We start from the raw sequence: 288,358 nt of genomic DNA on the forward strand, positions 1-288,358 counted from the left end.
TCTTTTAGAAATTTTCCTTCTTTCCACACTGAATTAAACAAAATCAGCATTTCTATTAACACAAAGTCATCTAAATGCTTAATGAATTGCTTAAGCAATTCATAACACAGTTCATCCCTACCAGGAGAAGTGTTTGAACCTGATTGGACAGTTTCCTGCAATTCCTGAAGGGAGAAAAACAAATTTATCATCCAAACTCCTGTCCAATTTCCAATGTTCCTTTAACATAATTTCCTTTCTCAAATCAACTGGCTCTCCAGAACTGTGTAACACTAGGAAAACCTCTACAGACAAATTAGCCTTTTTCTTGTTGGTTACAGCTTCGATATCTCCTTCCGGCAAAGCTGGGATAGATGGTTTTCTATATATCCCTGACATTCTGTGAATGATCATCCTAGCTGCTTTATACATGTCTCAGGGCCCAGGGTTCCACAAAGTCTTCTCCAGCTATCACTCTTTGCATTTTTAATTACTCTCCTTGCTACTGCTCTTTCCTTTTTATACTCCACAACATTATCTAACACTGGGTACTTTCTTAATTTCCTGTAAGCTCTATTTCTGTTTCTTACTGCTATATCACAATTTTTATTGCACCACGGAACTAATGCTCGAGCCTCAGGAACAGTCAACTGAGCAACTTTATGAATTATAGAACAGAGGGATTCATTCCAATCATCTATGGAGCCCTTGCTATCAAACTCTTCTATTATATCCATAACTTTCTCCTGGTACTCATCCCAATGAAAATTTATACTTAGCAGCCCTCTCCTCAAACTCTACTATCAAATTTCTACCAAATCTACATAATATAGGATAGTGATCACTTCCTAATGTGTATCTGTCCATAACATCCCATTCCCCAACCCTGGCTAGGGTTGAGGAAGTGATTGATAAGTCTAAGTGACTACAAGTATTCTTCACAATATTAAAACTTGTAGGCCTTCTGCCGTTTAGAAGTGCCATGTTGTACTTATCTAGAAACTCCTCTACTACTGCTCCATTACTATCTTTACTTTCAGTACCCCACATAGGATTATGGGCATTGAAATCTCCAACCCAGATTACTGGGGATCTTACCTTATTCATAATTTCATCAAAATCTGATATCATCATATTACACGGATTATAAAAGTTAATCAAAGTTGTTTGACCACGAGAGCTCCAAACCTCCACAGCCATAATTTCAAGGTTAGATTTTAAATTAAGTCTTCTAAACCAAAGTCCTGTTTCTGTGAAAGTTGCTCACCCTCCACCAGATTTACCCGTTCTGACAGCTGTCAAACTATCATATCCAGGGATCACAAAATCTAAATGAGACTTTAACCATGTCTCCTGTATACAGACCAAATCAGGCTTATCTTTAAAAATTCCAACAAATCTTTTTAATTCTTGACCATCTGCAATTAAACTTCTTGCATTCCATTGTAATATTAAAAACATCCAAATACTAATTATCGGCCTCTTTACCCACATAAAGCTCCTCCATACTCTCTGACCCCAACAACTAGGAAGTATTCAGTGATTATTTGTCTGTCACATACTCATGTAATTTTTCTGGCGAAACCTGTTTCATATCAAGGAATCTCTCTGCAGCTCCAACAACTACTTTTATCATATCCGACCTCTTGGTTGTAGTTTTAGCCCTGACCAGTACATCAACAACAAACGCCAAAAAAGACTCTAGTCATCAACAACATGTCTGAAGGAACCATAGTTGGAGAACGCAGATTGTGCTGACTCCCCATTGTTCCAATCTTATCCTTTGCTCTCTATCAACTTTCTTTACTGCCTCAGCATGTGATATTTTTTGTTGGTTACTAACAACCTGAATCTGCTTTGCCTTGATAAAATACTCACATCCTCTGAATGCCGCTACATGGTCCCCTCCACAGTTACTGCATTTCGGTGCTTTAATATCATGATCCTCTCTACATTTCGCACATCTTCTTTTATCTCGACATAAACCAGCAATGTGTCCAAATCTCTGGCAATTATAACAGCGCAAGGGAGGTCTAATATATTCCCTAACTTGATAAGACATGCTCCCAAGATAGACTCTATTTGGAAGAACGTCACCTGCAAAACCAGTAGGACCGGAGAATTCCAATCACCTCCTTCTCTTGATTTTAATCGCTTGGCTTCAATCACTCGACCACTTTTAATATTGTCCAAAATTTCCTTTTCAGTCATGCCAGACCAAATACCATACTCCCTTTCTTTCGGAGTAATACACTCCACTTTCACAACCAATTTTCCCACCGTTTTAGCACTGTTATATTGGTCAACATCTTTGCAACAAATTTTCAGCGATCCATTATACAAAACCTTGGCCTAGAATCCTTTACCTATTTTGGTTCTCTAATGCTGCTGCCACTTTCAAAGGATTAAGGGCTCTAAATCCTCCTTCCCTTTCCTTCTGACCTTTAATTTGATACAGAACTACAAATTCCTCCAAGTCACCCATTTTCCTCGATTTGTTGTCCCCTATTACATTGGGCCTTTCACTTGATGCACCTCTTTTTTGGCTACCCTTCTGGAATATTCCAGTCTCTCACCCTCCTCCTTCAATCTCAATCTCCCTTCCCCCCTTTGCAACTATAGGCTACAAACTAACCCTTTCAAACTACTAGACTGAATAAAGGGGAAGAAAATAAATTAATAAAATATGTAAAATTAAACAAATTGGCCAACCAAAAGTTAAGGGAAACCACCACTGATCAAATATCAAAACAATTGACCGTCAGCCCATCAGCAGTTGGACCTTCCAGATACAGGTGTATTTTTACAACAATCAATTGAAACACCTTGACTGCACACGGTGATCTCCATTTAACTAATTATGTGACTTCTAAAACCAATTGTCTGCACCAGTGATGATTTGGTGTGTCATATTAAATGGGATGAATGTATTTCATATTGCCAGTTCAGTAAGAGCAGTCTGTTCTATTTCCTTGTTTGTTTGGGTTACTGTTGAAGATAAGAGATGAGGAGAAATGTCTGTCATCCAGTTAGGTTGACGTTGGGCTTTTGTTCAAGAGGAGATGGAGAGAGAAGATACTGGGGAGAACTGGTTGTAGCATACGATCTGGTGGGAGACCTGTTTGTTCGAGATGGATTGCGAGGGTCGTTTGGAAGGCGGTGTGTGCTTTCCCGTTGACCGAGGGCTCAGCACGTGAGTGACAGAGAAGTTCAAGATGAACTCCAACAAGATCGTCTAACTAGACTGGACCCTTTTCTTTTTGTTATTGTTTACTAACCCTTTAGTTAAGATTGATAAATACAATTCCTTTAATCATATGCAGTGTACTGTCTGTAACTTCGTGGCAATAATTTGTAACAGGGTAGCAAATGACACAGCATCCACACAAACCGGGGTTTGGGGTGCGATCGAATGCACCTCGAGCTCACGAGTTTGGTGGGACCAAAGGATGTCTTCCTTAGACTCACATAGCCAAGGAAACCAGGGAGTTCCATATGCAATCAATTATTTTATGTTTTTTATTTGTAACTAATTTAGATCTCTTTGTGGAAATCTGTTCTCATTTTGACACAAGAGCCTTTTTTGTTGATCAGTGTCAAAAAAGCCAAATTAAATCCACTGTGATTCAATGTTGTACAACAATAAAACATGAAAACTTCAAGGGGGGGGAGAATACTTTTGAGAGCCACTGTATCTTCTCTGCGCCCTCTCCAGCACAAGCACGTCATTCATGGAGAGTAATGACCAAAACTGCACACTGCCCTCCAGTTGTGATGGAGTTTCAACTATGATGTCCCTGCTCTTGTATTACTGCTGCACTGTTGGTAGAGGGGATGAATGTCTGGAGTGGTGAATGGGACTGGATTGTCCTGGATGGTGTAGAACTTCTCAAAAGTTGTTGGTGCTGCATTTGTCCAGGAAAGTGGAGATTATTCCATCACACTCCTTGACATATTCATTATAGAATTGCCTTGTGATGTCAGAAGGAGAGCTACTTACTGCAGAATAACCACCCTCTAACCTGTTCTGGTAGTTATATAGCTAGTTAGAGTCATAGAAAAGTACAGCACAGAAACAGACCTTGTGGCCATCTAGTCCATGGTGAACCATTTAAGCTACATACTCCCAACAATCTGCACCATACCTCTACCATCCATGTACCTACCCAAACTTCTCTTAAACGTTCAAATCAAGCTCGAATGCACCACTTGCACTGGCAGCTCATTCCACGTTCTCACAACCCTCTGATTTTTCACCTTTCCCAACTTTCCCCTGTTCTCCTTGAACTTCTCACCTTTCTCCCTTAGCCCATGACTTCCAGTTGTAGTTCCACCCATCCTCAGTGGAAAAAGCCTGTTTGCATTTACCCTCAATTTTGTATAAATCTGTCAACTCTCCCCCCAATCTTCTATGTTCCAAGGAATAACATCCTAAACTACTCCATCCTTCCTTATAACTCAGGTCCTCCAGTTCCAGCGACATCCTTGTAATTTTTTTCTGTACTCTTTCAAACTTATTTACATTTTTCCTGTGGGTAGGTGACCAAAACTGCACACAATACTCCAAATCAGGCCTCACCAAGTCTTATACAACTTCAATGTAACATCCCAACTCCTGTATTCAATAGATTGATTTATGAAGGCCAATGTGCCAAAAGTTTTCTTTATGACCCTATCAACCTGTGAAGCCACTTTCAGTGGATTATGGACTTGTATTCCCAGATCCCTTTGTTCCACAGCACTCCTCAATGCCCGACCGTTCTCCATGTGAGACTTTCCCTGGCTGGTCCTCCCAAAGTGAAACACCTTGTATTTGCCTCCATTAAATTCTATTTGTCCTTTTTCATCCCATTTTGCAGCTGGTGCATATCACAATGCAAGCTCACCATCCACTACACTCGGTATCATCCACTTCAGTTAAGTTTCTGTTTTTCCTTGGTGGAGATAATCCTACAGGGACTATGTCTGGGTGTTGCTTTTCATGTTACATGCGAATAGCCTGGCCTTGGCTATCGGGGGAAGAGTTTTGATGTCTCCAGAGGGTACAAAAGTTGACCACATAATATTAGAAACTCTAGCAGAGCACAGGCAGATGAATGGAATGGGTGTGAAGATGGATTTAATGCAGAGAGCTATCAAGTGTTGGACAAAGGATGGATCACCATCAGCAGAGAGTCTCATGGAACTACTATTTTTCCACCAATCTTCATATCATCTGCAAATTTGGCAACAAAGCCTCCCATTCTATCATCTAAGTCGCTGATATACAGCGTAAAAAGAAGTTGTCCCAATGCCGACCCCTGCAGAACACCACTAGTCAGTGGCAGCCAACCAGAAAAGGATCCTTTCATTCCCACTCGCTGCCTCCTACCAATCAGCCAATGCTCTAACCATGCCAGTAATTTTCCTGTAATACCATGAGCTCTTAACTTGGTAGGCAGCCACATGTATAGTACCTTGTCAAAAGCCTTCTAAAAGTCCAAATATACAACATACATCCCAAATATGCATCCCTTTTATCTAGCCTACTTATCTCTTCAAAGAATTGCAACAGGGTTTTCGGGTAAGATGTTCCCTTAAGAAAACTGTGTTGACTTTGTCCTATCTTGTCCTGTGTCACCAAGTACTCCATCACCTCATCCTGAACAATTGACTCCCAACATCTTCCCAACCACTGAGGTCAGGCTAACTGGTCTCTAATTTCCTTTCTGCTGCCTTCCTCCTTTCTTAAAGAGTGGAGTGACATTTGCAATTTTCCAGTCCTCTGGCACCATGCTAGAGTCCAATAATTTTTGGAAGATCATTATTAATGACTCCACAATCTCTACTACTATCTCTTTCAGAACTCTAGGGTGCAGTGCATCTGGTCTGGGTGACTTATGTATTGTTAGGTCTTTCAGCTTTTTGAGCACTTTCTCACTTGTAATAGTAATTGCACCCACTTCTCTTCCCTCACACCCTTCAACATCTGGCACACTGCTAGTTTCTTCATTTAGTTCATCTGCCATCTCCTTGTCCCTAGTTAATACTTCTCTTGCCTCATTTTCTTGCAGTCCTATATCCACCCTCATCTCTTCATTGCTGCTCTGTTGTCATCCCTGCTAACATCTCATATTGTGATCACTACCTCCTGAGTGTTCCTTTATCTTAAGCTCTCTAATCTCCTTCGGTTCATTACATAACACCCAGTCTGGTATAGCTGATCACCTAGTGGCACACTGACAAACTGCTCCAGAAAGCCATCTTGTAAGCATTTGACAAATTCACTCTCCAGCCATTCATTACCACCTGATTTTCCCAATTGACCTGCTTGCTGAAATCTCCCATGACTATCATAACTTTGCCCTTTTGACATGTCTTTTCTATTTCCTGTTGTAATCTGTGGTGCACATCCCCGCTACTGTTGGGAGGCCTGTATATAGCTGCTATCAGGGTCCTTTTACACTTGTAGTTTCTTAACTCAACCCAAAAGAATTCAACATTTTCCCATTCAATGTCACACCTTTCTACTGATTTGATGCCATTCTTTACCAGCAGAGCTATATGCCACACCCTTCTGCCTATCCCTCCCATACCTTGGACATTCAGCTCCCAACAACAACCATCCTTCAGCAATGATTCATCACACCTGACAATCTGTAATAGTGCAAGAAGATCATCCACCTTATTTTTTTAATACTCCATGCAGTGGGATATAACACTTTGAGTACTGTATTTGCTGCCCTTTTTTGATTCTGCATCCATAATGCACTGGTACTCACCCTACTGGCTGCAATTATGCCCTATCATCTGCCTGACAGTCTGACTGCACGCTATCTTTGCTGTTTTACCATAAGTCCTATCCTGAGTCCCTTCACTCTGGTTCCCATCCCTTTGCTAAATTAGTTTAAACCCTCCCTAACAGCTCTAACAAACATGCCCATGAGAATATTGGTCCTCCCTAGTTTAGAGCTATTGGGGAGTTTAAATCCTCCCCAACAGCTCTAACAAACATGCCCATGAGAATATTGGTCCTCCCTAGTTTAGGTGCAATTGGTCCCTTTTCTATAGGTCATACTTCACCCAGAAGAGAATCCTACAAGAAGTAGGATCCTCCAGAAAGAAAGCTTTTCAGCTTTCTGCCTAGCTCTCTAAATTCTCTTTTCAGAGCCTCTTTATTTTCCTTCCCATGTCCTTGGTACCAATATGTAAGACGACATCTGGCTTCTCTCCCTCCCCCTCCAAAACGCTGAGGACATGATCTGAGATGTCCTTGATCCTGGCACTTGTGAGGCAACATACCTTCCAAGTGTCCTTTTCATGTCCACAGAATCTCCTGTCTGTTCCCCAGAGGATCTGTCTTGGGACCAGCTGGTAAGTGCCATTACATAGAAGGCATGGCAGTGCCTCTACTTCCTTAGAAGTTTGCACATGTCATCTAAAACTTTGACAGACTTTTATAGATGCACAATGACTGCCTGCATCACAGCCTGGTATGGAAACACCAATGCCCATGAATGGAAAAGCCTACAAAAGGTATTGAATACAGTCCATCACAGGAAAGGTCCTCCCCACCATTGAGCACATCTACAAAGAGCGCTGCCACAAGAAAGCAGCATCTATCATCAAGGACCCCCACCATCCAGGACATGCTTCCTTCTCACTGCTACCATTAGGAAGGAGATACAGGAATCTTAGATTCCACACTGCCAGGTTCAGGAGCAGTTATTACCCTTCAACTATCAGACTCCTGAACCATCAAGGATACCTCAACATTGAACGGTTCCACAACCTGTGGACTCATTTTCAAGGACTCTACAACTCACTTTCCCAATATCCATTTATTTATTTATTATTTTTGTAATTGCCAGTTTGTTTACTTATGCATAGTGGTTATCCAACTTTGTCATTGATTCTATTGGGTATCTACTGTGAGCATTCACAAGAGTTGCATCTCAGGGTTGTATATGGTGAAATATAGGTATTTTGATAATATGTTTAATTTGAACTTTGAATATGATAGAATTCAGCCACCAGTTTAAAAGGAAGAAGCTAAAATTGGATTTATCAGTATTACAGTTAAGTTAATATGAGAGAGGAGCTGGCCGAAGTTGATTAGCAGGGATGAAGGTACAGCAGTAATGGTTGGAGTTCCAGAGAGTAGTTCAGAAGACACAGGATCAGTTCATCCCAAAGAAAAGGAAGCATTCTAAAGGAAGGATGGGGCATCCATGGGTGACAAGGGAAGTTAAAGACAGCATAAAAGCCAAAGGGATTACACATATAGTAACATAGCAAAAATTAGTGGGAAGCTTTTTAAAAACTCACAGAAGGCAACTCCAAAAGCAATAAGAAGAGAAAAGATGAAATAAGAAAGTAAGCCAGCCAATAATATCAAAGAAGATACCAAAAGTATTTTTCAGATATATTAAGAGTAAAAGAGAAGCAAGAGTGTACATGGAATTTCAGGAAAGTAACAATGGAGAGTTAGTAATGGAGGACAAAGGAACAATGGAAGAACTGAGTAAGGATATTGCATCAGTCTTCACTGTGGAAGCCACTAGCAAAGTGCCAGTAAATCTAGATATTGGGGGTAGAAGTGAGTACTGTCATTACTACTAAGGAGAAGATGCTTGGGAAGCTGAAAGGTCTGAAGGTAGATAAGTCACCTGGACCATGTAGACTACACCCCAAGGTTTCTGAAAGAGATAGCTGAAGAGATTGTGGAGACATTAATAATAATCTTTCAAGAAACACTATACTCTGGAATGATTCTAGAAAAGTTGTAAATGTCACCCCACTCTTTTAAGGGAAGGAGGCAAAAGACAGGAAATTATAAGCAATCCAATGTGACTTCAGTAGTTAGCAAAAAGTTAGAGTCCATTATTAAGGATGTGGTTTCAGGGTAGTTAGAGGCACATGATATAATAGGATAAAGTCAGCATGTTTCCTTAAGGGGAACTCTTGCCTGATAAATGTTTGAATTATTTGAGGAAATAACAGGCAGGGTAGATGAAGTATATTATTTATTTGGATTTTCAGAAGGTATTTGAGGCTGCTAAACAAGAACCCATGTTATTACAGTTAAGATATTAACAGTTAGACAGATTTAGGAGAATTGGCAAAAAATTGGCAGTTGTAAGATAGTGTAGGGATGTGTATGGTCATGCATTTTGGTAAAAGGAATAAAGGCATAAACTATTTTCTAAACAGGGAGCAAATTCAGAAATCAAAGGTAAAGGGACTTGGAAGTCCTCACGCAGGATAACCTAAAGGTAAACTTACGGATTGAATTACTGGGAAGGAAGACAAAAGCAATGTTAGCATTCATGTCCAGAGAGGTAGAATGCAGAAGCAAAGATGTAATGCTGAGGCTTTATAAGGCTGCACAAACCACACTTGAGTATTGTGAGCATTGGAGAGGGCCCAAGAGGAAGTTTACAAGAACAATCCTGGGAATGAAAGAGTTAACATTTGAGGACCATTTGATTGCTCTGCCCTTGTACTCCCTGGAGCTTAGAAGAATGAATGGGGACCTCATTGAAATCTACTGAATATTAAAATGCTGAGATAGAGTAGACTTGGAGAGGATGTTTTCAATAGTGGGAAAGTCTAGGACTAGAGAACACAGTCTCAGAAAACAAGGATGTGCCTTTAGAACAGAGATGAGGAGGAATTTATTTAGTGGGAGGGTGGTGAGCCTGTGGAGGCCAAGTCATTGGGTATCTTGATTTTAAGGGCATGAAAGGTTACAGGAAAAGGCAGGAGAATGGGGTTTAGAGGGTTAATAAATTTTCTATGATGGAATGGAAGAGCAGGCTTAATGGACTGAATGGCCTAATTCTGCTTCTATGTCTTATGGTCTTCCTTTTCACTTCTTCCTCCTTCTATCCATGTCCCAACCCCTCCCTCTGTCCATGTCCCATCCCCCCCTCTGTCCATGCTCCATTCCCTCCCTCTGTCCATGCCCCCCTTATCACTTCCCTCTCATGTCATTTTTTTTGGAGAGAAGTTGCACGTTGCGAGGTTAAATGTGAAAGGAAACTATACAGTAAATGGCAGGACCCTTGCTGTGCAGTGGGATATTGAGATCCAAGTCCATAGCTTCCTGTAAGTGGTAAAGAAGGTGTGTGGTGTTCTTGCCTTCGTCAGTCAGGGTACTGAGTATAAACAGTGGGAGAAATACACAAAATGCTGGAGGAACACAGCAGTTCAGGCAGCACCTATTGAGGTGAAAATTGTTGATGTTTCAAAGTTCAATTACATTATCAAAATACACATATGTCATCATATACTACTCTGAGGTTTATTTTCTTGTGGGCATTCACAAGAAACACAATAGAATCGAAAACTGCACACAACATAGATGGACAAATAACTAAAGTGCAAAAGACAAACTTCAAATACAATAATACTAATAATAATTAATAAGCAATAAATATCAGGAACAAAAGTTGCAGAGCCTTTGAAAGTGAATATATATATTGTGGAATCAGCTCAGTGTCGAAACCCAACACCGTTTCAGGATGAAACCCTTCATTAGAACTGGAAAAGAAGGGGGAAGAAGCCAGAATAAAAGATGTGCATGTTGGTGGGGGTGGGGGTAGAGGTGGAAGGAAAGGTGTACAAGCTGCATGTGATAGGTGAAGATAGATGAGGAGAAAGGTGGATGGAGGAGAAGGGAGGTGATAGGAGGGAAAGGTAAAGGGCTGAAGAAGAAACAATCTGATAGGAGAGAAGAATAGAGCATGGGAGAAAGACGAAGGAGGAAGGGCATGAAGGGGAAAATGATGGGCAGGTGTGGAGAAGGGACTGGATAAGAGGGGAGCCAGAATGGTGAGTGGAAAGAGAGGAGGAGGGTGGACAAATTAATGGAAGTTTGACAAATCAATGTTCATGCTTTCAGGTTGAAGGCTATCCAGACTTTGCTCCTCGAAACTGAGTGTGCAGTAGAGAAGACCATGCACCAGCATGTCAGAATGGGAATGGGAAGTAGAATTAAAATGTGTGGTCACTGGGAAATTCCTCCTGCTGTGACAGATGGAGTAAAGGTGCTCAATGAAGGTTCTGTATAAAGTTTTGGTTAGGCCACATTTGAAGTATTCTGTGCAGTTCAGGGCACTGCATTATAGGAAGCTGGGGAGGCATTCAACAAACTTGTATTGTTTCCTCTGGAACATCAGAGGCTGAGGGGCTGAGAGAGGTTTAAAAAATTATGACAGGTATAGATAGGGTAGGTAGAGACTCTTCCCAGCGTGGAGATGTCAAACACGAGCAGGTAAGAAATTTAAAGACTTACGAGCCAAATATTTTACAGATTGGTAGGCACCCAGAATGTGCTCCCAGGGGAGGTGATGTAAGCAGATTCATTAGCAAAGCTTAAGAGACTTTTAGTGTATGAACAGGCAGAGAATGGACAATATTGATCATGTACAGGCAGAGGGGATTGGTTTAAATTGGCATTATGGTCAACACAGGCATGATGGGCCAAAGGGCCTGTCCTGTGCTTTACTGTTCTAAGCTCCACAGTCAATGGTGGGCAGAAATCCCCAAGAATTCAGTATGTGGCAGGAGAAAATAGGGTTTGGGTGAACAGTCAAGTGGATGTTAGATAGGACAGGGCTGGGAGTGTGACATTGGTACTTAATACTCCAGGATAGAAAGTGTCAGAACAAATAAGGATGGAAAGAAAGGAGGATGAGTCAGTTGTCCTGTTAAAGTGAGGATGTCCTTGAGAATCAATGACAGAATCTAGTTGGTTGGCATTTTAGAAGCAAAAGGAGTGTTATTATGCAACTTGGCTGTGAGTGTTCTGCATGACCCTGCTAATGAGTGGATGGAAATCAGGTCTAATGGATGTGAGAAGTGTGCTGGTGTGCATTTTCTGCACATGGGAATATTGTTATAGAAGTGGGAGAAATTTCTGAAATCAGTTTGTGAAGTTCCCAAAGGGTATATTTCTGTAGTAGATTTTTGCTAATTAACTCAACTATACCAAGGGTACAGGGATGGGACAGTGGTTCAGTCCTGGAGGAGGAACCTGGAGACATGGCTAATGATCCAGAAGCTGTTATTTAAGTCCCATCATCTCAGCTGTTACAACTCACACACACACAAAACACTGGAGGAACTTGGGAGGTCAGGTAGCATCTATGGAGGGAAATAACAGTTGATATGTCTGGCCAAGATCCTTCATCCCAAAATGTCATCCGTTTATTGCTCTCCATAGGTGCTGCCTTACCAGCTGGGTTCCTCTAGAATTTTGTGTGTGGCTCAAAATTTCCAGTATTTGCAGAATCTCTTGTGTCTCTTACAATTCTGTTAATCTGTTTTGTTTTAAATACTGGTCGTGCAGTAGCAACAAGCAATGAATGCCATGAAACAACCTGTGAAAACTTCTGTTCACTAAGGCCCTCTAGAAAAGAAAAAATCTGCCACCCAACGACGTGTAACACCCAGGAGAAATGCCAAGAGATTGATCTGTAGGTAACCCAGCAAGAGCACTTTCTTCAAGAGCAATTAGGGAGAGGTAATAAATGCAGCACACACAAAACACCAGAGGAACTCAGCAGACCAGGCAACTTCCATGGAAAACAATAAACAGTTGATGCTTCATCAGGGGGAAGTGGGGGAGGGGAAGAAGTAGTACAAATTCATAGGTGGAACAGAGAGAAGGGGGAGGGGATAAAGTAAAGAGCTGGGAAGTTGATTGGAGAAAGAGATAAAGGGTTGGAGAAGGGGGAATCTGATCAGAGAGGATATAAGACCAAGGAAGAAAGGAAAGGGGAGGAACACCAGATCGGGGTAATGGGCAGGTAAGGAAAAAGGTGAGAGGGGAAAATGGGAATGGCGAATGGCAAAGGTGGGGGGGGGGGGGCAATTACCAGAAGTGCGAGAAATCGATATTCATACCAGCAATTTGGAGGGTCCCTAGACGGAATATAAGGTGTTGCTCCTCCAATGTGTGTGTGGCCTCATCACGTCAATAGACTGGCATGTCAGAATAGAGATGGAAGTAGTATTAAAGTGGGTGGCCACTGGGAGATCCCACTTTTTCTGGCAAAGTGGTCTCAATCTATGTTGGGTCTCATCAATATATAGGAGGTCACTCTGGAAGCACCAGATATAGCAGACTCTTAGAGAAGTGTCACCTCACCTGGAAAGACTATTTGGGGCCCTGAATGATAGTGAGGGAGGTGGTGTAGGGGCAGGTGTGGCACTTGTAGAGGTAATAAATGATGGCATTTTCAGCAATACTCAGATTCTAAAGAACAAATATGTACAAATCAGTCCAAAAACCAGTCCAGCTGAATGGTGTCAACCTGTGATGTTGATTGTCCTTTTGCTACTCAACCCACCCGATTTCTTCCAGCACCGTTTTTGTAGCTCCAGATTCCAGCATCCACATTATCTGTGACTCCAAATTAATTCAAAATTCCATGTAATAGTAAACACCATATTCTCAGCATTGGCAAATTTATTAGTAACCGCCATCTTTTTATGACTACTTACTTATTGACCTTTGTCATTGGAAACACTTTCCTGGGATTGTCTAGGTAGATCCTCATTGCTTGAGTCAGCAGGCTAGGATGCCATGTGAGCAAACACCCAGCCTGACTATAGAATCTGACATCGGATGAGCTTAGAGGATGGATCAGCATGTGGAATTATGCCATTGGTGAGACTTAGTTGCAGGGGTCAGGACTGGCAGCTCATTGTTCTGGGGTTCCATCATTTTACACATGATAGAAATAGAACAGGAGGGGTAAAAGGGGAAGGGAGGGTATTACTAGTCAGGGAAAATGTCACAGCTTTGCTCAGACAGGACAGACTGAGTCTCAGTAGACGAGCCCTATATACAATAGATGGAACTGAGGAATAAGAAAGGAATGGCTATGCTAATGGTTATGTATATTTTAAATAATAATCAGTGGGATTTAAAGGAGTAAATTTGTAGAGATCACAGACAGTTACAAGAAAAATAATTTTACCTTTCCACATAGATTGGGAATCCCATACTGTAAAAGGACTAGATGGGGCAGAGTTCATCAAACGTGTTCAGGAAAGTTTTCTTAATATATAGACGTTCCAACTAGAGAGCATGTGATACTAAATCTGCCATTAGGGATGAGGCAGAAGTGTGCGTTGGGGAACATTTTGAATCTAATATTGATCATAATTCCATTCGTTTCAAGATAATTATGGAGGACAGGACAGGACTAGACCTCGGGTTGAGATTCTTAATTGGTGAAAGGTCAATATTGATGGCATCAGAAAGGATCTGGCAAGTGTGTATTGGGACAAGTTGTTTTCCGATAAAGGGATGTTTGGGGGGCCTTCAAAGTCAAATTTTGAGTTTGTGTGTTTCTGTTAGAGTAAAAGGCAAGACAAAATTTAACAGGTTTAGGGAACTTTGGTTTTCGAGAGATATGAAAAATAGCTAAGTAAAAGGAGGAGGTGCATAGCATGTATAGGATGTACTTGAGGGGTATAAGAAATGCAAGAGAACACAAGAGGGAAATCAGTGGAGCTAAAAGAAGGCATGAGGTTGCTCTGACAGACAAGTAAAGGAAAATCCCAAGGGCTTCTAAAGAGGAAAAGTTCCAAGAGTGTAGTTGCTAATACTAAGAAGATGCTTCAGCAGCTGTAAGATCTGAACGCAGATAAGTCACTGGACCAGATGGACTATGCCCCAGCATTCTGAAAGAGTTGGCTGGAGACTGTGCATGCATTAGTCATGAACTTTCAAGAATCACCAGATTCTGGAATGGTTCCAGAGGACTGGAAAGAAAGAAGGGAGGCAGAAGAAGGGGAATTATAGGCTTGTTAGCTTGGCTTCAGTGGTTGGGAAGATGGTGGAGTCTGTTAGTAAGGATGAGGTTTTGGTATACTTGGAGGCACATGATAAAGTGGGTAAAGGTCAGAACGGTTTCTTCAAGGGGAAATCTTGCCTGACAAATCTGTTGGAATTCTTTGAGGAAATAACCGGTAGGCTACACAAATTCAGTGGATGTTGTTTACTTGGATTTTCAGAAGGCCTGTGACAAGATTCACAGTTTAGAGTAAATTTATTATCGCCTTGCAGGCATGCTCAGTAAATCCAATAACCATAACAGAGTCAATGCGCTGACGAGGGCAGAAGAACTAACATGCAAAAGACATCAAGTTGTGCAAATACAAAATAAAAAAGAAACAATAATAAATACATTTCAAGAACGTGAGTAAATATGTTGTGCAAACAGTCCAGTAATGGGTGTGAAGTTATCCCCACTGGTTCAAGAGCCTGATGGTTGAGGGTAATAACTGTTCCTGAACCTGGTGATATGAGTCCTGAGGCCCCTGTACCTTCTTCCTGATGGCAACAGCGAAAAGAGAATAAGACCTAGGTGTTGGGTTCCCTGATGGTGCAGGATGCTGCTTTCCTGCAACAGTGCTCCATGTAGATATGCTCCGAGGTGGTCAGGGCTTTACCTGTGATGGACTAGATTTTCCTTTCGAGGGCATTGGTGTATCCAAACCAGCCTGCGACACAACCAGTCAATGTACACTTCACTACCCATCTACAGAAGTTTATCAAAGTTTTAGATATCATGCACTATCTTCCAAACTTCTAAGGAAGTACAGACGTGGCCATGCTTTCTTCGTAATTGTACTTGCATGCTGGGTGCAGTCTCTGAAATGATAACACCGAGGAATTTGAAGTTACTGATCCTCTCCACCTCTGATACCCTGAAGAGGACTGGCACATGAACCTCTGGTATCCTCCTCCTGAAGTCTTGCTGATGTTGAGAGGTTGCTGTGGCACCACTCATAGATTTTCAATCTCCCTCCTATATGCTAATTCATCACCACATCACAATTCATCATAGATTTGGCCTACGACAGTCAGCAAATTTAAATTTCAAAGTAAATTGTATATCAAAGCACATACACATCACCATATACAAACCTCAGATTTATTTTCTTGTGGACATACTCAATAAATCCAATAACTATAATACAATCAATAAAAGACTGCAGCAACAAGGCAGATACTATGGCATTGGAGCTATACTAAACCATATAGTCATAAGCATAAAGCGAGTAGTGTACGGACTAAGCAGACAGTCTTGTGCTGTACTTGTGTTGATGAAGATTGGGGAGATGTTGCCAATCTGAACTAACTGGGGTTTGCAACTGAGGAAATTGAGGATCTAATTGCACAAGGAGATATTGAGGCCAAGGTTTTGAAGCTTGTTGATTAGTTTTAAGGGGATGATAGTATTGAATGCCAAACTACAGTCGATAAAGAGCATCTTTGCTGTGCAGATGTACCATGGTTGAGAGAAAAGCCAATGAAATTGGATCTATTGACCAGTTGTGCCAGTGCCAGTAGGCAAATAGGAGCAGATACAAGTTGTTTCAACACCAACCCCTGAAAGAACTTCCTCACAGTGGACATTAAGTGCTACTGGATGGGATGTAATGTTAAAATTGTATAAGGCATTGGTAAGGCCGAATTTGGATTATCGTGTACAGTTCTGGTCACCGAATTATAGGAAAGATGTCAACAAAATAGAGAGAGTACAGAGAAAATAACGGAGATACTGAGTGAGGTAGTTCTCTTTTGGAAGAGGACAACGAGGCCTTGAGAGGAAGTGCGGCGGCGGCCATTTTCAAATTGTCCAATTGCTTCTCAGATCGGAGTTCTGAGAGGCGGGACTGCGCAGGCGCGTGAAGGAGGGAAGATATATAAAGAACGTCGCCTTAAGAAGCGGGCAGCGGAGTGAGCCGGGCGCAGAGTGTAGGGCTTGGGCTCAGAGGGCTTAGGCGGAAGAGGGCACAGTAGGCTTATCTTTTAGTTCTCCTTGTTATTTTCAGTTATTTGGGAGGTATGAGTGTGAGGGCAGCTTGTTGTTCTCGGTGTCGGATGTGGGAGATCCTGGAGTCTCTGAGCCTCCCGGACGTCCACATCTGCACCAGGTGCGCCGAACTGCAGCTCCTGAGGGACCGAGTTAGGGAACTGGAGCTGCAGCTCGATGACCTTCGCCTGGTCAGGGAGAGTGAGGAGGTGATAGAGAGGAGTTACAGGCAGGTGGTCACTCCGGGACCATGGGAGGCAGATAGGTGAGTTACAGTCAGGAAGGGGAAGAGGCAGGTACTAGAGAGTACCCCAGTGGCTGTACCCCTTGACAATAAGTACTCATGTTTGAGTACTGTTGGGGGGGACAGCCTACCTGGTGGGAATGACAGTGGCCGAGCCTCCGGCACAGAGGATGGCCCTGTAGCTCAGAAGGGTAGGGTTAGAAGAAATAGGTCCATAGTAATAGGGGACTCAATAGTCAGGGGCTCAGACAGGCGTTTCTGTGGAGGTGATCGGGAGTCCCGGATGGTAATTTGCCTCCCTGGTGCCAGGGTTCGGGACGTTTCTGATCGCGTCCAAGATATCCTGAAGTGGGAGGGTGAAGAGCCAGAGGTCGTGGTACATGTAGGTACCAATGACATAGGAAGGAAAGGGGAAGAGGTCCTGAAACGAGAGTATAGGGAGTTAGGAAGGCAGTTAAGAAGAAGGACCGCAAAGGTAGTAATCTCGGGATTACTGCCTGTGCCACACGACAGTGAGAGTAGGAATAGAATTAGGTGGAGGATGAATGCGTGGCTGTGGGATTGGAGCAGGGGGCAGGGATTCAAGTTTCTGGATCATTGGGACCTCTTCTGGGGCAGGAGTGACCTGTTCAAGAAGGACGGGTTACACTTGAATCGTGGGGGGACCAATATCCTAGCAGGGAGGTTTGCTAGGGCTACAGGGCGGACTTTAAACTAGTAAGATAGGGGGGCGGGAGACTATTTGAGGAGACTATGGGAGAGGAGGTTAGTTCACCAGTGGAGCAAGTAAATAGACAATGTGTGAGGGAGGAAAGGCAGGTGATGGAGAAGGGATGCACTCAGCCCGAAGATGTAGGAGAGAAGAAAGAAAAGGATAATAAATTTGAATGCATTGTTAGGGATGGAAAGAGAGGAGGAGATGGAGAGGATCTTAAATGTATCTATTTTAATGCTAGGAGCATTGTAAGAAAGGTGGATGAGCTTAAAGCGTGGATTGATACCTGGAATTATGATGTAGCTATTAGTGAAACATGGTTGCAGGAAGGGTGTGATTGGCAACTAAATATTCCTGGATTTAGTTGCTTCAGGTGTGATAGAGTAGGAGGGGCCAGAGGAGGAGGTGTTGCATTGCTTGTCCGAGAAAATCTTATGGCGGTGCTTTGGAAGGATAGATTAGAGAGCTCCTCTAGGGAGGCCATTTGGGTGGAATTGAAGAATGGGAAAGGTGCAGTAACACTGATAGGAGTGTATTATAGGCCACCTAATGGGGCGCGTGAGTTGGAAGAGCAAATGTGTAAGGAGATAGCAGATATTTGTAGTAAACACAAGGTGGTGATTGTGGGAGATTTTAATTTTCCACACGTAGACTGGGAAGCTCATTCTGTAAAAGGGCTGGATGGTTTAGAGTTTGTGAAATGTGTGCAGGATAGTTTTTTGCAACAATACATAGAAGTATCGACTAGAGATGGGGCAGTGTTGGATCTCCTGTTAGGGAATGCGATAGGTCAGCTGACAGATGTATGTGTTGGGGAGCACTTCGGGTCCAGTGATCACAATAGCATTAGCTTCAATATAATTATGGAGAAGGACAGGACTGGACCTAGAGTTGAGATTTTTGATTGGAGAAAGGCTAACTTTGAGGGGATGCGAAGGGATTTAGAGAGAGTGGATTGGGTCAAGTTGTTTTATGGGAAGGATGTAATAGAGAAATGGAGGTCATTTAAGGGTGAAATTATGAGGGTACAGAATCTTTATGTTCCTGTTAGGGTGAAAGGAAAGGTTAAAGGTTTGAGAGCACCATGGTTTTCAAGGGATATTAGAAATTTGGTTCAGAAAAAGAGGGATGTCTACAATAGATATAGGCAGCATGGAGTAAAGGAATTGCTCGAGGAATATAAAGAATGTAAAAGGAATCTTAAGGAAGAGATTAGAAAAGCTAAAAGAAGATACGAGGTTGGTTTGGCAAATAAGGTGAAAGTAAATCCGAAAGGTTTCTACAGTTATATTAAAAGCAAGAGGATAGTGAGGGATAAAATTGGCCCCTTAGAGAATCAGAGTGGTCAGCTATGTGTGGAACCGAAGGAGATGGGAGAGATTTTGAATGATTTCTTCTCTTCGGTATTCACTAAGGAGAAGGATATTGAATTGTCTAAGGTGTGGGAAACAAGTAAGGAAGTTATGGAACCTATGACAATTAAAGAGGTGGAGGTACTGGCGCTTTTAAGAAATTTAAAAGTGGATAAATCTCCGGGTCCTGACAGGATATTCCCCAGGACCTTGAGGGAAGTTTGTGTAGAAATAGCAGGAGCTCTGACGGAGATCTTTAACATGTCATTAGAAACGGGGATTGTGCCGGAGGATTGGCGTATTGCTCATGTGGTTCCATTGTTTAAAAAGGGTTCTAGAAGGAAGCCTAGCAATTATAGACCTGTCAGTTTGACATCAGTGGTGGGTAAATTAATGGAAAGTATTCTTAGAGATAGTATTTATAATTATCTGGATAGACGGGATCTGATTAGAAGTAGCCAGCATGGATTTGTGCATGGAAGGTCATGTTTGACAAACCTTATTGAATTTTTTGAAGAAGTTACGAGGAATGTTGACGAGGGTAAGGCAGTGGATGTAGTCTATATGGACTTCAGCAAAGTCTTTGACAAAGTTCCACATGGAAGGTTAGTTAAGAAGGTTCAGTCGTTAGGTATTAATGCTGGAGTAATAAAATGGATTCAACAGTGGCTAGATGGGAGATGCCAGAGAGTAGTGGTGGATAATTGTTTATCGGGATGGAGGCCGGTGACTAGCGGGGTATCTCAGGGATCTGTTTTGGGCCCAATGTTGTTTGTAATATACATAAATGATCTGGATGATGGGGTGGTAAATTGGATTAGTAAGTATGCCGATGATACTAAGGTAGGAAGTGTTGTGGATAATGAGGTGGATTTTCAAAGCTTGCAGGGAGGTTTATGCAGGTTAAAAGAATGGGCTAAACGTTGGCAGATCGAGTTTAATGCTGAGAAGTGTGAGGTTCTACATTTTGGCAGGAATAATCCAAATAGAACATACAGAGTAAATGGTAGGGCATTGAGGAATGCAGAGGAACAGACAGATCTAAGAATAACTGTGCATAGTTCCCTGAAAGTGGAGTCTCATGTAGATAGGGTGGTGAAGAGGGCTTTTGGAATGCTGGCCTTTATAAATCAAAGCATTGAGTACAGATGTTGGGATGTAATGCTAAAGTTGTACAAGGCATTGGTAAGGCCAAATTTGGGATATTGTGTGCAGTTCTGGTCACCAAATTATAGGAAAGATATCAATCAATTAGAGAGAGTGCAGAGACGATTTACTAGGATGTTACCTGGGTTTCAGCAATTAAGTTACAGAGAAAGGTTGAACAAGTTAGGTCTCTATTCATTGGAGCGTAGAAGGTTGAGGGGGGATTTGATCGAGGTATTTAAAATTTTGAGAGGGATAGATAGAGTTGACGTGAACAGGCTGTTTCCATTGAGAGTAGGGGAGATTCAAACTAGAGGACATGATTTGAGAGTTAGGGGGCAGAAGTTTAAGGGAAACACGAGGGGGTATTTCTTTACTCAAAGAGTGATAGCTGTGTGGAATGAGCTTCCTGTAGAAGTAGTAGAGGCCAGTTCAGTTGTGTCATTTAAGGTAAAATTGGATAGGTATATGGACAGGAAAGGAGTGGAGGGTTATGGGCTGAGTGCAGGTAGGTGGGACTAGGTGAGATTAAGGGTTCGGCACGGACTAGGAGGGCCAAGATGGCCTGTTTCTATGCTGTGATTGTTATATGGTTATAAGATTTACTAGAATGTTTCCTGGGTTTCAGCACCTATGTTACAGGGAAAGGTTGAACAAGTTAGGTCTTTATTCTTTGGTGCGTAGAAGGTCGAGGGGGGACTTGATAGAGGTATTTAAAATTATGAGGGCGATAGAGTTGATGTGAATAGGCTGTTTCCATTGAGAGTAGGGGAGATTCAAACAAGAGGACACGAGTTGAGAGTTAGGGGGCAGAAGTTTAAGGGTAACATGAGGGGGAACTTCTTTACTCAAAGAGTGGTAGCTGTGAGAAACGAGCTTCCAGTAGAAGTGGTAGAGGCAGGTTCTGTATTGTCGTTTAAAGTAAAATTGGATAGGTATATGGACAGGAAAGGAATGGAGGGTTATGGGTTGAGTGCGACTCAGTGAGACTAGGGTGAGAGTAAGCGTTCGGCACGGACTAGAAGGGCCAAGATGGCCTGTTTCCGTGCTGTGATTGTTATACAGTTATATATGGATGATAATCATTGAGGCGGGTTACCACATGCTTTTTGGGTACCAGTATAATTGAAGCCTGCTTGAAGCAGGTGGGTACCTCAGATTGGGTTCACCCTCCTTAAGGATGCTTTCACATTGGCCTTAGGTGCCACACGTGAGACTGGAACAAGGTATTACAGGAAAAATAGTAATATCGATAAGACTTTTTTTTCCCCACACTACATCTCCATAATTTGGATGACAGAATTGATGGCTTTGTGGCCAAGTTTGCAGATGATACAAAGTTAGGTGGAGGTGCAGGTAGTGCTGAGGAAGCAGGGAGTCTGCAGAAGGTCTTGGACAGATTGGGAGAATGGGCAAAGAAGTAGCAGGTGGAATATAGTGTAGGGAAGTGTATAGTCATGTACTTCATAGAAGGAATAAAGACAAGACTATTTTCTAAACGGGGAGCACATTCAAAAATCAGAAGTGCAAAGTGACTTAGGAAATCCTGTACAAGGACTCACAACAGTTAACATGCAGATTGAGTCAGTGGTAAGGAAGGCAACTGCAATGTTAGCATAAGTTTTGAGAGTACTAGAATATATGAGCAAGGATGTGATGCCAAGGATTTAAGGTATTGGTCAGACCCACTTGAAGTACTGTGAGCAGTTTTGGGCCCCTCATTTTAAAAAAGAGATTTGCAAGCATTAGAGAGGGTGTATGAGGAGCGTTTGATGGCTCTGGGTTTGTATTCACTGGAGATTAGAAGAATGAGGGGGTATCTTATCGAAACCTATTGAATATTGCAAAGCCTAGATAGAGTGGATATGGAGAGGAAGTTTCCTGTAGTGGGAGAGTATAGGGCCAGAGGGCAGAGCCTCAGAATAGAGGACCCATCCATTTACAACAGAAATGAAGTTGAATTTCTGAGCCAGAGGGTGGTGAATCTGTGGAATTCATTGCAAAGGACAGCTGTGGAGGCCAAGTCCTTGAGTATTTTAAAAATGAGATTGAAATATTCTTGATTAGTCAGAGTGTCAAAGGTTACAGAGAGGAGGCAAGAAAATGAGGTTGTGAAGGATAATAAATCAGCCACAGCAGAGCAGGCTCGATATGCCGAGTGGCCTAATCCTGCTCCTATGTCTTATCAAAAGATAACAAAATTGTGGCCCTACTTGAGGATCAGCCTGGTCATCTACGTATGGGGCAAAAGAGATGGAGGAGATCTTAAATTGATTTTTTTGTATGTTTCTAATAAGGATGTGAACGGAGGTAAAACCACAGTGGACCATATCCAGATTAAAGTATGGGAGGTGTTTGCTATCGTAAGGCAAATTAAGGCAATAAATCCCCTTGGATCTTGTGAAAAAATAGTTCAGAAATTGCAGAGGTCCTGGCAGAAGCATTTAAAATGTCCTTAGCCATGGGTGAGGTGACAGAGGACAGTTAATGTCATTCCATTTTCAAGAAAGGTTCTAAGAATTAGCTAGAATATTATAGGTTGATGAGTCTGATGTCAGGTAAATCATTGCCCCATCCCCTCCTATTCTTCCCCATTCATGTTTCCCCTCTCACCTTATCTCCTTGCTTCCCCAACACATCCCTCTGGTGCACCTCTCCCTTCCCTTTCTTCCACTGTCTATCATTCCCTCTTCTCCAGACTTTTATCTTTTCCTCACCCTCACCACTTCACTTATCACCTTTCACTGTCCTCCTTCCCCCATCCTTTCCAGTCCTGATGAAGGGGCTCGGCCTGAACAATCAACTGTTTATTCTTTCCCATAGCTGCTGTGTTCCTCCAGCATTTTGGGTGTGGTGCTTTCGATTTCCAGCATCTGTAGATGTCCCAGTGTTTGTAGGTAGTCTGAATCTCAGTTAGGCGTCACTGCTGTCCAGTAGACCATTTTCAAAGATCCTTTCCAGGTTACAAAAAAAGTTCACAGCCAATCATTCCTGGCTATGAGAAGGGCCCTCCTCAACATAGTCTCAGTGCAAAGCCAGTCACACTCCCACTGAATGCTCCTTTGAGATGGCAGCAATGCGGATGAGAAGCTAGCATATTATAGACTGTTCCTTTACCAAGCAGTGGTCTCTGTCAGGGTCCCTCCTACGCAGCTGGGTCACAGCTCTGTGGGTTTTCCTCAGAGACACACACCAAGACAAACATCAACTGCTGCTGGAAGACTCAGCTTTGCATCAGATGCATTTTGACCAGAACTTTCTGGTCTTACAGCACAAGGAGCTGTTTCCAGCTGAGGATTCTAGACCTGCTCATTCCAAACTGCAGGAGTATGTCTGAGGGACACCCTGAAGCTTGGTGCTGCAACTGCAAGGTCTCCAGGGTGTAAGAACACACTCCATGTTTTTTACACCACTGGACACAAGAACCAGGAACAGTAACAGACTGTCAAACATTTCAATTTAGTAATGAAAGATTAACACCTTGTTGACTGTAAGCAAATCTGCTGAGATGTTAAGGAATGTCTTGTTTTGTTGTAAATTCTAACAAAAGGATTTTATGGATTTTAATCTGATTTTGCAATGAGTAGTTTGCATCATAGTCAACCTCTTCATAGTCAGCCCCTCCATGTTATACATCCCTTCTGCAGACCAGAATTGAGATTGGATACTGGACAGAACACCAACACGAAACTACTTGGGCAAAATAGTCTTCACTGCGATGCAGCAGGTTATTTGACCATAGAACTGTAGGTGCTGATCGCCGTTTTCTTTTTTTAAAAACAGGGCCTTTATCCATATTGGCTGCCTGCCCCTTTTTCCAATGATGTGTCCATACCAGGGGGTCTGATGTCAAGGAGAGTCTCCTCTGGCTCACTGGACTGGAGTACAGCCTGGACAGTGAGGAACAAACAATTTAGAATTGCAAGTGAGCATTGTTAAGCAGTAAATGAGTCAATTTTTCTGCCATCGCACACAAAAAGTTAAGATTTGTGTTAAATCCTTAAGCTATTTTAAGAAATGGGCAATCTCCTACACTGGGTAGAGAAAAGATGTTCACAGCTGGTGACTGGCAGTGGGACTCCTAGCTGCTTTTTCCTTTGCCCTGATTCATAGGTAGAGACCCACACTGCTGCCCTAGGCTGATACCAACCAACCAACAGACAGAATGAAATGTAGCGTTATATTGACTTTGCATTGAAATTAAAAGCCTGTCTCAAAGTATGAATCTATATAATCTCTCACCCACGCTGATCAAACAAAAAGATGCCTTGGGTGCAAGCATTCATATATCTTGAAGGTCATTAATCTCTACAGGGATTATCATCACAAACTACACAATGTGAAGAATAAAGATAACAGGCTGTGAAAAGACACACACAGCAAAATGTCAAAACATGTCAAAACAATGACTCCAATAACATGACTTGTTTTACCTCATGTCTCTGTAGATAATTAGCAACATTTAAGAAACTCTTAGATAAAGATGGATGATAGAAAATGGGAGGGCTATGTAGGAGGGAAGGGTTAGACTGATCAGAGTAGATTAAAAGGTCAGTGCAGCATCGTGAGCTGCTGTACTGTGCTGTAGCATTCTGTGAATTTCTCCTTTCTTTTAACCTTACTGACCAGGCGTGGCCTAAGTTTCCGGTGAACTGAATGATTCCCACTTTAAGTTTCTCACAGTGTCTTGAGGATGCTGTGAACATGATAAGGTTTCAATAAAAGCAGGCATAAATGAAGGACTTTATGAGAAAAAGGTACAGTGAAAAATTTTTTGAATCTGTTAATACAGATTAAATCATTACATGGTGTATCAAGGTGGTACAAAGCAAAATAAAGAACCTCTATTGGGGAAAGTAAAGAGAAATGCAGACAATTATCCTACTCCAGTCAGCTCCATCGTTATGCTGTCAGCCAACATTCTTAATCCAACTCACTGTAGCATACAATCATGGGTGACCTGAGGCAATTCACTGGAGAGTGCTGCACAGAGGTGATATCTGTTGGTCAAGTGCTGAATTGTGCCCTCTTCTCTCTATGCCGGAGGCTTGAATGAATGTTGAAAGATCCCTCAGGTAGCATTTGAAAAGCAACAAGCATTTTCTGCTCTGACAATATCTCTCCCCAACACTGTAATCAAAGTCACTCATCTTACATATGATGAAATTTTGTGCATAATGTAACTTAATTGTTCCAAATCAGACAGCAATATTAGAGAGGAAAAACTTTACAAACAAACAGAACCCTCGACTTCACATTTTATTTATAAAATATACATAAATAATAAAAGTATAAACATTTTAATATATTAAAATATATGCACAATTCAAAATAAGTTGCAGCAGAAACTGCAGAGATTTGGCATTCACCTGAAATATCCCTTCTGTACTCTAAAGCTGCCAATTATTATAGACAGTCCCTTGTATCACATCTGTGTCACCACTGATACACAGTGAGATTGTTCAGCCCTGGAGAGCACTGTTGAGCTTGGTCTAAGCCCAGTGTGTAGATCTGGAAATCATGTTTGGGTTATATTACAGAGGAAATGAGACTGTAGGTGCAGGAACCTGGAGCAACAACAAACTGTTGGAGGAACTCAGCAGGTCATGCAGCTTCTGTGTAAGGAAAGGAATTGTCAATGTTTAGTTTGAAACCCTACATCATGATCTGCTGAGCTCGTCCAGCACAATGCTATAATACCACCATGTGAGATGCACAGCCAGCAGTTTGGCATAAGCAGTCACACACGTTAAAGCTCTGCATAACTGTCTACTCTTCACAACCGCACTCGAGTAAAAACAACATTGACCCTAGAGGAAAAATGGACACCACTCAAATATTGACAGGAGGCAGCAGACGGAGTGATATAATAGTGTTTCCATGAAGTATGTTTATGCAAATACATGCAGTCAAAATGAAAAAAATCCTAAATAAATGCATCTCATTAGAAAATTAAATATTAATAACTTAAGCAATGACATATTAAACTCTCCATTTAAAGCAAAGTTGAATACAGGAATCTTCAGCAGGCACATACTTCACACACATAGCTCTGCTGAGTTCTGCTTGACCCCAGAACAGCAGTACTGCACCATGGAACGGGATGACATCCCAAGAAAACATCATATTTCCTGAACAATCCCAAGACTTGTGCACTCATTTGTCTGCACACAAAGCAGTAATCAGCAGCGGATTTGGGCCAGACAAATAAAGATTAACTAAGAGGAGTTGGCTGAATGTGATTGCTTGCCATTGAGACCTTTACTCAGTTGCTGCTGGTGTTCTGAGTCTCTCCTCAATCTGTAGTTGTTCAACATATTGCAGAAGAGTTCGTACCAGAAAAATACAAGTCCAGTGGAAAAGGCAGCTTTTACCATGCTGGGTGACAAGCCCTTGTAGAATCCTCTCAGCCCCTCATTCTGAGCCACCTGAAACACACAATCCAGGAACCCTTTGTAGGTTTGTACCTGAAACACACAAAGCACAAAGACATAGGAGTTATCACTGGTACTCCTACCCTGCTACATGTCATCTCCCCATGCCTATACCTTGTTTTCCATCCTTGAGCTATCCCAACCCAGTGTACCCTGCACTGACTCATTTTGTCCTGTGTACTGAAACTACTGCGTTCAGCTCTGCCAACCTGAGGACATTTCTGGAAATGATAGTGACATTGAGCGTGTTGTTAGGCCACCTGGTCTAGTTTGCTGCACCAGACTGCAGTCACATAGGGCAAAGCAGTTGATAAGGTGGCAAGTTTCCTTCACTAAGGCATCAGCTATCTTTTTATACAGATATTCCAATATTTAGAAACATAGAAAACCTACAGCACAATACAGGCTCTTCAGCCCACAAAGCTGTGCTGAACATATCCTTACCTCAGAAATTACCTAGGGTTACCCATAGCCCTCTAATTTTTTAAGCTCCATGTATCTATCCAGGAGTCTCTTAAAAGACCTCATTGTATCCGCCTCCACCACCGTCACTGGCAGCCCATTTCCCACTCATAACAACATAAGAAACAGGAGCAGGAATAGCTATCCGGCCCATTGAGCCTGCCCGCCATTCAATAAGATCATGGCTGAATTGTCTGTAAACTCAGCTCCACCTACCTGCCTTTACCCCATAACCCTTACTATGTAAAAAAACTATCTCTTTCTTAAATATATTTAGTGAGGAAGCCTCAACTGCTTCCCTGGGCAGAGAATTCCACAGATTCACCACTCTCTGGGAAAAACAGTTTCTCCGCATCTCCGTCCTAAATCTACTAGTCTCACCTACCAATGGAAACAAATTTCCTACTTCTATCTTATCTATCCTTTTCAAAATTTTGTATGCTTCTATAAAATCCCCTCACATTCTTCTGAAGTCCAGAGAGTATAGTTCCAGGCGACTCAATCTCTCCTCATAGGTTAACCTCTTCATCCCTGGAATCAACCTGGTGAACCTCCTCTGCACCGCCTCCAAAGCCAGTATATCCTTCCTCAAGGATGGAGACCAGAACTGCACACTGTACTCTGGTGCGGCCTCACCAGTACCCTGCATAGTTGCAGCATGACCTCCCTGCTCTTGAATTCAATCTCTCTAGCAATGAAGGCCAACATTTTGTACCTGCAAGCCAACTTTTTATGATTCATGAACAAGCGCTCTCAAGTCCCTCTGCACCACAGCGTGCTGCAGTCTTTCACCATTTACACAGAAACATAGAAAACCTACAGCACAATACAGGCCCTTCAGCCCACAAAGTTGTGCCAAACATATCCCTACCTTAGAAACTACTGGGCTTACCCATAGCCCTCTATTTTTCTAAGCTCCATGTACCTATCCAAAAGTCTCTTAAAAGACCCTATCGTATCCGCCTCCACCACCGTTGCTGGCAGTCCATTCCATGCATTCACCACTCTCTGCATAAAAAACTTAACCCTGACATCTCCTCTGTACCTACTGCTGAACACCTTAAACCTCTGTCTTCTTGTGGCAACCATTTCAGCCCTGGGAAAAAGCCTCTGACTATCCACACCATCAATGCCTCTTATCATCTTATGCACCTCTCATCCTCCATCACTCCAAGGAGAAAAGGCTGAGTTCACTCATCCTATTCTCATAAAGCATGCTCCCCAATCCAGGCAAAATCCTTGTAAATCTCCTCCGCACCCTTTCTATGGTTTCCACATCCTTCCTGTAGTGAGGTGACCAGAACTGAGCACAGTACTCCAAGTGAGGTCTGACCAGGGTGCTATATAGCTGCAACATTACCTCTCGACTCCTAAATTCAATTCCATGATTAATGAAAGCCAATACACCGTACGCCTTCTTAATCACAGAGTCAACCTGCGCAGCTGCTTCGAGCGTCCTATGGACTCGGACCCCAAGATCCCTCTGATCCTCCACACTGCCAAGAGTCTTACCATTAATACTATATTCTGCCATCATATTTGACCTACCAAAATGAACCACCTCACACTTATCTGGGTTGAACTCCATCTGCCACTTCTCAGCCCAGTTTTGCAACCTATCAATGTCCCGCTGTAACCTCTGACAACCCTCCACACTATCCACAATACCTCCAACATTAGTGTCATCAGCAAACTTACTAACCCATCCCTCCACTTCCTCATCCAGGTCATTTATAAAAATCACAAAGAGTAAGGGTCCCAGAACTGATCCCTGAGGCACTCCAATGGTGACCAATCTCCAGGCAGAATATGACCTGTCTACAACCACTCTTTGCCTTCTGTTGGCAAGCCAGTTCTGGATCCACAAAGCAAGGTCCTCTTGGATCCCATGCCTCCTTACTTTCTCAATAAGCCTTGCATGGGGTACCTTATCAAATGCCTTACTGAAATCCATACACACTACATCTACTGCTCTTCCTTCATCAATGTGTTTCGTCACATCTTCAAAAAATTCAATCAGGCTTGTAAGGCATGACCTGCCCTTGACAAAGCCATGCTGACTATTCCTAATCATATTATGCCTCTCCAAATGTTCATAAATCCTGCCTCTCAGGATCTTCTCCATCAACTTACCAACCACTGAGGTAAGACTCACTGGTCTATAATTTCCTGGGCTATCTCTACGCCCTTTCTTGAATAAAGGAACAACATCCGCAACCTTCCAATCCTCCAGAACTGATGATGCAAAGATCATCCCCAAAGGCTCAGCAATCTCCTCCCTCACCTCCCACAGTAACCTGGGGTACATTTCATCTGGTCCTGGTGACTTATCCAACTTGGTGCTTTCCAAAAGCTCCAGCACATCCTCTTTCTTAATATCTACATGATCAAGCTTTTCAGTCTGCTGCAAGTCATCACTGCAATCACCAAGATCCTTTTCCATAGTGAATACTGAAGTATTCATTAATTACCTCGGTTATTTCCTCCGGTTCCATACACACTTTCCCACTGTCACACTTGATAGGTCCTATTCTTTCACGTCTTATCCTCTTGTTCTACACATATTTGTAGAATGCCTTGGGGTTTTCCTTAATCCTGCCCACCAAGGCCTTCTCATGGTCCCTTCTGGCTCTCCTAATTTCCTTCTTAAGCTCGTTCCTGTTAGCCTTATAATCTTCTAGATCTCTAACATTACCTAGCTACCTAGCTCTCTAAACCTTTCGTAAGCTTTTCTTTTCTTGACTAGATTTATTAGAGCCTTTGTACACCACAGTTCCTGTACTCTACCATAACGTTCCTGTCTCATTAGAACGTACCTATGCAGAACTCCACACAAATATCTCCTGAACATTTGCCACATTTCTTCCATACTTTTCCCTGAGAACATCTGTTCCTAATTTAAGCTTCCAATTTCCTGCCTGATAGCCTCATAATTCCCCTTACTCCGCTTTTCAAACTTGTCTGTTCCTGTCTCTCTCCAATGCTATTGTAAAGGAGATAGAATTATGGTCACTGTCTCCAAAATGCTCTCCCACTGAGAGATCTGACACCTGACCAGGTTCATTTCCCAGTACCAAATCAAGTCTCTCCTCTTGCAGGCTTATCTACATATTGTGTCAAGAAAGTTTCCTGAACACACCTAACAAACTCCACCCCATCCAAACCCCTTGCCCTAGGGAGATGCCAATCGATATTTGGGAAATTAAAATCTCCCATTACGACAACTCTGTTATTATTACAACTTTCCAGGATCTGTTTCCCTATCTGCTCCTCGATATCCCTGTTACTATTGAGCGGCCTATAAAAAACACCCAGTAAAGTTATTTTAAGAGCAAACACAAGGAAATCTGCAGATGCTGGAAATTCAAACAACACATACAAAATGCTGGCGGTGACGAAGGTTCTCGGCCCGAAACGTCAACAGTGCTTCTCCCTATAGATGCTACCTGGCCTGCTGTGTTCCACCAGCATTTTGTGTGTTGTCAGTAAAGTTATTGACCCCTTCCTTTTCCCAACTTTGACCCAAAGACACTCGGTAGACAATCCATCCACGACGTCCACCTTTGATCAACAGTGCCACGCCCCCACCTTTTTTGCCTCCCTCCCTGTCCTTTCTGAAACATATAAAACCTGGCACTTGAAGTAAACATTCCTGCCCCTGAGCCATCCAAGTCTCTGTAATGGCCACCACATCATAGCTCCAAGTACTGATCCATGCTCTAAGCTCATCTGCTTTGTTCACAACACTCCTTGTGTTAAAATACACATCTCAATCTGTGCATCTAAGCGTGTCCCTTCTCTATCACCTGCCTATCCTCCCTCACACAGTCTCCAAGCTTTCTCTATTTGTGAGCCAACTGCCTCTTTTCCAGTCTCTTCAGTTCAGTTCCCACCCCTCAACAATTCTAGTTTAAACTCTCCCCAGTAGCCTTAGCAAACCTCCCCACCAGGATATAGTCCCCCTGGGATTCAAGTACAACCCGTCATGTTTGTACAGGTCACACCTGTCCCAAAAGAGGTCCCAATGATCCAGAAATCTGAATCCCTGCCCCCTGCTCCAATCCCTCAGCCACCCATTTATCCTCCACCTCATTCTATTCCTGTACTCACTGTCGTGTGGCACAGGCAGTAATAGTGAGATTACTACCTTTGTGGTCCTGCTTCTCAACTTTCTTCCTAACTCCCTGTAGTCTTTTTCAGGACCACTTTCCTTTTCCTACCAATGTCATTGGTAACAATATGTACCACGACCTCTGGCTGTTCTCCCTCCCACCGCAGGGTATCTTGGATGCAATCTGAAACACAAAAAATAATAATCTGTTCTTCTATTATTCCTTCCAAGGTGGATGATCTCGAATTTACCAATGTTGTATTCCATCTGCCAGACCTTGGTCCACTCACTTAACCTATCTATATGCCTCTGCAGACTCTCCATATTCTCTGTACAATTTACTTTTCCACTCAGCTTCGTGTCATCAGCAAATTTTGCTACACTACACTCTGCGTAAAAAAACTTATCCGACATCTCCTCTGTACCGATTTCCAAGCACCTTAAAACTGTGCCTTCTAGGGTTAGCCATATTTGCGGTCACTTAATAAGGTTATATTTGTTAAAAAAAAATTGCATTCTCAAAATGGTAGAATTTTGACCACCACTGACGTCAAAATGGTAGTCACATTTTCTGGATGATTGGTCAGTTAAACCTCCAAGAGGACCACAAACTTGTTGTTCAGTTTGGAGGCTTGCATACCTCAAAAACCCAGAGAGCTATGCTGGCTGGAGTCAGGGCTTTATGCTTTGGCTCTTGGTAAGATCATTTAAGACGAAAAAAGGTCGAAGGGTAGAAGTCAGACTAAGAATGGTCCTCCAGGTTCAGGGGTTCAGCTCAGGGTTAACAAACATATAACCATATAACAATTACAGCGTGGAAATAGGCCATCTCGGCCCTTCTAGTCCATGCCGAATGCTTACTCACACCCAGTCCCACCGATCTGCACTCAGCCCATAATGCTCCATTCCCTTCTTGTCCATATACCTATCCAATTTTACTTTAAATGACAATACCGAACCTGTCTTTACCACTTCTACTGGAAGCTCGTTTCTCACAACTACCACTCTTTGAGTAAAGAAGTCCCCCCTCATGTTATCCCTAAACTTTTGCCCCTTAACTCTCAAATCATGTCCTCTTGTTTGAATCTCCCCTACTCGCAATGTAAAAAGCCTATCCACGTCAAGTCCATCTATTCCGCTCATAATTTTAAATACCTCTATCAAGTCCCTCCTCAACCTTCTACGCTCCAGAGAATAAAGACCTAACTTGTTCAACCTTACTCTGTAACTTAGGTGCTGAAACCCAGGTAACATTCTAGTAAATCTTCTCTGTACTCTCTCTATTTTGTTGACATCTTTCCTATAATTTGTTGACCAGAACTGTACACAATACTCCAAATTTGGCCTTACCAAAGCCTTGTACAATTTTAACATTACATCCCAACTCCTATACTCATTGCTCCGATTTATAAAGGCCAGCATACCAAAAGCTTTCTTCACCACCCTATCCACATGAGATTACACCTTCAGGGAACTATGCACCATTATTCCTAGATCAGTCTGTTCTACTGCTTTCTTCAATGCCCTAATTTGATTAGTCCTATCAAAATGTAGCTCCTCACACTTATCAGTATTAAACTCCATCTGCCATCTTCCAGCCCACTCTTCTAACTGGCCTCTCTCTGCGAGCTTTGAAAACCTACTTTATTATCCACAATGCGCCACCTACCTTAGTATCATCCGCATACTTACTAATCCAATTTTCAACCCCATCATCCAGATCATTAATGTATATGACAAACAACATTGGACCCAGTACAGATCCCTGAGACACACCACTAGTCACTGGCCTCCAACCTGACAAACAGTTATCCACCACTATCTGGCATCTCTCATCCAGCCACTGTTGAATCCATTTTACTACTTCAATATTAATACCTAATGATTGAACCTTCCTAACTAACCTTCCATGTGGAACCTTGTCAAAGGCCTTACTGAAGTTCATATAGACAACACCCACTGCTTTCCCCTCAACTTTCCTAGTAACCTCTTCAAAAAAATTCAATAAGATTTGTCAAACATGACCCTCCACTCACAAATCCATGTTGACTGTTCCTAATCAGACCCTGTCTATCCAGATAATTATATATATCATCTCTTAGAATACTTTCCATTAATTTACCCACCACTGACGTCAAACTTACAGTCCTATAATTGCTAAGTTTACTTTTAGAACCCTTTTTAAACAATGGAACAACATGAGCAATATGCCAATACTCCGACGCCATCCCCATTTCTAATGACATTTGAAATATTTCTGTCAGAGCCCCTGCTATTTCTACACTAACTTCCCTCAAGGTCCTAGGGAATATCCCATCAGGACCCAGAGACTTATCCACTTTTATATTCTTTAAAAGCGTCAGTACTTCCTCTTCTTTAATCATCATAGTTTCCATAACTACCCTACTTGTTTCCCTTACCTTACACAATTCAATATCCTTCTCCTTATGAATACTGAAGAAAAGAAATTGTACAAAATCTCCCCCATCTCTTTTGTCTCCACACTTAGTTGTCTACTCTGATTCTCTTTCTTTCTTTCTTTCTTTTTCAATCTTTTTATTGATTTTCACATATACACAAAAAAAACATAACATAATAATGAGTAAATTATGAATACAATAGACTTGAAATCACATTGATAATAAGATAACAATAATCAATCAAGTCCATATGATTATATATGAAAAAAAAACAAAAATAACCATTAAAAAAGAAAAAAAAATTTGAAAATATGTGAAAAAAAGTATATATTAAGAAAAATAAAACTCTAAAACTAAACTAACATGGGCAATAATAACAGTTTACAAGTATATGATAGTGTCAACAAACTCCGGAACTCCATACCTGAACATGAATAAGCAGAAAGAAGGTCTGGAAAAGGCCAAATTAATTCATATGAAAATGTCGAATAAACGGTCTCCAAGTTTCTTCAAATTTAATTGATGAGTCAAAAATAGTGCTTCTAATTTTTTCCAGGCTCAGATAAGAAATAGTTTGAGAAAGCCACTGAAACGTGGTAGGAGGATTTACTTCTTTCCAATTTTGTAATATAGACCTTCTGGCCATTAATGTTACAAAAGCAATCATTCGTCTGATTGAAGGGGAAAACTGATTACCATCTTCATTTGGTATGCCAAAAATTGCAGTAATAAAATGAGGTTGTAAATCTATATTCCAAATTGAGGAAATAGTAGTAAATATGTCCTTCCAGTAATTATGTAAAGTGGGACATGACCAGAACATATGGGTCAATGAGGCCACTTCTGAATGACATCTGTCACATTGAGGGTTAATATGAGAATAGAATCGAGCAAGTTTATCTTTAGACATATGAGCTCTATGTACAATTTTAAATTGTATTAAAGCATGTTTAGCACATATAGAAGAAGAATTAACCATTTGCAAAATTTTTTCCCATTTATCTGTTGATATATTATATCGAAGTTCTTTTTCCCATTCTTGTTTAATTCTAACTGATATTTCTGGTTGTATCTTCATAATCATATTATAAATAAAAGCTACTAATCCCTTCTGACAAGGATTTAAGGTAAAAATCAAATCTGTAAAGTCCACCAAAGTTGAATTAGGAAAAGATGGTAAAACTTTATGTAAGAAATTTCTAATTTGTAAATATCTGAAAAAATTAGATTTAGGTAATTCAAATTTGTTGGAAAGTTGATCAAATGACATCAAAGTATCTTCAAAAAAGAGATCACGAAAACATTTTATACCTTTCCTTTTCCATATGTTAAAAGCTTGATCTGTCCAAAAGGGTTTGAAAAAGAAATTAAGTAAGATAGGGCTATCAAGAACAAAGTTTTTCAAAGTAAAAAACTTACGAAATTGAAACCAAATTCGTAATGTATGTTTAATAACAGGATTAGATATTTGTTTATTAAATTTAACTAAATCCGCAGGAAGACAAGAACCAAGAACAGAGAATAGAGAATATCCCTTTACCTCATTACATTCCAAATTTACCCACTGTGGGCACAGTGGTGAATCCAAATCTAGTTTCCAATACATTAAATTACGAATATTATTTGCCCAATAATAAAATCTAAAATTGGGTAAAGCTAAACCACCATCTTTTTTTGATTTTTGTAATTCTTAATACATTGAGAAATTTTAATTTTAGTCCTAACTTTATATCATGGATTAAATTAATATATCATAAACCTGTTGCTTCTGTTTTTACAAATAACTATAGATCCTCTTTTTTTCAATTATCTCGTGGTACGAGACAAGGCTGTCCCTTAAGTCCTTTATTATTTAATATTGCATTAGAACCTTTAGCTATTGCTATTCGTGAATCTCCTAATATTTTTGGTATTACCCGTAATGAGAAGTTATACAAATTATCACTTTATGCTGATGATTTGCTGTTATATATTTCTGACCCTGATAGGTCTATTCCCGCTATTTTATCCTTGTTGGTTCAATTTGGTACTTTTTCTGGTTATAAACTAAATTTAGATAAGAGTGAATTATTTCCTTTAAATGCACAAATTTTATTGAGTGATAGGATACCATTTAAAGTTGTTACTGATAACTTTACCTATTTAGGTATAAAAATTACCAAGAAATATAAAGATTTATTTAGACTGAACTTTTTACCTATGCTTCATCAAATTCATCAACTTACTACAAGATGGTCTCCTTTGTTTTTATCATTAATTGGTCAGATTAATGCTATTAAAATGATGATTTTACCGAAATTTTTATACTTATTTCAAGCCCTACCAGTTTTTATTTCTAAATCTTTTTTTGATAACATTGATTCAAAAATTTCCTCATTTGTGTGGCAAAATAAAAACCCTAGATTAAGTACTCTGATTCTCTAAGGGACCAATTTTGTCCCTCACTATCCTTTTGCTATTAATATAACTGTAGAAACCCTTTGGATTTATTTTCACTTTACTTGCCAAAGCAAGCTCGTACCTTCTTTTAGCTTTTCTAATTTCTTTAAGATTCTTATTATATTCCTTATATTCCTCGAGCACTTCATTTACTCCATGCTACCTATATTTATTGTAGATCTCCCTCTTTTTCCGAACCAAGTTTCCAATATCCCTTGAAAACCATGGGTCTCTCAAACTTTTAACCTTTCCTTTCAACTTAACAGGACATAAAGATTCTGTACCCCCAAAATTTCACCTTTAAATGACTTCCATTTCTCTATTACATCCTTCCCATAAAACAAATCATCCCAATCCACTCCTTCTAAATCCTTTCGCATCACCTCAAAGTTATCCTTCTCCAATCAAAAATGTCAACCCTGGGTCCAGTCCTATCCTTCTCCATGATTATATTGAAACTAACGGCACTGTGATCCCCAACACATACATCTGTCACCTGACCAATCTCATTCCCTAACAGGAGATCCAACACTGCCCCTTCTCTAGTTGGTACCTCTAAGTATTGCTGCAAAAAACTATCCTGCACACATCTTACAAACTCCAAACCATCCAGCCCTTTTACAGTGGTCAAAAACTGTTACAGAAACAGCAAAGAAGAATCCTTCTGCATCTGCATGATGGCCAGGAACAGAGAGATATGTAAGATATTCATTGTTGGCTCAAATGCCAGCAGGCATAAGAGGCATTAAGTCGGTCATAGTTTTGCTGACACAGCAAGCTGCTGTGTATGATGACAACAACATAGATTTGCGAGAAAGAATGACTCACTGGAGCAGGGTGCAGCATCCATGTTCAGCTAGACTGACCTCAGTATTAATCTTTACTCTTAATAGACTGCCATGCACATGTATTGGGCTATGAATGATAGTATGTAAGTGCAATTGTCAGCAGCCATGCAATGTCCTGACACAATGGAATCACAGTACCACAATTAGAATATCTTATCAAACAGAATAAAAGGCACAGGCCTGCAATCCCTCACCTGTCCAAAGGAAGCTCGTGCCTGCTGAAAGCCATCTACCTGCAGTCGCTTCTTTAGAAGGTCAAAGGGATACGTAAGAGTTTTACTGATGATCCCTGCACATCCACCACACACAAGATTCTGTATATTACCTTAAAATAAAAAGGAAACACACAAGTGAAAGGGATAATACTGCATTGCAAAGCAACACACACAAAAATGCAGGAGGAACTCAGTATGTCAGGCAACATCTACAGAAATTAATAAACAATCAACGTTTCAGGCCAAGACCCTTCTTCAGGACTGGAAAGGAAGAGGGAAGATGACAAACAAAAAGATGGAGGAGCGGGAAGGAGGATAGCTAGAATGTGATAAGTGATGCTAGGTTGATGGGAAAGCTAAAGGGCTGGAGGAGAAGGAATCAGATAGGAGAGAGGACAATGGGAGAAAGCGAAGAAGGACGGGCACCCAAGGGAGATGAGGGCAAATGAGAAGAGGCAAGAGGCCAGAGTGGAGAATGGAAGAAGAGGGAAAGGTGAGGGATTCTTTTTTATATAAAGTAGAAAGAGACATCAATGTCCATGCCATCAGTTTGGAGACTACCCATATAGAATATAACCTGTTATTCCTCCACCCTAAGGATAGCCTCATCATGGCAGAAGAGAAATCTGTCATGTCAAAACTGGAATTAGGATTCAAAATGGATGGCCACTTGAAATTCCACTTTTGGTGGATGGAGTGCTCAATAAAACAGACCCCAATTTACATCGGGTTTCACCGATGTAGGAGGCCACATCGGGATCAATGGATACAAAAGATGACCCCAATAGATTTGCAAGTGAAATGTTGTCTCACCTAGGAGGACAGAGAGAGTGGTTCCTGCATAAAGTAAGTGGGGGAAGAGGATGAAGCAATAATCTGTTTCAGTATTCACTATGGAAAAGGATCTTGGTAATTGTAGGGATGACTTGCAGCAGACTAAAAGCTTGAGCATGTAGATACTAAGAGGATGTGCTAGAGCTTTTGGAAAGCATCAAGTTGTATAGGTCACCGGGACCGGACGGGATGTATCTATCCCAGGCTACTGCGGGAAGCGAGGGAGGAGATTGCTGAGCCTCTGGCAATGATCATCAATGGGGACGATGAGAGGTTCCGGAGGATTGGAAGGTTGCGGATGTTGTTCCTTTATTCAAGAAAGGGAGTAGAGATAGCCCAGGAAATTATAGACCAGTGGTTGGTATAATCTCAGTGGTTGGTAAGTTGATGGAGAAAATGCTGCAAGGCAGGATTTATGAACATTTGGAGAGGCATAATATGATTAGGAATAGTCAGCATGGATTTGTCAAAGGCAGGTCATGTCTTACAAGCCTGATTTAATTTTTTGAGGATGTGACTAAACACATTGATGAAGTTAGAGCCGCAGATGTAGTGTAAATGGATTTCAGCAAGGCATTTGATAAGGTACCCCATGCAAGACTTATTGAGAAAGTAAGGAGGCATGGGATCCAAGGGGACATTGCTTTGTGGATCCAGAACTGGCTTGCCCACAGAAGGCAAAGAGTGGTTGTAGACGGGTCATATTCTGCATGGAGGTCGGTGACCAGTGGAGTGCCTCAGGGATCTGTTCTGGGACTTCTACTCTTAGTGATTTTTATAAATGACCTGGATGAGAAAGTGGAGGGATGGGTTAGTAAATTTGCTGATCACACAAAGGTTGGGGTGTTGTAGATAGAGTGGAGGGCTGTCAGAGGTTACAGCAGGACATTGATAGGATGCAAAACTGGGCTGATGTGGCAGATGGCATTCAACCCAGATAAGTGTGAGGGGATTCATTTTGGTAGGTCAAATATGATGGCAGAATACAGTATTAATGGTAAGACTCTTGGCAGTGTGGAGGATCAAAACTGTTGCGCAGGTTCACTCTGTGGTTAAGAAAGCATACGGTGCATTGGCCTTAATCAATCGTGGGACTGAATTTAGGAGCCAAAAGGTAATGTTGCAGCTAAGTCAGACCCTACTTGGAATACTGTGCTCAGTTCTGGTCGCCTCACTGCAGGAAGGATGTGGAGACCACAAGAAGGATGTGGAGACCACAGAAAGGGTGCAGAGATTTACAAGGATGTTGCCTGGATGTTGCATGCCTTATGAGAATAGGTTGAGTGAACTCGGCCTTTTCTCAATGGAGCAACAGAGGATAAGATGTGACCTGTTAGAGGTGTACAAGATAATGAGGGGTATTAGATCGTGTGGATAGTCAGAGACTTTTTCCCAGGGCTGAAAAGGCTAACATGAGAGGACACAGGTTTAAAGTGCTGGTGAGTAGGTACAGAGGAGATGTCAGGGGTAAGTTTTTTTTTTAATACGCAGAGTGTGGTGATTGTGTGGAATGGGCTGCCAGCAACAGTGGTGGAGGCAGAAACAATAGGGTCTTTTAAGAGACTCCTGGATAGGTACATGGAGCTTAGAAAAATAGAGGGCTATAGGTAAGCCTAGGTAGTACAGGGTAAGGACAGGTTCAGCACAGCTTTGTGGGCCAAAGGGCCTGCATTGTTTCTATGTTTCTAAGAGGAGGTAAAGATGTTTGATAGTAGGATCCCACTGAAGATGGCATAAGTTGTTGAGAATGTGTTGAATGTGAAGGCTCATGGGTGAGGACAAGAGAACTTACCCCTGTTAAGGCAGTGAGAAGATGAGGTGAGTGTGGATGTCTGGGAAATGGAGGAGCTGTGGGTGAAGGAGAAACGGAAACCCTGTTCCTTGATTAAAGACAACATCTCTGATGTTCTGAGAACAGATGCAGCAGAGATAATGGAACTGAGAAAAGCATTTTCACAGGAGGCAGGGTGGGAAGAGGTATAGTTAAGATAGCCACAGAAATTGGTCAGTTTATAAAAGATATTGGTAGACAGTTTGTCTCTAGAGATAGAGACCGAGAGACTGAGAAAGGGGAGGGAGGTGTTAGAGATGGACCAAGTGAATTTAAGGGCAGGATGGAAATTAGAGGCAAAGTTGATGAAATTAACATGCTCATCATGGGTGCGTGAAGCAGCACCAATGCAGTCGTCAATGTAGTGCAGGTCTTTTTCTGGATATTTGAACAAAAAAAAGTAATAATTATATCAGGCTGATATTCCAATGTACTTCAGTGTCAGCTGAAGCCAGATAGGAAACTGATTGACTGATGAATCCTGGAACTGAAATAAGATATCACTAGTTTCACCATTGGGGAGATGTCCCCAATATCTAGGTCAACAGTCTCTCAGGGCAACAACTGAAACAGATGATTTGGTTATTACTGAATTGCTGTTTGGTATCTTGCTGAAGGCCTGTTACCAGACTCCTTATATTGCAGCAGAGAGACAATATTTCTATAAGATATTGGCACCGTTAAAAAGTGTCTTCGAGTTCAGGAAAGACGAAGTTGTTGAGAAAGATTGACACTCCTTGCCTTTTTTAAAAAATTGCTCACATGGAATATTAGCAATCTTAACCAGCTTAGATGCCCCAAGTCTGCTGGAGGCACAAGAGAGCTTAGACAATTTCAGGGTTTAGTTAAAATATCCTCTGCCAATGGCAGCTTGGCCATTATACCTTGGAATGCCAAAATGCTTTAAAAAAAAGCTACTATTTTTATAAAATGCTTTAGTTAAAAATAAAAGTTGGTATGGAGAACATACAAAACCAGCAACACATCAAGGCAGGAGCGCAAGTGCAGAAAGGGACAACAGTGATATGACTAGACAGATGGAATAAAATGATTCAAAAGGACAATGTTACATTGAATTTCAAGACTGTATATAAAATCTGGAATTGAGGATCTTGGGTAGGCAGTGAAAATAGCAATAATGAAGGGAACTCAGAGATATTGGGAGAAGCTTTGAATAGCAACTTGAAGGGAGAACTGGAAAGGGTCATTAGCTAGAGGGAGAATCTGGTCGAGTATACACAGTCGTTAAGATGAACTCGAGTGACCTCGGTAACGGGAAAGGAGAAAGCTCCAAAAGATTAGCTCAGCTAAAAGAGAACCTGAATGGACAGCATCAAGAAAGATTTTGTATCTCCTTTATTTCAGCCAGGGAAATGATTATTCGGTGTATTGGGGGCACCCACTCAGGGTGTTTATTTGTGTGGCCTCCTCTGATGCTACAATGGAAATTCTTCCACTTTCAGGAGCCATGTTTCTGCAAATTCCACTCGCAATTCTCTCTCGACTACTTCCTCAGGAGCTCAGAGTTCTTCCAACCCAATCAGGTTGTGTGCCTACCTCCATTCACTCACCTGAGCTGATGCTAGCCCATTTGGCGATACGGTGAAATATGTTGTAGAAGGCAAACTGGAACCCAGCATAAGGGAAAACAGCCATAATGGTTGGAGTGAGGCCCCGATAAAATGACAATGGTCCTTCTCCTCTGTACATTGTGACCACTGCATGCCAAAGATTCCTGTAAACCTACAATACAAATTAGTATCTCCATGGTTTAAGGACAAACAATATACACATCCTTCCTGGTGAAGGAAACCATTGAAATAAGACTAGAGAATAAGAATTTTAATAAAGATGAAAGTCTCACTCTAAGTAAGAACGGGAATACGATTTTAAACAAAGTGGAACAGTGGAAACCTGGTTGGTTGAGGACTAATTAATTAGGAGGGACAGACGATGAGAGTTGACCAGACTAGATGTGGCTAATCATCATCCCTAATAAAGATGGCAGAGTTTAACATCAAAATGTTGGTTAATATCAACACCTGTATCGGCTGCAGGCCTGAGAAGAGTTTGTGTTTTTATGATGTTTAAGTACAATGCTCAATCACAGAACTTGCACTGTGGTTTCACCATGCACAATCCTCCTCAGCACTGAGGACATCTTCAAAACACAGTGCCTCCCTCAAGGCAGCTGCATCCATCACTAAGGACTCGTACCATCCAGGCCGCCCCTCTCCTTATTACTACCATTGCAGAGGTACGAGAGCCTGAACACCAACATCCAATGACTTCAACGGTCTCTTGCCCTCCTACATCAGAGTTCTGAACAGTCCATGAACAATATCACTTATTTTATACAGTATTTTATTTTTGTAAGTTATAGTGATTTTATAGCTTTTCACCATACTGCTGCCACCAAACAACAAATTATCTAGGCCAGAGATGATAAATCCTATTCTAACATGCAACATTTCTGAGGCCGAGACAGCAATCAGGAACACACAGTGTCTTAGGTTAACCACAGCATCCTTACCCACACCATTCCATCCTCCCTCCCTTCAACAACTACCTACAACTTGGCAACCACCCAGGGAGCTTGCTGATTTGATGTTACTCATCTACAGCTTCCTGATATCCTGATGGGGCTTTAATGCAGGATCCCACCCAGTCACTTAGTCTCCTCTCCACAAAACTTATTTGTGCATGCACATCAGCCCTCCAACACTGCAGCTGCCACAGCTTTCCCCTTCTTTACCTTGGGTTCTCCCTGTGCCACAAATCGGGTACGGAGTGTATCAATGGGCTGTACAGTCACGGTGGCAGTGCATGCTGCCAGTCCTCCACAAACAAAGTGCACAGTAGGATTCCTCGAGTCGCAGAGCAAGGCATTGTGGACAAATTTGGTTAAAAACTCAAAACTTGAAAACTGGGAAAAAAGGGAGGAAAAGGTTAAACATCTTGCAACAAAGACAATCAAAAATTAAAAGTGGTTTGCATCCTTTCATTTCCTTTTGTGACCTCAAAGCATTCAAAACACCTTGAGGTCTATGAAACACTTTTGAAGTTATTATCTTATAAGGATTAAAACTAGTCAGGAGATAACAGATGTGTATTTCTTCAAACCAGTGCTGTGAAACATTCTGCATTATCCTGAGAGGAAAGTTTAACATCACATTGGGAAACATCAGCACTTCATGATCTGAATTAATCACCTCCTGACTCTGAACACACATAATTCAAACTTTATATAAAAAAATATACAATAAATACACACTTCAGGAAATTTTCAAAATTTTGAGCCCAAGATTTACTGACCCACACTCAAGATGACCATTTCATTGACAGGATAGTACTGAGGGTGCCAGAGTCCATTCCCTCTTGACTCTCAGTTTAATAGGCAGAAAAATACAGTGATATTTCACAACATTAAGATACTCCTAGAAAGTGCTGAGAAAGAGATGGAAATGTATCATACCTGAACAGCCCCATAAGAGACAGAGAGGAGCTGGGCTGGAACGTGGCCCTTCCAGAATGCCTGCAGACCCTCTTCTCTGAATATCATGCCAGTGGCCTGCACAATGCCATGATACTTGGCCCTTGGCTCCAGCAATGACAAGCGTTCAATCTGAAGCTGGGAAAGCAAATGACAGCAGTGAACACAAGGAGACCCCTGTGATAAGCAGCAACAAAACTCTGGGTGGTGGACAAGAGATGACAGGTGCTGGAATTAGGAGCTAAGATCAAACTCAGCAGCTCAAGCTGTATCTGTGGAGGTAAAGGGATAGTCAGTGCTTCAAGTTAATGTTCTGCATCGGAAATGAAAGTGTGGTGAACAGATACACGGTATATAGAAAAGAGAGGGAGGTGTGAGGTAGTCCGATTGGTGCTAAATGGAATCAGCCAAGATGGAAGAGGGGCAATAGGTGGAAACAAGAAGAAAAATAAGCAAATGGAGCCAAATGGTGTGAGAGAAGAGGAAAAGGGAGAGACAGAGGCAGATAGGTTACAAATGTAATCTACATCATCCATTGTCAACATGTGTTCTCTATGGCATTTGTACCCAAGTGATTCTATAATTATACAAAGAATTACTCTGCTATGGAGGTGTTATCTCGGTGTTGAACAAGCAGACCCACAACTCTAGGTGGAGTGAAATTTCTATACTGTGCTAATAGTTTTGACCGCATTGACTGTTCTTACATTACTACTGTCGATAAGAGCTTCATTATCCCCACAAAATATAACCAGTAGGATGATTGCATCTTGCTCTCCTGGAAAGCAGAAGTCTGCCAGCACTCATTATTACCCTACCAAACAGACCTTGAAATCCAGAGCTGGCTCTCTGAGCAGCAAGGCCTTGCACTTCCTGCCATAAAAACAGCAAGCCCCACTCCCAGAAATCCTTTGACAGTGAGGATTACAGGACTTCAAAAGATAATGAAAATCTGATTGTCACAGATGTAGTAAAACTCCAATATCCTAAGACCAGTAAATGCTTCCCTAGTATGACAAAATGGACTCCTGACCTCAGAATCTACTTCATTACAAGCCTGCACTTTAGTGTTTACCTGCACTGCACTTTCTCCTACATTTTTATTGTTTTAACCTTGTCCCACCTCAATGATTTGATCTCGATGATTATTAAGATAAGCTTTTCACTGTATTGCAGTACATGCGACAATAATAAACCAATTCAGAGCACCTAGTGGTTTAGCATCTGACTAACACGCTGCTCCAACACACACCAGAAAATTTATAAGACTGTGAGACATCTAAAAAAAATTAAAGATGTTTGTATAATATCCAATCATCTGGAAAATCTGACAGTTCAACACTATTAAACCTTAAGTCTGCAGGATTGTTGGAGTTATGATCACCTTTTAAATATGAATTGTAACATGAGTAAACTATAAAAAGTTAATATTAAACAACCATTTTCATCTAACTTAAAAAGCATATTCCACCAAGATATCAGTTTAATATATAAATTATCCAAATTTTACTTATCACTCCAGTATTGAGAACACTTTCAAAAGGCATGCCTCAAAAAGATGGCATCCATCATTAGACCATAAGACATAAGAGCAGAATTAGGCCATTTGGCCCATTGAGGCTGCTCTGCAATTCAACCATGTCTGATCCATTTTTTCCCTCCTCAACCCCATTCCCTGGCCTTCTCCCAGTAACTTTTTTTGTACCCAATCAAGAATCCATCAATCTCTGCCTTAAATACACCCAATGACCTGGCCTCCACAGCTGCCTATGGTGAGAAGTTCCACAAATTCACTACCCTTTGGCCAAAGAAATTTTTCCGCATCTCTGTTTTAAATGGACATCCCTCTATTCTATCCCTCTTGTCCTATACTCCCCCACTATAGGAAACATCTTTTCCACATCTACTCTGTCTAGGCCTTTCAACATTTGTAAGGTTTCAATGAGATCCCCCGCATCCTTCTAAATTCCAGCGAGTCCAGACCCAGAACCTTCAAACGTACCTCATATGATAAACCTTTTATTCCCGGAATCATCCTTGTGAACTGCCTCAGGACCTTCTCCAATGCCAGAACATCTTTTCTTAGGTGAGAAGCATAAAACTATTCACAATACTCATGGTGCGGCCTCACCAGTGCCTTATAAAGCCTCAGCATCACATCCCTGCTCTTGTAATCAAGACCTCTTGATAGAAATGCTAACATTGCATTTGCCTTCCTCACCACTGACTCAACCTGCAAGTTAACCTTTAGGGTGTTCTGCACAAGGACTCCCAAGTCCCTTTACATCTCAGATTTTTGGATATTCTCCCTTTTTACAAAATAGTCTGCATGTTTATTTCTAGTACCAAAGTGCAAGACCGTGCATTTTCCAACATTGTATTTCATTTGCCACTTTCTTGCCCACTCTCCTAATCTAAGTCTTTCTGCATCCCACCTGCTTCCTCAACACTACCTGTCCCTCCACCAATCTTCATATCATCTGCAAATTTGGCAACAAAGCCATCTATTCCATCATCTAAATTATTGATATACAGCATAAAAAGCAGTCCCAACAGCGATCCCCGCAGACCACCACTAGTCACCGGCAGTTAACCAGAATAGAATCTCTTTATTCCCACTCGCTGCCTACTACCAATCAGCCAATGCTCAAACCATGCTAGTAACTTTCCTACAATACCATGAACTCTTAACTTAGTAAGGAGCCTCATGTGTGGCACCTCGGCAAAGGGTTTCTGAAAGTCCAAATATACAACATCCACTGCATCCCTTTTATCTATCCTACTTGTAATCGCCTCAAAGAATTCCAAAGGGTTCGTCAGGCAAGATTTTCCCTTAAGGAAACCATGCTGACTTTGTTCTATCTTGTCCTGTGTCATCAAGTACTCCATAACCTCATCCTTAACAACTGTCTCCAACATCTTCCTAAGCACTGAGGTCAGGCCAACTGGTCTATAATTTCTTTTCTGCTGCTTTCCTCCTTTCTTAAAGAGTGGGTTAGCATTTGCAATGTTCCGGTCCTCTGACACCATGGCAGAGTTCAATGATTTTTGAAAGATCATTGCTAATGCTTCCATAATCTCTATCGCTACCTCTTTCAGAATCCTAGCATGCAGTTCATCTGGTTCAGGTGGCTTATGTACTCTTCAGTCTTTCAGCTTTTTGAACACCTTCTCCCATGTAAAAGCAACTGCACTCACTTCTCTTCCTTCACACACAGCCTCTGGCACAGTGGTGGTGTCTTCCAAAGTGAAGGCTGATGCAAAATACAGTCAGCCCTCCTTATCCATGAATTCAACCAACAGCAAATCGCGAAAACCCGGAAGTGCTCTTCCAGCACTTGTTGTTCAAGCATGTACAGACTTTATTTTCTTGTCACTATTCCCTAAACAATGCAGTATAACAACTATTTTACATAGCATTTACATTGTATTTGGTATTATAAGTAATCTAGAGATGATTTAAAGTATATGGGAGGATGTGTGTGGGTTATTGCGGATCGGGATTGAAACAAACCGGAAGTTCTCTTACTAAGTAAGTCAGAACAGGTACATTCGGTAATATTTAGCGTCAGTTAGACAAACATTTGTCTTAGTATATAGTATATATTTTACCTTTCTATGCATATAAAACACTTAAGAACGTATGTTTCAGCGTCGGGCTCGGGAACTGAAGTTCTTGGGACTCGGGACAGATCGCTCCCGGGTGCACTTTCCACCATTCTGGGTTGATGTGGAGGATCAAAAACCCAAAACCCAATAATTAAGCCACTGCGTTGCTTAGTAATAATTATAGCCATCATTGGAGCAGGACCTTTCTCACCTTATCCTTTAAGATTGTTCCGATCATCGACCGATGTAGCCTAACGGTTTTCCAATGACCAATGGTGTTTCACCTCTTTCCGATTGCTTTATTATTTCCACTTCATTTTCAATCGTGATTGTGATTATTTTCGCGAACAGAAACACTGCGGATTCAGATCTCTGCCACCAGGTCCTAATGTCCACCATACTGTGACAGGTTAAATAAGGTCCGGGGTTCTGCTGGGTCCTAAGATCCACTGCATTAAGACAGGTTGAGTAAGGGACTTGAGCATCTGTGAATTTTGGTATCTGGGAGGGGGTCCCGGAACCAACCCCTCGATGATACAATTCCTCACCAACTGTACTCATTTAGTTCATCTTCCATCTGTTATTATTTCTCTAGCCTCATTTTTTTTTAGCAGTACTATATCCACTCTCATCTCCCTTTTTTTTCACATACTTTAAAAAGCTTTTACTATCCACTTTGATATAGTTTGCTAGCTTGCTTTCATATTTCATCTTTTCCCTTCTTATGATTCTTTTAGTTGCTCTCTAGGTTTTTAAATGCTTCCAAATCCTCTATCTCCAACTAATTTGTGCTTTGTTGTATGCCCTCTCTTTTGTTTTTACATTAGCTTTGACTTCCATTGTCAGCCACGGTTGTACTATTTTGCCATTTGAGTATTTCTTCAATTTTGGAATGCATCTGTTCCCATACCTTCCTCATTTTTTCCCCAGAAATACATACCATTGCTGCTCTCATCCCTGCCAGCAGATCCTTCCAATTTACTTTGGCCAACTCTTCTCTCATGCCACCATAATTTCCTTCAGTCTACTGAAATACTGCTACATCAGACTTTACTTACTTTCTATCAAATTTCAGGTTGAACTCAATCATATTGTAATTACTGGTTCTTAAGGGCTCTTTTACCTCAAGCTCCCTAATTGCCTCTGGTTCATTATGTAGCACCCAATCCAGTATAGCTGATCCCCTAATAGTAGGCTCAATGACACACAGCTCTAAAATGGCATCTTGTAGACATTCAACAAACTCATTCTCTTGAGATCCAATGCCAACCTGATTTTCCCAATCAACCTGCATGTTAAAAACTCCCATGACTATCATGACATTGGCCTTTTGACACGTCTTTTCTAATTCCTGTTGTAATCTGTGGTCCACACCCCAGCTACTGTTGGGAGGCGTGTGTGTAACTGCCAGAGTCCTTTTACCCTTGCAGTTTCTTAACTCAACCCACAAGGATTCTACATCTTCCAATCACATCTTTCTACTGATTTAATGCCATTCTTTACTAGCAGAGTCAAGCCACCCTCTCTGCCTACCTTCCTATCCCTTGGACATTGAGTTCCCAACTGAATTAGGCTTCTTGAGGTGATACAGGAGCTGAAGAGAAACACTCAACGGTTCAGGAACAACATCTTTCCCTCTGCTACCAGATTTCTAAATGGACAATGAACCCATGATAATTACCTCACTATTCTTTCCCTCACTTTTTGCACTAATTTTTGTACACACGTACACACACAGAGTGGATTCTGGTTTATTCGGACACAGATGACCCAGTACATTTTAGCCCAATTAAGACACTGTCCCAATTAGCCACTTTCATAGAAATAGTTAAAAAGGTTATAATAAGATCAAACTGAGTAACAAATTATGTATTTAAATCAAATACAGAACAAATTAGAACACCACCAATAGTACTATAAAAGTGAGTACAAGCTCTTAATAGTTATTGACAGAGCAATTACTCTAGTGTATGCAATGAACAAAATCTGTGCAGATACCTAGAACTGTCTCCATACAATGCAATTGATGACTCATCTTCCAAATCTTCTCTTTCATTCTAATAGTTAAGAAGATATCTGGTACCTTCAAATCCTTTCTAGTTCCCAACTTGTTGCAATAGCGAAATGGCTTCATTTTCACTCCCAGCCATTTCTGGCATCTATGCCAGTGAGAAAAACAATTCTGAATTTACTTATTGCTTATTTTTCGCCAACTTGTGACAAAAATCACTGCTTTTTGAATACAAACACACACAACTGATGCTATTGAAAAACTATTTGCTCTAAGCATAGTGTAGCACTCTAACAGCCACACAAGTGCATGCAACTGACAACAATTAGAACCTGCTCAGGAACTGTTTCCTGTCCCAATTTAACAGCTTAGTATCCCAAATAAACTAAGGGAATCTGGTAATTCTGTTGATCAGTTTTTGTTCTTTAAGAGTAGTCCCAAATAAGTGGCTGTACTGATGAACTGATGGCCCAATCAACTGGAATCCACTATACCAATTTATTATGTACTGCATGCACTGCTTCTCCAAAACAACACATTTCACAATATATGCCAGCAATTTTAAACCTTATTCTGATTCTGAAGACATTGTCTCCATTGAATTGAGCTCCTGAACCTGCACCAGATCCAGGTTCAGTTCATTATAGGATGTGAAAGTTTTAGTGAGGCTGCAGAGGAGATAGACAGGGTAAATGTGGAAAGGCTGTTTCCCTTGGAGGGTGAGTCCAGGACAAGAGGTCACAGTCTTAGAATTAGAGGGTACCCATTTAAAACAGAGATGAGGAGAAATTTTTTTAGCCAGAGGGTCGTGGATTTATGGAATTCGTTGCCACATACAGCTGTGGAGGCCCAATCATTGAGGGTTTTTAAGGAGGAGATTGACAGGTATCTAATTAGTCAGGGTATCAAGGGATATGGGAGAAAAAGCTGGAAATTGGAACTAGACGGGAGAATAGTGGAGAATAATGGTGGAGTGGCGAAGCAGACTCGATGGGATGAGTGGCTTACTTCTGCTCCTTTGTCTTGTGAGATTTAGCAGGATGCTTGCACCTAGATTAGAGAACATGTCTTATGAGAGAGAGGCTGAGTGATCTAGGGCTTTTCTCTGTGGAATGAAGGAGGATGAGATGTGCCTTGAGAGACATGTATATGGTAAGAGGCAGAAGGTGAACGGCCAGCCCCTTTTTCCCCAGGACTGAAATGGCAAATATAATCTTAATGTGATTGCAGGAAAGCATGCAGGGTGGGAAAGAGATGTGAGAGTTTTGCTTTGTTTTTACAGAGAGTGGTAGGTACATGGAACACACTGCCGGCTGGTGATAAGAGACAGATCACTGGGGACATTTAAAAGACCCTTTGATGGATGAAAAAAAACATATGACTCTGTAGGCTAGGATGATCTTAGAGTGGGTTAAAAGGTCAGCACAGTGTTGTGGGCTGAATGGCCTGTACTGTACTGGTCAATGTTCCACGCATTAGCTGAGAATCAGCAGGATTCTGATTCTGGTGCTTCATTGCTGGTCTCCAGAGGAAGGCAAAAGCTGGGATGCAGTTGGCAAAGACCCAAGGAAGTTCACAACCTCAAAATTCACACCAACAACTCTTGGCAGCATTTAGTATTGTAAATTGGTTCTGTCTGCAGAGGTTTGCAAACCAACTCACTAAAAATTACCATCTGAACCAACCCCCCCCCACACCAAGTTTAGACCAGTAGGGGTGGTAGCAGTTGGAATATATTCATTTTGCATATACATAATTTCTTGCTCTCTGAGTACATTAGTATTAGTACTATAGTAAAAGGTATATTCATTCATTGGAGAGGAATGTTATTTGCACTTCTTTCTGATCTATTTAGTTGTTCAATGCTGATTCACTGATCCATTTTATCTGCTTCCCTCCAGTTGCCAGGTGCTTATATGCTAAAAAAATATTGAGTCTATAGTGTTGAAACAAGCCAACTTTCCTAAGACAACGTATACACAAAATGCTGGAGGAACTCAGCCAGTCAGGCAGCATCCACTGTGAATGCATACAGTCGATATTTTGGCCCAAGACCCTTCTTCAAGAGTGGAAAGGACACTAGAATCTTTTCCAAGATGTTTATTGTCCATACCAACTTTTTACCAGCAATCATAATCTAATCCTATTTCACTATTTCCTTCTACTCTTTCCACACTTACTTGCCCAACTTCCCCTAAAATGCATCAGTTTTATTTGCTTTCTGCATTCTAAGCACTCACCAGGCACAAGTCTCCCTCCCCCTCAACACCCACTTTAATTATCAATTTTATTTATGACTCACTCCACCAAGGGCAAATATTTTCCCTAAATACATCCTATCAAACCCTTTCAGAGCAACACACACAAATTGCTGGAGGAACTCAGCAAGTCAGGCAGCATTTATGAAAATGAATAAACAGTTAATGCTTCAGGCTAAAACCCTTCAGTCTATTTTTTTTTTAAATGCCTCTGTTAACCTGTGTCTCAAATCTTCTGATTTCTAGAGGAAATAGCCTGAGTCCAGTCACCTTTTCTGGACAACTGGCCTTCCAATTCTGTTATCATGTTTGCAAATCAATCTAGCATCTTCGACAATGCCTTTATCACATTATAACATGAAGACCTCAACAGTATTGCTTATGGTTTGTGACTATTTGTTTAATCCCACTCCCTCCAGGAAAAGAACCCAAATGCTTCAATAATATTAAAAAGGTCAAAAATGTTAAGCTTATTTACTCATCTAGATCACATACTCCACTCTCAGCTGGAAGAGTCTCATGACAGAACTTGCTAATTCCAGAAGTACATCCCAATTCCCTTTTATTCTTGTAAAAATTTTTGAACATGTAAAGTGATGAGGGGGATACCTTTCTCACTTAATTAAGCTCTTGTTATCCAAGCAGTGCATGGTCTGTCTACCATTACTTCACTATGCAGCAGCATAAAAGAGGGAAGTGTCAGACAAGAGTCCATGGTGATTTCTGGACTGAGGATGGGCTAAAGTAAGAAATAATTAAATAACTTCATTTTTATGCTAAATCTGCTGGCTTTAAGAGAAGACCAAGTGACTATGTCATGCCATGAATCCTAGGCATGAATAAAGGGTGAAAAACAACTGTGACCAATGTTGATAAAGTATGTAAAGGGTTAACACGGTCAGTTAAACCGAGCAGGCTGTTTTCTCTGAAAGAAACCTCTGATGATTACCTGATGTGCTAAGCCATGTTATCTGGTTATCTGAACGACTACAGGTGTCCTTCACTTTTCCAACATTCGCTTTACGTCAACTCACTGTTACGAAAGACCTATATTAGTTACCTGTTTTCGCTAACAGAAGGTGTTTTCACTGTTACGAAAAAAGGCAGCGAGCGCCAAACAGCAAAGTTCTTCCCCCAGAGCTGCATTCTAGCCAGCATTGCTTAAACACGTGCCTGTGAGCATCTGTGCTTTGTCGATTTATTTTGTGCATCCGTTAGCAAGATGAGTTCTAAGGTATTGGAAAAGCCTAAAAGAGCACGTAAGGGTGTTACACTTAGCGTATAACTAGACATAATTAAGTGTTTTGATTGTGGTGAACAAAGTAAGGACATAGTGAGTTTGGCTAAGGGTTTGTGGAAGTTGACGAAGATGATGTTGAAGAGGTTTTGGCATCCCATGACCAAGAACTGAGAGATGAGCTGATGAAGAGGAAAGGATAACAATTGAAGCCAAATGTAGTAGTGAACGGTCCAAAAGTGAAAACATCCAGGAACTGAACGGGAAACAAATGCGTGAGATTTTCGCTGCGATTGACAATGCTGCAATGATTGCAGAAAAGTATGACTTTAATTTTGAAAGGGTACGTAGGTTTAGGGCAGGGGTTGGCAACCCGCGGCTCTTTCATCTCTGTGCTGCGGCTCCCTGTGGCTTTGGAAAATAAATGATGAGTATTTAATTAAAATGTATTTTATGTTAGTTTGTTAGTTTTTGAAATGTAATTCTAAATTTGAAGATTATGGTGATCTTGTACAATCTAAATAAAACTTGTTTTTTGTCGCTATTAATATACGTCACCACTGCCAATGCCTGACACCCGCCAGTGCGCGATTTCTTTAATTTTTCGATCAAGGTAGGCTAACTATGGAGAATTCTAAAAAAAGAAAAGTGACTGAAGAAAACAGAACGTTTAATGCTACGTGGGCAGATTCATTTGCTTTCACTGCTGACGAGACTGGTTTACCGGTATGCTTAATATGCAATGAGAAACTAGCAAACAACAAAAAGTCAACAGTCGCAAGACATTTCCAGAATAAACACGCAGCCTTTACTCAAAAATATCCGGATGGAGATGAGAGAAAAAAAGCCGTTTCGGAACTGATGCGGAAGGTTGATCTGAGCAAAAATCATTTCAAGAAGTGGATGAAGTCTGGAAAATCAACTATATATGCTAGTTTTGTTGCCGCTCAGGAAATAGTCAGGCACGGGAAGCAGTTTACAGATGGTGAATATATAAAAGAATCTTTCATTAAGATTTCAGAACATTTATTCACGGACTTTAAAAACAAGAGTGAAATTGTGCAGAAAATCAGGGATATGCCCTCTCTGCAAAGACTGCCAAAGACAGAACCATAAAAATGGCAGAAGACATCACAAGACAGCAAATTAAAGACATCAATTCAGCTGTGGCCTACTCGATTGCCTGTGACGAGTCTAAAGACAAAGGTGATATGGAACAAATAGCGCTGTTCTGCCGGTATGTAAACAGCCGGGCCACAGGATGAAATGATTAAGTTGATATCTCTAAAAGGCCAAACACGGGGGGAGGACATCTGAGGCTGTCTTGAATTGTTTAAGAGCCAAAGGAATAAAGACCACCCACCTGGTGTCAGTAGCTACTGATGAGGTACCAAGTATGACAGGAGCGCACAAGGGATTTGTGGCTTCACTGCAGAAGTCACTGGACAGAAAGCTGCTGACTTTTCACTGCATCTTGCACCAAGAGGCACTGTGCGCTCAAACATTTCCTCCGGAATGCACCGAAGTAATGGATGTTGTCATTCAGATTGTCAATAAAATAATGGTAAAAAGTTTAAATCACCGTCAATTCCGTTTGTTACTGGACGAGCTGGAAAGCGCATATTCTGATCTCCTGCTGCACAACAAAGTCCGGTGGCTGTCAAGAGGGGAGGTGCTGAAACGCTTTGTTGCGTGTCTGGAAGAAGTGAAAACTTTCCTGGGCAGCAAAGGTCTCACCTTTCCTGAGCTGGAACAGCCAGAGTGGCTGGAAAAGCTACACTTCATGGCAGACATGACAGCGCACCTGAACACAGCTCTTCAGGGGAAAGGACGCACAGCCCTGCACATGTTGGAGGATGTTTTGGCATTCGAGCGCAAGTTGACAGTGCTTGCCAGAGATTTACAGAAAGGCACATTGTCTCACTTCCCCAATTTGAGAGAGTTCAAACAAGCTCACGACATGATAAATTCGGAGTATTTACATTCTGCAATCATCGCAATGCAAACATCGTTTGGGAAACGCTTCTGTGAGTTCAGAGAGGGAAAAAACACATTATCCTTCCCGGTCACTCCCCTAAGCATCAATCCATCCCTACTGAATATGACTGCATTGGCAGGTGTGAGTCAACCTGATCTTGAGATGGAACTGGCTGACAAAGACATATGGGAGTCCAAGTTTAGACGCTTGACAGCAGACCTTGAAGATGTTGCCCGTCAGAAGGCCATTCTTGCTCAGAATCACAAATGGAGTGATATTGAAAACCTCCCCAAACCGGACAAACTTGTGTTCGAAACATGGAATGCTATCCCTGACGTTTATGTAAACATTAAAAAGTATGTGCTTGGAGTCCTGTCGATCTTTGGATCCACATATGTATGTGAGCAGGTGTTCTCCAACATGAACTTTATTAAAAACAAACATTGCGCACGCCTCACAGATGACAGCTTGCGATCATGTGTAAAGATGAAGGTGACGTCATACAGCCTTGATGTGCAGACGCTGTGCGCTGAGGTCCAGGAGCAGGAATCCCATTAACCAAGTATGATAAATATTTTAATTGCCTATTATTTTATGTATATTCATATTTTTTTCATTGTTCAGTGAAATAGTCCTTTTATTTTTCAAGTTGACAGCCGGCTGACGTTATTTTTGGTTTGCTGCTGGAGGACAATTTAAGTTCAGCGTTTTTCATAAATACAAGAAGGACTCAAATAGACATTGAGTATTTTACTTAAAAGTAACCTTCAACCCAACGTCTTTTTTTCAGAGTTCAAAATATTTTTGTTGCATGCAGAAATGTAATTTTGTTTTCTCTGCAGGAGTTCATCGATTTCATAAATGCAACACATTATGGTTTGTTTATACATAGCATAAAGGCAAAAAAAACATTGCATGCAGTATTATTTCATTTTAAATGTCAAACGGGTTTTGTGGCTCCCAGAGTTTTCTTTTCTGTGGGAAACGGGTCCAAATGGCTCTTTCAGTGGTAAAGGTTGCCGACCCCTGGTTTAGGGCATATTTGCAGGATGGTTTGAGTGCTTACAAAGAACTCTATGATAGAAAAATGTGTGAGGCTAAGCAGTCCAGCATCCTGTCGTTTTTCAAGCCTTCCATATCAGCCACAGCAGACAAAACTCGACCTTCGACACTGAGGTAGGCAGACATAGAAGAAGGTGGCCTGCCTGCCCTGATGAAAATAGACAACGAGATGACACCCCAGTCTCCTCTACCTCCTACCACCCCAACCTCCAATGACTCAGCCTAACACACCATCATCAGTGTGCTCACTCCCTTCCCGATTCCAGTAAATGAAACCACACTGTAAATACATTATTTCTACTTTATATAGGCTGTGTATTTTTATGTGTTATTTAGTAGCTTCACAGCTTAAAGGTTACTGGGAAGTGTTTCTGCCTTAAGTGCGGCCGAGAACGCTTGCGTGAGATTTTCGCTACGGTGGACAGTGCTGCAATAATTGCAGAAAAGTATTCCTACATTATATAGGCTGTGCATTTATCAGATCATTCCTGCTTTTACTATACGTTACTGTTAATTTAGGTTTTGTGTAATTTGGCATGATTTGATAGGTTATTTTTTGGGTCGGTGAATGGTCACAAATTTTTCCCATATAAATAAATAAATGGCAATTGCTTCTTCATTTTATGACATTCCGGCTTACAAACCATTTCATAGGAACGCTCTATCTTCGAATAGTGGGGGAAGCCTGTATATCCATTTTCTAAGGGGAATTGTGAGTTAGCTGGTGAACTGGGCAGGAACAGTCACAGACTGTTCCTGTTTGAGTCAGCCCCGGGTGCTCCGAATAAAGAGTTTATACTTATACGGTCTCCAAGTGACTTTATCGGGATTCGGCTTCCACGATATACTGTCCAATCAGAAAGCCTGGGTTAATGCAGCACTGTTTATGGACTGATTTTGTTCAAGGTCTGTGTGCAAGGTTGAGAATGGCTAAATTTGGTGAGAATGCTGTTCTTGGACTACAGTTCAGCATTTAACACCATAGTTCCAACCAAGCTCAACAAGAAGCTCAGAGACCTCAGCCTTGACCCTGCATTGTGCAGCTGGATCCTGGACTTCCTGTCAGATTAACAGCAGGTTGTAAGAGTGGGCTCTCTCCCCTCCAACCTTCTGACTCTCAATACAGGAGCCCCTCAGGGCTGCATACTGAGTCCCTCCTTTACTCTTTGTATACCCATGACCCAAAGCTCCAATCTGCTAATTAAATTTGTTGATGACACTACATTGATTGGCCTAATCTCAAACAATAACGGGGTGGCCTACAGGGAAGAAGTCATCTCTCTGACACAGTGGTGTCAAGAAAACAACCTCTCCAAATGTCACAAAAACAAAGGAGCTGGTTGTGGATTACAGAAGGAATGGAGACGGGCTAACTTCTATCGACATCAATGGATCTGGGGTTGAAAGAGTAAACAGCTTTAAGTTCCTCGGCATCCACACCACGGAGCTGTGTGATGAAAAAGGCACATCAGCGCCTCTTTCATCTCAGACAGTTGAGCAAGTTTGGTATGGGCCCCAAATTCTAAGAACTTACTACAAAGGCACAATTGAGAGCATCCTGACCAGCTGCATCACTGCCTGGTATGGGAACTGTACCTTCCTTGATAACAGGACTCTACAGAGAATGGTGCGGACAGTCCAGCACATCTGTAGTTGTGAACTTTTCATGATTCAGGACATTTACAAGGACGGGTGTGTAAAAGGGCCCGTAGGATTATTGGGGACTCAAGCCATCCCAAATACAATCTATTCCAGCTGCTACCATCCAGGAAGCGGTACCGCAGCATAAAGGCCTTCACCTCAGATGGTTGAGGAAAGCTTCTGCCTGATGAAATCATGCTGATTTGAGTGTACTGTATATTACATTGACTGCTATATATTATAAATTACTATGATTGCACATGGCACATTTAGATGGAGACGTAAAGATTTTTACTCCTCGTTTATGTGAAGGATGTAAGAAATAAAGACAATTCAATTCAATGCCCTTCAAATTCTTGTTGCCTGGTGTACTTACCCAGTAACTGGCAGTAGTTCCAGTTACCACTAAATTTCCTGAGATTTCAGAGCACTTCCTACAGCATCATGTAGTTGCCTACTTCTGGAGACGTTTATTTTTGCTCAATGTCTGGTGCAAACTCCTGACAGATCCACCCTACCTGGCATCACTATATTGTATTTACCTACTGACTTGTGCACTGGCAATGTGTTAATGACTGGTTTTCTGCAATTTATCAACCTCCCAGAGTGATTTTCCAATCTTTACTTAGATACAGCGTGGAACAGACCCAGCCAATTTACAATATTCAATTAACCTACTACTGGTACATCTTTGGACTAAGGGAAGAAACTGCAGCAACTGGAGGAAATCCACACGCTCATGAACATGCAAACAAATCTCTTACTGATGGCATCAGAATTGATCTCAGAACTGTAATTGCACCACACAACTGTGGCGCCCATGTTAGTACATTTGCCCACAACTATATATCAAGGCCGTGAATCAATCAATCAGTATTTACCGATTACCAACTATAGATATGATTAACCTGGTAACTGATGCATCCTCTATTACAATTAAAACATTGTTATTCAATACATAATCTCTACCCCAGTGTTTACCCACATTCCTGTAATCCAGCATGCAGAATCAGAATCTGGTTTATTATCACCAGCATGTGTCGTGAAATTTGTTAACTTAGCAGCAGCAGTTCAATGCAATATATATGTAATATAGAAGTATACGTATATTGACTAGATTAAAAATGGCGCAAAAACAGAAATATATATTAAAAAAGTGAGGTAGTGTCTAAGGATTCAATGCCCATTTAGTAATCAGATGGCAGAAGGTAAGGAGCTATTCCTGAATCGCCGAGTGTGTGCCTTCAGGCTTCTGTGCCTCCTAGCTGTGAGAGAAGGGTATGCCCTGGATGCTGGAGGTCCTTAACAATGGATGCTGTTTTTCTGAGACACCACTCCTTGAAGATGTCCTGGGTATTTTGTAGGCTAGTACCCAAGACGGAGCCGACTAAATTTACAACCTTCTGCAGCTTCTTTCAGTCCTGTGCAGTAGATCAGGATTGTGGGAATGATAGTATCAAATGCTGAGTTATTGTCAATAGGTCTAAAGCCGTGTGGAGAGCCATTGAGATTGCGTCTGCTGTTGACCTATTATGGCGATAGGCAAATTGCAATGGGTCCAGGTCCTTGTTGAGGCAGGAGTTCAGTCTAGTCATAATCAATCTCTCAAAGCATTTCATCATTGTCGATGAGAGTACTACCAGGCGATAGTCATTAAGGCAGCCCACGTTATTCTTCTTAGGCACTGGTACAATTGTTACCTGTTTGAAGCAAGTGAGAACTTCCACCCATAGCAGTTGATATCACATTTAACAAATGTACCTATATAATCGCTCAGTATTTACCCAACTACCAGGTATTTTATCCACTGAACCGCACTGTCACTCGTTCACCCGGTAATTAACCCGCCGCATTGTGTAATGAATTGATTTGAATGGACGGTATGCAAGATACGAATGTCATTGTATCTCAGTAATAAAACAATTTGAGCGCCACTTTACCTGGAAGCGAATTTTGAGGACATCAAGCGGATTTATGAGGACCCGGGTGAGGAGACCAGCCGCTGAACCAGCTGCGGCCGCCTGAATGGACGAGAGTCCCAGGCCCTGACCTTGGGCCGGTGGCTCGAAACCCACCATGCTGCGGGCTGCTCTCCAGCCCAGCGCACCAGCACCGGAACCGGAAACTGTAAGCGCTGATCGCCATTGATTCGGACCAATCACAGGAGAGTTTATCTTTGCGAGCGCGGGGGAGGTCTCAGAATAATTGACAGTTACTCTAGCGACTCAAAATCCGGCATCATGACGATGCACCAATCAAGTATGAGGAAGCTGATGTCAATTCTTTAGGTAAATTTAAGATGATTTTTTTTTCAGGTTTTACCTGACCGGAGGCAGATTTGGTGAGTAAAATCCATCAGAGGTGTGTCCACCGTGTGAGAGGAGGGAGAAGACGGCGGCGGTGACGGGAGTCTGGAAAACAGCCCTTCTTCCGAGGGCGGGACCTACGGCCGGGGGCGGGGCATGGGTGACGTGTGGCGTCGTCACCTGGCCAGATCATCGGAGCAGTACAATGATAAATATAAAAAACGGAATTCCTTTAAGTATATACAGTATACGTGTATATACGTAGTGCAATGAAAGTTAGTAGTGTAAAAACAGAAATATAAAAAACAGGTAGTGTTCTTGAGTTCAATGTCCATTTAGAAATCGGATGGCAACTTTTTACATCAATTAATATATTACACCACAAAAAATAGATTAAATCCAAATTTATCTGATAAATGTTTTCGATGTTATCAAGATATTGGTACTTTTTTTTTTACCAATATCTTGTGCTAAAATTCATTTAAGAGTTTTATTGGAACGCAACTTCCACATAATCCAATGTTATTTTTATTAGGTGATATCGAAGGGTTAAAACCGAAACCGAAATTGAATATCAGAAAGAACTTATAAAAATCGCATTGGCAGTAGCCAAAAAGACTATTGCAGTTTCTTGAAAATCGGATTCATACTTAAGTATGGATCGTTGGAATAATGAAATTTTTAGCTGCATTCCACTTGAAAAAATTACTTATAATTTAAGAAATAAATATGACATATTACTGAAAATTTGGCGCCCTTACTTACAAAAGATAGGATTAAATATATAGGTGCTCCGAAGATAAAGTTATTAGTCATTTGGGGAAAGAAACAAATACATATATTAAAGGCACAAGAGTGAATCTGCAGATGCTGGAAATAAATAAAAACACAAAATGCTGGGAGAACTCAGCAGGCCAGACAGCGTCTATGGGAGGAGGTAGTGACGACGTTTCGGGTCGAAACCCTTCATCAGGAGGGTTATATTAAAGCTATTTTGAATTCCATGGAGCATGTGAGGATCTTCCGATATCCAGGCACTCTTTCTTTCTTTCTTTTCTTTTTAGATAGGAGTGTTAAGGGGGGAAGGGTTAAGGGGAGAGTGTGGGGGGGGGGGGGCTGATATATATAAATTTTCCACTACTCTATTTTATGTAATTATCTTTAAAAATTTAATAAAAAATAAAAAAAAGAAATTGGATGGCAGAAGGGGAGAAGCTGTTCCTGAGTGTGTCCTTTCAGGTTTTGTTACCAATGAGAAGAGGGCATGTCCTGGATGGGTGGAGGTCCTTAATGATGCCTGAGGCAGCGCTCCTTGATGATGTTTTGGATACAGTACTACGCAGGCGAGTATCCACGATGGAGCCGACTAATTTTATAATTCTCTGCAGTTGACTTCGTTCCTGTGCAGTAGCCCCCCCACCCCCACGCCAGACAACGATGCAGCCTGTCCTAAAGCTCTCCGCGGCACATCTGTGGAAGCTTTCGAGTTTTTTAGGTGACACACCAGATCTCCTCAAACTCCTAATGAAATAGAGCTACTGTCTTGCCTTCTTTATGGGTGCATCAATACGCTGGGACCAGATTAAATCCTCAGAAAAAAGGAACTTGAAATTGCTCCACTCTGAGGATTGGTTTGTTCTCCCATTTTACCCTTTCTGAAATCCACAATCAGCTCTTTGGTCTTACTGACTTTGAGTGCAAGGTTGTAGCTGTGACATCACTCATCTAACTGGTCTATCTCTATGCCCTCTTATCACCATCGGAGATTCTGTCAACAACCATCCTCAGAACATTTATAGATGGCATTTAAGCTATGCTTAGCCCACTGCTGTACTCTGTCTATACCCATGGCTGGTATAATCCCTGAGATTAACAAGGAGGAAATGTAATTTCTGATCTACACAGACTGGTCTCCCAGTTAGGAAGTCAAGGATCCAGTTGTAGAAGGAGGTACAGAGGCCTAGGTTCTGCAGCTTTTCAATCAGTGTTGTAGGAATGATGATGATGTTAAAACACTGAGCTATAGTCAATAGACAGCATCCATTGCATGTTATTCTGCATGTGGGCCTATGCCACTTGGAGAGCCATTGAGATTGAATATGCTATAGATCTATTGTAGCAATAGGCAATTTGTGCTATGTCCAGGTTCTTGAGGCAGGAGCTGCTTCTAGTCATGATCATCCTCTCAAGGCATTTCATCACCATAGATGCGAGTGTTACTGGACAGTAGTCTTTAAGACAACTCGCTACTCATCTTGAGCACTGGTCAGTTGAGCTCCCTGCCCAAGGCCAACGATGTGGCCAAAGCATGGCTGAATGATTGGGGCTGGAGCAAAGGGCTGAGCCTGCTTTTGTGAGCTGTTCTCAGGCAGGAGGCGGCAGAGAAGGTAGGTGGTATTGGGTGATAGAAGTTGTGTGGAGTAAGGCTAATGGCAGGTTTCTGTGAAATGAAAAAATAAGAGACTGAGTGGCTTTTCATCCAGTGATGAAGGCAGTAGACAGGATTTAAATAAAAGGGAGGGTTTAAGGTTTGGTTCAGTTTTGAATGTGAACCTGTATCTGATATTAATTCAGTTAGACTAAGGATTTGAAAAATAGCATTAGCAGATATTGTGGTTGCACAACCTTTACGGGTGTACTTTCAGTATTTTGTGAAGACAGCAATGTGAGAAAGCTTTGGGGTTAAAAGCTGTGAGAGGAAGGAAAGAAACACTGGGGAATTATAAACTCAAGAAAGTCAGTAGATGTTGGAAATCCAGAGCAACACTCACAAAATGCTGGAGGAACTCAGCAGGTCAGGCAGCATTTATGGAAATGAATAAACAGTCAACGTTTTGGGCCTTCATCAGGATTGGAAAGGATTGGAAAGGATTGGAAAGGATTGGAAAGGAAGGGGGAAGCTGCTGTAATGAAAAGGTGGGGGTGGAAGGGAAAGGGCTAGAAAAGGAGGAATCTGATAGGAGAGGAGAATAGATCACTGGGGAAAGGGTAGGAGGAAGGGCACCAGGGGGAGGTGATAGGCAGGTGAGAAGAGGTAAGAGGCTGAACTGGGGTATAGGGGGAGGGAGTTTTTTTTTTAGCGGAAGCGGAAATTGATACTCATGCCATCAGGCTGGAGGCTCCTCAGAAATAATATATTGCTCCTCTGCCGTTAGGGTGGCATCATTTAGGCCATGGACTGACATGTCGGAACAGGCATTGGAATCAGAATTAAATCATTTGGACACTGGAAAGTTCCACTTTTGTTGTCCCCAAATTTACAGGAGCCTCCCCAATTTAGAGGAGACCTTATTGGGAGCACCGGACACAATAGACGACCGCAGCAGATTCGCAGGTAAAATGTTGCCTCACCTGGAGGGTCTGTTTGGGGCCCTGAATGGAGGTGAGGGAGGAAGCAAATGGGCAGGTGTCACACTTAGACCATTTGTACAGAGGGAGATAAGTGGGGAGGGACAACTGGACAAAGGAATCCCTGCAGAAAGCGGGTGGTGGGGGGAAAGGTAAATGTTTGGTGGTAGGATCCCTTTGGAGATGGGGGAAATTGCGGAGGATAATGCGTTGGATGCGGAGGATCATGGGGTGGTATATGGAAGGACAAGAGAAACTCTGTAACTGTTACTGCGGCAGGAAGGTAGGGTGAGCGCAGATGTTCAGGAAATGGAGGAGATGCAGGTGAAGGCAGGGAAACACTGGTTTTTGAAGGACGATGACATCTCAGATGTCCTGGAACAGAAAACCTCATCCTGGGAACAGATGTGGTGGAGTAGAAGGGGGACTGACAAAAGGGAATAGCAGTTTTACAGGAGACAGGATGAGAAGAGGTAACCGTGGAATTGGTAGGTTTATTAAAGATTGATGTTGATCGCAAGAGAGGGAATTTGTTGAATGCCTACAAGATGGCTTTTAGAGCATTTTCTGCTTCAGCCTACTCGGAGAAAGGCTTTCTTAGATTGGGTGTTGTGTAATAACCCAGATCTTATTAGGGAGCTTAACGTAAAGGAACCTTTAGGATGCAATGATCATAATATGATTGAATTTATACTGCAATTTGAAAAGGAGAAGCACAAGTCACATGTATCAGTATCACAATGGAATAAAGGCGATTACAGAGACATAAGAGAGGAACTTGCCCAGGTGGATTGGAGAGGATACTGGGATACTGGTGGGGATGACGACAGAGCAGAGGTGGCCGAAGTTTCTGGGAATAGTTCACAAGGCGCAGGATAGGCATGTCCCACAGAATTCGGATGATTGGGAAGCTTTTAAAATCCAACAAAAGGCAACTAAAAAAAGCTGTAAGTGAAAAGATGAAATACAAGGGCAAACTATCCAGTAACAAAGCAGGATAATAAAAGTTGTTTTTCCAGTTATATAAAAAATAAGAGGCGAGTTGATATTGGGCCACTGCAAAAGTGATGCTGGTGAGATTGTAGTGGGGGACAAAGAAGTGGCAGATGAACTTAATGTGTACTTTGCTTCAGTCTTTACTGTGGAAGACACTAACTGTATGCCAGAGGTCTGTGAGTGTCAGGGAGCAGGAGCCATCGGTATTACAATGGGAAAAAATGCTGCTAGGCAAACTCAAAGGTTTTAAGGTGGATAAGTCACCTAGAGCAGATGGACTACATCCCAGAATCCTGAGAGAGGTAGCTGAAGAGGTAACAGATGCATTGGTCATGATCTTCAAAGAATCACTTGATTCTGGCATGGTCCCAGAGGACTGGAAGATTGCAAATGTCACTCCGCTCTTTAAGAAGGGAGGAAGACAAGAGAGGCCAGTTAGCTTAACCGCAGTGGTTGGGGAAGTGTTGGAGTCCATTATTAAGGATGAAGTTTCAGGATACTTGGAGACTAATAATAGGTCAAAGTCAGCATGGTTTGTGTCAAGGAAAATCTTGCCTGACAAATCTGTTGAGTTCTTCAAGCAAGTAACAAGCAGGGAGGAAAAGGAGAGACAGTGGACGTCATTTACTTAGTTTTTCTGAAGACATTTGATAGGGTGCTACACAGAAGGCTGCTTAATAAGATAAAATCCTATGGAGGAAATATACTGACATGGATAGAGGAATGGCTGACAGGCATGAGGCAGTCACTGGGAATAAAGGAGGCCTTTTTTGGTTGGCTGCCAGTGATTAGCAGCATTCCTCAGGAGTCAGTATTGGGACCGCTATTTTTCACATTGTTAATGATTTGAATAATGGAATTGGTGGCTTTGTGGCAAAGTTTGCAGATGATATGAGGATAGGTGGAGTGGTAGGTTGTACTGAGGAACCAATGCAATTGCAGCAGGACAGTCAAGTCGGAAGAATGGGCAAAAAAGTAGCAGATTGAATACAGTGTTGGGAAATGTGTGATGATACATTTTGGTAAAAGGAACACCTGTGCATACCATTATTTAGAAGGACTTGGGGGTCCTCATGCAAGTCTCCCAGAAGGTTCATTCATAGGTTGAGTCGGTGGTAAAGGAGGCAAATGCATTGTTGCTATTTATTTCAAGGGGAAAAGAATATAAAAACAAAGAGTTAATGATGAAGCTTTACAAGACACTAGTCAGGCTGCACTTGGAATATTGTGAACAGTTTGGGCCTCTTATCTCAGAAAGGATGTATTGTCATTGGAGACTCCAGAGGAGGTTCACGAGGATGATTCCGGGAATTAAAGGGTTAACATGAGGAGCATTTGGCAACTTTGGGCCTGTACTCACTGGAATTTAGAAGAATGCGTGGGGATCTCATTGAAATCTATCAAGTGTTGAAAGGACTAGATAAGGTAGATGTGGAGAGGATGTTTCCTTAGGTGGGGTTATCTGTAGAGAAAGCTTCTGATATGTTATGGACACAAGGATTGTTGCTTAAACTTGGGAATAGTGGTAGAATGTTCAACTGATTCAACACTTTTTTAATATGTGTAACATACCCCGTGGGTATCTTGTGACTGTCTTATGACCATGATGTATTTGAATATCTTGTGAGCATGATGTGATGGTGGGGTGATGTAATGTTCCTGCCAGTGTGAGGTCACGTGATGGCATGTTCCAACAGGTATAAAATGGGAAAGCCTGCTGTGATGCAGGAGTTTTTGAGTTGAGTCGTCGTTCAATTCCTCAGTTACTCCGTTATGCTGCGTGTTTGTCCCATGACGCAGTTTCATTTTAAAGTGGAGTTTTACTTTTCACTGTAACGTACAGAATCATTGTGCTGGCAGTTTCATCAACTGCCAGTTTCGTTTGATGTATCTTTGATTTAATTTTAAAGTCTTAAGTGTTGAAGAGTGAGGACTTTACCGAAGTACGGGAACCCGAAGGATTGAGTAAAGTTCAGCAGTTTACTTACAGGATCGACCTTATTGAATCTTTGTTCAGGAATTAGTGACCTGCATCTGAGATAACCCCTGCCTGTAAGAGTAGAAAGGGTTGTGCAGTGTTCATTCGCCAAGGAAACGGTCAGTTCCTTTAAGCTTTTTTTATTTCCTTCATCATGAATCCTTCAGGCAAGGCATATTTCGGTTGGGATTAGCAGTAATGTCACGTCTTCTAGGAAGTCATTACTTCAGGAAAGTCTCTCCTAATTGACTGTATAAATAACTTGGGACTTTCACATTTACCACTTTAAGACTGTGTTTGCATTTACCGCTTTAAGAACTGTTCCAGAGTTGCCGTATAGCAGTTAACTTCCGGTTAAGTTAGTCGTTTGTTTACTTTTCATTTTTGTTGAGCGGAGTTTAATAAATTGTTTTTGTTTATAAAACTTGACTCAATTCTATATTCATTGTTGCCAGAGACATATCATAACATATGATAGGATATACATATTAGGGTTGAAACAACATTCTCTCACAGGGGTTCCTAACAAGAGGTCCATGGACCTCCGAGTTAATGGTAAATCATAACGGCATCAGTAAAGGTTGGGTCTAAGAAATGTGAGATGGGACTCCACAAGGGAGTATGTGTAGCCTATGATTAATGCCATTTTCTAAAAAGTTGGCTCAGACGTTTCCAAATCATTATATGCTAATATTGGTGCAGTATGGGAGAGGCAGGAATATAAATTATATAGTTAGGAAAAGGAAAGCCGCTATGAATAATGAGGAATAGGGTCATTGGTGGGGGTTATTTTCTGTTGCAAAGACTTGAGTTTTATTTATTTTTCTAAAGGGAACATAACATCCACAATTGAGCTCAAGTTATATGGTAAATCTCTTAAACAAAAGACAGTGGTAAAGTTTCTTGATATGTGGATGGGCACAAGGTTGACATGGAAGGTGCATGTGAATAAAATTCTACAGAGTTGTAAAAGAAAAGCCCTTAATGTGCTCAGGTATGATTGGAGTGCAAGTAGTTGGGTGTGATTGTGGTACAAGTAGGAGGTTACTTAAACAAATTTATATTGCTTTAATCAGATCGATCTTTGATTATGGATATGTTGCTCTTGAGTCAGCCTCACCAAAGCTAAAGCTCTTAGATAAAGTTCAAGCTTGGACATGGAGATTGTTGTGTTGAGAAATGGGTGAAGTTCTTTTACACATCTGCAGGTTAGTTAGCAATATTTTTTTTGTCTTAAAAAAAAATACCTTACAATGATTAGTGAGGCACAGTGAGATCTGTATTTACCAACAAGTACCTTTATTGTTTAAACTAATAAGTACGTGAATTCATACACTAAATACCTTGTGTGCGCACCCGCTAAGTATTCCCTGCTCTCCTTAATAGAGAAAGAATAGCAAAGGTATTACCTGGGCAAAGGAGTCTACATTGGCCAAGCTTTCCTCGTAGTCCAGATTCACTCGCCATGTGTTTCATGCAGGGTTGCTCATGCTTGTATCTACAATGGTTATTCTTTGAAGTTACCACTGCCAGCAAACACGAAGCATCCACTTTTATATACATTCCTTATCAATTCAAATATTGCATTCCAGTGACATTGGCCATAGGTCATGAGTCTGACCTTTAACACCTTGTTTTTGGCTCTGCTCCAAGCCAGCATCCATTTCTTGCCCTCTTCCCATCAAGTGACAGTCGATAATTTATGGTTTTTTGTTTTCCATCAGCAACCAGCTCAAATCACTCCATGCAGACACCAACCCCAACATTCATAAACCTTCATATTATATCCAACCAAAGAACATCTCACAAATAACTTATTTGGAAATGATCTCCAGTACAGATTACCTGAAATATCATTGTGTCTTTTTAAAACATTGATCAAGCCAAGCATATTAAACTCACAAAATGGAGAATAGAGTATCTTCACGAAATGATAGCCTCCATCCTCATGCACACAGCAAGAACAAAGACAATCAGTTTGTCTGCTTCCACTGTCCTTGATTCATTTGAATTCACTGATTTGTAGACTGTCATTCTTTCTGCCCAACGGTTTATTGGGTCAACATATAATGACAAAGTTGGTCATCTAATACAAGCACCATTAGAGTATTGGGAGCACTGCATTCTTTAGTTTTGGATGGATGGGAAATGAATGGGCACAAAATCTTGGGTTATTTAATGGTCCCTGTGTACTCCTTTCTGTCATTCCCCCATGGGGGTTTTCCTTTACCTGTAGTTGATTCAAGGTTTCAAAAAAATATATAATCATTGAACACATAGCATAGAAACAGGCCATTAATTTCGCAAACACGAGGATATGTGCAGATGCTGGAAATTCAAGCAACACATTCAAAATGCTGGTGGAACACAGCAGGCCAGGCAGCATCTATAGGAAGAAGCACTGTCGACGTTTCAGGCCGAGACCCTTTGTCAGGGTTAACTGAAAGGAAAGATAGTAAGAGATTTGTCTTTTACTATCTTTCCTTTCAGTTAGTCCTGACGAAGTGTCTCGACCCGAAACGTCGACAGTGCTTCTCCCTATAGATGCTGCCTGGCCTGCTGCGTTCCACCAGCATTTTGTGTGTATTGTGCCATTAATTTGCCTAGTCCCACTGACTTGCACCTAGACAATAAACCCCCCCCCCCCGTATGTTTCTCCACCATCACTTGCACTAGCAGCTTGTTCCACACTCACCACCCTGAGTGAAGTTCCCCTTACACATTTTACTTTTCATCATTAACCCATGACTTCTAGTTGTAGTCTTGCCCAACCTCAGAGGGTAAATACAAGCAGGTCCCCCCCCAATCTATACCCCTCATAATTTTGTATGTCTCTCAAATCTCCCCCCCAATCTTATACATTCTAGGAAATAAACTCCTAACCTATACATCTTTTCCCTATAACTCAAGTCCCAGGAATATCTTTGTAAAATTTCTTTGCACTCTTATTTACATCTTCCTTGTAGTAGGTGACCAAAACTGCACACAATACTCCAAACAAGGCCTTGGGAGCCTTTGTGCTAGATACTCAACCTCCAGGTTGAGTTGGTGGTGAAGAAGGTGAATGCAATGTTGGGATTCATTTGTAGAGGTACAGAATATAAGAGCGGGGATGTGATGTTGAGGCTCTATAAGGCACTCGTGAGACCACAGTTGGAGTATTGTGTGCAGTTTTGGGCTCCTTATTTTAGAAAGGATATACTGACATTGGAGAGGGTTCAGAGAAGAGTCACGAGAATGAATCTAGGAATGAAAGAAAGGGTTACCGTATGAGGAATGTCTGGCAGCTCTTGGGCTGAATTCCCTGGAATTTGGGTGGGTGGGGGGGGGGGGGTGGAATCTCAGAAACTTTCCAATTGTTAAAAGGCCTTAACAGATTAGATATGGCAAAGTTTTTTTCCAAGGTAGGGGAGTCTAGGACAAGAGGGCACGACTTTAGGTTTGAAGAAAGTCCATTTAGAACACAGAGAAATTACTTTAGTCAGAGGTTGGTAAATCTGTGAAATTTGTTGCCAAGAGCGGCTGTGGAGGCCAAGTCATTGGGTGCATTTAAGGCAGAGATAAATAGGTTCTTGATTAGCCAGGGCATCAAAGGGTATGGGGAGAAGGCAAGGGAGTGGGGATGACTAGAAGAATTGGATCAGCCCATGACTGAGTGGCGGAGCAGACTTTATGGGCTGAATGGCCTACTTCTGCTTCTATATCTTATGGTTTTATGGAATTGAAGCTGCTGCTACATCTAAACTCTCTTAAATTTCACTCACTTCATTAGACTATGTTTCCCCCCCCCCCCCCACTGACCGAACTGAAACACATACACTCTATTAGATATATCTGTATACCTGCTTGTTAACACAAATATCTAATCAGCCTATCATGTGGCAGCACCTTGGGTCCATGGTAGCATAGCAGTTAGCTCAATTGTTGTGCTGGACAGTGTGGTTTGAGCATTTCAGAAACTGGGATTTTCACACACAATAGTCTCTAGAGTCTAGAGCCACACAGAGAATGAAGACACACAAAAAACACGTCCAGTGAATGGCAGTTCTGTGGGTTAATAAGAGGCGAATGGCCAGTTTGGTTCAAGCTGACAGGAAGGCCACGGTAACTCAAATAACTACATGTTACAACAATGGTGTGCAGAATAGCCATGTCCAAATGCACAACACATCTGACACTGAAGTAGATAGATGGGCTACAGCAGCACAAGACCAGAAACATTTACATGAAGTTGATTTAACACTAATAAATGAACCGTTTTTGTGCAGGGCATTAGGAGTAAGGTGGTGACAGTGAGAAAAGGAGTGGAACAGGTATGTGTCAACAAAAGAAAGCCAGACCACTTCATGAAGAATACACAGCATTTTATTATTCACAGTTAATTTCTAGCTACCAAATGCATTGAGAATCACGGGATAAGTACACAGGCCTTTCCATTTTAACATTGATTTGTTTAATATATACACGAAATGTCTGCAAGGCTTATGATAATACACCAATTCAAAAACAGTAAACAATCAATTGGTCCATTTGTCAAAAGCTCTCACACACAGTTTGATAGTTTGGGTGATAGTGTGTAGTGGAAAGCTCAATCTCATTAGTCTCATGATTTCTTAGCAGTTTCCCAGTGTAAAGTAGAAAACTCAAGTTAAATTAATATGTTACTGGACTCCAGGAAACAAAATTTAATTTCAGACCAACCCCCACATCACAGTCAAACCTCCTGGTTCCCAGTACTGCCTGTAATCTGACCCCAGAGGCTAACCAGAATTATCATACTTCAATTAGATCCCTGATCATTTTGTTATTCAGCTCCCTTCTACACATTCCTCAACATTATCCAGACTTGGTACAGATTGTGTAGTTTCAATCTTAATCAGATTTGATGCCTCATAACACATGCATTCTGATGCAGTTACCCGGACTGGGTGGGTTCCACCTGCCAATACTGATGAGTTTGTGTGTGGTTTCAGAGGCTGTAAATGTTTAAGTGGATAGTCCAATGTCAATCCCAGACATATGTGATTACCCACCATTTGGCTCGCTAGCCTTCAGTGAGAAGTATTATTGTCTCCTTTAAATCAAGTGATCTATTGACAGGCCTTGAAAGTGCCTGCAGGAAATTAGATTGCACAGGCGCTGAACCAGATGTGTTCTTGTCATTGTACTTAATGCATAGGTGGTAGCTCTAACTGGTCAAATCAGCAAAACAAAAACCAAACATCAATGAACAGACAAGCTGCTGTTTACAATTAATTATATATATTTAATGTCAATGCGTTGTATCACAGGCATGGTAAAGAGAAAATAAGGATAGTGGAGGAGGAACTACCAGCACCACAGAGATTAGGGCAGATGATACCAGGGAACAGACTGAACTTTAATACCTGTCTGCTTTGGAGCCTGTTTGAAGTGTCCTCAGACCTCTTGACTGCAGAATTGTCATCATGCCCCTATCCCCACCAATCCCCAGGCTGCATCTGGTGAATGCTAACATTTGAATGAATCCAGTTTCTCATCAAATGATCTCCATCTCTGCCTTTTCATTTGATGCCAAGACATCCTTTAACATTGAGGTACTATCTAACCCTGTGCCATGCAGAGACTGCTTCCACCATTTTAGCAGTAGTAACCAGATGGGGTCACCTTTCCATGGTTCAACTTAAACACACTAACCTTACTCCATATTTGTAGTGAATGCCCACATACTGGCTCCAGAACTTTCCAGTGACAACTCTGGGAAATGTTCCTCTTTTCTTGGACTGGTGAATTCTTTCAATGACCTACCAACACCCTCAATTTCTCTGCATGAAGTTTCTCAATCTCCATTGCTAACAAAGGCAAGAAACATACAATAGATATTAGGACATTTATCCATCTAGCCTGCCCCTCCAAGATGCCCCTGTACCACCAGGAATTTTGCAGTTGCCACATTCAGACCACTGGGTGGCCATAACTGGCATACACTGTCACATTGGTGGCCCGAGTGGCCAAGGAGACACCACAATTCCAAACAGCAGGCTTATTGATCATGACAGATTTGGCAAAGTGTAACTGGGCTGGGATCACCCATGCAAGGAGCAGCAATAGCTGTCATTTCTATGGATCGAAGGCAATAGGCCTGAACAGCAGTAACTTTCAACATCGGTTCAATTGCAACTAATTTTCACTTAAAAAGCAAAATGGCCTAAGAAATAAATTATTACAGTGCTTGATTGTGATAGAAGCAAAGAATTTAATAAAATGCAAGACAGCTTTAAAAACCGAAGTTCATTAAGAACTAGAATTTCTCAGTTATGTCATCAGATAATGTGTTCAGCTCAAAAAAAAATCAAACTCCCATTATCCAGATGGGCAGGTGAAACTCTGCAGCTCCCCCAGTAACACAGCAGAACCATTGCTGTGTTTATAATTAGTCTGGCTGGAGCGGATGAGCTGGGCTGAATGGTGCAAACTGGCTGTGAAGAGAAAAGCAGGATTATGTAGTTAGCCCTACTCCACAGTGGGCAGAGGGAGCAGGTAGCAGGGATTCAATGAAAGAGCCTGAAGAATTAATCCCTTTGTTGACTCACGCATCATATTCAAAGTACACCTGTTATACAAACCTTAGCGATGCTAGTATATTTTTAAACTTGGCATGACAAACATAGCTTTACAAATGAAAAATATTTAACCTGCTGGTCAACTGCAGCTGCAGTTTGCAGTGGAGAGGAAAATGGCGACAAAGGTCATTTGGGAACATTTTAGAACAGTGTTCAAATACCAAACAGCTGGATTCCCCATACCTGGTCTCAGTCAACATCCCCACCCCAGTCACAGGCCAGATAGCCAATGGCACATCAGTGTGAAATGCCCAATATTTGCCCATCAACTGACTTGAAGCTCTCAGTTATCGAAGTGAATTTAGAGCAAAAGATAAGAAAAATCAGGACAGGGAAAAAAAATCAAAAGGCACTATGAAGACAGAATTTAGAAAGTGCTTAGCCAAACACCTTTAAAACCATTAGCAGCCCAACCTCCTGTATAAACTCCTAGAACATGCTTTTGATAAAAGCCGCCAAGTTATTCTCTAAAATTACAGATCATCTTGACAATTTGTACATGATTCCTATAGCTGCTAGTTGCTAAAAGAAACGTTAGGCTTATTTCCAAGGACAAGCTAAATTAGCAACTTGTACAAAGAAAGAAAAGCAGGAATTCCAAATGAAAATGAACAAGGCCAAGAAAGATTAGTTTTCTTTTGAAAAGCCCCAAATGCAAGGACTTTTACTGACCTCTGGCCTGTGTTACATTGCTGATAAGATTATCCAATATTTGCATAGAGAAAAAACATTTAAATTCTACAACAGGATTAGAGTAATGGAATTATAATCCATGCACAGATTTACAGGGGGAGGGAAGAGAAGAGGGGAGGGATGGGTCAGAGAAGAGGGGGAAGCAGCTGTGGAAACCTATTGGTAAAATCGCTCAGCTTTTCTGTTCCACCTCAGAATTGGTTTTGGCGCTCTAGTTTGAAGTTCCATACAGACTGTTAAGTTCACGGGGGAGCCGTGATTGCCTTCAGGTTTCAGCACTGCTGTCCATCAAATGTTTCTGTTGACTGGAGTGACATAGTTGCGAGGGAACATGCCTGACTGCCCGTGGCAACTGCCCTTCCACCAGTTGGGGTCTGAGTTGTCTAGAACCTGGATAAAGTCACCACGGCGGAAGCCGAGCTCACCTTCCTCCTGCGGGTCAAAGTCAAAGAGTGCCTGCACGTATGTGGGTTGCTGTGGGGACAGATAATAAACACAGAGTTAACAAGGCAGATAGTGCTAGTTTCAGTTAGGTACTGTTTCAGTTAGATGGGTGAATAATAAATAGGAGACAATTGTGGTTCATGGAGACATGCTTGAAAGGCTGAGATTCAAAATTCTTCCTCTCCTGGGTTATTAACAGGTAGCTGTCTGCAGTGCTTAAATCAAGGGGCAAGCCCTGTTACACCACACTGTAATCCAGATTACTGTGAGTAATGACCTCCAGCAAAGACCTTACAATTGCAATACATCCTAAAGGCATTTCAGATCAATATCTAGACCTGAACAAGTTTACATTTCATTTGGAGTCAGTTAGTTGCTTTACACTTATAGGTGTTTCTCTTAAGAGTGGGAGAAGCTAGAGTCCAAGAGAATCACACGAAGACACAATTCTACAAATGCCTTGAGCTCCGAGAGACCATGCATAACCCTATTCAAACTTGGGTCCCCTTCTTTCTACCCAGTGATGCTGCCTTCACCAACATCTCCATTTTCCAGACATCTAGCCTCACCCAATCTTCCCAACACCTTAACCTACTACCCCCAAGAGCCTCTGCATTCAGTACACCATTCTCCGCAACTTCCATCATCTTTAATGGCATCCTACCACCAAACACATCCTTATTTCTGCACCCCTTCCCTCCCTTTCTACAGAGATCTCTGTGTGATTCCCTTGTCCATTTGTCCCTCCAGGCATTTATTCCTACAAGAAGATCTACCCATTCACCTTCTCTCTCACTTCCTTTCAAGGCCCCAAAAAAGTCCTTCCAGGTGAGGCAACACTTAAAAATTGCAAATCTGCTGGGGTTGTCGACTGTATGCTATGTTCCCGGTGTGGCCTCCTCTATATCGGTAAGACAACCACATTTTCAAGCATCTTCACTCGTCCACAACAAACAGTATTCCCCAGTGACCAACCAATTTAATTCCTCTGTCCATCACATTCCAACATGTTGGCCCATGGCTTCCTCTATTACCTTGTTCAGGCCACCCTCCAGCTAGAGCAGCAACACCTCATATTCCGTCTGAGTAGCCTTCAACATGGCAAGATGAATATTAATTTCTCTGTCTGTTAATTTCTCCCTCTTTCACCCCTCTCTTTTTCCCATTCCCTATTCTGGCTCCCCTCTTACCCCTTTCTCACCTGCCTATCATCTCTCTCTGGTGCTCCTCTTCCTTCCCTTTCTCCCATGGTCCACTCTTCTATCAGATTTCTCCTTCAGTCCTTTATCTTTTCCACCCACCTACTCACTTCATTCCTCTCCCTCACCAGCCTACCTTCCTTTTTACCTGGCTTCATTTATCAACTTTTGGCTTGTTCTCTGTGCCCTCCCCCCCCCCCCCCCCACTTTATCCTGGATTCTTCCCTCTTTCTGCAAGCAATAAAAAATCCTGAGGAAGGCATGACACAGGCTTTGAATGTCCTGCAGCGCCATGATGAACTCCCAGGACTGCTAAACTATAAATTAGAGTGAAGTTTCAGGCACTTATCTGTATTTATCAGCTCTAAAAACCTTACTTGTGCAAAGCTGAACACTGGCCTTTTACACATCCAACACCAGGAACATTTGGCCTCAGCAAGGCTGGCAATATTGCATTATACCACAACAGTTTCATACAATGCATCAATGCTTGTAACTGGATTGAGAAATGAGAACTAAGAACTTGCAATTTGCTTTATGTTCCAAACAGACAAAAGCTGCAATATAACTCATTTCTGAAGCAACTGGAAGAATAATTCTAACACCTCCTCAGACAAGTTGCTGCAAAGTTTCAATAGTACCAAAAATGGGATGAAAGAATTATCAATGTTTGAAGCTAGTATAAATGCTTACGGCTTTGTGTGTTAATCCATCCACTAACCAACAGAGAACAAGGTCTTCCCCATTTTAACAGAAATATCGTTTCATTCTTACCCATTCCTTCTTTTCAACTATTTCTTAAAGTAGAATGTGTAAGACTGGATTTCTCCAGTGTCAATAGACAATAGGTGCAGAAGTAGACCATTCGGCCCCTCGAGTCTGCACCGCCATTCTGAGATCATGGCTGATCATTCACTATCAATACCCAGTCCCTGCCTTGTCCCCATATCCCTTGATTCCCCTATCCATCAGATATCTATCTAGCTCCTTCTTGAAAGCATCCAGAGAATTGGCCTCCACCGTCTTCCAAGGCAGTGCATTCCACACCTCCACAACTCTCTGGGAGAAGAAGCTCTTCCTCAACTCTGTTTTAAATAACTGACCTCTTATTCTCAATCCATGCCCTCTGGTACTGGACTCTCCCAACATCTGGAACATATTTCCTGCCTCAATCCTATCAAATCCTTTAATTATCTTAAACGTTTCAATCAGATCCCCTCTCAATCTCCTCAATTCCAGCGTGTACAAGCCCAATCTCTCCAATCTCTCTGCGTAAGACAGCACTGCCATCCCAGGAATCAACTGAGTGAATCTACGCTGCACTTCCTCATTTGCCAGAATGTCCTTCCTTAAACCTGGAGACCAAAACTGTACACAATATTCCAGGTGTGGTCTCACCAGGGCCCTGTACAAATGCAAAAGGACATCCTTGCTCTTGTATTCAATTCCCCTTGTAACAAAGGCCAACATTCCGTTTGCCCTCTTCACTGCCTGTTGCACTTGCTCATTCACCTTCATTGACTGGTGAACTAGGACTCCTAGGTCTCTTTGCATTTCTCCCTTACCTAACTCTACACCGTTCAGACAATACTCTGCCCTCTTGTTCCTGCTTCCAAAGTGGATAACTTCACATTTATTCACATTGAATGACATCTGCCAAGTATCTGCCCACTCACTCAGCCTATCCAAGTCTCCCTGTATTCTCCTAACGTCCTCTTCGCATGTCACACTGCCACCCAGTTTAGTATCGTCAGCAAACTTGCTGATATAGTTTTCAATGCCCTCATCTAAATCATTGACATAAATCGTAAAGAGCTGTGGTCCCAATACAGAGCCCTGTGGTACCCCACTAGTCACCTCCAGCCAGTCTGAGAAACACCCATTCACTGCTACCCTTTGCTTTCTATCTGCCAACCAGTTTTCTATCCATGTTGAAACCCTGCCCCCAATGCCATGAGCTCTGATTTTACTCACCAATCTCCTATGTGGCACCTTATCGAATGCCTTCTGAAAATCTAGGTACACAACATCTACTGGCTTACCCTCGTCTAACATCCTTGTTACACCCTCAAAAAACTCCAACAGATTAGTCAAGCATGATTTGCCCTTGGTAAATCCATGCTGGCTCGGCCTAATCCTATTTCTGCCATCTAGATGTGCCACTATTTCGTCCTTAATAATGGACTTAAGCATCTTCCCCACGACTGACGTTAGGCTAACAGGGCGATAGTTCTCTGTTTTCTCCTTCCCTCCCTTCTTGAAAAGTGGGACAACATTAGCCACTCTCCAATCTTCAGGAACTGATCCTGAATCTAAGGAACATTGAAAAATGATTACCAATGCATCCGCAATTTCCTGAGCCACCTCTTTTAGAACCCTCGGATGCAGACCATCTGGACCCGGGGATTTATTAGCCTTCAGTCCTACCAGTCTACTCATCACAGTTTCTTTCCTAATGTCAATCTGTCTCAATTCCTCTGATATCTTATGACCCTGGCCCATCCATACATCTGGGAGATTGTTTGTGTCCTCCCTGGTGAAGACAGATCTAAAGTATGCATTAAATTCTGTTGCCATTTCCCTGTTTCCCATAACAATTTCTCCCAATTCATTCTTCAAGGGGCCAACATTGTTCTTAACTATCTTCTTTCTCTTCACATAGCTAAAAAAGCTTTTGCTATCCCCTTTTATATTCCTGGCTAGACTGAGCTCATATCTGATTTTTTCTCTCCGTATTGCTTTTTTAGTTAAGATCTGCTGTTCCTTAAAACTTTCCCAATCATCTGTATTCCCACTCATTTTAGCAATGTACAGTGAAGAAAATTTATTGGCTCAAGTAATGGGACTGCCACAAATCGTCTATATCCTGGATTCCAGAAACCTCCTATTTCTAGGTTATTCATTCTGTGTCTGCCAAGAAGGGAAACACTTTTTATATTCATGAGTGATTACAACAGAGCCCTAACCTGACCTCCAAGATGACTAATGACCCCACCCTCACCCCTCTTCAACCCCTTAATTACAGGCATTTGCAATATTTCCAAATGTTGAAGGCATAGCACTACCAGAAGCCAAATGTTCACAACCTGCAATTGTTGATAACATCCCTGTTATTAACTCAACAAAGCATCCGAGTCAACAAATCACTCAGCCACAAAGGATGATTTGTGCTGAAACATAGGAGCAGAAGCAAAAATCACCGACAAATTTGTAACAGCTACACCAAGAATTGGAAGGAGCCAGTCCTTTAGTTTTTGTTCCCTTAAACATCAATGCCACCTCCTCACCTGCGGGACCTGCTCGATATCGCGCAGGAAGATCTGTTGGTTCCGAGACACAGATGTTGATCTGTGATAATCCACCAGTTCATTCAGCGAATTAAACTTCACTACCCACAAGAAGTACTTCCCTGCTCCATCACGCAATACTTTAAAATGCTGTACGTCATTTCCAAACCTATGAAGGAACAAAAAGGAAGACAACTACCATTAAAAGTCATTAACATGGAGGACACAAATCTCAGTTCAGACTATCTTAAGGTTCTGCATTTCCTTTAATATGTTCCCAGAACTGTATTGCTCCACTCTTATATACAAACACAGTTTGGCAGCTCAACCAGGTAACTAATCTTTACACAAGGTGATGGCTGCCTATTTGACCATGGAAAGTATCATCTGACATCAGCTAACATTTATTCACTGGGATTTTCAGCATGAAGTGTTGAATGGCAATACATGGGACAATAGAGACTGGGTAAACATCCATACACCCCTAGTTCTTGGCCAACCAGTACTTATATAATACTTCATACAACCACAGCCTCAATATTGCATTGCAGTCTCTATAGATTGTGGAATCAGACATCTACCTCTAAGATCTATTAACAAAACTACTTTCAAATTGTCTTGAAGCCAGTTTTCTGAAATCCTATACAACTTACACAGGTAGGGGGCAGCAGTGACCACAGTTGAGATTCCCATCCAATATTCCAGATATCAAAAGCCTAAATGCATGCAGATAAATGAGCATACTAAAATTACTCCAAACAGGGGGCAATCAGCTTGGGGTACTGAAACTATGATGTTCTTGCTATGATCAACACCTTGTGAGGCAGGTTAAAGGTGTGAGTACTGATTAAAAATATACACCATTCTTTTTTTTAAAGCAAGTTTTTCTCCCCACCTCCAGGATACTTGATTCAACAAGGTGGGCCTTCAGCCCACTGTGTCTGTGCTAGCCTTTTCTGAGAGAACCACCCACTTGTTATTTAACTACTCACTTGACTGAGAGTGAGAAGTCACCGGGCGCACTTTCGCTTTCTCGTATGAGGAAGGCTCCATCGTGCCTTTGTTTGCTGAGCAGTTCCTCTGCCTTTGCTCTAGAGATTTTCCCAAAAAACCACCTGTGAAAAGAAAAGACAAGTTTCACTCAGGTGTGCTGGGACAATACTGCCCATCTCAGATCTGCAGGTACTACCAAGTAGCATGTCAATATTTATAAAACCATTTGCAGTTATGTAGCAAAATATCCCACAGCAACATAAGAGTACTAGTCACTAAACCAAAGAACAGGATGGCTGGTAATCAAAGGCTTGGTCAAAGAGGTAGATTTTACAGAATTTAAAGATAGAAAGGGCAACACTGAAACACTGCAGAGGTCATTGATGTGGGGGCGTAATGAGACAAAGAAGGAAAGAGGTTGTGGGGCTGGAATTTACAGAAACAACAGACGAAAATAGGCTGAGAATTTTAAATACAGGGCATTTGAGCCCTTTCAGCCAAAGCAGAGTAATGAGTGGAGGTGGTAATAGGCAAGTCAGAATCATTTTGTGTGAGTTGCTTGAATTTCCAGCATCTGCAGATTTCCTCGTGTTTGCTTATCAAATAAAACTGGTCAGAAGCAGGCCTCAGTAGAGCCAGACTTGCGCAATGCCTTGTGTATGGAACAAAGTTAATTATCAAAATGCAATAACATTGCAATTCAGGTCAATTATCAGAACTCAAGCAGCTTCAGTAAGTGCATTTATATCATTTAGAATGCTTTCAACAAATTGAAAATATGAGCATTACAGTTCAGAAAAAAATCAATTTGCATTTATCTAATCTTTCACCATCCCAAAGCCAGTGATGGACATTACTCACCAATTCTGGAACAGTCCTGTACAATTTTAATACAGCCTGTCCATTAACTCATTTCCTGTTAAAATCCCCTTTTTTACTATTTCCATATCACTATCACAGGACATCTGTGTTCTTGCCTTTGTCCATCTGTTGTTTACATCTCAAACACGAGGAGAAACACTGGGCCTGAACACCTCCCTCTGCAACTGGATCCTAGACTTCCTGACTGGGAGACCTCAGTCGGATCAGGAGCAGCATCTCCAACACCATCACATTGAGCACGGGGGCTCCCCAGGGTTGCGTGCTCAGTCCACTGCTGTTCACTCTGCTGACCCATGACTGTGCTGCAACACACAGCTTGAACCACATCATCAAGTTACAGGTCTCATCAGCAAGAACAATGAGTTAGCAGAGAGGAGGCGCAGCGGCTAACAGACTGGTGCGGAGCCAACAACCTGTCTCTGAATGTGAACAAAACAAAAGAGGATGGTTGTTGACTTCAGGAGGGCACAGAACGACCACTCTCCGCTGAACATTGACGACTTCTTGGTAGAGGTTGTTAAAGGCACCAAATTTCTTGGTGTTCACCTGGCGGAGAATCTCACTTGGTCCTTCAGCACCAGCTCCAAAGCAAAGAAAGCCCAGCAGCATCTCCACTCTCTACGAAGGCTGAGGAAAGTCTATCTCCCCCGCCCCCCCATCCTCATCACATTCTACAGGGGTTGAATTGAGAGCATCCTGAGCAGCTGCATCACTGCCTAGTTCGGAAATTGCACCATCTTGGATCGTAAGGCCCTGCAGCTGATAGTGAGGTCAGCTGAGAATGATCATCAGGGTCTCTTCATGCCACTACAGACATTTACACTACACACTGCATCCGCAAAGCAAACAGCATTATGAAGGACCCCACGCACCCCTCATACAAACTCTTCTCCCTCCTGCCACCTGGGAAAAGACACTGAAGCACTCGGGCACTCACGACCAGACTATGTAACAGTTTCTTCCCCCAAGCCAGCAGACTCCTCAAAACCCAGAGCCTTGATTGACACCAACTTACTGCCCTCTACTGTGCCTATTACCTTGTTTATTATTTATTGTAATGCCTGCACTGTTTTGTGCAGTTTATGCAGTCCTAGGTAGGTCTGTAGTCTAGTGTAGCTTTCTCCTGTGTTGTTTTTACGTAGTTCAGTGTAGTTTTTGTACTGTTACATGTAGCACCATGGTCCTGAAAAACGTCTCATTTTTACTGTGTACTGTACTAGCAGTTATGGTTGAAATGACAATAAAAAGTGACTTGACTTGACTTGAAATCTACAGATGCTTGAAATTTAAGCAACACACACAAAACGCTGGAGGAATGCAGCAGGCCAGGCAGCATCTGTAGGAAGCAACACGTACAACCAGCTGGAGGAACTCAGCAGGTCGGGATGCATCTGTGGAAACGAGCAGTCAATGTTTCGGGCTGAGTTGTTTATACCTTCTTGCTTTATTTCCTCCAGACCAGAACCACAGCATTATGACAGAAGAGGCAGACATTTGACCTACTCAGCCTGTGTCAGCTTAGTCCTATCCAATTCCCTTCATAGATACCGTTTACCATCTTATAGGGAGTTTACAATGACATGGCTTTTCTGATACCCATCACTTAAAATGAGTCCTTTTCAAGGAATGGGAACAATTTCTCTCCAATATTCTGTGCAGACCATCATAATTTCATTTATATCTATCAAATCGGTTCTCAGCTTCCTCTCCTGCAAGAACAACCACTCTAGTTTCTATGGTCTAATGCAACCAAAACTTCTAATGTCTGAAAACATTCTCCATTACAGCCATTACACTCTCAATGACTGTAATGACCAGAATTAGATGCAACAGTGAGTGAATTAGTATTTCAAAAAGGTTAGAAAAATTTCCCTGTTTGTACCTCTTAAGAGCTTGGCAGGCTTTACTATCATACTTGCAAATGTTCTGCCACCTTCGAATATTTACGCAAAGGCATTAACATCCTTCTTTGTGCCTGCACATTTAAAAAAATATAGGTAATTTAGGATATATTTCTCTTACTTCTGCCAAAATGCATCACTTCTTTCTTGCCTTAATTTCACATGCCTCTTGTTTACCCATTCTGCCAGTAACAAACAATTGGTACTTCATAACTACCCTCCTGTTTATCATGCATTCAAATTCTACAGAATGTTACTCTGAGCATCCATACATATTTGAGCTGTTAATCTTTATCAAAATTATTAATGCTCTCAGCACCCGGGGGAACACCAGTGCCATATATGGAAAAACATTTGGCACAACAATTATTTTGTCATTAAGTCATTTTCCATGCTGCCAACAACTTTTGTCCATGGACTCAATTTGATAATTAATTAGTCCTTTGTGGAAATTTGATGTCTGCCCTTCTGAAAATCCACATACATAACATCACATTCCCTTCACCAGCAGCAATAAGTTCAATCAAATTCATCAGGATTGATTTGTTTTTAATAAGCCAACAGCAGTGTTTTTAATTGAACTTTGTGCTCATTACATTTTTTCTGATTGATACTAGAAGTTGCACCATCAACAAGTTTGAACCTACCATTTGCAGTTGTCAGGTATCTCTTTACAATCTTTTTTGAAAGGGACAGTCAAATTTGTCTTTTTCTAATCCTCTGATTCCAAGATCAAGGCAAGTTCTTTTTCAATTTTCATTCCCAAACTTCTCAGCATCCACCTGGACAGAGTGGGTCTTGTAATACCACATAACCCAGCACATTCATTTCTCCCTATTAAAAATCTGTTGAATTAGAATTTATTTAAATCTTACATCAGTCCCATAACTTGAGGGAGTAAAAATCTTTGCGTTTTGATTCAGTTGCAATGTACAGACACGAGAATTTAAAAATCTAATGTCTTATAGAAAGAAGCTGCCCAGTAGCCTGTTGGTACTGGCTTTAATGCTGCAGTATTGCTGGCCAGACACAAGCAGCTGTAACAGTTTATGGTGGGGTGACCAGTGTTCCCGATGATCTTCCAGGCCTTCTTTCTGTACCTGCTGCTGTAAATACCCTCAATGGAGGGAAGTTCATACCCATAGAAGCACTGGGCTGTCCATATCACTCTGCAGTGCCCAGCAATCAAGGTTGGTGCAGTTTCTGAACCAGGCAGTGATACAGCCAGTCAGGATGCTCTCAATGGTGCCCTATAGAAGGTCTTGAGGATTTGGGGGCCCATGCCCAACTTCTTCAGTCATCTGATGTGGAAGAAGTGCTGTTGTACTTTTTTTGCCACACAGCCGATGTGTACAGTCCAGGTGAAATCTTCGGTGATGTGTATACTGAGGAACTACTCACCTCTCAACTGTAGACCTATTGATGTTGATTGGGACAAGCCTGTTTCCGTTCCTCCTGTAATCCATGATCAGCTCTTGTCTCTTGGACATTGAGGGAGAGGATGTTATCTTGGCACCACTGTGTTGGGGTGATGTGTTCGATCATCCCAAGAGATTTTAGCAGCACTTTTTCCTCAATAAAGACTATACAAAGTACTTAATAATTTCAAGAAAGTTATGGTTACGGATCCCACAACCCACCTAGGTCACAGGGATGCTGTACAGATGAGTGCTGCACCAGCTGCCCCCATCTCTTATGGTTGTGGGTGACTGCCTGGGTTGTGGCAAAGCTCTCTCCAGTGCACTCTGCAATGTTGTCTGTCCATTTCATCCTCTGCCTGCCCATATACCGTCCTCTGAAGAATGGTCTCTGACAGTCCACTTGATCTTATGGTATGGTCACATCTCAATTTTCTTTTCTTTACTGAGGACAGTAGATCTTTGTAGTGTCTCATGTGTTGGGTGATGGTTCTTTATATTTCATCATTTGAGACATGGCTTGTATAAGAGATGGTGAGAAGCCTTCTAAAGCATCTCATTTCTGCTCCCTGGATCTTTTTTTGCAGTTCTGCTGTCAAAGTCCATGATTTGCATGCACAGAAAATGGAGAGCACAAGTGCATACAGGAGTTTCAACTTGGATCTGAGAGTGATGGTGGTGTCAAGATTCTTGAACTGTTTGACAGTCTCCAGTTCTTGTCCACTGTGATTTTGTCATGATTGGCTCCTCCCTGTTTTCTCATCAGTCTGGTTTTCTCTGCAGTAATCCCCATGCCATATCTGGTAGATGTATCATTCAGATGGTTCACGAGGCAGGCCAATTCATCCTCACTTCCTGCCAGTCCATCTATGTCATTGGTTAACCTGAGGTTGGTTATGATCTGTCCTCCAATGCTGACTGTGCAGATCGGGTCTTCCAGGGCATCTGTCATTATTTGCCCCAAAATGTTGAACAATAAATCACTATGGTCACTAAATAACTACAATCTGTGTCCACGGGATATTCTTAAAATCACTCTTCATTGTTCACTCTAAACAAGTTCTCACTTGAATTTTCCAAAATTATTCGGCGAAAATCCACATCCTTCATCTTTATCAACCAGGGGCCTTTTGCTTTGATTCTCTTTTCTTTCCCTCTTATCGTTTGGCATTAAGCAATCTGCTTTGCACTAAGAGTCTTAACCACCACTTTAGACTGTCAGCCCACCTCGTACTCATTTCGAGAGGACTATCTATGTAGTTTTACTATGAGTTACTCCTGGCCCTTTATTCTATTTATTCCTTATTTTCTTTATTGTATTCTCATTCAGAGTCAGGTCCTTCCTCAATGATCTGTCAACATACCGGTCAAGAAAGCTTTTCTAAAAATATTTCAAAAATTTTGCCCAACTTTATCATTACCTTCACATTCTTGATCACTGAGATTTTCCAGTATCAACATTTTGCAATTCTCACGCATCTATAATTTCCATGCTGACCTGCCCTTCTCTTTCACTATCAGTCCTTGAATCTGTTTCATCTTAGCACTATAATATTTTTTCTTAATCATTACTGGACACCCCAATAATTTGTTGAAAAAACAAGTGCCCAGCCCCACTTCAAGCCATCCTTTAATTATCAGCACATTATAGTCCCACACAGCTACTTGTACCCTTACCTCACCAACCTTATTCACCACACATTATAAGACCATAAGATATAGGAGTAGAATCAAGGCATATGGCCCATTGAGTCTACTCCAGTATTTCATCGTGGCTGATCCATTTTCCCTTTCAGTGCCAATCTCCTGTCTTCTCCCTGTATCCCCTCATGCCCAGACTAATCAAAAAACTATCAGCCTCTGCCTTAAATATACCCAATGACTTGGCTTCCACAGCTGTCTGTGGCAAAAAATCCCATATTCAACTCTCTCTGGCTATAGAAATTCCTGAACTCCATTATAAAAGGAAGCCCCTCTATTCTGAGGCTGTGACTACTGGTCTTGGACTCCCTTACCACAGAAAACAACCTCTCCACATCCACTCCATCAAGGCCTTTCAACATTTGATAGCTTTCAATGAGGTCACCCCTCATTCTTTTGAATTCCAGTAAACAGAGGCCTCACCAGTGTTTTATAAAGCTTCAACATTACTTTTTTGCTTTTATATTCTAATGCTCTTGGAATAAGTGCTACCGTCACATTTGCCTTCCTCATCACCATCTCAACCTGCAAGTTAATCTTTAGGGAATCCTGCATAAGAACTCAAATCCCTTTACGCTTCAGTTTTATAATTTTCTCTCCATTTATAAAACAGTCTAAAGTTTTATTTCTTCTACCAAAGTGCATGATCATGCACTTCCCAACATCAGTATTCCATCTGCCACTTCTTTGTCCATTCTCCTAATCCAAGTCCTTCTGTAGTCTCTCTACTTCCACAAAACTATCTGCCCCTCCACCATCTCTGTATTGTCTGCTAACTTTGCAACAAAGTTATCAATTCCATCATCCAAGTCATTAACATATAACGTAAAAAGAATCGGTCCCAACACAGACCCCTGTGGAACACCACTAGTCACCAGCAGTCAACCAGAAAAGGCACCCTTTATTCCCACTCTTTGCCTCCTGTTTTATTCATGCCAGAACCTTCCCTTAATAGGCTCATGGCTCATAGTTTGTTGAGCAGTTTCATGCATGACACCTTGTCAAAGGTCTTCTGGAAATCCAAATACATATCAACAGATTCACCTCAGAACCCTGGGGTGTACACCATCTGACTTTTCTTGTCAGCCACAGTTTTGTCATCCTGTCTTTAGAATATTCTTCCTCTTTGGGATGTATGTATTCTGTTACTACATGCATTCTGTATCTTTGTATTTGCAATCCACTCCAACTTAATACAATATAGCTTTCTACTCTGGTGCTAACACTAGTTCCTATGTATTTACACAAATTCATGGCTTTCCTACCCACCTTACAACTCACTCGTATCCTCCCTTAATATCAGCTCATCTAAAACTCTCTTTATGCCCCAAGTTGCAAGATTTTATCCTTGCTTGATGATCGACTTAACCCCTTTGTCCTATTGATAATAATATTTTCAGATGTGTATACATTCCACCAATAGACCCCTCTCTCCACATTTGAATGACCATGCTAGAAGAGGTTACAGACCAAGTATTGGTATATGGGTCTAGTAAGAGATGGGTTCGGTGACTGGCATGGACCAGGTAGGCCAAAGAGACCCCTTTACTGTATAACTCAATGACTTACTTATATACAGTGGCATGCAAATGTTTGGGCACTCCTGGTCAAAATTTCTGTTACTGTGCATAGTTAAGTGAATAGAAGCTGAACTGATCTCCAAAAGTCATAAAGTTAAAGATGAAACATACTTTTCAAAATTTTAAGCAAGATCAGTGTATTATTTTTGTTTTGTACAATTTTAGAGTGAAAAAAAGGAGCACCATGCAAAAGTTTGGGCACCCCAAGAGATTTGAGCTCTCAGATGACGTTTATCAAGGTCTCAGACCTTCATCAGCTTGTTAGGGCTATGGCTTGTTCACAATCGTCATTTGGAAAGGCCAGGTGATGCAAATTTCAAAGCTTTATAATACCCTGACTCCTCAAACCTTGTCCCAACAATCAGTCGCCACTGGCTCCTCTCAGCAGCTGCCTCACATTCTGAAAATTTAAATAAATGATGCCCACAAAGTAGAAGGCTATAAAAAGATAGCAAAGCGTTTTCAGGTATCCGTTTCCTCAGTTCGTAATGTAATTAAGAAATGACAGTTAACAGGAACGTTGGAGGTCAAGTTGAGGTCTGGAAGACCCAAGAAAACTTTCTGAGGGAACTGCTTGTTAGATTGCTAGAAAGGCAAATCAAAACCCCGTTTGACTGCAAAAGACCTTCAGGAAGATTTAACAGACTCTGTAGACAGTGGTGCACTCTTCTACCATGCAGCGACACCTGCATAAATATGACTTTCACGGAAGAGTCATCAGAAGAAAACCTTTCCTGCATCCTCACCACAAAATACAGCTTCAGAAGTTTGCAAAGAAACATCTAAATAAGCCTGGTGCATTTTGGAAACAAGCCCTGTGGACTGATGAAGTTAAAATAGAACTTTTTGGCTGCAATGAGCAAAGGTATGTTCGGAGAAAAAAGGGTGCAGAAGTTCATGAGAAGAACATCCCTCCAACTGTTAAGCATGAGGCTGGATCAATTATGCTTTGGGCTTGTGTTGCAGTCAGTGGCATGGGGGACATTTCACTGGTAGAGGGAAAAATGAATTCAATTAAATACCAGCAAATTCTGGAAGCAAACATCACACTGTCTGTAAAAAAGCTAAAGGTGAAAAGAGGATGGCTTCTACAACAGGATAATGATCCTAAACATTCCTCAAAATCCACAATGGACAACCTCAAGAGGCACAAGCTGAAGGTTTTGCCATGGGCCTCACTGTCCCCCGACCTAAACATCATCGAAAATCTGTGGATGGACCTCAAAAGAACGGTGCATATAAGACAGCCCAAGAATCTCAGACTAGAAGACTTTTGCAAGGAAGAATGGGTGAAAATCCCCCAAACAAGAATTGAAAGACTGGCTACAGTAAGCATTTACAAGCTATGATATTTGCCAAAGGGGGTGTTACTAAGTACTGACCATGCAGGCTGCTTGTAGTATTGATGTGACTCGGACACTGCTGTAGAATGAGCAACCGCGTTTATTCAACAGACCTCCATTTTCTTTAACCCCTGTTCTGATGTCATACACATTTGGACCTACGAATACTCACACAGTACATTACATCCCCCTTCTCAAGATCTTTTTTTACAACACTGTTAATTACCAAAACAATGCCTTTCTTACATTGCAACAGCCATGACATAAACTTAAAAAAACTTAACTTCTTATACTGTATTCTACATTGTATCTTACAATACTAACAGCAGGATATTTTCTTATACTAATAGATTAATAAACCTTTTATTTCACACCTTGGAACTTATAACATGTGTGACTTTGCCTCAAACTGCGTGAGACTGTAGGTAGATCTAGTCTCTGTATCTAGCTGGAAGTTGGACTTGTCTCGCAGACTGTGTGCAATACAACTATGACTGTACTTGTCCTTCATCAGAGCCAGTCTCTTGAGTGACCTCTGTGTCTTTGCGGTCTGCATTCCCACCTCGGTCAACCTGTGCCAAACCTTCACCTTCACTGCATCATGGGGTTTTGTCACATCCCTCACTCTTGATGTTGTTTGTTTCCATGTCTATACGTGGAAACTCCCTCTTGCCTGTCTTCAGCAGATGCTTCCTGTTCCTCCTGCAGACTCTTCCATCCGGCGTGCGAACTATGAAGGATCTTGGTTGCTGATGTCTGTTCACAACCATAGCTGGTAGGCAAATGTCTCTTCTCTGTATTCTGACATATTCACCTGTATGCAGATCTGGCAACTGTCTTGTATGTCTGTCATAGTAGCTCTTTTGCTTTATTTGCTTGTACTGTTGCTTGCCATGTACTTGAAGATTACCTTCAGGAGTCGGTAGAGTTGTGGATGTTGGCAGTTTGGACTTCAGATGATGTCCCATCAACAGCTGCGCAGGAGAGAACCCCACACCCTCAATCGGTGTGTTGCGGTATTCAAGCAGAGCAATGTAAGGGTCACTGTTGCTGCTTTGTGCCTTCTTGAGCATGTTCTTGACAGTTTGTACAGTTCTCTCTGCTTGTCCATTAGACTGAGCGTGCCCTGGACTGGAAGTAACATGTTGAAATTCCCAGCTTTCTGAGAACCCTCTGAACTCACCACTGGCATACTGTGGACCACTGTCACTAACGACAATATCTGGAATACCATGTCTTGCAAATGTCGACTTCATTGCGCAAAAGACACCTTGACCGGATGTGTCACTTAACTTGGTGATCTCTGGATATTTTGAATAGTAGTCCACACAAAGCAGATATTCTGTACCATTGTAGTGAAAGGGATCTGTGCCAATCTTCTCCCATGGTCTTCCTGGTAGTGGATGGGGAAGCAAAGGCTCTCTTGGATTGCTGTTTTTGTTTTCATTACAGACAGCGCACTGAGACACAATGTCCTCTATCTGAGTTGACATACCTGGCCAATAGAGAATGTCCCTTGCTCTTTCTTTACATTTCACTATCCCCATGTGTGACTCATGAATTCTGTTAAGCATTTCCTGTCTCATTTGGTTTGGTATGATGAGTTTTGCCACTTTGAACATTAGTCCTGATGCATAGCTGATTTCCTCTTTAAATGTCCAGTATTTCTGTATTTTCTTTGGAACATCTTTTCTCTCTGTTGGCCATCCATTCATTGTAATGTCTCTTAGTATTTGCATTTCAGGATCATCTGCAGTCGCTTTCCTGAACACGTTCAACTTCTCCTCAGAGATGGGTAGCTGAGGTGTAACCCAGCTGACCTCCAGCTCTCTTCCTGGCAACTCTTACTTTTGCTCTTTGAGGTAAGCACGGCTCAAAGCATCAGCGATGTGCAGTTCTTTTCCTGGCTTATAGGTGACTGTGAGAGTGTACCTCCATAGCCTGAGAAGCATCCTTTGCAGCCTCACAGGAGCTTGGTGGAGTGGCTTTTTGAAGATGCTCTCAAGTGGTTTGTGATCACTCTCAACCTGGATTTCTTTGCCATATACATATTGGTGGAACTTCTCACACCCATAAACTATGGCGAGTAATTCCTTCTTGATTTGAGCATATCAGCGTTGACAGTCTGTAAGTGCTCGTGATCCATACGCCACAGGCCTCCCATCCTGCAGTATAACAGCTCCTATTCCATCCAAAATGGCATCCACAGACAACGTCACTGGTTTACTAACATCAAAGAACTTGAATACTGGTGCATCGGTAACCGACTGCTTCAATGTGTCAAAACTTCTCTTTTGTTCATCTTCCCAATGCCATTCAGTGTTGCTCTCTAGTAGCTTTTGAAGTGGAACGCTGACCTCTGATAAGTTGGGAATGAACTTGGCAAGATACTGTATCATGCCCATGAACCTCAATAGATCTTGCTTATTTTCGGGTGGTGGTAGCTGTACCATAGCCCTGACCTTTTCATTATCTGGTTTTAGCCCATCAGTGCTGAGTACGTGACCTATGTATTTGATCTCTGTAGTTCTAATCCTACATTTACTTTTGCTCGGTTTTAGGTTGTATTCACGTGCTCTCTCCAGGAGCTTCCTCAGTCTCTGATCATGTTCCTCAATTGTGTCAGCCCATACCAGCAAATCATCAATGATGTTGACCACACCGTCCAGGCCTTCAATCATTTGCGCCACTGACCTCTGGAATACCTCTGATGCAGAAGAAATCCCGAAGGGTAGACGCAGGAAACGATATCTCCCTATGGGCATGTTGAAAGTGCATAATTTGGAGCTTTCCTCATCCAACTTGATCTGCCAGAAACCTTGACTTGCGTCTAATACTGAAAAGTGTTTAGCATTATGCATACGGGAGACAACCTCTTCAACCGTGAGCAGCTGATAGTGCTCTCTTTTGATGGCTCGGTTGAGATCCATGCAAATCCTCATCTTTTTGTTTTCTGTGACCACTGTCACCATACTATTCACCCAGTCAGTCGGTTCTATTTGTCTCGTTATGACTTCCATCTGTTCCCTTCTGTGTAGCTCCTCCACTACTTGATCCCTGAGAGCTACTGGAATCTTTCTCGGGGCATGCACGACTGGTACAATAGTTGGATCAATCTGGATATGGTGTTTCCCTGGTAAACATCCTAATCCAGAAAACAAGTCAGCAAAGTCTTTGAGAATGTAATTTTCTTTCTCAACACCATAGATTCGCTTCACCAGGCCTTGTGCATGCTGCTTTGCCCAGTATTGCTGGAACATGTTGCTGTACTATCTCAAACTTTATCTTGTGTTTTTGTCCTTTGTCCACACAGGTAAGAGCTTTCTTTCCCAATGGCACAGTTTTTTGCCATGTTCTTCAAATCTGTTACATAGGCGTCTATGGTCTCTGTTGGTCCTTGAGCCCTCGTAAAAAATAAGTGTCAGATGTACGGTAGGTTTTTTCTTAGTTCTCAGTAATCTTGAAACTTTTTCTTCAACACTTGAATGTTATCTTGCTCATCATCTTGGAAGACAAACGTGTTGCAAACCTTTATTGCCTCTGCCCCCACCACATGCAAAAACGTAACATTGCACTTTCTCCATCTTTTCAGCTACGCCGCTAGCGGTGCAAAACAGCTCAAACTGCTGGATCCATACTTCCCAATTCTCAGCAAGATTACCTTGTAGGCTTAAACTTGACAGTGGCCGTAACTGTGACATCTTTTACTCCTTTTTTCCCTTCGCAATTACTTCTGACACCATGTAGTATTGATGTGACTCGGACACCGCTGTAGATTGAGCAACCATGTTTATTCAGCAGACCTCCATTTCCTTTAACCCCCGTTCTGGCGTCATACGCACTCTAACCTACGAATACTCACACAGTACATTACAGTGCCCAAACTTTTGCTTCTGGCCTTTTTCCTTTTTTGTTATTTTGCAACTGTAAAAGATGGAAATAAAAAAGAAATCTTGCTTAAAATATTAAAGAAATGTGTCACCTTTAACTTTATGCCTTTTGGAAATCAGGTCATCTTTTACTCACTTAGCTATTCACAGTAACAGAAATCTTAACCAGGGTACCCAAACTTTTGCATGCCACTGTATACCTCAATTTTGTCCCAGGACTGGTGTTAAGGCACCTAGGCACTAACCTCAAAAAATTTCTCCATCAAAGCCCTCCATCTTCAACTCCCTTCTCCTTTTAAGATACCTCTTAAAGCCTGTTTCTTTTGACGAACTTTTTACTCACCTACTCAATTATCTCCTTTGGCTCACTGTCAGGTTGCTTCTGGTAATACCCATGAAACGTTGATGAATATTTTCATACAACAGTACCATGATGCACATTAGAAACTTCTCTACAGCTTTCAAACTAAAAGTTGCTTGCTTATCATTGAAACTAGTTAAAAACAAGCAGTGTATCAATAGATTGCAAAAAAAAAGCAACATTTAACTACCATGTAGTCACATCTTCCAGTCGGTATCATAGATAATATAGAATTACAACAACCCTGCATCCATACATCCCTCTCATCCCAGGAAGCCCTAAGAATTGCAGGATAGTTACAGCATAGATGGAGGCCATCCAGTTAACTGCTCTTGCTCTAGCCAGTTCCAAGCTCTTACTGCCTCACAGTAGTGCTGGTAATTCTTCTCAGATCCATTTCTGTTCCTCCACTACCACTCCAGTAGTACATTCCAGACCCAAATTGTACAAAATAATCTGCGATTAATTTGTTCATCACCCTTATTCTGGATCCTGTGCTTTCTTGTTCCTTCTGCCAATGGGTTCTGGTGTACAATTCAATGCAGTGGTCTATTAGTGTTACTGTAACAAATGCTACCCAACCTAAGACAGCGAAGACCCACAGAGCTACTCCTAGACATTTGAAGTGGAAACATTTTTAACAATTTTATTTATCCCCATTGTGAATGATACTGAATTCCTTTTTTCAAATGCACCACTTCCACAAGGAACTGCTTGTGACACTAACATGGAAGAGCTCACCTCATGGCTGAGCTGTGCATTTTCTTCAGGAGTCTAAAAGCAACCAGGAGCAGCAAATCAACCTAACAAGTTGACAAGTAATTGCTTTATAGATGGTACAGACTGTGGTCAATATGTAGTTATGGAAGGAATGAATGTTAATGATGAATGATGAAGGACTACATTTCCTGAGTTACTGCAGCTGTATAGATCCAGGCAAGTAGACAGTACATCACATCCCTTTGGCTTTTGCCTTGCAGATCGTAAAAAGACCTTGGGGAAACAGGAGGAGAGCTGCTTGCCATAGGGCTGCTTACCTCTCACCTGCTCCCATAGGCAAGTAAGTTTATGATTGTCTTCATATGTTTCTGGTTGACTGTAACTCTTGTGATATTTATAGTCACAAACAAGAGGAAAATCTGCAGATGCTGGACATCCGAGCAACATACACACAAAATGGTGGAGGAACTCAGCAGGCCTGCTGAGCTCCTCCAGCACTTTGTGTGTTGCATTGATATTTATAGTGATGGATTTAACAATGGCAATACCATTATTACCAATGTAAAGGGGGTTTCTTCTTTTTTCTCTGTTACTGTGTATGTAATCAAAATGGCTTCTTTGTTTTGTTAAAAGCAGGAATGCTTCTTTGTTGCGAGAGAGTGCTGGAAGCTTGTTTGGGTTAAAGTTTACTGATAACGAGAATTGTATTCCTTTGTAAACCAATTGGGATTAATGTTGTTCTTTCTTCTGAGTCTGTAAGCTATTGTTGGCGGGCTTTTGGGGAGATCGGCGTGAGGGGTTGAGAGAGAGGATGCAATGCTGTAAGCTGGGCGAGGAATGGACCCCAAGCGGGGGTCCGAGGCCAGGAGGTACTCCGAGGAGAAGAGATTAAGCTAGATCTGCTTGGTTGACCACTTCGGATGGTCCTAAGTTGCGAGTCGAGGAGTTCGGAGGGGATCAAATGATGGCCAGAAGACTTCAGTAATTAAGGTCTAACGGTTGTGCATGAAGTGGTTTGGACTTTGATAAGTTTGGCGCCTTTTCTTTATTTTTTTCTTCATATATACTGTATCGTTATTAATCACTTAGTTATAGTAACCTTTATAAATTGTACTCATGTAATGGTGTACTGTCTGTTTTTGGGCGAGGCGGGGACAGCACACAGCATTCACACCAGCTGATTACCCAGTTTGGCGGGGCCGAAGGCTGCTCCCCCTAAACGAGGATGAGCTGAGCGAGCCTGAGGTGACCCAGGGGGTTACACCAAAGACCAAAACCCAAAGGTCAATTGCAAATTCAGAAGTCGAGGCTTGATAGGCATTGCCCCAAGTCTGCAAATCTCTGCAAGTCTGTTGGGGAATTTAAAGGCCCAATGCCTGTGAGTTGTGGGACTTTGTACATGGATGGGTGGATGGTTGGGAAGGAGGAATGGGGCTTGCTTTGCTGTTAAGCTTGTGTTGTATTTTGTTTTGTTCTGATGACGACACCAGAATGGGTGACAGCACTTCCATGGGGTGTCGGTTGTTTACACAAATGCATTTCACTGTGTTTAAGTCCCTCTTAATGCTTTAAGTTTCTTGGGGTGAAATGAACTGACTTGGTCTAAACAAGCAGAGCCCACTGCCAAGGCGGCCCACCAGCACCTTTACTTCCTAAGAAAGCTGAAGAAATTTGGCCTGTCCCCTAAAACCTTCACTAATTTTTATAGGTGCACCATAGAAAGCATTCTTCTAGGGTGCATCACAACCTGGTATGGAATTTGTCCTGTCCAAGACCGGAAGAAGCTGCAGAAGATAGTGAACACAACCCAGCACATCACACAAACCAATCTTCCATCCTTGGACTTAGTTTACACCACATGTTGTCAGAGCAGTGCTGCCAGGATAATCAAGGATAAGTCCCACCCAGCCAACACACTTTTTGTCCGACTTCCCTCCGGGAGAAGGTTCAGGAGCATGAAGATATGTACGGCCAGATTTGGGAACAGCTTCTTTCAAACTGTGACAAGACTGCTGAACAGATCCTGACCCGGATCTGGGCCGTACCTTCCAAATATCCGGACCTGACTTGCACTACCTCACTTTTCCTTTTCTATTTTCTAATTATGATTTATATTTTAATGTTTTATTATATTTACTTCGATTTGTACTTCAGGGAACGCGAAGTGCAGAAACAAATATCACTGTGATGATTGTACGCTCTAGTATCAATTGTTTGGTGACAAAGTATTTGTATGTTTCAATGTAAATAATTCAGATAAATAATCTGAATCTCAACTCCTTCCAGGTAACATTTTTATTTGCACATACTGCATTAGGCTGCACTGCCTCATTTGCTGAGGAGCTGGCAATGGAATTAAACATTATGTAATCAGTGAGCATCCACACTTCTGACCTTATGTCCGAAGGTAAGTCATTGATGACTTGATGATGCCATACTTGGTCAAATGGTACCTTGATGTCAAGGCCAGTCAGCTACTCTCATACCTTATTCAATAACAAGCCCATGATAACCTTAGTATCTATAAAGCCTTCAAAATTCAACTTCACAAATCTTTGGAGGATGACAACACCTCTGATATTTTGGAAACCTGGCTCTTCCTGAGAAGACAAAGGAACTGAGAAAAGAGAATAGTGTTTTTACAGGAGATGGTAGGAAGAGGTATATTCAAAATAGCTGTGGGAATCGGCAGGTTTATAAAAGATGTTGGTAGATAGTTTGTCTCCAGAGATGGACTGAGAGAGGAAGAAGGAGACAGATGTCAGAAATGGACCAAGTGGATTTAAGGGTAGGGTGAAAGTTGGAGGCAAAGTTGATGAAATGGGTGCACAAGCAGCACTGGTGCAGTCGTCAATGACACACAGAAAAATGTTAGGGAGCATTACCAGGAAAGGCTTGGAGCATGGACCGTTTCATGTAGACAACAAAAAAAGTAAGACAGTCCACACAATCCTCATGGCTACACCTTGTGTTTGGATAAAGTATAAGGAGCCAAAGGAGAAATTGAGGGCGAAGATCAGCAGATGGTGGAGGGGAACTGGTTGAGTCTTTTGTCGAGAGAGCTTTAAGGCTTTCTTGATGGGGAACAGAAGTACTGTACATAGGGACAGGACACTGATGGTGAAAATGAAATGGTCTGGGCCAGGGAATTGAAAATTATTGAGATCAAGAGCATGTGAAATGTCGTAGTTGTAGGTGGAAAGGGACTGAACTAAGGGAGATAGAATCGAGTCAAGTATGCAGACAAGAATTCAGTGGGGCAGGAGCAGGTAGAGACAACGGGCCTACCATGTTTATGGATCTTAGGTAGGAGGTAGAAACTAGCTGTCCAGGGTAAGAACTATGAATTTGGAGGCAGCGGATGGGTGATCTCCATATGAGATTACTGATGGTGCAGGAGACAGTGGCCTGATGGTCAGCAGTGGGGTACTTTTCAAGGGGTAAGTAAGAAGAGGTATTTGAGTTGCCACCTGACCTCAGCATGCAGAGGTCAGTCTGCCACACTACAACAGCAGCCCTTTTGCCTCTGGGTTTGGTGGTAAGGGTGGAATTGGTGCAGAGAGGGTGGAGGGCAGTACATTGATGTGGCATATAGTACAACAAAAACAATTCAAGACACCACCCTCTAGTGACTTTGCCAAGATAGATGATTTATGATCTTCAGCAAGCTGGCCACAAAGTAAAACAAGAACTTCTAAACTGGAACTGGAAACAGCTCAGCTTCCAGCAACAGTATCTAGGCACTATGATACGATTGACAAACCATAAACCAATCTTGAGGAAATCACTACACTGAATTAAGAAGAAAGGTATACTAAGGTATTCACAAACATCATTTTACCTCAGTGCCACTTTCCTACACTAACTCCGCATGGTTTGATTTCCTTAATATCGAAAAAGATTCTTAATTTATACTGAGCAACTGAGCCTCCAGAGGCACCCAGGATAGAAAATTCTAAAGATACACTACTCTCTAGTCTAGATGAAGACATGCTTGTCTTATCAATCCTCAGTGTTTGACCCGTTATTTTGTGATTTAGTTCTGAAAACATTTAATTCTGAACATCCCAGCTAGATGAATTTCAACTCTATCTAGCCCTGTTACAATTTTTTTATATTTTAGTGTGATCACTTCTCTTTATAGCTTTTGAGGGCATCAGCTCAAAGTCTGTCTAATATCTCCTCACACAGCAATCAAAATGAGAGTGTTTAGCACATTAAGGTTACTACCAGTAGGCTCAGGTTTAACTTTGTTATCAATACCCAGAGTATGAAGAGCATGAAAATTAGCCTTTTTGCAACAGCACAGTGCATACAAACATAAATTTAATTAACAAATTATAAACAAAATGAACAATGATAGTAGTGCAAATGGAGATTAAATATACTCTTAGATATAATTCGGAGTTTTCAGGTTGGTTCAAAAGCAGTGGGAAAGAAGCTGTCATTGATACTTGAGGTTTGGTTTGGTTCTTTGGGCTCCTGTACCTGCTGTCTGATGAAAGCAATGATGGATGTCACTTTCCTAAGACATTGCCTCTTGTAGGTATCTTCAATGCTTATCTGTGATGCAACTGACCGAGCTAGAATACATCAGTTTTCTCCTGGGGTAAATTTGTACACTTTTAATCGTTATTTCAAACTATGACTTTGACGTAAAATGGGCACCAAAACCCACTAAAATATTCAGCCCTTTACATAAATATGTAGAATACATGAACAACATGAGCACCTGAAAGATCCACGAGTAAGACACATAACATCAGCAACCAGGGCTTCGTTAATGAAGGCCTTAATAATGAGATTTTTAAAAACTGTATGCATAATAGGTTACAGTTCACACCATGAACTTACTCCGAAAAGGACTCATTGCTGGATTCACAACAACCCTGGAGTGACACGGTGTCACAGAGATGAAACATGGAACATTGGTCTTCAGCCCACCAACCCCATAGACCACCAACCAGCTTTTTACACTAATCCTACATTAATTCCATTTTTACTCCAATATTCTCCAGATTCAACCGCACCAAGAGTAATTTAGTGGTTAAATATCCCACTTTTAGGAAGTGGGAAGAACTAGATCACCTGGAGGAAACCCTTGCAGTCACAGGAAGAACTTGAAAACTCCACACAGAAAGCACTAGAAGCCAGAATTTATCATCTCTGCTGTGGTATGACTGTAGCTCTGCTAGCTGTCCCATTATGACAGGAGGAGAAGCAACTCTTTGTTGACTGATTAACACTGCTCTAAAGCTGGGCTCCACAGACCCGTTGCTTAATGATATTGGTCCATAGCATAAAAAAAGGTTGCAATCCCTTGCACTAAAGGGTTTGTTCACATCAGTTTTAAATTCAACTATTCACATAAATACAGCCAAACAATAACATTCCTCCAGAGCCAAGATGCAAAACATTTAAGTAACTTGACTGAGAAACTGCAGTGACAGTGGTGAACTCATTATTTCGATAATCTTTTAAAGTAATGCACTGATGAGTTATAAGAGCAAGCTATTTACAAAAATAGGGATGTCTATCCGTTTCCAAGCTCCTGGTCTCATCTGTTATAAGTCTTGCACGTCAGATGGTTGCTTAACTCAGGAAATAACCTTAACTAACATCTTGATGCAGTACCGAGTGTACATTGTTTAGTAGTCAATTTGCCTATGAATCAATGCACCTTTGGATTATGGAATGTCACAAAACCAAGTGGTCACAAGGAAAACATGAACACCCCATATCTACATATTTAGAGATAACAGTTCTTCTGGCCCAATGAGCTCGCACCACCCAATTGCACCCATGTGACCAATTAACCAACTAACCTGTACATCTTTGGAATGTGGGAGGAAACCAGAGCACCAGAGAAACCCACACTGCCACAAGAAGAATGTTAAACTTCCTTATAGACAGCAGCAGAGTTGAACTCAGGTTGCTGTAGTTTTAACAGCATTATGCTAACCGCTTTGCTGTATCAGAATCAGATTTAATATCACCAGCATATATCATGAAATATTAACTTTGCAGCAGCAGTACATAGTAAGTTAACAAAAGCTGAATTACAGCAAGTATATATGTATATTAGTTACATTAAGTAGTGCAAAAAAGCAGAAATTTTAAAAAGTAAGGTAATGTACATGACTTCAATGTCCATTTAGAAATCAGAAGGCATAGCGAAAGCTGTTGTTCCCGAATTGCTGAGTGTGCATTAGGACTGAATGTGGATCGATGGAACAGTGAATCTGCAGCAGCACCTGCTGCTCCACTGTGTCACCCACAACACATTTACACTTCTCTTAAATTTGGTGATAATGCTGTTGCCACATCAAAAACTAGATTAACTTTCACCTGACCAACCACTAGACACCAATTAGCACATTACCAATAAGGTGATGAGATGTGGCTTTTCTACAAATTCTCATACAGAGCAACAATATTAAGCTTCACAAGCAAAACAGCGCAGCATCAAAACACAGACAGATGGCTTTTACCACATCACAGTAGGGATTTCTAGAATGAGGCATCATCAGTACAAAAGTTACAAAACAAGTAAAGGTGACATGGCTTCACTGACATATATCCAAAAGTGAACCACAAAAAAAGTAACATACTGTCCTGACAGAAGCACAAATAATCATTTGGGGGAAGGGTTAATTGTTTCCAGAATAAGTAACAGCATCAGGAGCAGAGCACTTCGAAGAGCTTACTCGCAGGTCAGCAAAGCTTGTATAAAAGGAGAGTTTTACAGATTTTTGGACATTCCGAAAGCCAAATGTTAGGAAGGAGGCTGAAGAGCAGGACCTCCAAGGTTGCAATCTCCAGATTACTCCATGAGCTAGTGAAGGCCAGAACAGGAAGATAGCATAGATGAATGAGTGGCTGAGGAGATGGTGCAGAGAGTTTTGTAAGGAAGGATAAGCAGATAATAGCATAAAAGTTTGAGATGTGTGTATTTTAATGCAAGGAGTATCCTAAACAAGGCAGATGAACTTTAAGAGCATGGATCAATATATGGAACTATTACAGAGATTTGGGTATCTCAGGGGCAGGAATGGCTGCTGAGTGTGCTGGGCTTATGATGGACAGGGAGGGAGGCAAAAGAGACGGGTGAGTGGCATTGCTAATCAGGGATAAATCACAGCTGCAGAAAAGGAGGAAGTCCATGAGACCCTAAGACATAGGAGCAGAATTAGGCCATCTGGCCCATCGAATCTGCTCAGCCATTCAATCTTGGCTGATCCTTTTTTCCCATTTCCTCCTCACCCCCAGTTCCCAGCCTTCTCCCCGTAACGTTTGATGCCACATCCAATCAAGAACTTAACAATCTCTGCCTTAAACACACCCAACAACCTGGCCTCCAGAGCTGCAACAAATCCAACAAATTCACCATACTTTGGCTAAAGAAATTTCTCGCATCCGTTTAGAAAGAGCACCCCTCTATCCTGAGGCTATGCCCTCTTGTCGTGGACTCTCCCACCATGGGAAACATCCTTTCCACATCTACTCTGTCTAGGCCAGGGGTCGACAACTTTTTTGCCCCTGTGGGCCGGATCACATATTAATGAGCAGACAGTGGACCAGATAAATGCCATAAAAAACCTGAAACATGGAAATTATTTAAATACATCTAGTTATAGTTTGCCTCAAATTAATGAATAACGCATGCTAGAAAATCACTTGTGCTTAACCAAGGATGCCAATTAGTAATCAAACTCAGTTTAGTTGCAATTTATTTCAATCAAGGTATCTTTTGAATCTATTATAAGGACACAAAGAATCTTTAAACATAAAACATATGTACATGATGTGTTGAATGGTGGTAAGTATAATAAAAAATGCAAACAGTCAATAAATCAATGTGAAACTTGATGCTGTTTGTTGCTTGAAAGCTTCTCAATATTGGGTGTCAGACTTGTTCATGCCAAGAGCAAGACATTATCCAGATGGGCATCAGTCAATCTTGTTCTCAAATGGTTCTTGGTGTGCTTCATTTTTGAAAATAATTGCTCACACAGATGTTGCCAAACAATGATGCCATCTTTTTTGCATGGTCCACTAAGTTAGGATACTTCCCACTTGGATGAATGTATTTTCTATAGAAGTCAGTAACACATCTTCAGAATGAAAATTCGATCTCAATTATGTCACCACACTGCATCTCAATCAATTCCATTTGAAAAATTTCTGATGCAGAGTCCACTTCCACATCAAATGAAGTAGCAAACAGCTTGAATTCATTTGCATGCAAGCGAAAATCAGCAAGACAAGATGAAAACTCCTTTCTCAATTCTTGGACCATACTCACAAAAATGCCCGAATCTTGTGCTTTACTGTTTTGAAAAGTGGGAAAATGTGCACAATTTTCTTTGTGAAGCAGGGAATTGCAGCTTTCTTTCAAAGGCCACAATATGACCATACATCTCATGTATCAGGTGATTTTAAAGTTGTAAATTCAAGTTATTTAAGTGAGATGTAATGTCCACAAGAAATGCCAAGGTTGCAAGCCAATCAGGATCACGAAAATGTGAAGCATCCTCATTTTTGCTTTCAGCACTCAGTGTCTACCTTTCTGTGTTTTGCATTCACTGCCATTGGAATTTTTTTCTTCAATTTTATTTCGAAACGCGAGTTATTCAACAAGTTTCGTAGCACATGTAAATATCTGGATATTTAGCATGGATTTGTTGTTAAAACACAGTGACGCTGTTTCTGTTTACAAATTTGAACGATCCCATCTGAAAGCCTGCGCGTGCACAGAGAGTATCCAATACATATTAATAAGGTAGTCTGCCTTCTCATCATTCGTATATATATGTATTTGGTTTGGAACAAAACAGAACCTGGGGCCAGTGTAACAAGACGCCATGCATATCCATCAGTGTGGTCACGTAAAATACTCAGAATGGGGGGGGGGGGGGGGGGGAAGAAATTGCTTGCGGGCCAGTAGGCCTTTCAACATTCAAAAGGTTTCAATGAGAACTGCCCCCTCATCCTTCAGAATTCCAGCGAGTACAGACCCAGAGCCATCAAACGCTCCTCGTATGATAACCCTTTCATTCCTGGAATCATCCTTGTAAACCTCCTCCAGACCTCTCTCCATTACTAGAACATCTTTTCTAAGATGAGAGGCCCAAAACTGTTCACAATACTCAAGGTGAGGTCTCACCAGTGCTTTATAAAGCCTCAGCATCACATCCTTGCTCTTGTATTCTAGACCTCTTGAAATGAATGCTCGTAACTTTACTGCAATACCATGGGCTTTTAAATTGGTAAGGAGCGTCATGTGTGGCACCTTGTCAAAGGCCTTCTGAAAGTCCAAATACACAACATCCACTGCATCCCCTTTATCAACCTGTTATGAATGTACCACAGCTCTGAGGGGCCGAAGGGGCGGGAGTAGCCCCCTCCTTCCGGAGAATCGTAAGAGCACTATTAATTCGGGTCTCGGACCCAGGCAAATGAGAGACAACGTAACGGTTTTGGCCATGGCTCTTAGAGACACCTGTGCTGAGGGCATGACCCTGCTATGTAACAACTGGTTGGGGACTGCATCACCCTACTTTGATGGACATCTACAACTCTGCAAGTCAAGATAAAAGGGGACTGCAGAAGGCGGTACCCCAGAGAGACACACCAGAAGGACTCGATTGCTCAATGCTCCCGTGATAGCTGGAAGCCAGTCAAAAGCCACGTGCGCTCCGTAACTTCTCTGCCTGGGGAGCAGGTGGCTGATAATACCAAGAAGGACTTCGAACTAATAACAGGGAAACAACGCTCCCCTGATTCAACGGAGTTGCTTCGTCAAAGACCCGGGCAAGTTTTTCCGTTCCTCCTCACTCTCTCTGAAAAACATGAAACCCAGCGATTCCCCAAAAAGACTGAAGCCTGCAGACTTCTGAGTGACTTTTATATTTCCAACGGACAATATATTATCCCCTAGACAACAGTTGAGATTATTTCTTAATGATGATTATTGCTATACCCAACGCTTTAGATTGAGTTTTGCCGATGTATATGTTCTGAATGCTTGTATTAACCTTACTTTTGTGCCCCCCTTTATGAATAAAACCGTTCGAAAATAGTGCCATCAGACTCCAACGGACCTCTCTATCTTTGCTGGTGAGTTATCCAGTTACGGGATACGTAACAAACCCCACTTGCAATCTCCTCAAACAATTCTAACAGGTTAATTAGGCAGGATTTTCCCTGAAGGAAACCATGCTGAGTTTGTACTATCTTGTATCACCAAACAATTTACTCTAACATCTTCCCAACCAGTGAGGTCAGGCTAACTGGTCTATAACTTTCTTTCCACTGTCTTCCTCCTTTCATAAAGAGTGGAGTAACATTTGTAATTTTCCAGTCCTCTGGCACCATGCCAGAGTCCAGTGATTTTTGAAAGATAATTTCTAATGCCACACCACAATCTCTAACACTACTTCTTTCAGAACCCTAGGGTGCAGTTCTTTGGGTCCAGATGAATTATGTACCTTTAGGTCTTTCAACTTTTTGAGCACCTTCTCCTTAGTAACAGAAGCTGCACCCACTTCTCTTCCTTCACACACAACATCAGGCATACTGTTAGAGTCTTCCACAGTGAAGACTGACGCAAAATACTCATTTAGTTCATCAGCCATCTCCTTGTCCCGTTATTATTTCTCCAGCCTCATTTTCTAGTGGTCCTATATCCACTCTCGTTTCTCTTTTATTTTTAACATATTTGAAAAAACTTTTACTATTCACTTTGATATTATTTACTAGCTTGCTTTCATATTTCATCTTTTCCCTACTAATGATATTAGTTGCTCTCGGTAAATTTTTTTTAAAACTTCACAATCCTCTATCTGCCCACTAATTTTTGCTTTGTTGTATGCCCTTTCTTTTACTTTTACAAGAGCTTTGACTTCCCTTGTCATCCACGGTTATGCTATTTTACAATTTGAGTATTTCTTCACTTTTGGGAGGGATTGTCTACTGAGTCATTGTGGGTGGAAGTCAAAACAGGAAGGAGGCAATAACTCTATTGTTTTGGTGTTTTTATAGACCGCCCCCCCCCCCCCCCCACCCAATAGTAATCGAGATACATTGAGGAGCAGAGAGGGAGGCAGATTCTGGAATGGTGCAATAATAGGGTTTCTGTGATTGGTGATTTTAACTTTCCTAATATTGACTGGCATCTCCTTAGAACAAGGGGTTTAGATGGAGTTGAGTTTGTTAGGTGTGTTCAAGAAGGTTTCCTGACATAATATGTAAATAAGCCCAATAGAGGAGAGGCTGTACTTGATCTGGTATTGGGAAATGAACCTGGTCAGGTCTGTTGGTGGGAGAACATTTTAGACGTAATGATTACAACTCTATTTCCTTTACCATAGTGCTGCAGGGGGATAGGAGCAGACAATTTGGGAAAACATTTGATTGGGGTAGGGGGAAGTATGATGCTATTAGGCAGGAACTTGAGAACACAAATTGGGAGATGTTCTCAGGAAAATACACGGCAGAAATGTGGCAAAAGTTCAGGGAACATTTGCATGGTGTTCTGTATAGACATGTTCCATTGAGGAACAGAAAGGATGATAGGGTAAAAGAATCACGGTGTACAAAAGATGTAGAAAATCTAGTTAAGAAGAAAAGCTTATACAAGGTTCAAGAAACTAGATACTGTTAAACCTCTAGAAAATGACAGGGGTGCCAGGAAGGAGTTCAAGAATGAAATTAGGAGTGCTATGAGCCATGAAAGGCCTTGGCGAGCAGGATTAAGGAAAACCCCAAGGCATTCTACAAGTACGTGAGGAGCAAGAGGATGAGCCACATGTGAATAGAACCAATCAGGAGTGAGTGGAAACATGTGCATGGAACGGGACAAGGTAGTGGAGGTACTTAATGAATACTTTGCCTCAGTATTCACCAGTGAAAAGGGCTTTGGCAATTGTGAGGATGACTTACAGTGGACTGAAACGCTTGAGCATACAGACATTAAGAAAGAGGATGTGCTGGAGATTTTGAAATCTATTAAGTTAGATAAGTTACTGGGACTGGAAGACTTACACCCCAGGCCACTGTGGGAAGTGAAGGAGATCTTTACAACATCTATAGGGACAGGAGAAGTACCAGAGGATTAGAATGTTGCAAACATTGTTCTCTTGTTCAGGAAAGGGAGTAGAGATAATCCAGGAAAATTATAGACCAGTGAGTTTTACTTCAGCGGTGGGCAAGTTGTTGAAGATCCTGAGAGGAGGATTTATGAGCATTTGGCGAGAAAATTTGATTAGGGATCATCAACATAGCTATGTCAAGAGCAGGTCATGCCTTATGAACCTGACTGAATTTTTTGAGGATGTAACAAAATACATTGATGAAGGTGGAGCAGTGGATGTAATGTATTTGGAATTCAGCAAGGCATTTGATGAGGTTCCCCATGCGAGGCTTATTCAGGAAGTAATGAGGCATGGGATCCAAGGAGACCTTGCTTTGTGGATCCAAAAATGGCTTGTCCACAGAAGGCAAAGGGTGGTTGTAGATGGTTTGTATTCTGCTTGGAGGACGGTGACTAGTGCTGTTCCACAGGGATCTGTTCAGAACCCCCTCCTCTTTAAATTACCTGGATGAGGAAGTAGAAGGGTAGGCTAGTAAGTTTGCTGATGATACAAAAGTTGGGGGTGTTGTGGATAGTCTGGAGGGTTGTCAGAGGTTGCAACGTGACATCATTAGGATGCAGAACTGGGCTGAGAAGTGTCATTTGGAATTCAATCCAGATAGGTGTGAAGTGGTTCATTTTGGTAAGTTAAATCGAAAGACAGAATATTAATGGTAAGACTCTTGGCAGTGTAGAGGATCAGCGAGATCTTGGGGTCCATGTCCATGGGACACTCAAAGCTGCTGCGCAAGTTGACAGTGTTGAGATAACGTATGGTGTGTTAGCCTTTATCAACTGTGACATTGAGTTCAAGAGTCCCGAGGTCATCTTACAGCTATATAAGATCTTAGTTAGGCCCCGTGTGGAATACTGTGTTCAGTTCTGGTCACCTCATTGCAGGAAGGATGTGGATACTATAGAGAGAGTGCAGAGGAGATTTACACAGATGTTGCCTGGAATGGAGAGCATGCCTCATGAGAATAGGTTGAATGAACCTGGCCTTTTCTACTTGGAGTGATGAGGACGAGAGGTGACTTGATAGAGGTATAAAAGACAATGTGGATAGCCAGAGGCTTTTTTACCCCCAGGGCTAAATTGACTAACACAAGGGGGCATAGTTTTAAGGTGCTTGGAAGTAGGTATGGCGGGGGGAATCTCAGATGTAAGTTTTTCCACAAAGAGCAGTAGGTGTGTGGTATGCACTGCCATCGACAGTGGTAGAGGAGGATACAATAGAGTCTTTTAAGAGAGCTTAGAAAATAGTACATGGAGCTTAGAAAAATAGAGGGCTATGCAGTAGAAAAATTCTAGGCAGTTTCTAGAGTAGATTATATGGTCAGCACAACATTGTGAGCTGAAGGGCCTGTAATGCGCTGTAGATTTCTATGTTCTATGGTCTAAAAGAAACTCACCACCTGGTATAAAGTGGGTACTGTACTTTGTTACACAGGAAGCTATTTAGAAGTACCTGCCTGAAGAACTAGCTTAAAACAAGTTGCTGTTTTTTTTCCCCCTCAATGCAGTGTGATCAGAGCCGCAGTGCAGAATGAAAACAGGAAATGCTTTCACCTTTAAAAAGGGCATTTTCACAACCAAACCCTGTTGCATTGGGCAGAGCCAGATAGAAAATGTGAAAAAGATACCCTTTGATATGGCTTGCATCACTGAGTGGAGCAGGGCGATTTCAACAGTCCTTATAATGAAAAGCTGTAGACAACGTACTTTTAAATTTCCTTTTATTGTCCAATTCACATCAAGTACATTCAGTTAAATTCAGTTGTGTAAATTAGTTGTCCACTGAAATGAAAGCCCTACAGCCAGTTACCGGTCCTTTGTGGAGTTATAGTTACACAGCATCTTGCCTATGCGGACTGTGTTGCCCAGCAAGTCAGCTCCGTCTGCCTGCATATGGCCCACAGCCCTCTAAACCTCTCCTATCCAGGTACTTATCTAGATGGTTTTTAAACGTTAAGGTACCTACCTCAACTACTTATTCTCACAGCTTTTTATAAATACTATAAGCATCAACCCAAGAGCAGCATGTTATGGTAATGGTGTGTGGGGTTCAGCTTTCCTCCCATATTTAAAAGATATATGGATCGGGGTTAGTCGGTTGTGGGCTCGCTATGTTGATGCCAGGAGCATGGCAACTCTTGCGGGCTACCCCCAGTACATCCTCAGACTGTTGGTCTTTGATGCAAATGACACATATCACTGTACGTTCTGGTGTACATGTGACAAATAAAGCCAATCTTTAATCTTTGTGTGAAGCTGCTGCCCTGCTGTCCCTTTTAAATCTCTCCATCTGATCTCCATTTGACAAGGTTCCACACAGTAGGCTTATTCAGAAAGTCAGAAGGCATGGGAGCCAGGGAAGTTTGGCCAGGTGTATTCAGAATTGGCTTGCCTGCAGAAGGCAGAGGGTCGTGATGGAGGGAGTACATTCAGATTGGAGGGTTCTGACTAGTGGTGTCCCACACAGATCTGTTCTGGGACCTCTATTTTTTGTGATTTTTATTAATGACCTGGATGTGGGGGTAGAAGGGTGGGTTGGCAAGTTTGCAGACGACACAAAGGTTGGTGGTGTTGTAGATAGTGTAGAGGATTGTCAAAGATTGCAGAGAGACATTGATAGGATGCAGAAGTGGGCTGAGAAGTGGCAGATGGAGTTCAACCCAGAGAAGTGTGAGGTGTTACCCTTTGGAAGGACAAACTCCAAGGCAGAGTACAAAGTAAATGGCAAAATACTTGGTAGTGAGAAGAAGCAGAGGGATCTGGGGGGTACATGTCCACAGATCCCTGAAAGTTGCCTCACAGGTAGATAGGGTAGTTAAGCAAGCTTATGGGGTGTTATGGGGTGTAAGTTGAGGGATAGAATTTAAGAGACGCGATGTAATGATGCAGCTATATAAAACTCTAGTTAGGCCACACTTGGAGTACTGTGTCCAGTTCTGGTTGCCTCAGTATAGGAAGGATGTGGAAGCATTGGAAAGGGTACAGAGCAGATTTACTAGGATGCTGCCTGGTTTAGAGAGTATGGATTATGATCAGAGATTAAGGGAGCTAGGGCTTTACTCTTTGGAGAGAAGGAGGATGAGAGGAGTCATGATAGAGGTGTACAAGATATTAAGAGGAATAGATAGAGTGGACAGCCAGCACCTCTTCCCAGGGCACCACTGCTCAGTACAAGAGGACATGGCTTTAACGTAAGGGGAGGGAAGTTCAAGAGGGATATTAGAGGAAGGTTTTTCACTCAGAGAGTGGTTGGTGCGTGGAATGCACTGCCTGAGTCAGTGGTGGAGGAAATACACTAGTGAAGTTTAAGAGACTACCAGATAGGTATATGGAGGAATATAAGGTTGGGGGTTATATGGGAGGCAGGGTTTGAGGGTCGGCACAACCTTGTGGGCTGAAGGGCCTGTAATGTGCTGTACTATTCTATGTTCTATGTTAAACCTATGCCTTCCTTTTTTTGGTATCCCCTCCCTTAGAAAAGGACCATGTGCTTTCACCCTATGTGGAACGTAGGAGATTGAAGGTCACCATTAAACTTCCTACATTCTAGAGAATAAAGATGCAGTGGACGCACCCATCTCTTTGCTTAGATAGTCCCTCAAATTCACACAACACCTTGGTTAACCTTTTCTGCACTCTTTCTAGTTTAATATCTTTTCTATAAAAGGGTGATCAAAACTATATGCAATACTCCCAAGTATGCCTGAACTAATGTCTTTCTAACTAGCATAATTTCCCAACTCCTATACTGAGTGCCCTAACTAATGCAGGCTTGTCTTCCAATCACCTTCTCCTCTTACAGGTCACCCTGTTGATCTGTGATGCTGCTTTCAGCAAATATCCACTTACCTTCAAAGGTTCACTTATTATCAAAGTATGTATCCATATAGAACTCTGAAATTTGCCTTCTTCAGATTGCCATGAAACAAAGACAGAACATGAAAGTCGTTCAGAGAGGATCAAACCCACACCCCCCACACAAAAAATAAAGCATCCCGATCATCAACCCCCCCCCAAATCCCTTAACTCTGCACAAAAGCAGAACATCGACCCCCCCCAAAACTCGCACAAAAAACTAACAGTACATCCAAAACTTGAAATATTTTTTTTAAATGAACTAAAATACTATCGTTTTCAACAGATCCAAAATGTTGACCTTGTACCTTCTCACTAAATCAAAGGAAAAAGCATCCATTTTAGGCAGATCATTTGGCCTATCAAGTATGCACCAATTAAATACTAAAGTAATCCAGCCGGCATCATTTCACTGTTTCCTCCCTGCAGTGATACAAGTTACCCCTTTCAAATATTTATTCAGTTCCCTTCTAAATGTCATGTTTGACTATCTTCACTAAACCCGTGGGATGGCAGAATTTCAAAGAACTTCTCCCCAATATGCTAATCAAAGAAATATCACTAACTATTAAGTGTTGGATCTTCTGTTAGGGAATGAGATAGGTCAGGTGACGGAGGTATGGGTTGGGCAGCACTTCCGGTCCAGTGATCACAATGCCATTAGTTTCAATATAATTATGGAGAAAGATAGGACTGCACCCAGGGTTCAGGTTTTTGACTGGAGAAGGATAACTTTGAGGTGATGCGAAAGGATTTAGAAGGAGTGGATTGGGACAATTTTTTTTATATATGGGAAGGATGTAATAGAGAAATGGAAGTCATTTAAAGGTGAAATTTTGAGGGTACAGAATCTTTATGTCCCTGTTAGGTTGAAAGGAAAGGTTAAAAGTTTGAGAGAGCCATGGTTTTCAAGGGATATTGGAAACTTGGTTTGGAAAAAGAAAGAGATCTACAATAAATATAGGCAGCATGGTGTAAATGAGGTGCTTGAAGAATATAAAGAATTTAAAAATAATCTTAAGAAAGAAATGAGAAAAGCTAAAAGATATGAGGTTGCTTTAGCAAATAAGGTGAAAATAAATACAAATAAATAGTTATGTTAATAGCAAAAGGATAGTGAAGGATAAAATTGGCCCCATAGAGAATCAGAGTGGACAGCTATGAGTGGAGCCAAAAGAGATGGGGGAGATTTTGAACAATTTCTTTTCTTGGTATTCACTAAGGAGAAGGATATTGAATTGTGTAAGGTAAGGGAAACAAGCAGGGAAATTATGGAAACTATGACAATTAAAGAAGAGGAAGTACTGGCACTTTTAAGGAATATAAAAGTGGATAAATCTCCGGGTCCTGACAGGATATTCCCTAGGACCTTGAGGGAAGTTAGTGTAGATATACCAGGGGCTCTGGCAGGTATTCAAATGTCATTAGAAACAGGGATGGTGCCGGAGGATTGGCGTAATGCTCATGTTGTTCCATTGTTTAAAAAGGGTTCTAAGAGTAAAACTAGCAATTATAGGCCTGTCAGTTTGACGTCAGTGGTGGGTAAATTAATGGAAAGTAGAGATGGTATATATAATTATCTGGATAGACAGGGTCTGATTAGGAACAGTCAACATGGATCTGTGTGTGGAAGGTCATGTTTGACAAATCTTATTGAATTTTTAGAAGAGGTTACTAGGAAAGTTGACGAGGTTAAAGCAGTGGATGTTGTCTATATGGACTTCAGTAAGGCCCCTGACAAGGTTCTGCACGGAAGGTTAGTTAGGAAGGTTCAATCTTTAGGTATTAATATTGAAGTAGTAAAATGGATTCAACAGTGGCTGTATGGGAGATGCCAGAGAGTAGTGGTGGATAACTGTTTGTCAGGTTGGAGGCCAGTGACTAGTGGTGTGCCTCAGGGATCTGTACTGGGTCCAATGTTGTTTGTCATATACATTAATGATCTGGATGATGGGGTGGTAAATTAGATTAGTAAGTATGCAGATGATATTAAGATAGGTGACGTTGTGGATAATGGAGTAGGTTTTGAAAGCTTGCAGAGAGATTTAGGCCAGTTAGAAGAGTGGGTTGAAAGATGGCAAATGGAGTTTAATGCTGATAAATGTGAGGTGCGACATTTTGGTAGGATTAATCAAAATAGGACATACATGGTAAATGGAAGGGCATTGAAGAATGCAGTAGAATAGAGTGATCAAGGAATAATGGTGCATAATTCCCTGAAGGTGGAAGGTGGATAGGGTGGTGAAGAAAGCTTTTGGTATGCTGGCCTTTATAAATCAGAGAATTGAGTATAGGAGTTGGGATGTAATGTTAAAATTGTACAAGGCATTGGTAAGGCCAAATGTGGAGTATTGTGTACAGTTCTGGTCACCAAATTATAGGAAAGATGTCAACAAAATAGAGAGAGTACAGAGAAGATTTATTAAAATATTACCTGGGTTTCAGCACCTAAGTTACAGGGAAAGGTTGAACAAGTTAGGTCTTTATTCTTTGGAACGTAGAAGGTTGAGGGGGGACTTGATAGAGGTATTTAGAATTATGAGGGGGACAGATAGAGTTGACATTGATGGGCTTTTTCCATTGAGGGTAGGGGAGATTCAAACAAGAGGACATGAGTTGAGAGTTAGGGGCAAAAGTTTAGGGGTAACACGAGGGGGAACTTCTTTACTTAAGAGAGTGGTAGCTGCGTGGAACGAGCTTCCAGTAGAAGTGGTAGAGGCAGGTTCGATATTGTCATTTAAAGTAAAACTGAATGGGTATATGGACAGAAAAGGAATGGAAGATTATGGGCTGAGTGCAGGTCGGTGGGACTAGGTGAGAGTAAGCAATCGGCACAGATTTGAAGGGCCGAGATGGCCTGTTTCTGTGCTGTAATTGGTTATTACTAATACTATTTACGGCAGCTGGCTACCATTTATCTACTGTAAAGCATTTAGGACATGCAGAGATCACAAAAGACAATAAATTTAAATTATCTTCACTGTTCAAAACAAGAAATATTATTAGAAAAATTAAGATAAGCCTGAATTAAATGGCTCTAAAGTGATGGTGTGGCTAGTACATTGGTTATAAATTCCAAAATTCCCTGAATTCTAGACCAAAAAGAATGGATTGAAAGTAGCTGGAGTATGATCACTACTTGAGAAAACTTTGAGAAAAATACAGATTTGTTAGCCTGACTTCAGTAAACAGGGAACTGATGGAATTCATTGAGGAAGTGGCTATACAACAAAAAAAAATCTCTCTAAATCAGAATGAACAATTCTATTAAAAGAAATTGGTGTTTGACTTTTCTAGCCTGAAGATATAGTTACAAGGGTATATTAAAAAAAAACCCAAAAAACTTTTGACTTTCAAATGACATTCAATAAGATGCATTGAGAAAGATTGTTACACAAAACAACACTCTTGGGTTTAGAAGACAGGCTACTATTGGTAGAGAACCGCAAGAGGTAGGGCCTTGTTTTGAAATGGGAAACAGTACGTTTATTGATGACACAAAGCAGGGTGAGTTATGAGGTGTATATAAAAATCCTGTAAAAATGGACTTGGACAAATGATTTGGCAAGAAAGCAGTAGATGAAGAACTAAGCATGTGTGAAGTAGTCCATTTTTGGTCTGAAGAACTGAAATACTATGTAGTTTCGAAAAGGAAAAGATATCTTGTTTTATAGTAAATGTAGTGAAAGCTCACCGGTCTGGTTCTAAGGCGAATCTATGTTTGCTGGACATAAGAAGAATGGGTGTAAATGATGGACACAGGTAAAACAGCAACAATACTGAATGATAGCAGAATCTCTGGGAGCCTAAAGGTCGACATCTATAGCAAGGAAATCCCATCTGTTTGAATAATATGAGCCGGTAATTGTACAATACCAGCAGAAGAATAGAATACACAGTGAAGGGGAAAAAAATGGGAAAATATCTAGAAACCAAAATAAAAGGGCAAATCTTGATTGACCAAAGAGAAAGTAATCAACAAGAATATACTAAATGTTACATATTTCAGTCTCCAGGAGGAAATTAAAATGAAAGAAATTGCAGGATAAACAGCCAGCAACAACAGGCAATAATAAACAGGTGTTTGAAGTGTGGCTGAAGATAGGAAATAGGGTCCTTCCTACATGAACATGGACCCCTTATTCACATAGTTAATAATAATAATATTCACATAGATATTGAAAATTTTAATTATTTAGTAAAAATTAAGATATTTAATTGAGCAAATTAAAATTAATATAAATGTGTTGGATGTTGGGAAAATGCTTATCAAGAATGAACTACAAAAGAAGAAACTGGGGAAAAAGGAGCAAAAGAATCTCAAAAGAACAAGTTGATAAAACTTCTGTCACATAAGGTCATAAAAAAGCAAATAACACAATCAAGTTCATTTCTAGGATGGCACCAAAACATGGATATAGTCATATCAAAGTTACATCAATCCTCAGTAATATAATACAGAGCATTGGGACAGAACTGAAATCTGAAATTAAAGCTTCACAGTAAAATCCACTTCCCTTTCAAAGCACACCCATTTTCACCTTGATATTATTTTGCTGTACCTATGCCAAGATGTAGAAAATAACAACAGTTAACCACCTGTCCTTTCCTGCCTGATCTGCCACAAAACCATGGAATATGGTTTAGTTTAACTCAATCCCCCTACACCAACTCAATATGTAGAAATCTAATAACTTATGTCTTCAGTGACCAAGACTTTACAGTCCTATGTTGATAATTCCAAAGATTCACTGCTAGATGGATTACAAAAAAAAAATCGCATCTCTGCACTGACGGCCCTTTAATTCTGAGACTGCAGACCCTGGTTTCAGACATCTCAACTATTAGAAATATCAACCTTGCACAGACCTTCTGAAGATAAGAATTGCAAATGTTTAATGAGATCACTTAGTTTCAAAACTTCAGCGAATGATCTTAATTTACTAAATTACACACCGAGTTGGTAAAGAATGAACTGGACCACTGTTACACCACCATTAAGAATGCCTACTGTGCTATTCCATGGCCTCGCTTCGGGAAGCCTGATCACCAAGTTGTTCTTCTACTCCCTGAGTATAGGCAGAGACTGAAGACTGCAGCACCAGTCGTGAGTACCAAAAAGGTATGGACGAGGGAAGCACAGGAGCGCCTACAGGACTGCTTTGAATTGGTGAACTGGATTATATTCAGTGATTCATCTTCAAATCTGGATGAGTATGTTGCAGTTGTAAATTACTTCATTAAAACCTGTGTGGATGAATGTGTGCCTACAAAGACTTGTTGTACATTCCCAAACCAAAACCCATGGATGAATCAGGAGGTACATCGCCTGCTGAAGGCCAGATCTGTGTCATTCAAGTCTGGCGACCCAGGTCTGTACCAGAAAACCAGATATGATTTGTGAAGGGCTATTTCAAGGATGAAGAGACAATTTTGAATGAGGTTGAAGGTGACATAGGTTGTATGACAACTCTAGCAGGGTTTGGAAGATATTACTTCCTAAAATGCAAAACCTTATAGCACGAATGGCAGCCTTCTATGCATCCTTTGAAAGGAAGAATATAACTACAGCTGTGAAGATCCCTGCTGCACCTGAAAACCCTGTGGTCTCTGACTCAGAGGCCAATATTAAGTCATCTTTAAAGAAGGTGAACCCTCAAAAGGTGCAAGGTCCGAATGGAGTACCTGGTAAAGCTCTGAAAACCTGTGCCAACCAACTGGCCAGAGTATTCAAGGACATTTTCAACCTCTCAACCTGCAAAGTTCCCACTTGCTTCAAAAAGGCAACTATTGTACCAGTGCCCAAGAAGAATAATGTAAGCTACCATAATGACTATCACCTGATAACACTCACATCTGCAGTGATGAAATGCTTTGAGAGGTTGGTCGTGATTAGCTTGAACTCCTGCTTCGGCAAGGACCTGAAAACATTGCAATTTGCATATTGCCACAATAGGTCAACAGCAGGTGCAATCTCAATGGCTCTTCACACAGCTTTAGACCACCTGGACAACATAAACACCTATGTCAGGATGCTGTTCATCGACTATAGCTCAACATTTAATGCCATCATTCTCATAATCCTGATTGAAAAGTTACAGAACCTGGGCCTCTGTATCTCCCTGCAACTGAATTTTTGACTTCCTAACAGGAAGACCACAATCTGCAGATTGGTGATAACATCTTCTCCTTGCTGACGATCAACACTGGTGTGCACTTAGCCTACTGCTCTACTCTCTATATACCCATGCCTGTGTGCCTAGGCATAACTCAAACACCATCTATAAATTTGTTGATGATACAAACATTGTTATGGGATCTCAATGTGTGGCTGAGGAGCTGGTGCGGCAAGCAGAGTTTTAGATTCTTAGACCACTGGGATCTGTTTTGGGGTAAGGATGAATTGTACAAAGGAGATAGGTTGCACCTTAACAGGCAGGGGACCAGCATTCTGGCAGGCAGGTTTGCCACTGTTACACGGGTGTGTTTAAACTAAGTAGCGAGGGGGAGGAGACAAACTGGAAATACAAGGATGGAGTTAAAGGGAAAGAGAGAATAAGAAAAGTTAAGAAAGACAACAGAATTAAAAGGGCAGAAAGCTCAGGAAGGGATAGGAGAGTATGGCCAAATGCAATAGGGATTGATGTGAGAAGCGAGGGGAGTAATGGATTAAAAGTGTTATATATGAATGCACGAAGTATATAAAAAATAAAGTGGATGAGCTTGAGGTTCGGTTGGAAATTGGCAAGTATGATGTTGTAGGAATAACAGAGACATGGCTGCAAGAGGACCAGGGCTGGGAAATGAATATTAACGGGTATATGTCCTATCGAAAGGACAGACAGGTGGGCAGAGGGGGTGGGATGGCTCTGTTGGTGAGGAATGAAATTCAGTCTCTTGCGAGGGGTGACACAGAATCAGTATGGATAGAACTGAGAAATTGTAAGGGCAAAAAGACCCTAATGGGAGTTATCTACAGGCCCCCAAATAGTAGCCTGGATATAGGGTGCAAGTTGAATCAAGAGTTAAAATTAGCATGCTGCAAAGGTAATGCTATGGTTGTAATGGGGGATTTCAACATGCAGGTAGACTGGGAAAATCAGGTTGGTACTGGACTCCAAGAAAGGGAGTTTGTGGAGTGTCTCCGAGATGGATTCTTAGAACAGCTTGTACTGGAGCCTACCAGAGAGAGGCAATTCTGGATCTAGTGTTGTGTAATGAACCAGATTTGATAAGGGAACTCAAGGTAAAGGAGCCATTAGGAGGTGGTGACCATAGTACAAGTTTTAATCTACAATTTGAGAGGGAAAAGGGAAAATCGGAAGTGTCAGTATTATAGTTGAACAAAGGGGACTATGGAGCCATGAGGGAGGAACTGGCCAAAGTTGACTGGAAGGATACCCTAGCAAGGATGACAGTGGAACAACATTGGCAGGTATTTCTGGGAATAATACAGAAGGTGCAGGAACAGTTCATTCCAAAGAGGAAGAAAGAGTCTAAGGGGATTAGGGGGCGACCGTGGCTGACGAGGGAAGTCAAGGACAGTATAAAAATAAAAAAGTATAACATAGCAAAGATGAGCGGGAAGCCAGAGGATTGGGAAACTTTTAAGGAGCAACAAAAGATAACTAAAAAGGTAATATGGGGAGAAAAGATGAGGTACAAAGGTAAGCTAGTCAAGAATATAAAGGAGGATAGTAAAAGCTTCTTTAGGTGTGTGAAGAAGAAAAACTTAGTTAAGACCAAAGTTGGGCCTTTGAAGGCAGAAACGGATGAATTTATTATGGGGAACAAGGAAATGGTAGACAAGTTGAACAGGTACTTTGGATCTGTCTTCACTAGGGAAGACACAGACAATCTCCCAGATGTAATAGAGGCCAGAGGACCTAGGGTAACAGAGGAACTGAAGGAAATTCACATTAGGCAGAAAATGGTGTTGGGTAGACTGATGGGACTGAAGGCTGGTACATCCCCAGGACCTGATGGTCTGCATCCCAGTGTACTTAAAGGAGGTGGCTCTAGAAATCGTGGACACATTGGTAATCATTTTCCAATGTTCTATAGATTCAGGATCAGTTCCTGATGATTGGAGGGTGGCTAATGTTATCCCACTTTTTAAGAAAGGAGGGAGAGAGAAAACAGGGAATTATAGACCAGTTAGCCTGACATGTTAGCCTAACAGGAAGGCAGATTACTATCTGAATGGTGTCAAGTTAGGAAAAGGGGAAGTACAATGACATCTAGGTGTTCTTGTACATCAGTCAATGAAAGCAAGCATGCAGGTACGGCAGGCAGTGAAGAAAGCTAATGGCACGTTGGCCTTTATAACAAGAGGAATTGAGTATATGAGTAAAGAGGTCCTTCTTGAGTTGTACAGGGCCCTGGTGAGACCCCACCTGGAGTACTGTGTTCAGTTTTGATCTCCAAATTTGAGGGACAACATTCTTGCTATTGAGGGAGTGCAGCGTAAGTTCACGAGGTTAATTCCCAGGATGGCAGGACTGTCATATGTTGAAAGATTAGAGCGACTGGACTTGTATACACTGGAATTTAGAAGGATGAGAAGGGATCTAATTGAAACATATAAGTTTATTAAGGGATTGGACACGCTAGAGGCAGGAAACATGTTCCAGAGATTGGGGGAGTCCAGAACCAGAGGCCACAGTTTAAGAATAAGGGGTAGGCCATTTAGAACAGAGTTCAGGAAAAACTTTTTCAACCAGAGAGTGCTGGATATGTGGAATGCTCTGCCTCAGAAGGCAGTGGAGGCCAATTCTCTGGATGTTTTCAAGAAAGAGTTATATAGAGCTCTTAAAGATAGCGGACTCAAGGGATATGGGGAGAAGGCAGGAACGGGGGTACTAATTGTGGATTATCAGCCATGATCACATTGAATGGTGGTGCTGGCTTGAAGGGCTGAATGGCCTACTCCTGCACCTATTGTCTATTGTTGGTAAAATCTCAGATGGTGACAAGAGGGTGTACAGGAGCAAGATATGCCAACCAGTGGTGTCACAACAACAACCTGGCACTCAACATTAGGAAGATGAAAGAGCTGATTGTGGACTTCAGGAAGGGCAAGATGAAGGAACACATACCAATCCTCATAGAAGGATCAGAAGTGGAGAGAGAGAGAAAGAGAGAGGGAGAGAGCAGCGTCAAGTTCCTGGGTGTCAAGATCTCTGAGGGTCCAACCTGGTCCCAACATATCCACGATATAAAGAAGGTAAGTCAGCGACTATACTTCATTAGGAGTTTGAAGAGATTTGGCATGTCAACAAATACATTCAAAAACTTCTATAGATGTACCATGGAGACCATTCTGACAGGCTGCATCACTGTCTGGTATGGGGGGGCAGGGGCGGGGAGGAGGTGGGCTTCTGAACAGGACTGAAAGAAGCTGCAGGAGGTTGTAAATCCAGTCATCCCCATCTTGGGCACTAGTCTACAAAGTACCCAGGCCATCTTCAGGGAGCCTCTCAGAAAAGTAGCATCTATTATTAAGGACCTCCAGCACCTAGGGCATGCGCTTTTCTCCATCAGGGAGGAGGTACAGAAGCCTGAAGGCACGCACTCAGCAATTCAAGAACAGCTTCTTCCTCTCTGCCATCCGACTCCTAAATGGACGTTGAACCCATGAACACTACCTCACTTTTTAAAAATTATATTATTTCTGTTTTTACACTTTTTAATCTATTCAATACAGTCGGCCCTCCTTATCTGCAAGTTCCGCATCCGCGAATTCAATCCACCGCAAATTGAGAAAACCTGGAAGTGCCCTTCCAGCACTTGTTGTTCGAGCATGTACAGACTTTCTTTTCTTGTCATTATTCCCTAAACAATGCAGCATAACAACTATTTTACATAGCATTTACATTGTATTAGGTATTATAAGTAATCTAGAGATGATTTAAAGTATACAGTACAGGAAGATATGCATGGGTTATCGTGGATTGGGATGGAAAAAAAATCAGAAGTTCTCTTACTAAGTAAGTCGGAACAGGTACATCCAGTATTATTTAGCGTCAATTAGTCAAATGTTTGTCTTAGTATATAGTATATATTTTACCTTTCCATGCATATAAAACATTTAAGAATGTATGTTTCAGTGCCAAGCTCAGGAACAGAAGTTGCTTAGCGTTGCTTAGTAATAACTGTAGCTTTCATTGGGGCAAGGCCTTTCTCACTTTATCCTTTAAAATTGTTCCGATCGTTGACAGACGTAGCCTAACGCTTTTCCAATGACCGATGGTGTTTCACTTCTTTCTGATTGCTTTATTATTTCCACTTGATTTTCAATCGTGATCGTGATTATTTTCATGAACAGAAACACTGCGGATTTAGAGCTCCGCCACCAGGTCCTAATGGCCACCACACTGAGACAAGTTAGGTAAGGTCTGGAGTTCCTCTCGATCCTAAGGTCCACTGCATTGAAATAGGTTGAATACAGAAGGTCTCCTGATATGTGGGGGAGACTTAAATTTACAATTACAACCAAACTTCCAATAGACTCTTCCAATAGAAACACCTATGAAACAAAACCTTTACATAAGAAAGTTAATACACTTTTTGAGGATGTTGGTTTAATTGATATATGGAGGGACCTTTTCCCCGACAGAAGGGATTACACTCATTATTCTGCTCCCCATTCTGTATATACAAGAATAGACTATTTCATAACATTTGGAAAAGACAAAGACAAAATAAACACCTGTGGAATTGGGACAATGGATGTAATAGATGTAAGTGACCATGTTATCTGTTGATAAATCATCCAAGAATACTATTTGGAAACTAAATTCAAGTCTACTCAATGATACATACTTTAAGAAACAAATTAAAAAAGAAATTGGTCTCTACTTAGAATTCAATGATAATGGAAAGGTTTCACCTCCCATTTTATGGGATACTCTGAAGGCGGTCTTAAGAGGGAAAATTATAGCGATATCTTCATATAAGAAAAAAATAATGAATAAAACATTAGAGGAATTACAAAATAGGAGAAGCACTGTCAACGTTTTGGGCCAAGACCCTTTGTCAGGAAGTGTTCTCTTATAGGTGCTGCCTGGCCTGCTGTGTTCCACCAGCATTTTGTGTGTGCTGAGTGAAATTCAAGAAACTTTTGAAGTGTTCTACAAAACTCTATATTCCGAAGTTCCAGGGGGAAGCATAACCCAAATTGGCACCTTCCCGAATTCTCTAGTTACCCACTTTAAGCGAAGAACAAAATAGCACGATGACTGCTGACATAACTGAAGTTGAATTAAAAGCTGCAATTAGTAGGCTTAAATTAAGCAAGTCACCAGGATCAGATGGGTATACAGCAGAGTGGTACAAAGAATTTAAAAATGAGTTAATTCCTGTTTTACTCCCCACACTGAACTGGGCTCTAAAAAAGGCACAAATGCCACCCAGTTGGAAGGAAGCAGTAATCTCAGCTATAACAAGAGAAGGCAAGGATAAAATGGAATGCGGGTCATTTAGACCAATATCTGTTCTTAATGTAGATTATAGATTATTTACTTCCATCATGGCCAAACGATTAGATGAGTTTCTACCCATATTGATACGTAACGATTAGACAGGTTTTATACGACAACGCAAGACAATATACGAAGGACTCTTCACATAATGGATCATACACAAAAAAATAAAATCGAAGCAACAGTGATAAGTGTGGATGTTGAAAAGGCATTTGATTTGGTTAATTAGAATTTTCTTTACGGAGTTTTACATAGATTTGGTTTCCAAGACACAATTATTAAAACTATACAGACACTATATGACAACCATACTGCTAGGATTAAAATCAATGGATATTTATCAAATAGTCTTACCCTAGAAAGGGGCACGAGACAGGGTTGTGCATGGTCACCGCTACTCTTCGCATTATATCTGGAACCATTAGCTCAATACATCAGATAAAATGAAGGTATCAGGGGAATTACTATTAAAGGAACAGAGCATAAATTGACTTGTTACATGGATGACATTTTGATCTATCTAGGGCAAACAACACACTCTATCTAAATTGATGCAATCCTTTGAACAATATAGTTAATTATCAGGATACAAGATCAACATAGATAAAACCCAATTACTTTCATATTACAATAGCCCACCAAGAGAAATTGAAAGTAGATATCTCGAGGCATGGCACACAGAGTCTTTCAAATATTTGGGCATCATTATGCCAAAAGATTTGGCAAAATGATCAGAATGTAATTATCAGGCTTTATATAAAAAAATTAAGGAAGATATGTCAAGATGGAACCTGATTACATTTTTCAGTCTCAGTTCAAGGATTGAGTCTATTAAAATGAATATACTGCCCAGACTGTTTATATCTCTTTCAGACTCTACCAATAGAGGTTAATCAAAATCAATTCAATGAATGGAACAAGATGTTATCGAGGTATATTTGGCAGGGTAAAGGGCCTAGAGTTCGTCTCAAAACTTTGCAATTAGCAAAGGAAAAGGGGGATGGGGCCTACCTTCTCTTAGAGATTATTATTTTGCAGTACAGTTGAGAGCTGTGATATGTTGGTGTCACCCATCATATGACGCTCAATGGAAAAACATCGAGAAGCGGATACTTCCCATCCCCATACAGGCAATTTTGGCTGATAACAACCTGCAAAAGTCCATAAATACTATTGATAACCCATGGGTGAAATTGACTCTTAAAATATGGAAAACTACTATAAAAGAATATAATCTAGAGGGAGATATTCCAATTCGTAGATGGTGTGAATATGACTTGGATTTTACACCAAATAAATTGGATGCTAGATTTAAGGACTGGACAGCTAAAGGAATAACAGTTCTTTGCAATGTAATGAAAGAAGGAACACTGTTCAGTTTTGAAATGCTTAAAGAGAAACCCTTATTAGGAAAACAAGATTTTTAATTGGTATTTACAGATGCGACAATATGTTAATAAGACGCTTAAAAATGCAACCGAGGCAAGTACCTGCTTGATAGAGCTCTTTAGAAAAGCATATAATTCAGATAACGGTAGTAGAATCATTTCAAGCAGGCATAAGGGGTTGTCAAATCTTAAAACACATTCGACTTCATACATTAAAACAAAATGGGAGAAGGAAGAAGGGATAATTATATCTGAGGAAGAATGGACAATAATATGGAGGTATCAATGGAAGTGTACCAGTTCACAGAAATGGAGGGAGTTTGGATGGAAAAACTTGATAAGTTATTTTATTATAACCTCTCATTAAATCCCATTATGATAGTAATCTCCCTGTTTGCTGAAGAAATTGTGGAAATCAAAACGCAAATTATTATCATATTTTTTGGGACTGCCCTGTTATCAAAGACTATTGGAGGGGGATACACAATGCCCTACAAGACATCTTTAAATGTGAAATACCCTTAGACAGTAAGACCATATATTTTGGGTTTATACCTCAAGATTGGTTGAAGAGATAAATATTTAATGAATATACTGTTGGTGGCTGGTAAAAAGACTCTTACTAGGAAATGGTTATCACAGGAGAGCCCAACTTCAAATGCATGGATGGAAATTACAATGGACATTTACAAAGTGGAGAAGATAACAGCATCTGTTAACCGTAAGCTGGAACAATTTGATTCATACTGGGAAAAATGTAACTACATAATGCCTCATAGGCCTGATTTTATTCTCACAAATCAATGAATATGTTGTAAAACAAAAGATCACTCCCTACTTGGACATTGTTTTTTTCCTTTTGCTTGTTTTTTCTTTCTGCTCTTTTCTATAAGCGTATAGACATTTGAGATATATATGATTGTATGATATATATGTACAATGTCTGAAATACATCTTATGGAAATGTTTGTTTGATGATAACTTCAATAAAAAATAAATTACAAAAAAAAATAGGTTGAATAAGGGACTTGAGCATCCGCGTTTTTTGGTATCCGCGATGGGTCCCGGAACCAATCCCTCGCGGATAAGGAGGGCCGACTATATATGTATACCGTAATTGATTTATGTATTTATTATTATTATTTTTTCTCCTTCTTCTAAATTATGTATTACATTGAACTGCTGCTGTGAAGTTAACAAGATCCGTACCACATGTCAATAACCCTTTTTGTGACAAAGAAGTCATTCCAAATAAATCCAGTGGACCTTTCCTCCAACTTTCACAAATTCATCCTTGTTTAGATAGAGAACAAGTCCAGATGCAGATCTAATTGGAGAAAGATGCTTCTAATTAGCCTCAAATTCACCTACAAGAGTCAACATTTTGCTAATCCCTCTTATTGCTCACTGAGACTGCTTGCTAACTTTCAGAGGATCTGTGCACACAGATACCCAGGACTTACTTGATGCCACCTTTCAACCTCAGTCTTAAACTGAAAATATTTTTAGACAAACAGCTGCTGAAACTTTCATAAATGTTTTGTTGCCTCCAAGTCCAATGGTCTTAAAGCCAGCCTTTTATCTGCCATCTTTAATAAATCTCAGCTGTTAATCCCTGTTGCTTATATTCTATCTTTCATTATCTATGCTCACTTACAGAAATTGGATTGGAGCCTTGTAATGTCGTAAGTTTTCATCCAAGTACTGAAAACCCTTCCTCTCTCCAGATCTGTAAATTTTCAAAAGCTCTTCTAATTTCAACTTAACACATTATGTCCACTATTTGTAATCATGCCTTCAGTTGCATTCTAGACCTTAAAGTTCTGTAATTATTGCCCTCTACTCCTTACCTCCTCTAAGATGCTTCCTAAGATAATTTAGTATATTTATTTAAGCTTCAGGATCCTGAAAGATTCAAGCTGTTTCAACTCTGAGCTCTGAATTATCAGCAGCATTCTGGAGTAGTTCACATTTTTCCCCACTAAAAGAACAGGACTTCATTTGGATCTTTGCCCTCAGATTGTGATAGTGAAATGGAGAAGGAAAATTGGTACAAGGAAGTTTCATGCACAAAACAAAAATTTTTTTGATAGATCAGAAAAAAAGGTTAAAAACCGTCTGAGAACTTTATATATCTAAATAGCCAATTCTGAAAGCCCTTGGCAGTTATACCCTGCCTCGTGAGTACAAAATAAATCAAAATAGCTCAGTAAATTGAGATATGATGTCTTAAAACCAAAGCTGTTTTGGAGCAATGCCCTGCAAAACTGCTGATCAACAGAAAGACCAGAATATCAGTGCCTAGGTTAATTTAAATGATCAACACTTTTTAGTGTTCTAGTTCTATAAAAGTTTACCCTTTGTGTGAAAGTCCCCAGGTTAATGTATCACTTAAAGTAATCAAACCAAGACCTTTCAGATAAGTGTTACGAATAAATTTAATAATGAGCCTCAAAAGGTGATATTAACCTAGGCGGCTAAATGCTTGATGAAAGTGTGGATTTAAGTTCATTCGAAAGAACAAGTGACAAGAACAGAGGTTCAGTGATAAGATAGAAGGCTTAGTTTAATGTTAGATGTCTGAATATGCTAATTAAGAGATTACAAATGAGAGCAAGGAAAATGAAAAATGAAAATTGAAAGGAATTTGAGTATATGGGGGAAAAAAAGTATTGATATAAATGTTAGAAAAGCTCAAGTTACTGAGCTGGGAGATCTGCAGGTTAGCAGAGTACAAGTCATGTCAAGAGTAGTTTAATCTAAAAGTTGCAATTGAGCTAACCCTGGCTTAAACAAACAAATCTTACACTTTTGTGATATCATTCCAGAAAACGTAGTCTCATTTTTTAACTGCATTGCATTTGTGGTTTCTAAATGACAATAAACTGAATCTGACTGACTAATTTAAGCTTCACTCTGATCCTTTGATCATAGTTCACCCCTGTAATACCCATCCATTTAACCTCCATTACCCTGGATTATGATTAACAATATGCCATTTTTCACCAGAAGAGATTATCTGGTCATTTACAATTATACTGCTGCTTATAGATATATGCCTTGCATAAACTGAAACCTACATCTCCCCAGAGATATTTCAAGAGCTTGCTACTGGATGCTAAATTCATTTGCATACTTATGTTATAAAAGCGGTTTTATAAATTCAGCTCTGTTTATTTACTGGGTGTAACTGGCTCACTTCTACAAGACCTTGTTGTGAACTGGTGGTGCAAGGATCAGTGACCAATACAGTTTGTAGATTCAATGACCTTGTTGAATTCACATTAGTAAATAGGACTGTATAACTTATGCAAGAATGAAGGCACCAAAACATGCAGCAAAGTGGTATTAGCATTAGTTGTGTTTTATTGTTCTCCCTCCATCTTAAACTCAGAAGTTCCAATAACCATGTAACTGCAGCCCACACAGAGCTATTGTTACAAATGAGGAGCAACTCTGATGGGCAGAAGGGTACAGAATCGCCAATGCCCCCCCCCCCTTTGGAGGATCACAAATCGCTACTATTCCGATGCTGTTATCAGAGGAAATGAGGGAGATAAACAGCTCATACAAATTTATGCGAGAGAGGCACAGCACAGGTTGGAATGTCTCCTATTGACAAAGAGAGATATTACTGCTATTGTCTCTTGGAGAAAGAATCGTATATTGAGTACTGTTCTATTCATTGAAACCCCTCAGGGGGCAACCAGAGTGGTCTGGTTGAGGGATTGCATCATCCCAACCTGACTGACATCTGAGACCCCGTGAGTGGGGATAAAAGTAGGGTCTGGGGAACACCCCTCAGATGCACCAGGAGAGACGCTACAAGACCGGTGGGGGCTTGTGTGTGTGTCCACCCTTGCCTAGGTGACGAGTCCTCCACTGAAAAGTCTAGCTCAAAGACAGAAGGGGCCATACGTGACTGGCCACAACAGTAACGCATGACGGATCAAGATCGTAAAAGGAAAGTCGGCAAGTTAATAGCTGTTACTCTCTCTCTCTCTCCCCAACAATTGCAACACAGTGATCAGCAACTACCGCAGCCTGCATGAACTGAACTGAACTTTATTTTCCATCGGACAATTTATTATCCCCTAGACAACGATAGAGCTTATTTCTTATTGATTATTATTATACCCACACTTTTAGGTTTAGTATAGATGACGTATATTATCTATAATTGCTTTGATATTATTTTTGTGTATTTTTACTAATAAATACTGTTAAAAATAGTATCATCAGACTTCAACGGATACTCCTATCTTTGCTGGTAAGATACCCAGTTACGGGGTTCGTAACACGATCAACTAAAATCTCTCAACCAAGCATCATGGTTGCATCTTTGGAGTGCAGAAATACTGTCAACAAACACCACCGAACTAAAAACTGAAGATTTTCTCTTGTTTGTAACTGAACTAAAAATAAGTTTATAAAACAGTTGTCAAAAATGCACAGTACTAATCTGTTTGTGGTGGGGTTAGATGACTAACTTGATAATAGAAAAACAGTCACAGGAACTTGATTAACTTGCATTTTTCCATTTTGTTCCCTGGTCTGTAAGCAAACTCACTTCTATATCACTAGCACTGGGAGGCTGGAATCTCTGAAAATTCCACGGAATTCCAAAGATTGTGGTTTTGTGGGCATGAGGATCAACACTGCATCTGAAGGACAGCACAGACCAGCACCGTCCTTATCATCAAGCTAAATGTGAACTGAAAGGTTGTCGGGAGGGAAAAATTAAGAATAGTTCTGTTTCCATCAACTATCAACAGTGTTTATGCACAGATATTAAGTAAGATGGACACACTTAGAAATAAATCACCACTGAAGCTCATCTGAAGCCCCACGTAACAATGTCAAAAGGAACTCCCATGGAAGATCACTGTAGTAAGAAACTTAAGACCATGCCTTGGAAGAAAGTGACCAAGCCAAATTTCTTCAAAACAAGAGAAAGTCTGCAGGTGCTTGAAACTCAAATTGGATTTCCTTAAGTGTTTCAGCCCGAAACCTTGATTGTACTCTTTTCCATAGATGCTGCCTAGCCTGCTGAGTTCCTCCAGCATTGTGTGTTGCAAGCAAAAATTCTTGTGCATTTAGATTCAAATCATTCATGCCTATAATTCTACACAGACAAGGAGAAAGAACTAGAAAGCAACTTGGGCAATCTGAACTCTAGATTCAATACTAAACACAATTTAAATGCACCTGCTTGCACTAAAAGTACATTCAACTTTAAAAAGTTTGATGTTAAACTCAATTCACTCTGTTGCCCAATCTCCAAACTCTCACAATCTCCGAACACAGTCCAGTCACCATCTCAACATGGTGCTCAACTGTAAACATACTACCCTTTCCCTGTTCTCCAATCCTCAACCATTTATCAGCTATCTGTTCTCAAAGTAAAGAATGTGCAGATAGATTAGAAAAACAAAATAGTAAATACATACATCAACATTGAAAATAAATAGGTAACCGCATATACTGGTATTATTAGCAAAACAATTTACAAGGCTACTTCCTGAAATCTTGCACTTAATTAGAGAATATTAAATTTCATTAAATGCTACTGCATCCAAATTCCCAGCATAAATTAAGTTGATTACAAAATCAAAACATTTTTATTTAGCTAGTCAAATCCTTGTTAAAATGACACCAAGAAAATGAAAGTAATTCAAGATCAATGCAGATCGAAATGCTCAAGGTTTTCGGAAATGTGTAGGTTATGTGCAGCTGCAGGATACAGAGAAATGAAGCAGTTATTTAGTCTAGCATGCCTGTAGCTATTTATAACAGCCATAAAGTCATTTCACTTTCCTGCTTTCTCAATAGCTTTCTTTAAATAAATAATTGAATTTTCTTTCACAATTTACAATTGAATATCTTTTCCACCAACCTGACAGTGCAATTCCAATCATAACACATTGGGTCAAGTATGAACTTCCCTAGACTTATATTTGCCTACATGGGGGAAAAAAGTACCCACGTCACCTGTTTACCTATTAAAAATATCTATCAAAGCCATCTAACAATTTTTAAGCTTCCATAACAAATTTCCCATTTTGCTAGTCTCTCCAACAAAACTAATAAATTCACTTCTGGGTGGCAATTTACAGCTATAATTCAAGATAGTGTGTAGACAAGTTATTACAAAGGACTAATATCGAGACAAGCAACAATGATAATAAGTAAACAAGGTGTGTTTGTGGGTTACTGACAAGGGTGAAGCTTCCTGTGACATTCTGCAGTATTGAATTCCCATTTGAAATAATCGCCTTGTAATCTAAAAAGAGAATTCTCCACAATTTTTCCCTATTCCTGATGTAAATTTGCATATATTTCCAGATTAACACAATCTCTGGAAAAAGAGATTTTAGCTCTGAATATAATGCCACATTCATATTAAACTTACAGGAAGAATTATGTACTGTGCTGCAGTCTGATCAGTGTGAAGAGATTTCACCGCCTACTGAACTAAATAGCAAATGAGTGAAAGAAAGTTACTGATGTATCAAAGAGTATACACAATAAAATAATCTTCAATCTTCCTCTAAACTTAAAGCTTGAGGACTTCAGAATTCACCATAATATAAATAGGGCTAGAGTAAACAAAACCACAAAATTACACAGAAGAGAAACTAGCCCCAAGAAAAAGTTATCAGCATACATAGCAGCCTTTGGGAGCTTTTGACTAAGTATATTATGGAACCAGAGTAACATTTAGCTCAATGTGAATAGCGGGAACTACAGTGGGTGGTATCACACCCAGCAAAAGGAAAATGGTTGGGTTCCAAGAAGCTTGGGACATCAACAACAATATTGCTTCAGGAATCCTCAGGACATTTTCCCAGGCATAACTATTCCCAGTTACGACATTAATGACTATCCTACCATCGAAAACAAACAGAAAAAGATGCTGGAAACATTCACCTGGTGCAACAGTATCTGTTGAAAAGGGAAACCCATGCAAAATGAGTTAAGGTCCAATGTGTAGGTAAATTCAGATAAGGGAAATCACTGGGCCTCCAATCAAGAGAGACAGGGCTCTCTTTCTAATTTGGGTTCCGCTCTCATCCGTTTCATCAGGTCTTCAAATGAAAATGTTAACTTTCTTTCCATTGATGCTACTTGACGAGCTTAGTCTTTTCCTCAATTTCTTCTTCTATTTCAAATTTCCAGCATGTTTTTATTGTTCCTCTATCATAAAACCAAAGGGCAATTCTCACAGATGTGTGATATTTAATTCAGTTTGGAACACTTCAGATAATGAAGCAGTCTATGCCCACATATAGCAAGATTTTAACCATATTTGGATTGGACTATTGAACAACATAACACAAGTGGTGATTATTGATTAATTTCAATCTATGATTAATGTTTGTCACCATGAATAACCGGTGAGATTCAGTTTCTTGTAGACTACTCACAGTAAATACAAGAAACACTTTAAAATCGAAGCAAGCGGAGAGTAAAGTAGTAAAGGCATCTTGGAGAGAACCCTTTCTTTAACTGATTGGAGAAGAGGCAAGACTGTGCAGGCAGTCACACACCAAAGGTTTAAAAAGGAGAGGAATTTTTTCAACGGTCTTTTAAATCGAAGCAAGAGGCTGGGAGTAAAAAAGTAAAGGCATCTCAGAGAAGCCTTTTTTAAAAACTGATTGGGGAAAAGAGGCCAGACTGCACAGGTGAGTGACATTTACAAAATACTGTACAACATGCTGGTGATTTGCAGAGCTTACAACCCCTACTACCAAGGACAGCGGCAGCAGGGACATGAGAACACCATTGCCAACAAGATCCCCTCTGAGCCCTCAAGCTAATCCTCCTTATCCATAACTCTTGTAGCGCTGAAATAACATTTCATCCCAGCAGTACTGCCAAGAGATCCCAATTACCCAGGGATCTGAAGCACCCTGCTGCACCAATTCCTTAGGCACACATTCAACTATACTCTCTTCTTATTTATTGCCTCACTATCATGTGGCACAGGGAGTAATCCTGAAATTACAATCCTAGAGGTCCTGTTTTTTTTTTAACTTTAAACCAATTCCTTAAATTCTCTTCACAAGAATTCATCTCCCTTCCTGTCTATCTCATTATTACCAATGTGGACCATGACCTCTGGCTGCTCACCCTTCCCTTTCAGAAAGTCTTGTGCCCACTCACAGACACATGCCATCCTAGAGTCTCAACTGCGGCCACAGAACTACCTTCAAACACGTTAGATTCCATAGTTCACTGAAATTACATAACACTGTACTGTTACACTACTCCAGTATAGTTTTTCATCATTTTTCACTATATTGAGTGCTAATTATATTCCACTCAGATCTGTATTGAGTTTAGTTCAGAGTGCCTCCGTATAGACTATTTTGGTCAAATCCATTACTATTGCTATCCAACAAAATATTGTCCCTAGTCATTTAAACTTCAAATTGCACTTCAACTGTCCTTTGGAGACATTTAAAATTTCCATTAATACCTTTCCTGTAGACCATCCTAGTCTCATGAAAAAGCCCAACATTAAATTTTCATTGTGGCCCTTATTTTACATTGATGAAATAGATTCGGTACATCTACCCTAATGAATTTCTCAGTCACATCAGGTTGATCATTATCTTGATCAGATTTGCTTTCAAACTTTTAGTCATGAGAAACTAAATTAAAACACTCAGATGGGAAGGCCCTTGCACTGTGCAATTAACATGTCTGATCAGAAAAAAAACATCTCACTAGCATCACTGATGACATATTCACATTGCCTGGTTTACATCCACCTCCGTCTAATCACCGGCTACAACTTACAATCAAAAACTCAGGAAAAGGTTGAAATTATATTGAGCACAACCTAATTAATGTCATGAACTGAATGAGTAAGATACAATATCAAATACAAGACACAATTATAGGCATTATGTTCAACTGTTGTACTGCACACAGGACATACAGACACCTCTAAATCCAGCTAAAAATAAAACAATTCAAATATGCCTAACACAATCATAAAGTAAAGGAAATCGATAAGTGTTGGAGGGAATTTGGTGGAAAGTATGGAACAAAATGGTGCACGAGTCATTATAGATGGTACAAGGGTACAGACATCAATTGGTCATAATTTTCTGGAGTAGGAGGTGGCAAAAAAAACTTACGGGTGTGGTTTCATTTCAATGTAGTTCTTTGGGATGAAGCCGTCTTTTCCATTCAGCTCAGCCTTGTACCAGTTCTGATCACATTCTTCATTTAAAACCTGCAAAAGTAACACACAAAGTAACTGGTTTGATCGGAAGATTAAGTTACACTCAAGATCACAGAGCTGGGTAAGATTGAACGTTTACTTTATCTGCTATGTCACAGGAAGTGCCTGAGCACATTATCACTGGCTCTAGATACAGGGGCCAGTTTGGGCCAGAATAACCTTTCTATGACACTAACTACAATTTTAAATAGTCCGAGGACAATGGGCTGGAGAATTCATTCAATTACCATCACTGCCAGTCAACATCTCAGAGTTCACTCTTGTTTGAGATGGTTACATACTGGAAAGCACTTCAAGCAGCTCTAGACCAGTATGCAAAATTGAACAGCAGGATTGTCATTAGGGGAATCTAAATAAAATTCTCAAAATTCTAAAATAAACAAAGTCAGGAGAGTACAAACAGAAGCTAATGAAGTTGTGCTTACATTGATAATTTGCAGTTATTAAAACACTGTATTTCACTGTATTAAACAGAGCATTCTGTGGAATGCTCTGCCTCAGAAGGCAGTGGAGGACAATTCTCTGGATGCTTTCAAGAAAGAGTTAGATAGAGCTCTTAAAAATAGCAGAGTCAAGGGATATGGGGAGAAGGCAGGAACGGGGTACCAATTCTGGATGATCAGCCATGATCACATTGAATGGCGATGCTGGCTTGAAGGGCCGAATGGCCTACTCCTGCACCTATTGTTTATTGTATTCTCGGTGCTCATTTTTTTTCTTCTCTCTCACATAAATTACTGAGATCAGGCTGGCCTCAGATAATGCCGCACTAAGCTGAAACAGGAAATACAAAGGGGTTTCTCAATTGCTGCTACATCTTGATTGTAATGGCCAATGATTTCCGCAGATAAATGTCCTGCTCAGAAATTTCAACTTATGCTCTCAGAAGAAGGATCTCAAAACATTATGGTGTCCCAAAATGCATTGCCAGCAAGCACAGCAATCATTTGTGCACATGATTATACAAACAATGAGATATTGTTTGAATATCCAGTGTGAATATTGCTTTGCTGATATTGAAAAAGGGTCTCCATTGACAAATTTTCCTGTCACAGTATATTTGTTTACCCACAAACATCTCCACTCCACCCACTTCCATGACAAGAAGGGCCTTCGTTTAATTGAACACAATTCGTTTAATAGGCACGACATTGAAGCGCCACTTGGCTTGGTGTCTAAAAAGAGGTCTCCATCCTGAAGCTCCAAACTGGGCCTTGAGTTTATGGCCACCTGGCTCAGTAATTGTTTGACAATTATGAAGCTTATTTGTAGTCAGAACATTAGCATTGCACGAACAGTTATGTTAACACTATATTCCACTCACTATGATGTAAATGTCAATACTCACTTCTGCGAGTTATATATTTGGTTTTCCTTGTTGTTTGCACCCTAGAACTTAGATTTCACAAGGATAACTAACATTCCAGGTACTAGCAATACAACAGTTTATTTGGAGTTATACAACAAGCATACCTTACTTAAGAGACAATAGCAAGAATCTTTTGGGGTTGCACTGGCAATTCATGACCTTATCTAAAGTTCATTTTCCAACAAATCACTTTGGGTTTTGGTCAAGCAGTTTGCCAAAGATTTTTCTCCCACTTAACCCAAAGTGGCAGAGAACAATTGCTGCCGTTGTAATGCCAGCTTGGTTGATGTTGGGAGATATTACAAATAAAAGGTGAATTACATCTGACTGTACCTTAGTTCAGTATGCTTTATTCAAGGAAGGGGGAGGTTTTGCTTGGTAGTTGGTAAAAATGTGCAAAAATTTTGTGGATGGCTTGCGATATTTCTTAAAAAATTACTTTTAAACAAAAGGGCCTGAGATTTACAGTGCTAATGGTATTTTGGTACAAATCTATTTGTGAGCTCAGTCAGATAGACAACAGGCTACACAAGTGTCAAAGCCTTCCACAAAATGAGGCAGTTAGTAAACAAGCCTGGTTGCTGCTGAAATCACCTTCCAATCAGTACTAAATTGTAGCCTTTACTGGGGACTAGAGAGACAGACAAGAAAACTGTTCATTGTGCCTCAGATGTTCTAAGACAGGGGTGTCAAACTCATTTTAGGTCACGGGCCGGATTGGGCAAAATGCAGCTTCATGCGGGCCGGATCAGTCGGGCGCGTGCGAACGCAGCTTTCATTGCCTCCGTTTTTTCAGCCTGTTCTCATGTGTCTCAGTCTCTGCTATAACTACAAAGTGTTTCACTTCACAAATTCCGTTTCTTATGAAGAAGACAGCTGAGCAAGCATTATTTTTATGATTGGTATTAACTTACAATCATAGGCTTCATATCGCCGGGCCATTAATAATTAAAATAATAGATCTATCTAAAATGATCTCGCGGGCCGGATATAATTGTACGCCGGGCCGGATATGGCCCGCGGGCCTTGAGTTTGACACCTATGTTCTAAGGTATTAAACAAATGAACAAAAGTTCATCCCTGACCACTAGCAGAATCTGTGTCAAATATTGATGTTCTCCAGCATCCTGTGGGTTTCCTCCAGAAGCTCCAGATTTGTCTCATATCCCAAAGACATGCTAGCATTGAATTGAATTTATTACTTACATCCTTCATATACACGAGCAGAAATCTTCACGTTACATCTACATCTAATTGTGCAATGTACAATTTATAGTAATTTATAATAATTAGTATGTACAGCAGGATAGTCAATATAACATAGAAATACATTTGTATCAGCATGAATTAATCAGTCTGATGGCTTGGTGGAAGAAGCTATCCCAGAGCCTGTTGGTCTTGACTTTTATGCTGTGGTACCTTTTCCAGGATGGTAACAGCTGGAACAGTTTGTGGTTGGGGTGACTCAGGTCCCCAATAATCCTTCAGGCCCTTTTTACACACCTGTCTTTGTAAATGTCCTGCATAGTGGGAAGTTCACATCTACCAATGTGCTGGGCTATCTGCATCATTCTCTGCAGAGTCCTGCAGTTCTCATATCAGGCAGTGATATGAGAGTCAGGATGCTTTCAATTGTACCCTTATAGAAAGTTCTTAGAATTTGGGGGCCCATACCAAACTTAAGACCTTAAGATATAGGAGCAGAAGTAGGCCATTTGACCCAATGAGTCATCCCCACTCCCCTGCTTTCTCCCCATACCCTTTGATGCCCTGGCGAATCAAGAACCTATCCATCTCTGCCTTAAACGCACCCAACACTCGTGGCAACAAATTCCATAGATTTACTACTCACTGACTAAAGTAATTTCTCTGTATCTCTGTTCTAAATGGACTTCCTTCAATCCTAAAGCTGTGCCCTCTTGTCCTAGATTCCTCCACCATGGGAAATAACTTTGCCATATCTAACTATCTGAGGTGAAAGAGGCACTGTTGTGCCTTTTTCACTACACAGCCAGTATGTACAGACCACATGAGATCCTCAGTAATGTTTATGCCTAGGAATTTAAAGCTGTTCACCCTCTCAACTCCAGATCCATTGATGTCAAAAGGGGTTAGCCTGTCTCCATTCCTCCTGTAGTCCACAATCAGCTCATTTGTTTTTGCAACATTGAGGAACAGGTTGTTTTCTTGACACCACTATGTTAGGGTGATGACTTCTTCTCTGCAGGGTGCCTCATTATTATTTGAGTTTAGGTCTATCAGTAGGATAACTGGTCACTGCAAATTTCTCCTAGTGTGTAGGTGAGAGGTAGAATCTGTAGGGGTATGATGAGAATAGCACCTAGTGAAAATAAATGTAGTAAGGGATTACTCTAGACTTGAGAAGTTCATATACAAGGAACATGGGGAAAAATAAGAACTTTGAGAATTCTAACAACTTTAAATAGGAAAAAAAAATTATTCCTCAAACAACATTCTTCCTATTGGAGATGAACTAAGCTATTAAAAAAAAATCTAGCACTCAGTGTTGTTAATGTAATAATCAGTTTGAAAATCAAACCTTCCAATAGCAAATCACATGGAGCTTACTCCATTTGTTTTTTGTACTTTTAAGGTAATATATAATGTCAGGAAGAGACACAACAGGTAGGATCTGTTCATCCTCGTCTTAAAGTGCATCCATTATTCTTAAATACTTCCTCTTAATCATTACAATCTGATCAGAGTAGAGTAGGACTATCACTCCAGAATAACAAGTTAAAACAAGTATTTGTCATTATTACAAGTGGCAATTGACAGTTAAAATGGAAGTGATTAGCATTTTGAAAAGAATACATAAAGAGTGACAGGAAAGGATATTAAAAATGAGCTCTGTTGAAATGATGCACTGGACTAGATGGCTTGTGTGAGATAAATTATTTTACACTTTAAACTTCAACAGCTCCCAAATTTAGAACATTTGAGCTGGAGTACTGAATGCTCTCTGAAACCGGCTATGCATCAGTTCAAGTTCAATAGACATGATACAGAAGATCTATATGTTCCAATTTTTATTTATGATTTATGACTTCTAAATCCTTTGTACATAGGTAAACAAATACTAGCCCAGTGAGCAGCATTTGTTCACTGCATCACAGCCAGCCTTGCTCTTTTCTCAATAATCACAGCAAGACTCATCAATCAGAAATTAGTACCCCAAATTCCTCCATAATCTGAAGAGTGTGCAATAACTCTACAACTGTGAAATTCTGCAATGCTGAGTGAATCATAGACAGGAGCTTTAGTAAGGTGGTGACTCTGCAGGTACGGGCAAAAGGTAACAAAATATTAACTGCTGGAAGTCAGCCAGCAGCTCTGGAGGCAGAGAGATGGTAGATGTTTTGGGTCAAGACCTGGCATCAGGATCACTTTTTTTTTGCTCTGGATTACAGCATATGCAGTCTCTTGTAGCTCCATTGGCAAAAAGTGGTTGGGTGATTACCATGAAAGGCAAAAATCAGAATCAGGTTTAATATCACTGGCTTATGTCATAAAATGTGCTGTTTTGCAGCAGCAGTACATTGCAATACACAAAAACTTAAATCATAAGTATATGTATTATACACAACACATGCACACAGTTGCAAGAAAAAGTTTGTGAACACTTTGCAATTACCTTGTTTACTGCAAATATTACTCATAAAAATGTGGTCTGATCACCATCCAAGTTACAATAATAGATTAACACAATATGCCTAAACTAATAACACACAATTGTAATTCTTGTCAATACTGAGTACACCATTTAAACAATCACAGTCTAGGTTCAAAAACAGTATATAAACCTCTGTGGTAATGCCTTCTACAAAAGCTATTTGGAATCAGGTGTTCCAATCAATGAGATGAGATTGGAGATTGAGTTGTAGAAGCGCCCTGCAAGTTTAAAAAAAGACAGGTTGCTGACAGAGTGTGCTCTTCTTAAGAGAGATCTGCTTAAGTCCGCCATGCCTTGATCAAAACAACTTTCGGAGGACCCAAGAATTGTAGAGATAAATTAAGCTGGAAAAGGCTACAAAAGCATTTCTAAACACCTGAGTGTTCATCAGTCCCCAGTAAGACAATTATCCATAAATGGAGGAAACTCAATACTGTTCCTATTCTCCCGAGCAGTGGGCATCCTGCAAAGATCAGACCAAGAGCACAAAGTACAATGCTGAAGGAGGTGAAAAAGAAGCAAAGGAACAAAAGACCTGCAGAAATCTCTGGAATTTCCTAAAGTCTATTCATGGAAGCACATCACGGAGGAACCCACTGCTCTCCAAAAAACATGGCTGCACGTCTCAAGTTTGCAAAAGATCACCTGGATGTTCCACAGCCCTTCCCAGACAATGTTCAGTGGACAGATGAGACAAAAGTTGAACTTTTGGGCATAAACGCACATTGCTATGTTTGGAGGAAAACAGGCACTGCACACCAACTCCAAAACCTCATCCCAACTGTGAAGCATGGTAGAAGGAGCATCATGGTTTGGGGCTACCTTGTTGCCTCAGAGCCTGGCCAGCTTGCAATCATTGAGGGAACAATGAATTCAAAATTGCATTCATTTTACAGAATGTCAGGGTAGAGGTTCATCACTTGAAGCTTAATAAAAGTTGGATGATGCAACAAGACAATGATTTGAAACACAAGAGTAAATCAACAGAATGGTTTTAAAAGAAAATTCATATTTTGGAATGGCTAAGTCACAGTCCAGTCCTTAACCCAGTTGAGATACTGTGGCATGACCTGAAGATAGCTGTTCATGTAAGGTATCCTAGAAATATTGATTAACTGAAATAGTTTTGTACGGAGGAATGGACTAAAATTCCTCCTCAGCATTGTGCAAGTTTGATCAGCAGCTACAAGAAACATTTGGAAAAGGTTATTGCTGCTAAAGGAGTTTCTGCCAGTGGACTGTGAATGATTGAACAATGCGCTCAATAAAGACATGAGAAGTACAATTGTTTGTGTGTTATTAGTTTAGTCAGACTGTGCTTGCTTATTATTGTGACTGAGATGAAAATCAGGTATGTTATGATATGTGTAACTAATTCAGAAAAACAGTTAACTGCAAAGGGTTCACAAACTTTTTCTTGCAACTGTAGACAAGGTAAATGCAAGCAGGCTTTTTCCACTCCAGTTGGGTGCAACCACAACTAGTGGTCATTAGTTAAGGGCTAAAGATGAAATATTTAAGGGGAACATGAGGGAGAACTTCAGAGGGTCATGGAATGAGCTGCCAGCAGATGTACTGAATTGGGGTTCAATTTCAACATTTAAGAGAAATCTGAATAAATACATGGATGGATTGGGTATGGACCAGGTACAGGGCAACACAACTAGGAAGAATAATAGTTTGGCATGGAGTAAATGCACCAAAGGGCCTGTTTCTGTGCTGTAGATCTCTATGACTAAAACCCACAAAGATCATATCAAAGGTGCCACTCTTATTGAGCATCACTGTGACCTCAGTAAATATATTTAAGACAAGGCTGAACAGATTTTTGCATAGTAAGGGAATTAAGAGTTATGGGGAAAAAAGCAGGTAGGTGCAGATGAGTCCATGGTCAGAACAGCCATGATCTTACTGAATGGCGGAGTAGGCTCGATCAGCCTGATGGCCTACTCCTGCTTCTATTTCTTATATTCTTATGCGACCTTAAATTTAGCTGGACACAACTTCCTCATAACAACCTCATGCTGATTATAAATGATTATCTTCCAATTAACGCAAAGAGGAAGTTAACATTTTCAGTCTGAGTTGAAACTCTATTTCTCTCTCTACAGATGCTGCCTGAAATGCTAAGCGTAACAGGAATTTTATTTTTACTTCACATTTCCAGTATCTGCAGCAATGAACTTCCTGGTTAGCCTCTGCTTCTTTGAATGTTGATTTTGCTGTTTCCCCAATTATTTTTAAATAAGCTGTCCACTAATGATGTCATTCTCCCATAAACATTTGCTTTACTTGGCAAGACTTCCAATACCAAACCTATGAACACACGGAACTGGAAACCGATTTTCAGAGCCCCACCGTTGTTTCTTTAAAGGTTAAAATTTTACTTAGGTCCAGTGTATCCACTTTAAAAAAATGTCCTGTATGTCTAAAATATGTCACACTTTTTTGAGGTATGCAATATTTATTTAGAAAAAAAGACCTTTGGAAACTTCATACTCTCACCAACCGCAGACTCTTGCCTTATCTTCTTTGTATACTTATAAAGCATCTTTAGGTTTCCATGATTTTACTCGACAATATTTTTTTAACCATGTTCCTTCCCTGCCTTTTTGATTTTGCTATTAAAGCTTATCCTGTGCTTTCTGACCATCAAGCTTATTCATTGCCTCCCCTCATTTAGCTTCTTTTTAACATGGTGCTTAACACCCAAACAGAGCAGGGTTATTTTTTGGGAGTTACTAACCTTACTCTAAACTCTTACTCTTTCAATACCCGAGTAAGACATAAAGCACTGGAGGAACCCAGCAGGTCAAGCAGCATCTATGGAAATGAATAAACAGTTGGCATTTCGGGCCGAGGTCCTTCTTGAGTATCTCCCGATTTAACTTCAAAGAATAGCTTTGAGTCCATTAACAGCATATCAAATTTCAATTTTACAGAACTGATCTTGACATCAACTAGAATTCTATTCCTGAGCTCTTTTTACATCCATTCCTATTTTTCCCACTTTCATCCCTAAAATAGTCAACTCCCTTTTGTTGATTTTGTTTTGATTATATATTTCACTGATCATCAAGAATATTTCAACTTTGATACCTTTTACAATTTTGGTCTCAGTTTAACATAAACAAAGCAAAAATCTGGTATGATATATAATTTCAATATTATATAAAATATTTTAATATTTTTAATATTATTCTCAGAACCTTGTTCTTCACCTCCTCCTAGCTGCTTAGTATCCATAGTCCACTTTGAACAACATAATGGTTTCTCTTCTATTCCTCAGGTCAACCTCAGGAACACAATTGTTTATCTTTCTTGCATATCATCCCATTCCGTCCTACCCCCACAGCTCTATGTTTCCTTACCCAATACTGTAATGCCTCACCTTTGTTAAACATCATATTTCAAAAACACAGCTACCAGGAAGATCAAGTTGCCTTCCCTTCCTCCATTAAGGCTATATAGAACAGAGAAATGAACATAGAAAACATAGAAAGCACATTACAATGCTGTGCGAACATGTAACCTATTCTAGAAACTGCCTAGAATTTCCTTACCACTTTGCCCTCTGTTTTATTAAGCTCCATGTACCTACCTAAGAGTCCCTTAAAAGACGATTATATCCGTCTCCACCACAGTCATTACCAGTGCATTCCACGCACCTATCACTCTGCATGGAAAAACGTTCCTCTGACATCCCCCCTGTACCCACCTCCAAGCACCTTAAAACTATGCCCACTCATTTTAGCCACTTCAGCCCTGTGGAAAAAGCCTCTGGCTCTCCACATGATCAATCCCTCACATTATCTTATACACCACTATCAGGTCAACTCTCATTCTCTGTCACTCCAAGGAGAAAAGGCCAAGTTCACTCAACTTATTCTACATAGCATCATATTTCTCTGCTCCAAGTTCTGGAACTGCCCTAAGTTAGCATAGCTATATACACTAATAAGCCTCTGGAAGATTAAATTTTAAATGGGGAATGAGCGATTGAGAGAAATTGCACCAGGGGTCCATTGTGATAGCCAACCCTGTGTGGTCTTAATACTATGCCTAGAGTTAATATCATGGAAAGGGGGACGATCATAGACACAGTATGAAAGCAATTACATCACAGACTACCTAGCAGTGTCTCAGAAACACAAGGTCAATTTCTGCTAGAGTAGCTAAAGAATAAAAACACAATTAATAAATTAAAGGCCTTTTTTTCAAGAAAAGTGAGTATCAGCAGTAACATATAGTAGAAGTACTATGAACAAATAAAAAGTTGAATTCAAACTAGCGAGCAATGCAAGGTTACTGTATTGACATACTTAAACTCGTTAAATATACAGGAAGCAAAAAGAAACATAACTTGCAGGTGAAATTGGGTTGACTGGGTTCCCTGAAATGAACTGCACACCACAACAAGTCAGGAGTGAACATTTCTAATGCCAGGGCATCTGAAATCTTTTCAAACAACAGTAAGTTTCCAGCTTAATAGCTGAAAACATCAGAGTATGAATCAGTTCGAACCTGACAGATCCTGATTCTGTGATAAAATTCTAAATTTTGTCAATCCTCCCAGTTAGTTTCCAGATATAAATCAAATGGCTGGAAGAAAATCTCATTAATTTGCATATCCAAAATTTATCTCGCACTTTTCTAAGTTAAAATCCATTTGATATTCCATGGCCTATCTTCCTAATTGATCAAGATCTTTTTGCAATTCATTTTAACATGTTTAAGTATCAACAAGATGCCCAACTTAGAATCATTAGCAAACTTGCTAATCATTCACATAAATAATAAGTAACTGAGGTCCTGTTACTGATCCCTAGGGAACCCCATTAGTCACAGGCCTCCAAGTCAAGGGTCAACCATCAATCAACACCTTCTGATTCCTATCAAGCCAATTCTGAAACAACCTTGCTAGCTCCCCCTGGATCCCATGGGACCTAACCTTCCAGATCTGTCTGCCACGTGGGACTTTGTTAAAGGTCTTACTAAAGTCCATATAGAAAACATCCACTGCACTACCTTCATCCATCCCCTTCATCACCTCTTCAAAAAATTTGTCAGACGTGACCTTCCACTCACAAAACCATACTGATCAGGCCTTGACTTATGGCAAAAGCAGCAGACATGATGCTATTTTATTGTAGTATCAGGTTACATTGACCCTTTGTCATCATCTCACAGAAAAATGCCTGCAATGAGACGGTGTGTTGTTTCTATTGGCGGATAGTGTTGAATAGTTTACAAAAAACCTGGATATTTATTTACTTCAAAGTAAAACATTTCAATCTTTTCGAAAGGAATACAACCATATAACGTGTTGATAAATATTAGCATAATTGGTTTAAGAGATTTTCATTATGTTCACTGAAAAAGAGCAAGCAATCTTCCTATTACAACACAAGACTAAGTAGCTTTGTCAGGAGGCTTCTCTCAAAATGCCAAGCCTTGAAAAAAAAACAAAAAAATTATGAAATTGTCAATCAGCCCCCTATGATAAGAACACTTGAAATTCTCGATCCAGTCACAAGCTTCAATGCACTGAACAGCCAAACTTCAGTTTCAGCTGTTCTGACAATTACAAGGCCATAAACACTGTTTGGCCTCTCCTTGAAGGCTGCTTGATTATATATTTGATGAAAGCAAAGGGCCAGCAGCACAACATTCCTTCAATTCCTAATTCTATAGGCACCACTAAACTAGAAGCCATATCAAAATACCACATTTTTCATTAGTCAGGACAATGAAGAGAGAGAAGGGAGGTTATGTTCCAACTTTCTAAAACATTGGTCAGACTGTGTGCAGTTCTAACTTCTGTGCTAGAGGAAAAAACGTGATTGCACTCAAGAGTGCAAAGAAGATTCAAAAGGATGTTGCCTGGCATAGAGTATTTCACTTATGATTCAAATTTAATGAAGTAGATCAGTTTTCCCTGGAAAAGTGGTGGTTAAGAAACAATTGAAGTATATAAAATCATAAGGGGAATAGATATGGGAAAAAGTTTCTTGAAGTCTATAGTCTTGGGGTAGATAAAATAGGGGACATAAATTGAGGATAAGGTGTACTGTATGTGATTTAGAGGGGATAGGAGGGGGACCTTTTACACCAAGATTGGTAAGTATACAGAATACATTGCCTGGGACTAATGGAAGCAAAAGCACTGACATGCTTTTAAGTATCTAGATGAGCACAACAAACACCGTGACCACCTAACCATAATTCATACTTGGTAACTGAAAGATATTCTTTTCCACATCATTTAAGAAGTGAACATAAAAATAAACCAGTACTTTAGATTGCAAGCTCATACAAAAGTACAACAAAAGATGCAAAGCCACCACTTTTTGTCACATTAAAAACTTCTTCCATTTGCCAGTGACTCCAATTGCAGAGATAGAATTAAGCCTCACACATTCAAACCTTTATAGAGTATCCTCATCTTCTGTCCTGTTTAAAGCTCCTCGTAATCTGGTGGTCTGAGTAAACAATGAACTTTGCCATCCCATCCTACCATGATATTGCATTGGTTGTTCCATTCTGTGCCATTTTAAATTGATGTCCTGAAGGTCTCAAGTGAAATTATGTTTACAATTCGTAAGCTGCTGCATTAGTCCACATTTTAACTGCATGTTCAATTAGAGAAGACCATCCAACAATGAATAGAGATACAGTGACAAGCATTTGTGTTGTATGCCATCTATACCATGACACCATGCTAGTGAAAAAGGTAACAATGCTGAATGTGATTACAGTTACCATGTGTACATTGATATCTATTTGCTCTGCAACTCCCACATTGAGGTAGAATGGGAGATCATAAATCCAAGAGTCCATTTGTTAAGTGTATGAGCAGTCCATTCAAGACTCAACAATGGGAGAGAAGCTGTCTTCGATTTTGGTGGCTTGTCATCTTGGGCCTTTGTATCGTCTGCCTGAGGGGCAGGAGGAAAGAACAGCCTATGTTAGCTGCCTTCCTGAGTTACTTTACATGAAGTTCAGCTCACAGTTCAGGAAATGACCACAATGACACTGCTGAGTCCAACAAAATTCCAGTACGGTAATTAATTGTTCCAAAATTATGAAGGCTCAGCATCTGGCTCATGGGGTGATGATTCCCATACTCCCTTTAAATTCAAAGGCCTCATTCTCACCCTCCCTTTAAATTCAGCAGAACCAATTAAGGAGTTTTCCCCACATCAGTAAAGAACTCACCATCCTGGTTTGACATTTCAGTGCTGTACGTAGGAAGTTCTAAACCACTAAAAGTACATAAAACAGAGACCCATCTGACCATTCAGATCAGAAACAACTACAGGAAAAACTAATAATTTTTTTTGGTGATGCAGTCAACATTCTGTCCTCGCACTGATTGACCTGTCAAAATAAATTATTCATTTACAGGGGATGATCTTGCCCATAAGTGGATTTTAGTGGTTAAGTGACAATACGATTACCATGGAAACAGAAAATAGGAGAGCATTTAGCCCTCACCATCATTCAATCTGATCATGGCCAATCATCGATTTCAGTACCTTGTCTCTGCATTCAAACCCTTCCTCTGCCCCTTTAGCATGAAGGAAAATATCTACCTCCTTTTCAAATCAGAATGAAGTTTACTATACTGACATACCGTATGTTGTGAAATATGTTTTGCCGCAGCAGTACAGTACAAGATGAAAAAATACTATAAAGAATTGAGCTTGTGCAAATAGAACATTCTGCTATCTATGGCGAAGGGAAGTGGCCATTCCTAAAGCACTGAGTGTGTGTGTTTACAAGCTTACATACTTCTCCCTGATGGTAGGAATGAGAAAGAGCATGTCCCATTCAGTGAGGGTCCCAGTCATGAATGTTACCTTCTTGAGGCATTGCCTTTTAAAGATGTCCTTGATGGTGGAGGGAGTAATGTGTATACATTTAGTGACTTGGCCTTCACTTTCTTCTGCGGCAGAGAATTCCACAGATTTATGAACCTCTTCTGATCTGCACTCTAAGTGGCACAGCCCATAGTCTGAATGGGACCAGTGGCTCTGGACTCTGGAGCATTCTCATTGTATCTAGTCATTCTAGTCCTATTAGAATTTCATAGAATTCTACAAGATGTTTTTGCTCTTCAGTGAACACAAGTCTAACTAACTAATTTGTTAGCCCCATGATTCCAGGAGTTAGTCTACTAAACTGCCATTATATTCTCCCCACTGTAAGAACATACTTCTTCAGGTGACAGAAACCTGCACTCAAAACTTCTGATGGGGTTCAGCCAAGGCCCTGTACAGCTGCAACGAAACATCCTTGTTACTGTTTTAAATCATCCTCCAATGAAGGCCAACATATTATTTGCTTTTGTAAATGCTTGTTTTCATCAACTGTACACAAGATCAGCCAAACTTCCATTGCCCTTCCCCTTTTCCCAATCATGATAAAGCAAAATTAGTCAAGATCTGCACCTAAACTGATATATTCATGAACCCCATTTATAACATTTGCGCACAGGAATGACTAAATCAAAGCAATCTAATCATCTGATAAATCTTGAAATGGACACTCTAAATTCATCTTTTTTGTAAACAGATAGAATGCTCAAGAACATTGGTCTTAGCTTTATTTCCCTCCTGTATTCCCACTTTCCCTAAAATCATCCAAACATTTGGCATCACAATAGCAATGTAAAAAGAAAAGGGGAAAAAGTCTACAGAAAATGAAATATTAAATGATGTCTGTCTAAAAATAAATTCAGAGCAAGGGGAGGAGAAAGGTTAAGACCAATTTCAGGGGCTTGGATTTAAAACCCATTAGCTTTGAAGCCAAACCAGTCATACAGAGCACAAAGATAGAAATCACAAGGGATGTTGTAAAGGACACACTGCATGAAATATCCTTCCTCAAATGGATGAAGCTACATTCAACTATTAAACAATGAACATGTCTCATACAACTCATCACACACCTCTTGCCTTTCAGCTGCAGCCTACTGTGCTGAGAGAGAAAAATTCCAGTTTACAGAAGTTTTCCCTTGCTTGTATTTTCTTGCCATCATCTCCTCCCATTTTTCTCCAACTCTGGCACACTTCTGCAGATAATTTCACCACAAATACAGGGAGAAACTGCTGAGATGAAGCTTAAAGGTAGAGTTCATCTCATTTCTCCAGGGACTGAACAAAGAATAAGTTATAAGATCACCTAACAGATAAAAAAACAAATTGTCACACAGTCAGCCCTCCTTATCCGCGGGGGATTGGTTCTGGAATCCCTAGCAAATACCAAAATTCATGGATGCTCAAGTCCCTTAAGTACCTGTCTCAATGTACTGGACCTCAGGACCCAGCAGAACCCCAGACCTTATTTAACCTGTCTCAGTACGGTGGACATTAGGACCTGGCAGTAGAGATCTGAGTCTGCAGTGTTTCTGTTCACAAAAATAATCACGAACACGACTGAAAATAAAGTGGAAATAATAAAGTGATCGGAAAGAGGTAAAATGCCATCTGTCATCGGAAAAGCGTTAGGCTACAGTCGGTCAACGATCCGAACAATTTTAAAGGATAAAGTGAGAAACGTTCTGCCCCGATGAAAGCTACAATTATTACTAAGCAACACAGTGGTTTAATGACTGGGTTTTGGGTTTTTGATCCTCCACATCAACCTGGCACGGTGGAAAGCGCACTCAGGAGCGATCTGTCCCGAGTCCCGAGAACTTCTGTTCCCGAGCCCGGCGCTGAAACATACATTCTTAAGTGTTTTATATGCATAGAAAGGTAAAATATATACTATATACTAAGATAAACGTTTGACTAACTGACGCTAAATAATACCTGATGTACCTGTTCCGACTTACTTAGTAAGAGAACTTCTGAGTTTTCTCGATCCTGATCCACGATAACCTCACATCCTCCCGTATACTTTAAATCATCTCTAGATTACTTATAATACCTAATACAATGTAAATGCTATGTAAAATAGTTGTTATACTGCATTCTTTAAGGAATAATGACAAGAAAAAAAGTCTGCACGTGCTCGAACAACAAGTGCTGGAAGAGCACTTCCGGGTTTTCGCGATTGGTTGAATTCGCGGGTAAGGAAGGCCGACTGTACTTGGCACACAATTGGTAAAGTCTAAGTTGTACTACATATAAAGACTTCAACCCACTGAACATCATGACCATCATACCCATCTATTCTAATCCACTTACCAACATCTATTACACATCTCTTTATGGCTTGTTTATTCAAGTATCTGTCCAGGTAAGAAGAAATAAGAGAAGGCCATCTGGCCCAGCAAGCCTGCTCTGCCATTTCTCCCATAACCTTTAATTCTCCAGCTATGCAAAAATCAACTTAAATGTGTCTTAAATATATTTAATGAGGTAACCTTTATGCTTCCCAGGGCTGAGAATTTCACAGATTCATGGCACTCTTGGTCAGTTTCTCCTCATCTGTTTTAAATCTACTCCTCCAAATCTTGAGGTGATCCCCTAGTTCCAATGTCACTTTCAAGTAAAAACAACTTTTCTGCCTCTATTTTAGTTAACCCTTTCATTTTAATACGACTCCCACACCCATTCTTCTGAATTCCAGCACAGTCCCAGGCAACTCCATTGCTCCTCAATGGTTTAAACACCCTCCCACCCTCATCAGTTTTGAAATCAATCTTGTGGGCTTCTTCTGCACTGCCTCAAAGCCAGCACATCTTTCCTCAAGTAAGGAGACCAGAATCAGATGTAGCTCTCCACGTGTGGCCACAGCAGTACCCTGTAGAGTTGCAGCATAAACTCCCTGCTCTTAAATATAATCCCTCTAGCAATGAAACCAGCATTCTATTTGCCTCCTTGATAACCTGTTCTACCAACAAAGCAAACGTTTATGATTCATACACAAGCACTCCAGTCTCTCTGCACAACATGCTGTAATTCTTCACTATTTATATAATCTAAGCTTCTGTTTTTCCTTCCAAAATTGATAACCTCACATGTACTGATGCTGTGCTCCATCTGCCAGACCGTTACCCACACACTTAATCTATCAGTCTCTCTGCAGACTAATATTTTCTACTAAATTTAGTAGCATCAACAAATTTACACAAGCTACACTTGGTCCCCTCTTCCAAGTCATTAAATGCACATCCTGAACAGTTGCAGGCCCAGCACGGATGCTCTGCTCACCACTGACATCTCAACCCTGCCTTCTATTGGTTAACCAATCCTTTATCCATGTCATACACTATCCTCAACTCCATGCATCCTTATCTTATGTTTTAAGTCTTATGCAGCACTTTATCAACTACCTTCTGGAAATCCATCATCACCTGTTCCTCTATCCAATGCACTCAGTATATTCTCAAAGAACTTCACGATCAGCCCTTCATGAACACATGCTGTGCCTTCTTAATAGAATCACTTCTACCTAATGACTTGCTATATATTCCTTAATGGTAGCTTCAAGCATTTTCCCAAGTGTAGATGTTTGATGCCTCTAATGCTGTTACAGTCTTGCCTCCACCATATCCTCTGGCGTTACATTCCAGATATCAACTATTGTGTGAAAATGTATCTCTTAGGTCTCCTTTATATCTCCTCCCACTCCCTCAAATCTATGGCCTTTAGTTTTAGACACCCCTACCAAAGACATCCCTCTAGTTTTATACACCTCCAAATCTTAGGTTATCCTCCTTTGCTCCAGGAAAAATAGGTGCATTCTCTCCTTTTGATTCAAGCCCTCCAAACCAAGCAACATCCACATGATTTTTTTCTGCACCACCACAAGCTTAATCACATTTTTCTTGTTGAATGGTGTCCAGAATGGCTTGCAATATTCAAAGTGAGGCCTAACATTTAGTGCAATTGTAACATGACATTACAGCTCCTGCATTCAATGCCTAAGCCAATGAAAGCAATCATGCCATACACCTTGTCCACTCTGACTACCTGTGATCCTATTTTCAGGAAACTGTGTACTTGCGCATCTGACCAGCCTCCCATGCAGCACTATGTTAAAGGTCATGCTAAAATCAACATAAACAAATTTACCACATCACCCTCATCAATGGAATGTAGATATTAAGAAAGAGGATGTGCTGAAGCTTTTGGAAAGCATCGAATTGGATAAGTCACTGGGTCCAGACGGGATGTACCCAAGGCTACTGTGGGAAGCGAGGGAGGAGATTGCTGAGCCTCTGGCGATGATCTTTGCATCATCAATGAGGACAGGAGAGGTTCCGGAGGATTGGAGGGTTGTGGATGTTGCTCCCTTATTCAAGAAATGGAGTAGGGATAGCCCAGGAAATTATAAGCCAGTGAATCTTACTTCAGTGGTTGGTAAGTTGATGGAGAAGATCTTGAGCGGCAGGATTTATGCACATTTGGAGAGGGATAATATGATTAGGAATAGTCAGCATGGCTTTATCAAAGGCAAGTCATGCCTTACGAGCCTGATTGAATTTTTTAAGGATGTGACTCAGCACATTGATAAAGGTAGAGCCGTAGATGTAGTGTACAGTTGGCCCTCCTTATCCGCGGATTCAACCAACCGCAGACCGGGAAAACCCGGAAGTTCTCTCTCCAGCACTCGTTTGAACATGTGCAGACTATTTTTTCGTCGTTATTCCCTAAACAATACAGTATAACAATTTACATAGCATTTACATTGTATCAGGTATTATAAGCAATCTAGAGATGACTTAAAAGTACAGGCAGTCCCTGGGTTATGAATGAGTTCCATTTTGAGTCCGTCTTTAAGTTGGATTTGAAGTCGGAATAGGTACATCGGGTATTATTTAGTCAGTTAGCCAAATGTCTGTCTTATTATATTGTATATATTTTACCTTTCTAAGCATATAAAACACTTAAGAAACATATGTACTTCAATAATTAAACCACTGCATCGCTTAATAATAATTGTAGCTGTCATCGGGGCAGGGCGTTTCTTATGCTCCATTAAAATTGTTCCAGTCGTTGACCAATGTAGCCTAACACTTTTCCAATGACCGATGGCGTTTTACCTCTTTCCGATTGCTTTATTACTTCCACTTTATTTTCAATCATGATTGTGATTATTTTCATGAACAGAAACACTGCAGATTCAGAGCTCCTGCACCAGATCCTAATGTCCACCGCACTGAGACAGGTTAAATAAGGGACTTGAGCATCCATGTTTTTTGGTATCCACGGGGGGTCCCCCGCGGATAAGGAGGGCCGACTGTATATATATTTTAGCAAGGCATTTGATAAGGTACCCCATGCAAGGCTTATTGGGAAAGTATGGAGGCATGGAATCCAAGGGAACATTGCTTTGTGGATCCAGAAATGGTTTGCCCACAGAAGGCAAAGAGTGGTTGTAGACAGGTCATATTCTGCATGGAGGCCGGTGACCAGTGGTGTGCTGCAGGGATCTGTTCTGGGACCCCTACTCTGTGATTTTTATAAATGATCTGGATGAGGAAGTGGAGGGATGGGTTAGTACATTTGCTGGTCACATAAAGGTTGGTGGTGTTGTGGATAGTGTGGAGGGCCAGAGGTTACAGCAAGACATTGATAGAATGGCAAAACTGGGCTGAGAAGTGGTAGATGGATTTCAACCCAGATAAGTGTGAGGTGGTTCATTCTGGTAGGTCAAATATGATGGCAGAATATAATACTAATGGTAAGACTCTTGGCAGTGTGGAGAATTAGAGGGATCTTGGGGTCCAAGTCCATAGGAAACTCAAAGCTGCTATGCAGGCTGACTCAGTGGTTAAGAAGGCATATGGTGCATTGGACCTCATCAATCACGGGACTGAGTTTAAGAGCTGAGAGGTAATGTTGCAGCTATATAGGACCCTGGTCAGACCCCACTTGGAATACTGTGCTCAATTCTGGTCACTTCACTATAGGAAGGACATGATAACCATAGAAAGGGTACAGAGGAGATTTACAAGGATGTTGCCTGGATTAGAGACTAGGTTGAGTGAACTCAGCCTTTTCTCCTGGGAGCGGAGGATGAGATGTGTACAAGATAATGAGAGGCATTGATTTTGTGGATAGTGTGAGGCTTTTCCCCAGGGCTGAAGTGGCTGGCACCAGAGGGCATAGTTTTAAGATGCTTGTAAGTAGGTACAGAGGAGATGTCAGGAGTAAGTTGCTTTTTTATATATATATATATATATATATATATATATATATATATAAACGCAGAGAGTGGTGAGCACATGGAATGGGCTGCTGGCAGTGGTGGAGGAGGCAGAAACGATAGGGTCTTTTAAGAGACTCCTGGATGGCTACATGGAGCTTAGAAAAATAGTGGGCTATGGGAAAAGCCTAGGTAGTTGTAAGGTAAGGACATGTTCAGCACAGCTTTGTGGGCCGAAGGACCTGTATGTGCCATATGTTTTTCTGTTTCTAATCCTCAGTTACTTAAAAAAAATTCAACCTCCATAAACAAGGCATGCTTTCACAAACCAGTCCTCACCTCTCAATACTTTTTACTAACCATCCCATAACTGACACAAGGCTAATATCAACTGGCCTCCAATCTTCCAGTACTATTATACTCTAATATTTATCTTCTTGTAATGTTAATATGCTCTAAGATATCATTGTTCCCTCCCTGAACTCACTAGTTCCCATATCCTTTTCCACAGATAAATATAAACAAGCTGCTGGAGGAGCTCTGGGCCAGGCAGCAACTCTTGGTGGGGGGAGAAGAGAGCGAGAAAGAATAATGTTTTGGATCCTTCAGTTGGACTGAAAGATAGACAGCCAGTATACAAAGATGGAGCGAAGGTATTGAGCAAGAGTTAACAAGTGTTAAGGGGATCTAGGATGTTGATCAGATAAAGGAAGGAGCGTATGAGAGAGGGCTGAAGATGATGAAACCTGGGAGGAAGGTGGAGCATGGATGTGGAATGGGTAGCTGGGAATAGAGGGGAAATCAGTGGGAGTACGTGTGTGGTGGCAGATGGAGAGGGTGGAGGGAGATAAATAAGTGATCTGAATTGGACATCTGCTCTGCAAAGAAACATGCCCATACGCAGTACACCAAACAAAACAATTTTTTTTAAAAATCTGGTCTCTATTCAAGGATGGAATATAATGAGGAATTACGCTTCAGTTGTACAAACTCTTGGTCAGCCTACGGGCTGAGTTGAGTTTTGGGCACAGCAACTTACAGATCACATCTGTAGTGATTTGTAGGACACTTGAAATCAATATATAATCTTCCCTTTGGAGACAGACAGTTGAAAGAAAAGTTTGTGAACCCTTTGCAATTACCTGGTTTTATGCATTATTTACTCATAAAATGTGGAATGATTGTCATCTAAGTCACAATAATAGACAAACACATTCTGCCTAAACTAATAACACACAATTACACTTCTCGTCAATACCGAGCACACCATTTAAACAATCACAGTCTAGGTTTTAAAAATAGTATATGAACCTCTGTGGTAACATCTTCTACAAAAGCTATTTGGAGTTAGGTGCTCCAATCAGTGAGATGAGATTGGAGGTTGGGTTGCAGAGGTGCCCTGATTTTACTATCTGATTTTAGTACATCAGAGTACATCTGATTTTAGTTTCTTCTCAGGGTAAATTAGTCTCATAGCAATCTGCAGCATGTAATTTCCCTTTAAGCAATGTACTTCCAAAATTTTAATGGACTACAGATTTCATGATCTTCTAAAGGTCTGTGGATTTGACTCTCAAGTAAACAGATATGGCATTTTTAAGCAGACAAAGGTACATCGCCATGGCCAGAAGTGAGATTGGGGGATGGAAGAGAAGGACTCCAAACCTGGCTGAAACACAGGAATGAAACCCTGCCTAGCCAGCATTTTGTTAGCAAATGTCCAGTCATTGGAGAACAAGATTGGAAATGTAACAGTTGCTCTGCCTTTTGGGCAATTGCTTTGTTTTTACTATGTGATTAAACACATTCAGCTTTTTATTTTGAAAAGAACAGTTTCAGATCTGTATTAGGTCACTTATTATGCAGTCAGGAAGTAGTAGGAAAGCACACTGGCTGGCAGAATGCCAGAGGTTTATGTTAGGAGCAAAGGTTTCTATCTAAAGCCATCCTGTTTCCCATAAAACAATACAGCACAGAAACAGGCCTTTTGGCCCTTCTTGGCTGTGTCAAATCATTTTTCTGCCGAGTCCCACTGACCTGCACCTGGACCATATCCCTCCATACACCTCTCATTCAAGTACATGTCCAAGTGTTTCTTAAATGTTGAAAGTGAGCGCGCATTTACCACTTCATCTGGCAACTCATTCCACACTCCCACCACTCGCTGTTTGAAGAAGCCCCCCACCATGTTCCCTTTAAACTTTTCCCTCTTCACTCTTAACCCACGTCTTCTGGTTTTTTCCTCCCCTGGCTTCAGTGTAAATTGCATTCACACTATCTATACCCATCACAATTTTATATACCTCTATCAAATCTCCCCTCATTCTTCTACGCTCCAGGGAATAAAGTCATAACCTATTCAACCTTTCTCTGTAACTCAGTTTCTCAAGTCCCAGCAACATCCTTGTAAACTTCTCTGCACTCTTTCAACCTTATTAATATCCTTCCTGTAATTTGGTGACCAAAACTGCACACAATACTCCAAATTCAGCCTCATCAATGCCTTATACAATTTCTGTATTGGAGGAATGAGGAATTGCTGCATTCTGCGTTTTACCAAAACATGGCTTATCCTGAAGATGTCAAATTCGGAAAAGGCAAAAGGTGAGGGGATATGTTTCATAATAAACTGTGATGCTTCAATGTGTAGTGGAGAGTATATTGACTGAAAAAAAATTCTACAAAAAAAATAGTGGATATAGCCCAGTCCAACATGGGTAAAACCCTCCCAACCATTAAGCACATCTACATGAAACCCTATCGCTGGAAAGCAGCATCCATCTTCAGGAACCCCCAGTACCCAGGACATGCTCTCCTCTTGCTGCTGCCATTAGAAAGAATGTACAAGAGCCTCAGGACTCACACCAAGGTTCAGGAACAATTACTTCCCCTCAAACATCAATCTCTTGAACCAGAAGGGATAACTCCACTCAACTTCACTTGCTCCATCATTGAAATATTCCCACAACCAATGGACTCACTTTCAATGACTTTCCGTCTCATGTTCCAAATAGTTGTTGCATATTTATTATCATTGTTCTTTTTTTTGCAGTTTGATGTCTTCTGCACTCATTGAATGACCTAGTTGGGCAGTTGCTACAGTTATTATTCCGTAATATTGAGTATGCCCACAAGAAAATAAATCTTGGGGTTGTATATGGTGACATACATGTACTTTGATAATATATTTATTTTGAACTTTGAAATTTTGAAACGTTGGTTTTGTCATACTCATGTTTTCCTGACTTGGAACATCTAACAATCAAGTGTTCACTTTTGTAATCCTGACCACAGTGTACATACCATCCGCCAAATGTAATCAGGTACTTAAGAGAGAGCATGCTGCCAGAAATTGTCCACACTGATGCATTTCAAATCATCATCAGGAACTTCAATTAAGCTTGTTCGAGGAACTCTGTTTAATTACCATCAATATATAACTTGCAGCATCAGAAGTCCCAGCACACCAGACCACTGCTATAATACGATAAGGAATGCTAACCATTCCACGTCAAGACCACATTTCTGGAAATTTCATCAACTGGCTGTCCTACTCCTACCTGCATACAAAATGTGAGTTAGCTTGTGTGTGACATGAGAGGTCTTAACCTTGGTTTTATCTCCAGTCCTAAATGCCAGATCACCAAATTTCTTCCCCAGTTCTGATTGGTTGTGTTTCTGAGGTTTCCATTGCTTCAAGCGTGAATCTTAATAATAGCTGTTAATGTTCAAACCATTGGATTGCTATTCCCAATTCTGCTGCTGTACCTTGTTTTCCACGCCAAGATGCTTATAAAGCCTACTTGCTCCACTATTTATTCCAGTAGTCAGATTTGGCCACACCCATGATTTTCCTCTCATCTTGACCTGACTGGGTAGTTGTTAACTTGGATGTTTATCTTTTTCTGAGAAGCTCAAATTAAGTCTTACGGACAGACCAACCATCTTAAAAAAGGTTAGAGGGGAACATGATCAACAAAATAATGATTTAGACTGAATTTTAAACACCTACAGACTAAAAGAAAGGGATGACTATTGGAAGAGAAGCCTGTTGTAAAGTTTTAAATTTAGTTATCTTTTTCTGGGCTCTGCATTTGAACTGCTGAATTCTAAGCAGGCTGGATGTGTGAAACAGATGTTATTAATTGCATTGGCTTGAAATGTTTCAAATTTCAAGGTTAATTTGCAGGCTGCTGCACACCAGCTACTCTCAGATGAAAGTAGGCTTATAGCGTAATTATGTCATTTAAACAGCCAAGATCAGTAATAGACATTAATTGAAGCTAGTCAATAACTACCAAAAGAAAACCCAAGATTAAGATCAGAAACAGATTTATTATCACCAGCATGTGACATGTAATTTGTTAACTTAGCAGCAGCAGTTCAATGCAATACATTTTAGGAATCAGATGGCAGAGGGGAAGAAGCTGTTCCTGAATGCTGAGTGTGTGCCTCTATACCTCCTACCTGATAGTAACAGTGAGAAAGGGGCATGCCCTGGGTGCTTGGGGAGTCCTTGATAATGGACGCTGCCTTTCTGAGACACCGCTTCCTGAAGATGTTCTGGATACTTTGTAGGCTAGTACCCAAGATGGAGCTGACTAGATTTACAACCTTCTGCAGCTTCTTTCAGTCCTATGCAGTAGCCCCTCCATACCAGATGGTGATGCAGCCTGTCAGAATGCTCTCCAAAGTACAACTATAGAAGTTTTTGATTGTATTTGTTGACATGCAAATCACTTCAAACTCCTAATGTATAGCTACTATCTTGCCTTCTTTATAAGCACATCAATATGTTGGGACCAGGTTAGATCTTCAGATCTTAACACACTGGAACTTGAAACTGCTCACTCTCTCCACTTCTGATCCCTCTATGAGGATTGGTATGTGTACCTTCGTCTTACGCTTCCTGAAGTCCACAATCAGCTCTTTCATCTTACTGATGTTGAGTGCCAGGTTGTTGCTGTGACACCACTCCACTGGTTGGCATATCTCACTCCTGCACGCCCTCTAATCACCACCTGAGATTCTAACACCAATGGTTGTATGGTACTGTTGTCTCAAGATCTGAAATTTGACAATGAAATGGTCAAATGCAAGCTAGGAGAACTATGAAAACTGGAGATCAAGGCAGAGGTCCTGGTTTTTGGAGCAGCAGTGGTGTCAGAAGCTCAGTTCTGGATTGAAGTTGATGAAGTTTTTTTAAAAAAACAATCTTATTCTGAGACTGCTTAAAGAAAAATTAATTTGTAACAAGACTGCAGAATTTATGTCAGAAGTCATGATAAAGGACATTTTCCCTCATTGATGAGGGACTTCAATAATTCATATAAAACCAAATGACAGCCTGACACCTCAGTAGTTATGGAGAGCATGGGGATTATGAGTGAACAGCCCTTTCCAAGTACAGCCACAAATTCTCAATTCCATTAAGGTTTGGACACTGACTTGGCCCTTAGCCCCTCCACCACATTAACTGTTGTTTTTAAGCCATTCCTGTGTACCTCTGGCTTTACACTTGTGGTCAGTTTCTTGCTGGAAAACAAATCTTCTGGGTGACACTTCTTTTGCAGACTGCATCAGGTTTTCCTCCAGCATTTCCCTGTATTCAGTTTACCCTCTACCACCACAAGCCTTCTAGGGCCTGTTGCAGTGAAACATCTCCACAGCATGATGTAGGCACACCACACCACATTTCACGGTAGGAATGGTGTGTTTTTGATGATGCGCATAGCGTTTAGTCTGATGGCCAAAAGCTCAATTTTGGTTTCATCAGACCATAGAACCTTCTTCCAGCTGACTTCAGAATCTCCCACATGCCTTCTGGCAAACTCTAGCCAAAATTTCATGTGAGGTTCTTACAACAGTGGCTTTCTCTTTGTCATTCTCCTGAAAATCTGTGACTGGTGAAACACCCAGACAACAGTTGTTGTATGAGCAGTTGTTCCCTTCTCTAGCACTGAAGCTTGTAACTCCTCCAGAGTTAGCATAAGTTTTTTGGTGGCCTCCCTCACTAGTCCCCTTCTTGCACAGTCACTCATTTTTTTGAGGATGGCCTCTAGGCAGATTTACAGCTGTGCCATATTCTTTCCATTTCTTGATGAATGACTTATCTGTAACTCCAAGGATATTCAGTGACTTGGAAATTTTATTGTATCCATTCCCTGACTTGCGCTTTTCAATAACATTTTCAGAGTAGCTTGGAGTGTTATTTTGTCTTCATGGTGTAGCTTTCGCCAGGATTCTGACTCACCAGCAGTTTGACCTTCCAGATGCAGGTGTATTTTTACTACAATTGACTGAAACACCTTGACTGCACACAGGTCTCCAAAAACAGATCTCCATTTAACTAATTAAGTGACTTCTAAAACCAATTAGCTGTGTCAGTGATTTGTTGTATCATAATAAAGAGGGTGAATACTTGTGCAATACTTAATTCAGAACACTCTGTAGAGATCTGTTTTCATTTTGACATAAAAGAGCCTTTCTGTTGATTAGTGTCAAAAAAGCCAAATTAAATCCACAGTGATTCAACGTTGTAAAATAAACACGAAAACTTCCAGGGGAGGTGAGTACTTTTTTTTAAAAAGACACTGTATATTTCGCAGTTTAAGGTGTTGCAAAGCATTTCACAATCAAAGAAGTAGGCTTAAAGCATAGCCAGGGCAACACAAAAATGTCAAGTATGTAAAAGGACAAAGGATTGTCTTCTGGAAAATATACGTAATGTAATACTGGAGACTTATTACGCTCATTGTGCTTAACAGGATGAAAAGAAACTGGTGAAGCTTGAGTTATGACACTTCAGTTTATCTGTTGACCTATGCATGTTCTCAGTTAACAGAACTTAACCACCTCGAGTTATACTGATGTATTCCATGACGCTTTTTAATAATGTCAGTCCAGATACATCATCCCTATCTTAATTGGTAATGTGAAATGCCACAGGCCTGCTTCCCTTGTTTGGTGATGAGAAAGGTGACAGAAGATAGTTTCCGTGGAAGATTGTCGTAAATTCTTAAGCAAGCCACAATTTCAGATACCTACAATATCAGTCTTGCTTCTTACGTTTCCAGCATTACTTTTATCTGCTCTCATAAAAAGGAAGTTGTTGCGGAATTTAAATGGTCATCAACTTTTTAGTTTGCAGCTTGTCTAAGGCCATGCAGGCTGATTGGGTGGTTAAAAATGCCAATGACGTGTTGGCCTTCATCATTTGGGAGACCGATTTCAAGAGCTGCAAAGTAATGTTGCAGCTCTATAAAACTTGGAATATTGTGTTTAATTTCGGTTGCCTCGTGATAAGGATGTGGAAGCTTTAAAGGGTGCAGAGTACTGGGAAACTGCCTGGATTAGTGAGCACGTCTTAGGAGGATAGGTTAAGCAAATCAGGGCTTTTCTCTTTGGAGAAAAAGATGAGAGGTGACTTGATAGAGGTGTACAAGATAAGAGGCATAGATCAAGTGGACAGCCAGAAGTACTCCCCAGGCATAACTTTAAGGTGATTAGAGGGAAAAATGGGAGGGGGATGTCAGAGATCATTTTAATATTTACTTTTATTTGTATTTTTTTAAATTCACGGTGGTAGGTGCACCGAAGATGCTGCCAAGGAGTAGGTAGGGGCAAATAAATTACGGTCACTGAGCAAACTCTCAGATAGGCACATGGATGAGAGAAAAATGGAGGACTATGTGGAAGGGAAGGTTTATATTGACTTTAGAGTAGGTTAAAAGGTCGGCACAAGATCATGAACCAAAAGTTGTACTGTGCTATGTAATATGATTTGAAAACTTTGGGATTAAACCTTTAGTTTGGGCTCCAACATCATGCTACTATATGAAACTACAATATCTTGCCATTTATAAGAGTTAATGGTGAAACTGTCTTTCCTTGCCGATCAAATTATGGTACTGCAGTCACACACTTAGAGCATATATCTATCACTGGTCAAGCTCACAAACCATGTTGTGTTATGCCCCAAGAATGGGATAGAAATACTTGAGTATGATCATTATTTGTTACTGTATGACATGGTAATCACAATCTCATTTGTATAATCACTCAATGTGGATGTAATTGGTTATAGATCTCAGACTGCTGGACTGTAGAAAGAAAAAGGAGCAAGCTGCTAAAGACAACATTTGAAGCTCAGTTACCGTGTAGCATTTTACGTTTCTACAAATACACGATAAGACGTCAGAAACAGAAAATACTGGAAGCACTAAAGTTAGGCAGCATCTCTGAAAGGAAGTAGAGTTTACATTTTCAGTCAACAACTCAACAACAGAACATTGGACTCATCAATTGAAATATTAACACATTTGGGACTAAACTATTCTCTCCCCATATTTGCTACTTGATCTCCTAAGTATAGCAGTTTGTTCTTTTTTCAACTTCAGATAGTGGATTTAAAAATTATTTTCTTTTCAATGTGTTGTTAGACTGTGCAGACAAGTTCAATGAGACAGTACTTGTAGACTGGCAGTTGAGACGGTTAACATGACGAGTTACAGAGCACAAGTTGTGAGAAATGAGTACCTTACTCAAGACTCGAGGCAGACTACTGTGCAGAGTTTCTATCAATGTAGAAATAGCTGGATTTTAATGGATATCTTAACAATAGGCAATTAATGTGCAAGAGGAATAAGAAACAGTAATTACAGTACAGCAGGGGTTCACAACATTTTTTTTTAAATGCCATGGATCCCTAACATTAACCGAGGGGTCCATGGACCCCAGGTTAGAAACCCTTGCACTAGAGGGTACAGGAGGGCACAGAGGGTATAGGAGGTTCTATATTACAAGGAGATTGAAAATTTAGATAATTTTCCAAGCGAAAGTAGAAGGTATTACTGGGAATAACATGGAGTCATTGGGTGAGATACATAAATCATACAAAGAAAGCTTTAAAATGCCAAAATATTAATTTAAACCAAGAAAAATATGACCTTGATATAATGTTTCAAGTATGGCTATTTCTAATGGTGCATTATCTCTGTTGCACTAGAGTACAATTATAGTAAAGGTATGCAACCAATGTACTTTGTAACTGGCATCCCACTAACTGAAGTAAACTGACACCAAATGGTTGCTTCCAGCCCTTCACTTTCAATATAGTGATTTAGCTATATGCAATATCAGTATGAATGAGTTATGTGAATTTTGTAATTCACTCTGTGGTATTGATGACCTGTGCACCAAAACCAATTACATCCCTAGCCAAGTAGTTCTAGTATAGTTGCAACACTGGCATTCAACTATCCATCTGCACAACTGTTCAAATGCGCTTCTGTCCAAAAAAAAATCAGAACATTTCTAATTCTGCTTTTTACTACCCAGTTCTACTCTCAAAGAGTATCACTGCAGAGCTATTAAGTGGCACTTAAACACCACTAACCTGTGTATCTCGTATCCATCCAAGTTTGATTTTAACCATGAATAACTTAATAAAATGATATCAAGACAACATTGGACTGAATCAAAATTCCTAATAAAACCAAAGTCAACAGGCATGGAAAATCACTCCCAATAGTTCTATTCACATCTTAGACAAAGTAAGATGGTTGTGGTTGCTGCAAGTCTACCAGTCTAGACCCCTGACAGCACTGCAAGAACTTCTTAGGGCTATGTACTAAGTACAACCAAATTCATCTTTATCAGTCTTCCAACATAATGCCAGAAGTGGGGGTGATTACTCAGCTAATGACTTCATCCATAATTTCAGAGCTGGAGCAATTCCATATGGGATTATGTTGACAGGGATGCAAGAAAGAAAATGGGATTAATTTAGATGGGTAGTTGATATGGATTTGGTAGACTGAGGGCAAGTTCAGTGTTCCATGATCAACTTACATTCAGCTCACAACTGGCAAGTAATATTTGTGCCAAGCAATGATCATCTCCAATCAGTTAAAAGTCCAAACATATTCCACTGATTTTGTCACCAGAGAGTTCCATACCATCACCAGAGGCTCACCAGTTGACATTAACTTCTCTAACTTCTGCTAATGCCCCTCCTCCCCTTCTTACTCCATCCCCGATTTATTTATTCTCCCCTCCCCTTTTTTCTCTCTCTTTCTGCTGTTTGCTTGTTCTCCATCTCCCTCTGGTGTTGCCCTCCCCCTTTCTTTCTCCCTAGGCCTCCCGTCCCATGATCCTTTCCCTTCTCCAGCTCTGTATCCCTTTTGCCAATCACCTTTCCAGCTCTTAGCTTCACCCCACCCCCTCCAGTCTTCTATCATTTTGGAATTCCCCCTCCCCCTCCTACTTTCAAATCTCTTACTGTATTTTCTTTCAGTTAGTCCTGTCGAAGGGTCTCGGCCTGAAACATCTTCTTCTTATAGATGCTGCCTGACCTGCTGCGTTCCACCAGCATTTCGTATGTGTTGCGCAAAATACTAACCACCTTGCATCTTTATTTCTACTGCATAGCCTCACGAGGGATGGGCCAAGATATAGGAAATTGAATCCCTAAACTAGTAGTTCTATTGCACAATGTCTGCTTCAAAAATTATACTTATGATAGGCGAAAGAACAAAGCTTTGCTTAACTTTTGATTATGCAATCAGCACCACAAGGCAAGTGTTTGCTTCAGATGAGGCACAGAGTCAAGGAAATAAAATCTGACTTGCAACCCAAGCCATGTACCAAATATGTAGCATAACATGACACTACAGCTTTTAGATGTAATGGTGGGAATCAGAGGAATCTTAAATTTCCTTAGGGGCAGGCTGCGCTCTGTTGTCCTGTACAACAGCCGAGGAACCAGATCTGAATCTTTTGCAGCATTTTGATATAATGGGGAGAACAACAAGTAACTGGAGTAAGATGAAAACTTCTCCCATAAAGCGCCCAAGTGGAGTTTGATTATTCAAATTATGGGTCAAGTTATGAGCTTTTTTCTTCAGATGCACAAGTAAATTTAAATTCCGTTTTATTTTGTTCAGTGTGGGCACAAGCACCACCAAATTGTCCTTTAATAAATTATAAAAAATGGTTCTGCATTACTAATCTGTCCCATGCATATCCAACCTCTTCTTAGGATTCGGAGTTAACCTTTTATTGCTTCATGCCTAGCTCAAAGTTCAAAGTATATTTATTATCAACATATGTATACATTATACAACCTTGAGATTTGTCTCCTAATTAGCAGCCACAAAACAAAGAAATGCAAAGGAACTCAAAAGACTATTGAGCACTAAACATGCAGACAGAAAACATACAAACAATAACCACAAGCAAACAGCCTTCTGAACTGAAGTCCGCAAAGAGAGTTCCACAGTTCACCGCAGAGCCGAGTCGTGGAGCAGCAATCTGAACCAGCCCTCAGGCCCCAATATCCTGGCCTTTTTAGTCTGGCCCAGTGTCTAAATTGACATCCAAACATCAGGTTCAATGGCCTCGATACACTCTGGGGCCAATTGTTCTGAAACAGTGGGTTCAGTTCCTTGAGTATGCTCTGGTCCCTGGACCTAACGACCTCGATTCAGCCTGAATCTGGTAACTGGTCTGTAACACTTTCCCTGCTGTGGTGAAACTTTCTGTGAAATTAGACAGCTTTGGATAAGAGGTCATCTGTATTCAAGTGTGCCTGACATCACCGCTGGTGTCCGCAACCAGTCTTTGTACCATTAATAAAAAGATGCAACACCTCTGCCTTCTCCCTCCTTAGCTAAGAATGAGTCACACCAGATACTCTTCCTGAGTGGCTGCTCAGTAGCAGCCCGTCCTAGCAGCACTCATAAAAATAAAACAGTTCCAAGAAACTAAATGGTCATTAGAAATTTTAACCAACTTCCACTCTCTGAAGTTGAAAAAATTATATCTGAAAAATTCAGTGGGAAGTATCATTTGGGACTTTTGCAACCACTGGGGATTTTTTTTTTTAATGAAAATTCAATAACGGCACAGTAACAAGATGATAACCATCTCAACTTCCTCCCATTCCTTTCTGCCTTTCACTCCTATGCATTCCTTTGTATGCTTTTTAAACACCAAGGGTTCCATATTCAATTGCAATTTCAAATAAGAGTTGACATTAATCTTACCGAGTCAAAACAGGATACTTGTTAATGCTCAAGATGAACTATGTCCACCTCAGGTGCTGAAAATTTCATCATTATGACTTCCCATTTTTTGTTCATTTCTTCTCTTCTGCCCCCACTCATCTCCTCCAGTGCAACCTGAAGCTCAAACTTTGTTATTTCACCATGACAGATACAAGGTCTGAATGCAATTCCTCAAATCTTCAATTTTTATTTCCTCCTGCAATAAAGTTGAAGCTGTTATCCAATTAATGATGCAGGCAGTCCCTGGGTTACGAACGAGTTCTGTTCCTGAGTCCGTCTTTAAGTTGGATTTGTACGCAAGTCAGAACAGGTACATCCGGTATTATTTAGCGTCAGTTTGTCTTAGTATATAGTATATATTTTACCTTGCTATGCATGTAAAACACTTAAGAAACATATGTATTTCAATAATAAAACCACTGTGTTGCTTAGTAATAATTGTAGCTTTCATCGGGGCAGGGCCTTTCACATGCTCTATTATTCTCACTTTATCTTGTACCTGTATCCTTTAAAGTTGTTCCAATCATTGACCGACTGTAGCCTAAAGCTTTTCCAATGACTGATGGTGTTTCACCTCTTTCCAATCGCTTTATTATTTCCAATTTATTTTCAATCGCGATCGTTTTCCATCAACGGAACAGAAAACTGCAGATTTTTTGTTCTATCGCTGAGCAACAGTGAACCGTCTGATTGGCCTATCAGAGTTCTCTTTAGGAACTAGTTGACTTGATCAGCATTTCTGATCTGGCTATTGTTCACGATCGCACTTAATAAAAAAAATACAGCAGCTGCTCCGGGTCCTAAATGGGACAAGTGGGGGTGGTGCTGACTGGAAGGGGGGGGGGGGTGTCAGGGTGAATCTTGCTAAGAAATATTTAAGCCAAAGTTACACACTCAACACAGTGTTAATGGCAGTGACTTAAAACAGCAGCCGGCGTTCTCCTCCCTCTGTTCGTAAATACGAGTTGTCCGTTAAGTCGGACGCTTGTAACTTGATAACTGCCTGTACTTGGTTTGTATTTTCACTTTATTTTGCTCAACCGTGACAGTACTACACACTGTTTGGTTTAAAAAAAAACAGATAAATTACTTTGCAGGCTTGCACTCCCCATAATGGTTGCATTTACATTTGACAAAAGTTTCAGTCCAGATGATGTTATGGAGATTGGTTTTCTAAGAGGGTGTGTGGAATAGTAAATGTATCTCAACACTAGAAATGTGAGGGACACTGCAGAGGTATAGGAATTAGCAGAAAACAGTTTAACTTGGTATAAACTAAGTGAGCAAGTAGCTCAGTGCAATCCTTTAAATACATGCTGCAATTAAAGAGTGAATGAGCTTTGAGCTTTAGAAACAAACACTCTCCAATGTGAATGTTAGGGTTGACAATTTGGTTGCAATACCCCCTTGACCTGAAATCAGATGAAGGGAAGAGTCATTTATCAATGAACCAATACATCACTATATATCTTGGACTTTAATATTGGGGTAGTAGCATCTAAAGTGAGAGCAGCTTGTCGCCTTACTTAGATGATCTGTGGAACACTGGGAACATGAATAGAAACAGTGCACACAAATGTCATCCTATTCCAGTAAGATGCAAGTGTCATCCCAATCAAGTACCCATGTAAACAGCATTGGTTTAAATTGTTTCTACTTCAACTCCAAAATGTTATTTTTTGAAGCTTCAGAGGAAGACACGATCATCAGTTTAGCATAAATTCTGCAATCAGATGACCACCCACACCATTTAACCCCTCATGTCCACACTGCCATTCAGGAAGATGGTTGATCTTTTATCTCAGAACCACTTTCCCCATAAGCCCCGTTTATATCTAAAAGCTTGCCAAAGCCTCTTTAAACATAACAAGTGACTGAACTTCCACATTTGAATAAGCAATTCTAGAGATTCACTTCCTTCTTAGTAAAGGAATTTCTCGTCACCTCTATCCCAGATGGCCAGCTTCTTGTACTAGACACGCCAGCCAAAGAAAACATCATCCCAGCACCTTACTCGTAAAGGCCCAGGAGAACTTTATATATTTTTGATAATACCATCTTTAACCCAAGCATACAGGTCACTCTGATCTACCTCTTAGCACCCAATAGATGTGTCATCCAGGGATCAATCTGTTGGACCTTGACTGCTTTTAGTTTCTGTGGGCTGAGAGGAAGAGCAGACCTAGTCACAATATTCAAAAAGAAGTCTCACCGGGGATTCATGTATTAAACCAAGTTATTCTTATACTTGAATCACATTGCAAAAACGTAGAAGAGGCTGATTGTTTGCTGTACTTGCAAATGCAAGGACACTCTGAAAACCAGTATCATTCAAACTCTTACCATTGATATACAATATCTATTTCTGGGGTTGAAGTGAAGTTTGCATTTTCCTGTATAATTTATGTGTTGCTCTATTTATCCACTTGCCTATACCTATGCATCCTGCACGTCTTGCTGCCATCCAGCTTTGTATCATCAGCAAAATTGGGTATATTGCAAGATCCTCTCAGCCAGATCATTATTGGTTGCTTTTTGGTGGGACTACAGCATCAGTCTACCACCACTCTAGTCACTCATATTTAAAATCTTAAACCTCTGCTTTTTAAAAAAAAAGACAAATATCTTTTTCGATGAGTAGACTCAAGGGGTTGAGGAAAGGAGAGGTAAAGATTACTCGTGACCTACTTTCTGTTAACCAAACCTCAATCCACACCAATGTTATCTATCCCCAGATCTCCAAACAAAGTTACACCAGCTTTCATTTTCTCTGCAAGATCATTTGAGTGGGGTGATGGTATAAAGATTGTCACATCTCATGAGGTTGAATACAGAGACTGGTTCAGAGCACACTACTTGGGAAACAGTTAGGAAAACAGTGGTACCCATTCAAAACTGTCAGAAACTGAGTTTCTGATACCGAGACACTTAAAAACCTCCTGAAGCCAATATCTGCACTTAATCTCTCACAGCCTTTCTCCTTTGTTGAAATGAATGGAACAACCCAGTGCAGGTTGTTGTTAGAAACATTTTCACATACGTGTTTGAGACTTGTCACAACTCTTCGCCATTGGATCAGGTGAACAGAGTGGCAGACTACAATGATGTAAAATAGCATAAGCAGCTAACTAAATACAGAACTCCTACATTTATGATTGCACGTGAAAACTTGCTGGTGGGTAAAATGAGTCACAATCAGCAAACATGCACAGAATTGCTGGCATTTCTCTAAATCTGAGCCCAAGAACAGATAACTTTAGAACAGGGGTTCCCAACCTTTTTTTTATGCCATGGACCCTGAAGTAGGATCACTGAGGTAGGTTGACCACTGGTTGGGAACCCCTGCTTTAGAGTAATTGTGTAGACAGGGAAAGCTGATATGATTGTCATTGTGCAAAAGGAAGTGGTTTGCAGAAGGGTTCACCTGGATTCCTGCATTTTATTTAGAAATACAGATAGGCCGTTCCAGCTCTTTGAGCCACGTTGGCCAGCAACCCCCAACAACCCAATCCTAACCTCAGCTCAGGAAAAGTTACAATCACCAATTAACCCACGAAGTATGCCTTTGGACCAAGGAAAGAAACCAGAGCACTTGGAGAAAACCAATGCATTCCATGGGAGGATGCCCAGAGGCTCCTTTCAGAGGTTGCTGGGATTGAACTCCAATACCATAACATCACACTAACCTCCAGTTACCATGGTGCTAATATTGTGCCAATACCATGGCAGTATTCTACCTTTTAGTATTACAACAGCATTCCGTTACGTGGCAGTCATCAGCAGAATTGATGCAATCCATGTACTGCCACATTGGCTCTCATCTACAAACCACTTCCTGTTGCTCAGCCACTGACTCAGAAATATCAGCTTTCCATTGACACAATCACTACCAAGAAATCTGCTATCACTATACCGAATTTTTACAGAGAAAATACCAACCATGCAAAACATTTACATAACTATACTATTCTTTTGAAATTACCTAAAATGCCTTCTCAATTAACAGCTGATCAATCTCATTTACTTGTTGAAAGCACTGGTGAGTGGTATGATAAAATTTACTAATAAATTTTAATTATGACTTTGAATGTACGTGGTGATGTACAATTGAAATCTACTGACTTCAATCTAGTTGCACTTTGTAAGGACATTAATTCTAACTAAAGCGAGAAATAGCCCTGAACCAATAGCACAATGAAAATTCAGGTCCTATACACACGAAAATAAAAGATTTGAGTTACTTTGGCAACGAGTTTGTAAGGTAGGGTTCTAAGATAAATAAAATAGAACAGATAATATAAATTTAAGTTATTTTCTGTAGATTAGTTTTACCACACAGCTTTTTTTGGCTTTTCAGTCCAATTTGTCCATGTCAACCAAAACGCTAATCTAAACTAATCCCATTTTCCTGCACGAGCCTTACATCCTTCCTTTCATATACATAGTTAAAGTCTGTCCCGAGCCTTATAGGCTCATCAGGCCAGTTTCCATGACGTGAAGCAACTGGGGCTCAAACTCACGACCTACAGATCGCCAGTCCAACACCTTAACCATTTGGCCACGCACCACACTTTCATATACATGTACTTGTCCAAACGTTTTCTTTAAATGTTGCAATTGAAGCTTCCTCTACTGAATCCTCATTCCATACACCCCAACAGCGAAAGCTCCTCTAATTTTAGACTTCTACCCTGGGAAAAATCTGCAATTATCAACCATATCTACGCCTCTTGTAATTTTTATCAACCTCTGCAAGATCATCCCTTAGCCACCTTTGCTTCAAGGAAAACAGTCCAAGTCCATTTCATCTCTCCAGTCCAAGTAACATCCCAGTGAATCTTTTCTGCACTCTCCTACAGCCTGGCAACCAGAACTGCATGCAATACTGCAAGTGCAGTCTACAGCCACAGCTTGTACAATTGTAACATGACAGTCACACTCCTGAATCAATGAAGACAAGCGCACCATACGGGCTCTTCACTACCCTACCAGTGATGCCACTTTCAGGGAACTATATACTTGTATCTAGGTATCTCTGTTTTACAAAACATGAAGGAATTAAAAATTAGGAGTCACTAAATAATGATCATTTGAAGAAATCTGAGCTTCCCATGCTAAAACAAAATTACAAAGAATATGCAAAGGCTTTTGAGCTCTGCACTTGTACCCAAATTCCTAATACAGGTTCCCCCCGCCCCCATCCGAAGGTGGAGTGTTCCTATGAAACCGTTTGTAAGCCGAAATGGCGTAAAGCAAAGAAGCAATTACCATTAATTTATAATGGGAAAATTTTTTGTGTTCCCAGACCCAAAAAATAACCTACCAAATCAAACCAAATAACACACAAAACCTAAAATAACACTAACATATAGTAAAAGCATAGAAACATAGAAAATAGGTGCAGGAGGAGGCCATTAGGCCCCTCAAGCCTGCACCACCATTCAGTATGATCATGGCTGATCATCCAACTTGAACCCCTGTACTTGCTTTCTCTCCATACCCCCGATCCCTTTAGCCACAAGGGCCATATCTAACTCCCTCTTAAATATAGCCAATGAACCAGCCTCAACTGTTTCCTGTGGCAGAGAATTCCACAGATTCACCACTGTGTGAAGAAGTTTTTCCTCATCTCGGTCCTAAAAGGCTTCCCCTTTATCCTTAAACTGTGACCCCTCGTTCTAGACTTCCCCAACATCGGAAACAATCTTCCTCCATCTAGCCTGTCCAATCCCTTTAGAATTTTATACGTTTCAATAAGATCCCCCCCTCAATCTTCTCAATTCCAGCGAGTATAAGCCTAGTCGATCCAGTCTTTCTTCATATGAAAGTCCTGCCATCCAAGGAATCAATCTGGTGAACCTACTTTGTACTCCCTCTATGGCAAGAATGTCTTTCCTCAGATTAGGGGACCAAAACTGCACACAATACTCCAGGTGTCGTCTCACCAAAGCCTTGTACAACAGCAGTAGAACCTCCCTGCTCCTGTACTCGAATCCTCTTGCTATGAATGCCAACATACCATTTGCCTTTTTCACCGCCTGCTGTACCTGTATGCCCACTTTCAATGACTGGTGTACAATGACACCCAGGTTTCGTTGCACCTCCCCTTTTCCTAATCGGCCACCATTCAGATAATAATCCATTTTCCTGTTCTTGCAACCAAAGTGGATAACCTCACATTTATCCACATTAAATTGCATCTGCCATGAATTTGCCCACTCACCTAACCTATCCAAGTCACCCTGCATCCTCTTAGCATCCTCCTCACAGTTAACACTGCCGCCCAGCTTCGTGTCATCCATAAACTTGGAGATGCTGCATTTAATTCCCTCGTCTAAATTATTAATATATATTGTAAACAACTGGGGTCCCAGCACTGAGCCTTGCAGTACCCCACTAGTCACTGCCCGCCATTCTGAAAAGGTCCTGTTTATTCCCATTCTTTGCTTCCTGTCTGCCAACCAATTCTCTATCCACATCAATACCATACCCCCAATACCATGTGCTTTAAGTTTGCACACTAATCTCCTGTGTGGGACCTTGTCAAAAGCCTTTTGAAAATCTACATTTACCACATCCACTGGCTCTCCCCTATCCACTCTACTAGTTACATCTTCAAAAAATTCTGTAAGGTTCGTCAGACATGACTTTCCTTTCACAAATCAATGCTGACTTTGTCCGATGATTTCACCTCTTTCCAAATGTGCTGTTATCAGATCTTTGATAACCGACTCTAGCATTTTCCCCACCACCGATGTCAGGCTAACCGGTCTATAATTCTCCGGTTTTTCTCTCCCTCCTTTTTTAAAAAGTGGGGTTACATTAGCCACCCTTCAATCCTCAGGAACTAATCCAGAATCTGAAGAGTTTTGAAAAATTATCACTAATGTATCCACTATTTCTTGGGCTACTTCCTTAAGCACTCTCGAATGCAGACCATCTGGCCCTGGGGATTTATCTACTTTTAATCCCTTCAATTTACCTAACACCACTTCCCTACTAACATGTATTTCCCTCAGTTCCTCCATCTCACTAGACCCTCGGTCCCCTACTATTTCCAGAAGATTATTTATGTCCTCCTTAGTGAAGACAGAACCAAAGTAGTTATTCAATTGGTCTGCCATGTCCTTGTTTCCCATGATCAATTCACCTGTTTCTGACTGTAAAGGACCTACATTTGACTTAACCAATCTTTTTCTTTTCACATATCTATAAAAGCTTTTACAGTCAGTTTTTATGTTCCCTGCCAGCTTTCAGCTTTCTCTCAATCTTTTTTCCCTTTCCTAATTAAGCCCTTTGTCCTCCTCTGCTGGACTCTGAATTTCTCCCAGTCCTCAGGTGTGCCGCTTTTTCTGGCTAATTTGTATGTTCCTTCTTTAGACTTGATACTACCCCTAATTTCCCTTGTCAGCCTCGGATGCACTACCTTCCCTGGTTTATTCTTTTGTCAAACTGGGATGAACAATTGCTGTAGTTCATCCATGCGATCTTTAAATGCTTACCATTGCATATCCACCGTCAACCCTTTAAGTATCATTTGCCAGTCTATCTTAGCTAATTCACGTCTCATACCTTCAAAGTTACCCTTCTTTAAGTTCAGAACCTTTTTTTTTGAATTAACTACATCACTCTCCAACTTAATGAAGAATTCCACCATATTATGGTCACTCTTACCCAAGGGGCCTCACACGACAAGATTGCTAACTAACCCTTCCTCATTGCTCAATACCCAATCTAGAATGGCCTGCTCTCTAGTTGGTTCCTCGACATGTTGGTTCAGAAAACCATCCCACATACATTCCAAGAAATCCTCTTCCTCAGCACTCTTACCAATTTGGTTCACCCAATCTATATGTAGATTGAAGTCACCCATTATAACTACTGTTCCTTTATTGCACGCATTTCTAATTTCCTGTTTAATGTCATCCCCAACCTCACTACTACTGTTAGGTGGCCTGTACACAACTCCCACCAGCGTTTTCTGCCCCTTAGTGTTATGCAGCTCTACCCATATCGATTCCACATCCTCCAGGCTAATGTCCTTCCTTTCTATTGCGTTAATCTCCTCTCTAACCAGCAATGTTACCCCACCCTCCTTTTCTTTCCTGTCTAACCCTCCTGAATATTGAATATCCCTGGATGTTGAGCTCCCATCCTTGATCACCCTGAAGCCATGTCTCTGTGATCCCAACTATATCATATTCATTAATAACTATCTGCACATTCAATTCATCCACCTTGTTACGAATGCTCCTCGCATTGACACATAAAGCCTTACGGCTTGTTTTTACAACACTCTTAGTTAGCCCTTATACAATTATGTTGAAAAGCGGCCCTTTTTGATTTTTGCCCTGGATTTGCCTGCCTGCCACTTTTACTTTTCACCTCACTACTTTTTGCTTCTACCCTCATTTTACACCCCTATGTCTCTCTGCACTTGTTCCCATCCCCCTGCCACATTAATTTAAATCCTGCTGAACAGCAGTAGCAAACGCTCCCCCTAGGACAGGGGTCAGCAACCTTTACCACTGAAAGAGCCACTTGGACCTGTTTCCCACAGAAAAGAAAACACTGGGAGCCGCAAAACCCGTTTGACATTTAAAATGAAATAACACTGCATACAACGTTTTGTTTTGCCTTTATGCTATGTATAAACAAACTATAATGTGTTGCATTTATGAAATTGATGAACTCCTGCAGAGAAAACGAAATTACATTTCTGCATGCAACAGAAACATTTTGAACTCCGAAAAAAAGACGTTAGGTTAAAGGTTACTTTTAAGTAAAATACTCAACGTCTATTTGAGTCCTTCTTGTATTTATGAAAAACGCCAAACTTAAATTTGCCGCCAGCAGCAAATCAAAAATAACATCAGCCAGCTGTCAGCCTGAAAAATAAAAGGACTATTTCACTGAACAATGAAAACATATGAATATACGTAAAATAATAGGCAATTAAAATATTTATCATACTTGTTCAGGTTGACTCACACCTGACAATGCAGTCGTATTCAGTAGGGATGGATCGATGCTTAGGGGAGTGACCGGGAAGGATAATGTGTTTTTTTCCTCTCTGAACTCACAGAAGCGTTTCCCAAACGATGTTTGCATTGCGATGATTGCAGAATGTAAATACTCCGAATTTATCATGTCGTGACATTGTTTGAACTCTCTCAAATTGGGCAAGTGAGACAATGTGCCTTTCTGTAAATCTCTGGCAAGCAACGTCAACTTGCGCTCGAATGCCAAAACATCCTCCAACATGTGCAGGGCTGTACGTCCTTACCCCGTTGAAGAGCTGTGTTCAGCGTGTTCAGGTGCGCTGTCAGGTCTACCATGAAGTGTAGCTTTTCCAGCCACTCTGGCTGTTCCAGCTCAGGAAAGTTGAGCCCTTTGCTGCCCAGGAAAGTTTTCACTTCTTCCAGACACGCGACAAAGCGTTTCAGCACCTCCCCTCTGGACAGCCAGCGATAAAAACACGTTGTAGCGGTTGCTACACGCAGTCAGTAAACTGCAGTCAAAGATAGCTTTATTCGAACTAAACAGCCTTGCTTTTAAGCCTCCCTCAACCCGCCCCCCATGGGCACGGATGCTGCAAAAGACACGTACTCACAAACCCCCGTAGGCTATCTCCCTTAGCCTGAACGCTGGCTAATTGTGAGCCGGTTCGGATGTGTCAGGAAATGGGTCGCCACAACATCTTATTTAGATTGTACAAGATCACCATAATCTTCAAATTTAGATTTACATTTCAAAAACTAACAAACTAACATAAAATACATTTTAATTAAATACTGACCATGTAGCGGTGTGCTACACGCAGCGCTAAAATTACGACACGGAGTCGGTAACTGCAGTCGAAGGAAAAAACCTTATTCGAAATCTTCAGCCTCACTTTTAAGCCTCCCTCAACCGGCCCCCCATGGCGCAGAGGCTCCAAAGCTCTGTGCTCGCAAACCCCCGTAGGCTATCTAATTGTGAGTCGGTTCGGATGTGCCAGGAAAAGGGTCGCCACAACCAATTATTTCCCAAAGTAACAGGGAGCCGCAGCACAGACGTAAAAGAGCCACATGTGGCTCCGGAGCCGCAGGTTGCCGACCCCCGCCCTAGGACATTGGTTCCAGTCCAGCCCAGATGCAGACCGTCCTGCTTGTACCGGTCCCACCTCCCCCACAACTGGTTCCAATGCCCCAGAAATTTGAATCCTTCCCCCTTGCAACATTTTTCAAACCACGTATTCATCTGAAATATCCTCCTATTTCTACTCTGACTAGCATGTGGCACTGGTAGTAATCCAGAGATTATTACCCTTGTGGTCCTACTTTTTAGTTTATCTCCTTTCTCCCTAAATTCACCTTGTAGGACCTCATCCCGTTTTTAACCTATATCATTGGTACCTATGTGCACTACAACCACTGGCTATTCACCCTCCCATTCCAAGATGTCCTGCAGCCCCTCAGAGACATCCTTGACCCTTGCACCAGGGAGGTAACATACCATCCCGGAGTCTCGTTTGCTGCCGCAGAAATGCCTATCTATTCCCCTTACAATCAAATCCCCTATCACTATAGCTCTCCCACTCCCTTTCCTTCCCTCCTGTGCCGCAGAGCCACCCATGGTGCCAAGAACTCGGCTGCTGCTGCCTTCTCCTGATAAGACATCTCCCCCAACAGTATCCAAAACAGTATATCTGTTTAGGAGAGATATGACCTCAGGGGACTCCTGCACTACCTGCCTACTGCTACGCTGTCTAGTGGCCAGCCTTTTCCTTTCTGCCTGTGTAGCCTTTAGCTGCGGTGTGGCCAACTCACTGAACATGCTATTCACGACTTTCTCAGCATTGCGGATGCTCCAGTATGAATCCAATCGCAGCTCCAGCCGCTCAATGCGGTCTGCCAGAAGCTACAGCTGGACACACTTCCTGCACACACAGTCGTCGGGGACACTGGAAGTATCCCTGATTTCCACATGCTGCAGGATGAACAAACCACAGGGCCGATCTCAGCTGTCATGACCTACCCAATACGTTGCCTCAACTTTGAAACATTCTCCTTTTAAAGGAACTTACCCAGCCTTGGAGTGAAGCTCGTCCTCAGCCTCTGCTCTCTCGAGACAAAGCCTTCCTACTCTGTACTCCGTCACCCACTCCGTCTAACTGCTCTCTTTAAATCCTCCCGCTGCCTCACGGTCCAACTTACACACGCTTGCACAGTTGTGCCCCCATTAAACTGCCAAAGAAAATGGAATTTTCCCGAAGAAAAACAGGAATGATATAATAAATATACAGCCTATATAAAGTAGAAATATTGTATGTACGGTGTAGTTTCACTTATCAAAATCGGGAAGACAGCAAGCCAAAACCGATCTGGAGAAAAAAAACTTTGGCACGTACACGCATGCACACACAACTGCCTGCACAAGGCTTCACGGTCATGGTAGTCTTTCTCAGGGTAAACACACGTATAAAGCGGGCGTCTTTTTTCGTAAAAGCGAAAATCCTCTTTGGTTAGTGAAAACAGGTACTAATGTAGGTCTTTCGTAACAGCAATCTGTCGTAAAGCAAACGTTCTGAAAAATGGGGGCCATCTGTACAGCGGATTCCAGTTAACTGAGCAAACAGTTCATTGGGACAGATGCTTACCTGGGACAACTCTAAAGAACTAAGAGAATCTCTTCAAGAAAATAGCCAGGATTCCCTTTGTTTATTTCAAGGTAGTGCAGTATTTCAATGCAGTCTGTCTGCTCTAGGTGTCTGTGCTGATTTTGTTCAGTGTACACTGCATGAATTCCTTTATACTACTGCAGTAGTATTGATAGTGTTCTAATTTGTTCTGTTTTTCATTTAAATGCATAACTTGGTACTCAGCTAAATGGCAGTTTTTCTTCATTCTTTAACTATTTCTATGAAACTTTGACTTATTGGGATAGCCTCTTAATTGGGCCAAAATGCACTGGTCACGATGTGTCCCAATTAACCAGAATCCACTGTACAAGTAAATGTATATGGCAAACAGCTGATCCCTGATCTTTGAAAGTTGGGCTTTCAGATTATTTTATTTCATCTATTGGCATAAAGTTTTATTCTCACCAGTTTTCAAATGATGTTACTTTGTTACTCATTTCACTTACTGCATGGGGCAGGCATTTTCATTTTCTAACTACTCGAGTTAATGCTGATTGTTCCCTGTGGGTAACAGACCGTTAATTAAATTAAGTTGCATTTAATGAAAACCTTTGTAACATTCTGCTCAACATCCCTTTACTTTCCGTCCATCACCTACTTCTCAAAAAAAAATTCGCCTTCTAATGTCAACACAAAAATTCAGTTCACCTTAATTATCTTGGTGTTTCTGATGCAAGTTTTACGAGAATTTAGATACTGTGTTAGTGCTTTTGTTGTACAGTGTTACATGTAGCCATCTCCTTTCGAAGGAAGTGAACAATGTAAGGCTGTTTCATAGGAGCACGAAGGGATCAGATCAAAATACTATTTTGTTGGCTGTAAAGGTGTTTAGTCTCCACAATAGTGTAGCTAGTGTAACTCCACAATACTGACTCAGTCTAATGCTGCACCTCTCTGACAGTGTGAAGAGATTACAGAGATATGATCAGGTTAGAAATTCTGGTTCCATTACAGTTCCACATTCTGCACTCTAATTATAACTTATATTCCAAAAATAGGCACAAGATTTTGAGACAACATCTCTATTGAACAGTTGACAGGTAGGCTCACACTGCTGTCGGCCATGCATCCTAATTGAGTGTTCAGCAGTTCCAAACCAGGCCACTTAGTTGATCCTACACACCTTCATTTGCTTTAGTCTCTAGCTGGCAAACCCACGATTTACATCCCATCCTAAATACAGTCATTGTGGTGGTCCACTCACATTGCCATTGTGTAAGGAGTTCCAGAAATTTGCACCGAGTGGCAACAGAGAAATGTCAGCATACATCGTATTCAAATTGCCATTGACATCTCTGTGTAATATCTGCCCTTAGGACCACACAGGCCGTAGATTTGAAAGATATTTGTCATAGCGTATTTGAACATGTACAGAATGCAGCTACAGTGTGCAAGTTGTGGGAGTACAGATCCTCACAGGGTTGCGTTCCTGAGAACTGTTCATACCCAGTTTGCCGCCGGACAATTTACTTAAATAAAAATACAGGCCATCCAAGGACAACATATAGTTAAACCAGAGCATTTATCTCACCCATTCCAATATTACTGCAAACTAAAGTTCCCACATGGCAAAAGCTACTTGAATATCCACAGAAACAGGTAAACCCATTCCACTGGTCTATTAAAGGCTGTTTTGTATTTATACACTGTACACAAGTTGGGGAGCACCCATAAATGTTTGGGAATCTGATGAAGTGAAAGGGTTTTTAACCAGATGGCATCAAGTTTCCTTGTATTGTTGAATCTTTAATGGTTCAGGCAAGTTAAGAGAATTGCATCACACACCCAACTTCTCTATTGTGTGGCGTGGAAGGGTTCTGGAGAGTTGGGAGGCAAGTTACTTGCTTCATTATACCAAACTTTTGACATAGCAGGAATCTACTTGTGACTTACCTAGTTAACTATCTCACTTGTGGTGACCATTGTCTGCAGAAAATTCATAATGAACAACAATCATGATGGCTAGCAGTGGAAGAGTGAAGGAAGACAGGAGTGTTGGATGATAGGTGGAAGGATAAGTAAACAAAAGAATTGAAGCAATGAATAAAAATGGGGGTCAGGTGCGAGTGAACTGGATAGGGAGCTGAGGATGAAGAGAACAAATGGTGGCACCTGGATGAGAGGTTACAGAGATAGTCAGCCTCACAGCAGGGGATTAAATATTGGGAAGTGAGGAGAGGAAAGAGCAAAATTGAATTGGAGGGCAAAGGAGGTTGTGAAATGTATTTCTTTCCATGTCTTTGTGTGTGCTAAGTCTGCTAAAAGTTTGGTTTCCACTTATCTCAGTACTCTAGTTTTTTCTCACATACCAAAGACCTGGAGATTGCTAGAATAACTGATTTCTGTAATTTGTTCTTAGTTTACTTGCAACTGGTATAATTAGATAGGAAGGGGTGCATGGGGGTTGGGGGTTAGGGAGGGAGTTGAAGAATACGAGGATTAATGTAAACTAGTAATTCAAGATTGTGATATATCAAGTGAATTGAAGAGCTTGCTTCCATCACTCTAGTTGAAGCCGAGTATGTATAAGGTATAAGTGAGTATAAGGTATGTACACTTAGTGGCCACTTTATTAAGTACACCTGTGCATTAATGCAAATATCTAATCAGCCAATCATGTGGCAGTAAGTCAATGCATAAAAGCAGCAGACATGGTCAAGACATTCAGTTGTTCTTCAGACCAGACATCAGAATGGGGAAGAAATGTGATCCAAGTGACTTGGACCACGGAATGATTGTTGGTGCCAGAGGGGGTTCTTTTAGTATCTCAAACTTCTGACCTCCTGGGATTTACATGCACAACAGTCTCTAGAGTTTATAGAGAATGGTGCAAAAAACATAATAATCTGTTAAGTGACAATTCTGTGGGTGAAACCACCTTGTTAGTGAAGGTCAGAAGAATATGGTCAGACAGGTACAAGCCGACAGGAAGGCAACAGTAAGTTAATTGACCATGGATTAGAACAGTGGTACGCAGAACAGCATCTCTGAACACACAGCATTTAAGTGGATGAACTACAACAGCAAAAGACTACAAACTCAGTGACCACTTTATTAGGTACAGGAGGTACTTGTGTATTATGTACAAGTGGCCACTGATCTTAGATTGCAATTAAACCACAAGCCAAAAATGAAGTTATGGCAGCCTGATCTTTAGAACTAATCGTACAAATGTGCCAAACATTAGTGTACCTTTCATTCCCACTACAGATCACAAAGTGACACAATTTCCACATATCCATTGGAATAAGCCTGCCGCAGCCTATTGGCTCCCAGACTGAAAGCTGCCTTTCAATTCTGCTTTTGCTCCAGTTGTTTTCTGACTCAGAACCTTTTACATGTGTGCATATCTAAAGATTCTATATGTTTGAAGAAAAGGACTCCTCTACATGCTCCATGCAGTCATAGAACAACATACTAAAGTACAGACTAGATTGTCTTCAGACAAAGACCTGTAAGTTCCTGTTGCCTAACAAAAGAGCTAATAATTAGCACTGCATCACTGAAACCCTAAGTTTGCAGCTCTTGTCCTCAAGCCCTGTCAAGCAGATGAACTCATGTCTTCACTTCTAAGTATACCAGTTGATTAGACAGAAGCAGTATGGTGTAGGAGCCATGCATCTGTTCTGCTTTGTACTCTGTGCTAAAGGGTTTATATGGCAACTAGTCATGAGTGGGGGCATGGTAAAAACAAAAGAAACAAGTCAGTATTCCTGCTCATTTTATGGCGGTTTGTAGTTTGGGTCCAGTGGAGGTCATATCTTTTGTTGACCGCCAAGATAACGCTTAACAATGTTTAATTGAATGTTTCTTCATTGCTAATAAAGGATCGACTTTTGGACCAATCACTGGAGCTGTGGGTGTGCTATGCAAGCATAACAGCCCATACAGTCGCAGGCAAGTGGCAAAGGTTTTGTTTTGATTTAGGATTAGTTTTGCTGCCACACATTGCATATCCAGTAGAATATGGAATCAAACACGGACACGCACTAAAAAGATGATTCGTCTCTGCTGCATCATGTTCCTGTGATCCTTATCCAAGCACATATTAACATTCTGAGCAACTGGTAGAGTACTTCATCCCGAAGTTACTTGGTATTCAGAATCAGATTTATTATTACTGGTCTGTGCCGCAGAATTTGTTAACTTAGCAGCTGCAGTTCAATGCAATACTATATATAGTAAAACACAGAAAATTTACAGCACAATACAAGCCCTTTGGCCCACAAAGCTGTGCTGAACCGGTCCTTACCTTAGAACTACCCAGGCTTACCAAGAGTCCTCTATTTTTCTAAGCTCCATGTATCCATCCAGGAGTCTCTCAAAAGATCCTATCATTTCTGCCTCCACCAACAACGCCCATTCCATGCACTCACCACTCTGCGTTGAAAGAACTTACCCCAGACATCTCCTCTGTACCTATTTCCAAGCACCTTAAAACTGTGCCCTCTCATGTTAGCCATTTCTGCCCTGGGAAAAAGCCTCTGACAATCCACACGATCAATGCCTCTCACTATCTTGTAAACCTCTATCTGGTCACCTCTTATCCTCCATCGCTCCAAGGAGAAACGGCCAAGTTCACTCAACTTATTCTCATAAGGCATGCTCCCTAATCCAGGCAATATCCCTGTAAGTCTCCTCTGAACCCTTTCTATGGTTACCACATCCTTCCTGTAGTGAGGCGACCAGAACTGAGCACAATACTCCAAGTGGGGTCTGACCAGGGTCCTATATAGCGGCAACATTACCTCTCAGCTCTTAAACACAATCCCATGATTAATGAAGGCCAATGCACTGTATGCCTTCTTAACCACGGAGTCAACCTGCGCAGCAGCTTTGAGTGTCCTATGGACTCGGACCCCAAGATCCCTCTGATCCTCCACACTGCCAAGAGTCTTACCATTAATGCTATATTTTGCCATCATATCAAGACCTACCAAGATGAACCACCTCACACTTATCTTGATTGAACCCCATTTGCCACTTCTCAGCCCAGTTTTCCATCCAATCGTTGTCCCGTTGTAACTTGACAGCCCTCCACACTATCCACAACACCCCCAATCTTTGTGTCATCAGCAAATTTACCAACCCATCCCTCCACTTCCTTATCCAGGTCATTTATAAAAATCACGAAGAGTAAAGGTCGAAGAACAGATACCTGAGGCACATCACTGGTCACTGATCTCCATGCAGAATATGACCCGTCTACAAGCACTCTTTGCCTTCTGTGGGCAAGCCAGTTCTGGATCCACAAAGCAATATCCCCTTGGATCCCATGCCTCCTTACTTTCTCAATAAGCCTTGCATGGGGTACCCTATCAAATGCTTGGTAAAATCCATATACACTACATCTACAGATCTACCTTCATCAACGTGCTTAGTCACATCTTCAAAAAATTCAATCAGGCTCCTAAGGCACGACCTGCCTTTGACAAAGCTATGCTGACTATTCCTAATCATATTATACCTCTCCAAATGTTCATAAATTCTGCCCCTCAGGATCTTCTCCATCAACTTACCAATGTCTGAAGTAAGACTCACTGGTCTATAATTATTTGGACTGTCCCTACTCACTTTCTTGAATAAGGGAACAACATCCACAACTCTTAATCCTCCGGAACCTCTCCCATCATCATGTAAAGATCATCGCCAGAAGATTAGCAGTCTCTTCCCTTGATTCCCACAGTAGCCTGGGGTACATCCCGTATAGTCCAAGTGACTTATCCAACTTCATGCTTTCCAAAAGCTCCAGCACATCCTCTTCCTCTATATCTACATGCTCAAGCTTTTCAGTCTGCTGCAAGTCATTATTACAACGCCAAGATTCTTTTCTGCAGTCAATACTGAAGCGAAGTATTCATTAAGTACCTCTGCTATCTCCTCTGGTTCTATTCACACTTTTCCACTGTCAAACTTGATTGGTCCTATTCTCTCACGTCTTATCCTCTTACTTTTCACATACAGTTAGCCCTCCTTATCCACGAGGGACTGGTTCCGAGACCACTCGCAGATACCAAAAAACGCAGATACTCAAGTCCCTCATTAAACCCTCATTAAAATGCGGTGGACCTTAGACCTAGTGGAACCCCAGACCTTATTCAACTTGTCTCAGTGTGATGGATATTAGCTCTGAATCCGTAGTGTTTCTGTTCACAAAAATAACCACGATCACAACTGAAAATAAAGTGGAAATATTAAAGTGATTGGAAAGAGGTGAAACACAAGCAGTCATTAGAAGAGTATTAGGCTACAGTTGGTCAACGATCGGAACAATTTTAAAGGATAAATTGAGAAAGGCCCTGCCCCAATGAAAGCTACAATTACTAAGCAACGCAGTGGTTTAATTATTGGGTTTTGGGTTTTTGATCCTGCACATGAACCTGGCACAGATTTCCCGAGCCCGGCGCTGAAACATACGTTTCTTAAGTATTTTATATGCATAGAAAGGTAAAATATATACTACATACTAAGACTGACGATAAACAATACTGGATGTACCTGTTCCGACTTACTTAGTAAGAGAACTTCCATTTTTTCTCAATCCCAATCCACGATAACCTACACACATCCTCCCGTATACTTTAAGTCATCACTCTCTACAGGGAGAAACATTTATAGGAAGGGTCTTGGCCCGATATGTCCACAGCACTTCTCCCTATAGATGCTGCCTGGCCTGCTGTGTTCCACCAGCATTTTGTGTGCGTTGTTATGTAAAATAGTTGTTATACTGCATTGTTTAGGAATAATGACAAGAAAAAAAAGTCTGTACATGCTCGAACAACAAGTGATGGAAGAACACTTCCGGGTTTTCTCGATTCGTGCTTGGTTGAATTTGTGCATGCGGAACTTGCGGATAAGGAGGGCCAACTGTACTTCTAGAATGCCTTGGGGTTCTTGTCTGCCAAGGCCTTCTCACAGCCCCTTCTGACTCTCCCAATTTCATTCTTAAGCTCCTTCCTGCTTGCCTTATAATTTTCTAGATTTCTATCATTACCTAGTTTTTTGAACCTTTTGTAAACTCTTCTTTTCTTCTTGACTAGATTTACAACAGCCTTTGTACACCACAGTTCCTGTACTCTACCATCCTTTCCCTGTCTCACCGGAATGAATCTACACAGAGCCCCAAGCAAATATCTGCTGAACATTTGCCACATTTCTTCCATACTTTTCCCTGAGAACATCTGTTCCCAATTTATGCTTCCAAGTTCCTGCCTGATTGCCTCATATTTCCCCTTACTCCAATTAAACGCTTCCCTTACTTGTCTGTTCCTATCTCTCTTCAATGCTATTGTAAAGGAGATAGAATTATGATCACTATCTCCAAAATGCTCTCCCACTGTGAGATCTGACACCTGACCAGGTTCATTTCCCAATACCAGATCAAGTACAGCCTCTCCTCTTGTAGGCTTATCTACATATTGTGTCAAGAAACCTTCCTGAACACACCTAACAAACTTCACCCCATCTAAACCCATCAATATTTGGGAAATTAAAATCTCCCACAACAACCCTATTATTATTACTCCTTTCCAGAATCTGTCTCCCGATCTGCTCCTCAATGTCCCTATTACTATTAGATGGTCTATAAAAAAAACACCCAGTAGAGTTATTGACCATATCCTATTCCTAACTTCTACCCAGAGACTCCGCAGACAACCCCTCCATGACTTCCTCCGTTTCTGCAGCAGTGCCACTATCTGATCAACAGTGCCAGGCACTGTTTTGCCTCCCTCCCTATCCTTTCTGAAACATCTAAAGCCTGGCACTTGAAGTAGCCATTCCTGCCCCTGCACCATCCAAGTCTCTGTAATAGCCACAACTTCATGGCTCCAAGTGCTGATCCATGATCTGCTTTATTCATTATACTCCTTGCATTAAAATAGACACACCTCAAAACATCGGTCTGAGTGCAGCCCTTCTCTGTCACCTGCCTATCCTCCCTCTCGCACTGTCTCCAAGCTTTTTCTATTTGTGAGCCAACCTCCCTTTCCTCCATCACTTCAATTCAGTTCCCACCCCACAGCAATTCTAGTTTAAACTCTCCCCAATAGCCTTTGCAAACCTCCCCGCCAGGATATTTGTCCCCCTGGGATTCAAGTGCAACCTGTCCTTTTTGTACAGGTCACACCTGCCCCAGAAGAGGTCCCAATGATCCAGAAATCTGAATCCCTGCCCCCTGCTCCAATCCCTCAGCCACACATTCATCCTCCACCTCATTCTATTCCTATACTCACTGTCACGTGGCACAGGCAGTAATCCCGAGATTACTACCTTTGCAGTCCCGCTTCTCAACTTTGTTCTCAACTCCCTGTAGTCTGTTTTCAGGACCTCTTCCTTTTTCCTACCTATGTCATTGGTACCAATATACACCACGACTTCTGGCTGTTCTCGTTCCCACTTCAAGACATCGTGGACGTGATCAGAAACAACCTGGACCCTGGCACCTGGGAGGCAAACTACCATCCGCGTTTCTTTCCTGTGACCACAGAATTGCCTGTTAGTCCCCCTAACTATAAAGTCCCTTATCACTGCTGCCATCCTCTTCCTTTCCCTACCCTTCTGAGCTACAGGGCCAGACTCTGTGCCAGACGCATAACCACTGTTGCTTCCCCCAGTTAAGCAATCTCCTCCAACAGTACTGAAACAGCAGTACTTATTGTTAAGCGTGACAGCCACTAGGCTACTCTCCAACACCTGCTTCTTGTCCTTCCCTCTCTTGTTACCCACTTATTTGTCTCCCCAGGCCCCGGAGTAGAAAATAGTAATAATAATAATACCAAATAAATAAGCAAATCAATTACAGTACATGGCATGGTTAAAAGTCATGCAAAAAACACATCTATATATTAAAATATATGTTCACGAGTTTAATGCCCATTTAGGAATCAGGTGGCAGAGGGGAAGAAGTTGTTCCTGAATCGCTGACTGTGTGCCTTCAGGCTTCTGTACCTCCTACCTGATGTTAACAGTGAGAAAAGGGCATGTCCTGGGTGCTGAGGGTCCTTAATAATGAACACTGCCTTTCTGAGACACCGTTCCTTGAAGATGTCTGGGTACTTTGTAGGCTGGTCCCCAAGATGGAGCCGACTCTGCAGCTTCTTTCGGTCCTGTGCAGTAGCCTCCTCACCCATACCAGACAATGATGCAGCCTGTCAGAATGCTTTCCATGGTACATCTATAGAAGACTGAGTGTATTTGTTGACATACCAAATCTCTTCAAGCTCCTAATAAAGTATAGTCGCTGTCTTGCTTTCTTTATAACTGCATCGATAACTGACCAGGTTAGATCCTCAGAGATCTTGACACCTAGAAACCTGAAACTGCTCACTCTCTCCACTTCTGATCCCTCTATGAGGATGGGTTGTGTTCCTTTATCTTATCCTTCCTGAAGTCCATAATCAGCTCTTTCGTCTTACTGATGTTGAGTGAAGGTTGCTGTGACACCACTCCACTAGCTGGCATATATCACTCCTGTATGCCCTCACATCTCCATCTAAAATTCTACCAACAATGGTTGTATCAGCAGCAAATTTATCGATGTAATTTGAGCTATGCTTGGCCACACATTCATGGGTATAGAGAGAGTAGATCAGTGGGCTAAGCACACACCACTGAGGTGCACCAGTGTTGATTGTCAGCAAGGAAGTGATATTGGCACCAATGTGCACAGATTATAGTCTTCTGGTTAGGAAGTCGAGGATCCAATTGAAGAGGGAGGTACAGAGGCCCAGGTACTGTAACTTCTCAATCAGATTTGCAGGAATGAGTATTTTGCTTAGTAGTAAATTATTTGCTAGATCCTCAGTGAAGTTTTGATTTTTGTCAAGCATTAAGCAAAAGTGTTATTTTATAAGAACTTTTGAAAAACAAACTAAGAGTTTGAGCATGACCCAAATATACTATGGACCGCCCAAACTTGTAGAAATTCAACACTGGAGCGAAATACAAGACCAGACATCACAGAATACAGTTCAGCAGGATTAAAAATCTAGTTGATCATACCGCTACTTACAGGAAAAGAAGCCCTTTTCCATGTGGCAGGCAATCAGGCAGTGCCAAGAAACAGAAAATTTAGGGAGGTTACCAGAAGTAAATGCTTTGGGGACATGTCTGAAGAGGAGTAAGATATCTGGCAAATGGCAAGTACCAACAGCAACAATTCAAATCCGGTGTATAGAAATGAGAAGGCTCCTGGAAATTATGCCATTAAATAAATCTTCCAAGGCACAGGTTAAGCAATAGGAATAAAAGCAGAAACAGAGTTTGCGGTTGCTGAATAATCGGGAGATAAATTGGCAAATTTTGGATGTTCGGAACAAAAAGTACAGCAGAATTAAGTGAATGCTCAGAAAGGAATTAACAAATTATCAGACATTTTCCTGTACAGTAAATAATTTTCAGTAGTGGAAACTACTGAGGTCTAGACCAAAACAAGATAAATGAAGCGCACAGGCCTTATACACAAGCCATATTAAAGCATTTTTAAGCAAATACATACAATGGCCAAGTTGGTTGTACACTCTGGTAAATCTCAAAATGTGGTTCTATTTCAGAATGTCAAGTAAAGATTGAAGTAATGTTGAGCAGAGGGCATTGATGGAAAATGTGGAACTGTTTATAATAAACTGAAACACCAGTAAAATCTCCAAGGTGGAGTAAGGTCACCTGGCAATCACTTAACCTACCTAGTACTACCAAAAACAGGTCAACTGATCAAGCTAATTGGCTTTTAGCATAATTGCAACCGTAAGTTCAAATGAATGGTGGTGGTGGTAGTGGTGTTATGATCCCAGCCCCCTCCTTTGTGAGAATCGCAAGAGCACTAGTTGAGGGGGGGGGGGGGGGGTCAGTAGACCCAGGAAGTGGGAGAGAGAGAGACGTGCAGAGTACTGCATTCCAGCGGGTTGCAAAATAAGGCAACACTGACTATTGTCTCATGGAGACCACGTGTAAAGCCCTCGGGCAAAGTGGGCTGGTTGAGAGAGAGATTGCATCATCCCAAACTGATTGACACCTGCGACTCCGTGAGGAAGTATAAAGGAGGGTCTGGGGGGGGGGGGGGGGGGGGGGGAAGCCCCTTCAGACGCACCGAGAAGACACGAGAGTGATACCGCCGTAGCGGGAAGCCATTTTGAAGGAAGCCACGCGTTAGATTCCGGGATTGGAATCTGTGGCTGGAATCACGGAAAACTGCTTTTAACTAACATCGGGGAGGGGGAGCCCGCTCCCCTGATTCAACGGATGCTTCATAAAGACCCGGCAAGTCTTTCCTCTTCTCACCAATCTCTCTCTCTCTCTGTCGCACCACTTGAAACCCAGCGATTCCCAAAAGGCTGAAGCCTGCTAACTTCTGAGTGACCTTTATATTTCCAACGGACAATATATTATCCCCTAGACAACAGCAGAGCTCATTTCTTAATGATGATTATTACTATACCCGCGCTTTAGATTGAGTACTGACGACGTGCATTATCTGAATGTTTGTATTAACCTTACTTTTGTGCCCCTTTATAAATAAAAACGTTTGAAAATATTAACATCAGACTTCAACGGACCTCTCTATCTTTGCTGGTAAGTTATCCAGTTACGGGATACATAACAGTGGAGGGGGGGGGTGGAGGGAAAGATGTCAATGAAACCTAAAAAATATTGGAAGGCCTGGATAGAGTGGACATGGAGAAGATGTTTCCAGTAGAGGGAGAGTCTGGAATTAGGGGCACAACCTCAGAACAGAAGGATACCCTTTTAAAGAAGTAAGGAAGAATTTCATTAGCCATCTGTGGAATTTATTACTGGGTATTTTTAAAGTGAAGATTGATAGGTTCTTGATTAATCTGTGTATCGAAGATTACAGGGAGAAAGCAGGAGAATGGGGTTCAACAGAATAATCAATCAGCCATGGCTGAATTCTGCTCTTATCTTTTATATTATAAATTAAGACTTATTTAAGAACATCAAGACGTCCTGATGTAACTTCTACTGCCATGTAAGATCTTTTGACTTGCTGTCTCAACAATTTGATGTTTAAATTGTCCTTGGAACTGGAGGATAGATTCACTAGATAGTATCAAAATAATTGATGAAATTATGATTAAATCCCCAATGTTAACTCATTCCAAACCCTAAGGGATAACTCTTTTGCTGCTGCAAATTACTATTTAAACTTCTAACGGCATAGAGGGGAAGTTTAAAAAATGCTAATTTGTTTATTGGCACAGAATATAACATGGCCAAAACTGATTCTACAAAGTTAATGTCAACAAGCTAAACAAGGAAGAAACTTTTCAGTGCTTCAAAGTTCACATACTGACTATCTGGATAGGCCCACTGTTTCTGCCTGCCCTAGCTCCACTGAATTTGTGTCTGCATACCTTGGTTCTGTCCCTTCCACATCCGTGATGTTTCTACATGTTTTAGATCTCAACAATACTCAATTCCGTGGCTCTGACCACCTCATTTTCACCATTGAGGTCCAATCTCTACACAATTCCATCCCTCATCAATAATACCTTAAAGCTCTGTTTCTTTCTCGACAGAAGACCCAACCAGTTCCCCTCCATCACAACACCCTTGTCCATCTGGCTGAACTGGTCCTCAACCGCAATTTCTCCCACTTCATCCAAACACAAAATGCAGCTATGGGCACCCGCATGAGCCCCAGTCATGCTCGCCTTTTCAGTGACTAAATGGAACAGTCCATGTTCCAAGCCCTTCCCTGGTTATGTTCCCCAAATCTGTGCTACACCGGCCACTGCATTGCACCCATGCTGAGCTTGTCAATTTCATCAACTTTACAACTAACTTCCACTCTGCCCTAAAATACAGCTGGTCCATTCCCCTCTCCCCTTTTTTGATCTGTCTCCATCTCAGGAAACAAACTGTCTACCGATATCTTATATTAATGTAAAACTACCACCACTATCTTGACTATCTTTTCCCACTCTATCTCCTGTAAAAATGCCATTTCTCTTTTCTCATTTCCTTTATCTTCACTGCCTCTGCTCCCAGGAAGAGGCTTTCTTTACCAGAACATCAGAGATGTCTTTCTCCTCCAATGAATGACCTTTCCTTGACCTCACCCATCTTGCCACCACATTAACAGGGTTAAGTTTTCTCATCTACCACTTCATAAACCTCCATAACTTCTACCATTTTCAATGGGATGCTCCCAAACACCTTTACCTTCCCCCTTCCCACACAGATCACCCCCCCACCTACCACTTTGTGCTTATTCAGTCATTTCATTTCCAATCCCTGTTCCAATCCCAAGCCTTTCTCTACTACCACGAGTCCCCTCAGGTAGGAGGAGCAAGACCCCAATTCCATCTAGGTAGCCTCCACCCTGAGGGTATGATCATTGATTTCTCAAATTCTGCCCCTTCCCCCTTCAACTTCTGACTTGCCTCTTACCTCTATAAGTGCCAGCATGTTTGACAATGCATATTAATACATACAGGAAAATCCTAAAAAATATTGATACAGCCAGTTACTAGACTCCATTCAGCTCTGTAGTTAGAATAAAATGTTGTTTTAAATACCCAGGTGACTTAATACTTTAGAAGTGTTCAAGAGTAGATTTAAAGTTAGTAATTACTAAAAAACCATAATTTATAAATTTTTACAATGGAAAAACAAGGTCAGATCTTGGATTTGCTGTTTTCTCCCCTGTCCAACCCCTCCCCCAAACCAATGGTTTTCTCATAGGTTACATGGATGAAGCTTTCTTTAGTCTACCCATACATACACCTTAGTGCTATATTGGACAGGGATGTTTCATCTAGCAAATTATTCTTTCCAGATATGCAAATACCTTAATTGTGGAAGAAATGAGATAGTGAATCTGAGGGCAGCTAACTCACCCCACACATGAAACTCCAAACTGACATTAGAAGAATCTGAATGGGTCTGTGTACAGTATGAGCGATTCCCATGCTGTAGTAGAGGGGTGGGGGGGGTGGGAGAGAGAGTGTGTGGTGGGTTCTAAGAAAGTGCCCGTATTGCACCAATGCATTTGCATCAAGAAACATGAGCACAAGAGTTGAAAGTTGTTTTCGCTTTCTTTCCAAATAAATTCTAAGAAAGAAAATTTTAAGTTACATCAGATTTTTGAGTAGAGACTTGTGAAATCTATGAGGGTGAATCTTCTTAACCCGAAAACCTATGACAGGGGAAGGGGTGGGGTGGGGGGGGGGGAGATCCCCTGTATTGGTATCACTATCAAATTATAGATAGCTTCAGAGTTACCCCATATTGCACATGAGATTAAGTTCAAAATTTGGAGCTGGATCCACTTTCCAAAGCACGATGGAACAGGCATGTTTGTCTAACCTGACAGGAAGACACGTACAAAAGCAGCACGCTCCAAGTGATGGAAATCTGAAACCAGAAATATTGGAAAAAGCACCAGGTCTGGTCGTAAAATTTAATATTTTGGTAATGTAATAATGCAAAGGGGGAAGGGGTGTAGAGGACAAGATGGAAGATTAGTTGTAGATGGAAAAGAGATCATGTACAAAAGAAGAGGAAGAACATAAAGTTAGTAAAGGCAAAGCAAATGCTAAGTTACTAGAGTATACTGAAACAAGGAGAAAAGAAATTTGTACATGTACAGAAATTAAACTGAAGGCTGTGGAGAGAAACTGAATGGAAAAAAAACAGGTACTGTACATTGGAAGAACAAATATGAAAGTTGGCATCATATATAGTTCTTCACCATCATCGGAAACCTAGGATGGGAAAGGTATGCTGCCCATCTTCAGCTGGACATTACCAATTTGCTAACTATTCCTTTATCCCCTTTCCCAAGCAGAAATGAACTTGTTACAATGCAAAATTCTTCCGTGCATCATAATTTGTCATGTGGTTAAGACTCCAGTCCAGACTTCATCCTGTTCTGCAAGGAATGGTTAACATTAACAAGATGTGGCAATTTTATGATTTATCAACTGCCCTTCACTGGATACTGCATGGAGACCAACAGTAGAAGGGGTGCTTGCACTTACCCAGAGGGAAATTAAGTAAGGGCAGTTCATTTGAACAGTGATTGTAGAACTGCAGATTTTATTGTACTAATTATGCTCAAGGCTTTTAGTTAATTATGTTATATTTACAAAAATCTGAATTTAAAACATCACCTTAAAGGGTGAGCATGTTTCTAACAATGCCATTTCTATTGATGTACAACGTTTTATTTCCAGAACTCAGCAAGTAAGGCAGCATCTATGGAGTCAGTCGATGTTTTAGGCTAACACCCTTCATTAGCACTGGGAAGGAAGGTAGATGCCAGAATAAAGTGGGGGTTGGGAGGGGAAGGAGTACAAGCTGGCAGGTGAAAGGTGGGACCGGGTAAGGTGGATGAAATAAGAAGCTGGGAGGGAATGGTGAAAGACAGTTGAAGAAATCTGATATGACAGTGGACCATGAAAGACGTGGGGGGGGGGGGGGGGGGAGGAACCAGACAGATGATGGGCAGGTGAGAAGAGAAGACATGAGAGGGTAACAAGAAGGGGAATAGTAAAAGACAAGAGGGAGGAAAGGAGGACAGATTACTAGAAGATAGAAAAATCAATGTTCAGGCCATCACGTTGGAGGCCATCCAGATGAAAAACAAGGTAACTCCTCCAACCTGAGGCTAGCCTCATCATGACAGTAAAGTAGGTCATGGACAGCCATGTTAGAAAGGGAAGTTGAATTGAAATGGGTGACCACAATCTGCTTGTTTGGAAATCCTGATGGTAAAACATCTGGCTTACTCATGAGCTCAGAACTTGAGTCAGAGATCCAAAGAAGATAAGTGAGGCCAAAGCCAAGGCAACTCTGGGCAACTTATTTAATGTGGAATAAAACTGAAGTGTTTGGGTATAAATAGAAGTAACATTTAATTTGGAAAACTTTTTCATCAAGTCCCAAAGTTGACATTACATTGATGTTAGAGTACTGCTAAAAGTGAGCAAAAGGCATATGAGACGTGTATGAAGTTAGAGTTAGAGAAATGCTTCAATGATTGCAATGATTCAGCTGAAAAGGGCTAAGGGCCTTAGCAGATCTGAATAACAATTAAGATGCTGGCGAACTGGCAACAAATCTCAATGATATATTTATTGTTTGTGGTACAAGCATGGACATAATTAGATTGTTCATTCAAGGACAGATGGAAAAATAAAAGCTGGCCCTGTAAGCATTCTCCATGTACAAAATAATTGAACGAAACCATTCCTTATTACTTAAATTCGAACACTGAGCTTATAATTGGAATAGCTGAATCTGAAAGCAACCAACCAGACATGCCTGATAGTTTCTGCCTGAGACAGAACGTGCCATGAAGGAAGCAAATGATCTTGGTGATGAAGAACATATGGGAACAAGAGTTCACCTTGAGGTCAAATAGAAATCCCAAGGGCAGATTAGCTGTTTTTTCATATTATGCAATCTTGTAAGAGAGTTCATTGAGTTGAGAAGTTGTTCATTCTCAAAATCAGAATCAGGTTTATTAACACTGGCATGTTATGTGAAATTTGTTAATTTGCAGCAGCAGTTCAATGCAATATATAATATAGAAAAGCAAAAAAAAGAGTAAATCAATTACAGTATACATATATTGAATAGATTTTTAAAAATGCAAAAAAAAACAGAAATACTGTATATTAAAAAAGTGAGGTAGCTTCAAGAGTTCAATGTCCATTTAGGAATCGGATGGCAGAAGGAAAGAAGCTGTTCCTGAATCACTGAGTGTGTGCCTTCAGGCTTCTGTACCTTCTACCAGTGAGAAAAGGCCATGCTCTGGGTGCTGGAGGTCCTTAATAATGGACGCTGCCTTTCTGAGACACTACTCCTTGAAGGCATCCTGGGTACTTTATAGGCTAGTACCCATGATGGAGCTGACTAGATTTACAACATCAGTTCTGTGCAGTAGCCCCTCTCTCCCATACCAGACAATGACGCAGCCTGTCAGAATGCTCTCTGCAGTACAACTATAGAAGTTTTTGAGTGTATCTGTTGACACACCAAATCTCTTCAAACTCCTTGCCTTATTTATAACTATATCGATATGTTGGGACCAGGTTAGATCCTCAAAGATCTTGACACCCAGAAACTTGAAACAGCTCACTCTCTCCAGTTCTGATCCCTCTGTGAGGATTGGTATGTGTTCCTTCATCTTACCATTCCTGAAGTCCACAATTAGCTCTTTCATCTTACTGACGTTGAGTGCCAGGTTCTTGCTGAGGCACCACTCCACTAGTTGGCATATCTCACTCCTGTACACCCTCTCATCACCACCTGAGATTCTATCAACAATGGTTGTATCGTCAGCAAATTTATAGGTGGTATTTGAGCTATGCCTAGCCACACAGTCATGTGGATATAGAGAGTAGAGCACCGGGCTAAGCACACACCCCTGAGGTGCACCAGTGTTGATCATCAGCGAGGAGGATAATGTTATCACCAATCTATATAGATTGTGGTCTTCAGGTTAGGAAGTTGAGGATCCAAATGTAGAAGGTGGTAGTAAGGCCCAGGTTCTGCAACTTCTCAATCAGGATTGTGAGAATTATGGTATTAAATGATGAACTAAAGTCGATGAACAGCATCCTGACATAGGTTTTTGTGTTGTCCAGTGTGTAGAGCCATTGAGATTCCATCTGCAGTTGACCTATTGTGGTGATAGACAAATTGCAGTGGGTCCATGTCCTTGCTGAGGCAGGAGTTCAGTCTAGTCATGACCACCCTCTCAAAACATTCCATCACTGTAGATGTGAGTGCTACCAGGCAATAGATAATTAAGGCAGCTCACATTATTCTTCTTAGGCACAGGTATAATTGTTGCCTTTTTGAAGCAAGTGGGAACTTCCGCCATAGCAGTGAGAGGTTGAAAATGTTCTTGAATACTCCTGCCAGTTGGTTGGCACAGGTTTTCAGAGCCTTACCAGGTACTCCATTGGGACCTTCTGTCTTGTGAGGATCCACTCTTTTAAAAGACAGCCTAACATCAACCTCTGAGACAGAGATCACAGGGTCATCAGGTGCAACAGGGATCTTCACAGCTGCAGTTATATTCTCCCTTTTAAAGGGGGCATAGAAGGCATTGAATTCATCTGGTAGTGAAGCATCACTGCCATTCATGCTATTGGTTTCGCTTTGTAGAAAGTAATATCTTGCAAACCCTGCCAGAGTTGATGTACATCCAATGTCGCCTTCAACCTCATTCGAAATTGTTTCTTCAACCTTGAAATAGCCCTCTGCAAATCATACCTGGTTTACTGGTACAGGCCTGGGTCACCAGACCTGAATGCCAAAGATCTGGCCTTCAGCACACAACGTACCTCCTGGTTCACCCACAGCTTTCGGTTTGGGAATGTACAGCAAGTCTTTGCAGGCATACACTCATCCACACAGGTTTGAATGAAGTCTGTAACAACTGCAGCATACTCGTCCAGATTTGAAGGTGAATCACTGAATACAGTCCAGTCCATCAATTCAAAGCAATCCTGTAGGCGGTCCTGTGCTTCCCTTGTCCATACCTTCTTAATCCTCACTATTGGTGCTGCAGTCTTCAGTTTAAACCTATACTCAGGGAGTAGAAGTACAGCCAGGTGATCAGACTTCCCGAGTGAGGGTGTGGAATAGCACAGTAGGCATTCTTGATGGTGGTGTAACAATGGTCCAATGTGCTGTTTCCTCTAGTATTGCAAGTGGTCTATTGATAGCAATTGCTTAGTGATTGTTTCAGACTGGCATGGTTGAAATCCGCCTAAACGATGGTGAAGATGTTAGGGTGCACTGTTTCATGCATATTGATCCCATTGCTCAGATCATCTGAAGCCTGAATTACATTGGCCTGAGGTGGAATCTATACTGCTAGCAAAATGACCCTGGAGAACTTCCATGGGAGGTACAAAGGACAGCTCTTAACTGCAGAATATTGCAGGTCTGGTGAGCAGATTCCCCCCCCCTCCCCCACTTCTCCAGCTCTTTCACCAATCAACTTCCAAACTCTTTACTTCTACTCCTCCTTCTTCCCTCCCCCCCGCCCCGGTTTCACCTGTCACCTACTATCTTGTATTTCCTCCCCCCATCCCCAACCTTCTAACTCTGACTTCAAAGTTCAAAGTAAAATTTATTATCAGAGTACATGCATGTCACCACGTACAATCCTGAGAATTTTTTTTTTTGCAGGTATATCTATGGAACAGTATCTGGAAACTGTAAACATCAAGAACTATTAACTGTAAACTGGGCAAATGTAGATATAAATAATAAGCAATAAAAAAAAACAAGCATAAAGTAATAACATAAGAGTCCTTAATGAATGTAGCTTCTCATTTTTTTTCTCCAGTTCTTAAGAGGGTCTTGGCTTGAAGCATCAAGTATTTGCTCTTTTCCATAGATTCTGCCTCACCTGCTGAGTTCCAGCAGTTTGTATGTGCAAGGAAATTTTAGGATTGCCTTCAGGATTAGGGGAAAGAAACTGGACCAGCCAGGCAGACTTACTATTTCAGATCAATGTTCATGCTGACATCTTTACAATTGAAAAATTACTTAAGGAGTGTTCAGTTTGTCCAGAACAATCAAATCTACATGTTTTAGGCATGCGGAATTTTAACTGAATTGTTTTAATTAACCACTTGGAAAGCACTGTCAAGTCTGTTGTATCCCCAGAGTAATCACCAGGTTAAATGCTTGTGTTGTAAATTCTGAACATGACACTAACAGGTGTACTGCTATCATAAGTGTGCTTTCAAAAGCCTCTGCAGGTGCTTTCCATTCAGGAAACTCTCATATCGGAGTACAGAGGCACATGTACAAGAACAACCCAAGACATCAAAACAGATTCAAATGAGGGTAAGAAAGACCTAGAAATTGAAGTGCAAACTGTTTCTTTGAATGGGAATTTGTAATGATAGAACCCCCAACACATACAGAATGACATTTTCAACCTCTCAGTGCTATGGGCAGAAGTTCCCACTTGCTTCAAAAAGGCAACAATTATACCAGTCCCTAAGAAGAATAATGTAGGCTGCCTTAATGACTATCAGCCGGTAACACACACATCCACAGCGATGAAATGCTTTGAGAGGTTGCTCATGACTACACTGAACTCTCGCCTCAGCAAGGACATGGACCCACTGTAATTTGCCTATCACCACAATAGGTCAATGGCAGATGCAATCTTAATGGCTCTCCACATGGCTTTAGACCACCTAGACAACACAAGCACCTACGTCAGGATGCTGTTCACTGACTATAGCTCAGCATTTAATATTATCATTCCCACAATCCCGATTGAGAAGTTGCAGAACCTGGTGGGCCTCTGTACCTCCCTCTGCAGTTGGATCCTCGACTTCCTAACCAGAAGACCACAATGTGTGCGGATTGATAATTTCTCCTCCTCACTGAACATCAACACTGGTGAACCTCAGGGGTGTGTGCTTAGCCCACTGCTCTAATCTCTATGACTGTGTGGCAAGGCATAGCTCAAATTTATACATTTGCTGACAATACAAGCATTGTTGGTAGAACCTCAGGTGGTGACGAGAGCATGCACAAGAGCGAGATATGCCAACTAGTGGAGTGGTGCTGCAGCAACAACCTGGCACTCAACGTCAGTAAAACGAAAGAGCTGATTGTGGACTTCAGGAAGGGGAAGATGAAGGAACAAATATCAATCCTCAGAGGAATCACAAATGAGAGAGTGAGCAGATTTAAGTTTCAGGATGTCAAGATCTCTGAGGATCTAACCTGGTCCCAACATACCGATGTAGTTATAAATAAGGCAAGACAGCAGCTATACTTCATTAGGAGTTTGAAGAGATTTGGCATGTCAACAAATACACTCAAAAAACTTCAACAGATGTACCGTGGACATTCTGACATCACTGTCTGGTATGGGGGGGGGGAGTGCTACTGCACAAGATCTGGAAAAAAACTGCAGAATGTTGTAAATCTAGTTAGGTCTATCTTGGGTACTAGCCTACAAAGTACCCAGGACATCTTCAAGGAGCAGTGTCTCGGAAAGGCAGCATCTAATATTAAGAACCTCCAGCACCCAGGACATGCCCTTTTCTCACTGTTGCCATCAGGTAGGAGGTATGGAAGCCTGAAAGCACACACTCAGCGATTCCCCTCTGAGGGGAACAGCTTCTTCCCCTCTGCCATCCGATTCCTAAATGGACATTGAATCCTTGGACACTACCTCCCTTTTTTAATACAGATTATTTCTGTTTTTTCCATGATTTTTAATCTATTCAATATATGTATACTATAATTAACTTTTTTCTATATTATGTATTATATTGAACTGCTGCTGCTAAGCTAACAAATTTCATGACACATGCTAGTGATAATAAGCCTGATTCTGATTGACAGCACAGGACAGAAGGCAATAGAAGGAATTGAAGGGGAGGAGCAACAGAGGGAGGTGATGAGCAGGTAAGGAGATAAGGCGAGAGGGAAATGAGAATGGGGAATGGTGAAGGAGTGGGGGGGGGGGCCATTACCAGAAGTGCAAGAACTCGATGTTCATACCGTCATGCTGGAGGCTAGTTAGACAGAGTAGAAGTTGTTGCTCCTTGGCAGTGTGGAGGATCAGAGGAATCTTGGGGTCCGATTCCATAGGAGACTCAAAGCAGCTTTGCTGGTTGACTCTGGTTAAGAAGGCATACGATGTATTGGCCTTCAATTGAGGAACTGAATTTAGGAACCGAGAGGTAATGTTACAGCTATACAGGACCCTGGTCAGATCCCACTTGGAGTACTGTACTCAGTTCTGGTCACCTCACTACAGTAAGGATATGGAAACCACAGAAAGGGTGAAGAGGAGATTTACAAGGATGTTGCCTGGATTGGGGAGCATGCCCTATGAGAATAAGTTGAGTGAACTTGGCCTTTTCTCCTTGGCAAGATGGAGGATGAGAGGTGACCTGAAAGAGGTGTATAAGATGATGAAAGGCACTGATCGTGTGGATAGTCAGAGGCTTTCTCCCCAAGCCTGAAATGGTTGCCACAAGAAGACACAGGTTTGAGGTGCTGGGGAATAGGTGCAGAGAAGATGTCAGAGGTAAGTTTTTTTTTTACTCAGACTGGTGAGTGCGTGGAATAGGCTGCCAGCAACCGTTGTGGCGGTGGATACAATGGGGTCTTTTAAGATACTTTTGGATAGGTACATGGAGCTTAGAAAAATAGAGTGCTATGGGTAAGCCTAGTAATTTCTAAGGTAGGGACATGTTCGCCACAACTTTGTGGGCCGAAGGGCCTGTATTGATTGTGCTGTAGGTTGTCTATGTTTCTAACCTGAATATGGCCTCTTTGCAACAATAGAGGGAACCATGGACTGGCATGTCAGAATAGGACTGGGAAGTAGGGTTAAAATGGGCGGCCACTAGCACCGGTAAGTGCTCGGTGAAACAGTTGTCCAATCTATGTCCGGTGTCACCAATATACAGGAAGCTACATCAGGAGCACTAGATACAGGAGATTACCCCAACAGACTCACAGGTGAGATGACACCTGGAAGAACTGTTTGGGGCCCTGAATGGGAGGTATTGTAGGAGCAGGTGTGGTACTTGTTCTGCTTACAAGAATAAGTGCCAGGAGGGAGATCAGTAGGGAGGGACGAATGGACAAGGGCGAATGTTGAGAGCGATCTCTGTGGAAAGAAAAAAGTTGGGGTGGAGTGGGGAGTGTGCTTGGTGGTAGGATCCCATTGGAGATAGCGGATGTTACAGAGAATTATGCACTGGACTCGGAGGCTGGCAGGGTGGTAGGTGAGAACAGGAGGAACCCTATCCCTGGTGGAATGGCAGGAGGATGAGGTGAGGGCATCCTCTTTTGGGGACCAACAGCCATCTAGAAGCTTTCCAAAAGACTATATTTCTTGTGAAATTAAATAAATAGTAGGCTGTTATTCAGACAAGGTTGGGTGCAAACAAGGACAAAGTTGCAGCCAAAGGAAGACAACACCAAGTACCATGGTGGTTTCCCACATTATTTCTATAATGTAGAGCCCAATGCAGTTGCATTAAACACACTACCAATCAGAATTATCAAAGTTGAGGGACTCAATATCATACAATATACCTACCATATTTAAATACGACTTCAGCTGCCTTTTTTCTAACCTTGATTAGAAGTTTGGGTGTGGCAGCTTAGATCACATTAACTAAATCCACAGCTTGACTAATTGGGTTTCTAGTTAAACACAAATTAGCATGATTTAGTATCTTAATTCACATCTGGCCAACCGGACACACCTCAGTGACAGCATTCCTGTGCTGCTGTGACTGATTTAGTTTACAGAAAAACAGGTTACCAACTACACATTATCAAGCTAAAGTAACAGGGAATTCTATTAGTTACTCCATGCTTGGAACAGACTAATTCATATAGATTTGAGTGCTTACTTCAAAACAGCTGACCACCAGGAGCCCAACATTGTTTCAACTGGACAAGATAGGGACAAATAAATATACTTAAATAATGCTATCACTAGGATTACAAGCATTATTAATTCCATGTATTAATTCTCCCCACATCAAATTCTACCATACAATGGCATGCAAAAGTTTGGGCACCCCGGTCAAAATTTCTGTTACTATGAATAGTTAAGTGAATAGAAGATGAACTAATCTCCAAAAGTCATAAAGTTAAAGATGAAACATTCTTTTCAACATTTTAAGCAAGATTAGTGTATTATATTTGTTTTGTACAATTTTAGAGTGGAAAAAAAGGAAAGGAGCATCATGCAAAAGTCTGGGCACTCCAAGAGATTTGAACTCTCAGATAACATGTACCACGGTCTCAGACCTTCAGTAGCTTGTTAGGGCTATGGCCTGTTCACAATTATCGTTAGGAAAGGCCAGGTGATGCAAATTTCAAAGCTTTATAAATACCCTGACTCCTCAAACCTTGTCCCAACAATCAGCAGCTGCCTCGCACTCTGAAAATTTAAATAAATGATGCCCACAAAGCAGAAGGCTATAAGAAGACAGCAAAGCATTTTCAGGTAGCCATTTCTTCAGTTCGTAATGTAATTAAGAAATGGCAGTTAACAGGAACGGTTCAGGTCAAATTGAGGCCTGGAAGACCAAGAAAACCTTGAGAGAACTGCTTGTAGGATTGCTACAAAGGCAAATCAAAACCCCCATTTGACTACAAAAGACCTTCAGGAAGATTTAACAGACTCTGTAGACAGTGGCACTCTGTTCTATCGTGCAGCGACACCCGCACAAAAATGACCTTCATGGAAGAGTCATCAGAAGAAAACTTTTCCTGCGTCCTCACCACAAAATTCAGCATCAGAAGTTTGCAAAGGAACATCTCAACAAGCCTGATTCGCTTTGGAAACCAGTCCAGTGGACAGATGAAGTTAAAATAGAACTTCTTGGCTGTAATGAGCTAAGGTATGTTTGGAGAAAAAAAAGGGTGCAGAATTTCATGAAAAGAACACCTCTCCATTTCTTAAGCACAGTAGTGAGTTGATCATGCTTTAGGCCTGTGTTGCAGCCAGTGGCATGGAGAACATTTCACTGGTAGGGGGAAGAATGAATTCAATTTAATACCAACAAATTCTGGAAGTAAACATCACACTGTCTGTAAAAAAAAAAGCTGAAGATGAAAAGACATTCCAAGATGGCGGCACGACGCAGCTTGCAGCAGCCACTCCGGAGCTGATTATCTGTTATTTGTGAAGTGGGGTGCCATGTGCAATCATAATCGATTGAAAACGGACCTGGGAGCACGGAGGAACATCGGGAAAACTCCAGGAAGCTGCTGCTGCTGTTGTGAGGTCCAGGATTCTGCTGGGAAGAACAGGCCCCCAGTCCTCGGGGTTGCGTTTCTGATGGCCATTGGCAGGGCCGTCTTAATACGCTAGGCAGAGGATGGTGCTCGAAGAAGCTGTGCCGGAGGGGATGGTCGTCGGCTGGGAGGTTCGACGGACTTGGAGTCTGCTGCGGTCAGGTCGCTTTCGGTGTGTGCTGCGTCTGCGAGGCTGGTTTCAATGGAGCTCTCATAGTGTGCTGCGTCTGCGAGGCTGAATCAGGCGGCGCCGTGGAAGTCCATAGCGGGGGTATTCCCTTCTGTCGCCGGTGTGGGATGGCGAATCTGTCGGGACCCTCAGGGCTTGTGGAAACTGGTGATTTCTTTTGAACTTGTCCTTTAACATCTTTGGACTGTTTTTACTGTGCCCATGGTCTCTTTTTTTAAAATCAATTATGCTATTGTTTGCACTGTTCTAACTATATGTTGTAACTATGTGGTTTTCTGCAGGTCTTATAGCTATAGTTTTTGGTCTTATTTGTCTGGTAGATTTGGAGCTCCTTTCCGGGGAACGCGCTAAGACGGTAGCATGATATTAATATGCAGCAGCCGCTCCGGACTCTGGATTGGGGATTGCCAAACATTATGTGGATTCTCTGGTGTAGTCTGTTTTGTCATATGCTTTTGTGATATCATTCTGGAGGAACGTTGTCTCATTTTTTAATCACATTGCATTTGTGGTTTCTAAATGACAATAAACTGAATCTGAATCTGATGGCTTCTACAACAGGATAATGATCCTAAACATACCTCAAAATCCACAATTGTCTACCTCAAGAGGCACAAGCTGAAGGTTTTACCATGGCCCTCACAGTTCTCCGACCTAAACATCATTGAAAATCTGTGGATAGACCTCAAAAGGGCAATGCATGCAAGATGGCCCAAGAATCTCATAGAACTAGAAGGCTTTTGCAAGGAAGAGTGGGTGAAAATCCCCCAAACAAGAATTAAAAGACTCTTAGCTGGCTACAGAAAGCATTCACAAGCTGTGATACTTGCCAAAGGGGGTGTTACTAAGTTCTGACCATGCAGGGTGCCCAAACTTTTCCTTCAGGCCCTTTTCCTTTTTTGTTATTTTGAAACTGTAAAAGATAGAAATAAAAAAAATAATCTTGTTTAAAATAGTAAAGAAATGTGTCATCTTTAACTTTATGCCTTTTGGAAATCGGGTCATCTTTTACTCGCTTAGCTTTTCACTGAACAGAAATTTTGACCTGGGTGCCCAAACTTTTGCATGCTACTGTACACCTACAATAGCACCTATTTCCAACTTACAGTAACAATTAACTTACAAACTCAAACCTTTTTATAAAGTGGGAAGAAGCTGAAGCCTCAGTCACTTGGGGGGGGGGGGGGGAGGGTTAAGATGTGCACACTTAACCCGGGCTGCACCCACAGGCAGGACTGAATCTGGGCCTCTTGCACTGAAGCAGTTCTACCAGCTTTGCCTCTCGATCCATCTGACATTTCAAATGCAGGCACAGAAAAGTAGGTAGGCGCAATTTAGTCAATAAAGAAACGATATAATAAAAACTGAGAAATAAACTGTGTGAAAGATGAAGACATAGAATTAGTTTTTACACAGATAAGAAATAACAAGGGAAAGAAGTCACTGGCAGGAGCAATCCACTAGCTTAACAATTGACTGCTAGCAAGATATTTAATACACAACTCCATTTCAATTTTCATATGGAGTGGACAAATTAATTAGAAAATTCCTAGCTATCTGGAAAACTGCAAGTGTAGCATCTACATTCAGATTAAAGATTGGCTTTGTGTATTTTGATGTACATATGGCAGATAGTGAAATGCATAGTTTTGTGTCAACAACCAGAGTCCGAATGTGCTGGGACAGCCCGCAAGCATCACCACGCTTCCAGCACCAACTTAACATGTCCACAACATACAAACTATATCCTGTATGTCTTTGGAACGTGGGGGGAAGCCACAGCACCCAGAGGAAACCCATCTGGTCTTTGGTGACGTAGCATGCCAAAGGTTTAAAAAGGAGAGGAATTTTTCAACGGTTTTTTTTAAATCGAAGCAAGAGGCTGAGAGTGAAGGACTAAAGGCATCTCGGAGAGAAGTCATTTTTTTACTGCTTGGGGAAAAGAGGCTAGACTGCGCGGGTGACTGATGTAGCGCACCAAAGTTTTAAAAAATACCGCCATATACAGCGGCCATCATGGGAATGGACTGAGTCAAAGTGGGACAGCTATGACTCAACAGGCTTCGGCATGAACAAGGTGTCCCTGACAATGACACCTGCAAGAAGTGCATCCAGCTCCAGCTCCTAACAGACCATGTTAGGGAACTGGAGCAGGACCTGGATGGCCTCCGGATCATTCTGGAGAAAGAGGTGTTTATAGATAGTAGCTACAGGGAGGCAGTTACGCCAAAAGAGCGGCGCACAGGTTATTGGGTTACCGTCAGGCGAGGGAAGGGGAAAGGGCAGGTAGATCAGGGCTACCCTGTGGCCATTCCCCTCAACAAGTATACCGATTTGGATACTGTTGGGGGGGGGGGAGATGACTTACCTGGGACAAGATGCAGCAGCCAGATCTCTGGCACTGAGTCTGGTTCTGCAGTACAGGGGGGAGAGGGGAAAGAGGAGAGTCCTGAAGAGTGAGTATAGAGAGCTTGGTAGGAAGCTTGGTAGGAACTAGAGGACATGATTTGAGAGTTAGGGGGCAGAAGTTTAAGTGAAACACGAGGGGGTATTTCTTTACTCAAAGAGTGATAGCTGTGTGGAATGAGCTTCCTGTAGAAGTAGTAGAGGCCAGTTCAGTTGTGTCATTTAAGGTAAAATTGGATAGATATATGGACAGGAAAGGAGTGGAGGGTTATGGGCTGAGTGCGGGTAGGTGGGACTAGGTGAGATTAAGGGTTCGGCACGGACTAGGAGGGCCAAGATGGCCTGTTTCCGTGCTGTGATTGTTATATGGTTATATAAGTTAAAAAGCAAGACCGCAAGGGTGGTAATCTCAGGACTACTACCTGTGCCATGTGCCAGTGAGAGTAAGAATAGTATGCTCTGGAGGATGAACACGTAGCTGCGGAACTGGTGTAGGGGGCAGGGTTTCAGATTTCAGGATCATTGGGACTCTTCTGGGGAAGGTGGGACCTGTACAAGAGAGACGGGTTACACCTTAACTACAGGGGAACCAATATCCTTGCAGGGAGGTTTGTTAGTGCTATTGGGGGTGGGGGTAGGGAGGTTTAAACTAGATTTGCAGGGGGATGGGAACCAGAGTGATAGAGTAGACAGTGGAGCAGGGGTGAAAAATAAATTATGTTAAAGGTTCATGCAAAGTCACAAATAGAAAGGTTGTGTGTGGTGGTAATAATCTTGGTATGAGGTGTTTCTATTTCAATGCCAGGGGTATTGTGGGGAGGGCAGACGAGCTGAGGGTGTGGATTGACACATGAAACTTGGCTACAGGAGCGGCAGGACTGGCAGCTTTATGTTCCAGGGTTCCGATGTTTCAGACGTGATAGAGGCAGAGGGATGAAGGGTGGGGGGTTGGCATTGCTAGTCAGGGAAAATGTTACAGCAGTGCTCAGGCAGGGCAGATCAGAGGGGTGTCTACCGAGGCCATATGGGTGGAGCTGAGAAATAGGAAAGGTATGACAACACTAATCGGGTTGTATTGTAGACCACCCAATAGTCAGCGAGAATTGGAGGAGCACATCTGCAGAAAGACAGCAGACAACTGCAAGAAACTAAGTTGTGATAGTGGGGGATTTTAATTTTCCACACATTGATTGGGACTTCCATACTGTTAAGGGTCTAGACGGGTTAGAGTTTGTAAAATGTATTCAGGAAAGTTTTCTAAATCAATATGTAGAGGTACTTTCTTTCTTTTTCAATTTTTTTATTGATTTTCATATATACATATAAAAAATAACATAATGAGTAAATTATGAATACAATAGACTTGAAGTCACGTTGATAATAAGATAACAATATCCTATTAAACATCAGCAGAAAAAAATACCTTAATCAATCAAGTCCATATGATTATATATGAAAAAAAACAAAAATAACCATTAAAAGAAGAAAAAATTTGAAAATATGTGAAAAAAGTATATATTAAGAAAAATAAATCACTAAACTAAACTAACATGGGCAATAGTAATAGCTTACAAGTATATGATAGTGTCAAAAAAACTCCAGAACTCCATACCTGAACATGAATAAGCAGAAAGAAGGTCTGGAAAAGGCCAAATTAATTCATATGAAAATGTCGAATAAATGGTCTCCAAGTTTCTTCAAATTTAATTGATGAGTCAAAAATAGTGCTTCTAATTTTTTCCAGGCTCAGATAAGAAATAGTTTGAGAAAGCCACTGAAACGTGGTAGGAGGATTTACTTCTTTCCAATTTTGTAATATATACCTTCTGGCCATTAATGTTACAAAAGCAATCATTCGTCTGATTGAAGGGGAAAACTGATTACCATCTTCATTTGGTATGCCAAAAATTGCAGTAATAAAATGAGGTTGTAAATCTATATTCCAAATTGAGGAAATAGTAGTAAATATGTCCTTCCAATAGTTATGTAAAGTGGGACATGACCAAAACATATGGGTCAATGAGGCCACTTCTGAATGACATCTGTCACATTGAGGGTTAATATGAGAATAGAATCGAGCAAGTTTATCTTTAGACATATGAGCTCTATGTACAATTTTAAATTGTATTAAAGCATGTTTAGCACATATAGAAGAAGAATTAACCATTTGCAAAATTTTTTCCCATTTATCTGTTGATATATTATATCGAAGTTCTTTTTCCCATTCTTGTTTAATTCTGATATTTCTGGTTGTATCTTCATAATCATATTATAAATAAAAGCTACTAATCCCTTCTGACAAGGATTTAAGGTAAAAATCAAATCTGTAAAGTCCACCAAAGTTGAATTAGGAAAAGATGGTAAAACTTTATGTAAGAAATTTCTAATTTGTAAATATCTGAAAAAATTAGATTTAGGTAATTCAAATTTGTTGGAAAGCTGATCAAATGACATCAAAGTATCTTCAAAAAAGAGATCACGAAAACATTTTATACCTTTCCTTTTCCATATGTTAAAAGCTTGATCTGTCCAAGAGGGTTTGAAAAAGAAATTAAGTAAGATAGGTGCTATCAAGAACAAAGTTTTTCAAAGTAAAAAACTTACAAAATTGAAACCAAATTCGTAATGTATGTTTAATAACAGGATTAGATATTTGTTTATTAAATTTAACTAAATCCGCAGGAAGACAAGAACCAAGAACAGAGAATAGAGAATATCCCTTTACCTCATTACATTCCAAATTTACCCACTGTGGGCACAGTGGTGAATCCAAATCTAGTTTCCAATACATTAAATTACGAATATTATTTGCCCAATAATAAAATCTAAAATTGGGTAAAGCTAAACCACCATCTTTTTTTGATTTTTGTAATTGCTTTTTACTTAACCTAGGGTTTTTATTTTGCCACACAAATGAGGAAATTTTTGAATCAATGTTATCAAAAAAAGATTTAGAAATAAAAATTGGTAAGGCTTGAAATAAGTATAAAAATTTCGGTAAAATCAACATTTTAATAGCATTAATCCGACCAATTAATGATATATATGTAGAGGTACTGACTAGACAGGATGCAATATTAGATCTCCTATTAGAAAATGAGTTAGGACAGGTGACAGAAGTGTGTGTAGGGGAACACTTTGGTTCCAGTGATCATAACACCGTTAGTTTCAACTTGATCATGGATAAAGATAGATCTGGTCCTGAGGTTGAGGTTCTAAACTGGAAAAAGGCCAAATTTGAAGAAATGAGAAAGGATCTAAAAAGTGTGGATTGGGACAGATTGTTCTCTGGCAAGGATGCTGTGGGTAAGTGGGAGGCCTTCAAAGGAGAAATTTTGAGAGTGCAGAGTTTGTATGTTCCTGTCAGGATTAAAGGCAAAGTGAATAAGAATAAGAAACATTGGTTCTCTAGGGATAGTGGAACTCTGATAAAGGAGTGAGAGATGTATGAAATGTATAGGAATCAGGGAGCAAATAAGGTGCTTGAGTATAAAAAGTGCAAAAAAAAATTTAAGAAAGAAATCAGGATGGCTGAGACATGAAGTAGCTTTGCAGTCAAGGTGAAGGATAATCCAAGAGCTTCTACAGGTATATTAAGAGCAAGATAAGGGATAAAATTGGTCCTCTTAAATATCAGAGTGGTCAACTATGTATGGAACCAAAATAAATGGAGGAGATCTTAAATGGGTTTTTTGCATCTGTATTTACTAAGGGAGCTGGCATGGAGTCAATGGAAATATGGCAAACAAGTAGTGAGGTCATAGAATCTATACAGATTGAAGTGGAGGAGGTGCTTACTATCTTGAGGCAAATCAGAGTAGATAAATCCCCAGGACCTGACGGTATTCCCTCGGACCATGAAGGAGACTAGTGTTGAAATTGCAAGGGCCCTGGCAGATATATTTAAAATGTCGGTATCTACTGGTGAGGTGGTGGAGGATTGGAGGATAACTCATGTTGTTCCATTGTTTAAAAAAGGCTCTAAAAGTAATCCCGGAAATTATAGGCCAGTAAATTTGACGTTGGTAGTAGGTAAATTACTGGAAAGAGCACTAAGAGATAGGATCTACAAGTATTTGGATAGATAGGGAGAGTCAACACAGCTTTGTGCGTGGTAGGTCATGTTTAACAAATCTATTATAGTTTTGAGGTTACCAGGAAAATGGATGAAGGGAAGGCAGAGGATGTTATCTACATGGACTTCAGTAAGGCCTTTGACAAGGTCTCGCATGGGAGGTTAGTTAGGGAGATTCAATCAGTAAGTATAAATGGTGAGGTATTAGATATTGGCTCAATGGGAGAAGTCAGAGAGTGGTAGTGGAGGATTGCTTCTCTGAGTGGAGGCCTGTGACTAGTGGTGTGCCACAGGGATCAGTGCTGGGTCCATTGTTACTTGTCATCTATATCAATGATTTGGATGATAATGCGGTAAATTGGATCAGCAAATTTGCTGATGAAACAAAAACTGGAGGTGTAGTGAACACTGAGGAAGGTTTTCAAAGCTTGCAGAAGGATCTGGATCAGCTGGAAAAATGGGTTAAAAAAATGGCAGATGGAATTTAATACAGACAAGTGTGAGGTATTGCACTACGGAAGGAAAAACCAAGGTGGAACATACAAGGTAAATGGTAGGACACTGAGGAGTGCAGTAGAACAGAGGGATCTGGGAATACAAATACAAAATTCCCTAAAATTGGCGTCACAGGTAGGTAAGATAGTAAAGAGAGCTTTTGGTACATTGGCCTTTATAAATCAAAGTACTGAGTATAAAAGTTGGAATGTTATGGTGAGGTTGTATAAGACATTGGTGAGGCTGAACTTGGAGTATTGTGTGCAGTTCTGGTCACCGAATTACAGGAAGGATATTAATAAGCTTGAAAGAGTGCAGATAAGTTTTCAAGGATGTTGTCGGGACTTGAGAAACTGAGTTACAGAGAAAGGTTGAATAGGTTAGGACTTTATTCCGTGGAGCGTAGAAGAATGAGGGGAGATTTGATACAGGTTTATAAAATTATAATGGGTACAGATAGAGTGAATGCAAGCAGGGTTTTTCCCACTGAGGCTAGGGGAGAAAAAAAACCAGAGGACATGGGTTAAGGGTGAAGGAGGAAAAGTTTAAAGGGAACATTAAGGGGGGCATCCTCACACAGAGAGCTGTGGTAATGTGGAATGAGCTGCCAGATGAAGTGACACTTGGGCAGGTAATGGATGAGAGGTGTATGGAGGGTTATAGACCAGGTGCAGGTCAGTGGGAAGAGGCAGAAAAATGGTCTGCACAGCCAAGAAGGGCCGAAAGGCTGTTTCTGTGCTGAAATGTTCTATGGTTATGATCAGAACACAAAAATCCTTTACAGTGGAAGGAATTAAACTCCCACCAATTGGTGCTGCAAAACATTATGTCAAATACATTATCGTGCAGCCCCTGATTTCTATCCTTCAATAAGAAAGATCAAAATCAGGATACAATAGGTCACTTAACTTAACATTTCTCTCTGGGAAAGTGTTGGAATTGAGGAATAACTGGTCACTTAAATCATAATATAGCAATCGCATTTTACAAATTTATAAGGATTCTTTGAGGATGTAGCTAGTATCACAGGAACCATATAACTATGTAACAATTACAGCACGGAAACAGGCCATTTCAGCCTTTCTATTCTCTGCCAAATGCTTACTGTCACCTAGACCCACCTATCTGCACTCAGCCCATAACCCTCCATCCATTCCTTGCCTGTCCAATGTCAGTACGTCCATATAGAATCATTACAAAAAAAAGATGAAAGATGTATAGATAAGCTCACAACATTGAGTTTTAGGATGAAAATGTTATTCCCCCTCATCAGTTTCCCAGGCCAACTGAAGTGACTTTCTGATTCGCATGGTTGGATTCTGCATTTAATGCTATCACCCCCATAATAGAACCAAGCAGCTCTAAACACATTCTGGGTGGATTTTAATGATGGGGTGGATACATTTCATAGCATTTTGAATGAGTTATCCACAAATTCCATAGTAATAAGGAAGTTCCGTCTTGGGTTTCCTTCCTTATACCAACCATCAGAAATGTAAATAGAAACAAGCAGTTTTCTAACTGGGCAGAGACATAGGAGGAGCTGAGAGCCATTGTTTTCCTCTACACAGATGCACGTGTGATTTCTCATGCTGTACCATTATAGATTTGAGCAAGATGCAAATATATCCTCCAGCACAGTGGGGAGAGTTGTTCATTTTACTTTAAAGTACATTTCATATGTACTTGTAGAATGCCTTATAACTCGGACTTAAGAGTAGAATACTTTAAGTACAGTACCTTAAAGTATTCAGTCCTCAACAATTTGTTCAATATTACAACCAGGGATTTTGATCAATTTAACTGAGAATTTTTATTTGTGAATCACATGCTCCTTTTTTTCCACAGTAGATCTATATAAAAAACAGAAAAGGGTAAAGCATGAAAAGCTAAAATTTCAAAACTGCAAAGAAAGCAGTTCAAGATTATACATTCCACTTTGCTCAGTACTTAATTGAACCATGTCTCACAGCTATACAGCTGGTAGTATTTTTTTAATAAGTCTGTATTAGCTTTGCACAATGTGATGGGCATGTGCCATCCCTCCTTGCAAAATTGTTCAAGGTGTCAGGTCAGTTGGGGAGCAGACAGCAATCTTGAGGTCTTGCCAAAAATGTTTGATTGGGTTAAGGTCAGGATTCTGACTGGGTCACTCAAGGACAAACTTTCATTTGAAGCTACTCCAGTGGTTGCTCTCAATCATTGTCCTACTCTTTACGGTAAGGACTGTACTGATGCCCAGTATTAAATTTACACTTAGTGTTGAGGCCAAAAAGTTTCACTTTCGTCTCATCAACCACAAGAATTTCTTCTAAATCTTTACAGCATTGTCTAAGTGACAATTCGCAAAGTCTTCATGGGCGAGGATACACTTCTGTTTAGCAACACATATGGCATAAACCTAATACTGCTCCACCAGGTAACACTATCCCTACTGTAAAATACAATGGAGATAGCATCACGCTATTGGGTTGCTTTTCAGCAGCAGGTACTGGAAATCTGGTCCGGATTGATGGGAAGATAAATGCTGTCAATACAGAGAGATCCTGGGTAAAACCTGTTAGCCTCTACCAGAGAGCTTAAACTGGGGAGGAAGTTGGCCTTTCAGTAGGACAATGACACAAAGCACACTGCCAGAGCAGCCATAGAGAAGCTCCAAATAAAGAAAACTGATGTCCTTGATTGCCCAGTATGATGTTAACTCAATTGAACATCTCTGGCAAGACCTCAAGATTGCTGTCCACTGCCCCTCCTCAACTAATCTGGCACACCTTGAACAACTTTGCAAGGAGGAATGGGCATATCTTGCTCCACCACAATGTGCAAAGCTAATGGACTTACACAAACATTGCTGGCTGTAATAGCTGCAAGAAGTGGTTGAACTAAGGACTGAGCATGCAGGGATGAATGTTTTCGGATTGCTGGCGTTTTTAAACTTTTAGGTTTTCATGCTTTGCAATTTTCTGTTTTAGGGCTCCACTTTGAAAAAAGGATCATGTGATGCACAAATAAAAATTTTCAGTTAAATTTATCAAAATTCCTGATTGAATACTCATTTATTTGAACAAAGGGCTGAAGGCACTGTTTGCCTGAACCTAGATGGCAAAAACAACAGGACAGAATCAGGTCAAATCAGTCGATATGGATCAAACTCCAGAATCAAAAAATAAACCAATGTATTTGAATCGTGGGTTGAATGATTCAAGGAAGGTGGATTTCAACATTCACTTATTTCAGACTAATTTTTGCACAGTTTTATGCAGAAAAGTATCTTGCTAAACAAAACACCTCATCTTTCTCCTACCCACCCCCACCACAGAGACAGCAAAGGACATTCGAAGGCGAGTGTAAAATAATTCTATTATTGACAGAGCTAAACAATTGCTCGTCTGTGAAAAACTATTTCAAATTAGCATTAAAAGCACCTCTCCATCATTTGAGAGAAAAAAATCACCATTGAAATGATCACATTTTACATTCATTTGTTCAAAGTCATATTTGTAATAAGTGTTCATCTTAAAGAGCATAACTATTAAGTATCCTCTGATTTGATCCAGAATTGACCTAAAGCTCTTTTTAAAAAAGCTTCATTTTGATTTTTGCTCATCCTGATTTTGCTGGTTCTTGCTAACTGTGACATGTAATTGTCTAATTGTAACCTCTGGAATCCTTTGGTTGTCTAAAGAATAGCTCAGACTCATCCCTCACACAAGTAAAGAAAGGTACTAAATTAGCTTTTAGGAATTAAGGATCTTTCATGCTGATTCAATACCATCCATAAATAATTATTTACTATACTTTTTACAATTGGGAAAATTTGACCAAGAGACTAGCTTTCAAACCTTTGACAATATTTGGCTTGTTGTATCAAGGGCCAACAGATTCTTAAAAATCATGCAAATTGCTACCAAAATTAAAGCATTATCTCAAACAAGGTCAGTTCTTCACAAATGTATTCCACTATAGCCTTGCATATTTGTCCCATAAATAAGCATAGTTATATAAATTTGGCTCCATGACTATATAATCCACACACTCATGTTGGCTTCCCCCGACACCACCGCATTGAAACAACACTTCACCAATAACTTAAAGTACCCCCAATTTGCTTGCATGGCTACTTAAAATAGTTCTTGATCCTTATTCTGGGACAAACAGTCTACCATTAAATCAAGATATATTCCATGACCAAAAGCAGTAGAAAAAATAAAAGGGCTTCATCCCTTTGAAATATTGAGGGCTGATAAAATGTCAGTTTTTTTAAAATTAACATGTCTGGATAATTAAAAAGCTATTTACTAAAATCTGTTTCCTATCATCTGTTCCAGGATCAACAATACAAAAAGTAGTTCAGGTCGACCACCTTGAATGCGGCAATCAGTAATTTCGTTCCACTGCTGATTTGGACATCATTTTCACCAGCCTAATTTCAAATCTCCTGCATCGCCACAACCTGTCACCACTGTTTTGGTGGCACTATTAGCAGAATCAACTAAAAGAAGCAAAACACAAAAATACAACTGCAGATGCTGTGGATCAAAGAATACGTACGCTGGAATTCATCAACGCTGGAAGAACTCATCAGGTCAGGCAGCATCCGCGAGAAAAGAGTAGCCAACATTTCGGGCCAAGATCCTTCATCAGGAATGGGGGGGGGGGGGGAGAGAAGAGAGGGCCAAAGCCCAGTAATAGAGATAGGGGAGGGGTAGGGCCTAGAGGTGCCAGGTGGAAAACCAATCAGAGGAAAGATGGAGGGGGAGGGGATAAGCAGGAAAGAACTGTAGAGATAAAGCAGAAAGTTGAAAGGGGAGAGAGGCAGAGAGGGACATGGGATAGGGGAAGGGGGAGGGAATTACCAGAAATTGGTGAATTCAATGTTCATACCATCAGGTTAGAGGCTACCCAGATGGTAGATGAAGTGTTGCTCCTCCAACCTGAGTTTGGCCTCATCATGGCAGTAGAGGAGGCCGTGTATGGACATATCTAGATGGGAAGGAGAGGCAGAGTTGAAGTGGGTGGCAAGCAGGAGGTCCTGTCTATTGTGACGGACAGAGCATAGGTGCTCGGCGAAGTGGTCCCCAAACCTGCGTCGGGTCTCGCCGTTGTAGAGGAGGCCGCACTGGGAGCACCGGGTGCAATAGACGACTCCAGCAGACTCGCAGGTGAAGTGTTGCCCCACCTGGAAGGACTGTCTGGGGCCTGGAATAGTGGTAGGGGGGGGGGGGGAAGGTGTGGGGACAGGTGTAGCATTTGCGATTGCAGGGATAAGTGTTGGTGGGAGTTCTGTGGGGAGGTACGTGTGGACCAGGTAGTCGTGGAGGGAACGATCCCTGCGAAAAGCTGAGAGGGGAAGGGAGGGAAAGATGTGCTTGGTGGTGGGGTCCTGTTGAAGGTGGCAGAATCTGCAGAGGATAATATGTTGGATCCGGAGGCTGGAGGGGTGGTAGGTGAGGACAAGGGGAACCCTGTCCCTGTTGTGGTGACGGAAGGATGGGTTAAGGGCTGAAGTGCAGGAAGTGGAGGAGATGCGGGTGAGGGCATCTTTGATGACGCCAGAGGGGAAACCACGATCCTGAAAGAAAGAGGACATTTGAGAAGTGCTGGAACGGAAAGCCTCATCCTGGGAGCAGATGCAGCGGAGACGGAGGAACTGGGAAAAGGGAATGGCATTTTTGCATTGGGCAGGGTGGGAAGAGGTATAGTCAAGATAGTTATGGGAGTCAGTGGGTTTGTACAAGATATCAGTGGATAGTCTATCTCCAGAGATGGAGACCGAGAGAGCAAGAAAGGGGAGAGAAGAGTGAGATGGACCAAGTGAATTTAAGGGAATTAGAGGCAAAGTTGATGAAATTGACGAGCTCAGCATGGGTGCAGGAAGCAGCACCAATGTAGTCGTCAATGTAGCGGAGGAAAAGTTGGGGAGTGGTGCCAGTATAGATTTGGAGCATAGACTGTTCCACATAATCCACAAAGAGGCAGGCATAGCTGGGGCCCATGGCTACGCCCTTGATCCGGAGAAAGTGGGAAGAACCAAAGGAGAAGTTATTGAGAGTTAGAACAAGCTCCACCAACTGGAGAAGTGTGGTGGTGCTGGGGAACTGGTGGGGTCTGTTATCCAAAAAGTAGCGGAGGGCTTTGAGGCCTTCTTGATGGGGAATGGAGGTGTATAAGGATTGAACATTCATGGTAAAAATGAAGCGGTCGGGGCCGGGAAATTGGAAGTTATTGAAGAGGTGAAGGGCATGGGATGTATCCTGGATGTAGGTGGGGAGAGACTGAACTATGGAGGATAAAATGGAGTCCAGACACATGTTTGGTGGGGGCAGGAGCAGGCTGAAACTATGGGTCTGCCGGGACAGTCAGGCATGTGGATCTTGGAGAGGAGGTAAAACCGAGCTGTGCAGGATGTGGGAATTATGAGATTTTTGGCTGAGGGGGAAGGTGTCCGGAGTTGATGAGGGTGGAGATGGTGCAGGAGACAGTGGATTGATGTTCTTTGGTGGGGTCCTGTGGCAGGGGTAAGTACGAGGAGGTGTCGGAGAGCTGCCATTTGGCCTCAGTGAGGTAGAGGTCCATCCGCCAGACTACTACTGTACCACCTTTGTCTGCAGGTTTGATGGTGAGGTTGGGGTTAGTGCGGAGAGAGTGGAGGGCAGTGCGTTCAGAGGGAGTGAGGTTAGGGCTTCGGCCCTCTCTCACCCCCCCCCCCCCATTCCTGATGAAGGATCTCAGCCTGAAACGTTGGCTACTCTTTTCTCACGGATGCTGCCTGACCTGCTGAGTTCTTCCAGCATTGTATACGTATTCTTTAAAAGAAGCACTCTGTTCCTCTGTGTTATTCTGCATTTATTTTTAAAACCTGTGCTTATCTAGCCCAGTCATGCCTTCATTGAATAAAGGAAGTGCTTCTCGTGGTGTAAAGCACTAATACCATACGTTATCCATACAAGATATAGTGCAAGTTGAAAAAACTTGACAATATGTGTCTGAAAAGCATATGTAACTTGTATAAAATTGGTACTTCCACGGTTTATGCTATAAAGAAACAAAAAAGCTGCTCTAGTTCTTTGCTGACAGCAAATCAAAACAACAGATGTGCATAAGGAAAACAATGAATGATGGAAGATGTTCACAACTAGATAAAGTTCTCAAAGAGGTATACACTGCATGTCAACGAAGGTGCAAAACTGTCAGTAGAGATGAAAGAACATGCGAAATTATTTCATGAAGAATTAAGACTGGATTATGGGTGAAGGGTGGCTTCAGCTTTTCAAGCAGTGACATGGCATAATATTTTGTGCAGTTGGTGGAAAACAGTAAGCAGACAAGGAAGCAGCTGTCAAGTTTGTCAATGAGTTTGCTAAGTTAGTTTGTGATGAAAATTTAAGTCCCGAAAACGTCTGCATTGTGGACAAAACGCTTTATATTGGCATTGTACTCCAATACTGACTACAGAGGATACAGAATCAGCAACAGGTTATAAAGCATCAAAAGATTGTGTCACTGTGTTGGGCCGCTCTAGTGTTGCAAGAACCCACAGGTGTAAACTGCTAGTCATTGGCAAAAGTTTACGTCCCAGAGCCAACAGCTTACTGTGATCTGGACAAAAATTGCAAGAAAACAACAATTTTAGATAACTGCTCTGCACATCCAAAAGCATAACTCTTGGTAAGGAACAATGTTTATGGTACCTACCTGCTACCTAGCTGTAAGGCATTAATTCAACCCCTGGACAATGGCATATTACACTCTTTTAAGGGTAAATATCACTCCCTGTTTCTGAAGCAGCATAATAGTGAGTGCAGTTGAATCTGGCATACCAGTACAGGAATTTGTGAAAGAATTGCTTTTCAATTGTCTTTTTTCAAAAAAATTATCCAAGGGTGAGGCTATCATCAAGTGGGTTAGATGTCCATTTATTTAATCCTAACCCAACCACTTGTGATTTGGCAAAAATTATTAATTCAGCACTGCACAGGTTCCTATCATTCTGGATTTATGGTGGTCAACCTGTATTATTTTCTTCCTGATAAGGTCTTAGCATTGCAAGTTAACCCTTACACAAGATTCACGTGGATTTCTTCAGGACACAACCCAAAATCGGAGACAAATTAACACACTTACTGTATAAATCACAACTATTATTAAATTAAAATCACTTTTTAAAAGACCCTTGAATACATAGCACATGGTACTTTAAATATAAATGCTCAAAATGTCCAGGCAACCTGTTGGAGATTGTTTGCTCCCACCATCTGGAATTGGATGGGAAAGAAAACATGGCACCAACATAATTTCACTGCTTAACAACCCCCCCCCCCCCCGCCCCATTTACAATGAGGAATATTAGTTGAAAACAACGGATAGCTATTTTCAATAACTGCAGAGGTGGAGTAAAATTTCAGCCACCATGGTCAAGCATGTCATTGCATAACTTGAGTTGAATATTTGAAGAGCAGTATGCTATCTGCTAATAATGTCTCAGAAATTAACTCAATTTGCTCCACATATTGAATCAGGAATTTGTATCCATTTCAGAACTGAACTTGTTTTGATATATCTACAGTTGAAGTCAGAAGTTTACATACACTTGGTTGAAGTCATTAAACTCACTGTTTAACCACTCCATAGATTTCATATTAGCAAACTATAGTTTTAGCAAGACATTGATGATATCTACTTTGTGCATGACACACGTAATTTTTCGAACATTAGTTTACAAACAGATTATTTCACTTTTAATTGACTATATCACAATTCCAGTGGGTCAGAAGCTTACATAAAAAATCAAAAGAAATCAGCCAAGACCTCAGAAAAAAAGATTGTGGACCTCCACAAGTCTGGTTCATCCTTGGGAGCAATTTCCAAAAGCTGAAGGTACCATGTTCATCTGTACAAACAATAGTACGCAAGTATAAACACCATGGGACCATGCAGCCATCATACTGCTCTGGAAGGAGACACATTGTCCCCTAGAGATGAACTACTTTGGTGCGAAAAGTGCAAATTAATCCCAGAACAGCAGCAAAGGACCTTGTGAAGATTCTGGAGGAAACAGGTATACAAGTATCTATATCCACAGTAAATCGAGTCCTATATCAACATAACCTGAACGGCTGCTCAGCAAAGAAGAAGCCACTGCTCCAAAACTGCCATAAAAAAGCCAGACTACAGTTTGCAAGGGCACATGAGGACAAAGATCTTACTTTTTGGAGAAACGTCCTCTGGTCTGATGAAACAAAAATTAAACTGTTTGGCCATAATGACCATCATTATTGTTTGGAGGAAAAAGGGTGAGGCTTGCAAGCCAAAGAACACCATCCCAACTGTGAAGCATGGGGGTGGTAGCATCATGTTGTGGGGGTGCTTTGCTGCAGGAGAGACTGGTGCACTTCACAAAATAGATGGCATCATGAGGAAGGAAGATGATGAAGCAACATCTCAAGACATCAGCCAGGAAGTTAAAGCTTGGTTGCAAATGGGTCTTCCAAATGGAAAATGGCCCCAAGCATACCTCCAAAGTTGTAGCAAAATTGCTTAAGGACAAAGCCAAGGTATTGGAGTGGCCATCACAAACCCCTGACATCAATCCGACAAAAAATTTGTGGGCAGAGCTGAAAAAACGTGTGCAAACAAGGAGGCCTACAAACCTGACTCAGTTACACCGGTTCTGTCTGGAGGAATGGAACAAAATTCCAGCAACTTATCAAGAGAAGCTTGTGGAAGGCTACCCAAAACGTTTGACCCAAGTTAAACAATTTAATGGCAAAGCTACCAAATACTAACAAAGCGTATGTAAACTTCTAACCTACTGGGAATGTGATGAAAGAAATAAAAGCTGAAGTAAATCATTCTCTCTACTATTATTTTGACATTTCACATTCTTAAAATAGTGATCCTAACTGACCTAAGACAGGGAATGTTTTCTAGGATTAAATTTCAGGAATTGTGAAAAACTGAGTTTAAATGTATTTGGCTAAAGTGTATGTAAACTTCTGACTTCAACTGTATGTGAATCCACATGAAACAATAAACATACATCTGAATTGTCCCTGAAAGTTCAGCAATCAATACAATTGAATGGGTTTACATTTACTAAATACTTTGTAACAGCTACCAAACCACCCAAAGCAAATTTTAGATAATGAATTATGAGTTTGCAGTGATTTATACTGGAAAACAGTGTGTGATACATATAAACGAGATGGGTAACATGCTTTTGTAATTTAAGTTGAGGGGACAATGCTGATCAAGACACTGGGAGAACCAGAAATCTAGAGGATGAGAACAATGCAAAACTAATCTCAAATATCATTACAGAATGACTACAATAGTTTACCTGATTCAGACAGAAGACAGTCCAAGAAAAATGTCACCAGAGATTGAAGAAGGGCTTGTTGTAATCTCCTAGTCTTCCCAGTCGCACTGGAGGCACCTGAGGACTAACAAGCTTGATCAAAAAGTCTAGCACGGACAAATCAAGCAAAATAGTTTAAGCACCAGTGAGATAGCTCTTGGAATTGATTATTAGGGGATAAAATAACCTCACAGAAGTGCAAATTAAGAAAAGACAGACTGTCTGAACATAAAGGCAATTAATGTTATGTAAATAAAAATTTAATTAAAAACCTAAATTGATGAATTAATTTAAAATTTAATTTAAATAAATTAATAACCCAAGTGAAGTTTTTGATGAAGCGCAAGTGTGGATTAAGGATAATTCAGGTCTTGCATCTAACAGTTTTCAGAAGACATTTTACAAAGACCTACATAAAATGGTTAGAAAACAAATTATGAAATATTTAAAATATTAGTAGAAACAGATCAGGATCAGAAATTGGCTTAGGAGTAAGAGTCAATGAACGGAGGTTAGTGCTGAAAGGATCAATCAAGAACACTTTTTCAAGCTTTCATTAATGACTTGGAAAAGAATATGCAAAATCAAATTTCATGGCTAAAATAAAGGTTGGAAGTGCAATAAACGGCAAGGAAGATAAAAATATATTTCAAGGAATACAATCAGCCAAAATGGTAAACTACATTTAATGTAGAAACCTGTAAAATAGTCTACATTGTCAGGGAGAAGGAACAACCAATGAATTTACAAACCTAAGTAACTTAAGCATGCACATCACTCCTAACTAGCCAACCCTTTACCCTGAAGTTTTACCATATACAGAAAATGTTCAGCTTAAAAGACACGTTAGCATGTCCTAGGGATTCTTGGGACCAGTTACTGTAACACGTTATCTAACATTATTCAAGATGACTAGCTGACGTGCAGTGTTTAGCTATTATGTATAACAGTGAATACTTTATTCTGCTAAACAGAAGCTCCAAGAACAAAGCTTTAAAAAGTAGAGCTTAATTTGTGTTTGATCAGGAAGTTTAGAGAAAAGAAACTCATTTGTTTCATCTTGCAACATAGAAAATGTAACGTATTTACCAAAATACATAGCACTTCAGCTTACAAATTACAACGCACGTAACCAACTAGCTCTCTCTATAAAAGAAAGCAATAGACAAATGGAGTAAAGATGCAGGAAGACAAACAAAATGCTGAAAGAGTTCAGCACATCAGGCACCATCCTACATCGTTTTACCTCCATGGATGCTGCTTGACCTGCTGAATTCTTCCAGCATTGTGTGCTTTGGTCTGCAGCTGGTCAAAAGTATTTAAGATACAGGTACCTATGTATGCCTCAGGGAAATATTTTTGGCATTTCTAAGCAAATCAAATACATAACATGTCACTGGCATTAGTTTGCAAGAAATCTGCTTGGATTAGCTGTGAGAAACATATTCTATGCAAACCACAACATCCAATAGGTGACCATGGGTGGGAAGATCAGGTTACTCATTTGCATATTTCCAATAAATATTCTACAAGGCTCACAGCTGTGATATTACACAAGATAACATACAAATTTCAACATTTGAATATTTTTCCTCCCTCTGCTACTTCCTCATCTATAACTAGGGAGAATTTTCCAAGTGTTACAAATGTATAGAACAGTAGCGGACTGTACCTAATAAAGTAGGCACTGCTTGTACGTTCACGGTACTGAACACCACTGTTGTAACGCATGATTACCTGAGTTACTATTGAACATCCACAAATTTACTACAAATTAAATTCAAATCTCAACAATGTGCAGTGCTTCTGATACTGACTACGGGATAACTTTACGCTGGCTCCCCAGATGAACTCACCTCTTCTCTAAATTATATAACAAAACTTCATATCTATACCAACAAACAAAGGAGACCTTTATTCAAAAGAGACACCACTTCTGCAATAATGCACTTGAACCTATAAGTCCATTCTATTCTGACCTCTCATTAACAAAGCATAAAACTGCCACCCATGAAATTATGGCTCATCAGTGTTTTTTTTACTGTTTCTTTGCACCACTCTGGAGCAGGGCTTCCCAACCTTTTTATGCCAATAAAACCAATACCAATAAGCAAGGGATCTGTGGACCCCAGCTCTGCAGACTTGTGCATGAAATTCCAAGTTTCTGAGATAATCAAAGCACCCCACCTGGCACCAACAATCACTCCATGGTCAAAGTCACTTAGATTATACTTCTTCCCCATATTCTGATGTTTAATCTGAAAAACAACAACTGAACCTCGACCATATCTACATGTTTTTATGCATTGAGTTGCTGTCACATGATTGGCTGATTAGATTTGCATTACTAAGTAGGGGCACAGATGTCTCTAAGTGGCCAGAATATGCATCCATTTTTACAGATAAGGATTAGATGTACATCGAAACAGTAACATCTGTCGCTTGCTTTAATGACCAAACCATCTGCAGATCCTGATATTGGGCCATGCCCACAAGTTACTATGTGTCTTTGGAACGTAGGAGGAAATCTGAGCACCCAGAGAAAATCCATGTGAATACCAGGTGAATGTACAACCTTCTTACAAACAATAGTGAGAAATGAACCCTGATCTTACAGCTGGTGTCGTGAAGGGTTACACTAACCACTATGGCACTAAACCAATCCTCTCATCCAGGCTCATGGGATTTTCTTCCACCTTTATTAAAAATCTATTCCTGCATTTGTTTTGCTGCTCAAGTATACTTAACTACGTGCTATTCATCCCACTATCATAGTAACTATTTATTTCGCTCCATTTAATTATGCTGTGCAAGACATACCTAAACAGAATCAGAAGCTGAGGGAACAAAGCTTTGTAATTCAAATTGTGCTGACCTCTGCACAAGCAATAAGACACAAGGACAGAAGAGGTGTAAGGAGGGGAATTTGATGATTCAAAAATAATTAACTCATCATAACTGCAGTGAAGAGTAGTCTACCACTTCGCATGTTGAGGTAAGGGAACAACTTCCACAATGAAGGCAGAAAACAGAAAGGCTTCCAATTAATGTGCCTGCTGATGCTGTGAGAGAATAGATGCAGAGTGGTTGTGCAGCACTTTTGATAAGTTTATGCGCAATTTTGTAACATCCTAACCTGGTTTAACTGAACACTCACAAATTTACTACAAATTGAATTCAGATCACAACAATGTGCTGTGCTTTTGATACTGACTATGGGCTCCCCAGGTGAACTTGCCTCTTCTCTAAATCATATAATAGGTCTTCATATCTATATCAACAGACAGAGGAGATGTTTATTCAATCAAATAAGACACCACCTGCAATAATGCACTGAATTATGATTTTTAACAATGTGCCAAAGTCCTGAAAGTAAATTTTTCATCATCTGAATTAACAAATGAGAATACAACCACTGAGTACAACCAAATACCCAATGAAGGATCTGGTTAGGTGGATCTAGGCACCGCAGCAGTGGCCTTTCGGATCTGGTGCTACTATAATTTAGTTTTTTTAATTTAATTTTAAGGCACGATTAGGGTTTAGGGAATGGATAACAGAGGTCTATCTACCATCGCCAGATACAGCTACAATACAGAGATCGCCCAAAAACAAACCTTCACGAAAATCTGCTGGTCAGATTGCACGACCTCAGCTTGCTGAGAGAATCGGGCCCGCAGTCCTTGGAGTCAGCTGATGCCAGTGGCCAGAGTTGGGGATGTCGTAAGCGGCATGCGAGGAAGCAGAAGCAAGGCGAGTGGGAAGGAGTCCGTGCCAGGAAAAAGGTAAGCCCTAGTCGGCCGGCTCTCACATCTATTCTGCTCTCCAATGGACATTAAAATGGGCTACATCTGTGGCAATGAAATTACTCAGCAGGAGTACTGAAGTGGACACTGCCATTCAGCTGTTTATGTAACAGATTTCCCCCCAAGCCATCGGACTACCAACCTACTGCCCTCTGCTGTGCCTATTCTCTTCTTTATTATTTATTGTAACGCCTGCACTGTTCTGTGTACTTTATGCAGTCCTGGGTAGGTCTGTAGTCTGGTGTAGTTTTTGTGTTGATTTATGTAGTTCAGTGTAGTTTGTTTTGTATTGTTCATGTAGCACCATGGTCCTGAAAAACGTCTTCTCGTTTTTACTATGTACTGTACCAGCAGTTATGGTCAAAATGACAATAAAAAGTGACTTGACTTAAAGCACGAACTGCTTTACTTTTTTTAAATATAGTAAATTACTCTGCAGAGAGTTCTTAAACACAGATGCCAACAGCTCATTTTGCTGCTACAAAGCTCTTCAACTCAGATATTAGGTTTGCCCTTTCTCACTGTGCCTGCATGGGTCACTCCCATGGGTGCTCGCATTTCCCCTCATCCCAAAGACATGTTGGCTGGCAGGCTAACTGGGTCGTGATTTACTTTGACTACAGATAGTTGATCTTAATTAGGGAGAATATGAGAGAACAGGCTGCAGGGAATAAATGGGTAAATTACAATATTCTCACAGCCAAAGATTCAATGGACTAACTGATTTTACTCTCAGTTAAAAGAAATGTTAAATAGGAGTATGAGACAATATTGAAATATGAAATAGCTGTTGCACTCTACATTAAAATAAGATGAACTATCTGGTTGCTCAATCATCCTAAGAGAAATTCAAGCATTAGGTAACAAAATACAACTAATGAAATGGATAGTTTTAAAACTGATCACCAAATTAGAATAATTATTACAGATTAACATTTTTATCAACAGTGGCCAATGCGTATCCAATTAATACTGTCCATCATACTGGTCATTAACACCTAGCATACCAGTTCCTTTTATACTTCTAGCTCATGTGCTTTGAACATTGAGGCTACTTCATATACTGCTGTCCCACTGGTGGACAATTTTGGTAGCAAAATATGAACAAGAATTTAAAATCCACTGGTGCGTGGATACACAAGTCTAACACGGTTCGAGAAAAATTTGGTGCAAAAACTGAAATAGCAACAAACAAGAAACCAGAAAGGGAAATGTTAAGAGTTGCAGAGTAGCTACTGAGAAGTTGCGAGCAAATGCTTTATTTATTGCATCATTAGGGTCCTGCTAAATGGTCTTGGCCTGAAATGTCGACTGTACTCTTTTCTGTACCTGATGAGTTCCTCCAGCATTTTGTGTGTGTTGTTTGGATTTTCAGCATTTGCAGACTTGCTCTTGTTTGTGCTTACATTTATTGCACCATTCACAACATGGCATTCCATATACTTCACAACCAATGAAGCACTGTCATGTGAATTGCTATCATGCCAGTACTACAGGAAACAGGAACCAATGTGTACATAGATAACCTGTGATAATGACCAGATAAACTCTTTTGCAATGGCAACTGATGTTTAACTACTGATCAAAATGCTGACAAACTAAGCGGAAGGACCCATTTCTAGGCCGCATAATAACAGCAAAGCAATGTAAACCAGAGGAGTCAAAAGTTGAATGCAAAGATGACTTTGAGCTGGAAGTAGTTACTTAAAAAAAGACAATGGGAGGGGGTGTTGGTGACGGTACAGGTGACCTTTGACAGACATAAACAAGTGCTGCAAATCTGAATTGATGCTACTCAGTAATTGAAGAGCAGTAGTCGGGAGGGCATAAAGCTACAGAAGTTGGAACAAGAAATAGCAATGATTGAGGTCAGCTGTGAAGGAGAGAACATCAGTGATAAAATCAATACTGTCCATATGAAATGAACAAAATCCTTTACAGTGCATTGCAGTACACAGAAGAACAAATCTATCAATGACTATTTATCAAGACTAAATTTCAAACAGACTGCTTTTTATAGGGACAGATCACTCCTTCCCCAACTACCGCCTGTTTCCTGGTGACAGCTTATTCTTTAACCAAAGATCAAACTTAAGTTTTCAACTCCTGCATCCAATATCCAGCTGCAGTACAGGAAGCAAACAGAAACCAAAAACTGCTCATGTAGTAGAATTATCACTATAACATATACAATTGTGGTTAATAAAATATTTTGAATGTTCACTCAAGGCACAGGTTTATCATGTCACCATTGGATATATGACTCAAGTTTAAAGTAAATGTAATAATAAAGTACATATCACCATATACAACCCTGGGATTCATTTCCTTGAAGGCATACTCAAAACAATCCAGTAACCATAACAGAATTAATGAAAGACCACGCCAACAGTGTACAAAGGACAGCAAACTGTTGATACAAAAAGAAATAATAAATAAACAAGCAATAAATATTGAGAACATGAGATGAAGTGTCCTCAAAAGTGAGTTCACAGGTTGGAGGAACAGTTAAGCGATGGGGCAAGTGAAATTGATTGAAGTTATTCCCCCTCTGGTTCACAAGCCTGTTGGCTGAGGGGTAATAGCTGTTCCCGAACCTGGTGGTGCGAGTTCTGAGGCTCCTGTACCTACTTCTTGATGGTAGCAGTGAAAAGAGAGCATGACGTGGGTGATGGGGGTCCCAGATGATGGATGCTGCTCTCCTGCAGCAATGCTCTGTGTAGAAGTGCTTATCAATGGGGAGGGCTTTACCTGTGATGGACTGGGCCATATCCACTACTTTTTGTAGGACTTTCCATTCAAGGGCATTGGTGTTTCCATATCAGAGCAATGATGCAACCAGTCAATATACTCTCAATAGCTGAAGTGCAAGGGCTTGAGGAATTTGCAAAAAAGATGCAAATCCTCAAACAAAGCCTTCATCAGACTAAGAGCCAATGCTGGTCAGTCAACACAGGGATGCAAGATAAATGTATTGGTTTGTAGCAATGCGCTTGGCAGAGACGTGGGTCAATTGCAGCATACACAGAACAACTGCCATTATTCAAACATATAACTGAAAGAATGAAAACTGATAACTTCTTTAAAAAAGTACAGTTCAGAATGACATAGGGTTTTGGACCTATAACTATTTCAGGTCTTTTTCACAGATGCTGTCAGACCTGTATTTTTTATTTTCATTCCCTTTAAGGTACCAAGTTACTAATTAATCATAAACAATTCACACATTTATCCAAACTATCAGGTAACTTCAGCCTCAAGCCAGGAAGACATTTCCTGTCATCAGTATTTCCTGTAGAATAGTTCGTAAGAGATTATATTTGAAACAAAAAGCCATCCTCTAGCTGAGAGATAGTGACATTGTACTGAACTAATTGGCGGATATGCCAGATCCAGGTCAAAACTACACTAATTGCGTTCTACACAAGTGTCTCACAAATGCTATTTTATGAAAGCTCTCTAGTCAACCATATTTAAGTAAGCACTTTAGCGCAGAATTTGAACTCAAATAGAAACAAGTGAAGCACATGTACAAAATCAAACTAACAGCTATAATAATCAAACACAGTTTGCCAGCTGCCGGTGGGTTTGACCCTATGATTCTACTAACAGAGTGATTTTCTGCAGTACTTTGGCGCCCGGCCCAGTTTTAGCCCAAATTAACTCCAGTTTAAAGGCAAAACAACAATTCTTCTGCCAATCATGTTCTCTGCATGCATGGACATGACAATCATAACTAAGATGATGGTGCTTTGACCCACAACTATCTCATCTGTGCAACTCCTACTCTAGAGAACCAAGTATGTCAAAATATACTGACTTCCTGGGTTAATTACAAATAATTTATCTCAGAAACCCTAGTCAATACTTATCATGTAACATCTGAAAACAGATCAACCAGGCATTCATTTTTGTTGTGCAGAATCATGCTATGCACAAAATGGCTACTGCAGCTCCTACATTTCAATGACTGCTATTCAAAAATAATTAATTGAGAGTAAGTGTTTTGACATGGACTGCAGTCATGCCAGACACTGAATAAATACAAATTAATCTATTGTGTTAATAAGTAAATTATTTGAGAATTAGTCCAACATAAAATCCAAGTAAAAATTAAACTCAAAGATGGTTTGAAGATTCCAATACCTGGCCTAGTTCCAACATGGCTTTCACAGTCAAACTGGATTCAATGTCAGCAGATTCTCAGAGGACAACCTTGAAACTCATTACATTTTAGATTTGATTTCCACATCATAATATAAACTTAAAGAGTATATTCTTTACACCGTTCTTACATGGAACTAAAATTTCATAAGAATCATGAAAAATTGAAAATAATCAAGAAATCTCATGGAATCCAGGCTTAGATCACATTGGATCGAGAGTAAGCTAGCCAATTGGATACAAAAGGGGCTTGATAGTAGGAGTGAGAGGGTGGGTTTGCCTTTATCAGTCAGAGCACTGAGTACAAGACAAGCAATGTCACATTACAGCTGTACAAGATATTGTTCAGACCTCTGAGTATTGTGTGCAGTTCCGGTCACTAAGCTACAGGTAGGAAGAATTCATTCAGCTAGAAAGGATATGGAAGAAACTTATAAGGATATTACCCATACTGAAAGAGTTATAAAGGAAGACTGGATATACAAACACAGAAAACCTGTAGCACAATATAGGCCCTTCGGCCCACAAAGCTGTGCTGAACATGTCCTTACCTTAGAAATTACCTAAGGTTACCCATAGCCCTCTATTTTTCTAAGCTCCATGTACCTATCCAGGAGTCTCTTAAAAGACCCTATCGTATCCACCTCTACCACTGTTGCCCAGCAGCCATTCCACACACACCCCACTCTCTGCGTAAAAAAACTTAACTCTGACATCTCCTCTGTATCTGCTTCCTGGCACCTTAAAACTGTGCCCCTCATGTTAGCCATTTCAGCCCTGGGAAAAAGCCTCTGACTATCCACACGATTGATTCCTCTCATCATCTTATACACCTCTATCAAGTCACCCCTCATCCTCCGTCTCTCCAAGGAGAAAAGGCCGAGTTCACTCAACGTGTTTTCATAATGTATACTCCCCAATCCAGGCAACATCCTTGTAAATCTCCTCTGCACCCCTTCTATGGTTTCCACGTCCTTCCTATAGTGAGGCAAACAGAATTAAGCACAGTACTCCAAGTGGGGTCCTACAAAGCTGTAACATTACCTCTCGACTCCTACACTCAGCCCCACGATTGATGAAGGCCAATACTCCGTATGCCTTCTTAACCACAACACAGTCAACCTGTGCAGCAGCTCAGTGTCCTATGGACTTGGACCACAAGATCCCTCTGATCCTCCACACTGCCCAGACACTTACCATTAATACTATATTCTACCATCATGTTTGACCTTCCAAGATGAACCACCTCACACTTATCTGGGTTGAACTCCATCTGCCTCTCCTCAGCCCAGTTTTGCATCCTATCATTGTCCCACTGTAACCTGACAGCCCTCCACACTATCCACAACACCCCCAACCTTTGTGTCATCAGCAAATTTACTAACCCATCCCTCCACTTCCTCATCCAAATCATTTATAAAAATCACAAAGAGCAGGGGTCCCAGAACAGATCCCTGAGGCACTCCACTGGTCACTGATGACCCATCTACAACTACTCTTTGCCTTCTGTGGGTAATCCAGTTCTGGATCCACAAAGCAATGTCCCCTTGGATTCCATGCCTTCTCAATAAGCCTTGCATGGGGTACCTTCATGGTTGAAATCCATATACACTACTTCCACTGCTCTACTTTCATCGATGTATTTAGTCACATCCTCAAAATATTCAATCAGGCTCGCAAGGCACGACCTGCCTTTGACAATGCCATTCCTAATCATATTGTGCCTCTCCCAATATTCATAAATCCTGCCTCGTGGGATCTTTTCCATCAACTTACCAACCACTGAAGTAAGACTCACTGGTCTGTAATTTCCAAGGTTACCTCTACCTCTACTCCCTTTCTTAAATAAGGGAACAACATCCGCAATTGTCCAATCCACAGCTGTTTACAATTTACGTCAATAATTTAGATGAAGGCATTGAGAATAACATCAGCAAATTTGCAAATGATACTAAGCTGGGTGGCAGTGTGACATGTGATGAGGATGTTAGGAGAATTCAGGGTGACTTGGATAGGCTGAGTGAGTGGGCAGATACTTGGCAGATGACGTTTAATGTGAATAAGTGTGAGGTTCTCCACTTTGGGCGTAAGAACAGGAAGGCAGATTATTATCTGAATGGTGTAAAGTTAGTTAAGGGAGAAATACAAAGATCTAGGAGTCCTTGTTCATCAGTCACTGAAGGTGAATGAGCAAGTGCAGTAAAGAAGGGTAATGGTATGTTGGCCTTTATTACAAAGGGAATGGAGTAAAAGAGCAAGGAAATCCTCTTGCATTTGTACAGAGCCCTGGTGAGACCACACCTGGAGTATTGTGTACAGTTTTGGTCTCCAGGGTTAAGGAAGGACATTCTAGCTGTAGTGGAAGTGCAGTGTAGATTCACGAGGTTAATTCCTGGGATGTCTGGACTGTCTTACGCAGAGAGGTTAGAGAGACTGGGCTTGTACACGCTGGAATTAAGGAGATTGAGGGGATCTGATTGCAACATACAAGATTATTAAGGGATTGGACAAGATAGAGGCAGGAAATATGTTCCAGATGCTGGGAGAGTCCAGTACCAGAGGGCATGGTTTGAGAATAAGGGGTAGGTCATTTAGGACAGAGTTAAGGAAAAACTTCTTCTCCCAGAGAGTTGTGGGGGTCTGGAATGCACTGCCTCGGAAGGTAGTGGAGGCCAATTCCCTGGATGCTTTCAAGAAGGAGCTAGATAGGTACCTTATGGATAGGGGAATCAAGGGATATGGGGACAAGGCAGGAACCGGGTATTGATAGTAGTTGATCAGCCATGATCTCAAAATGGCTCGAAGGGCCAAATGGTCTACTTCTGCACCTATTGTCTATTGTCTCCATTGATGATGCAAAGATCATCGCCAGAGGATATGCTGGGGCCTTTTCTCCCTTCTGGAGTGCAAGAGACCAAGGAGAGACCTTATAGAGGTATATAAAAACACAACGGACACAGTTAAGATGAATTGTCAGTTTTCACCCCAGTTTGAAAGACTGGAGTCTAAAACTAAATTGAATATATTTAAGGCAACCTGAGGGGCAAGATTCTGGGTGGGTGGGTGGGTGGGTGGGGGGGGGGGGTGAATGAGGAAGAAGCTGCCAGAGCAAGTATTACAAAGAGTAGAATTAAAACACTGCAAAGGCATTAGACATGTACAGGAAAAGTTCAGAGCTATATGTGCTCCTGTGCCATACAACACATTCTAGATAAAAAAGAAACTGTAGATCTTTCAGCCCAGAGAGGGTTTCCACAATCCATGCTCCATATTCTAATTCCACTTTCCCATCTTTCCTAATTAAAGTCATGGTGCCGGCCGGGCAACCATACACTGAACAGTTAGGAGGGTGTGAAAAGCTGAAGCTAAAGCATCAGTATATTTGCAATTATCACATCACCAAACCACAACAATTAAAACTTAAAAGGTGAATCAGTTTAATGATATCAGTTTCAGCCAAAAAGGTCCAATTAATCCAATGATTCCTATCACATCTTAAGTTTTTTGTCAATGAAGAGTCCCTTCAGGATTTGAAACAATTCACTCAGCCAGTGAGCCATTTTGAACCAAAGCAAATTCAACTCCATTTGAAACATGAAGCAGAGGCAGAGCAAAAGCTCCCCTTCTTCCAAGAAGCATTTACAGGAAACTGGTTAAAGGAAGTTACACAGCAGTTCAAAATCAGAAGTTTAATAAACTTACTACCAACTACAGAAACCCATTTAGAAAACATGTTCCTTTGCCATTTTTAGCTACTACGATGACTGTCCAACCCCACAACCAGTTCTACCAGACACAATATACATAAATCGGCACATCAATTGAGAATTCCTTAAACGACCTCCATTTTAGCCTGAACAGCTTAAAGAAACAGCTTAATACGCTTTCACTGTTTAACAGAGGAAGTGCACCGCAGTTAATACTACCCTGAAGTTCCACAGCACTGTCTCATACACTTTCACAGTCTGTGCAGTACAATAGTCACAAATAAAGCAGTGGCCATAATAAACTTTCTGTAGAGGAAAACTGCAAGTATACAATTAGTAAAAAGAAGAAAAACACAGGCAGGGTGAGGGAAGCAGCTTCATCAAGATAGCTCTGAAAACAAATTCACTGTATTTTGTCCTTCACTATCATTTGCATATTTCTTGTTCTTATTTGCATATTTCTTGTTTTGCTTGACCTTATACCTAGGTTAACACTGCTGTAGTCAAATGTGTTCAATAAGGCTCAATCTAAGTGAGAGTTCCAGTGAATACAAGGTCAGTACAGCCTCTAATCAAATACTGAAGTTAACATTCTGACCAAAATGTCTTCAACTGACTCTCCTCTGATATTTCTTGACCCACTGAATATTTTGCAAAAATTCTACTTTTATTATGAAAGACCGGTAGCTTTTTCCCCCCAGGAAAAAAATTATAGACAACTGCAATCTGAAGGTAAAATGGTATGGAGTTTCTTCCATGGGTGACAAGACCTTCCAAAAAGACAGCCATAATCACCATGCTCTGTATTCTAAGCCAGTTTTTTATCCATACTGTTACTGGCAGTTGTACTTTATAGCTCTCAGCTTTGATCCCAAACATTTCCGAGAAACTTTTCAATTGCATTCTGAAAATCATTATAAACTTGTACCTCATTCCCTTTATCTCCACTTCTATATTTTTTTGAATCTGTCAGTTTAGTTAAACATATGCCTTTATCAAAGACAAACTGACTCTCTTGAATTAACTCCAACCCAGTCTTTTATTTAGTCTGTGTAATCTTAAATTACTGTCTCTTTTAGAATACAAAACAGTATGGCATGGTACATGCCTTTTGGCCCAGTGTAGTGCCAACAACTATAACCTAAAGCAAGACAAATTTAATGCTTCCCTTCACCATAGCCCTACATTTTTATTTTGTCCATACGCCCATCTAAGATTCTCTTGTATGTCCCTTATGCATTTGCCACTTCTCTGGCAGCTTGTTCCACCAGCCTACCACTCTCTATGCATAAACCCCATCTCTGACACACCCATGCACTTTCCTCCAAATGCCTTACAGTTCATACAAACATAAGTAGGAGCAGGAGACGGCCATCTGGCCCATCGAGTCTGCTCTGCCATTCAATAAGATCATGGCTGATCTGGCCATGGTCTCATCTCCACCTACCTTTTCCCCATAACCGTTAATTCATTTACCATGCAAAAATCTGCTCCCTTGTATTAGCCATTTCTACCCTGTTAAAGTGTCAGACTCTCCACTCTATCTATGCCTCTTTATCATCTTGTACACCTTATTAAGTGACCTCTTATCCTCCTCTTTAAAAAGAAAACCCTATATTACTAACTTGACCTCCTAAGATATGCTTTTTAATCTAGGCAGCATCCTCTGCACCCTCATTAAAGCTCCCACATCTTTCCTATAATGAGGCAACAACTGAATACAAAGTGTGCTCTAACTGGAGTTTTATAGAGCTGCAACAGTACCTTGCAGCTCTTGAACTCAATCCCCCAGCTAATGAAGACCAACACATATACGCCTTCCTAACCACTATCAATCTGCACTGTAACTGGGGGATCTATGGATGTTAACCAAGGTCCCAGTTCCTCCACACTGCTAAGAATCCTGCAATTAACCCTTCAAGTTTGACATTCCAAAATGAAACATTTCACACTTTCCAGATTGAACTTCATTTACCACTTCTCAGCCCAGCTCCACATCCTATCAATGTCCCATTGTAACCTACAATCTTTTACACGACTCAACACCCCCAACCTTAATGACAACTTCAAACTTACTAACCCACACTTGGACCTCATTATCCAAGACATTTATAAATTGTTACCAGTTCCATCCTTTTAAACATCTACTACCTTTTGAATCTGGAAAGATTGGAAGATTCCTACAAGCTCTATTTTATATCCTCACCACTCAGCAACGACAATGCATCCATCCCTATACTCAACAAGTCTTCATCCATAATATTGCAAATATGGTAGTATCAGAACAAAGGAAGGAATACTCCAATAAAAATAAGGGCTATCAGGAAGAAACTTATAGGAATGCTCCAATTAACAAGCAAAAATATCATTGCAAAATTTGTTGTAGCTTTAAAAGTACATTACCTAAAAGGGCAACTGAAGGTATATGCACCTGGAAGACACATGTATTGTCCTCACATGTCAAAACTCCATCCTCTCAGTTGACCAAGAGTCTGAATTTTCTATCCTACGGGTTTTCAGTGACCTGAGCCACGTTAGTTCCAACAACATCAACACAATCAAGTTTCAAAACCGTCAGTTACAACATTCCCAAACCCTCAAGCTATCAATTCTGCCCCTTGTCGCTAGGCTCTTTCTCCCTCACACCCCATCTACAATCAAATATAATACCCCTACTTCATTAGTTTTTCTCTTTAACACTCACATCCAAAGCCCTGACTGCTCACCTCCAATCTCACCTGGTTGGTACAATTCACCATCACACTCCATGAGTTCTCGACCGACCATCCTCTTCCCACATCAACGCATGTAACCCCAATAAAATTCCCTCCATCTGCTCTTCTTGCTGGTGCCCCCCCCGCTTTCCCGTCCTCCTCGCCGGTGTCCCCCATCTCCAACTACTGCCCTTTACAACCGCTTTAGTGAGATGCAAGTTACTCATTCAGCTCGGCATCTGCATCGATAGCTGATAAGAAACCAAAGGCATCGGCCCGGATGGCGAACGCCGAGGCAGAGCCCAGTTTCGCTGCCAGGCCCGCTCGCCTCCACAGTCGGGTCTTACCTTCAGGATGTCTTCGCGCTTAAAACTCAGCTCATCGTCGGCCGTGGCCTTAAAATCGTACTTGGCGATAGCTTCCATACTTAATGCGTGATTCGGGTTCCTGTGCCTCCGCCGGCCTTTCGCTCGCCAGCGTGCAGCGGTGTCCGCCTCGCCCGCTCTCCGCTCCGCTCGGCCTCAGTCACCGCGCCTGCGCACTGCAGCTGGGCGAACCGCGCCTCGGCGCAGGCGCGCTCCACACCAATCAGGGGCGGGCCGGCCGAAGCGCAGTCACCGGAAACGGGGCCGCCCTGGAGGCCAGGCCAGGCCGGGCGAGGCCAGGCGAGGTGTGGTTCTTGTGGGTAACGGCACTGCTCGTCGTCGTGGCTCATTATTAGCTTTCGTGCGTGATATGGCTGGTCTTTCCTGGGTAAGGGGTCTATAGCAAAACATGGAAAGCTCTGGACGCGTCTGTTTTATTCCAGCTTTACACACTTTATGTGCCCTGATGCTGCAGTCAGATTGAATATTAACCTTCTCCAAGGGGAAAGGAGGAACCCTGCTTAACAAAGTTATCTTTTTAACACTTGTTAGTTGTCTCAGACCAGGTTCACACGAGTTATTCGTGTGCTCCTCAAAAAAAGTTGTGGACTTTCAGATAGACTTTAACGCAGTGGCGAGTGAGAAAATTTGATGGATTGAATTTGATTTTCCTAAAGTTTCTTGGTTGAGGAATTGGTTGCAACACGTCGAAAATAGTTGAATGTACCTTTACCCCTCCCGCTGTGTCGCGCCTACAACAATGGAGGCCTGGGATATTAAGCTGACAGTCTTCTTCCTGCAACCAAGTCTCATTGATGGTTACAAATTACAATATCATAATTCCATGTGTTGATACATGTCTTGAGCTCATCCGCCTTTCCTAAAATACTTCTTGCATTGAAAAATACGCAGCTGAGAACATTAGTTGCACCATGCGCAAATTTTTGATTCCTGACTTTGAAGTCTTAACATCCCTCTCCGCTATCCGTTTTGGTTCCCATCCCCATGCAATTCTAGTTTAAGCTACCCCATGCAGCTTTAGTAAACCTTTCACTAGGATATTAGTGTCCCTCCAGTTCAGGTGCAAATTATCTCTTCCGTACAGGTCCATCTTTCCTAGAAGTGAGCCCAATGATCCAAAAACCTGACGCCCTCCCTCCTACACCAACTCTTTAGCCATGTGTTAAATTGTATAATCTAGCTGTTTCTGGCCTCACCAGCACTAAGCACCTAACTCCCCTTGCAGAACCTTGTCAGTCTTCCTACCTATGTCATTGGTATCTACATGGACCATGGCCTCTGGCTGGCTGTTCACTCTCCCACTTCAGATTCTGCAGACTTTTGGGTAGTCTATGATATAGACCCATTAATGTGGACATACCTTTCTTATTCCTCAGTTCCACCCATAAAGGCTCACCAGACATATTCTCCAGTCTGTCCTGGCCAAGCATTGCCATGACATTTTCCCTGACTTGTAACACCACTCCTCCTTCTTTAATCCCTCCCACTCTAACGCATCTAAAACAATGGAACCCTGGAATATGATCTTATTATTTCTGACCTCCCTAGCACATGGCATGGGTAGCAATTGTGAGATCACAACCCTGGAGGTCTTGTCCTTTAAGGCACCTAACTCCCTGAACTCACTTTGCGGAACCTCGTCACTCTTCCTACCTATGTCATTGGTTCCTACATGGACTACAACCTCAGCCACTCCCTCTCCCATTTAAAAATAATATGGACTTGATCCAAGATGTCCCGGACCCTGGAACCCAGGTGGCAACATAGCATCTGGGAATCCTGTTCTCATCCACAGAACCTCCTTTCTGTTCCCCTGACTAACACATCCCCTATCACCACAGCTCACCTCTTCTCCCCTCTTCCCTTCTGAGCCACAGTGCCAGAGATGTGACTGCTGTGACTTTTCTCTGCTAGGTCATCCCGTGACCCCCCCCCCCCAACAGTTTCCAGATTGGCACACCTATGGTTGACGGGGATGGCCATCAGAGTACTGTGCACAGGCTATTTAACCCCTTTCCCCAGTTAGTTGTGTCCTGCATCTTGGTCACCACCTCTCCATATGTCCTATCAGCCTCCCGAATGATCTGGAGTTCATCCAGTTCCAGCTCCTTGATGTAGAATGTTAGAACTTGCAGCTGGATGCACTTCTTGCAGATGAAGTCATCAGGGGCACTGGAAGTCTTCCTGCCTTCCCATACCTTGCAAGAGGAGCATTCAGTTAGCCTACCTGGCATCTCTACTACTCTAACTGCAAATAAAAAGAAAGAAAAAAATAAATAAACTGGGAGGAAAAAATAGTTGACAAGAACCATATAACAATTACAGCACGGAAACAGGCCATCTTGGTCCTTCTAGTCCGTGCCGACACTTACACTTACTTAGTCCCAGGTGCCCGCACTCAGCCCATAACCCTCCATTCCTTTCCTGTCCATATACCTATCCAATTTTACTTTAAATGACAATACTGAACCTGCCTCTACCACTTCTACTGGAAGAAGATGTGAAGCAATGTTTAATCCCATTTAATTTTATGAATTGTTCAGATTTAAATAGTTGAAATTGAAGTTTATTCAAAGTAGACTTGGAGAGAATATGTATTGCAAAGGTGTGCGTCATTTTTCATATTCCATTCAGAGATGGTCTATAATGGCATTTTAACATGCCTGAATGCTCTGAGCAAAGTTGTTCTAATATAATGATTTATACTTATTAATATTATGGCCTCAGTCCATAATATTTTTTCCTGTTTGAGTGCAGTGGGGTTGACTTTTAGTGTGTGCAAACAAAAACAATAGATATTTCATGACCAATTCAGATTCAGTTTATTGTCATTTAGAAACCACAAATGTAATGCAGTTAAAAAATGAGACAATGTTTCTCCAGAATGATATCACAAAAGCATATGACAAAACAGACTACACTAGAAAATCTACATAACATTTGACAATCCCCAATCCAGAGTCCGGAGAGGCTGCTGTGTATTAATATTGCACTACCATCTTAGTGTGTTCCCCAGAAAGGAGCTCCAAATCCACCAGACAAACAAGACCAAAAGCTAAAGCTACAAGACCTGCACAAAACCACATAGTTACAACGTATAGTTACAACAGTGCAAACAATAGCATAATTGATAAAAAAAAAACAGACTATGGGTACAGTAAAAATAGTCCAAAGATGTTAAAGGACTATAAGTTTAAAGAAATCACCACACAGTTTCCACACGTCCCCAGGGTCCCGACGAACTCGCCATCCCACGCCTGCGGCAGAAGGGAATACCCCCGCTATGGACTTGCATGGCACCGCCCGACTCAGCCTCGCAGACGCAGCACACAACAAAAGCGACCTTACCGCAGCGGACTCCGAGCTGACGACCATCCCCTCCAGCACAGCTTCTCCGAGCACCATCCTCTGCTGAGCGTATTAAGACAGCCCCGCCAACGGCCATCAGCAACACAACCCCGAGGACTGGGGGCCTGTTCTTTCTAGCCGAGTCCCGGACCTCACAGCAGCAGCAGTAACAAAGAAGGTCTTCCTGGAGATTTCCCGATGTTCCTCCGTGCTCCCATGTCCGTTTTCAATCGATTATGATTGCGCACGGCACCCCGCTTCACAAATAACAGATAATCAGATCCGGAGTGGCCGCTGCAAGCTACGTTGTGCCGCCATCTTGGAAATAAAAATGTACGTAATAAGACTTATAATTGCTCTAAATCTTTAGTGGAAGGTGTCACAAGTGAGCTATAGTGTCAGTGATGTTGTGGTGCATCACCCTCTCAAAATCTTACATCTTTCAATGTAAGATCATGTAGCATTTTCTTTGTACAATTCAGACCTTTCACAAACAGGCATCTGATGGGTTATCTCCACTACAGCTGCACAACTTTTCCCACCAGTCCCACCTTTCATATTCATAACCCACTCAAAGTTCAAAGTAAATTTATTAATGAAGTGTGTAATATGTCACCATACACTACCTTGAGATTCATTTTCTTGTGGACATTCACAGTAGAACAAAAAGGAAGAGCAATATAGGTATGGTTGCAGATCACGCAACCCATCTGGGTCGTATGGACACTGTATGAATGAGTGCTGCACCAGTTACCCCCATCTCTCGTGGTTGTGGGTGAGTGCCTGGGTTGCAGCAAAGCTCTCTTCAATCCACTCTGTGATGTTGTCTGCCCATTTCTTCCTCTGCCCTTATTTCTTTTCCCCTGCAGCGTTCCTTGAAGAATGGTCTTTGAGAGTCCACTTGATTTTGATATGTGGCCATTCCATCTTACCTTCTTCCTTTCTGTGGACAAAGAGCAATAGAGTTGCTGAAAAACTATATAAACAAAGACTGACAAACAACCAACATGAATTGACAAGAAGAAAAAATAATATTAAGTGTATAATATTGAGAACATGAGTTGCAGAGTGAGTCCATAAGTTGTGGAATCAGTTGTGGAATGGTTGGCTGGTGGCGCAGTGACATCAATGCCGGACTCCGGAACGGAGATTTCCGGGTTCGAATCCAGCCGGGCCATTCTCAAGTACGCTTTCCATCCACGCCAGGTTGAGTGTTGAGCTCGCAACTCAACCTTGTAAAATAAAAGAAAAATACTGTGAAATGTCTGTATGAGAAGTTCCACACTTTGTAAGGCATGAAAATGCCCAGTGCTGGCCTCAGGCCTGAGTCGACATCATCATCATGAGGTGAGTGAAGTTGTCCATGCTGATTCGTGAACCTGGTGGTAGAAGGGATGACTCTTCCTGAACCTGGTGGTGTGGGTCCTAAGGCTTCTGCATCTCTTTCCTGATGGTAGCAGGGGGAAGAGAGTATGACTTGGATGATGGGGGTCTTTGATGATCATTGTCCCTTTCCTTCAACAATGCTCCTTGTAGATCGGCTCAATGATGGGGAGGGCTTTTCTTGTGATGGACTGGGCTGTATCCACTACTTCTTGTAGGCTTTTCAATTCTTGGCCATTAGTGTTTCCACTCCAGGCCATTCAGGATACTTGCCACTGTGTGTCTATAGAACTCAATATTAGAGCTCTTGCACTTGCTGCTGCAACTTGCCCATACACTGTTAACACTTAGGCATTAACAGAAGAAATCCTTTTGTGTTTTTGGAAGACTGCTCCACCAATATGGCTATTTTACATGCACTTACAAATAGAAAATGGCTGAGTGACTAATTTACATTCAATTTGCTTGACAGTTAAACCACATACATATGAACTTGACTTGCAGTGCCCAATTCAAAAACATGTGAGACATTTTTTTGGCACATTTATTTGAACTTTGCTATCTGGTTCCAGGCTTGTCACTCAGCAATCTGGGAGAGTGTAGACTGATGTGATTCTGATATCTGTCACTCCAACAATGAAATATCTTTTGTCGCATGATGTCTCAGAGTGGCATGCATAGTTGACCCTTTATTAGTGAGATTGCTTTCTTATGCTCACATGGTTTTTTTTGAGCAGGCGCACTTTCATCCTTGCCCTCAGTTTCCGTGATAGTGTTTGCCTTGAAGGACATCTGCTCCTAGTTGAAAAAGAAATGAAGAGCCTGTGCACTTGAATATATGTAAATACCAAAAGTCCCCATTTAAACTGGGTTTGTCCTGTCATCTTTACCATTACCTCTCACAATTATGTGACTTATATGCAATGTTCTGAGTGCAGTGCTCCTGATTTTTGTTATGCTGAGTCTGAATTTGGCTACCCAATACTGCAGGACAGAGAAAATCAGTTGCTCTCCCTTATACTTCATATATGAAACACAGAAAATTAGTGTGCAGAATTTGCAAGTAATAAAAATGGCAACTGGAATGTTAGCTTTATTGTTTTAAAGTAGGGAGGTTTTGCTACATTAAGAGTACTGTCTACAGTCTTGATTTCTTTATTGATTGTGGAAAGCATAGATGTACAGTATACTCGGCAATTTGGAGAACACTCAATAGGTTCCTTCCCAATAAGAAGGAATTGGTTTATGAGGAAAGATTGTGCATATTTGGTACTTTATCAAGTTTAGAAGAAAGAGAAGTTTTGAAACCTGCAAGATTTGACAGGGTGGATTCTAAGAAAATATATTTAGTGAAGATACAGTTAGATTTTTACATAGTAGGGGAATTAAGGGTTACGGGGAAAAGGCAGGTAGATGGAGCTGAGTTTACGGACAGATCAGCCATGATCTTTTTGAATGGCAGAGCAGGCTCGATGGGCCGGACGGCCTACTCCTGCTGCTATTTCTTATGTTCTTATGTAAGGTGTTTCCTTGCATGAGGATATCCAGAACTTGGAGGCAAAGTATCAAAATCAGGGCCATCTATTTAAGACAGGAGAAGGGATTAAATGAATTGTCTGTTCTAGAAAGCTGTGTTTACTGATTCATCAAATGCTCCTTGGCTGGAAAAACAGAACTTTGATCGTGGGTGAGGAAGAGGGGTCTGGAGAGGCGGCAAATGTGGTAAAAGATTAAGAGGATCAGGCAGAAAGAGGAACTGAAATGGAGATCAGAACTGCCACTTCATAGAGTATGGGGAGTAGACTTGTAGGGTTGACTGGCCTACTTTTTCTCCTTTTCCCAATATCTTATATCTCATTTCTTCAAATATGCATATTGACATTACAATCACCGTAAGAATCCAGTTGTTCTTTGCTTTCAATGGCACTGTACCTCAATAAATTTCAATTCTTTGCTGCACAATCCTTGACAGTGGTTTACCAGATAATGCCTCTGAGTTCTTTGTCTGCAATGAAGTAACATGCAGAATAGTATGAGGCAAATCAGAAATAATTTCTGGTGTAGTTAAGTCTCTCCCCACACATGAAGATACACACATGATTAAATGTGTTGAACACTGTTTCATTTGTTTTGAATGTTTAGATATGAGGATTTGATTGGAATCTGAGATAGGGTAGTTTTCCTTCTTCCACAATATTACTATTTTAGTCCAGTGATTCAACACTCCTGCTGAAAATCTTAAGGCCAGAGGTCCTCATTGAAGGTTCTACAGTTAATTTAAAGACATTCGTTAAGATGGGAAGTCATAGAATTATTATGGTAGAGATGAAGGTCATTCAGTCCTGCTAGCATATCAACCCAGTCCGCCCTATTTTCCTCTGTTCTCTCTTGTACCTATCCAGTGCTTTGTTCAAAAGCACTGATTGATTCTGCTTACACTATTCTTACATGTACTGACTTCCAGAGCATAAAATGTCCTCACAGCCTGCTTGACCTTGACCTTGAAAGTAAAGGGAACAGCCTGCTTGCATTCACTCTATCTATACCCATCATAGAGGTATAAAAAAAATGATGGATTTGGATAGAGTGAATGCAAGCAGGCTTTTTCCCACTGAGGCTAGGGGAGAAAAAAAAAAGAGGACATGGGGGAAAAATTTAAAGGGAACATTGGGGGGGCTTCTTCACACAGAGAATGGTGGGAATGTGGAATGAGTTGTCAGATGAAGTGGTAAATGCGGTCTCACTTTTAACATTTAAGAAAAACTTAGACAGGTACATGGATAAGAGGTGTATGGAGGGATATGGTCCAGGTGCAGGTTGGTGGGACTAGGCAGAAAAATGGTTCGGCACAGCCAAGAAGGACCAAAAGGCCTCTTTCTGTGCTATAATGTTCTATGGTTCTAACTTCCCATTATTTGCATTAACTAACTTGCACAGTAGTATCAACTTTCAACTTCCAAGAGCTTTTAGTTTATCAGCTGAACCTTACGGTTGAAATCTCTCATCCATGGTACCTTTCCAGTAAATCTGTTCTACAGCTTGTCCAGCACCTTTGAATCCTTTTTCGGGAAAGGTGACTGCAGCTGTTTACAATACTCCAGTTATGGTCAAATGTTTTACAGACGTTGGAATAACAACCTTTTGCACTCTATGTCTCTATTTATAAATTCTGGTGTCCCATATCAGAAACAGGTTTATTATCACTGACGTAAGTCATGAAATTTGTTGTTTTGCAGCAGCTGTACAGTGCAATACATAAAAACGTACAAATTATAATAATACATATAAAAATTAGTGCAGAAAGAGAGTAAAATTATAAACACGAGAAAGTCTGCTAAAGTTGGAAACCCAAAGCAACACACGAAAAATGCTGGTGGAACTCAACAGGTCAGGCAGCATCTACAGAAATCAATAGATAGTCAACGTTTCAAGCCAAGACCTTTCTTCAGGACTAAGAAAAAAGGGAATAGGCAGGTGAGAAGAGGTAAAAGATCAGAATGGGGAATAGAGGGGGTTGGGGAGTTTGCTTCTCAAAGGGGAAATCAATATTCATGCCATCAGGTCAGAGGCTATGCAAATGGAATATAAAGTGTTGCTTGTCTACATATGGAGTCAGGAATCAATCTAGGGCACACCTAACAAATTCCACCCCATCTAAACCTTTTGCGCTTAGGAAGTACCAAATAATATTAGTGAAGTTGAAGACCCGATGACAATAGCACTGTTATTTTTGCACTATTCCAAAATCTGCCTCCCAATCTGTTCCTTAATGTCTCTGTTGATTCTGGGGGATCTATAGAATACTCACAATGGAGTGATTACTCCCTTCCTGTTCCTGACTTCAACCCACAATGACTCTGTAGGTTAGCAAAACCACTCACCCATCTCTTTTACCTTCCTCTCTGTTCCTTTTGAAATATTTAAAGCCTGGAACATCTAGCAGCCATTACTGTCTTTGTGACAACCAAGTTTCTGTAATGGCCATAGTGTGGTTGTTCCATGTACTGACCCATGCTCTAAGTTTATCACCTTGTCCCTGATACTTCTGTTAAAATAGACACTCTTCAACGCATCCCACTGACTACAGTTTTGCCCTATCAACTGCCAATTCTTCCTCAGAGCTGCATCTACCTGTACACCATCTGCTGCATCCTCTGACCTACCGTATCACTTCGATTCTCATCCTCCTGCCCCTGCAAAACTACTCTAAACTTTTTCCAACAAGTCTAGTTAATATGCCTGCAAGGATATATTGTTTCCCCTGAAGTTCAGGTGTTTCCTGTCATTCTTGTACGGATTATACCTTCCCCAGAAGAGATCCCAATGATCCAGAAACTTGAAACCCTGCCCCCTGCACCAATTCCTCAGCCACACATTCCACAGCCAAATTATTCTACTCTTACTCTCACTGGTGACACAGGCAGCATTCCAAACGTTACTACCCTTGAGGTTGTTAGTTGTAAAATCTCAGATATTGACAAGGAGGTTACAGGAGTTAGATTGACTGGATAGTTGAATGGTATCTCAACAACAGCTTCACACAACATCAACAAGTTCAAGAAATTAATTGTGAACTTTAAGAAGGAGAAGTTAGGGGAACATCCACCAGTCTTCATTGGGGGGTCAGTAGTAGAAAGGGTCAGCAGGTTAAAGTTCCTGGATGTCAACACCTCAGAGGATCTGTGCTGGGCCTCACATTGATGCAGTCACAGGGACAGCACACCAGCAGTTCTACTTCATTTGGAGTTCGATGAGATTGTTAAGTCACGAACGACTTTTGCAAATTTCCGCATACATATGGTGGAGTACATTCTGACCAGTTGTATTACAGTCTGGTATGATTGCAAGAGGCTGAAGAAGGTTGTAGATTCAGTCATGGGTACAGCTCCACAGCTTTGAAGACATTTTCAAGAGGGTCATTTTCATTGACCCAGAGAGCAATGTTAGCTAGAGTAAGGGCCTTGTGTTTTGGCTCTTGCTAGGGTCACCAACGCCAAACAGGTCAAAACTAAGGCCAGATTAAGAGTGGTCTGCCAGACTTCCAGGTTTGAAGGTTCAGCTCAGGACTAACAACCCTGACTGATAGAACAAAGTTGTTCCAGGAACAGCAATGAAGGATGCTTCTATATCTGAATGCAACAGTATTTCTGAATGTCCACCTGGGACTTGCATGACCAACAGCAGTGAAAACCGAAAGGAAGCTACTGACACGATGAAGAAAGTCCTGAACATTGTCAGAAATGGAGGACCTTCATTACTGTTGTAACTCCAGCAGCATAATTGGCAGTAAATAAGTGATTTATAGGAAGAAAAATAAAGTAACCTGCCTTAATAATTACTCCCCAGAGGCTCTGACATCTGCCATCATAAAGTGCTTCAAGGGGCTGGTAATGGCATGCATTTATTAAACCCAGCCTCCCAGACAACCTTGCTTACTGCTGAAACAAGTCTACAGTGAACACAGTCTCCCTGATCTTACACTCATTGCTTGAGCATCTGGACAGTAAAATCACCTAAATTAGACAATTATTTATTGACTACAACTCCATCCTCAATGCTTAAATTCCAAGCAAAGTCCAAGACCTGTGAATCAACACCTCCCTTCAACTGGATTCACAGCTTCCTGATCAATTGACTGCAATCAATATGGATAGGCAGCAACCTCTGCCACAATTATTCTAAACACTGGGGCACCATATTATTGCATCCTCAGGCCCTCGCCATTCTACTCCCTGTACACTCATGATTGCGTGGCCAGATTCTGCTCTAACTCCATCTTCAAGTTTGCAGATGAAACTATCATACTGGGCTGTATCTCAAATGACAATGAGTCAGAGTACAGGAAGTATTCCTGTACAGAGTGCAGAGTAACACGGTGTCATGACAACAATGTTTTCCTCAATATCACCAAAACAAAAGAGCTGGTTATTGACCTCAGGAAAGGGATGTTGCACATGCTCCTGCCTTCATCAGTGATGTTGAGTATGAGAGTTTCAAGTTTCCCACAGTGAACATCACCAGTATGTTCTGTTCCAACAAGTGGTTGTCACCACCAAGAACGCTTCTACTTTTTGAGGAGGCTGAAAAAATTTGCATGTCTCTGTCAACCCTTACTAATAATTCTATTGATGTAGCATAGAAAGCATCCTATCCAGGTGAATACAGGGCTGGTATGGCAACTGCTTTGCTTGTGACTGCAAGAAACTAGGAGTTGTGGACAGAGCTCAGCGCATCATCGAAACCAGCCACCCCTCCATAGACTCTGTCTACTTTTCGCTACCTCATTAAAGCAGCTACCATAATCAAAGATCCCATCCACATTCTCTCAGCTCCCCTCTACCATTAGGCTGGAGATACAAAAGCCTGAAAGCACGTAGCCTTCTACCCCACAGTTTTAATACTATTAATGGGTTCCTAGTACAATCAATGGACTCTTGAACTCACAATCTACCTCTTTATAACTTTGCACCTACGCTTTGCCTGCACTGCATTTTTTTTGCAGCTGTTACACTTTATTCTGCATTCTTTTACTGTTTTACCTTGTACTACCTCAATGCACTGTGTAATGATTTGATCTGTATAAACAGTATACAAGATAAGTTTTTCACTCTACCTCAGTATATATCACAACAATAAACCAATTCCATTTATTAATGTTATGCTTTTTTACTGAATTACTGTCTCAAAGCAACATATTTCACATCATATATGAAAATAATTAATAAAAGATCATTCTGATTCTGGTTGTCAACTCAAGCTCTAAAGATGCTCCTCTCATTCCCTCCAACTCTGAACTCTTCTGGTTCATTTCATAATCATGTTCATTTCTTGTCTGCAACTCCTCCAGTTCTGTATTTGTGCATTCTCTGTTTTTCCTTCTCCCAAGTATTGACAATTTGGAAAGTAAAGCACACCTCCTCTTCACCAATACTAGTTACTTACTCTTTATAAATGCAAAAGGTACATGGCCCTATTTTGAGGAAGAATAAGGAATTTCTCCCTATTCTGGTCAGCATGTAAATTTGAATCAATGTTACTAAAATTCCATTCTCTGGTTATATTATACTGCTGTTCACGTGAGCAAATTGATGATCATATTTTCTGCTCTGCAACAGTGATCTTATATCAAAAGCACACTGCTGCTTACTATGTCTCGCGATTGTTAGAGGGACGACTTAAATTTTGGAATTGTCTTTATTTTGGAAACTTCTCTGACATTAGAAAAGCATTGTCATCAGTCTGTCAAATGACTTCTGAGAAGTATGTCTTTTTAATCCAATAGATCTTTTATGGAATTATAGAGAAAGGGGGAGCATAGAAGCAGAGAGCTTGGCCCACATAATTCATGCTGTTTAGCAGCCAGCCTTTTACATTAATTCTACATTGGCTACATTTTTCACACTCCCTACATTTCCCTACTTACACATTTGGGACAATTTACCTACCATTCCTCATTACTTTGGGGTGTGGAAGGATACCAAAGCAACTGAAGCAATCATCCCATTCTCACGTCCTTCACTGGCATACAGCAGGAATACCCTTCCACATTCTCACGTCCTTCACTGGTCATACAGCAGGACTACCCTTCCACATTCTCACGTCCTTCACTGGTCATACAGCAGGACTACCCTTCCACATTCTCACGTCCTTCACTGGTCATACAGCAGGACTACCCTTCCACATTCTCACGTCCTTCACTGGTCACACAGCAGGATTACCCTTCAACATTCTCACGTCCTTCACTGGTCAAACAGCAGGACTACCCTTCCACATTCTCACGTCCTTCACTGGTCAAACAGCAGGACTACCCTTCCACATTCTCACGTCCTTCACTGGTCGTACAGCAGGATTACCCGATTACCCTTCCACATTCTCACGTCCTTCACTGGCACAGCAGGACTACCCTTCCACATTCTCACGTCCTTCACTGGTCAAACAGCAGGACTACCCTTCCACATTCTCACGTCCTTCACTGGTCAAACAGCAGGACTACCCTTCCACATTCTCACGTCCTTCACTGGTCAAACAGCAGGACTACCCTTCCACATTCTCACGTCCTTCACTGGTCACACAGCAGGACTACCCTTCCACATTCTCACGTCCTTCACTGGTCAAACAGCAGGGCTACCCTTCCACATTCTCACGTCCTTCACTGGTCAAACAGCAGGACTACCCTTCCACATTCTCACGTCCTTCACTGGTCGTACAGCAGGATTACCCTTCCACATTCTCACGTCCTTCACTGGCACAGCAGGATTACCCTTCCACATTCTCACGTCCTTCACTGGTCGTACAGCAGGATTACCCTTCCACATTCTCACGTCCTTCACTGGTTGTACAGCAGGACTACCCTTCCACATTCTCACGTCCTTCACTGGCACAGCAGGATTACCCTTCCACATTCTCACGTCCTTCACTGGCACAGCAGGACTACCCTTCCACATTCTCACGTCCTTCACTGGCACAGCAGGACTACCCTTCCACATTCTCACGTCCTTCACTGGTCAAACAGCAGGACTACCCTTCCACATTCTCACGTCCTTCACTGGCACAGCAGGATTACCCTTCCACATTCTCACGTCCTTCACTGGTCACACAGCAGGACTACCCTTCCACATTCTCACGTCCTTCACTGGTCGTACAGCAGGACTACCCTTCCACATTCTCACGTCCTTCACTGGTCGTACAGCAGGACTACCCTACCACATTCTCACGTCCTTCACTGGTCAAACAGCAGGACTACCCTTCCACATTCTCACGTCCTTCTCTGGTCAAACAGCAGGACTACCCTTCCACATTCTCACGTCCTTCACTGGTCAAACAGCAGGACTACCCTTCCACATTCTCACGTCCTTCACTGGTCAAACAGCAGGATTACCCTTCCACATTCTCATGTCCTTCACTGGTTGTACAGCAGGACTACCCTTCCACATTCTCACGTCCTTCACTGGCACAGCAGGATTACCCTTCCACATTCTCATGTCCTTCACTGGTCGTACAGCAGGACTACCCTTCCACATTCTCACATCCTTCACTGGTCATACAGCAGGACTACCCTTCCACATTCTCACATCCTTCACTGGTCACACAGCAGGACTACCCTTCCACATTCTCACGTCCTTCACTGGTCACACAGCAGGACTACCCTTCCACATTCTCACGTCCTTCACTATTCATACAGCAGGACTACCCTTCCACATTCTCACGTCCTTCACTGGTCAAACAGCAGGACTACCCTTCCACATTCTCACGTCCTTCACTGGCACAGCAGGATTACCCTTCCACATTCTCACGTCCTTCACTGGCACAGCAGGACTACCCTTCCACATTCTCACGTCCTTCACTGGCACAGCAGGACTACCCTTCCACATTCTCACGTCCTTCACTGGTCAAACAGCAGGACTACCCTTCCACATTCTCACGTCCTTCACTGGCACAGCAGGATTACCCTTCCACATTCTCACGTCCTTCACTGGTCGTACAGCAGGATTACCCTTCCACATTCTCACGTCCTTCACTGGTCGTACAGCAGGATTACCCTTCCACATTCTCACGTCCTTCACTGGTTGTACAGCAGGACTACCCTTCCACATTCTCACGTCCTTCACTGGCACAGCAGGATTACCCTTCCACATTCTCACGTCCTTCACTGGCACAGCAGGACTACCCTTCCACATTCTCACGTCCTTCACTGGCACAGCAGGACTACCCTTCCACATTCTCACGTCCTTCACTGGTCAAACAGCAGGACTACCCTTCCACATTCTCACGTCCTTCACTGGCACAGCAGGATTACCCTTCCACATTCTCACGTCCTTCACTGGTCACACAGCAGGACTACCCTTCCACATTCTCACGTCCTTCACTGGTCGTACAGCAGGACTACCCTTCCACATTCTCACGTCCTTCACTGGTCGTACAGCAGGACTACCCTTCCACATTCTCACGTCCTTCACTGGTCAAACAGCAGGACTACCCTTCCACATTCTCACGTCCTTCACTGGCACAGCAGGATTACCCTTCCACATTCTCACGTCCTTCACTGGCACAGCAGGACTACCCTTCCACATTCTCACGTCCTTCACTGGCACAGCAGGACTACCCTTCCACATTCTCACGTCCTTCACTGGTCAAACAGCAGGACTACCCTTCCACATTCTCACGTCCTTCACTGGCACAGCAGGATAACCCTTCCACATTCTCACGTCCTTCACTGGTCGTACAGCAGGATTACCCTTCCACATTCTCACGTCCTTCACTGGTCGTACAGCAGGATTACCCTTCCACATTCTCACGTCCTTCACTGGTTGTACAGCAGGACTACCCTTCCACATTCTCACGTCCTTCACTGGCACAGCAGGATTACCCTTCCACATTCTCACGTCCTTCACTGGCACAGCAGGACTACCCTTCCACATTCTCACGTCCTTCACTGGCACAGCAGGACTACCCTTCCACATTCTCACGTCCTTCACTGGTAAAACAGCAGGACTACCCTTCCACATTCTCACGTCCTTCACTGGCACAGCAGGATTACCCTTCCACATTCTCACGTCCTTCACTGGTCGTACAGCAGGATTACCCTTCCACATTCTCACGTCCTTCACTGGTTGTACAGCAGGACTACCCTTCCACATTCTCACGTCCTTCACTGGCACAGCAGGATTACCCTTCCACATTCTCACGTCCTTCACTGGCACAGCAGGACTACCCTTCCACATTCTCACGTCCTTCACTGGCACAGCAGGACTACCCTTCCACATTCTCACGTCCTTCACTGGTCAAACAGCAGGACTACCCTTCCACATTCTCACGTCCTTCACTGGCACAGCAGGATTACCCTTCCACATTCTCACGTCCTTCACTGGCACAGCAGGACTACCCTTCCACATTCTCACGTCCTTCACTGGTCAAACAGCAGGACTACCCTTCCACATTCTCACGTCCTTCACTGGCACAGCAGGATTACCCTTCCACATTCTCACGTCCTTCACTGGCACAGCAGGACTACCCTTCCACATTCTCACGTCCTTCACTGGCACAGCAGGACTACCCTTCCACATTCTCACGTCCTTCACTGGTCAAACAGCAGGACTACCCTTCCACATTCTCACGTCCTTCACTGGCATACAGCAGGACTACCCTTCCACATTCTCACGTCCATCACTGGTTGTACAGCAGGACTACCCTTCCACGTTCTCACGTCCTTCACTGGTCAAACAGCAGGACTACCCTTCCACATTCTCACGTCCTTCACTGGTCAAACAGCAGGACTACCCTTCCACATTCTCACGTCCTTCACTGGTAGTACAGCAGGACTACCCTTCCACATTCTCACGTCCTTCACTGGTCGTACAGCAGGATTACCCTTCCACATTCTCACGTCCTTCACTGGTCAAACAGCAGGACTACCCTTCCACATTCTCACGTCCTTCACTGGTCAAACAGCAGGACTACCCTTCCACATTCTCACGTCCTTCACTGGTCAAACAGCAGGACTACCCTTCCACATTCTCACGTCCTTCTCTGGTCGTACAGCAGGACTACCCTTCCACATTCTCACGTCCTTCACTGGTCGTACAGCAGGATGACCCTTCCACATTCTCACATCCTTCACTGGCACAGCAGGACTACCCTTCCACATTCTCACATCCTTCACTGGTCGTACAGCAGGACTACCCTTCCACATTCTCACGTCCTTCACTGGTCGTACAGCAGGACTACCCTTCCACATTCTCACGTCCTTCACTGGCACAGCAGGATTACCCTTCCACATTCTCACATCCTTCACTGGCACAGCAGGATTACCCTTCCACATTCTCACGTCCTTCACTGGCACAGCAGGATTACCCTTCCACATTCTCACGTCCTTCACTGGTCAAACAGCAGGACTACCCTTCCACATTCTCACGTCCTTCACTGGTCGTACAGCAGGACTACCCTTCCACATTCTCACGTCCTTCACTGGCACAGCAGGATTACCCTTCCACATTCTCACATCCTTCACTGGCACAGCAGGACTACCCTTCCACATTCCCATGTCCTTCACTGGTCGTACAGCAGGACTACCCTTCCACATTCTCACGTCCTTCACTGGTCGTACAGCAGGACTACCCTTCCACATTCTCACGTCCTTCACTGGTCACACAGCAGGACTACCCTTCCACATTCTCACGTCCTTCACTGGTCACACAGCAGGACTACCCTTCCACATTCTCACGTCCTTCGCTGGTCAAACAGCAGGACTACCCTTCCACATTCTCACGTCCTTCACTGGCCGTACAGCAGGATTACCCTTCCACATTCTCACGTCCTTCACTGGTCGTACAGCAGGACTACCCTTCCACATTCCCACGTCCTTCACTGGTCGTACAGCAGGATTACCCTTCCACATTCTCACGTCCTTCACTGGTCAAACAGCAGGACTACCCTTCCACATTCTCACGTCCTTCACTGGTCAAACAGCAGGACTACCCTTCCACATTCTCACGTCCTTCACTGGTCATACAGCAGGACTACCCTTCCACATTCTCACGTCCTTCACTGGCACAGCAGGATTACCCTTCCACATTCTCACGTCCTTCACTGGTTGTACAGCAGGACTACCCTTCCACATTCTCACGTCCTTCACTGGCACAGCAGGATTACCCTTCCACATTCTCACGTCCTTCACCGGCACAGCAGGATTACCCTTCCACATTCTCACGTCCTTCACTGGCATACAGCAGGACTACCCTTCCACATTCTCACGTCCTTCACTGGCACAGCAGGATTACCCTTCCACATTCTCATGTCCTTCACTGGTTGTACAGCAGGATTACCCTTCCACATTCTCACGTCCTTCACTGGTCAAACAGCAGGACTACCCTTCCACATTCTCACGTCCTTCACTGGTCGTACAGCAGGATTACCCTTCCACATTCTCATGTCCTTCACTGGTCAAACAGCAGGACTACCCTTCCACATTCTCACGTCCTTCTCTGGTCAAACAGCAGGACTACCCTTCCACATTCACACGTCCTTCACTGGTCAAACAGCAGGACTACCCTTCCACATTCTCACGTCCTTCTCTGGTCAAACAGCAGGACTACCCTTCCACATTCTCACGTCCTTCACTGGCACAGCAGGATTACCCTTCCACATTCTCACGTCCTTCACTGGCATACAGCAGGACTACCCTTCCACATTCTCACGTCCTTCACTGGCACAGCAGGATTACCCTTTCACATTCTCACGTCCTTCACTGGCATACAGCAGGACTACCCTTCCACATTCTCACGTCCTTCACTGGCACAGCAGGATTACCCTTCCACATTCTCACGTCCTTCACTGGCATACAGCAGGACTACCTTTCCACATTCTCACGTCCATCACTGGTTGTACAGCAGGACTACCCTTCCACGTTCTCACGTCCTTCACTGGTCACACAGCAGGACTACCCTTCCACATTCTCACGTCCTTCAGAGGTCAAACAGCAGGACTACCCTTCCACATTCTCACGTCCTTCACTGGTCGTACAGCAGGACTACCCTTCCACATTCTCACGTCCTTCACTGGTCGTACAGCAGGATTACCCTTCCACATTCTCACGTCCTTCACTGGTCAAACAGCAGGACTACCCTTCCACATTCTCACGTCCTTCACTGGTCAAACAGCAGGACTACCCTTCCACATTCTCACGTCCTTCACTGGCACAGCAGGATTACCCTTCCACATTCTCACATCCTTCACTGGCACAGCAGGACTACCCTTCCACATTCTCACATCCTTCACTGGTCGTACAGCAGGACTACCCTTCCACATTCTCACGTCCTTCACTGGTCGTACAGCAGGACTACCCTTCCACATTCTCACATCCTTCACTGGCACAGCAGGATTACCCTTCCACATTCTCACGTCCTTCACTGGTCAAACAACAGGACTACCCTTCCACATTCTCACGTCCTTCACTGGTCGTACAGCAGGACTACCCTTCCACATTCTCACGTCCTTCACTGGCACAGCAGGATTACCCTTCCACATTCTCACATCCTTCATTGGCACAGCAGGACTACCCTTCCACATTCCCATGTCCTTCACTGGTCATACAGCAGGACTACCCTTCCACATTCTCACGTCCTTCACTGGTCGTACAGCAGGACTACCCTTCCACATTCTCACGTCCTTCACTGGTCGTACAGCAGGACTACCCTTCCACATTCTCACGTCCTTCACTGGTCAAACAGCAGGACTACCCTTCCACATTCTCACATCCTTCACTGGCACAGCAGGATTACCCTTCCACATTCTCACATCCTTCACTGGCACAGCAGGATTACCCTTCCACATTCTCACGTCCTTCACTGGCACAGCAGGATTACCCACATTCTCACGTCCTTCACTGGTCAAACAGCAGGACTACCCTTCCACATTCTCACGTCCTTCACTGGTCGTACAGCAGGACTACCCTTCCACATTCTCACGTCCTTCACTGGCACAGCAGGACTACCCTTCCACATTCCCATGTCCTTCACTGGTCGTACAGCAGGACTACCCTTCCACATTCTCACGTCCTTCACTTGTCAAACAGCAGGACTACCCTTCCACATTCTCACGTCCTTCTCTGGTCAAACAGCAGGACTATCCTTCCACATTCTCACATCCTTCACTGGCACAGCAGGACTACCCTTCCACATTCTCACGTCCTTCACTGGTCACACAGCAGGACTACCCTTCCACATTCTCACGTCCTTCACTGGTCGTACAGCAGGACTACCCTTCCACATTCTCACGTCCTTCACTGGTCACACAGCAGGACTACCCTTCCACATTCTCACGTCCTTCACTGGTCGTACAGCAGGACTACCCTTCCACATTCTCACGTCCTTCTCTGGTCGTACAGCAGGACTACCCTTCCACATTCTCACGTCCTTCACTGGTCGTACAGCAGGATTACCCTTCCACATTCTCACGTCCTTCACTGGTCAAACAGCAGGACTACCCTTCCACATTCTCACGTCCTTCACTGGTCAAACAGCAGGACTACCCTTCCACATTCTCACGTCCTTCACTGGTCATACAGCAGGACTACCCTTCCACATTCTCACGTCCTTCACTGGCACAGCAGGATTACCCTTCCACATTCTCACGTCCTTCACTGGTTGTACAGCAGGACTACCCTTCCACATTCTCACGTCCTTCACTGGCACAGCAGGATTACCCTTCCACATTCTCACGTCCTTCACTGGCACAGCAGGATTACCCTTCCACATTCTCACGTCCTTCACTGGCACAGCAGGATTACCCTTCCACATTCTCACGTCCTTCACTTGTCAAACAGCAGGACTACCCTTCCACATTCTCACGTCCTTCACTGGTCAAACAGCAGGACTACCCTTCCACATTCTCACGTCCTTCACTGGTCAAACAGCAGGACTACCCTTCCACATTCTCACGTCCTTCACTGGTCAAACAGCAGGACTACCCTTCCACATTCTCACGTCCTTCACTGGTCAAACAGCAGGACTACCCTTCCACATTCTCACGTCCTTCACTGGTCAAACAGCAGGACTACCCTTCCACATTCTCACGTCCTTCACTGGTCGTACAGCAGGACTACCCTTCCACATTCTCACGTCCTTCACTGGTCACACAGCAGGACTACCCTTCCACATTCTCACGTCCTTCACTGGTCGTACAGCAGGACTACCCTTCCACATTCTCACGTCCTTCACTGGTCGTACAGCAGGACTACCCTTCCACATTCTCACGTCCTTCACTGGTCGTACAGCAGGATTACCCTTCCACATTCTCACGTCCTTCACTGGTCAAACAGCAGGACTACCCTTCCACATTCTCACGTCCTTCACTGGTCAAACAGCAGGACTACCCTTCCACATTCTCACGTCCTTCACTGGTCATACAGCAGGACTACCCTTCCACATTCTCACGTCCTTCACTGGCACAGCAGGATTACCCTTCCACATTCTGACGTCCTTCACTGGTTGTACAGCAGGACTACCCTTCCACATTCTCACGTCCTTCACTGGCACAGCAGGATTACCCTTCCACATTCTCACGTCCTTCACTGGCACAGCAGGATTACCCTTCCACATTCTCACGTCCTTCACTTGTCAAACAGCAGGACTACCCTTCCACATTCTCACGTCCTTCACTGGTCAAACAGCAGGACTACCCTTCCACATTCTCACGTCCTTCACTGGTCAAACAGCAGGACTACCCTTCCACATTCTCACGTCCTTCACTGGTCAAACAGCAGGACTACCCTTCCACATTCTCACGTCCTTCACTGGTCAAACAGCAGGACTACCCTTCCACATTCTCACGTCCTTCACTGGTCAAACAGCAGGACTACCCTTCCACATTCTCACGTCCTTCACTGGTCATACAGCAGGACTACCCTTCCACATTCTCACGCCCTTCACTGGCACAGCAGGATTACCCTTCCACATTCTCACGTCCTTCACTGGTTGTACAGCAGGACTACCCTTCCACATTCTCACGTCCTTCACTGGCACAGCAGGATTACCCTTCCACATTCTCACGTCCTTCACTGGCACAGCAGGATTACCCTTCCACATTCTCACGTCCTTCACTGGCACAGCAGGATTACCCTTCCACATTCTCACGTCCTTCACTGGTCGTACAGCAGGATTACCCTTCCACATTCTCACGTCCTTCACTGGTCAAACAGCAGGACTACCCTTCCACATTCTCACGTCCTTCACTGGTCAAACAGCAGGATTACCCTTCCACATTCTCACGTCCTTCACTGGTCAAACAGCAGGACTACCCTTCCACATTCTCACGTCCTTCACTGGTCATACAGCAGGACTACCCTTCCACATTCTCATGTCCTTCACTGGTCAAACAGCAGGACTACCCTTCCACATTCTCACGTCCTTCACTGGTCAAACAGCAGGACTACCCTTCCACATTCTCACATCCTTCACTGGTCGTACAGCAGGACTACCCTTCCACATTCTCACGTCCTTCACTGGTCGTACAGCAGGACTACCCTTCCACATTCTCACGTCCTTCACTGGCACAGCAGGATTACCCTTCCACATACTCACGTCCTTCACTGGTACAGCAGGATTACCCTTCCACATATCTCACATCCTTCACTGGCACAGCAGGATTACCCTTCCACATTCTCACGTCCTTCACTGGTCAAACAGCAGGACTACCCTTCCACATTCTCACGTCCTTCACTGGTCGTACAGCAGGATTACCCTTCCACATTCTCACATCCTTCACTGGCACAGCAGGACTACCCTTCCACATTCTCATGTCCTTCACTGGTCGTACAGCAGGACTACCCTTCCACATTCTCACGTCCTTCACTGGTCGTACAGCAGGACTACCCTTCCACATTCTCACGTCCTTCACTGGTCGTACAGCAGGACTACCCTTCCACATTCTCACGTCCTTCACTGGTCACACAGCAGGACTACCCTTCCACATTCTCACGTCCTTCACTGGTCACACAGCAGGACTACCCTTCCACATTCTCAGGTCCTTCACTGGTCACACAGCAGGACTACCCTTCCACATTCTCATGTCCTTCACTGGTCACACAGCAGGACTACCCATCCACATTCTCACGTCCTTCACTGGTCACACAGCAGGACTACCCTTCCACATTCTCATGTCCTTCACTGGTCACACAGCAGGACTACCCATCCACATTCTCACGTCCTTCACTGGCATACAGCAGGATTACCCTTCCACATTCTCACGTCCTTCACTGGTTGTACAGCAGGACTACCCTTCCACATTCTCACGTCCTTCACTGGCACAGCAGGATTACTCTTCCACATTCTCACGTCCTTCACTGGCACAGCAGGATTACCCTTCCACATTCTCACGTCCTTCACTGGCACAGCAGGATTACCCTTCCACATTCTCACGTCCTTCACTGGTCGTACAGTAGGATTACCCTTCCACATTCTCACGTCCTTCACTGGTCAAACAGCAGGACTACCCTTCCACATTCTCACGTCCTTCACTGGTCAAACAGCAGGATTACCCTTCCACATTCTCACGTCCTTCACTGGTCAAACAGCAGGAGTACCCTTCCACATTCTCACGTCCTTCACTGGTCATACAGCAGGACTACCCTTCCACATTCTCATGTCCTTCACTGGTCAAACAGCAGGACTACCCTTCCACATTCTCACGTCCTTCACTGGTCAAACAGCAGGACTACCCTTCCACATTCTCATGTCCTTCTCTGGTCAAACTGCAGGACTACCCTTCCACATTCTCACATCCTTCACTGGTCGTACAGCAGGACTACCCTTCCACATTCTCACGTCCTTCTCTGGTCAAACAGCAGGTCTACCCTTCCACATTCTCACGTCCTTCACTGGTCACTCAGCAGAACTACCCTTCCACATTCTCACGTCCTTCACTGGCACAGCAGGACTACCCTTCCACATTCTCACGTCCTTCACTGGTCAAACAGCAGGACTACCCTTCCACATTCTCACGTCCTTCACTGGTCAAACAGCAGGACTACCCTTCCACATTCTCACGTCCTTCACTGGTCAAACAGCAGGACTACCCTTCCACATTCTCACATCCTTCACTGGTCGTACAGCAGGACTACCCTTCCACATTCTCACGTCCTTCACTGGTCGTACAGCAGGACTACCCTTCCACATTCTCACGTCCTTCACTGGCACAGCAGGATTACCCTTCCACATTCTCACGTCCTTCACTGGCACAGCAGGATTACCCTTCCACATTCTCACATCCTTCACTGGCACAGCAGGATTACCCTTCCACATTCTCACGTCCTTCACTGGTCAAACAGCAGGACTACCCTTCCACATTCTCACGTCCTTCACTGGTCGTACAGCAGGACTACCCTTCCACATTCTCACGTCCTTCACTTCCACAGCAGGATTACCCTTCCACATTCTCACGTCCTTCACTGGTCATAGAGCAGGACTACCCTTCCACATTCTCATGTCCTTCACTGGTCACACAGCAGGACTACCCTTCCACATTCTCACGTCCTTCACTGGTCGTACAGCAGGACTACCCTTCCACATTCTCACGTCCTTCACTGGTCGTACAGCAGGACTACCCTTCCACATTCTCACGTCCGTCACTGGTCACACAGCAGGACTACCCTTCCACATTCTCACGTCCTTCACTGGTCACACAGCAGGACTACCCTTCCACATTCTCACGTCCTTCACTGGTCACACAGCAGGACTACCCTTCCACATTCTCACGTCCTTCACTGGCATACAGCAGGATTACCCTTCCACATTCTCACGTCCATCACTGGCATACAGCAGGATTACCCTTCCACATTCTCACGTCCTTCACTGGCATACAGCAGGATTACCCTTCCACATTCTCACGTCCATCACTGGTTGTACAGCAGGACTACCCTTCCACATTCTCACGTCCTTCACTGGTCATAGAGCAGGACTACCCTTCCACATTCTCACGTCCTTCACTGGTCATAGAGCAGGACTACCCTTCCACATTCTCATGTCCTTCACTGGTCAAACAGCAGGACTACCCTTCCACATTCTCACGTCCTTCACTGGTCAAACAGCAGGACTACCCTTCCACATTCTCATGTCCTTCTCTGGTCAAACTGCAGGACTACCCTTCCACATTCTCACATCCTTCACTGGTCGTACAGCAGGACTACCCTTCCACATTCTCACGTCCTTCTCTGGTCAAACAGCAGGTCTACCCTTCCACATTCTCACGTCCTTCACTGGTCAAACAGCAGGACTACCCTTCCACATTCTCACGTCCTTCACTGGTCACTCAGCAGAACTACCCTTCCACATTCTCACGTCCTTCACTGGTCAAACAGCAGGACTACCCTTCCACATTCTCACGTCCTTCACTGGTCACTCAGCAGAACTACCCTTCCACATTCTCACGTCCTTCACTGGCACAGCAGGACTACCCTTCCACATTCTCACGTCCTTCACTGGTCACTCAGCAGAACTACCCTTCCACATTCTCACGTCCTTCACTGGCACAGCAGGACTACCCTTCCACATTCTCACGTCCTTCACTGGTCAAACAGCAGGACTACCCTTCCACATTCTCACGTCCTTCACTGGTCAAACAGCAGGACTACCCTTCCACATTCTCACGTCCTTCACTGGTCAAACAGCAGGACTACCCTTCCACATTCTCACATCCTTCACTGGTCGTACAGCAGGACTACCCTTCCACATTCTCACGTCCTTCACTGGTCGTACAGCAGGACTACCCTTCCACATTCTCACGTCCTTCACTGGCACAGCAGGATTACCCTTCCACATTCTCACGTCCTTCACTGGCACAGCAGGATTACCCTTCCACATTCTCACATCCTTCACTGGCACAGCAGGATTACCCTTCCACATTCTCACGTCCTTCACTGGTCAAACAGCAGGACTACCCTTCCACATTCTCACGTCCTTCACTGGTCGTACAGCAGGACTACCCTTCCACATTCTCACGTCCTTCACTGCCACAGCAGGATTACCCTTCCACATTCTCACGTCCTTCACTGGTCATAGAGCAGGACTACCCTTCCACATTCTCATGTCCTTCACTGGTCACACAGCAGGACTACCCTTCCACATTCTCACGTCCTTCACTGGTCGTACAGCAGGACTACCCTTCCACATTCTCACGTCCTTCACTGGTCGTACAGCAGGACTACCCTTCCACATTCTCACGTCCTTCACTGGTCACACAGCAGGACTACCCTTCCACATTCTCACGTCCTTCACTGGTCACACAGCAGGACTACCCTTCCACATTCTCACGTCCTTCACTGGTCACACAGCAGGACTACCCTTCCACATTCTCACGTCCTTCACTGGCATACAGCAGGATTACCCTTCCACATTCTCACGTCCATCACTGGCATACAGCAGGATTACCCTTCCACATTCTCACGTCCTTCACTGGCATACAGCAGGATTACCCTTCCACATTCTCACGTCCATCACTGGTTGTACAGCAGGACTACCCTTCCACATTCTCACGTCCTTCACTGGTCATAGAGCAGGACTACCGTTCCACATTCTCACGTCCTTCACTGGCACAGCAGGACTACCCTTCCACATTCTCACATCCTTCACTGGTCGAACAGCAGGACTACCCTTCCACATTCTCACGTCCTTCACTGGCACAGCAGGATTACCCTTCCACATTCTCACGTCCTTCACTGGTCATACAGCAGGACTACCCTTCCACATTCTCACGTCCTTCACTGGTCAAACAGCAGGACTACCCTTCCACATTCTCATGTCCTTCACTGGTCATAGAGCAGGACTACCCTTCCACATTCTCATGTCCTTCACTGGTCACACAGCAGGACTACCCTTCCACATTCTCACGTCCTTCACTGGTCAAACAGCAGGACTACCCTTCCACATTCTCACGTCCTTCACTGGTCGTACAGCAGGATTACCCTTCCACATTCTCACGTCCTTCACTGGTCAAACAGCAGGACTACCCTTCCACATTCTCACGTCCTTCACTGGTCAAACAGCAGGACTACCCTTCCACATTCTCACGTCCTTCACTGGTCAAACAGCAGGACTACCCTTCCACATTCTCACGTCCTTCACAGGTCGTACAGCAGGACTACCCTTCCACATTCTCACATCCTTCACTGGCATACAGCAGGACTACCCTTCCACATTCTCACGTCCTTCACTGGCACAGCAGGATTACCCTTCCACATTCTCACATCCTTCACTGGCACAGCAGGACTACCCTTCCACATTCTCACATCCTTCACTGGTCGTACAGCAGGACTACCCTTCCACATTCTCACGTCCTTCACTGGCACAGCAGGACTACCCTTCCACATTCTCACGTCCTTCACTGGTCAAACAGCAGGACTACCCTTCCACATTCTCACGTCCTTCACTGGTCGTACAGCAGGACTACCCTTCCACATTCTCACGTCCTTCACTGGTCAAACAGCAGGACTACCCTTCCACATTCTCACGTCCTTCACTGGCACAGCAGGATTACCCTTCCACATTCTCACATCCTTCACTGGCACAGCAGGATTACCCTTCCACATTCTCACGTCCTTCACTGGCACAGCAGGATTACCCTTCCACATTCTCACGTCCTTCACTGGCACAGCAGGACTACCCTTCCACATTCTCACGTCCTTCACTGGCACAGCAGGATTACCCTTCCACATTCTCACGTCCTTCACTGGTCGTACAGCAGGACTACCCTTCCACATTCTCACGTCCTTCACTGGTCAAACAGCAGGACTACCCTTCCACATTCTCACGTCCTTCACTGGCCGTACAGCAGGACTACCCTTCCACATTCTCACGTCCTTCACTGGCACAGCAGGATTACCCTTCCACATTCTCACATCCTTCACTGGCACAGCAGGACTACCCTTCCACATTCCCATGTCCTTCACTGGTCGTACAGCAGGACTACCCTTCCACATTCTCACGTCCTTCACTGGTCAAACAGCAGGACTACCCTTCCACATTCTCACGTCCTTCACTGTTCAAACAGCAGGACTACCCTTCCACATTCTCACGTCCTTCACTGGTCAAACAGCAGGACTACCCTTCCACATTCTCACGTCCTTCACTGGTCAAACAGCAGGATTACCCTTCCACATTCTCACGTCCTTCACTGGTCGTACAGCAGGATTACCCTTCCACATTCTCACGTCCTTCACTGGTCAAACAGCAGGATTACCCTTCCGCATTCTCACGTCCTTCTCTGGTCGTACAGCAGGATTACCCTTCCACATTCTCACGTCCTTCACTGGTCGTACAGCAGGATTACCCTTCCACATTCTCACGTCCTTCACTGGTCGTACAGCAGGATTACCCTTCCACATTCTCACGTCCTTCACTGGTCGAACAGCAGGACTACCCTTCCACATTCTCACGTCCTTCACTGGTCAAACAGCAGGACTACCCTTCCACATACTCACGTCCTTCACTGGTCATACAGCAGGACTACCCTTCCACATTCTCACGTCCTTCACTGGCACAGCAGGACTACCCTTCCACATTCTCACGTCCTTCACTGGTCACACAGCAGGACTACCCTTCCACATTCTCACGTCCTTCACTGGTCACACAGCAGGACTACCCTTCCACATTCTCACGTCCTTCACTGGTTGTACAGCAGGACTACCCTTCCACATTCTCACGTCCTTCACTGGCACAGCAGGATTACCCTTCCACATTCTCACGTCCTTCACTGGCACAGCAGGATTACCCTTCCACATTCTCACGTCCTTCACTGGCACAGCAGGATTACCCTTCCACATTCTCACGTCCTTCACTGGCACAGCAGGATTACCCTTCCACATTCTCACGTCCTTCACTGGCACAGCAGGATTACCCTTCCACATTCTCACGTCCTTCACTGGTCGTACAGCAGGATTACCCTTCCACATTCTCACGTCCTTCACTGGTCAAACAGCAGGACTACCCTTCCACATTCTCACGTCCTTCACTGGTCAAACAGCAGGACTACCCTTCCACATTCTCACGTCCTTCACTGGCACAGCAGGATTACCCTTCCACATTCTCACGTCCTTCTCTGGTCAAACAGCAGGACTACCCTTCCACATTCTCACGTCCTTCACTGGTCAAACAGCAGGACTACCCTTCCACATTCTCACGTCCTTCACTGGCACAGCAGGATTACCCTTCCACATTCTCATGTCCTTCACTGGTTGTACAGCAGGACTACCCTTCCACATTCTCACGTCCTTCACTGGTTGTACAGCAGGATTACCCTTCCACATTCTCCTGTCCTTCACTGGTCGTACAGCAGGACTACCCTTCCACATTCTCACGTCCTTCACTGGTCATACAGCAGGACTACCCTTCCACATTCTCACGTCCTTCACTGGTCACACAGCAGGACTACCCTTCCACATTCTCACGTCCTTCACTGGTCGTACAGCAGGACTACCCTTCCACATTCTCACGTCCTTCACTGGTTGTACAGCAGGACTACCCTTCCACATTCTCACGTCCTTCACTGGCACAGCAGGATTACCCTTCCACATTCTCACGTCCTTCACTGGCACAGCAGGACTACCCTTCCACATTCTCACGTCCTTCACTGGTCAAACAGCAGGACTACCCTTCCACATTCTCACGTCCTTCACTGGTCAAACAGCAGGACTACCCTTCCACATTCTCACGTCCTTCACTGGCACAGCAGGATTACCCTTCCACATTCTCACGTCCTTCTCTGGTCAAACAGCAGGACTACCCTTCCACATTCTCACGTCCTTCACTGGTCAAACAGCAGGATTACCCTTCCACATTCTCACGTCCTTCACTGGTCAAACAGCAGGACTACCCTTCCACATTCTCACGTCCTTCACTGGTCATACAGCAGGACTACCCTTCCACATTCTCATGTCCTTCACTGGTCAAACAGCAGGACTACCCTTCCACATTCTCACGTCCTTCACTGGTCAAACAGCAGGACTACCCTTCCACATTCTCATGTCCTTCTCTGGTCAAACAGCAGGACTACCCTTCCACATTCTCACGTCCTTCACTGGTCGTACAGCAGGACTACCCTTCCACATTCTCACGTCCTTCTCTGGTCAAACAGCAGGTCTACCCTTCCACATTCTCACGTCCTTCACTGGTCACACAGCAGAACTACCCTTCCACATTCTCACGTCCTTCACTGGCACAGCAGGACTACCCTTCCACATTCTCACGTCCTTCACTGGTCAAACAGCAGGACTACCCTTCCACATTCTCACGTCCTTCACTGGTCGTACAGCAGGACTACCCTTCCACATTCTCACGTCCTTCACTGGCACAGCAGGTCTACCCTTCCACATTCTCACGTCCTTCACTGGTCAAACAGCAGGACTACCCTTCCACATTCTCACGTCCTTCACTGGTCGTACAGCAGGATTACCCTTCCACATTCTCACGTCCTTCACTGGCACAGCAGGATTACCCTTCCACATTCTCACGTCCTTCACTGGCACAGCAGGACTACCCTTCCACATTCTCACATCCTTCACTGGCACAGCAGGATTACCCTTCCACATTCTCACATCCTTCACTGGCACAGCAGGATTACCCTTCCACATTCTCACGTCCTTCACTGGTCAAACAGCAGGACTACCCTTCCACATTCTCACGTCCTTCACTGTTCAAACAGCAGGACTACCCTTCCACATTCTCACGTCCTTCACTGGTCGTACAGCAGGACTACCCTTCCACATTCTCACGTCCTTCACTGGCACAGCAGGATTACCCTTCCACATTCTCACATCCTTCACTGGCACAGCTGGACTACCCTTCCACATTCTCATGTCCTTCACTGGTCGTACAGCAGGACTACCCTTCCACATTCTCACATTCTTCACTGGTCGTACAGCAGGACTACCCTTCCACATTCTCACGTCCTTCACTGGTCGTACAGCAGGACTACCCTTCCACATTCTCACGTCCTTCACTGGTCACACAGCAGGACTACCCTTCCACATTCTCACGTCCTTCACTGGTCACACAGCAGGACTACCCTTCCACATTCTCACGTCCTTCACTGGTCACACAGCAGGACTACCCTTCCACATTCTCACGTCCTTCACTGGCATACAGCAGGATTACCCTTCCACATTCTCACGTCCTTCACTGGCATACAGCAGGATTACCCTTCCACATTCTCACGTCCATCACTGGTTGTACAGCAGGACTACCCTTCCACATTCTCACGTCCTTCACTGGTCATAGAGCAGGACTACCGTTCCACATTCTCACGTCCTTCACTGGCACAGCAGGACTACCCTTCCACATTCTCACATCCTTCACTGGTCGAACAGCAGGACTACCCTTCCACATTCTCACGTCCTTCACTGGCACAGCAGGATTACCCTTCCACATTCTCACGTCCTTCACTGGTCATACAGCAGGACTACCCTTCCACATTCTCACGTCCTTCACTGGTCAAACAGCAGGATTACCCTTCCACATTCTCACGTCCTTCACTGGTCATAGAGCAGGACTACCCTTCCACATTCTCATGTCCTTCACTGGTCACACAGCAGGACTACCCTTCCACATTCTCACGTCCTTCACTGGTCAAACAGCAGGACTACCCTTCCACATTCTCACGTCCTTCACTGGTCGTACAGCAGGATTACCCTTCCACATTCTCACGTCCTTCACTGGTCAAACAGCAGGACTACCCTTCCACATTCTCACGTCCTTCACTGGTCAAACAGCAGGACTACCCTTCCACATTCTCACGTCCTTCACTGGCACAGCAGGATTACCCTTCCACATTCTCACATCCTTCACTGGCACAGCAGGACTACCCTTCCACATTCTCACATCCTTCACTGGTCGTACAGCAGGACTACCCTTCCACATTCTCACGTCCTTCACTGGTCAAACAGCAGGACTACCCTTCCACATTCTCACGTCCTTCACTGGTCGTACAGCAGGACTACCCTTCCACATTCTCACGTCCTTCACTGGTCAAACAGCAGGACTACCCTTCCACATTCTCACGTCCTTCACTGGCACAGCAGGATTACCCTTCCACATTCTCACATCCTTCACTGGCACAGCAGGATTACCCTTCCACATTCTCACGTCCTTCACTGGCACAGCAGGATTACCCTTCCACATTCTCACGTCCTTCACTGGTCAAACAGCAGGACTACCCTTCCACATTCTCACGTCCTTCACTGGCACAGCAGGATTACCCTTCCACATTCTCACATCCTTCACTGGCACAGCTGGACTACCCTTCCACATTCCCATGTCCTTCACTGGTCGTACAGCAGGACTACCCTTCCACATTCTCACGTCCTTCACTGGTCAAACAGCAGGACTACCCTTCCACATTCTCACGTCCTTCACTGGTCAAACAGCAGGACTACCCTTCCACATTCTCACGTCCTTCACTGGTCAAACAGCAGGACTACCCTTCCACATTCTCACGTCCTTCACTGGCACAGCAGGATTACCCTTCCACATTCTCACATCCTTCACTGGCACAGCAGGACTACCCTTCCACATTCTCACATCCTTCACTGGTCGTACAGCAGGACTACCCTTCCACATTCTCACGTCCTTCACTGGTCAAACAGCAGGACTACCCTTCCACATTCTCACGTCCTTCACTGGTCGTACAGCAGGACTACCCTTCCACATTCTCACGTCCTTCACTGGTCAAACAGCAGGACTACCCTTCCACATTCTCACGTCCTTCACTGGCACAGCAGGATTACCCTTCCACATTCTCACATCCTTCACTGGCACAGCAGGATTACCCTTCCACATTCTCACGTCCTTCACTGGCACAGCAGGATTACCCTTCCACATTCTCACGTCCTTCACTGGTCAAACAGCAGGACTACCCTTCCACATTCTCACGTCCTTCACTGGCCGTACAGCAGGACTACCCTTCCACATTCTCACGTCCTTCACTGGCACAGCAGGATTACCCTTCCACATTCTCACATCCTTCACTGGCACAGCTGGACTACCCTTCCACATTCCCATGTCCTTCACTGGTCGTACAGCAGGACTACCCTTCCACATTCTCACGTCCTTCACTGGTCAAACAGCAGGACTACCCTTCCACATTCTCACATCCTACACTGTTCAAACAGCAGGACTACCCTTCCACATTCTCACGTCCTTCACTGGTCAAACAGCAGGACTACCCTTCCACATTCTCACGTCCTTCACTGGTCAAACAGCAGGATTACCCTTCCACATTCTCACGTCCTTCACTGGTCGTACAGCAGGATTACCCTTCCACATTCTCACGTCCTTCACTGGTCACACAGCAGGACTACCCTTCCACATTCTCACGTCCTTCACTGGTCAAACAGCAGGATTACCCTTCCACATTCTCACGTCCTTCTCTGGTCGTACAGCAGGATTACCCTTCCACATTCTCACGTCCTTCACTGGTCGTACAGCAGGATTACCCTTCCACATTCTCACGTCCTTCACTGGTCGTACAGCAGGATTACCCTTCCACATTCTCACGTCCTTCACTGGTCGAACAGCAGGACTACCCTTCCACATTCTCACGTCCTTCACTGGTCAAACAGCAGGACTACCCTTCCACATACTCACGTCCTTCACTGGTCATACAGCAGGACTACCCTTCCACATTCTCACGTCCTTCACTGGCACAGCAGGATTACCCTTCCACATTCTCACGTCCTTCACTGGTTGTACAGCAGGACTACCCTTCCACATTCTCACGTCCTTCACTGGCACAGCAGGATTACCCTTCCACATTCTCACGTCCTTCACCGGCACAGCAGGATTACCCTTCCACATTCTCACGTCCTTCACTGGCACAGCAGGATTACCCTTCCACATTCTCACGTCCTTCACTGGCACAGCAGGATTACCCTTCCACATTCTCACGTCCTTCACTGGCACAGCAGGATTACCCTTCCACATTCTCACGTCCTTCACTGGTCGTACAGCAGGATTACCCTTCCACATTCTCACGTCCTTCACTGGTCAAACAGCAGGACTACCCTTCCACATTCTCACGTCCTTCACTGGTCAAACAGCAGGACTACCCTTCCACATTCTCACGTCCTTCACTGGCACAGCAGGATTACCCTTCCACATTCTCACGTCCTTCTCTGGTCAAACAGCAGGACTACCCTTCCACATTCTCACGTCCTTCACTGGTCAAACAGCAGGACTACCCTTCCACATTCTCATGTCCTTCACTGGCACAGCAGGATTACCCTTCCACATTCTCATGTCCTTCACTGGTTGTACAGCAGGACTACCCTTCCACATTCTCACGTCCTTCACTGGTTGTACAGCAGGATTACCCTTCCACAATCTCATGTCCTTCACTGGTCGTACAGCAGGACTACCCTTCCACATTCTCACGTCCTTCACTGGTCATACAGCAGGACTACCCTTCCACATTCTCACGTCCTTCACTGGTCACACAGCAGGACTACCCTTCCACATTCTCACGTCCTTCACTGGTCGTACAGCAGGACTACCCTTCCACATTCTCACGTCCTTCACTGGTTGTACAGCAGGACTACCCTTCCACATTCTCACGTCCTTCACTGGCACAGCAGGACTACCCTTCCACATTCCCATGTCCTTCACTGGTCGTACAGCAGGACTACCCTTCCACATTCTCACGTCCTTCACTGGTCAAACAGCAGGTCTACCCTTCCACATTCTCACGTCCTTCACTGGCACAGCAGGACTACCCTTCCACATTCCCATGTCCTTCACTGGTCGTACAGCAGGACTACCCTTCCACATTCTCACGTCCTTCACTGGTCAAACAGCAGGATTACCCTTCCACATTCTCACATCCTTCACTGGCACAGCAGGATTACCCTTCCACATTCTCACGTCCTTCACTGGCACAGCAGGACTACCCTTCCACATTCTCACGTCCTTCACTGGTCAAACAGCAGGACTACCCTTCCACATTCTCACGTCCTTCACTGGTCAAACAGCAGGACTACCCTTCCACATTCTCACGTCCTTCACTGGCACAGCAGGATTACCCTTCCACATTCTCACATCCTTCACTGGCACAGCAGGACTACCCTTCCACATTCTCATGTCCTTCACTGGTCGTACAGCAGGACTACCCTTCCACATTCTCACGTCCTTCACTGGCACAGCAGGATTACCCTTCCACATTCTCACATCCTTCACTGGCACAGCAGGACTACCCTTCCACATTCTCATGTCCTTCACTGGTCGTACAGCAGGACTACCCTTCCACATTCTCACGTCCTTCACTGGCACAGCAGGATTACCCTTCCACATTCTCATGTCCTTCACTGGTTGTACAGCAGGACTACCCTTCCACATTCTCACGTCCTTCACTGGTTGTACAGCAGGATTACCCTTCCACATTCTCACGTCCTTCACTGGTCACACAGCAGGACTACCCTTCCACATTCTCATGTCCTTCACTGGTCGTACAGCAGGACTACCCTTCCACATTCTCACGTCCTTCACTGGTCATACAGCAGGACTACCCTTCCACATTCTCACGTCCTTCACTGGTCACACAGCAGGACTACCCTTCCACATTCTCACGTCCTTCACTGGTCGTACAGTAGGACTACCCTTCCACATTCTCACGTCCTTCACTGGTCGTACAGCAGGACTACCCTTCCACATTCTCACGTCCTTCACTGGCACATCAGGATTACCCTTCCACATTCTCACATCCTTCACTGGCACAGCAGGATTACCCTTCCACATTCTCACGTCCTTCACTGGCACAGCAGGACTACCCTTCCATATTCTCACATCCTTCACTGGTCAAACAACAGGACTACCCTTCCACATTCTCACGTCCTTCACTGGTCAAACAGCAGGACTACCCTTCCACATTCTCACGTCCTTCACTGGTCGGACAGCAGGACTACCCTTCCACATTCTCACGTCCTTCACTGGTCACACAGCAGGACTACCCTTCCACATTCTCACGTCCTTCACTGGTCACACAGCAGGACTACCCTTCCACATTCTCACGTCCTTCACTGGTCACACAGCAGGACTACCCTTCCACATTCTCACGTCCTTCACTGGTCAAACAGCAGGATTACCCTTCCACATTCTCACGTCCTTCACTGGTCACACAGCAGGACTACCCTTCCACATTCTCACGTCCTTCACTGGTCAAACAGCAGGATTACCCTTCCACATTCTCACGTCCTTCACTGGTCACACAGCAGGACTACCCTTCCACATTCTCACGTCCTTCACTGGTCACACAGCAGGACTACCCTTCCACATTCTCACGTCCTTCACTGGTCAAACAGCAGGATTACCCTTCCACATTCTCACGTCCTTCACTGGTCACACAGCAGGACTACCCTTCCACATTCTCACGTCCTTCACTGGTCACACAGCAGGACTCCCTTCCACTTTCTCACGTCCTTCACTGGTCAAACAGCAGGATTACCCTTCCACATTCTCACGTCCTTCACTGGTCGTACAGCAGGATTACCCTTCCACATTCTCACGTCCTTCACTGGTCGTACAGCAGGATTACCCTTCCACATTCTCACGTCCTTCACTGGTCCAACAGCAGGACTACCCTTCCACATTCTCACGTCCTTCACTGGTCAAACAGCAGGACTACCCTTCCACATTCTCACGTCCTTCACTGGCACAGCAGGATTACCCTTCCACATTCTCACGTCCTTCACTGGTTGTACAGCAGGACTACCCTTCCACATTCTCACGTCCTTCACTGGCACAGCAGGATTACCCTTCCACATTCTCACGTCCTTCACTGGCACAGCAGGATTACCCTTCCACATTCTCACGTCCTTCACTGGCACAGCAGGATTGCCCTTCCACATTCTCACGTCCTTCACTGGCATACAGCAGGACTACCCTTCCACATTCTCACGTCCTTCACTGGCACAGCAGGATTACCCTTCCACATTCTCACGTCCTTCACTGGCACAGCAGGATTACCCTTCCACATTCTCACGTCCTTCACTGGTCGTACAGCAGGACTACCCTTCCACATTCTCACGTCCTTCACTGGTCAAACAGCAGGATTACCCTTCCACATTCTGACGTCCTTCACTGGTCAAACAGCAGGACTACCCTTCCACATTCTCACGTCCTTCACTGGTCAAACAGCAGGACTACCCTTCCACATTCTCACGTCCTTCACTGGCACAGCAGGATTACCCTTCCACATTCTCACGTCCTTCACTGGTCAAACAGCAGGACTACCCTTCCACATTCTCACGTCCTTCACTGGCACAGCAGGATTACCCTTCCACATTCTCACGTCCTTCACTGGTCAAACAGCAGGACTACCCTTCCACATTCTCATGTCCTTCACTGGTCACACAGCAGGACTACCCTTCCACATTCTCACGTCCTTCACTGGCACAGCAGGACTACCCTTCCACATTCTCACGTCCTTCACTGGCACAGCAGGATTACCCTTCCACATTCTCACGTCCTTCACTGGTCAAACAGCAGGACTACCCTTCCACATTCTCATGTCCTTCTCTGGTCAAACAGCAGGACTACCCTTCCACATTCTCACGTCCTTCACTGGTCGTACAGCAGGACTACCCTTCCACATTCTCACGTCCTTCACTGGTCACACAGCAGAACTACCCTTCCACATTCTCACGTCCTTCACTGGTTGTACAGCAGGACTACCCTTCCACATTCTCACGTCCTTCACTGGCACAGCAGGATTACCCTTCCACATTCTCACGTCCTTCACTGGTCAAACAGCAGGATTACCCTTCCACATTCTCACGTCCTTCACTGGCACAGCAGGATTACCCTTCCACATTCTCACGTCCTTCACTGGCATACAGCAGGACTACCCTTCCACGTTCTCACGTCCATCACTGGTTGTACAGCAGGACTACCCTTCCACATTCTCACGTCCTTCACTGGTCACACAGCAGGACTACCCTTCCACATTCTCACGTCCATCACTGGCATACAGCAGGATTACCCTTCCACATTCTCACGTCCTTCACTGGCATACAGCAGGACTACCCTTCCACGTTCTCACGTCCATCACTGGTTGTACAGCAGGACTACCCTTCCACATTCTCACGTCCTTCACTGGTCACACAGCAGGACTACCCTTCCACATTCTCACGTCCATCACTGGTTGTACAGCAGGACTACCCTTCCACATTCTCACGTCCTTCACTGGTCATAGAGCAGGACTACCGTTCCACATTCTCACGTCCTTCTCTGGTCAAACAGCAGGACTACCCTTCCACATTCTCACATCCTTCACTGGTCAAACAGCAGGACTACCCTTCCACATTCTCACATCCATCACTGGTCAAACATCAGGATTACCCTTCCACATTCTCACGTCCTTCACTGGTCATAGAGCAGGACTACCCTTCCACATTCTCACGTCCTTCTCTGGTCAAACAGCAGGACTACCCTTCCACATTCTCATGTCCTTCACTGGTCACACAGCAGGACTACCCTTCCACATTCTCACATCCTTCACTGGTCAAACAGCAGGACAACCCTTCCACATTCTCACATCCTTCACTGGTCGTACAGCAGGACTACCCTTCCACATTCTCACGTCCTTCACTGGCACAGCAGGACTACCCTTCCACATTCTCACCTCCTTCACTGGTCATAGAGCAGGACTACCCTTCCACATTCTCACGTCCTTCACTGGTCAAACAACAGGACTACCCTTCCACATTCTCACGTCCTTCACTGGTCAAACAACAGGACTACCCTTCCACATTCTCACGTCCTTCACTGGTCAAACAACAGGACTACCCTTCCACATTCTCACGTCCTTCACTGGTCAAACAACAGGACTACCCTTCCACATTCTCACGTCCTTCACTGGTCAAACAGCAGGACTACCCTTCCACATTCTCACATCCTTCACTGGCCGTACAGCAGGACTACCCTTCCACATTCTCACATCCTTCACTGGCCGTACAGCAGGACTACCCTTCCACATTCTCACGTCCTTCACTGGCCGTACAGCAGGACTACCCTTCCACATTCTCACGTCCTTCTCTGGTCAAACTGCAGGACTACCCTTCCACATTTTCACGTCCTTCACTGGTCAAACAGCAGGACTACCCTTCCACATTCTCACGTCCATCACTGGTCAAACAGCAGGACTACCCTTCCACATTCTCACGTCCTTCACTGGTCAAACAACAGGACTTCCCTTCCACATTCTCACGTCCTTCACTGGTCGTACAGCAGGACTACCCTTCCACATTCTCACATCCTTCACTGGTCATACAGCAGGACTACCCTTCCACATTCTGACGTCCTTCACTGGTCATACAGCAGGACTACCCTTCCACATTCCCATGTCCTTCACTGGTCACACAGCAGGATTACCCTTCCACATTCTCACGTCCTTCACTGGTCAAACAGCAGGACTACCCTTCCACATTCCCATGTCCTTCACTGGCACAGCAGGACTACCCTTCCACATTCTCACATCCTTCACTGGTCAAACAGCCGGACTACCCTTCCACATTCTCACGTCCTTCTCTGGTCAAACAGCAGGATTACCCTTCCACATTCTCACGTCCTTCACTGGTCAAACAGCAGGACTATCCTTCCACAGCACTGACATCCGTTCACCAGCTTAATTCTGTTACTATGTTTGCTGCATTGCCAATATTTTTATAACAACTAAATTTGTTCAAAATTAAGGAAACCTAAACAAAACAATTTTTCATAGTTTTTATAGTGCGGTGATGTTCCCTCAGGATGCTAGGACATTCCTTAGGCCCTCTTGAATGAGTTGCCATCTTCAACAGGATCCTATCATCAAACACTTCCTACCTCCTCCCCCAACACTCTCTTCTTACCTGAGGGACCGCTCTCTCCATGATTCACTTGTTCATTCGTCCTTCCCCACTAATCTCCCTCCTAGCAAGCAACTGAAATGCTACATCTGCCCATTTATCTCCTTCCTTACCTCCATTCAGGGCCTCAAACAGTCCTTCTAATTAAGGCAAAACAGTTCACCTGTGAATCAGGTGGTGTCGTCTATTGTGTTCAGTGCTCCCAGCATGGCCTTCTCTGCACTGGTGAGACTCATTGTAAATTGGGGACTGCTTCGTTGAGTCCCCCTGCTGTATCCACCAAGGGCCGAACTTTCCACTGGCCAAATGTTTTAATTCCAATTCCCATTCCTGTTCTGACACATTGGTCCGTGGCCTCCTCTTGTACCAAGAACCTTATATTCCATCTAGGTTATCTCCAACGCGATGCCAACGTGATGGCATGAACATCAATTTCTCCTTACAATAATTTTTTTCCCTCCCCTTTCTCTCTTCTATTCCCCACTCTGGCCTCTTCCCTCTTCTCAATTGAATATCACCTTCCCCTAGTGCCCCACCTCCTTCTCTTTCTTCTATGCTGCACTCTCCTCTCATACCAGATTGCTTCTTCTTCAGTCCTTTTCCTTTCTCCTCTACCTGGCTTCACTTATCACCTTCTAGCTATCCATAAACATGAGAAATTCTGCAGATGCTGTAAATCCTTGTCATCTCACACAAGTTGCTGGAGGAACTCAGCAGGTCAGGCAGAATCTATGGAAATGAATAAGTAGTCATCATAACAGGCCTAGATCCTCTTTGTAGCTAGTCCTCCTTTCTCTCCCCTCACTTTTTTATTCTGGCATCTTCCCCTTTCCTTTCCAGTCCTGACGAAGGTCCATAGATGCTGCCAGACCTGCTGAGTTCCTTCAGCATTTTGTATGTGTTGCTTTGGATTTCCAGCATCTGCAGATTCCTTAGACCTATCTCTATTTTATCATGAAAATGGCAAGTAAGTGTCAGAGAGCAATGGGAGACGAGGGGAGACCTTGTACAGGGCTTCTTGTCAGGTGAAATTATTATTCCAGTTAAGGAAATACTTTGCTTGGGAAATTGGTGGTGTTGCTGAGAAAGTCACCTATCAGGGCAAAGGGATCAATAGAGACAATTAAGATACTGAATATTTTGTACCCAAGACTTAGACTGTTATTTACATCTGGTTTATAGGAAATTCCTGTCTGCATTAAGTGATGTTGTCTTAGATTAGGAATGGATATGGAAAGTTTGTTCTCTGTTTACAGTTATCATTGAATCATGTAGCTTTTACTTAACCATTTGTCTTCAATCCCTCACAATGCTTCCTCTGTGTCTCTGTATCTGCTGTGTTGAGGAACTGTAGACAATCCTGTTCCTCAGTTATGGAGGCTCTATTACTGGAGTTTCATGCAAAGTGAAGATATACAGTAGTTGTAAAGAATCATCAAGTCTGTTCTGTTAAACAACAAATGGACTGCTGATCTACAAGAACAGGAAAGCTACATTTTGATTTTGTACTTATAAAAGTACATATTCAGCACATTAGAACCCAATGCTCTGAAATGTATTACTATTTTGGAAGGCACAATATATTCAGAGGTGGTCAATTCCCACATTGGCAGCATCTGTCTCCCTGATGGCAACCATGTGCTCTCAATTATTAACTGTCAGCTCCACCAGAACATCTGCCCTTTCTCAGGTTGCATCTGTCTGCTCTTGTCATTGCCTTTTCCTGGGTAACAGCATCTGAAAACCGGGAGGATCTGCCAGGGCACAGAGAATTGGGTTCCTTTGTGATTATACTCCTATATCTCTCCCTGAATGGGATTAATGAGAAGAGGGTATGTCCTGGATGGTGAGGTCTTCCATGATGGTTTCTTCCTTCTCGAGGTGTTGCTTCTTGAAAATATCCTTGTTGGTGGGGAGGGGTGTGGTGATGGTGGCAGTGACTAGGAATCTCTGCAGCCTTTTGTAATCCTGTGCATTGGAACTTCCGTACCAGGCTGTGATGCAATCCGTCAGAATGCTCTCCATCACTCATCAGTGGAAATTTGCTTGAGTCTCCGGTGACAAACCAAATTCCCTTGAACTCCAATTGAAGTAGAGCCATTACTGAACAGTTTTCATGATTGTATAAATGTTTTGGGTACAGGATAGATCCTCTGAGTTGTTGACACCCAGTTGTTGAATTAAAACTGCTCACCCTTTCTGCTGCTGATCCCTCCATGGGGGCTGGTGTGCGTTATCCCAAATTCCTTTTCCAGGGTCTTCAGCTTTGCTCAGTGGGAGTGTCCATGCCTTCTGATAACTGGGGAAATACCACATCTGTTTGAAAAATAATGCACTTTTCATCTACATGAAGTCTTGCAGGGCACAAATGATGGACACCCTGTGCCCTTTATCATCCCTTGCATCTTTTCAGGCTGGGCAGTTTGTCAAAATATGTTAACAATGATCTGCTATAGTTCAGCTCATTCCTCCTCTTTTTGTCAAGGGCGGTATTGATCTCTGAGTTTTACCTCAAGCCCTGCTAATGTCTTAGCCTTACTGTAGCCACTAGTGTCAGGTATCTTTCCATGTAAAATATACATGGGGTTAAAAATTGGAGCGATAAGGCTAAGGATGGGACAGTTAGTATGCAAGCAGATGCAGTGTACAGTCAGATTGTCAGGAAGGACAGGCAGATGATAGGGTAAAATTGCAGTTAGTAGATACTGCAGTGTAATGGGGACAAAATAGAAAAGGGTGACAACAGGACTGATGGTCTTATATTTGAATGCACACAGCATACAGAATAGGGAAGATGATCTTGTAGCACAGTTAAGAGATAAGCAGTTATGGTGTTGTGGGCATCACTGAGTCGTGGTTGAAAGACAATTATCATTGGGGGCTTAATATCCAAGGGTTCTCCTTGTATTGAAAGTACAGGCATGTAGGCAGAGCGGATGACATGGCTGTGTTGGTAAAAAAAATGAAATCAAATCCTTAGAAAGAGGTGACAAAGGATCAAAAGATGTAAAAGTTAAGAAACTGCAAAGGTAAAAAGACCTTGGTGGGAATTATATGTCTCTGAACATTAGCCAGGATGTGGGCAACAAATTACAACAGAGATGGAAAAGGCATGTCAAAAGGGCAATGTTATGATAGTCATGGGGGATTTCAATATGCAGTTAGATTGGGAGAATCATGTCAGTGCTGGATCCCAAGAGAGAGAATTTGTAGAATGCCTATGAGATGGCTTGTGGCTGAGCCCTCTAAAAGGCTATGGATAGGGTGTTGTATACCCATATAACAATTACAGTACAGAAACAGGCCATCTCGGCCCTTCTAGTCTGTGCTGAACACTTACTCTCACCTAGTCCCACTGACCTGCACTCAGCCCGTAACACTTCATTACTTTTCTGTCCATATGCCTATCCAATTTTACTTTAAATGACAATATCGAACCTGTCTCTACCACTTCTACTGGAAGCTTGTTCCACACAGCTACCACTCTCTGAGTAAAGAAATTCCCCCTCGTGTTACCCCTAAACTTCTGCCCCCTAACTCTCAACTCATGTCCTCTTGTTTGAACCTCCCCTACTCTCAATGGAAAAAGCCCATCAATGTCAACTCTATCTATCCCCCTCATGATTTTAAATACCTCTATCGTCCCACTTCAACCTTCTATGCTCCAAAGAATAAAGACCTAACTTGTTCAACCTTTCTCTGTAACTTAGGTGCTGAAACCCAGGTAACATTCTAGTAAATCTTCTCTGTACTCTCTCTATTTTGTTGACATCTTTCCTATAATTCAGTGACCAGAACTGTAGACAATACTCCAAATCTGGCCTCACCAATGCCTTGTACAATTTTAACATTACATCCCAACTCCTATACTCAATGATCTGATTTATAAAGGCCAGCATACCAAAAGCTTTCTTCACCACCCTATCCACATGAGATTCCACCTTCAGGGAGCTATGTACCATTATTCCTAGATCACTCTGTTCTACTGCATTCTTCAATGCCCTACCATTTACCATGTATGTCCTATTTTGATTAGTCCTACCAAAATGTAGCACCTCACACTTATCAGCATTAAACTCCATCTGCCATCTTTCAGCCCACTCTTCTAACTGGCCTAAATCTCTCTGCAAGCTTTGAAAACCTACTTCATTATCCACAACGCCACCTACCTTACTGCATACTTACTAATCCAATTTACCACCCCATCATCCAGATCATTATATATATGACAAACAACATTGGACCCAGTACAGATCCCTGAGGCACCCCGCTAGTCACCGGCCTCCAACCTGACAAACAGTTATCCACCACTACTCTCTGGTATCTCCCATCCAGCCACTGTTGAATCCATTTTGCTAATTCAATATTAACACCTAAAGATTGAACCTTCCTAACTAACCGTCCGTGTGGAACCTTGTCAAAGGCCTTACTGAAGTCCATATAGACAACATCCACTGCTTTACCCTCGTCAACTTTCCTCGTAACCTCTTCAAAAAATTCAATAAGATTTGTCAAACATGACCTTCCACACACAGATCCATGTTGACTGTTCCTAATCAGACCCTGTCTATCCAGATAATTATATATACCATTTCTAAGAATACTTTCCATTAATTTACCCACCACTGAGGTCAAACTTACAGGCCTATAATTGCTAGGTTTACTCTTAGAACCCTTTTTAAACTATGGAATAACGTGCAATATGCCAATCCTCCGGCACCATCCCCATTTCTAATGACATTTGAAATATTTCTGTCAGAGTCCCTGCTATTTCTACACTAAATTCCTCAAGGTCCTAGGGAATATCCTGTCAGGATCTGGAGATTTATCCACTTTTATATTCCTTAAAACCACCAGTACTTCCTCCTCTTTAATCATCATAGTTTCCATAACTTCCCTACTTGTTTCCCTTACCTTACCTTACACAATTCAATATCCTTCTCCTTAGTGAATACCAAAGAAAAGAAATTGTTCAAAATCTCCCCCATGTCTTTTGGCTCCACACATAGCTGTCTACTCTGATTCTCTAAGGGACCAATTTTATCCTTCACTATCCTTTTGCTATTAATATAACTGTAGAAACCCTTTGGATTTATTTTCACCTTACTTGCCAAAGCACCTCATATCTTCTTTTAGCTTTTCTAATTTCTTTTAACCTAAGATAAAGTAAAGATGATGTAAAAAGACACTTTTTACATTCTTTATATTCCTCGAGCACCTCATTTACTCCATGCTGCCTGTATTTATTGTAGATCTCTCTCTTTTTCCAAACCAAGTTTCCAATATCCCTTGAAAACCATGGCTCTCTGAAACTTTTAACCTTTCCTTTCAACCTAACAGGAACATAAAGATTCTGTACCCTCAAAATTTCACCTTTAAATGACCTCCATTTCTCTGTTACATCTTTCCCATAAAACAAATTGTCCCAATCCACTCCTAAATCCTTTCGCATCTCCTCAAAGTTAGCCCTTCTCCAATCAAAATCCTCAACCCTGGGTCCAGTCCTATCCTACTCGATAATTATATTGAAACTAATGGCATTGTGATCACTGGACCTGAAGTGCTCCCTAACACATACTTCTGTCACCTGACCTATCTCATTTCCTAACAGGAGATCCAACACTGCCCCTTCTCTAGTTGGTTCCTCTATGTATTGCTGCAAAAAACTATCCTGCACACATTTTACAAACTCCAAACCATCCAGCCCTTTTACAGTATGGACTTCCCAGTCTATGTGTGGAAAATTAAAATCTCCCACATTCACAACCCTGTGCTTACTACAAATATCTGCTATCTCCTTACAAATTTGCTGCTCCAATTCTCACTCCCCATTAGGTGGTCTATAATACACCCCTATAAGTGTTACTACACCTTTCCCATCCTCAATTCCTCCCTAGACGAGCCTTGTAATCTATCCTGCCAGAGCACTGCTGTAATATTTTCTCTGACAAGTCATGCTGCACCTCTCCCTCTTGCCCCTCCGATTCTATCATACCTGAAGCAGCGAAATCCAGGAATATTTAGTTGCCAATCACACCCCTCCTGCAACTATGTTTAACTAATAACTACAACATCATATTTCCAGTATCAATCCATGCTCTAAGCTCGTCCACCTTTCTTACAATGCTCCTAGCATTAAAATAAATGCATTTAAGAAATTCTCCACCTCTTCCTCTCTATTTATCTCTAATGGTGCAAACAACTTTACTATCTTCTTTTTCTTCCTTCTCCCATACACTCTGGTTCCCCTCCCCCCTCGTATCTAGTTTAAATCCACTGGAGCCTCTCTGGCAAACCTACCTGCAAGAATATTTGTCCCCCTCCAGTTCAGATATAAACCATCCCGCCGGAACAGGTCCCACCTTCCCTGGAAAACTGCCCAATTATCTATAAATCTGAAGCCCTCCCTCCTGCACCATATATTCAGCCACGTGTTGATCTGCTCTATCTTACTATTTCTAAATCCACCCACTGGTAGCAGTCCTGTCCTTTAACTTGGTGCCTAACTCCCTAAACTCACCTTTCAGGACTTCCTCACTCTTCCTACCCACGTCATTGGTCCCTACATGGACCACAACATCCAGCTGCTCACCCTCTTGAGAATACTGAGAACTTGATCCGAGATATCGCAGACCCTGGCACCAGGGAGGCAACAGACAATCCGGGATTCTTGATCTCTTCCACAGAACCTCCTATCTGTCCCCCTAACTATCAAATCCCCTATCATTACTGCTCTCCTCTTTTCCCTCCTTCCCTTCTGAGCTGAGGGTCCAGTCTTGGTGCCAGAGATGCAACCACTGCAACTTATCCCTGGTAGGTCATCCCCACCAACAGTATCCAAAACGGTATACTTATTTTTGATGGGAACGGCCACAGGGGTGCTCTGCTTATTCTGTCCAATCCCCTTCCCTCTCCTGACAGTCACCCAACTACCTGTCTCCTGACTCCGAGGGGTGACTATCTCCCTGAAACTCCTGTTTATTTCTGCCTCTGCCTCCAGAATGATCCGAAGTTCATCCAGCTCCAGCTCCAGTTCCCTAACATGGTTTGTCAGGAGCTGCAGCTGGATGCACCTTTTGCAGGTGTAGTCATCAGGGACACAGTGCTCGCCCTGACTTCCCACATACTGCAAACAGAGCACTCAACTACCCTAACTTCTGCCTCATTACCTACACCTAAGCTAATTAAATTAATTAAAGGAGCTTACACGGCCTTACCTCACTTGGAGTGAAGCTCATCCTCAGCCTCTGCTTGCTTTTTAAATTCTCCTGCTGATCTCAGAGGCCAACTTCCATGCGCTTGCGCAGTCGTGCCCCATTCAAACCTCTCCTCTGCTTGTTCACGCCGAAGCCTGTTGAACCAAAGCTGTCCCACTCTGCCTCAGTCCACTGCGACAATGGCCACTGTATATGACGGTCTTTTTTTCAAACCTTTGGCGTGCTATGTCACACGCCTGCGCAGCCTAGCCTCTTTTCCCCAATCAGTTAAAAAAAAACAGCTTTTCTTCGAGATGCCTTTACTTCTTCCTTCTCTGTCTCTTGCTTTGATTTACAATATCATTGAAAATTCCTCTCCTTTTTAAACCTTTGGCGCGCTACATCATGCACCTGTGCAGTTTAGCCTCTTTTCCCCGATCAGTTAAAAAAAATGGCTTCTCTCCAAGATGCCTTTACTTCTACCTTCTCCACAAAAATACAACTACAGGTGCTGTGGATCAAAGAATACGTACACAATGTACGGATCAGGATTTCTCGGCCTGAAACGTTGGCTACTCTTTTCTCACGGATGCTGCCTGACCTGCTGAGTTCTTCCAGCATTGTGTACGTATTCTTCTACCCTCTCCGCCTCTTGCATCGATTATGAATAGGATTTGATTTGGGAGCTTAAGGTAAAAGAACCCTAGGAAGCATAATATGACAGAACTCACCCTGCAGTTAGAGAAGGAGAAGCTAAAGTCCAATGTATCAGTACTACAGTGGAGTAAAGGGAATTATAGACGCATGAGAGAAGAGCTGGCCAAAGATGATTGCAAAGGTATGCTAGCAAAGAAGACAGCAGAGCAGCAGTGGCTGGAAGTTGGACCATAAGATATAGGAGCAGAATTAGGACATTTAGCCCACCGAATCTGCTCAGCCATTTCATCATGTCTGATCCAAGTTTACTCTGATCCCCAATCTCCTGTCTTTTCTCCATATCCCTACTTGCCCTGACCAATCAAGAATCTATCAACCTCAGCCTTAAATATACATTAAGTCTTGGCCTCCATGGCTTCTTGTGGCAAAGAATTCCACAGATTCACCACTTTCTGGCTAAAGGAATTGCTCCTGTCTCCATTCTAAAAGGACTTCCCTGTATTCTGAGACTCTGTCCTCTGGTCTTAGACTCTCCTACTATAGGAAACATCCTCTCCACATCCACTCTATTAAGCCCTTTCATTTCAAAAGGTTTCAATGAGGTCACCCCTCATTCTTCTGAATTCTAGTGAGTACATGCCATCAAACACTCTTCATATGACAAGCCATTCAATCCTGGAATCATTTTTGTGAACCTTCTTTGAATGCTCTCTAGTTGCAGCACATCCTTTCTAAGATAAGGAGCCTAAAACTGCTCACTTTATTTCAAGAGAGGCCTCACCAGTACTTTATAAAGTCTCAACATTACATCCTTGTTTTTATATTCTAGTCCTCTTGAAATTAATGCTAACATCTCATTTGCTTTCCTTACTACAGGCTCAACCTGCAAATTGACCCTTAGGGAATCTCTTCATTCAGAAAATAGTCAACCCTTCCATTTCTTCCACCAAAGTGCATGACCATACACTTCCCAACACTGTATTCCTTTTGCCATTTCTTTGCCCATTCTCCTAATCTAAGTCTTTTTATAGCCTTTTTATTTCCTCACAACTACCATCCCCTCCACCTATTGTCATATTGTCTATAAACTTTGCAACAAGGGCATCAATTCCATCATACAAATCATTGACATATAATGTAAAAAGAATCAGTCCTAACACAGACTTCCACTAGTCACCAGCAGCCAGTCAGAAAAGGCTCCCTTGATTCCCACTCTTTGCCTCCTGCCAATCAACCGCTGCTTTATCCATGCTGGAATCTTTCCTTAATACCATGGGCTCATAGCTTGTCAAGCAACCTCATGCGTGACATCTTGTTAAAGGCCTTCTGAAAATCCACATACACAACAACAGTCAATTCTTCTTTGTCTATTCTACTTGTTGTTTCTTCAAAGAATTCCAACAGATTTGTCAGGTAAGATTTTCCCTGTGGAATTTGTTGCCACAGGCAGCTGTGGAGGCCGAGTCTTTATGTATTTTTAAGACAGAGGTTGATAGATTCTTGATCAGTCAGGACATGAAGGGATATGGGGAGAAGGCAGGAGTTCGAGGCTGAGAGGATATCCATGCTCATTTCATGTATCTGAAGAAACTTATGGTATTCTCTTTGATATTATTTATTGCTTACTTTAGTATTCCATCTTTACCTTAATGATCTTTTTAGTTGCCTTCCGGTGATTTTTTAAAGGTTTCCCATCCTTTAACTTGCCATTCATTTTTGCTCTATTATTTGTTCTTTTTCTTTTATGTTGTTTTTCACTTCCCTTGTCAGCCATGGTTGCGTCACCCTGCCTGTACAATACTACTCCTTCTTTGGGATGCATCTGTCTTGCGCCTTCTGAATTGCATGCCAAAGGGGCAATATTACAGTAGTCATGGTGGATTTCAGTATGCAGGTAGATTGAGAAAATCAGGTTGGTGCTGGATTCCAGAAGGGCAAATTTCTAGAGTGCCTATGAGATTGCTTTTTAGAGCAGCTTCTGGCCAAGCCCACCAGGGGATCAGCTATTCTGAGATTGGGTGTTGTGTAATGAACAAGAATTGATTAGAAACCTTAAGGTGAAAGAACCCTAAGAGGCAAATGATCATAATATGATTGAATTCATCCTGAAATTTGAGAAGGAGAAGCTAAAGTCGGATGTATCAGTATCACAGTGGAGTAAAGGGTATTACAGAGGCATGAGAGAGCAGTTGGCCAGATTTGATTAGAAAAGAACACTGGCAGGGTTGATGGCAAAAGGCAAAGAGTGGAAATAAAGGGAGCTTCTTCTGGTTGCTGGTGATTAGTGGTGTTCCACAGGGGCCAGTGTTGGGACCCCTTCTTTTTACGTTATATGTCAATGATTTGGATGATGGAATTTATGGCTTGCAGATGATACAAAGATAGGTAGAAGGGCAGGTAGTGTTGAGGAAGCTGGGAGGCTATGGAAAGACAGACAGGGTAGGAGAATGGGCAAAGAAGTGGCAGATGGAATACAGTGTCAGAGTGGTGTATGGTCATGAACTTTGGTAGAAGGAGCAAAAGACTATGTTCTGAACTGGCAGAAAGTTAAATAATTCAAGCTGCAATGGGTCTTGGGGGTCCTTGTACAGGATTCCCTAAAGGTTAGTTTGCAGGTTGAATCAGTTGTGAGGAAGACACATAGTATTTACCTTCATTTCAAGAGAAAAAGAATTTAAAAACAAGCATGTAATGCTGAGGCTTTACTTTGAATATTGTGAGCAGTTTTGGTCCCCTTATCTATGAAAGGACATGCTGACATTGTAAAACTTCAGAGGAAGTTCATGAGAATGATTCCGGGAATGAAAGGATTATCATACAAGGAGCTTTTGATGACTCTGGGCTTTTACTCATTGGAACTTTGAAGGAAGCCGGGGATCTCATTGAAACATCAAATGTTGAAAGGCTTAGACTGGATGTGGTGAGGATAGGCAATAGACAATAGGTGCAGAAGTAGACCATTCGGCCCTTCGAGCCTGCACCACCATTCTGAGATCATGGCTGACTATCAATACCTGGTTCCTGCCTTGTCCCCATAATCCCTTGCTTCCCCTATCCATAAGATACCTATCTAGCTCCTTGAAAGCATCCAGAGAATTGGCCTCCACTGCCTTCTGAGGCAGTGCATTCCAGACCCCCACAATTCTCTGGGAGAAGAAGTTTTTCCTTAACTCTGTCCTAAATGACCCACCCCTTATTCTTAAACTATGCCCTCTGGTACTGGACTCTTCCAGTATCTGGAACATATTTCCTGCCTCTATCTTGTCCAATCCCTTAATAATCTTAAATGTTGCAATCAGATCCCCTCTCAATCTCCTTAATTCCAACATGTACAAGCCCAGTCTCTCTAACCTGTCTGTATAAGACAGTCCGGACATCCCAGGAATTAACCTTGTGAATCTACGCTGCACTTCCCCTACAGCCAGGATGTCCTTCCTTAACCCTGGAGACCAAAACTGTACACAATACTCCAGGTGTGGTCTCACCAGGGCCCTGTACAAATGCAAAAGGATTTCCTTGCACTTGTACTCAATTCCCTTTGTAATAAAGGCCAACATTCCATTAGCTTTCTTCATTGCCTGCTGCACTTGCTCATTCACCTTCAGTGACTAATGAACAAGCACTCCTGGATCTCTTTGTATTTCTCCCTTACCTAACTCTTCACCATTCAGATAATAATCTGCATTCCTGTTCTTACTCCCAAAGTGGATAACCTCACACTTATTCACATTAAATGTCATCTGCCAAGTATCTGCCCACTCACTCAGCCTATCCAAGTCACCCTGAATTCTCCTAACATCCTCATCACATGTCACACTGCCACCCAGCTTAGTATCATCAGCAAACTTGCTGATGTTATTCTCAATGCATTCATCTAAATCGTTGATGTAAATCGTAAACAGCTGTGGTCCCAATACCAAGCCCTGTGGCACCCCACTAGTCACCAGCTGCCATTCGGAGAACCACCCATTCACCGCTTCCCTTTGCTTTCTATCTGCCAACTAGTTTTCTGTCCATGTCAATATCTTCCCCCCAATGCCATGAGCTCTGATTTTACCCACCAATCTCCTATGTGGGACCTTATCAAATGCCTTCTGAAAATCGAGGTACACTACATCCACTGGATCTCCCTTGTCTAACTTTCTGGTTACATCCTCGAAAAACTCCAATAGATTAGACAAGCATGATTTGCCCTTGGTAAATCCATGCTGGCTCAGCCCAATCCTATCACTGCTATCTAGATATCCCACTATTTCATCTTTAATAGTGGACTCTAGCATCTTCCCCACTACTGATGTTAGGCTGACAGGATGATAGTTCTCTGTTTTCTCCCTCCCTTTCTTAAAAAGTGGGATAACATTAGCCATTCTCCAATCCTCAGGAACTGATCCTGAATCTAAGGAACATTGGAAAATGTTTACCAATGCATCCGCAATTTCCAGAGCCACCTCCTTTAGTACCCTAGGATGCAGACCATCTGGACCTGGGGATTTGTCAGCCTTCAGTCCCATCAGTCTACTCATCACCATTTCCTTCCTAATGTCAATCTGTTTCATTTCCTCTGTTACCCTTTGTCCTTGGCCCATCCATACATCTGGGAGATTGTTTGTGTCTTCCCTAGTGAAGACAGATCTAAAGTACTTATTAAATTCTTCTGCCATTTCTCTGTTTCCCATAACAATTTCACCCAATTCATTCTTTAAGGGCCCAACATTGCTCTTAAATATCTTCTTTCTCTTCACATACCTAAAAAAGCTTTTGCTATCCTCCTTTATATTCCTAGCTAGCTTGCGTTTGTGCCTCATTTTTTCCTCCCCGTATTGCCTTTTTAGTTAAGTTCTGTTGTTCCTTAAAAATTTCCCAATCATCTGTCTTCCCACTCACCTTAGCTCTGTCATACTTTTTTTTTAATGCTATGCAATCTCTGACTTCCTTTGTCAACCACTGTGGCCCCTTTCCCCCTTTTGAATCCTTCCTTCTCCGGGGGATGAACTGATTTTGCACCTTGTGCGTTATTCCCAAGAATACCTGCCATTGCTGTTCCACTGTCTTTTTTGCTAGGATATCCGTCCATTTAACTTTGGCCAGCTCCTCCCTCATGGCTCCATAGTCTCCTTTGTTCAACACCTCCAATCTGCCCTTATCCTTCTCAAATTGCAGATAAAAACTTATCATATTATGGTCACTACCTCCTAATGGCTCCCTTACTTCAAGATCGCTTATCAAATCCTGTTCATTGCACAACACTAAATCCAGATTAGCCTTGTCCCTGGTCGGCTCTCGTACAAACTGTTCCAAGAATGCATCCCGTAGGCACTCTACAAACTTCCTATCCTGGGGTCCAGCACCAACCTGATTCTCCCAGTTCACCTGCATGTTGAAATCCCCCATAACTACTGCGACATTACCTTTGCCACATGCCAATGTTAGCTCCCTATTCAACTTGCACCTAATATCCATGCTACTGTTTGGTGGCCTGTAGACAATACCCATTAGGGTCATATTGCCCTTACTGTTCCTCAGTTCTATCCACACAGACTCTACTTCTCCTGATCCTATGTCCCCTCTTGCAAAGGACTGAATCTCATTCCTCACTAGCAGGGCCACCCTACCCCCTCTGCCCACATTTCTGTCCTACAATAGCACGTATACCCTTGTACATTAATTTCCCAGGTCTGATCTCCCTGCAGCCATGTCTCCGTTATCCCAACAACTACATAGTTACCCATTCGCACCTGAGCTTCAAGCTCATCCGCCTTATTTCTGACACCTCATGCATTCAGATATAGAATTTTTAGCCCATTTCTCCTCTCTCTGTTTAAATCACTGCCTGTTGTGCTTACCCCAGCTCCCTGAACTCCCATCGGGCTATACGCCCCTTGAATTTTGTTGTCCTTCCTAAATTTACTTGTTCTTTCTGCATACTTAACTCCATGTTCCATCAGACCATCCCTCTGTACATGTGTCCTCCTTATCACTTGTTCCGCCTCACCTTTCTCTGCTACACACTTAATATTCCAGAACCGTGTAGGCCCTACCTGTCCTTTATTCTTCATCTCGCTATCCTCTCTCACATTCTGGATCCCTGCCCCCTGCAAATTTAGTTTAAACCCCTCCGAGCAGCACTAGCAAACTTCCCTGCAAGAATGTTAGTACCGCTCCAGTTCAGGTGTAAACCGTCCCATCGGAACAGATCCCACCTTCCCTGGAACAAAGCCCAATTATCTAAAAACCTGAAGCCCTCCCTCCTGCACCATCCTCTCAGCCACGTATTAATCTGTATAATCCTTCTGTTCCTTGCCTCACTCGCACATGACACAGGTAGCAATCCTGAGATTGTTTCCTATAGGAAATATAGGATGTTTCCTATATTGTGGAGTCTAGGACCAGAGGGTGCAGCCTCAGAATAGAGGGATGTCCATTTGGAATATAGATGAAAAAGAATTTCTTTCACCAGACGGTGGTGAATCTGTGGAATTCATTGCCAGAGATGATTTATTATCCCTCTCCTGCCTTCTTCCTGTAACCTATGACACCCCAACTAATCAATAACCTGTCATCCTCTGCTTTAAATATACCCAATGACTGTCAATGGCAAAGAATTGCACAGATTCACCACCCTCTGGCTAAAGAAATTTCTAGTCATCTCTGTTCTAAATGGATGCCCTTAAATACACCTGCAATAAACAATCATCCTTTCCAAAAAAGATAATGACACTAACTTCAATTGTAACGAGCAAATACAATCCCTTATTCACTGAGCAACTCTCAATCCATCTCTGAGGTGAATTTCTGATCCCTTTTGGTTCTGCTATTTGTTTCCAGAGATGTATTGCTTTCATTTATGTCTTTATGAGAACATTGATGAACAGGTTCACTTCTTTCACATCCTTCTCCCAAAGTTTTATCAGTTCGTCTTTATTCTTGTTCTTGCTGTGTAACCATAATTCACTCCATGTGGCTCATACTGGAGCCCTGGACTCCATCCATGTGATCAGTGAGTTTTTGCATAAGTTCCAACTGATTTTATCTCAATTCACAGAGCTCCTTCTGTTGACTGTGCATCAGTTGTGATGGCAACTGCTCCTGTTGGATTGTATTGAACTGTTGCTGTTGTTCTGACCTTGGGATCTGTAAGGTCCCCCCATCTTCCTTGTTGTTTTTCCTCTTCAACCTTGGAGGGGATTGTAGAGATATTTTTGATTTACAGTCTTTAACCAGATGTCGATGAGAGATTTTGAACCAAAGCTGCATGATGTGGAAGCAAGACTGGTGACTTCTTCATCATGATCACTCTGTTCAGCACTGGAATCCTGACTGTCATGCTGGTGTAGCTGGTACAGATGTCTATGGAAGATGAAGTTCTTGTACTTTTCTTGCATAACCTCTCTGGAGTTGTCATGGATGCTGTTACGAGCTTCTTGAGTTACTGCAGGTAAGCAACCCAACCCTGAACATCTGCATACTCTTCAATGCATGAAATGTGGTCATTTTTAGTCTCTGAAGCTGCCAGGTTGAGCTTTCCTCATGCACTCAAACTTAATATTGGCTGTACTCACTTCTCAACAATCAGTCCCAACCCTGAACATCTGCATACTCTTCCATGCATGAAATGTGGTCATTTTTAGTCTCTGAAGCCGCCAGGTTGAGCTTTCCTCGTGCACTCAAATTTAATAGTGGCTGTACTCACTTTAGCTGTGCCTTTTAGTGCTGCCCCTTATGCTTGATGGTCACTATTCAGCCCCTTAATGGAACGTTCTCTCCAGTATAGCCTGTCACTTTTAATTGCACTGGGTAAATCTTGTTCTTTGAGGGTATTGTAATCATTCATGGATAACAGATTCACCTGGGTTCCAGTGTCTAGCTTGAATGGAATTGCTGTCTCATTCACAGTCACTGGAACAATCCATTCTGTTTTACCAGCACCAACAGTTTGTAAAGAATCTACAATCCTCAGTAACATTTTCTCTTGGTAGCCCCAGCTTGGCAACACTTTATGAAATGATTCCTTTTCCCACAATTATTACAGAACTTTCTCTAAGCAGGACATGTCTTTAGAATGTACCTACCTCCACGTTTACTGCCTTTGCTGTTAGAGCTTACCTGTTGCTTTGAGAAACATCCTTGTGCTCTGCCCTTCTGCGTTCAAGCATGCACTGTTGCTTTTGTCCTGTGCAACTCCTTAGCTTGTAATCGCATATTCACAGGCATTTCCAGTGTTAAATATTTTTCACAGAGCAATCATTCTCTGAGCCCATTATTTGTAGTTCTGCAAACTATTTTGTCTCTAACTAGTAGGTCTCTCAAGTCTCCAAACTTACTCAGTGTGTGAAGCTCAGCTAAGTATTGGTCAAAGCTAACACCTTGTTTCTGGTCACAGGAAAAGAACTTATATCTTTCAAATGTCATGTTTCACTTGAGACAAAATGCTCCTTAAATTTTGTCATCAGAGTATCCAATATAAAGGCAGTCTCATCAGTTTGAAAGATATCAATGTCCAAAGTAACTTTGCCATTTACATGTAGAAAGATAGATGCTTTCAATTTTTTCTCCACCCCTCCAGCTCTGCGTCTCCATCTCCACATGCTCTCTGTCTCGGCCTTTCAATATTTGATAGCTTTCAATAATAGGTCTCAATTCTTCTAAACTTCAGCGAGGACAGGCCCAGAGCCATCAAGCGGTCCTCATACGTTACCCTTTTTATTCCTGAAATCATTCTCATGAACTTCCTCTGGACTCTCTCCAATGCTAGAACATCTTTTCTTTGATAAGTAGCCCAAAACTGCTCACAATTGTCCAAGTCTGATCTGACCAATGCCTCATAAAGCTTCAACATTCACATCCTTGCTGTTACACTCTAGTCATCTTGAAATGAATGCTAATATTGCATTTGCCTTCCTTGCCACCGACTCAACCTGCAAGTTAAGTTCCAGAGATCCTGTATAAGGACTCCCAAAACTATTTGCACCTATGATTTTTGAAATTTCTATCCTATATAAAATAGTCTATGCCTTTATTCCTTATACCAAAGTGCATGATTATACACTTCTCTACATTATATTCCATCTGCCACTTATTTGCCCATTCTCCCAACCAATCTAAGTCCTACAGATTCCCTGATCCCTCAGTACTACCTTCCTCTCTGACCCTTTGAGGGTTGTTGGCATTACACTCATCGAGGCAAACTGAGAATATTCCATCACTTCCAGCACCTATGTCAGGATGTTGTTTATTGACTATAACTCAGAGTTCAACACCATCATTCCTGCAGTCCTGATTGAAAAGCTACAGAACCTGGGCTTCTGTACCTCCCTCTGCAATTGGATCCTCGACTTTCTAACCAGAAGACCACAATCTGTGTGGATTGGTAATAATATCTCCTCCTCACTGACGAACAACACTGCCACACCTCAGAGATGTGTACTTAGCCCACTGCTCTTCTCTCTCTATACCCATGACAGTGTGGCTAGGCATAGCTCAAATACCATCTATAAATTTGCTGATGATACAACCATTGTTGGCAGAATCTCAGATGGAGATGAGAGGGCGTACAGGAGCGAGATATACCATTTAATTGAGTGGTGTTGCAGCAACAATCTTGCACTCAACATCAGTAAGACCAAAGAGTTGATTGTGGACTTCAGGAAGAGCAAGATGAGTGAACTCAAGCCAATCCTCACAGAGGGATTAGAAGTGGAGAGAGTGAGCAATTTCAAGTTCCTGGGTGTCAAGACCTCTGAGGATCTAACCTGGTCTCAACATATCGATGTAGCTATAAAGAAGGCAAGATAGCAACTATGTTTCATTAGGAATTTGAGGAGATCTGATTTGTCACCTAAAGCACTCAAAAATGTCTACAGATGTACCATGGAGAGCATTCTGACAGGCTGCGCTGCTGGCTGGTATTGGAGGGTGAGGGGGCTACTGCACAGGACTGAAAGAAGCTACAGAAAGTTGTAAAATAAGGCAGCTCCATCATGGGTACTAGCATTCGTAGTATCCAAGACATCTTCATGGAGCAGAAAGGCAGCATCCATTATTAAGGAGGCCCATCACCCAGGTCATGACCCCTTTTCATTGTTACCATCAGGAAGGAGGTACAGAAGACTGAAGGCACATGCTCAAAGAATCAGGAACTGTTTCTTCCTCTCTACCATCAGATTTCTAAATGAACGTTGAACCCATGAACACTACTTCACTTTTTTTACTATTTCTGTTTTTGCACTATTTTCAATTTAACTAATATAATTAATTTAACTGATTAATTAATTACTGTAATTAATTTATTTGTTTTCTAAATCAGACACTGCATTGTACTAGTGTCACTATTAACAAAGTTCACAACATATACCTGTGATATTAAACCTGATTCTGATCTGCCTGTCTACAAGCTTTCTTCCCTGTGTTCCTGAACAGGAAAATAATTGGTCTATTGTATGTTCGCAAATTCAGTCTAAATGGTGGTAACAATGTAAT

The 288,358-nt window shown here is 42.2% G+C and overlaps 2 protein-coding genes across 2 annotated transcripts; both read right to left on the reverse strand.

Moving 5' to 3' along the window:
- Nucleotides 1–25,502: 25,502 nt before the first annotated feature.
- On the reverse strand, nt 25,503–59,249 carry slc25a19 (solute carrier family 25 member 19). Its single transcript, XM_059948925.1, has 6 exons — nt 59,080–59,249; nt 43,326–43,481; nt 42,606–42,776; nt 41,422–41,593; nt 37,165–37,295; nt 25,503–26,723 (listed from the first exon to the last, which is right to left on the reverse strand). Exons 1-6 carry the CDS (start codon nt 59,215–59,217, stop codon nt 26,475–26,477), a joined length of 1,017 nt encoding a protein of 338 aa, XP_059804908.1. The 5' UTR covers nt 59,218–59,249; the 3' UTR covers nt 25,503–26,474.
- A 10,865-nt stretch (nt 59,250–70,114) lies between these two features.
- LOC132380219 (growth factor receptor-bound protein 2) lies at nt 70,115–231,085 on the reverse strand. Its single transcript, XM_059948926.1, has 5 exons — nt 230,885–231,085; nt 130,805–130,902; nt 78,985–79,107; nt 77,993–78,161; nt 70,115–73,536 (listed from the first exon to the last, which is right to left on the reverse strand). Exons 1-5 carry the CDS (start codon nt 230,960–230,962, stop codon nt 73,351–73,353), a joined length of 654 nt encoding a protein of 217 aa, XP_059804909.1. The 5' UTR covers nt 230,963–231,085; the 3' UTR covers nt 70,115–73,350.
- Nucleotides 231,086–288,358: the final 57,273 nt, after the last annotated feature.

The sequence above is a fragment of the Hypanus sabinus genome, chromosome 23, assembly GCF_030144855.1.
Source record: "Hypanus sabinus isolate sHypSab1 chromosome 23, sHypSab1.hap1, whole genome shotgun sequence".
NCBI lineage: Eukaryota > Metazoa > Chordata > Chondrichthyes > Myliobatiformes > Dasyatidae > Hypanus > Hypanus sabinus.

Excerpts from the sequence above, each read along its gene's own strand:
- slc25a19 (XM_059948925.1), bottom strand. The coding sequence starts at position 59,217 with ATGGTGGGTTTCGAGCCACCGGCCCAAGGTCAGGGCCTGGGACTCTCG. Across the intron at positions 43,482-59,079 it reads TCCTCAAAATTCGCTTCCAG|CTTCAGATTGAACGCTTGTC; the intron begins GTAAAGTGGCGC and ends TTGCTTTCCCAG. Across the intron at positions 41,594-42,605 it reads TGGCACAGGGAGAACCCAAG|GTTTACAGGAATCTTTGGCA; the intron begins GTAAAGAAGGGG and ends TTTGTATTGTAG.
- LOC132380219 (XM_059948926.1), bottom strand. The coding sequence starts at position 230,962 with ATGGAAGCTATCGCCAAGTACGATTTTAAGGCCACGGCCGACGATGAG. Across the intron at positions 79,108-130,804 it reads ATTGAAATGAAACCACACCC|GTGGTTTTTTGGGAAAATCT; the intron begins GTAAGTTTTTTT and ends TTCTTTTCACAG. Across the intron at positions 73,537-77,992 it reads ATATCGAGCAGGTCCCGCAG|CAACCCACATACGTGCAGGC; the intron begins GTGAGGAGGTGG and ends CTGTCCCCACAG.